The sequence below is a fragment of the Thalassophryne amazonica genome, chromosome 2 (genome assembly GCF_902500255.1).
Source record: "Thalassophryne amazonica chromosome 2, fThaAma1.1, whole genome shotgun sequence".
Lineage (NCBI taxonomy): Eukaryota > Metazoa > Chordata > Actinopteri > Batrachoidiformes > Batrachoididae > Thalassophryne > Thalassophryne amazonica.
Window position 1 is genome coordinate 69501829 of NC_047104.1, and position 288358 is coordinate 69790186.

At 40.7% G+C, this 288358-nt stretch overlaps 5 protein-coding genes and 1 long non-coding RNA gene across 6 annotated transcripts in view; 4 read left to right on the forward strand and 2 right to left on the reverse strand.

Annotated features, from left to right (window-relative positions):
- The window catches only part of dna2 (DNA replication helicase/nuclease 2), an 85469-nt gene extending 80036 nt beyond the window's left edge, over positions 1-5433 (forward strand). Inside the window, exons 23-25 of the mRNA XM_034187353.1 lie at positions 245-430; positions 3220-3366; positions 4851-5433. Coding sequence (XP_034043244.1) covers positions 245-430; positions 3220-3366; positions 4851-4904 — 387 coding nt within the window. The 3' untranslated portion in view covers positions 4905-5433. The remainder of the gene's footprint in view (positions 1-244; positions 431-3219; positions 3367-4850) is intronic.
- Positions 5434-10910: 5477 nt separating this feature from the next.
- On the reverse strand, positions 10911-39062 carry LOC117525526 (phenazine biosynthesis-like domain-containing protein 1). Its single transcript, XM_034187392.1, has 10 exons — positions 38919-39062; positions 36567-36666; positions 33695-33793; positions 32636-32745; positions 29380-29409; positions 29072-29160; positions 28695-28786; positions 12606-12689; positions 12382-12444; positions 10911-11304 (listed from the first exon to the last, which is right to left on the reverse strand). Exons 1-10 carry the CDS (start codon positions 39000-39002, stop codon positions 11192-11194), a joined length of 864 nt encoding a protein of 287 aa, XP_034043283.1. The 5' UTR covers positions 39003-39062; the 3' UTR covers positions 10911-11191.
- Positions 39063-41843: 2781 nt separating this feature from the next.
- hnrnph3 (heterogeneous nuclear ribonucleoprotein H3 (2H9)) lies at positions 41844-72719 on the forward strand. Its single transcript, XM_034187455.1, is given in 16 exon segments — positions 41844-41936; positions 43767-43859; positions 53524-53530; positions 58238-58278; positions 58281-58318; positions 58320-58355; positions 58357-58393; positions 58873-59016; positions 61089-61227; positions 62276-62339; positions 62341-62476; positions 69990-70085; positions 70214-70329; positions 70538-70673; positions 71328-71381; positions 71889-72719. Coding segments are annotated over 15 exon segments (1206 nt in total). The 5' UTR covers positions 41844-41936; positions 43767-43771; the 3' UTR covers positions 71963-72719.
- A 16600-nt stretch (positions 72720-89319) lies between these two features.
- Positions 89320-103162, forward strand: LOC117525556 (heterogeneous nuclear ribonucleoprotein H3-like). Its single transcript, XM_034187437.1, is given in 9 exon segments — positions 89320-89477; positions 91549-91687; positions 92740-92939; positions 100438-100508; positions 100510-100534; positions 100663-100778; positions 100987-101122; positions 101777-101830; positions 102339-103162. Coding segments are annotated over 9 exon segments (936 nt in total). The 5' UTR covers positions 89320-89356; the 3' UTR covers positions 102413-103162.
- Positions 103163-113550: 10388 nt separating this feature from the next.
- Positions 113551-242549, reverse strand: rufy2 (RUN and FYVE domain containing 2). The gene is given in 21 exon segments (XM_034187447.1): positions 113551-114275; positions 119516-119536; positions 119538-119597; positions 119692-119739; position 121277; positions 121610-121704; positions 126400-126529; positions 127729-127848; positions 160985-161082; positions 161238-161312; positions 187244-187336; positions 187430-187546; positions 187710-187811; positions 189721-189790; positions 189939-190004; positions 190105-190169; positions 198632-198755; positions 208438-208539; positions 216554-216671; positions 230448-230621; positions 241980-242549. Coding segments are annotated over 21 exon segments (2103 nt in total). The 5' UTR covers positions 242260-242549; the 3' UTR covers positions 113551-114131.
- Positions 116060-132641, forward strand: LOC117525580. Its single transcript, XR_004565094.1, has 4 exons — positions 116060-116070; positions 118467-118469; positions 119656-119671; positions 131832-132641. It is a non-coding gene; the product is annotated as an uncharacterized LOC117525580 (long non-coding RNA).
- Positions 242550-288358: the final 45809 nt, after the last annotated feature.

Below are 288358 nucleotides of genomic sequence, written 5' to 3' on the forward strand. Positions count from 1 at the left end.
TGTCTGATCAAATTTTCACTTGAGCTTGAAGAACTGAAACAAACAAACAAAAATAAAACTGGTTGGCATTACCAGGATCAGCAGGTCCTGGATCTGTGATTGATCTTGGACCCTTGATTTGTTTTTAAGGTCATTATTTTTTATTTATTTATTTTTTGGGGGATTTGTAAGGTATAAAAGATGAAAGCTGAAGCATGTGAGCATAAAGTTGCCGTGTAATATCTTCTTTTTTTCACCTCCTTAGGCAGGCTGTAAGCCCGGCGATGTGGGAGTCATCGCCCCCTACAGGCAGCAGTTAAAGTGCATCTCTGCTCAGCTGCAGTCCTCTGCTTTCAGCGGAGTGGAGGTGAACACCGTAGACAAATACCAAGGACGGGACAAGAACCTCATTGTGTTTTCTTTTGTCAGGAGCACTGCAGAGGAAGGAAATGTAAGTGTCTGCACATCTGCACCTTTGGTTCCTTTCTCCTCCCAAATAACCAGTGGCAGCTGTTGGTATTGATTTTAAGAGGGCACACCTTCACAAGGGGGGATTTGCTGCAGGGCTGCAGTACGTTTTACAAAGTTTACCTCATAAATTGGCAATTGGGTGTATATTTGTAGCCAAATACAGTAACCTTGCTGTCGCTCGCTCTCTTTCTTAAGCCTCAGTCCCACTGAATAATAAGCCATGAATAATGAGCCACGCATGGGTGTGTCAGCAATTATTCAAAGACTGGTCCACATTTTAAGCTATCACGTATCCGCTACTAAGGCACCTCTGTGTGCCTCTCTGTACCTCACGTGCCAGGTATCAGCCTCTAATCAGCCACGACCGCCCTGTCATTTGAACCCCGTCCAGCCTCAAATGGCTCGTGTCACTACATATGATCCACGTCAAGCCACATAAGATCCACATCAAGCCACATATGATCATGTAGCGCCATGTAACGTGACGTTTGTGCACATTTAGGCATGGATTTGGTGCAAACCTCCAGCCCTCCCACACTTGCTAAAGTGTAACTTTAAAGTGTGGGTTTTCAATTCACACCATCCATTCAAGATGTTGTCACAGTTTTTAAACGCAATCCAAAAAAGGTGCGCCTGTACAGTCCGACCGGTGGGCGCATCCCTGCGTCAGGCTGCAGTTCACCTGTGTTTCAGACTTTCAGAATTTTTACAGCTGCTTATAAAGAAGGATTGAACATGCAACTGTTTTACCAAGCTATTAGAACATTACAATTACCTTTTAGGCTGTTCCAAATATGTTATCCCTAACCTCAGCGCACAAGACAGAGAGAAGAAAAAAAGCTGCAGAATAATTATTTTGTAGCGGATTAATCATTTTCTCTGAGTTTGGCTGTTGAAAACACCTCTGATCACTTCCGGAATCACAGAGGACCATTTCATCTGGAGTCTCTCTCTCTCTCTCTCTCTCTCTCTGTCTCTCTCTCTGTCTGTCTGTCTGTCTGCATGAGGTGGAAAACACATTTGGTGCCTTCTAATGGGTAATCATTTGTAATCTTTATTTTGTAACAGCTTGGTAAAACAGTTGCATGTTTATTCCTTCTTACGAGTAGCTGTAAAAGTATGTTTATGATAGATTTAGCATCTCGTTATATTCGATCAGACGAGCTGCTCTGTGATGTGGTACGCTGACGCAGTCACTTGCACTCACATGCAGTGTTTTTAATTGTTTGTGCAATTTTCACATGAAGTTCACGTAATTAATGCGTCATGGAGTTTTTGAATATTTCTACATTTTCTTTGCACACTTGCACGAAGCCCCCCACAGTTTACCACGGTTTGCGATGAGTTTACTCTCCAGCATGACAGAGTGCGTGCAAGTGCACGGATCAAAGTTGTGCAAGTGTTAGGACACCTTTAGTTTAACAGTGTTGTTAAACTAAAGGTTTATTGTGTTTTTGTAGTTCAGTTGGTTTAGTCAGTTCAGTTAAGTGTCATGTTGCATTACATGAGTGAGTTAAGTGTCATGTTGCCAGTACCATGACTGAAAGTGTATTGCGTTTGATGTCTTCCTTCTGCCACCATCTCTGTTTGTGCATGTCTAAAAATAGACATTTTCTGCATTCTGCTTGCGGCAGAATGCGGAAAAGACAAAAAGCTCTTTGTGCGTGTGTATAACTTTGATCATGGACGAACTGTGAAGAGCTGACATTTGCCATTTGGTATGCTTATGTATTTTGGGTCAAGGATGGGTCAAGGATCAACAAAATGTTGATAGGACTAATATTTTTTTGAGAAACTACGGATATTAGCTAATCTTGCTAATTACATTCTGGACTAACACACCATTCCAGCAGGGGGCGGTAAATCATCTTTATATTAAAAGCGTGTGTGATTTTTACTTAGTAAGTTCAATGTAAGTACATAATAGAATTGTAAATACATTAAAAATACATGGATGCAGAAGAAAGTGAAAACACTTATTCCATGTGGTGCATTTAAAAATCAAACAGAAGTAATAATAAAATAAAGTACAACTAATAATAATGATAATAATAATAGTGTGTACATGATAACAAGAATGTAAACAATCTAAATACAATAAGACTGTCAATTAACATAAAAAAATTACATAATTAACAGGAAATAAAATGGTTGAGGTCTAAGCTTCTAAAAACATTCTGGACTCACACGCCATTCCAACTCATTATAAAAACTTTGCATAATTTATTACCACCCTTGAAAAATGTCAGCTACCTATTTTACAAACACTACCCAATCTAGAGTCCATGAATCCCCACGGGCAACATGCTAAAATACATGTGAACATGAACAATAAAATTTAAAAAACATGAAAAATGCCATTTGGTCTGGGTCTTTGGTTTGGTCTCACAGAACTGCATCCTTGAGGGAAAGTTTGATACTCAAATTAAAATTCAGCCTCAGGTCAAATGATTGTGAAAAGTTTGTGACCTTCTGTAGAGTTTCGTATGACCGATGACCCGACTAGGAAGTGGAGAAACTAACCAAAATGAAATGAATACACTGAAATGAAGTATTGGAACTCGTTTAAGTAAACGAATACTGACACTGACAGGCACTTGCATGCTCTGACTCTGAGCAAACCATAATTATTTCTTGATTATTAATTATGTTGCAGTATATTTTGCTAGTATTTTGACACGTGGGTCATGCATAGTCCCCTCTAATGACCAGCCTCCTTCCCCTGCATACAAGCAAAATAATTCAAACCTGACCTGAGTCTCTTCATAGCTGGGAGAGCTGCTGAAGGACTGGCGGCGCCTGAATGTGGCGATAACCAGAGCAAAACACAAGCTTCTAATGGTGGGCTCCGCTTCTACACTACGACGCTATGCACCCGTGGAGAAACTACTCACTCATCTCCAGCAAGAGAACATGATATCCTTTTGAAAAAATTATTTCCATCTGTCTGTCTGATCTAGCTCATTTATTTATCTGTCTGTCTAATCTATGGGCCTGATTTACTAAAATTTTTCATGTGTAAAAATGTGCAAATAACTTCTAAATACACCTACGTGCAGAGTTACTAAATGTGCACAACAAGGATTTTGTCTGTCAAATGCGTAAAGTAGTACATATTGTCAAAAAAAATTATATACATATATATATATACACTCAACAAAAATATAAACGCAACACTTTTGGTTTTGCTCCCATTTTGTATGAGATGAACTCAAAGATCTAAAACTTTTTCCACATACACAATATCACCATTTCCCTCAAATATTGTTCACAAACCAGTCTAAATCTGTGATAGTGAGCACTTCTCCTTTGCTGAGATAATCCATCCTACCTCACAGGTGTGCCATATCAAGATGCTGATTAGACACCATGATTAGTGCACAGGTGTGCCTTAGACTGCCCACAATAAAAGGCCACTCTGAAAGGTGCAGTTTTGTTTTATTGGGGGGGGATACCAGTCAGTATCTGGTGTGACCACCATTTGCCTCATGCAGTGCAACACATCTCCTTCGCATCATCCGTGAAGAGACCACCTCTCCAACGTGCCAAACGCCAGCGAATATGAGCATTTGCCCACTCAAGTCGGTTACGAGGATGAACAGGAGTCAGGTCGAGACCCCAATGAGGACGACGAGCATGCAGATGAGCTTCCCTGAGACAGTTTCTGACAGTTTGTGCAGAAATTCTTTGGTTATGCAAACCGATTGTTTCAGCAGCTGTCCGAGTGGCTGGTCTCAGACGATCTTGGAGGTGAACATGCTGGATGTGGAGGTCCTGCGCTGGTGTGGTTACACGTGGTCTGCAGTTGTGAGGCTGGTTAGATGTACTGCCAAATTCTCTGAAACGCCTTTGGAGACGGCTTATGGTAGAGAAATGAACATTCAATACACGAGCAACAGCTCTGGTTGACATTCCTGCTGTCAGCATGCCAATTGCACGCTCCCTCAAATCTTGCGACATCTGTGGCATTGTGCTGTGTGATAAAACTGCACCTTTCAGAGTGGCCTTTTATTGTGGACAGTCTAAGGCAAACCTGTGCACTAATCATGGTGTCTAATCAGCATCTTGATATGGCACACCTGTGAGGTGGGATGGATTATCTCAGCAAAGGAGAAGTGCTCACTATCACAGATTTAGACTGGTTTGTGAACAATATTTGAGTGAAATGGTGATATTGTGTATGTGGAAAAAGTTGTTCAATTGTTTTCTCTACAAATATATCACATACCAGCTTTAACGCACCAGTCACTCGCAATAGAAATACGTAAGTTCCAGACTTCATTATCACCTCTGCTATTAAACCATGCACCAACGCTTTATATTGCTTTTGTGTATCATATGTTTTCGCCCATGTTTTCTGCAGTCATAATTTATTATATTTTTCCTAAATGCTGACTCACATAATCCAACTACCTCCAGCTGCCCACAACGTTTTGCCCAGCATGCGCCTGTAGCAGGATGGTAGTCAAGTGGCTCTACAAAGGCTGTGATCACTTATGAGGCACCACTTTTTTATTTATATTTTGTACATCCAGTGCAAGATGTCTATCAAACCTCTAATGAAAAATGCTCACCGATGTTCTGTTGATTTTTAAATGGTTGATTCACTGTCATTACAAGATGGTTTTCCCCAGTTAAATATCGGGAAATTGGTTTTATTTAATGGCCCAGACTTTTTTTTCTAAAGTCAGCTGGTTCTCATTCAGAGGTGTCGCACAGTGTTGTACCATTAACAAACCTCATTCTTTAATTCATTTTTGTCAACTGGTCCTGCTGATTGTGTTTGTGTCATCATATACAGTTAATTGTAACAAATGATTACAATTTGCTTTTCCCATTTAAACAGTCTGGTTTTGTAGGTCTCGTTGACATAACTACATTTCTTAGTGTACGAGGGCTGTCCGTAAAGTATAGGTCCTTTTTATTTTTTTCAAAAACTATATGGATTTCATTCATATGTTTTTACGTCAGACATGCTTGAACCCTCGTGCGCATGCGTGAGTTTTTCCACGCCTGTCGGTGACGTCATTCGCCTGTGAGCACTCCTTGTGGGAGGAGTCGTCCAGCCCCTCGTCGGAATTCCTTTGTCTGAGAAGTTGCTGAGAGACTGGCGCGTTGTTTGATCAAAATTTTTTCTAAACCTGTGAGACACATTGAAGTGGACATGGTTCGAAAAATTAAGCAGGTTTTCAGTGAAAATTTTAACGGCTGATGAGAGATTTTGAGGTGATTCTGTCGCTTTAAGGACTTTTCACGGTGCGAGACGTCGCGCAGCGCTCTCAGGCGGCGTCATCAGCCTGTTTCAAGCTTAAAACCTCCACATTTCAGGCTTTATTGATCCAGGACGTCGTGAGAGAACAGAAGTTTCAGAAGAAGTCGGTTTCAGCATTTTATCCGGATATTCCACTGTTAAAGGAGATTTTTTTAATGAAAGACGTGCAGGCGGATTGCAGCGTCGGCTCGCAGCCGCCGCGACGCTCCGTCACAGGAAAAACACCTCTGTTGGAAGCCTTGAGGACAAGTTGGAACATCTCCAGCTGATAAACAATTTCTCATATACGCACTCCACTGAAAGCCATCAAAAGCCGCCTGGATTTTACAAATGGTTATCAACACGGAGGTGTTTTTCCTGTGCCGCCGCGCCGCATCGGCTGCGTCCCGACGCGCGGACCCGTCTGCACGTCTTTCATTAAAAAAATCTCCTTTAACAGTGGAATATCCGGATAAAATGCTGAAACCGACTTCTTCTGAAACTTCTCTGTTCTCTCACGACGTCCTGGATCAATAGAGCCTGAAATGTGGAGGTTTTAAGCTTGAAACAGGCTGATGGCGCTGCCTGGGAGCTCTGCGCGACGTCTCGCACCATGAAAAGTCCTTAAAGCGACAGAATCACCTCAAAATCTCTCATCAGCTGTTAAAATTTTCACTGAAAACCAGCTTAATTTTTCGAACCATGTCCACTTCGATGTGTCTCACAGGTTTAGAAAACATTTTGATCAAACAAAGCGCCAGTCTCTCAGCAACTTCTCAGACAAAGGAATTCCGACGAGGGGCTGGACGACTCCTCCCACAAGGAGTGCTCACAGGCGAATGACGTCACCGACAGGCGTGGAAAAACTCACGCATGCGCACTAGGGTGCAAGCATGTCTGACGTAAAAACATATGAATGAAATCCATATAGTTTTTGAAAAAAATAAAAAGGACCTATACTTTACGGACAACCCTCATATGTGACCATTTCAATAGTGTACAGAAATTGTTTTCTTTGACTGCAGTACTTCAAGAATCTACAGAAGTGACACTCCCGAGTTATGGTACTAAATGCATCAGTAATGTGAAGAACAAACATATATTTTATTTGGCTTGAACAGTCAGAGAAGCTGTGAATTTTGTCATACAATTGACCTTAACACTGAAGCTTTGCTGTGAAACTCTTTAACAACCCATTGGTGTTTATCACTACATAAATATGGTGCAGCTCTGAGCTGCATACTTGGTTTTGTAATAGATGTGACGGCAGCTGAAGAGTGATGTTTTTATTTCAAGCACCAGTCCCAGATAACTGGACTTTGTGTCACCATAAATGACTGCATGTACCACGCTGTCTGCAACAGAGAAAGGAAAAGTAAATGACTTGGAAATACTTCAAAGGCAGTAGGTTTTCAATTTGATTTAAAAACTCGTAAATCCTTCACATTGTCTGTTGCATTAAAAATGAAGGAATTGGAAACTCCTGTATGCGGATTAACTGAAAATTCCAGTTTAATGGCAATCACTGTGACATAATGTGTGTCCTGCTCCCTTATCTTTCTTACTGTCCTCTGATAGAGATGAAAAGTACTGATAGACTGATTATTGTTTATTTTTATGTCCTGACTTTGACTTGTCCTTTTAAACTAAATTCATTGGCATCAAACCTGTGGCTCTTCTGTCCCTGATCGGTTTGTTTACAACATGAACTCTGAATTTACTGTTTGTTTCTTTTTTATGTGGCATTGTTGGCTCTTTTTCTAAAGTAAATAAATAATACAAATCTTAGAATGTGAGAAGTGCTCTGTAGCGTGTTTGTATTGTTAATTCTGATTATTCATTATTACGTTGACTGTTGAATTTTGATTATATATAGCATGGCTGCAAGTAACTATTTTCATAATTTTTTTAATCAATTGTTTTATTCAGTCTGTTAGCTGTTGGGTCCATAAAATGTCACAATATGGTGAAAAATATCAGTCAGCAATCTGTGCCTCCAAATGTCTTGTTTTGGACGCAGCCCAGAAATATTCACTTTACTGCTAAATAGGAGGGAATAAAGAAGTACAATGAACTAGAAAATATTCACATTTCAGAAACTTAAAAAAAAAACTTCAATGGTTTAAAAAAAAGACTGAAAATGATCAAAATAGTTGTTAATTGTTGCAGTTCTAGTACATAAGAATCACTGTCCATCCATCTGTTCATGAAACCTGTAGTGCCTGTAAATGGTAATCACATCTCTGGGCATTTAGACATTTTAATTTCTTACGTCAAAAGGAGCCAGTTGAGGTGGTTCGGGCATCTTTTCCCGATGCCCCCTGGACGCCTTGCTGTAGAGGTGTTCCAGGCACGTCCCATCGGGAGGAGGCCCCGGGAAAGACCCAGGACGCGCTGGAGGGACTACATCTCGACTGAGATGTAGTCCCGGAGGAGCTGGGGGAGGTGTGTGTGGATCGGGAGGTCTGGGCGGCTTTGCTTGAGCTGCTGCCCCCCACGACCCGACTCCGGATAAAGCGGAAGAAAATGGATGGATGGATGGAATTTCTTTGAGATTTTTGTGGGGTTGGGGTGGATACTAGTGAGGAAAGCCACCTATGTCAACTCTGGATTTGCAAGATTCTCTGGATGTGATTGGAGAAACTGCAGGGGGCAGATTTGGTTTGTTGCATTACTGCAGCTTCATGGAGTAGCACAGAGAAGGCCTTTCATACAAGAAAACGTCAGATCCAGGTTTGCCTTCCATGTGCCTTCTAGCAAGTGTAGCTGAACTTTTAAGTAAATCCTTCTCTGCTCCACCATACAAAACCTGGACTATTCCCAGTTTTTCCAGTGGCATCCAGAGAAGAATTTAACTCCTTCAGAATTATAAAGTGTTCTGGTGGCTTCCTGAACTAGCTGTCATCTTGCACAGTTACCCCATTCTTGATAATTGCTTATGCCAGATAGATTTACCATACTGTTTGTATTTCTGTTTGTATTTTTAATGACTTGAAATCCAAGACCTCCCTGACTCATCTAAAGAAAACTAGTTGCAAAAGTGATGAATAACTTGTTATACTTTTTTATTCCATTTTGTTTAGTTGTAAAGGCACCATGTACAATAACAAACATGTTTCCATTTTATGCATTGTACCAGAGTTAGCTTAAAGCTAATTTACATCTGCAGTCCCTTGGCAGGTAACAATTCAAACATCACAAACATTAGCTCAAAGCTGCAGAGCTGTAGATCACCTACACAGACATATACACACAAACAGTCATATTTAACATGATGTTCTAAAATCAGTGGTTAAATAAATGGTAAATGGACTGCATTTATATAGCGCTTTTCCATCTGCATCAGATGCTCAAAGCGCTTTACAAATAATGCCTCACATTCACCCCGATGTCAGGGTGCTGCCATACAAGGCGCTCACTACACACCGGGATCAACTAGGGGATTAAAGACCTTGCCCAAGGGTCCTTAATGATTTTCAAGTCAGGCTGGGATTTGAACTGAGGATCTTCTGGTCTCAAGCCCAACGCTTAACTACTAGACCATCACCTCCCCCTGGTTACAGAATTGAGTGTCTTTCAGTACAATTTTGAGTTTGTTCTTGAAGCTTCCAATAGAATCAGAGTTCTTATTGCTGTCAGGGAGATCATTCCACTGAGTCGTGGCTTTCCCAGAGAAAGCTGACTGACCAAAGGCAATAAAACGGAAAGGCACAGAACAGTCTCTCATTGAAGCTATTCTGATAGATTTCATGGACTGCTCCGGACAGATATTAATAAATTGATGTAATGGCGAAAGAGCCAAGCCATTTGAAATCTTAAGCATAAGACACAAATTAGAAAACAGTTTAAAATTCTCAAAGCTAAGCAGTTTAAGCTTTTCTAGAATTCTACAGTGGTGATATTGCATAGATTTTTTTTTTATTATCTCCAGTTTTAAAGGTTTGTTTATACAGAGATTCCAGTGATTTAATGGTTGTTTCTCCAGCCTCTCCCCGACATGATACAGTATGACAAATGAGAAAGGATCATATCGTGCGTGAAGGTCTTAGTGGCATCCATTGAAAGGCAACCTTGAATATGTCAAAAATGTATCAAATTATATCTAATGTTGTTTGGCTTTTTTTTTTTCACATGTAACTTAAAATTAAGATTTGAATCGGTTATTACACCAAGATATTTAACTCCCTCACAATGTCATCATTGGCAAACTGGTTGGTTTTACAGAAGAACATACCTTTTATCTTCGTTAAGGCTGAGACATGACTAGTCAAGCCACTCTTATCTTTTCCATAGCAGCTGCTGGCTTCCTAGCTGCAACTTCAGCAGTTTTTGCATGTGTATATCAAACAGTATCACTGGCATCCATTTGCAGATCCATGCCATGACACACCTGTGGCAGATCATTGATATAGAGCAGGGGTGGGCATCGAGGGCCGGGACACTGTAGGTTTTCCATGCAACCATTCACCTCAGCAGGTGGGTTGCTGATGAGCTTCTCCTCTGAACATAAACACCTGGTTGTCAATGAAATCACCTGCTGAGACACCTGATCATTAATGAAATCACCTGCTGAGGTGACTGGTTGCACGGAAAACCTGCAGTGTCTCGGCCCTTTATGGCACATGATTGCCCACCCCTGATATAGAGACTAAATAGGAGGTGGCCTAAAATAGAACCTTGTGGCACACCCATTGTACACTTAATATTATCAGAAAATACATGAATAACTAACACATTGCATCCTATCAGATAAATAAGACATCCATTGCAGCAGCATTTCTGATGAAAAATTTGAAGTTTTGAGATTTGCTATTATGATTTACTGTGTCAAATGATTTTCTCAAAACTAAAAAATATGGCACTAACTACCCATCCTTTGCCTAGTTTAGATTTTATCTGCTCAGTCAGATGATACTAAAGAGTACTTGCACATCCCATCATTTTTGCTTTGATGTTTTGGTCTACTTTTTACCAAATTATAGAGATTTGTTTTCAGTTTGAGGCTAGGGTTATCTTGGTTATGTTAAGGCTGAGACATGACTGGTCAAGCCACTCTGATCTTTTCCATAGCATATATATATATATAGAGAGAGAGAAAACTGAATAACGTTTTTTCTTTCTCTTGAAATGATGGAAATAAAAGCCCAAGGGTGTGAATACTTTTTAGGCATTTTAAGTGCAGCTCCTTTTAAGCTGTTTGGTAGATTTCAATAAAACTTCTCTGAACTAGCACACCATGTGAAGATGTGCATGAAGGAAAATAGTTCTGGTCCATCATCTTCAAGTATAGACACTTGTGCATTTGTTGTTATTTTTTTTCATAAACTTATTTATCAGTTCCAAGTACAGCGGTGGATCAGTTTGTTTCTTCAAGTCTTTCATCACAGAAGATTTACTGCCACCAAGCAGCAGAACATGGGTGAGCTTCACAGTTCTGAATACTTGTTTGACTGTCTTCCAAACTTAAACTCTTTGCTAATGTGTCTGTGGCTACACTGTGATTGTTCCTTTCAGGACGGTGACGGTTTGGCCAGATATGTTGATTCTTCCATCATCCCTCACACAAAGTTCCAGCTCTCCACCTCGACTGGAGCACTGGTAAGCTGCACACGGGATAAAGAGCTGGTCAATTTGTGGTCAACAGCTACTGGCTTTACTAAAGTTTAATATTTTTAAAGGAAGGAAAATACTTCCTCTGGTTATGTTGGGTTAGTAATAGTGCAGCAGATAACTGAAACAATACTTCACATGGTGATACAAGCACCAAAACACAAATTCTCCTTAGACATTGCTCTTTTGAAAAAAATGACGGGCCACTTCAATTTTCAGTAGGCGGCCACGTAGGGGTCAATTAAAGAATTACACAGGGGTTAAAATATAAAAATGCTCCAATCATATTGAAAACTATACCACATTATTTGTCTGATCATAAAGATTCCAAAAAGGTATAGTTTGGACAATCTATGACTGAATGTTATGGAGTTATGGGGTAAAAACCTTAAGAATGGTGACAAAGGTCAATTTAAGTTTGTACAGGGGTCAAAGGTTAAAGTTGCTCCAATTTTAGTAAAAATGGTGCAAATTGTTGATTGAGCTACTTGGATTAATAAATTAAATAGTTTTGACTGTGTTGAATGTTTGGTCTTTGGTCTTTGGACATATGTTACCCCGTAACGTGATAACTAAGCATGATACCTGGTGCAAACTATTCATTTTTGAAACCCTATTAACTCAACCATTAATTTGCATCACCTTTGAACAAAATTGGAGCAACTCTAACTTTTGACCCCTGTACAAAAGTGAAACTGAACTTTGTCACCATTCTTGTTGTTATTACCCCATAACTCTATAGAATTCAGTCATAGATAGTCCAAACTATACCTTTTTGGAATCTTTACAATCAGACAAATAATGTGGTATAATTTTCAATATGACTGGAGCATTTTTATATTTTGACCCCTATGTAATTCTTCAATTGACCCCTACATGGCCGCCTATTGAAAATTCAAGTGGCCTGTCGGTTTTTTCCAAAAGAGCAATATCTAAGGTGTACTTTTGCCAAATTTGGTGCTTGTATCACCATTTGAAGGATTCCTCTAATTATTCTGTTATCTGCTGCACTATAATTGATGAGATGCTCAAATCCATCATTTTATTGTGGAAATGGTTGCAATAATTACCAAGCAATTTCTTCTTTCCTAGTTTTTTGGACCAGTAGCTGCCCAAGACTGTGTGAGCCGAACCTGGACAGACAAAACAAGAAATCCACAAATTGGCTGCAGAATTTTTAAAACAAATATGAAATTCACAGCAACTTTCCATAATTTTCAACATCTGAAGCAGTCTTTTCTGTACGTAGTGTGGTGTAGCTGTTTTAACAGGAACGCTTTAGCAGGTGTCATACCAGTTACAGGATCCTCAGGAATCCCGTTCCATGGAGAAAAATATCTGGAGTAAAAGTCGTATCCTGGCTGGCAGACTGGGGATCCTGTTGACAAACATTTAGTCAGAGGACACTTAATACAACAGAAAGTTTTCACTCTAGAACAAATAGCTCAGTGGATACAGAGCTAGCTGCAAATATCAAATCCTGCTCATGCTACTTGTTGATTGGACAGTACATGTAGGGCCAGTCACATTACCCTCCCTTTAGTGCAGCAGATAACAGAATATTTACAGAGGAATCCTTCAAATAGTGATCGAAGGACCAAATCCAACACAAATACTCCTTAGACATTATGCTTTTGAAAGTCTGTTTGGCCACTTGAATTTTGAATAGGCAGCCAGGTAGGGGTCAATTGAAGAATTATACAGGGATCAAAATTTAAAAATGCTGCAGTCATATTGAAAAATTATGTAAATCAAAAAAATATTTTGATTTACATTTGATTTATTTTGATTTTGATTTTTTTGATTCTGTAAATCAAAAAATTTTGATTTACAGAAAGCATTTGATACTATAGATCATACCTTGCTATTGGACAAATTACAGAAGTATGGTATCAGGGGATTGGCACATGACTGGATAGCGAGCTACTTAGACATTAGGTATCAGTGTGTCCACTTTGGTGGGACAAATTCTGAGTTTTAGAAGATTACTTGTGGGGTGCCCCAGGGTTCAGTCCTTGGGCCACTGTTGTTCCTTTTGTATATTAATGATATATGTTTGGTTTCTAAGTATGTAAGTTGTATTTTATTTGCGGACGATACGACTGTGTTTTGTAGTGGGGATCATTTGGGACAGCTCCTGGACAAGATGGAGAACGAATTACATAAATTTAAAAAATGGTTTGATTTAAATAAATTATCGCTCTATTTTGGTAAAACTAAGTGTATGATATTTGGGAATAAGTCCAGGAATTTAAGCAAAAAACTATTACTACATGATATTGAAATTGTAACAGATACAAAATTTCTTGGTGTTCATATTGATGATAGATTAAGCTGGAAAACACATATTAACTATGTTAAAACTAAAATGTCAAAAGCCATTGCAGTTCTGCACAAAGCCCAGGACTTCCTCACCCAACATGCATTGACCACTTTATATCATGCATTACTTGTTTCATATATGACATATTGTGTCGAGGTTTGGGGAAATACATACAGAACTAATACTAAAGCAGTTTTTCTGTTGCAAAAGAAAGCTATAAGAATTATTAGTAATAAACCATATTGAGAGCCAACAAATTCGTTATTTGCTTGTCTGCAAATTTTAAAATTCTGGGTCTTGGTTGATTATATTACAGTACAGATTATGTATAAAGTTAAAAATAAGCTTTTGCCTCTACATGTCCAGAATCTGTTTAAAATGAGAGACTCCAGCTACAGTTTGAGAGGAACATTATTATTTGAGAAATTGAAGATCCATACTACTGTTAAAAGTCGTGTTTCTGTCAGGGGTGTTAATATTTGGAATAATTGTCCTGATAATATTAAAATACTTGGTACGTTGGTTGGTTTTAAAAGGCTTTACAAAAACAATATATTTACCCGTTATAGGTTGAAGGATTAGGTTTACATTTTGTCACTGTTCACTCTTACTTGTTTGGTTGTGCTTTGAAATTTTGTGATTAAGTTAAATTGTTTATGCACTTTCTTCCTTTTCTTTTCTCTCTTTTCTTGTACAGCTATTATGACCATATGTGTAGGTGTGTATGTAAGTATATATATATATATATATATATATATATATACATTCCTTATATTTAATGGTATAAGGGAGGGTGCTTATAAGCTTTGCTTCTGCCTTCACCCTTTCCGCCACACGGGTTTTCGTACGTTGTTTCTTTTATGTTTTGTTATTGCCTTTGTTGTTGCTCAGCTCTGTGCTGGATAAATAAATAAATTCAATTCAAAATTCAGTTCAATTCAAAATTCTAATTCAATTAAAAAAAATACCACATTATTTGTTTGATCACAAAGATTCCAAAAAGGGGTATTTTGGACTATCTATAACTGAATGTTATGCGGTAAAAACAGCAAAAATGGTGAAAAAGTCAATTTCAGTTTGTACAGGGATCAAACATTAAATTTGCTGTAATTTTGATCAAACGTGGTGCACATTTTTGGTTGAGTTAATACGGTTTTTTAAAAGGAATAGTTTGGACCATGTGTCATGCTTAATTATCATGTTACAGGGTAACATATGTCACATTTCACATAATCCAATGGACGTCAACATTGTTTGACCTTTACTTTGGAGACCAAGCATTCAACACAGTCAAACTATTACATTTATTAATTCTATTAGCTGGCAAATTGGTCTGTTGCATAAGAGAGCATCTGGCAACCTTCGCCTCATTGAATGGAACATTCCACCGTTCACCTCATGAAATATTCATACCATTGAACTCATAAACAGTCATTATTTGTATATTGTATGCCTAATATAATTGTGATGATATATATTTCATTTTTTTTTACAAAATATTGATGGCTGCCAAATAACATGGAAAATCAGTTGCGGCTGTTTATCTAGATCTTTTTATCCGATCTGTCCATAAATGGTATATTTGTTTTATTTGCATTTTGTATTGTGACGTGCAGTCGTGAACTGAACTGCTACATTTTTCACTTCTGGATTGTGCTGCATTCACATCTGCTGTAAGCGGCAGATAGAAACCATATTTTCAATTGTTTTCAATAAGAGATTGATGGAAAAATTACGCCACCTCTGGCTGCCAACAAAAGATTAAAAAACAACTTTTGTTTCTTACTGCAGCAATGACAAAAGTGGGTGTTGTTTTATCTTTAATCAGTAGGAAAAATGGACAACAAGAGATGGATTATTTAAGTGCACAGAGTCACCTGGTTTTAATCAGGTAAACGTGAACAAGGTGTGTGATATTTCAGAAAATATTTGTGAAGCACTTTGATTCCATATCTGTGAAAGGTGCTATTAAAAGGTACTTACTTAAAAAGTCAACTTTTTAAACTCCCATCAGAGCCAGAGCTAACAGTTTAATGTTGCGCTAAAACTGTTGTATCTTTCAATTAATTATTTTCCCTGTCATTAGCATTGATAAATGACGTACCTGACGTCACCACCTGCACTCTGCCGCTACAGATGACAGGAACTCTGCCGCTACAGATGACAGGAACTCTGCTATAACGACCACTGTGACTGTTAGTGCAGTGTTAGTTTTTCAGTTAACTTTGAAAACCAATAGCGGACCAGTTAGCTTCCAGTAAATTTAGTTCTGATAGCTTTAATGGTTAAAAATGCTGTAAACCCCTAAAATCCTTACTTTATTATTGTTGTAGCTTATATCCACTAATTCATTTCAAGTGAAATTAAGATGATCCTTTATTAGTCCCACAACAGGGAAATTTATGATGCTACAGAAGAAAAGGGACAGTCGCAGAACAACTGTGCAAAGTATGTACACATAAAGTAAAAGAAAATAAATACCAAAAAAAAACACACATGAAGGCAACAGGAATCACCTCGAGGACACGGAGGAGCAGGAGGTCAAGTCAGAGTAAATGCCTTAATTAGGTTATTAAAATCATTTCCATGTGTATTTTATTTCTTAATATTTCTTAATCATTTAGCACTTTTTGTACTGTGAATAAAATGTATGTTGAATGGAAACCTCTTAATCACTGTCAGATCTTGGCATGCTAAAACTCTTTTGGAATCTATATGTTGATACTACAACATTAAAATTTCACCTCTTTAGGTCTGTTTTTCAGGATTTTAGAGCTCCCCCCAAAAACAAACTGAACAACAACCTAAATTTGTATCATAAAAGTTGGTGGTTATTGGCATCTTCAGCTAAATGTTTTAGTTGTTCATCTGTATAACGTTTTCATAGTTAAATTTTGAGTAAGTTTAGTTGTTGAAGCTAACTTTTTGGTTAATTCTGTCCACCACTGGTGACGTACATCAGAATAATATTCCTAATATTATAACACCATGATGTTGTTTGGCAGATAGCTTGTAAGCAATGAAGAATCTCAGGTGGGTTAACAAGGTATTTTTAACAAGGTGTTTTCAGGGGGATAAAAAGTAGTTCAACTAGCTAAAATGTCCAGTTTTCCTAAACCCTTTCATCAGTAATAATTAGCAACACTGCTAGAGGCTTATGCACTTGTGATGGCTTTGTTGTCTTTGTAACTATGTTTGTATGTATGCTAGCAAGATACCTTAGGAACTCCACCAAATACAAAACTTGACATAATTAGGCTGCTGGATGGGAAGAGGTGATTTGATTTTGTTTAGGATAGCTAAAAAAATCAGACAGAGGTCAAATTTCCAGCCCCATGTAAGGAATATAAAAATTCTGTGTAATTGAGTTAAAATGTTTTGTTTGTGAACTTGACTGCCCATACAGTATTTTTTTTCTGCACGACTAGATAGTTTGAAATGTGGGTATGGCTTGACTTTGTTCTCTGAATTATTCTTAATGCTCTTTTTTGAAGGATGAATAATGTAGTAGTAGTTTTATAGTTATTGCCCCATACTTCAGCACAGTAAGTCAAATAAGGTGCAATCAATGTGCAGTACTGAGTATGTAGTGATTTACCATCAAGAATATGCTTTGCCCTATTTAATATTGCAATACTTTTTGATACTTTCTTTTGAATATGTTGAATATGAGCTTTCCTGTTGACTCTATCATCGATGATCACACCTAACAATTTGTTCTCTTTGACACATACTATGTTTACCCCCTGTATGTTTAACTGTATTTGTTCATCTTTTTTATGGTTTCCAAATAACATTATTTTGGTTTTAGACTAATTTAATGACAATTTGTTCATATCGAACCATCTCTTCAACTTTATCATTTCAGATCCCAAATCAACTAATAATTGTTGCAAATTATCTCCTGAACAAAATATGTTTGTGTCATCTGCAAAGAGAACTGCTTTAAACACATCCGAGACTTGCATAAATCATTGATATACAATATAAATCATTTTGGTGCCAACATAGAACCCTGAGGAACCCTACAAACGATGTCCAGATACGAAGAACAGCAGTCCCCAAGTTTAACAAACTGTTTCCGGTTTTGTAAATAGCCTTTAATCCAATTCAAAGCCACTCCTCTGATCCCATAAAGCTCCAACTTTTGAAATAATACGTTGTGATTGAGTGTGTCAAAAGCCTTTTTTAAGTAACAAATAATTCTAACACTATTTTCCTTTGGTCCACATGTTTATTAATCTCTTCTATTGCACCAAACAAAGCCAGTGCTGTGGACCTTTTTGCTCGAAACCTATATTGACCATTATTAAGCAAGTTGTGTCGTTCATTAAATTTATCCAATCTATTATTGTAAAGTTTTTCCCAATATCTTTGAAAATTGTGACAATAAAGACACAGGCCTACAGTTAGTAAAAAGATGCTTGTCACCAGATTTGAATAAAGGTATCACTTTTGCTATTTTCATACCATTTGGGACAATTTCAGTTGGAAATGATTTATTAAATATATATGTTAATGGTTTAGCAATTTCTGTAATTATTTGCTTTACTAAGGACATATGTACATCATTATGATCAGCTGACTGCTTTTACATGTACTGACTACCTTAATAATTTCCCTCTCATCATCTGGGCCAAGAAACATTGTATATGGATTTGTGTCAATTAATTTATGATTTTCCCATGGGCTATGTGGAATGTTAGCTGCCAAATTTCAATTTCAATTTATTTTCATTTATATAGTGCCAAATCACAACAGAGTTGCCTCAAAGCGCTTCACACAGGTAAGGTCTAACCTTACCAACCCCTAGAGCAACAGTGGTAAGGAAAAACTCCCTCTGAGGAAGAAACCTCAAGCAGACCAGACTCAAAGGGGTGACTCTCTGCTTGGGCCATGCTACAAAAATAAATTACAGAACAATTCACAGATGAATATACAAGAAATGCTATTGGCGCACAGGACAGGAGGATCGCCAACACGAATACAACTCCCATCTCTGGATGGAGCTGCACCTTAAACAGAGAGAAAAAACAGAATCAGGCATCAGAAAGACAAAAAATACTGTATAATTTGCCAGCATTAGAAATACTAAGGTGATCGCCGGCCACTAGCCCTAAACTTCACTAAAAGACCCAAAATTTAGGTAAAGTTGAGGCCGCAGCCCGCTCCAATTACTAATAAATTAATTAAAAGAGTAAAGTCTGGACTTGAAAGTCTCCACAGAATCTGACTGTTTTATTGATGCAGGGAGATCATTCCACAGAACAGGGGCATGATAAGAGAAAGCTCTGTGACCCGCAGACTTCTTATTCACCTTAGGGACACAAAGTAGTCCTGCACCCTGAGAACGTAAAGCCCGGGCCGGTACAGGTTTAATTAGGTAAGCTAGGTAGGGAGGTGCGAGTCCATGAATAATTTTATAGGTTAGTAGCAGAACCTTAAAATCTGATCTCACTGGGACAGGAAGCCAGTGAAGGGATGCCAAAATGGGTGTAATGTGGTCGAACTTTCTGCTTCGTGTCAAAAGTCTGGCTGCAGCATTGTGAACCAATTGGAGACCCCTAATGCTAGACTGCGGTAAACCAGAAAATAGAACATTGCAGACAGGATGGGACAAATCTTCGCTATATTTCGCAGGTGGAAGAAAGCAGTCCTAGTAATGTTTCTAATATGGAGGCCAAAGGACAACGAAGGATCAAAGATTACCCCAAGGTTCCTCACTTTGTCGGTGTGATGTATGACACACGATCCAAGGCTGAGCGTTAACTGGTCAAATTGATGTCGATGTCTCACTGGACCAAGAACCATCATTTCAGTCTTATCAGAGTTTAAATGTAGGAAGTTTCTAGACATCCAACTTCTCACTGCTGCAAGGCAATCTTCTAAGGATTTTATGTGAACGAGATTACCAGCAGTTATCGGCATGTATAACTGAGTATCATCTGCATAGCAGTGAAAGGTAATCCCAGAACGCCGCAATATGTGCCCAAGGGGTGCTATATAAAGGGAGAAAAGCAGGGGGCCTAAGACAGACCCCTGTGGAACCCCAAATTTCATGTCACTAAGGTTAGAGGTAGTGTTACTGTACAAAACACAGAACGACTTGTCAAGTATGACATCAGCCATGCAAGGGCACTCCCAGTAATCCCAAAATGATTTTCCAGCCTATCAAGTAGAATATGATGAGCCACTGTATCAAATGCAGCACTGAGATCTAACAGCAACAGAACTGTAGTGGTGTCTGAATCCATTGTAAGCAGAAGATCATTCATCACTTTAGTTAGAGCCGTCTCTGTGGAATGATATTTTCTAAAAGCAGACTGCAGTGGCTCAAAGAGATTATTCTCAGTAAGCTAGTCTACGACCTGCCACGACACCACTTTTTCCAGAATTTTAAAGAAAAATGATAGATTTGATATCGCCGATAGTTTGTCAATACACTAGGGTCAAGATTAGGTTTCTTAAGTAATGGTTTAATCACTGTAGATGTGAAACATTTAGGAACAGATGCAGAAGTTAAAGAAAGATTAATAATTTCCAGCACAGTCGGCCCAAGAGTGGGCCACAGGTCCTTAAACAGTTTTGTTGGTATAAGATCAAATAAACAGGTTGTGCTCTTTGTTGACATTATAGGTTTGGCAGCATGCCTAGTGAGATACTATCAAATTCTGTAAATCTAGGTAATACCTCAGTAGTGGCGCCCACCTCAATAGCAGGGTGTAGTGGCTGGGTTAAGGCATGCCGGGATATGTTTAACCTGATGTCTTCTATTTTCTTCCCAAAGTAATCCAGGAAATCTTGTGCTGTTAAAGGAGAGCGAACTACAGGTGGTTGTCCATGCATAAGTGTTGCCACCGTGTCGAACAAGAACTTTGAGTTATGCTTGTTTTTGTTGATCAAATCAGAGAAGTAAGTCCGCTTTGTAGCCAATAATGCATGCTTATAGTCTAAGATAGCATCACACCACGCAAGGTGAAATACTTCTAATTTTGAACAACGCCATTTCCATTCTAGACCTCCTGCTTTATGCTTGAGGTCACGCAGATAATCATTGAACCAAGGTGACTGTGATTTGGGGGAGCGTGGTTTTAACACAGGTGGTGCAATCATGTAGAGTGTAGTTTTGAGCACTGAGTTTAAACTATCCACAAGTCTGTCTACTGACTGGGTATTTGTCAAATGTGAAGCTAAGACATCAGGCAGTCTAGCTTCGAGTTCAGTCTTAGTTGAGGAGTTGATGCATCGCCGTAATGATATATAAGGTTGTTGTTCCACTAAACATGGCAGCGAAACTGTAAACTTAAGTGAGTGATCAGACACCACTGATGTAAGAGGCATGATGTCAGTATTCGTGACAGCAATACCACGTGCGAGAACCAGATCCAGGGTATTTCCACTAATGTGCGTCGAATCCCGAATGCATTGCCGAAATCCTAATTCATCCAAAATTTCCATAAATGATTTGCAGAGGGGATCAGAAGGCTTATTTATATGAATGTTAAAGTCACCAATGATCAGAATGTTATCTACACTAGTTGACAAGTTAGAGATGAACGCACCAAATTCATCTAAGAATTCAGAATATGGGCCAGGAGGCCTATATACAGTGACAAAGTAATGCGACTGATTTTTATTCTTCTGACCTTGGCAATGTGTAATATCCTGAGCAGAGCGGAGAATCAGATGCTCGATCGAGTGATATTTGTAACCCCCAACAGCTAATAAGCTAAACCTAGATTTATAAATAAGAGCAACACCCCCGCCTTGCTTCGCATCACGAGGGACATGACTAAATGTATATGCTGGTGGGCAGGCCTCATTTAAGGGGAGGACAGCTGTAGGTTTAAGCCAGGTTTCACATAGCCCAATCATATCTAAATGATGATCAATAATTAGATCATTGATCAACAATGATTTTGAGGACAGTGATCTTATGTTAATGAGACCCAGTCTAAGGACCTCAGTGGGGTTGACAGTTGAACTGTTTGGGTTTAGGGGAGGTTCCAGAGTAGCATATATAAGATGCCTAGAAGTAGGTTTAGATGTTTAGGTTTAAGACATTCCATGCGCGTTGTAGGTAGCAAAATCTTTGCTATTGCTGGAACAACCACTGGGCCATCCTCAATTTCAGCATCATCCAATATAGTAATGGGTATTAAGTTTGGAAAGCATATCCCTCTATGATTTTTATGGACACGACTACCGAAGCAGGCCACAGTCTCAACTTGTTGAAAGTCCCTCCCTGGCAAATAAACTGCACTATCACCATAGTGGATTTTCTGCACTAAATTCCCCGCTAAACTAATAGATTCCACACCCACATTTGTCATAATCCTTGCAGGGTCTAATCACCTGCTCTGTGGCCTGCTGTAGATTCCTAATGTTACCCTCCCTGTAGAGCTCTATCTATGTTTGCAGACAAGATGGCGGTGCCTTCCCCAGTAGAGTGGAGGCCGTCTGGCATCAGCAAGCCACGGCGGCCCCAGCACGAAGGCCAGTTATCAAAAATCTGGCCCAACATTAGCAAAAAAATTATTGAACCTGTTCACAACTTGGTTCATGTTGTATTCATCCTTGTTTTTATAAGTAAAGTATTTTGGGTAGTTCTTTGCCTTTGGTTTATTTGCTATAATACTATTCAGTATGTTCCATGTTTCCTTTATGTTGTATTTATTATCGTTTAGTACTTTTGCAAAGTATGATTTTTTTTCAGTTCTGCATAATGGTTGTTAATTTATTTTTATAGTCCTTATATTTAATCTCAGTCTCTCTTGATTTGTTTCTAATAAACTCTCTATATATCATATTTTTCTTCTTGCAAACCTTTTGCAGCCCTTTTGTTATCCATGGACACTCCTTGTATTTATTATTTACACTGTACTGTATAATTGGACAGTTTTTGTTGTATATATCAAGGAATATATTTTCAAATTTGGCATACGTATGCTAAATTAGCATCATGCTCTGCATAAATAGAATTCCAATCCTGCAGATGTAAATCATTTTTAAGGCAGTAATAGCTTCTTCAGTTTACAGTAGTGTATGATATTGTATTTTCTCATCACATTTCTTATTTAATTTTAGATCAGTTACTATAAAAATTGGTAGGTGGTCACCAATATCATTGATCAATAATCCACTTGATGTTTTGGTATCAATATCATTAGTAAATATATTATCAATGAGAGTAGCTGACTGAGAAGTTATTCTTGAAGGCCTAGCAATTTTTGGATACAAATTTAAGCGGTACATGGTATTAATGAAATCCTCTGTCACTTTATGTTGATATGGATTTAAGAGATCAATATTTATATCACCATAGACAAATACACACTTATTACCCAATTGTGAAAAATGCTTCTCTATCCAATTTTGAAATTCTTCAATTTTAGAGCCTGGAGTTCTGTATATGCAACTAATAATTCTATTTTTACCTTTTTCCATACCTATTTCAATTGTAATACGTTCCAAAAAATTATCCACGGCCACTAAACAGAAGCCCCGTGTACACCGCCAACCCGTTCACATCTCTAACTGTTTTTCCCCACTCGACGACATACCCGCCGAGGATCAAACTCTGGTTATTGGCGACTCTGTTTTGAGAAATGTGAAGTTAGCGACACCAGCAACCATAGTCAGTTGTCTTCCGGGGGCCAGAGCAGGCGACATTGAAGGAAATTTGAAACTGCTGGCTAAGGCTAAGCGTAAATTTGGTAAGATTGTAATTCACGTCGGCAGTAATGACACCCGGTTACGCCAATCGGAGGTCACTAAAATTAACATTAAATCGGTGTGTAACTTTGCAAAAAACAATGTCGGACTCTGTAGTTTTCTCTGGGCCCCTCCCCAATCGGACCGGGAGTGACATGTTTAGCCGCATGTCCTCCTTGAATTGCTGGCTGTCTGAGTGGTGTCCAAAAATGAGGTGGGCTTCATAGATAATTGGCAAAGCTTCTGGGGAAAACCTGGTCTTGTTAGGAGAGACGGCATCCATCCCACTTTGGATGGAGCAGCTCTCATTTCTAGAAATCTGGCCAATTTTCTTAAATCCTCCAAACCGTGACTATCCAGGGTTGGGACCAGGAAGCAGAGTTGTAGTCTTACACACCTCTCTGCAGCTTCTCTCCCCCTGCCATCCCCTCATTACCCCATCCCCGTAGAGACGGTGCCTGCTCCCAGACTACCAATAACCAGCAAAAATCTATTTAAGCATAAAAATTCAAAAAGAAAAAATAATATAGCACCTTCAACTGCACCACAGACTAAAACAGTTAAATGTGGTCTATTAAACATTAGGTCTCTCTCTTCTAAGTCCCTGTTGGTAAATGATATAATAATTGATCAACATATTGATTTATTCTGCCTAACAGAAACCTGGTTACAGCAGGATGAATATGTTAGTTTAAATGAGTTAACACCCCCGAGTCACACTAACTGTCAGAATGCTCGTAGCACGGGCCGGGGCGGAGGATTAGCAGCAATCTTCCATTCCAGCTTATTAATTAATCAAAAACCCAGACAGAGCTTTAATTCATTTGAAAGCTTGTCTCTTAGTCTTGTCCATCCAAATTGGAAGTCCCAAAAAACAGTTTTATTTGTTATTATCTATCATCCACCTGGTCATTACTGTGAGTTTCTCTGTGAATTTTCAGACCTTTTGTCTGACTTAGTGCTTAGCTCAGATAAGATAATTATAGTGGGCGATTTTAACATCCACACAGATGCTGAGAATGACAGCCTCAACACTGCATTTAATCTATTATTAGACTCTATTGGCTTTGCTCAAAAAGTAAATGAGTCCACCCACCACTTTAATCATATCTTAGATCTTGTTCTGACTTCTGGTATGGAAATAGAAGACTTAACAGTATTCCCTGAAAACTCCCTTCTGTCTGATCATTTCTTAATAGCATTTACATTTACTCTGATGGACTACCCAGCAGTGGGGAATAAGTTTCATTACACTAGAAGTCTTTCAGAAAGCGCTGTAACTAGGTTTAAGGATATGATTCCTTCTTTATGTTCTCTAATGCCATATACCAACACAGTGCAGAGTAGCTACCTAAACTCTGTAAGGGAGATAGAGTATCTCGTCAATAGTTTTACATCCTCATTGAAGACAACTTTGGATGCTGTAGCTCCTCTGAAAAAGAGAGCTTTAAATCAGAAGTGTCTGACTCTGTGGTATAACTCACAAACTCGTAGCTTAAAGCAGATAACCCGTAAGTTGGAGAGGAAATGGCGTCTCACTAATTTAGAAGATCTTCACTTAGCCTGGAAAAAGAGTCTGTTGCTCTATAAAAAAGCCCTCCGTAAAGCTAGGACATCTTTCTACTCATCACTAATTGAAGAAAATAAGAACAACCCCAGGTTTCTTTTCAGCACTGTAGCCAGGCTGACAAAGAGTCAGAGCTCTATTGAGCTGAGTATTCCATTAACTTTAACTAGTAATGACTTCATGACTTTCTTTGCTAACAAAATTTTAACTATTAGAGAAAAAATTACTCATAACCATCCCAAAGACGTATCGTTATCTTTGGCTGCTTTCAGTGATGCCGGTATTTGGTTAGACTCTTTCTCTCCGATTGTTCTGTCTGAGTTATTTTCATTAGTTACTTCATCCAAAACCATCAACATGTTTATTAGACCCCATTCCTACCAGGCTGCTCAAGGAAGCCCTACCATTATTTAATGCTTCGATCTTAAATATGATCAATCTATCTTTGTTAGTTGGCTATGTACCACAGGCTTTTAAGGTGGCAGTAATTAAACCATTACTTAAAAAGCCATCACTTGACCCAGCTATCTTAGCTAATTATAGGCCAATCTCCAACCTTCCTTTTCTCTCAAAAATTCTTGAAAGGGTAGTTGTAAAACAGCTAACTGATCATCTGCAGAGGAATGGTCTATTTGAAGAGTTTCAGTCAGGTTTTAGAATTCATCATAGTACAGAAACAGCATTAGTGAAGGTTACAAATGATCTTCTTATGGCCTCGGACAGTGGACTCATCTCTGTGCTTGTTCTGTTAGACCTCAGTGCTGCTTTTGATACTGTTGACCATAAAATTTTATTACAGAGATTAGAGCATGCCATAGGTATTAAAGGCACTGCGCTGCGGTGGTTTGAATCATATTTGTCTAATAGATTACAATTTGTTCATGTAAATGGGGAATCTTCTTCACAGACTAAAGTTAATTATGGAGTTCCACAAGGTTCTGTGCTAGGACCAATTTTATTCACTTTATACATGCTTCCCTTAGGCAGTATTATTAGACGGTATTGCTTAAATTTTCATTGTTACGCAGATGATACCCAGCTTTATCTATCCATGAAGCCAGAGGACACACACCAATTAGCTAAACTGCAGGATTGTCTTACAGACATAAAGACATGGATGACCTCTAATTTCCTGCTTTTAAACTCAGATAAAACTGAAGTTATTGTACTTGGCCCCACAAATCTTAGAAACATGGTGTCTAACCAGATCCTTACTCTGGATGGCATTACCCTGACCTCTAGTAATACTGTGAGAAATCTTGGAGTCATTTTTGATCAGGATATGTCATTCAAAGCGCATATTAAACAAATATGTAGGACTGCTTTTTTGCATTTACGCAATATCTCTAAAATCAGAAAGGTCTTGTCTCAGAGTGATGCTGAAAAACTAATTCATGCATTTATTTCCTCTAGGCTGGACTATTGTAATTCATTATTATCAGGTTGTCCTAAAAGTTCCCTAAAAAGCCTTCAGTTAATTCAAAATGCTGCAGCTAGAGCACTGACGGGGACTAGAAGGAGAGAGCATATCTCACCCATATTGGCCTCTCTTCATTGGCTTCCTGTTAATTCTAGAATAGAATTTAAAATTCTTCTTCTTACTTATAAGGTTTTGAATAATCAGGTCCCATCTTATCTTAGGGACCTCGTAGTACCATATCACCCCAATAGAGCGCTTCGCTCTCAGACTGCAGGCTTACTTGTAGTTCCTAGGGTTTGTAAGAGTAGAATGGGAGGCAGAGCCTTCAGCTTTCAGGCTCCTCTCCTGTGGAACCAGCTCCCAATTCAGATCAGGGAGACAGACACCCTCTCTACTTTTAAGATTAGGCTTAAAACTTTCCTTTTTGCTAAAGCTTATAGTTAGGGCTGGATCAGGTGACCCTGAACCATCCCTTAGTTATGCTGCTATAGACGTAGACTGCTGGGGGGTTCCCATGATGCACTGTTTCTTTCTCTTTTTGCTCTGTATGCACCACTCTGCATTTAATCATTAGTGATCGATCTCTGCTCCCCTCCACAGCATGTCTTTTTCCTGGTTCTCTCCCTCAGCCCCAACCAGTCCCAGCAGAAGACTGCCCCTCCCTGAGCCTGGTTCTGCTGGAGGTTTCTTCCTGTTAAAAGGGAGTTTTTCCTTCCCACTGTAGCCAAGTGCTTGCTCACAGGGGGTCGTTTTGACCGTTGGGGTTTTACAAAATTATTGTATGGCCTTGCCTTACAATATAAAGCGCCTTGGGGCAACTGTTTGTTGTGATTTGGCGCTATATAAAAAAATTGATTGAATTGAATTGAATTGTCATTTGATCTTTAATTTCATATTTAAACCTTTTATCAACATACAAAGCCACTCCACCTCCTCTTTTATTTCTATTCCGATGATTGAATTCGTAACCCTCCAATTCTTAGTATATATCATCAACGTCTGCAAGCCAAGTTTCCGTCATAGCAATTACACTGAAAGTTTGGCCAAATTGTTTTAAATAATTTTTTATACTCCCAAAATTCTTGTCTAAACTCCTACTGTTAAAGTGAATTATTGAGAAATTCCCCTCATTGTTATTCCGTATAATACTGACAATTACTATTTATAAAAGAATAAAAATGGTGGTCCGGGTCAATCTCATATTCCAGGTCTAGTATATGATGCTTGGTGTACTGAAAAGACTGTAATTCTTGCGCAGAAGTAAATTCAAAAGAGTCAGCTGTCATCATGAAATGAAAAAACAAACAAACAAAAAAATAACCATAACCATTACTAAGCCAATAAACAAACACCCATCACTTAAACCTTTCCAAGTCCGAGAGTTCTCTTACCACTATAACTTTAGCTTCTTCCGGTGATCCATTTAACGTAATCATCACTTTACAATTTCTTGTCCAAGTCGCCTGTATTTTCTGTTGTTTCCTAAGAATTCTAGCTTCTCTTGCTATATCAGCGTTTTTCTTTGTCAGGCGTTCATTAACATACACATCAGAACCTCTCAACTTCTTGGACTGCCGCAACAAATCATTCTTAACTTTTCTGTTTGTATACCTAATAATGATGGCTGGTTTGGCCTTGTCCTTCTTTGGGAATGAAAGACAATCTGCAATATCGCTGTTATTAATGTGAATGTGCTTTGAAGAAAAAAGTTGATAATCTGCTGCTCCAGGGAATCTGTTTCTTCCTGGAGAAGATCCAGAATAAATTAAAACCTGTGCACCCAATTATTGTTTTCAAAGTCATTAATGATGTGTGCTGTACAATCATTCCTGTCTGACAAAAGAACAGTTCAACAACATCATTAAAAGCCCAAAATTCTCATGACATTCATGCCCATGAGGAGTGTATGTCAATGTCCAACCACAACTGTAGGTGTGTACATAGGTCAAAACCCGTTGAGCCTGTTGGTGTCATGCCTTTTTAATCCAGCTCGCTGTCCACTTTTTGCCCCGAGACCTATCACTTGCAGGCACTTTTCACATAAACTATTGGCAGTGTGACCTTACTGTGACCTTTGTGACTTCAGACGAGGTGTCTTGCATTCATCAAACTGTATTTTTTATGGATTACATTATCACTGAGAGATCGATGGCCAGTATCAACACCTTTTCTTTCACTGGTACCCATGCTTAAACCTGAAATAAAGAGCGACCATCATTTTACTAATGCGCTTAACTCTCCGTCAAACACTGCAGATTACGGATTGGAAATCTGGTGCTTAAACCACCTGAAATATGGATTTTGGACCTGTTGACCAGGGCAAGAGTGTGTAGACTGTTAATGATCCACCTCAGTTTACCTATCGTGGTAATGATCAGTCCTCTCACTCTCCTGCTCTGTTCGCTGTGCAGGAGAGCAGCAGGTTCAACTTTCAGGTTGGTCAACACTGACCTGGACAAAATTCACATACAGTCACAAAGTCGATATACAAATGAGGAACATCAAGCAATGCATTTGCTGGTGACAGCGCTTTATACTGGGCGGTTGGTAGTTAGAATCTGTGGATGGCTGTAAAAGCTGCTCAGAGCCCAGCAGCAGTAAAAAAATGAGCAGCTTTTACAGCGCTGATTAAAGACAACACATCTTATTGAAGTGTAAAAATTATTCTTTGATCCATTTTGAGGTGAGTTGAGTATGTTGACTGTCTGTTACTGCCAGACTGTTTTTTAGTGTAACCTGTCACAGCTGTCAGCCAGTCGAAGCATTAGTTTCTTTGTGCTGGTGCTCAGACACACATCCTGGACTGGGTGGTCTCCTACTGCTGCCTGACCACACACACACACACACACACACACACACACACACACACACACACACACACACACACACACACACACACACACACACACACACACACACACACACACACACACACACACACACACACACACACACACACACACACACACACAGATGAGCTGTAGCTATTGTAGTTTCTTCTGCACTCACAGACTGTGTGCTCTGAGTCTGCTTGTTTTACTGACCTTGATGACAGCTTTGAACTCTTTAGGATCCTGAAAAAATATGCACAAAGCTTAGATGAAAATATTTTGTAATGCTGCAGACGTTTCTAATTAAAAAAAATTGGATGTGGGCCTTCTGCTGCTCCAGATTTAATGTAGAAATGTTACCGTGTGAAGACCAAATTGTGTAAAACTTTTGAGCCATGAGAAAATATGACAGAGAAGGGATAACTTGTGAATAATGTGAGTAACACATTATAGTGAATATTAATAATAACTTTATATACTACTTTCAAGATGAAAAACTGTGCAAAGTGTTCTACATAATGAAATATCAAGCCATTAAAACAATTTTGCAGCCATAAGAACAATTAAAAGTGATCAAGTGCAATAAAACCTACAAACCAGCTGATATAATTAAATTGAAACTAGTATTCAACTGAAGTAGACTTTCTAACATCAAGATGTAGGCTCTTACACAAAGTAGGAGCTCAGTAGGCAAAGGTTATAAAGGCTGCCTACTTTTCTTTTTAACCCTAGGGCCACAGAGCAAACCTGCATAATGTGACTGCAGAGCGCAAGAGGGCACATAAGGATTAACAAGTTCAGTAAGTAGGTGTATGGCTATTTAGAGGCTTATGTCAGGAGCAAATGTTTATGCTGTTGAGTGCAATCACTGCTGCTTTCCTTTTACCCCTGTTGTGTAGTTGTTATAAAAGTTAATGTTAATGCTCTGTTATTTATATTAACCATTATAATTTGTCTTAATGATTCTGACTAATAGACTGACATTTTATTACTGCTGTACAAGTTTGCTGTGATAGCATTTAACACAACATCTGTACTCTACTTCCCTCATCCATGGCAATGTTCTGCAATACAACCTTTAACACACAAAACATGTCAATACCCTAAGATTGATGAGGCGAGACATTCATTAAGCAGTGCAAGATGAAGGGAGAAGCAGAAAACGCTGTATGAGACTGTGTTATGCTACGTGATGAGGTGAGACATTATTTCATCAATGTATGATGAACGATCAATCAGGAACAGACTTTGAGAGTGAATGGACTTTGGAACACTTTGGGACTGTATATACAGTGAGGAAAATAAGTATTTGAACACCCTGTGGTTTTGCAAGTTCTCCCACTTAGAAATCATGGAGGGGTCTGAAATTTTCATTTTAGGTAAATGTCCACTGTGAAAGACATAATCTAAAAAAATATCCGGAAATCACAATGTATGATTTTTTTAATAAATTATTTGTATATTACTGCTGCAAATAAGTATTTGAACACCTACCAACCAGCAAGAATTCTGGCTCACACAGACCTGTTAATTTTTCTTTAAGAAGCCCTCTTATTCTGCACTCTTTACCTGTATTAATTGCACCTGTTTGAACTTGTTACCTGTATAAAATACACCTGTTCACACACTCAATCACTCACACTCCAACCTGTCCACCATAGCCAAGACTCCGTAAGAAGCATTTCAAGGTCCTGGAGTGGCCTGGCCAGTCTCCAGACTTGAACTCCATAGAAAATCTTTGGAGGGAGTGAAACTCCAAACCTGAAAGATCTGGAGAAGATCTGTATCGAGGAGTGGACCAAAATCCTTGCTGCAGTGTGTGCAAACCTGGTGAAAAACTACAGGAAACGTTTGACCTCTGTAAATGCAAACAAAGGCTACTGTAACAAATATTAACATTGATTTTCACAGGTGTTCAAATACTTACGAGGTCTGTCAATAAAGCAACGGACCTTTTTATTTTTTTTTAAACTATATGGATTTGATTCATATGTTTTTACGTCCGACAAACTTGAACCCTTGTGCGCAAGCCCAGCTCTCCACAATTTCCCTGATACTTACTGGACTGGTAAGCATTGAAAGCCCAGATAGGCATGTCCCAACTTGTCCCATGACACGCCGAAACGGAGGTGTTCTTTGTCTCGCTCAAAAAGCGAATCGGTCGTTACGCACGAAGCCTCCACTCGGCTTTCCATGACAAAATCTCTTGTTAAAAGTGAAATCTGACGCAAAATGGCTGATGTCCAGCTCTTGTGATAACCAGAGAAAGTGCACACGATGGTCTCGTATCCACAGAGCCATCAGCTTAGAAATGATCTGGTGTTTTCTGCCTCATCATCGCAGCTCGGAGCGCGGCGTGCTGAGCGTCCTTAAAGCCGTCCTTAAAGCTGTAGTAACACTCCTTATTCTCTGTGAAGCCCATAACATTTTCACCGAAAGCCAGATACATTTTTCAAATGGTTTCCAGGTGCCAGTCTCTAACAGCTTCTGAAAAAATTCTGATGGAAAAAAAGTCCAAATCATTCCGCCATTTCCAGACAATGAAAATCCGACGAGGGGGTGGGACCACTCCTTCCACAAGGCGTGCTCATAGGCAAATGATGTCACCGACAGGCGTGGAAAAACTCACGCATGCGCACGAGGGTTCAAGCTTGTCTGACGTAAAAACATATGAATCAAATCCATATAGTTTAAAAAAAATAAAAAGGTCTGTTACTTTATTGACAGACCTCGTATTTGCAGCAGTAACATACAAATAAATTATTGAAAAAAATCATACATTGTGATTTCCGGAATTTTTTTTAGATTATGTCTCTCACAGTGTACATGCACCTAAGATGAAAATTTCAGACCCCTCCATGATTTGTAAGTGGGAGAACTTGCAAAATCGCAGGGTGTTCAAATACTTATTTTCCTCACTGTAAGTGGCATGAAAACTGAATGTACTCATATTTGTCTTTCAGACTTAAATGGTAAATGGACTGCATTTATGTAGCGCTTTTCCATCTGCATCAGACGCTCAAAGCGCTTTACAAATAATGCCTCACATTCACCCCGATGTGAAGGTGCTGCCATACAAGGAGCTCACTACATAACGGGACCAATAGGGGAGTAAAGACCTTGCCCAAGGGCCCTTAGTGATTTTCCAGTCAGGCTGGGATTTGAACCGAGGATCTTCTGGTCTCAAGCCCAATGCCTTAACCACTAGACCATCATCTCCCTCAAACTCTGTAACTTAAACTCTGTATGACATCTACCTTTAAAGCTTTAAATGAAGAAAGATCTTAGAAACTGAAAATTGTCTCCCCTGGTGTCTCATTTGTTGTCTGTGTCAGTGTTTTTAGGTAATTTTTCCTAACAATAGTGTTGGGTGTGTTTTCACGTCATTTAATTTTACAATCATTGCTTGAGATGTGACACTATGAGGTGAAACTAATAGTAGACAGTGACCATGATTCCAGCAATGTACCGCTTGTGTGGGAGGGTTGAGAGGGAAATCCATGACGAAACTTTCATTCTTCTTGGTGACACACAGATCTCCACTCCTTGTCTCAAACACTATGGTGGGATTCACATTCTCTAACGAAAATGACATTTAAAGGCATTACTCCTGTACCTACAGACGGTTTTATGTGTAACAGCACTTTTTCTCACACACTTCCTGTAGAAGTAGAAACATTAGTAAAACTGGAAAATTGTAACAACATAGCAATCAAACTTGTAAAGCTTTGCAATTATTTTTTCTTTCTGTACCAAAAATCTATCAATTTATATAAAATGTTGATGAAATAAACATAATAAATAGCTTCTTAATGAGCATGCACAACTGGGGAACAAATAGACCTTTTTTGTGCCCACATAAGTCTTGTACACATGGAAACGTGCTGACGAGGAAAGAGAGTGTGTTGGGAAAAAATGGTGGGAGTACTTTGAGGAGCTGAACAATAAAGATGATGAGAGGTGAAATGAGTACAGCTATGAAGAGGAAAAAGAGATGGCAGCAGAATTTTAATAAAATATTGGAAAGTGAGAGGAGGAGTGGAGAAGAACTGTGCTGGTACCGATTTTTAAGAACAAGGGTGATGTGCAAAGTGGTAGTAACTACAGGGGCATAGTTCATCAGCTGTAGCATGAAGTTAAGGAAGGGGTGCCAGAAGCTAGGCTGAGAAGGTCTGTGAGTAGCAATATAATTTAATGCTGAGAAAGACTGCTACAGAGGCCGTGCTTGTTCTGAGCACTGATGGACCAGAAGCATTTACATTGTGCGCTTGTGGATTTAGAGAAAAATTATGACAGGATGCTGAGAGAGGAGCCGTGTTGGAAGAGGAAGTCGGGAGTGGCAGAGAAGCATGTGAGAGTAGTGCAGGATATGCATGAGGACAGTGACAGCGGCAAGATGTACTATAGGAAGTTGAGGTAGGTTTGCAGCATGGATGATGTTTGCAAATGACAGAGTGATTTATATATACACATAAATTTAAACAAATCATTATTTTTCCATTTACTCTTTGTGTGTTTTATAGCTTACGCTTCTCCTGGAACAGCACTGCTGCAGAGGCCAGAGTAGCGTGGCCACACAGGTCAACCTCATTAGTTGGTGTGAACCATCGAAGACGAAACCTTGATCCTGGAGGTCAGTCACCTTGTCACTTGGGCATGAATAGCACTTATAAAAAATATTGTTAATCACAAAAAAAAAAACAAAAAAAAAAAACATGGCTGATGAATAAAAGCTTATTAATGTTATTTATTTTTAGAACCTAAAAGATTTTGTGTTAAAGGGGTCCATTCATGCCTCACACCCTATGACGGCTGTAGCCCCCCGGGAACCTTAATTGGAGTAAGCGGTTGAAGATCACACACAGAGAGAGAGAGAGGGTCCACTCATATACCTTATCATCAATCTAATGCATACATATATAGAAAATGAATTGCACTTGATTTAAAAAAAATAGGCTGCATTTAAGCTGTAAGACAATTGTTGTAGTCTGATTTGCAAATTGTCTGTAAGCCAGTTTCTCGGACAGCATTTTCTAAGTAGTTACAAGTTATACAACCCCCAGAATTTGCATAGTGACAGCTGATTTGTTCTGACTGGACTTCATCAGAAAGGTTGGATGAAGAAAAATGCAGAAGGCCCATAGAATTTCATCAAGTCAAGTCAAATCTGGGAACATGCACTTGTGCTGCATATTGTCACATTCACGACACCACAGAACCACCTTAAGTCCCAGATGACAGCCGCCCAGGCAGAGAACTGGTCCACCCCCATCTCTTGAAAGTAACTGTAGCCAGGTGAAGCGTGGGCATCCTCTTGGCCTTCTCCAGCCACTAGGCTCCTCAACCCTCAGGCACCTATGTGCTGGATCATGCACAGAGAAATGCACCACTTGGCCAATATGTCGAAGCGGACGCTCCCTCGAAATGTAAGTGATACTATTTGTCTTGGTCTCCTTAAGTAACTGCTCGTTAAAGTAATTCCAGCAGTACCCACAGATCCTTCAAAGAGACCTGATAAAGACATTCAGTCTACACCTTAGGTAACTGGTTATCCAAGTGCGACAAGAAAGTAGATGGGAAGCACCAGGATCCTAAAGACTTGGACCTTCGTACTGCTGCAAAGACATGGGTATTGCCCATCTCTTCTGTTAAACAACTTTCTGACGCCATAAGCTCTGTCCAGGCATGTCTTGATCTCAAAGGTCAATGACCCAGAGACATGAATGCCACTGCTGAGGTCAGTGAATGTCTCTACAAATTCAACAGTTTCACTACATACAAATACACTTCTTCGTTAAAAGCCTGGATCTCTTGATCCAGGACAATCGCAAACCCAGAGAGTCCAATTCCTCACTCAGTTTTTCAAGTGCTGCGATCAGAGTATCTGATTCCACAAAGATCACAGCATTGTCTGTGAAGTCAAGGTCAGTAAACCTAACCACACCATCAAAAGCAGGCGCTTTTGTTGGTGTGGTTGCTGGGTTCCACCAGCCTACCCAACACCCAGTCCAGCACTGAACAGTGTAGGAGCCAGAAGACATCTGGTGAACACCAGTTTTCAGCAGCTCTCACAGTATCTGTTTAGAGGCTGGTTGTGATGTCCAGCATTTTATTGTGGATCTTACAAATCCTCAGTGTCACAGCGTGCCGTCCAATCAAGTGAATCCAATGTTTGGTGAAAATAAACACAGGCTGCAAATGAGCCCTGCTGATGTTCACATTTATGTTCAGTGAGTACTTGCAAAGCTATAATGCAGTCGATTGGTGATTTCTTGGGTGTGAAGCCAGACTGTAAGGAGCGCTGAGCAGCAAATAGGTGGACTGAAATCCTATTCGAGAGAATGCTAACTGTTTAGGACTTTATAAGCACAGTATTTTAAAAAACACAATAAATAAGCAAATATTAAAACAATTAAAATTACAGCCCCCCCCCCCCCCCCCCCCAAAAAAAACATATGATACAATTTATCCTCTGTGACTAAAGGAAGCTGAGAACAGCTGAGCCTTGAATCTCAGATAAAGTAGCACATTTTAATTTTGCTTAGATATTAATACGCAGTGCTGAATCCGGGTTTGTGCCACACACCTCGCATCTCCCGTGAAATGGAAGATAAAATATTTTCAAGGCACATTCATTTTTGATTTGGTAAATGTTAAATGAAAAAGATTTTCAGTTCAAATGGGTCTTATTTTGCGCATACCTGCAAGTGGCTGATTTAATTTATTTTTGTGCTTAGTGTGTCATTAATACACAAAATTCTCATTCTCACACTGCTGTCAACGTGACATGCCGTCCTCTGTCATTTTCACACTTACTTTTAGTAAATCACCTGCAAAACATTCACCAACCCAATGTGAAAAACTTTACAATGTCCATTTAGTAATTTTATGGAATCTCAGTAAATCATGCCCTTAGTAATTTTTTTTTTTTTTGGGGGGGGGGGGGGGGCGGGGTACGTAACACCGTGTTCTGTTTCTTTTAAAAAACAAGGTTTTTAATACGTAGTTAAGGATTGGCTGTTTGGAATTATTTTGACAATTGCCACTTGAACTGTTGTGATTGATTAACTGCATTGATATTTAATCTGCATGTTCTCTCAGTGCACCTGGACTTTAAACATTTCTTATGTTGAAGGAAACAATGGTAAGATTTGTTTATATAAACTATATCTAAATGTTGGATTATCATTTTGTTATAGTCATTGATTGATCTTCAAATGATGAACTACTGAATGAGATGACCTTTTGACCTTTATTATGTTTGGCAATATATATCACTGAATTGCATATGAATATTTTTCCACATTCTTCCTTGTTCAAACTCACACAACCTTACACACATAAAGGGGGCGTATAATAAATGATATATTAATAATGCATTGATACTGATATTGTCTGACCTGTGCTGAAGTTGTCAGAGAGGTTAATCCTGGTGATGAAAACTGTTTCAGACAGGTTCATTTCTGCTGCTATTTTGTGGTACAGTTCATCACTCAGCTCCTGTTACCAAAAGAAAAATAAATGTCTAGTATTTTATGCACATCAGTTTCTGCTGAAAAAAATGTTGAATAGAGAAAAAACAAAAAATGAACCACCTACGTACTCTAGCTGACCAAATTTAAAAATGCACAAGCAAAAAAAAAAATATCAATCTTCATATCTGACAACAATTCACATACTCAGAAAATAACACAAGAAGCAATTTGATGTTGCTGGCTGTTGTTACAGAGTAAAGGCACCTTGACACTTGCACAAATTTGATCCTGACACTGCTGCACAATTAACTGTACCTTTTTGGAATAACCTGTCTGAAATAAACTGAAATTGTTACATATTTCTTAAATAAAATAATCTTAACTTTTGTTTAAAATATAAACGTAACAAGGTGAAGTCCAGATTAAAATGCCCATGGCCGCAAAGATATGTTATTTGGTTACATAACTTGTCTCATATAGATAGATACAACTGCTTTGTATTAATTAACAATGTTAGTTGAGTCCACCTCCCCTGAGACAAAGACAGAGTCTAGGGTCTCTGAGGCCGAGCATCATACAAAGTCTATCGTAGTTCCTGCAGCCTGATCCTATAGACTCATGCAGAATTTCAAACCACAGCCAAGAGAGTTATACGGGGCCTTATATAAATAATCTTTAGCATACGTTCATGATGCAATGTGTTGGCATCACAAATATTAATACTGTACCTGGACGAAGGAATATAATCATGCTTGGGTAGTGACGAGGTTGTTGCTGAAGATTTTTACACATTAGTACTTGTAGACATAGCGTAGCATATCTTGTGTCTATGTGTGCGTGTAGTGCCGTGGTGACTAGAAAACAAGCATTGTACGCAGACTGTCGTACGCGTGAAGTTACCGTGAGGGGTGCTTTTTTGGTTGGTTAGAAGTAAACTGTGCAAAAAAAAAAAACAGGTAAAAATGAGTGGCCTGAAACCGGCCTCTGCTTATCTTCGAGGCCAGATGATACATAGTAAGGCCAAGGCATAAAAAAAAAAAAAATCAGCTCCAAGGCTGACCGTTAATGAAACAGTCAGATTCCCCGGGTCCACATCGTACATACATTCAGTTTATGGTCCGTGTTAGCCAAGGTACTTATCAGCAATTAGGTATTAAGAACCTAAAGGACACAGTGACTTTTCCTGTCTGATTGGGGATTTGAATTGATGGCTTTATGGCTTGTAACTGGTAAAGCAGACATTATTGTTGCACTCTTTTCTTCCGGTTTGCCTACAAGTTGAGTTGTAAGTATAAGGTTCATTTGCTTGCTAAGTGAGACTACATATTGTAACATGTTACAGGCTTTTGGTTTGTCCTGCTTTTCAGCCCTCCCTGACACACACACACACACACACACACACACACACACACACACACACACACACACACACACACACACACACACACACACACACACACACACACACACACACACACACACACACACACACACACACACACACACACACACCACACACACACACACACACACACACACACACACACACACACACACACACACACACACACACACACACCACACACACACACACACACACACACACACCACACACACACACACACACACACACACACACACACACACACACACACACACACACACACACACACACACACACACACACACACACACACACACACACACACACACACACACACACACACACACACACACACCACACACACACACACACACACACACACACACACACACACACACACACACACACACACACACACACACACACACACACACACACACACACACACACACACACACACACACACACACACACACACACACCACACACACACACACACACACACACACACACACACACACACACACACACACACACACACACACACACACACACACACACACACACACACACCACACACACACACACACACACACACACACACACACACACACACACACACACACACACACACACACACACACACACACACACACACACACACACACACACACACACACACACACACACACACACACACACACACACACACACACACACACACACACACACACACACACACACACCACACACACACACACACACACACACACACACACACACACCACACACACACACACACACACACACACACACACCACACACACACACACACACACACACACACACACACACACACACACTATTTTGACCTAAATACTATTCTTACTTACCTGCATAAGTGGGCAAACTGCAGCAGGATTTCCTTTGAATGGTAAATTGGTGAAAGCATCCACTGTAAAAACTGGAACCTCCATAATGAATCACAAATAAAACTGAAACAAACAGTCTGTGGTGAGGACCATATGGTGAGGACACAGGCTCACTTGCGTCTGTCAATAAGCAAATTCTCTATCAGCAAGAGCATGTGCACTGTGGCTAAAGGTCCCGCTAGCTCTTCTGGTTAGAGGTCAAACGGGAATATGGAATGGAACGAGTGTAATATGTATACATACTACTGACAATGTTTTACAGGCTTCAAATCTGTGTCATTGTAAAATATCATGAAAATATCAAGGGTTGGATGTCTGTGCTAACAGTCTTTGCAAATTTAGTGTAAACTATTTGTAGAATTATTGAAAGTGGAGTAGAGTGGCTTGCAAAAGTATTCAGCCTCTTGGTATTTCATGCATTTGAATTTGTTTATGGCATTTCAAATACAAAAAGTAAATCAGGCTTCTCAATATAAACATTTCTAAAATTATCTTCCTTAGACTCAAACTGAAAGCAAACAACTTGATATAAATTAATTAAAAATTTAAAAGCCAAGATGATGGGTTGCATAAGTAATCAGCCCCTTTGGCATAACACCTGTAAATAACCAGTTTTATTGCCTGTTTTCTGTAGACAAGTCAGGGGATGGATACATGAACATTTCCAAGTCACTGAATATGTCTTGAACTTTACATCAGTTACGAAGAAATACAAACAGTATGGCACTCTATGGTAAACTGTGTGGAGCAGAGATTTCTCAAAAACTGAGTGACTGTGGAAGAAGGAGAAGAGTGAGGAAAGACACCAAGACACCCAGACAACCCAGAAAAAGTTACAGGCTTCTGTGGCTGTGATTGGAGAAATTGTGCATAGTGCATGTTTTGCATTTTGTATCCCCAGTTATACAGCTTCATGATGAAGTGGCACAGAGGAGGGTTTTCTGAAAAGGAAGACCTGAAAGTTCAGCTACAGTTTGCCAGATGCAAGCCTAGATTTAATGTTATGGTGAAAGAAAATCCTTTTTACCTCACAGCAAGCAACATCTGTAAGCTCATTCGTTACCCACTCACAAAGGCATTGCGTAACACTAGGGCAGCAGATAATTGAAACAATCCTTCAAATAGTGATGCAAATACCAAATGCGGCACAAATACCCTTAGACCAGGGGTCACCAACCCTGTTCCTGGAGGGCCCCTGCCCTTCATGTTTTTTAACTCTCCCTGTTCCACTCCTGGTCAGTTAACTCTATCAGATGTGCTCATCCAATCAAGAGCTGATAAACACCAATTTAAAAAAAAAAAATCAGGTGTGACTTGAATAGGTAGATGTGGAAAACATGCAGGGCAGGTGCTCTCCAGGAACAGGGTTGGTGACCCCTGCCTTAGACATTACTCTTTTGAAAAACCAGCTGACCACTTGAATTTTCAATAAGCAGCCAGGTTGAGGTCAGCTGAACAATTACACAGGGGTCAAAATATAAAAAGGCTCCAGTCTTAGACAGAATGGTGACAGAGATACTTCCAGTGGCGCTCTGAGTAGTATGGCAGTGTAGAAAACAAGTTCCGGTGCCAGCCTCAAAAATACCCCTATTCAAGAACTCGCACACTTAAAAAAAAGTGACACATATCAACTGGATAATGAATGGGGACAAGAAGAAGGATTACGGGCTGAGAAGTAGTGCCGACAGAGAAATGGATAATGATGGGTAAGAGAGACAAGCACCTGGTTAAAGTAGTGATTCAGCCAAGCTGGGAGAGAGAAGTGGCAAAATTGCCAAGCTTTGGATGGTCAGGAGAGATTGTAGCAAAAGAACTAACATTGCATGACAAAGTCTTCTGTCTGGGGGTTTTGTGGCCTCCAGTTCCTTTGTGGCAGCTAGAGATACCCAAGGTCAACCTTGCACTACTTGAACTTAAGCCAGTGAATAATAATGAAGGCCTAGTCAATGCATTTCATGAGCAGGTATCAGAGAGGTACCAAGAACATGTTTTACTTTTTACTGACAGGTCAAAGAATCCAGAAACAGGTGCTTCTGGAGCAGCCTTTGTGGTCCAAGGATGGAATATTGAGTCATGTAAGAGAACATCAGATTTCCTGAATTTATTCAGTGGAGTTATTTGCGATTCTAAGGGCAGTCCATATTGGGACAGGTTCATCTGGGAGTTGGCAAGACTTCATTAACAACATTATTTTGGCAATTAGGGATGTGGCAAGGAAAGGGGTTGAGAAGGTATCCCAACAAATGAGAAGGTGGATAGCTTGGCCAAAAAAGCTGTGACAAATAGAACATTGCCATCAGTATCTACCTTTCCAACGCACTGGGCAATTATATTGTATGGAGGGAAATTAACTTACAATGGCAAAAATGCTTGAAACAAGAGACTAAGGGTAGGCATTTATTTTCAAAGCTTGTAGCGTGTCAGATTCAGTAAATAGTTGTAGAAGAAGAGTTTGATTTTATTTGTATCGTAATGTAAAAACAAGAATACAATACAGAGTAACACAAAAAAAGTGACAAATGCACTTGAGAGGGTGGAAAAGAAAGGATGAAGTCACTATTGTGAGACTGAAAACTGGTCACACTATCTTAAACAGTACTGTCTTCCTCCTTGGAAAGCATCAGAATTAGTGCAGCATGTTCTCATGTATTGTAATAAATATTCCAGAGAAAGGCAAGAGCTTATCTCAGAATTTAGAAGAGGCCTGAAAGAAGTTTCTGTAGGAAGTATTTTAGACATAGGGTCAAGTGGGAGGGGGGAGTGTTGGCTTTTTAAATACTTGAAAGATGCTGGACCCATCGAGAGGATTTGGTACTGCTATAACGGAATAATGCAAAAGGTGACACCATTAGCAATAGAGATGCTGGCTGCTGTTAAACGCCATAGAAGAAGAAGAAGAAGTTGTTTCGTGGTCCAATCTCGCGAGAACATAGCTGAGCGGGTTGTCGAGATCGAAGAGCAGGAGACGGCAAGCGTGAGGTAATTTTATTGTTTTAACTATTGGTTTGTGACGCCTGTCTCTCTTTTGGTTGTTTTAAGTTATTGCAGAGTGTGCCATGTAAGATTTTAATGGTTGGTAATTGAATTACTTGGCACTGTATGTTTGACCGCTGTCGGTGTCCTACATTTAGCTTTAGTTGCTAGCGGTTTAGCTGCTGATGTTATCATGCTAACGTAGCCGCTTTACCTTTGTGTGTGCTACGTAACGTACCTGTACTGTAAAATACCATTGTGTAACTAACTTGAAAGGCACAAGGAAATTGGTAACCGAGTACATGTAGATAAGTGTGTGGTAACATATTGAAGACTTACAAAACTGTTTCGTGTTGGCTAGCTTGGCTTTTGCTAACACAGTTGGAAGGAGGAAGTAGCTGCTTAGCTAGGTTGTCTTAACTGTTGTCGACTCCACTATGTCGCATTTGATACGTCTCAACAGCCGGGAACTCTGAGCGCTTTAATAGTTTCTTTTTTCATTTATTAACTTTCATGTCGACTATAAGGCATTGATGATATGTGTGTGTACCCTTTTTTTTATTGAAGACTTTATTGAAAATACTATACAAACATAGAAAACATGGAACAGAGGAGGGAAAGTCCAGAGGTATCAAACAAAAATATTCGAGGTACATAGAGTGACAGTTTTTATCGCCTTTTGGTTGCTTGATTTAGAAATGAGTTTGACATATTATTCAGTCTCTTTAAAGAAAGGCATAAAATGAGGTTTTCTCCTGTTGAATTTACACGTGTCTATACACTCGCTTGTGGAAATATTGCCTGAATCGTGTCACTGCAAAAAGCAATGCGAAATTAACTTTAGTAGGCACACTCATGCAAAATAAAACTGAAATTCTGTGTTATAAACATAAGTGTATTTTGTTATAAGATTTGCAATGTAATTTGACTTCAGGAGTAAGAAAATTTTGCCCTCTGGGTCATTCCATATTAACTCAACCAAACTAATGAAATCGCCCACGGTTACTGACAAAGATTTGTGGCTTGAATTTGCTTTCCTGGACATACTTTTGGATTCTGTCACATTTCATCAAGAAATCTTTGCTTGTTTCAGATATTGGCATCCAAAATTGGCTACACAATGCAATTCACGAGTGTCAAAACCAGGCAGAAAACCACTTTTTTTAAAGCCCCGTAGTTTAGATTTTCCACCTAAAACTTTACACATGTTCATTATACGTGTAGAGGCTTTTTTTTTTTCTTTCTCAAATCTGAGTCTCTTACTGTGGGACTTCTGGTTGAGTTCATATGGAATAACCAACCTCCCCCTGACATTATGATGAAGATTGAAGTAATTGTGTTGTGCTGCCATTAATATTTATTTTCAGGATTGAACAAGTAGTTATTTTTTCTGTTTGATAGTTGATCTGCTAAAATGCCCTAGCACAGTTTTCCAACACAGAAGCAGATAACTATGAATTACCTATGTCTGCGGTATCCAGTTATTTAGATTGGTCGGATACATCTGTAAAGAAGCAAGTCCTTATACAATAATAACTGTCACACTGGGCTAAATGATCCTTGGCATTTTTTGTTCTTAAAGGACTTAATTTTTTTAGGACTTGCATTTTTTAATTAGCAACATATTCGGTAATTTTGTATTATACATGCATCCAATTGATTGTTGCAGCATTGTGCTTTTTATTTCTTAGTAATTCTCTAACTATCCTGTTTTGTTGACAAATTAATGTACAGACAGATTCAAGCGCCTATGAAAATTTGCAGTTAATAATGATTTACCTGTAACACTGAGGGTAATTTGATAGTGCTGCTACTGTGTTGTGTTTCCTGTGACAGTGAGGATGTCTTTGAATGAAGAGGGTTACGTTGTTAGGATCAGAGGACTTCCCTGGTCCTGCACACAAGAGGAGGTGGCAAATTTCTTTTCTGGTGAGAACACATCAATATACACATACTTGTATAATTTGAAGGTAGATCAGTGTTAAGGTGTTGTCACACTGAAATAATTTTTCCGGTGGCAAAATCATGTAATCCGTCAGTCTGTTGTTGATTTGAGGCTCTGATGGACAGATGATGTCACATTTCCACGAGCAACAAAAAGAGCTGCATTCAGAGAAATGATTTTCCCAGTTTCAAGACATATATGCACACTGGGGGAGCTGGATTTGAGCAGGATTCATGCGTGGTGTTATACTTCGTTAAGGATGAGTGTCGAGAACCGGTTCTTTTCGGGTATCATTAAGAAAGGATTCAATCCACCAATGTCAATAGCCTTTTTGCTTAGCGGTTCCCTTGTCAGTCCTTCAGAGCATTCATTGTTTCTGAGGGTGTTTGTCGGGAAAATGATCATTTCTCTATGTTGATTACAGACCCAGCTGTGGGTCTGTAATCAACTGCTTCTGTAACAGCTCTGCTTTGAAGCAAAGAACCAATGAAACAGTGGGTCGGAGCACTGCTTCATTGATTCTTTGCTTCGCTGCTTTACAGAAGCGGCAAGTCCGCTTCTTAACCCCTCTCAAAGCCGTTTAAAGATTCCACTTTTGTGCGGATTAAAGTCACTAACTGGGACTCTTGTCTTGGTGCAGGCAAGAAATGATAATCGTCCTCTGTTGTGCTTGCACAGCTCCAAATGCTGCATGGCTCTCTGCTGAGTCAAGTTAGAGTCTGGTCGGAATTAATAACTTCAAAGCGAATCGCTGTTTTAAATCAAATGACGCCTATTTCCAAACATTGTAAAACAAACAATAAACTACAGTCGACCAAAACGTTTTTTTTCCTCCCAAAATGAGACATCCTGCGTTTTTATGAATTACATCGTGACATGCAGCGCAGCTGAGCTCAGTTCAGAAGTATGGAGTGACATTCATACCAATAATGTCTGAAACGAAATGCTTTTGACAAAAACTACAGATTTTGTTTTTCTATTTAAGTCCAGAGATCAAGGATCCAGTGACAAATTTCATATTTATTTACTTTAAGGCTCAATAAAATGTTGTTGACATTGAAAACCTGTAAAGTCTATGTTTAGCACACAGAAAATTCACAAGAGGTATCGATAAGGAATCGGATCGACAAGCGGTATCGATATCCATCCCTATTCCTAACAACGTTTGTGCGTTGACAGTGTCTTTTCACTGTGCCGACGTTAAGTGTGGGTGAAGTGGCGAGGGCATCAAACAACTCTGCGACACCTTCTCGCAGAGTGTGCCTTGACAGAGTGTGCAACACTACTAAATAAAATGCCAAATGAGCTGACTATTCTAAATAAATAATTCTGAAAATATTGATGTATTGTTTTATTTTTGGTGCCATATGCTCTGAGAAATTAAACCATAAATATGTGGATTTTAGCCTGCTTTAACTTGATGCTGATAAATGCTCAGAAATGTCGAGCTGGAAGGAACATGGAATTTGATGACATAATGTACAATTAAGCCCCTTCCACGCCCTTGAAATGAAAGTGGGTGGAAAAATGGATTTTTTTTTTTTTTTTTTTTTACAATGTCCCCAGATTAGGGGGACACTGTAAAAGAGTATCCCCCTAAACAGACAGATTTCACAGTGTGAAAATCTGTCTGTTTTGGGGACCTTCATGGTGAAAATGTCAAAATGATTAAAATCTGTGTTTTGCAAGTATGTAGTCACGTGACTAGTGTTGCGTATTTGGTGGACAGATTTTCAAAAGAGAATATTTTGAGGAGGAAAGTGTTAAAAAAAAAAATAGTACATCGCGGACAAATGGCAGAAGTGAAGGCCAGCGCGGCGTGAGAATGGTCTTCAAAACACAGATCTAACCACAGATCCCCCCCTTCCTTTCATGTGGTCAGGAGAAAATACTTAGAGCGTGTTTCTTTTCCCGAAAGTGTGTAACCGGCTATGTATTACCAAATACATAGCCAGATAACCAAAAAATTAACTTCGATAACAGATAATCAGATAACTGAAACTTTGTCTTTAACCGATAAATTCCAGTATTGTCTCCAGTACACTTACAACTACTAACAAGCTGATTTTGAGTTTAACACCACGATTGCTTCTGAAAGCATCAAGGGCGACGAGACCCAAAAATTGAGTCAGCACTTCTGTCTTGGAGTGTCCTACCCCCTCCTGGAAGCTCCAGTTTACTACGCTTCCAGCACAAACGCAGCTGAGAGGAGCCACAAAGCTCAACGCTCTACTCAATCACAACGCTGCCGTCAGGTGGAGGTCTTGGAAAATAAAGCAATGCTGACTTATGGTTTGGTGTAAATAAAATGAATACTGATAGAATAACTCCATTAATGTCAATTCTGTCATTTGTGCAAAGTTAAGATATAACATATATCTTTTAATGTTGAATAATGCACTAATTCTGAAGTTTTGTAACAAACACAGACAGATGGCATTCTGGGTAAAATGTGCCTCTGCTAACACTGATTGGTTGACTCATTCATTCTATGTAAACCAACATGTTAATGTGAGGTGTGTTGGTGTTTACAGATAAATGTGCTTTTGTAAAATATGCCATTTTTATTTGTAAAAAAAAAAAGGCTTTTTAAAAAAAAAGCCAAGTTGTAATTAGATAACCGTCTGATATAACCGGTGTCAAAATAAATAGAGCATGATCTACTGGTGCCAGTGTGAGTTTTGGCAGTTTTTCAGCTGATTTTTTTTCTTTCGTGCTAGAATTTTTTTTGGATCGCACCGAGTTTCAGGTTAATTGCACGTCCTGCATCATTTAGTATACACGGAGTAACGAGCTGCATTTAACATTTCACGACCACCTCCTGATCGGCGATCGTATGGTCAGATGAAAATCAAACCTGCTTGATTCTTGTCGGCAGTCGTGAGGGTATCCCGCTCCTGAAGCGCTACAAGCGTCCAACCTCTCACACTGTGTCTGTGAAACCACTGCAGACCTATCTTGTATTGTTTTTTTTTTGTTTTGTGCTGACTTTGATGTCTCCCATCTAGAGTTTTTATAAATAAATTTTGACAGAAAAGCTTCTGTTTACGTTTTGCTTCTGGAAACACGAGTCCGATGTGTGGTTTTTGAACGTACAATGTGTGTGAGAACATAAATTGTGCGCTCTGAACTTTTACACCGTGCAGTTCTGTGGTACAATTGGAGCTGGAACCAAGTACAGTGATTGAAAATATCAGCCCAGCTTCAGGGTGAATACCGCCATGAACACTACTGGCCAGTAGATGGCAGTAGAGACCTTGACAACTTGCAAAAACAAAACTCCAGATAATCTGTGTCTGCTACTCTGCTACGTTTAAGATGCGTGGAATTTAATAAACGCAAACACAATAACAACATCTATAAACCCAGAGAATATATTCACGAGCGTTTTAGGCACTAGAGTTTAATGCTGTTGTCCGTGGAGCCTGATCAGAGTGTCTCAAATGCATTTCTCATGTTGTGAACGTACTGAGATTACCCTATCATACCCATAATGCACCTGGACATAGCATGTCCACACTAAAACCTTAAAAATTGGTGCATTACTTTAAAACTAAAACATATATCTGATATTTTCACTTTATAAAACTTCAGATGTGACGTTAATTTAAATACCTTGTCCGAAAGTAGTTTGGTTAAAATTTGAACCATAAGTTAAAAATGTATGCCTCTGGATGACTTTGGTGATATTGCCCGCATATCAGTATGGGGTTTTTTTTTTTTTTTTGACCAGTTCTCCTTTGCCTGCAGAGGATAGAGTGGTTTCTTCTACAACCCCTGGCAAAAATTACGGAATCACCGGCCTCGGAGGATATTCATTCAGTTATTTAATTTTGTAGAAAAAAAGCAGATCACAGACATGAAACAAAACTAAAATCATTTCAAATGGCAACTTTCTGGCTTTAAGAAACACTATAAGAAATCAGGAAAAAAAAAATTGTGGCAGTCAGTAACGGTTACTTTTTTAGACCAAGCAGAGGGAAAAAATATGGAATCACTCAATTCTGAGGAAAAAATTATGGAATCATGAAAAACAAAAGAACGCTCCAACACATCACTAGTATTTTGTTGCACCACCTCTGGCTTTTATAACAGCTTGCAGTCTCTGAGGCATGGACTTAATGAGTGACAAACAGTACTCTTCATCAATCTGGCTCCAACTTTCTCTGATTGCTGTTGCCATATCAGCTTTGCAGGTTGGAGCCTTGTCATGGACCATTTTCTTCAACTTCCACCAAATAATTTCAATTGGATTAAGATCCGGACTATTTGCAGGCTATGACATTGACCCTATGTGTCTTTTTGCAAGGAATGTTTTCACAGTTTTTGCTCTATGGCAAGATGCATTATCATCTTAAAAAATGATTTCATCATCCCCAAACATCCTTTCAATTGATGGGATAAGAAAAGTGTCCAAAATATCAACGTAAACTTGTGCATTTATTGATGACGTAATGACAGCCATCTCCCCAGTGCCTTTACCTGACATGCAGCCCCATATCATCAATGACTGTGGAAATTTACATGTTCTCTTCAGGCAGTCATCTTTATAAATCTCATTGGAACGGCACCAAACAAAAGTTCCAGCATCATCACCTTGCTCAATGCAGATTCGAGATTCATCACTGAATATGACTTTCATCCAGTCATCCAGAGTCCACGATTGCTTTTCCTTAGCCCATTGTAACCTTGTTTTTTTCTGTTTAGGTGTTAATGATGGCTTTCGTTTAGCTTTTCTGTATGTAAATCCCATTTCCTTTAGGCTGTTTCTTACAGTTCGGTCACAGACGTTGACTCCAGTTTCCTCCCATTCGTTCCTCATTTGTTTTATTGTGCATTTTCGATTTTTGAGACATATTGCTTTAAGTTTTCTGTCTTAACGCTTTGATGTCTTCCTTGGTCTACCAGTATGTTTGCCTTTAACAACCTTCCCATTTTGTTTGTACTTGGTCCGGAGTTTAGACACAGCTGACTGTGAACAACCAACATCTTCTGCAACATTGCGTGATGATTTACCCTCTTTTGAGTTTGATAATCCTCTCCTTTGTTTCAATTGACATCTCTCGTGTTGGAGCCATGATTCATGTCAGTCCACTTGGTGCAACAGCTCTCCAAGTTGTGATCACTCCTTTTTAGATGCAGACTAACGAGCAGATCTGATTTGATGCAGGTGTTAGTTTTGGGGATGAAAATTTACGGGGTGATTCCATAATTTATTCCTCAGAATTGAGTGAGTCCATATTTTTTTTTTTTCCCTCTGCTTGGTCTAAAAAAGTAACCGTTACTGACTGCCACAATTTTTTTTTCTTGATTTCTTATAGTGTTTCTTAAAGCCAGAAAGTTGCCATTTGAAATGACTTCAGTTTTGTGTCATGTCTGTGATCTGCTTTTTTCTACAAAATTAAACAACTGAATGAACATCCTCCGAGGCTGGTGATTCCATAATTATTGCCAGGGGTGAAGCAGCTCTCCTCTGTTTGCACATCTGCTACAAAACATTTAACAGGTAGGTGCTCAACTGATTTTAAATTTTATAAGTGTTTGTAGCTGTTCAGCTTTGTTTACCACGTTAATGGTCTAAAAATTATTGGACAAAAATTTATTAGAAGATCATTAGTCTATAATGGTTTTCAAAGTTATCTGAAAAGATAATCTGATAATGAAAACATTATCTTTGATAATTATCGTAACTGTGCCCACCACTGCGTTTCTGTGATTATGGAATCAGACGGAACGTGACTGCTCTTAACAAAAGAGCTGGACGTGGACCAGCTTGAGCATTTGTTTTAAATTGGCCAAGCTGAGCTAAACCAATTGCTAAGCTAGCGGCAGCTGGCTTCTGGTGGTGGAACACTGTTTTCCTGTGGACAAAACACAGTGCCATACAGTGGAACAATAATTCTACAGGGGCTCTGTGTGCGAACACAGCAGGAGAGAAATCAGAGACACCACTTTAACCATATGTAATTATTATTCAGTCTTACTGAGATGTATGTGGTGATTTATTTGTTTATTTTTTTCTGTTTTCTCCCCTGAATACATTGCTGGTTACAAAGAGGTGAGACGGACACATGTTGACTACAAAATACAAGAATTTTACTTGAAAGCCAAATTAAAGCCATATTACATTTGAAGGCAAAAAAAAAAAAACCCAGATTTACTGGTCTAAATCATGAAGTGGACACAGGTGGAGTGACCTTCAGGCAGGTAACATTCAGCGCCTGAGGGGTTACATCTTTTATAGCTAAAAATAGCTCTGTCTTTGTACGTTTTTCAAATGCTGTATGGCTAATTTTATTTTATCAGATACTTTGGGACTCACACAAGTCATAGTTGGAAGTAATGATTCATAATCTGGTGTATAATTTTTTTAAAAGATAGTGTCGACTGGTGTGCGATATCCCCTTTAAGTCTGACCTTGGCTACATGAACAGCCATGCTGCATGTTGCTGTGTTGGGTGCCCGCGGCTTATGCAGAATTCACACCCTGCACTGGAGCTTTGGCCGATCAGACGCTAGTCTGAAGCATCAAACAGCCATAAGATATAAACGCACAAGTATCATAAAAGTAAAAATAGTTTTAACCAAATTTGAACTAAACTTGGTGGAAGAACTGAGGACCTGTCAATGATTGATTTCATTTAGAAAAAAATCTTTTTTAAGTAGAGGTCACAGATCATGGTCAAAATTTGGGTCCAGTGTCTTTTCTGAGTAACTGGTTAAAGATGCACCTTGGTTACTATTAAACACTAATGTGAAATCATATATCATCTGTTTATTGGTCATGTGACTAAGAAAGGGCAAGTCCGTATCAGTTGAACGCAAACATTTTGAATCCAATATACTGTGTTAGATTAAACATGGTTGAACAGTCCTGTGTTAGTAATATGAAGTGCAGATCTGACAATCTGTATGTAGGGCTGTCACGATTAGGAATTTCTAGAGATGATTGTCAGGCAAATAATTGCGATTGACGATTATATTGTCTATTTTTTTCTTTTTTTCCCTTCTTTATATTCTACTATCATAGTATGATTACACAACTCTGGAAGAACATTTGGTTTTTGTGAGTGGAGAAACTGGGAATAGTGCAACATTTTTATTTTTATCTTCATTTTACATACAGTCCCAACTTTTTATGATTTGTTATTTCTGAAATTACAGAACTGCTATAAAGAACAGTGTGAACATTTTATTGTGTTTTAAAACTTTGTGGAGCAAACACCAAACTCTTATAAAGAAGGAAAAACACCTGGACATGTTCAGGAAAACTGATATAAACTTAACTGAACAATGCAGGCTGATTACACTCCCCATGTTTTTTTTTTTTTTTGTATAAATAAATTAGAATACAATAAGAGGCAACTCACTTTGAAATAATTAAAACATACGAGGGCTGTCAATAAAGTAACGGTCCTTTTTATTTTTTTCAAAAACTATATGGATTTCATTCATATGTTTTTACGTCAGACATGCTTGAACCCTCGTGCGCATGCGTGAGTTTTTCCACGCCTGTTGGTGACGTCATTCGCCTGTGAGCACTCCTTGTGGGAGGAGTCGTCCAGCCCCTCGTCGGAATTCCTTTGTCTGAGAAGTTGCTGAGAGACTGGCGCGTTGTTTGATCAAAATTTTTTCTAAACCTGTGAGACACATCGAAGTGGATACGGTTCGAAAAATTAAGCTGGTTTTCAGTGAAAATTTTAACAGCTGATGAGAGATTTTGAGGTGATTCTGTCGCTTTAAGGACTTTTCACGGTGCGAGACGTCGCGCTGCGCTCTCAGGCAGCGTCATCAGCCTGTTCAAGCTGAAAACCTCCACATTTCAGGCTCTATTGATCCAGGACGTCGTGAGAGAACAGAGAAGTTTCAGAAGAAGTCGGTTTCAGCATTTTATCCGGATATTCCACTGTTAAAGGAGATTTTTTAATGAAAGACGTGCGGACGGATCCGCGCGTCGGGACGCAGCCGACGCGGTGCGGCGGCACAGGAAAAACACCTCCGTGTTGATAACCATTTGTAAAATCCAGGCGGCTTTTGATGGCTTTCAGTGGAGTGAGTATATGAGAAATTGTTTAACAGGCAGGATATGTTCCAACTTGTCCTTAAGGCTTTCAACAGAGGTGTTTTTCCTGTGCCGCCGCACCGCGTCGGCTGCGTCCCGACGCGCGGACCCGTCCGCACGTCTTTCATTAAAAAAATCTCCTTTAACAGTGGAATATCCGGATAAAATGCTGAAACCGACTTCTTCTGAAACTTCTCTGTTCTCTCACGACGTCCTGGATCAATAGAGCCTGAAATGTGGAGGTTTTAAGCTTGAAACAGGCTGATGACGCCGCCTGAGAGCGCTGAGCGACGTCTTGCACCGTGAAAAGTCCTTAAAGCGACAGAATCACCTCAAAATCTCTCATCAGCCGTTAAAATTTTCACTGAAAACCAGCTTAATTTTCGAACCGTGTCCACTTCGATGTGTCTCACAGGTTTAGAAAAAATTTTGATCAAACAACGCGCCAGTCTCTCAGCAACTTCTCAGACAAAGGAATTCCGACGAGGGGCTGGACGACTCCTCCCACAAGGAGTGCTCACAGGCGAATGACGTCACCGACAGGCGTGGAAAAACTCACGCATGCGCACGAGGGTTCAAGCATGTCTGACGTAAAAACATATGAATGAAATCCATATAGTTTTTGAAAAAAATAAAAAGGACCGTAACTTTATTGACAGCCCTCGTATAGCTACAGCTTAATAACTTTGAAAAACAACAGAAATCAGCAGCTTGTATCTTTATTCTCAGTTCATTTTAGTGTGATGAAGTCATCCTTTTTTCCCCTCATCAGTCACATTTTGTGCTTGAACACTACATTAAGCTCAAGATTGAACAAATACATACCTTTGGAAAATAAACAGCTGTTAAAGTTCAGCTTTTTGTGATCTGTGCCTCTGCACAGCTTCTCCACAGCAGGGTTTTTTTTAAACCCGTGTGTGTAATTTTTGCTCAGTTCATTTATATATTCTCATTTTTAAGGATATTTGACTTTTTATTTCATCTCGTGATCCCATAAATTCAGTATACGATGCACACATGGTGTGAACAGGTCGATGCCATCAGAACCACACGTGTAGAGAAAGTACAGAGAGTAAAGGCAGCCCCAAGGTTTGTTTTTAAACATGTTCACTCGGGTTAAAATCCTCTCTGCTCCGCGCTCACTGTCTTAAGTGCACTGATAGTTCACAGCAGAACGTAACGTCTCGTGCCTCCGTTCAGGAATCTCACTCCCTCAAGTGGTCCGTCCCTCGCAGTCCGTAGCGAGTTGACTCCGCACACACAGCTCCTTCGGTAAACTACCCATTTTAAACCGTTTTGAATAAGACGGCCACTGTGCCTGCTCCCAGACCACCAATAACCAGTAAAAATCTATTTAAGCATAAAATTCAAAAAGAAAAAATAATATAGCACCTTCAACTGCACCACAGACTAAAACAGTTAAATGTGGTCTATTAAACATTAGGTCTCTCTCTAAATCCCTGTTAGTAAATGATATAATAATTGATCAACATATTGATTTATTCTGCCTTACAGAAACCTGGTTACAGCAGGATGAATATGTTAGTTTAAATGAGTCAACACCCCCGAGTCACACTAACTGTCAGAATGCTCGTAGCACGGGCCGAGGCGGAGGATTAGCAGCAATCTTCCATTCCAGCTTATTAATTAATCCAAAACCCAGACAGAGCTTTAATTCATTTGAAAGCTTGACTCTTAGTCTTGTCCATCCAAATTGGAAGTCCCAAAAACCAGTTTTATTTATTATCTATCCTCCACCTGGTCGTTACTGTGAGTTTCTCTGTGAATTTTCAGACCTTTTGTCTGACTTAGTGCTTAGCTCAGATAAGATAATTATAGTGGGCGATTTTAACATCCACACAGATGCTTAGAATGACAGTCTCAACACTGCATTTAATCTATTATTAGACTCAATTGGCTTTGCTCAAAATGTAAATGAGTCCACCCACCACTTTAATCATATCTTAGATCTTGTTCTCACTTATGGTATGGAAATTGAAGACTTAACAGTATTCCCTGAAAACTCACTTCTGTCTGATCATTTCTTAATAACATTTACATTTACTCTGATGGACTACCCAGCAGTGGGGAATAACTTTCATTACACTAGAAGTCTTTCAGAAAGCGCTGTAACTAGGTTTAAGGATATGATTCCTTCTTTATGTTCTCTAATGCCATATACCAACACAGTGCAGAGTAGCTACCTAAACTCTGTGAGTGAGATAGAGTATCTCGTCAGTAGTTTTACATCCTCATTGAAGACAACTTTGGATGCTGTAGCTCCTCTGAAAAAGAGAGCCTTAAATCAGAAGTGCCTGACTCTGTGGTATAACTCACAAACTCGCAGCTTAAAGCAGATAACCCGTAAGTTGGGGAGGAAATGGCGTCTCACTAATTTAGAAGATCTTCACTTAGCCTGGAAAAAGAGTCTGTTGCTCTATAAAAAAGCCCTCCGTAAAGCTAGGACATTTTACTACTCATCACTAATTGAAGAAAATAAGAACAACCCCAGGTTTCTTTTCAGCACTGTAGCCAGGCTGACAAAGAGTCAGAGCTCTATTGAGCCGTAGTATTCCTTTAACTTTAACTAGTAATGACTTCATGACTTTCTTTGCTAATAAAATTTTAACTATTAGAGAAAAAATTAGTCATAACCATCCCAAAGACATATCGTTATCTTTGGCTGCTTTCAGTGATGCCGGTATTTGGTTAGACTCTTTCTCTCTGATTGTTCTGAGTTATTTTCATTAGTTACTTCCTCCAAACCATCAACATGTCTATTAGACCCCATTCCTACCAGGCTGCTCAAGGAAGCCCTACCATTAATTAATGCTTCGATCTTAAATATGATCAGTCTATCTTTATTAGTTGGCTATGTACCACAGGCTTTTAAGGTGGCAGTAATTAAACCATTACTTAAAAAGCCATCACTTGACCCAGCTATCTTAGCTAATTATAGGCCAATCTCCAACCTTCCTTTTCTCTCAAAAATTCTTGAAAGGGTAGTTGTAAAACAGGTAACTGATCATCTGCAGAGGAATGGTCTATTTGAAGAGTTTCAGTCAGGTTTTAGAATTCATCATAGTACAGAAACAGCATTAGTGAAGGTTACAAATGATCTTCTTATGGCTTCAGACAGTGGACTCACTCATTTCGCTCTGACTGCAGGCTTACTTGTAGTTCCTAGGGCTTGTAAGAGTAGAATGGGAGTCAGCTTTCAGGCTCCTCTCCTGTAGAACCAGCTCCCAATTCAGATCAGGGAGACAGACACCCTCTCTACTTTTAAGATTAGGCTTAAAACTTTCCTTTTTGCTAAAGCTTATAGTTAGGGCTGGATCAGGTGACCCTGAACCATCCCTTAGTTATGCTGCTATAGACATAGACTGCTGGGGGGTTCCCATGATGCACTGAGTGTTTCTTTCTCTTTTTGCTCTGTATGCACCAATCTGCATTTAATCATTAGTGATTGATCTCTGCTCCCCTCCACAGCATGTCTTTTTCCTGGTTCTCTCCCTCAGCCCCAACCAGTCCCAACAGAAGACTGCCCCTCCCTGAGCCTTGTTCTGCTGGAGGTTTCTTCCTGTTAAAAGGGAGTTTTTCCTTCCCACTGTCGCCAAGTGCTTGCTCACAGGGGGTCGTTTTGGGGTTTTTCCGTAATTATTGTATGGCATTGCCTTACAATATAAAGCGCCTTGGGGCAACTGTTTGTTTGTGATTTTGTTGTCCAAATGACGGCAGGACAGCTGCCTAAAACTGTGAATTGAGAGGAAAAACAAAGACTTAAATAAAATAAATGACTCATTAGTTAATGATTTCAATTGTCAACGTAGTCGTGACTAGTCGTGGCAGCCTTACTTAAAACCGAAATGCATCCACAGCAGTGCCGTGGTACGTGGCTTTGGAACCAGAACCTCAAGCTCCGTGTTATTATCCGAGCCTCACTAACCATCCGACCAAGACGAGAGGAAACAGAGGCAGAGAGGCTGCATGTGGCTGCTGCTGCAGCACGATGACGTCAGATTCTGAGTCCTTTTATGCAACTTTGTGGATAAAATAAGTAATTCACGGTAATCGCAATTATGAAAAATATTCGCGAATATGAAAAATAATCACGATTGGCAAATATTGTAATAATTGTGACTGCCCTACCTGTATGCATTTCTCATACCGGGTATGTATTTTGACAATTTATGCTGGTAAGATTTAAGATTTGTCACTCAAAAGTAGCAACTCCCTCCAAAAAAGTTCAAATAAATGTTTGCTTGCCAAAAGGCAAAAGAAGAGTTAAACCGGTTGCCTTCTGTGAACCCTGCTTTTTGTTACACATATCTGAGATAATATGGCTGGTGTGGTTAGCTGTACTAACAAACCATCTAAGATGTCTGTGCTTCAATATTTCTGTCAAATTTTAATTTAAGGCAGCACGGTGGCTTAGTGGTTAGCACTGTTGCCTCACAGCAAGAAGGTCTTGGGTTCGATTCCCACATGTGGCATTTCTGTCTGGAGTTTGCATGTTCTCCCCGTGTTTGCGTGGGTTCCCTCCGGGTGCTCCGGTGTCCTCCCACATCCAAAGACATGCGGGTTAGGTTTATTGGAATCTGTAAATTGTCCGTAGGTGTGCGAGTGGATGTGAATATATTTGTCTGTCTGTGGCCCTGTGATAGACTGGCATCCTGTCCACTGTGTACCCCGCCTCGCGGTTTATCACTGCTGGGATAGGCTTCAGCACCCCGTGACCCTTAATTGGACTAAGCGGTCAAAGGGGTGTGTGTGTGAAATTTTCATTATCCTTTTTACATTACATTAGCCAGTGATTTTCAACCTTTTTTGAGCCGCGGCACCCTTTTATATTTACAAAATCCTGCGGCACATCACCAACCAAAATAATATTATAATGCTATTACCTCTGGTTTTGCGCAAAACCCAAATATCATCATTATTATTATTATTATTATTAATAGAAAATCGATACAGAAAACACCGCATTTCGAAATCCTCAAGCATTTTGCGCTCTGATCTCAAGTAGGGCTGTCACGATTAGGAATTTCTGGAGACGATTAATTGTCAGACAAATTATTGCGATTGACGAATATATTGTCTATTTTTTTTTCTTTTTTCACCTTCTTTATATTCTACTATTGTAGTATAATTACACAACTCTGGAAGAACGTTTGGCTTCTGTGAGTGGAGAAACTGCGAATGGTGCAACATTTTTATTTTTATCTTCATTTTACATACAGTTCTAACTTTTTCTGATTTGTGGTTGTTTCTGTTGCGTTTCTGAAATTGTTTCTCCTCATCAGTCACGTTTTGTGCTTAACACTGCAATTAAGCTCAAGATTGAACAAATAAATACCTTTGGAAAATAACAGCTGTTAAAGTTCAGAGTTCCCACCTGCTTTTTGTGATCTGTGCGTCTGAACATTGTTTTTTTTTTTATGTGGCTCAGTTCATTCATATAGTCTCATTTTTTAAATATGTTTTTAAAGATATTTGACCATTTATTACATCTCATGATCTCATAAATTCAGCATACGATGCGCACATGGTGTGAACAGGACGGTAACGGCAGAATCACACCTTTAGAGAAGTTCGGAGAGAAGTAAAGGCAGCTTCACGTTTTGTTTTGTTAACGTTCACTCGGGTTACAATCCTACTCTCTGCTCCGCGCTCGCTGCGCACTGAACGTGTCGAGCCTGCATTCAGGAATTTCCCTCACCACCCCCTCCCTCGCAGTCTGCAGCTGTTAACTCCGCGCGCTGCGCACAGACACACACATGACAACTCCGCATTTTAGACGGCTTTTGAAGGAGACAGCACTGTTTTAATCGGCCGTCAGCCTCCTTGTTATGTCCCACCTTAAGACGAGAGCGAGGCTGCAGCACGTTTGACGTCAGATTCTGAGTCGTTTTATGCTTTGTGGATAAAATAAATAATTCACGGTAATCGCGAATATGAAAAGTACCCACGGCACCCCTGACGATCGATCACGGCACCCTGTTGAGAATCACAGCATTAAGCAACTACAAATGGCGTACTTTATTTTTAAGAGTGCTGTCAGAATTTTTTTTTTTTCCTCTTGACCATGCTTGATAGACTTTATTCAGTCAACCTTCTGTGCTCAGCTTTTGATGAAAGTCTGACCCCCATTTCCATACACGTAAAAGCTAGGTCATAAAGCAAGCATTTGTCTTTTCTTTTTTGGGGGGTGGTGATCATTTTAAGACTCATGAACCTCAGCAATGAGACAACTAAAACTAGGCATACTTTCAGGAAAACTCAACTGTTATTTTTGTACAGACTGGACATCGTGGGAAAGGTAAACGGAGTGTGCTTCACTTACTCAAAGAAGGTCGTCCAAGTGGAGAAGCATTCATTGAGTGTGAAAACAGCTGATGATTTTAAGACTGCCCTTTCCCAAGGACCGTAAATATATGGGACATCGATACATTGAGGGTAAGCAGTGAACGTTGTTCTACCAGAATGATAACCTGTGGGTATTTGTGTTGTAATCTATGTTCATTTGCTTTGTGTGACATGAGTTAGGCATTCATGTAACGATTTTTGTTGGACGATACATTGTCCCAGAAATTTAATTTTAAGGCTGTTTTTATTCAACTGATAATAAAACTGGCAGCATTGGGAACACTGTAGGTGAGTCAGACAGAAAACTCTGGCTTACAATTTGTTTACTCTTATGGCCAGTGTGTTAGTATTATGATGTGAAAGTGTTCTCGTGATTCTCCCATGATTTTTCCTTCCTGCAGATACCCAGCATTTTAGAGTTTGTTTGTGTGTGTGTGTGTGTGTGTGTGTGTGTGTGTGTGTTTGTTTGTGTCTTAACCTTAAAACTGTGGAAAACAGATTTTTATTCTGTAAATCCTGTTTTGAAATCGTGATGTTTGTGTGACAGTACATCTGTCTGATTGAATCAGTGTTCAAGTCGAATCGCAGCGAGATGGACTGGGTGCTCAAACGTAGCGGCCCTGCTGACTATGATGGTGGCAGTGGTTGCATGCTGAGGCTCAGAGGCCTGCCTTTTGGTTGCAGCAAGGAAGAAATTGTTCAATTCTTCTCAGGTACATCAACATATCCTTTAAAAAAAAAATCAAAACTTGTCAGTTTTGCCTGATTTCACGATTGAATTTTAATTTGTATTAAAATTAGTATTTGTTACATTAATTTTAGTCCATCCTTTTTGGGACATTGCAGTTTTTCTTCTTGAATGCATCTGGCTGTAGGTGTAATGATGGACCTGCATATTTCTAGTTTAAATGCACAAACATATCACCGTTTACATTAAAATGTTAATTTAAACATACATCAAGAAATTTGATGTTTAAAGAAACTAAATACATTTTTTTCATTGGCCAACATTCATTTGTGCATCTCTAAACAAAATAAACAGGAAGACTTACCCTGAGAATAATTATACTTTGTAACAACAGATTTGTCGTTCATTTTTTTAGTTACTAAATTACATGCCTAGTAAATGTTATAAATGAAATACAGGACATCAAATTAAAAAAAACATCCTAAATCAGTCAAGTGACATCAATGCTTGGATGGTATCTGATCTTATATTTTTTATATACAATTTTGCCAAATGTCGATTTAAATATATATATATATATATATATATTATAATATATATTATATTATATATATATATATATATATATATATATATATATATATACTGCCAAATCCCAAGACTTGTTCACCTTCCTACTAAATCCTTCACAGCATTAAAGGTGGAGAATTTTGTGATCTCATGTTTAACAATGTATTAGAAATTTGTTTTATTCGGTCAAATCTATTCCAGTTGCTAACTCTCATGTAGTAATTATTCTGTGGTTGACAAGTTAGCCTTTGCATTTCTTGTACTTGTGTGTTACAGCCGAAGGGAGCAATGTATGTTTGTTGTTATATAGTATAGTCATGTTGTGTTTGAATTCTTTGTTACTATGTCATACTGTGTTAATGTTATGTTAAAACATTATTTGGCGCATTTGTCCTATATGACACGCATATCATGTCTCCTAAAGTGGGTTAGAAGACTGGATGGGTGGGGCATATTTGGCTAAAGTGATAGTCCTGAGACACTGATGTGGAGTCAGAACTGAGATTCTACTAATTTAAAGCCTATATGTAGAAGAATTGATACAAGAATTATAATGGATACGGAGAGCTATGTTACTCACAGTTCAAATTTTTTTTTCTCCGTGCCACATGGTTAGACATGGGCCACTCTGATAACTTTAGGCAAAAATAACATGATTCATGTGGTATTTCCCACCTGGATGCATTATTTCAGTATTCAACATCTCTCACTGGCTTTCCATTCCAGATTTATGCAGAAGTTTAATGTCTTCAGAATTCCCCCCCTCCAAAAAGGCAAAATGAGAGCATTACCCTTAAGTGATGTAATGCGACTGCGGTGTGTGTCCTTTTGTAATGACCAGTTCTAATAGTGATGGCGACACATTTCTGCTAAATATTGGCATTTCTTTTTTTCAATCCAGTATTGCTGTAATATCATCCCTTATAAAGGTTTAACAAGCACGCCGGCTCTTCCTCCATCCACATATATGCGGCATGTATTTTAGAATATAATTGATGAATATAAAACCCTGACATTTTTGGTCCACAGCATACTGTTAAAAATTGATAATCTGATAATCTGCCCATACCAACTGATGACTTTCTGACATCAAAAATACTTATCTGAGTCAGGAGAGTTGATTTGCATCTATGGCAAATAGATTCAAATGCTAGTTAGAGTACAGGTCACAATTTAAGAATGTAATGCACTTGTAATGTAAAACACTGCTCAGCACTGTACTTACAGATTATGCAGTGTTTCAGAGGAAATACTGTGGGGGAAAAATCCTCTGCATCCATTATAATTCTATGACTTGGGCTGATTCCAGACCAGTACCACTTTTATTCTGCTACTGGTGAATTTATAAGTGTATCTCAGTCCTGTGAGATGACTCTTATAATGCAGTCTTATTACAGCTCTGTGATGATTTATCTTAATCCTGAAAGCTCCAGTGATAAGTGGGTGTTGTCTTTTTTTTTTCTTTCTTTCATATATTTATCACCCTACCTACCTACCTATGTATGTATTTGTGTGCTTGGGTTGAAGGGTTGAGAATCGTGCCAAATGGGATTACTCTGCCAGTGGACTACCAGGGGAGGAGCACAGGGGAAGCCTTCGTGCAGTTTGCCTCAAAGGAGATAGCAGAAAAGGCTCTGGGGAAACACAAGGAAAGAATAGGGCACAGGTGGGACAGACGGGAAAGGGACGGGCTGGATTGGGTTGGGCTACTATTGTAGTGTTTACTGGGTGCGTCATATAATGGGATGGGTTATGTTATTCTTGTGGTGAATGATTAAAACATGGGTTGGTCTGCTAGAATAATTGTGGTAAAATGGGTTGTGGTACCTTCTTAATTGAGCTATGTAATGTAAAATGCTAATGGTGGGGTTTATTCTAATTATGGTGATATGTTGAATATTAGGATGAACAATCATGACATAATTTTATACAATAGATGGATGGTGTTAGAACTTCATTTGACTATAATGGACAACTAGTGGTGTTTACATTGAAGTATGCTAAATCCAGATTATTAATGGGGAGGAGGACATTATGTAGAAGGTGGAGATGATATTCAAGGAGCCCTCCAGCTGTAAATCATCAAACCTCTTTCTGCTCTGTTATATTCTGAATGATTGATGCAACACAGAACGTTGCTTTATTCTGCATAGGGGCATATCTCTGTGCGGACTAAAATATAATTAAAGCAATTCTCCTTTGGTCAGAAGTATATCCTTTATGTTCAGTTATTCTGCCCCACAAAAGGCAACTGTTCAAGAAGTCAGTGAAACGGCGCTATTGCCATGACATTCATGTCCAGGGTGGGTGTATGTAAACTTCTGACCACAACCGTAAAGGTTTGAATTAAACACTCCACATGAGTTAGGTGTGTGATTGATAAATACCCTGTAAATATTTGACTTTCAATCGTGGAGTTAGATGTAACAATAATTTTTCATTGCCCCAAACCCATCTTGTAAAGAACACATTTTTTTGGGTGGTTCTGTCATTCAGACACTCGGCTGGAGCATAAATGATGTAGGCTTTTTTTTTTTTCTTCCTAGGTGAATATTAGGACATGGTTGGATAATTTTAAGATTATGTTGAGTAATTGTCTGTTGTCCATTTTTCCTCTCCTGTAAAACATGTCATGTATGCAACTTGAGCCAAATCATTCTATAGCTTGACCTGTTCTCTGCCTCTCCTCACCCCACGGACCTCTCCTGGTACAGGTACATAGAGATTTTTAAGAGCAGCCGTAACGAGATCAGAGCCTACTATGAACTTCCCCGATCGGGGGATGGGAGGACAGAGACCAGGGCCCTATGATAGACCCATGATGGGGGGTCCCAGGGGTGGGTTTTTTGGAAACTCACCTGGCCGTGGTGGGTCTCTGATGGAGAACGTGAGGAGTGGAGGGAGCTATGGAGGAGGTAAGTGGGGTTTTCTGTTTCTTTGTAGAGAGGAAGTGATTTTGCTACTGCCAGATAATTAACAGAACCAGAAGGTACTTGATGTAGGCCTTTATTTAACCAGGTTAGTCCCATTGAGATCAAGATCTCTTTTGCAAGGGAGACCTGGACAATTATAAAGTTTCCAACGCACCTAACCTGCATGTCTTTAGATGTGGGAGGAAGCCGGAGCACCCGAGGGAGCCCACGCAAACACCGGGGAGAACATGCAAGTCCACACAGAAGGCCACAGGTGGGAATCGATCCTATGACCTTCTTGCTGTGAGGCAACAGTGCTAACCACTAAGCCACCGTGCTGCCCACCTGCCTTCACATGAGTAGTAGCAGTCAATTATTATTGAATGTTGTAAAACCATGTCAACCATGTGATGTCATAAGGAAAATTTGTGTTGCGGTGTTTAAATGAAAGACCAACTCTCCACAAAATTTCCCAGGTGAAAATGGTGTCAGTGTCCACCATCATATAGAAACCATCACCCTTCTCTGACAGCTGAGGTAAAATGATCATGTGACACAGCACAAAATATTTGTCCCCCTTTGTTTCCTGCAAATAAATACAAATAAAGAGGCATGAAGGAAGAAGAAGGAAGACAAGGAATAAATAAATACACAATGTTAAATTCATGGCAATGAATGCAGTGAATGATCAGACAGGTGGAACACTATCAAAATGAGATGCATAAAAAAAAAAAACAGTTTAACATTTGGCACAAATTTAAATAGCTGCCACAAGTCAACTAATCTGAATACTACAGCATACAGTCAGTAGACCACGGGCTGCGTAATCAGTATCCTGTTGGATTATTGAGACCATGACTGTGAAAACATTGGCAAATGAAAGCCTATGGTACCCAAAAGAACATACTCCCCCCCCACATAATTTTGAGTTTAGAACCGCTGGCCCAAAATGTCAATGTGCATCAACTGTTTTTTAAAAAAAATTAAAATGACACGGTAAGCATGCAATTGGTGTTTTTTAAAAAATACCTTTCATCAGTATTTATGGATTTTATTATTAAATAAGCAAAACAATAGTGATCAATCACTCCATTTTCACTCTTCACTGTCATCATTATCTAATATACAATAATGAATGTTTTTGAGTTCAATGGTACGAATATTTCATGAGGTGAAAGCTGGAACATACCATTCAACGAGGCAAAGCCAAGTTGAATGATTTGTTCCAGATTTCACCGAATTAAACATTGATTCCATTGAAAGAATGTAAAAACATTCATTATTGTTTTATTAACGGCTAAACTATATCCTTGTCATTTGATATTTATTAATTATAAACAACAAGCTGTGACATTAAGCTTTTTAGTGTCAGTTTACTTGTCCTATAGGAAAAGCTGGTTGTCCGGACAACCCGTGAGTGAGATTCAAATTAAATATTTATCGCATCTACTTTGCTCTGACTTGTCACTTAATAAAAACCTGTCATACTTCTTTTGTTGTAAGTACTTTAATATTCCAACATGAGCACTGCAGCTGAAATAGAAAAATCATTACATTTCAACATTTTCTGGGACTGAGATTCAGATTAAATATTTATCACAATGGTAATACAGGGAGACACTTTTTGCCTTAAACCAGATGAAAAAAAAAAAAAAACTTCACTAAAAGACACAAAACATAAATAATGCATGGCTTGTGGTCTTATAGTTTTTCAAAATGTGGTGGTGGTGGACATGTAATGATCCTGACATTTACTTTGTCTTCTATTTCTGTAACTGTAGACTGTATGAAACAAACATATTTCATGTTTTGTGAGGTCAGCTTTGTTTTTATTTATTTATTTATTTTTTGGTAATGTATATCTATTCCTACATTGAGGCCAGCATTTTCCAAGAAAAAAAGGTCGGGACAGGGCAGTTTATTGTTAATGGAAGAATTGGTTAATAATATTTGCAGCCAGTTTTCTTGGGAAATGTCAGGATGATTACATGAACATTTCAACTCACTGAATATTTCTTAGACTTCATTTATATCAGTCATTCAGAAATACAAACAGTGTGGTACTTATGGTAAATCTGTGTCAGGTAGGCAGTTGTCAAAAACTAAATGTCCATGCTGGAAGAAAAGTGAGGGAAGCCACCAAGACACAACTCTGGAAGAATGTTTGGCTTCTGTGGGTGTGCGTGGAGAAACTGGGAATATAACATTTTTATCTTATTTTACATACAGTCTCTACTTTTTTTTTTGTGGTTGTTTCTGTTCCATTTCTGAATTACAGAACTGCAATAAGGAAAAGTGTTAACATGTTATTGTTTTTTCAAACTCTGTAGTAGAACAAACACACAAAACCAAACGCTTATAAAGAAGGAAAAAATGCACAAACGTGCAGGAAAAACTGAACAATGCAGACTGATTTGACTTGTGATTTTGAAAATAATAAGCGGTAACTTACTTTGAAATAAATGAAACTCAGAACTGCAGCCTAATAATTTTGAAAAATAAAAATCAGCAGCTTGTATTTTTATTCAGACTAGAGTTCATTTCCTCTTTTTTTTTCTCCATCAATCATATTTTATGCTTGAACATAAACTACATTAAGCCATCTAAAATAAATATCTTTGTAAAATAACAGCTTGTTAAAGTTCAGAGTTCTCACCTGCTTTATGGGATTTCTGCTTCTGAACATCACTGCAGAGTTTCTCCACATCAGTTTTTTTTTTTTTTTTTAAACACGTGTGATTTTTTTTTTTTTTCGTTTTTTGTTCATTCATATATATTCCTCATTTTTTAAAGGAATTTTGACCAGTTTATTTAATCTCTATCTCCTATTTAATCTCATAATTCAGTATAACTGTCACCGACACGTGCACACAGTGTGAACAGGACCTACCGTCAGAACAGTCCAGAGAGAAAGCCAGCTGACTCGCTGCGAGCACACACACGGCTGCAATGATCAGACCCCAGTCTTAATTTTAGACAGCTTTAAGCAAAGCCTCCCGCTATTTTTTTGGCGTCTTTTTTGAAAATTGAACGCTCAAATGACAGCAGGACGGCTCGCTGCCTAAAACCTTGGTCCTCGCTCCCGTCTGCTCCCATGAATTTTTAATCCTGTATCATCCCAATCACGTGATAAATAGCAAAGTTGACTCCCATCCCATTTGAATACCACAGGAATCCCGTGATCCGTGGGAACCCTGAAAAATGTCAGCCTCTACTACACACACTCCATACAGTGGTCTCGCGCACACATTATCATGTTTTCTGATTGTCTGCTGCGTGGAGAGTGGCTGGAAAAACCGAAGACGCTGTCTCGCGAGGTGCTAGACAAGACGTGATGTAAATAAGAAAACAAATAGATCGGTTGGTCAGGTATTTTGATTCCAAGTGATGAAACTTAAAGAATTTGAACGTTTTAAACCCAAAAAAAATGTAATTTGTCCGGTCGGACAACGATATAGAGCTAGCGCTTGTCTGATCCCAACTTGTCCCTGACAATCAGACAAGCCTTAATGTTGCCTGCAACAGAAAGGGACTGCATTTTGGTGTTCCACTGTAATGGTGTAGGTCCAGTGATGCTGTGCACTGACTTCGGACTTCCATTTAAAACAAATTGTGTAGTTCCTCAGTCCAGCCAAAAATCAATCAAGTTTTCATGTGAACAGGTCTTCATGCATCCAGATGGCTTACAGCAGAGTGGATTTTGTGTGTGTGTGTGTGTGTGTGTATCTTACAAGAATTAGCAGCGTCAGTCAGCTCAGTCAAATTATGTCTCGGGAGAGTCGTTGTCCCCCGTGCATGCACACACACGCAACCTGGTCGGCACTTGTCCAGCTTTTCTTCTCTCTTCATGCTAACGAGCGCAAGGTAGCACAGTGGATTTGTTTTGTGTGTGCATGTGCGTGTACGAGCATGTGTGCGCGCAATCATGCGTGCGTGCACAGAGTGCAATGGTACCAAATGTATGGAACAAAATTTGCACTCTAAATGGAACCAAGCTGCACTCTAAATGCAGTGCAACACAAACTGGATGAATTCATCCATATCATGTGACATACAAAGCACCAATCAAATGACAAGGATCCACTCAGCCGTTATATAAAGTACTGCATCCAGTGATGTTATGACAGTCACTTCTGACACATTTTCACAGATCTGTGCATGGAACATTGTTTGCAGTTGTGTACAAATGTCTGCATTTCTGCATTTACTTTTTTTAACAATTACCAATGCAGTACACAGGTTCCATTACACAATCATGCAATTGTGTAAAATCACAGTTAACCATGAAGCAGTTAGCCATGAGATGTGGTATTCCAGTTTTGCAATTGCTGAGCAGCAAATAAAAAGACCCTTCGGCTGCTCCCTTGTTTACACTCGGGGTCGCCACAGCAAAGCAAAGGTTTATCTGCGTGTTGAACTAGCACAAGAATTACACCGGATACTCTTCCTGACACAACTCCACATTACACGGAGAAATGTGGCAGGGGTGGGGTTCGAACCAGCAACTTTCCACACTGAAACCAAGTACCCTGGCCAGAGGTTCCTCATGTGGTGAAGCATCTAAAGTCACAAATACCATGAATTCACATAGCCATGAGATATAGTATTCCAGTCATGTAATTGCTAGAGAATAAGTATGTATAAATAACTGAATGAATAAATAATAAAGGAAGGCCAGAGGTTCTCCTACATCTTTAGCAGTAAAGCATAATTAACTGTAGTATTACTATGAATTAGAATTGTTAGGTCATTAGAAATAAGGGTACATGTGATCATGCATTTCATGATGTTGATTAATGCATCACGTATGGGTTTGTTCTAATTTCTTTGAATATCAATGTGTCATAACCAACAACCGAATTTACGCAGACACTTTATTCTTTGTATCACCATGGCCACCACATTATAGTAATACTTAATGACCTTTTAAAAACAGCCACCCAGGTACACAAAGGCAACGCTACACAGTGAGTCAGAGCACTTTACTCATCATATATAAAATTTAAGCTTGCATTAAATGAAATACTAAGTTTACCTATAGAAGCTGCAGCTTCTGCTTCACTTTTGATGCTCTTTGTAGATCTTTCAATCCGTTCCGAGTAGCATGTCTTGCGTAATCCACCGTCGGGTATTGGAGGGTTGTTGTTGTTATTACTATTACTGAAATCTGCCAGCATGGCTAGGTGTTGAGCGATGTGACTGCGTGAAATTTCTGCTTGCGCACCTTTCCAAAGTCTGACACCATGCGTGAAATGTGTATTGTGTTTGATCTCCACCCTGTTTGGCAAACAACTGTGTGTGCAACTTGGATCAGGGGCAAACAGACCACAGCTGATATTTGCTGTTCGGTGTGTGCTTAATGTATTTTGGCTCAAGGATGAATGCCACCAAAACACAACGCTGATAGAAGCAATAGTTTTGGAGAAGCTACAAATATTAGCTAATGTTGCTAATTACATTTTGGACTCCAGCAGGGAGCACTAAATCATCTTTATATTAAAAGCGTGAGTGTAAGTGCATATACGTAATTATAAATACGTTAAAAATACATGGATGACACAACTCAGTAACACAGTTTAGACTCCGCTCCCACTCAGTGCCCTACGAGACTCTCCGCCCTAACCTTTAGAGTCCTTCAGTGCTCGCCGCACTCTGAGCTCATCCTGTCGCTGTGACAGCTTGGTGGCGTGTTCTTCTACACACTTGCTGAGTCCCTCCAACGTTCTGTCCCCGCCCTCCAGTTTGATGGGCTTCTGCTTGTTGTTGCTCGGGGTGAAGTATATCGTGGGGAAACCTTCCACTCTGTAGCTGTCATTGGGAATGTCCTTGGCAGTGGAGTCCATCTTGGCAATCACCAGGTTCTTCTCTGCCTTGTACTTCTTGCTCAGAGCCAGATAGTCTGGCTCCAGTTTCTTACAGTGACCGCACCACGGCGCATAAAACTCAATCAGGACATCCTTCTGAGGATCCATGACAATCTCGTCAGATGTTTTCCCTACCACCACCTTCACCGGACCTTTGTTGTTCTTTGGTGTCGGCTGAGACTTTATGATGGGGCTGAGCTTCCCTTTCTTAAAGGCAAGAACAAAGTCTCGCAGAACCTCGGCATCAAAGTCGTCGGGCTCTATGGCAAACTTTTTCCCGCCATCTGAATACCCACGTTGACTTCCTCTCCCTCTGAGAGCATATCTCACCCATATTGGCCTCTCTTCATTGGCTTCCTGTTAATTCTAGAATAGAATTTAAAATTCTTCTTCTTACTTATAAGGTTTTGAATAATCAGGTCCCATCTTATCTTAGGGACCTCATAGTACCATATCACCCCAATAGAGCGCTTCGCTCTCAGATTGCAGGCTTACTTGTAGTTCCTAGGGTTTGTAAGAGTAGAATGGGAGGCAGAGCCTTCAGCTTTCAGGCTCCTCTCCTCTGGAACCAGCTCCCAATTCGGATCAGGGAGACAGACACCCTCTATACTTTTAAGATTAGGCTTAAAACTTTCCTTTTTGCTAAAGCTTATAGTTAGGGCTGGATCAGGTGACCCTGAACCATCCCTTAGTTATGCTGCTATAGACTTAGACTGCTGGGGGGTTCCCATGATGCACTGAGTGTTTCTTTCTCTTTTTGCTCTGTATGCACCACTCTGCATTTAATCATTAGTGATTGATCTCTGCTCCCCTCCACAGCATGTCTTTGTCCTGGTTCTCTCTCTCAGCCCCAACCAGTCCCAGCAGAAGACTGCCCCTCCCTGAGCCTGGTTCTGCTGGAGGTTTCTTCCTGTTAAAAGGGAGTTTTTCCTTCCCACTGTCGCCAAGTGCTTGCTCACAGGGGGTCGTTTTGACAGTTGGGGGTTTTTCTGTAATTATTGTATGGCTTTGCCTTGCAATATGAAGCGCCTTGGGGCAACTGTTTGTTGTGATTTGGCGCTATATAAATGAAATTGATTTGATTTGATGACACAAGAAAATACTATTTCCATTGTGGTCCATTTAAAAAAAAAAATCAAATGACAAAACAGAAATAATAAAAAATTAAATAAGTGTGTAAATGATGACAAGAACCTAAACAATTTATAAATAAGACAGTAAATTAACATTAGAAATTACATAATTAACAGGAAATAAGAGTTGAGTTCCTCTTCTAAATATTGTGAGGTCTGAAGTGAACCGCTTCTGTCACACCAGATTTCTTTTTGTCCTCATTGATAGTGGCTTATGTGGACAGTGGTCTGCTTGACTTGGTCACTCGATGTAACTGGTTATAAACTGGACAGTGAACACTGACACCCCCTGGACAGTTCTGGAATGTGCACCCATATCAAATTATGAATTGTATTAATTTAAGGGCTTCAGTTATCAACCAACATGAGATGATGTCGTTTTGTCGATGAAGTGTTTATTTATTCTGGGCAGAGTTTTACAGTGTTTATTTTTCACTTTGTTGCTGTGAAGCAATTGATTTGAGGCCTTTGCAGTTTTTTTAAAACCATCTTTCAGCCTTTGTTGCTCGCTGTGTGCAGGTTATGGAAACTTTGACAACTACAACGGATTCAGCAGTTACCATTTCAGCGATGGCATGTTTGACGAGCGGCTGAGAGGAGAAAGATTGGGCAGAGGTGCACTCCACATTTATTTTTTTTACTTGGGTCTGCAAAATAGTTTCACTGCAGTTGATTCATCTCCTGCACAAGTTTGTCGTGTGTGTGAGGTTTGTGACCTGTGGATGTTGTTTGCTTTGGACCAGGAATGGGAGGCCACAGTTACAGCAGTCATGGTGATTCTGGTGCGGGTCTTCATGGTGGCCACTTTGTCCACATGAGGGGTTTACCGTTCCGTGCCACAGAGGGAGACGTTGCCAGAGTACGAACACACACCCGCACACACAGCGGTGATGTAAGGCTTTGTGTTACTTAATAAAGAGCCACTTTAGTTGTGGTTAATTAGCTGTTCATTAGCTTCAGTCCGTGATGTTGCTGTTTATTGTTGTTGACCAGAACGCTGCTGATCACTGGCTCCTGCTTTCAGATCAATGATGTGATCGCTGCTCCCACTGTCTCTCTTTCTTTAGTTCTTTGCTCCTTTGAATCCACTGAGGGTTCATATCGATGTGTCTCCGAGTGGAAAGGCAACTGGAGAGGCAGATGTGGAGTTCCGCTGCCACGAAGATGCTGTGGCGGCCATGTCCAAAGACAAGAACCACATGCGTATGTCTTCTTTTTTTCCTCTCTCTCCTCCTCCTTTTGTAATTTCTGTCATTAGTTTTGCTGCTGTTGTATAACAGTGTCTTTCACTCTGGAATAATTTCATGATAGAAATTGTTGACTTATGGTAAATGGACTGCATTTATATAGTGCTTTTTCATCTGCATCAGACGCTCAAAGCACTTTACAGTAATGCCTCACATTCACCCCGATGTCGGGATGTTACCATGCAAGTGCTCACTACACACTGGGAGCAACGAGGGGATTAAAGACCTTGACCAAGGGCCCTTAGTGATTTTCCGGTCAGGCTGGGATTTGAACCGAGGATCCTCTGGTCTTAAGCCCAACGCTTAACTACAAGACCATCACCTCCCCTATGACTTATGACAAAAATTCAGTATGAAAGGTGCAAAGAATTTGTCATAATGAGCTTCCAAAGTCTCATTAAAGACCACAAACAATGTTCAGTCCTCATATTAAGGCCATTAAAAATACATATGTCGCAAGGCGTTTATGATGAGGTCGCATCCTGCCTCAGCTTGTGTTGTTTAGTAGAGTGTTGGATAAATTCCATATAAATAAGTTATTTAAAAATGTGGCTGGACTTTATTCGGGTTGAACAGGTCTGATGACTCATGTTCTTGATTGTCTTCACAGAGCATCGTTACATCGAGCTTTTCCTCAACTCAACAGCAAGTGGAGCAGAAATGAGTGAGTTTTATTTTGGCAACATCTGAACATCTGAAGCAGTTTGATAGCCAACAAAAGGCTGCAGCTATCATCACCATGTGGAATTTGTGGGGGTCTGATTGGAGGATTTATTGATCCAACATGTATGTCATGCAGTGTTACACGGAAAATGTTTTTATTAAAAAAAGGGGGCTGTGCACAGTAAATAAGCAGCTATGGTTAGTAATGTTGCACAAAAAGTGGAAAATAAGTAGAAAATCAGTGACTGTGCAACATTTGTCATTTCTCATCCTGTGAAAATGGTCAGTGTTCAGATTGTGTGTTGATGTTGGTCATGAGCAGTAACTCTTGGTGCTTTTGAGTGTTATTCCCAAAGCAGAGTTTAAATTAAATACTAAGAGAGGTACTAAATATTGGCTCCAATGAATAATAATCACTGCATTACCAGATTCCAAGGCTTGTATTCTGTATTTTCTTATTTATTGCTGTGATTTTGTTGCATTGACCTGTCTTTGTGAATGTCTTTAGGCCGTGGTGGTTACTATGGTAACTCAGGAGGGGATGGAGGCTTACGGAGCAGAGGGCTGCGAGGCACGTACTGATGACATCATTCCACCCATTATTATTAGTCCACATTTACTCATTAATGTTTCTAAGCAGAGAGCTGATCTGAGGTCACCTGTGTGTCAGAGCTTTGTTTTATTGTGGGTTTTTTTTCACCAACAGACAAATCAGATGCGACTTTAACAGTAATAATTGCGTTCAGCTCCAAAAATAAAATGTTTCATTTTAAGGTTGACTTTTGTGCCCGCAGAATATAGTTCATCTTTTATTTATTTGTACATTGTCAACCTTGTACAGTCAACAAATGTTTTTGTTCGATGTAGAGGAGTGGAAAAATAGTGCAGTTTTGTTGTAATTTGACAGAATTCAAAATTTTTATGAGACTTGGGCAGTACTTTTTCCCCTCTTGTGCTGCATAATAATTTGTCCTGTTATCTGGTGGATGTGTTAAAGCTTCATGGTTGAGTCAGGTGATGAATCACCAACAGAAGAGTTTTGATTATTATTACAGATGTATGATGGTTCAGTAAAAATTGGTAAAAAAAAAAAAGAACTTAAAAATATTTTAAATGCGTTTGTTGACTTGGCTTTACGTTGTGATTTTAGATCAGATTTTCTGCTTTGAACTGGTAATTTGTGAGGTAGGTTTTTTTCCCCCTTTTTGTTTTCAGTTGATAACAGAATCAAAAAATTTGAATATTCTCTGCGTGAAATCAAATTGAGTATATTTGAGCTGTACTTTAGCTTGTATAAGCTGTTGTACATTTTGCCTAATAAATTTTATATTTAAGCCTGTCTCCATGACTGATGTGGCCTTTAAATGTATTCTTCATACCCCCCCAAAATAACAAAAAAAAAAAAAGTGGACTCAGAAGCAACATTAAATGTTTCAGTCACCTTCAAACTAATTATTTTAAATGGCAGCCAACATTCTGAGAGGATTTTATAACTAATATAAACGAACACTCACTAGTTAGGTACACCTATTGATCAAAGCATTCGGCCACTCATGTTGCATAAATTTGATGCAGTTATGGATGGAGCTTTAGATTGAGGAACAGTGATTGTATTGTAGTTATTGATGGCAGATGGGCTGCTAAGCCAGTAACTACTGGTCTTAAGTTTCACATGTAAACATCTCTGGTCTTCAAATTGGCCTAAAAAAAAAAAAAAAAAAAAAAATCAGTGAGTGCTTTAGTGGGTGTCTGAGTGAAGATGACAGAGGTCAGAAGAATGGTTCCAGCTGATGGAGGCCAAAAAAAAAAAGTTACAGCCAAAGTACAGAAATGAATGCAGATGTGCTCCAGCAACACAGGATGAAGCCATGTCTTAATAGCACAGGCACAGGATGACACAATAGAAGACTGGAGAAAAGCCACCTGATCTGATGAGTCTTTCTCTGACAACATGAAAATATGGAGGCACCGTGACTGATCTAAACAATTCAGCCTGCTGTTAGTGTCAGTATGGAACAAAATCTGAGGACTGTTTGCTGTACTGTTGAATGTCACAAAGGCTCAAGTCTGTTCTACAGGCAAAATACTAGCAAAGTGTATCTAATAAACGAATATATCCTGACAGTAGCCACACAACCCAAATATTTTTGAACTGGACGAATAGTATACAAGTAATAAATGTTAAGTTCAATGGTGTAGTTTTCCATGAGGTGAAAGCTGGAACATTCCAGCTTTCACCGAATTAAATATTTGTTCTATTGAAAATGTTCATTATTTGTTTTACATAATGGCTAAAATAGATCCTTATTTGATATTTTATTAATTTATAAACAGCAGAAAAGGGACTTACATTTTGGTGTTCCACTGCTGCTTAACAGTCAAACACAAACTTTAAATTGGAGTCCAAAATTGTGATGGTATCCATGATGCTGTGCAGTGACTTCATGTACTACAACAGCTTGCAGTCTCTGAGGCATGGACTTAATGAGTGACAAACAGTACTCATCAATCTGGCTCCAACTTTCTCTGATTGCTGTTGCCAGATAAGCTTTGCAGGTTGGAGCCTTGTCATGGACCATTTTGTTCAACTTCCACCAAAGATTTTCAATTGGATTAAGATCCGGACTATTTGCAGGCCATGACATTGACCCTATGTGTGTTTTTGCAAGGAATGTTTTCACAGTTTTTGCTCTATGGCAAGATGCATTATAATCTTAAAAATGATTTCATCATCCCCAAACATCCTTTCAATTGATGGGATAAGAAAAGTGTCAAATATCAACGTAAACTTGTGCTATTTATTGATGATGTAATGACAGCCATCTCCCAGTGCCTTTACCTGACATGCAGCCCCATATCAATGACTGTGGAAATTTACATGTTCTCTTCAGGCAGTCATCTTTATACAATTCTCATTGGAACGGCACCAAACAAAAGTTCCAGCATCATCACCTTGCCCAATGCAGATTCGGTCACAGACGTTGACTCCAGTTTCCTCCCATTCGTTCCTCATTTGTTTTGTTGTGCATTTTTGAGACATATTGCTTTAAGTTTTCTGTCTTGACGCTTTGATGTCTTCCTTGGTCTACCAGTATGTTTGCCTTTAACAACCTTCCCATGTTGTTTGTATTTGGTTCAGACTTTAGACGCAGCTGACTGTGAACAACCAACATCTTTTGCAACATTGCGTGATGATTTACCCTCTTTTAAGAGTTTGATAATCCTCTCCTTTGTTTCAATTGACATCTCTCGTGTTGGAGCCATGATTCATGTCAGTCCACTTGGTGCAACAGCTCTCCAAGGTGTGATCACTCCTTTTTAGATGCAGACTAACGAGCAGATCTGATATGATGCAGGTGTTAGTTTGGGGATGAAAATTTACAGGGTGATTCCATAATTTATTCCTCAGAATTGAGTGAGCCCATATTTTTTTTCCCTCTGCTTGGTCTAAAAAAGTAACCGTTACTGACTGCCACAATTTTTTTTTTCTTGATTTCTTATAGTGTTTCTTAAAGCCAGAAAGTTGCCATCTGAAATGACTTTAGTTTTGTGTCATATCTGTGATCTGCTTTTTTTTCTACAAAAATAAACAACTGAATGAACATCCTCCGAGGCCGGTGATTCCATAATTTTTGCCAGGGGTTGTACAAAGAAAGACTAGTTCCTCAGTCCAGTGAAAAATCACGTCAGAAATTTGTTCAGCTTTTCATCCTAACGGCTCTTCTAGTGCTGCGGCTATGACCCAAAAAGAGCCTTAAAAATGGATTTAGCTTGCACAACTTTAGAACAAAACAAATTAGGTATCATTTTGTTCTTTGGGATGTCTACTATAAGGAAATTGAGGTTGTACTCTCAAATCTACTTTCTACAATGTTTATTAACCCCTTACGTGCGGCAACCATGAAAACTGAAAATTTGTCATTTGTTTGTTTGCTACTTTGTACCGACAGGTGGAAATAAATCATATCTAATGTTTCCTCTGCTTTCGTTTCAGACATGTACACCCCTTCCTGCTGATTTGAAACATTTTCATAGGTTTCTACTCAATATTAACCCTTTATTTCGCAGGACAAAGTACACATTAAGAGCTGCTTTCAGCTCTTCTTGAAATGGCCTTCAATGGATAATGATTATAGAGTAACCAATTAAATATAGATGGCTATAAAAGTGGAATTTGTAGTGGTCATATCAGGTGAATTTCAAGTGCTACAAACAGGAAAATTCATAAAATAGATGAGTTTGTAGGTCTTACGTCTTAAAATTAGCAAGTGTGGTTTCATAATATTCAGTGCTTGTCCTGCAGTACATGTGATATGCATACACTATGTATATGATGTTGATTCATAATCTAGAGAGAGAGGTCTCCTGCCAGCCCCTATGGTATCATGAGTTACTGCAACCCATACAAATATAGCTGAAATCTCATTTTTTATCATCCTACAGGTAGATGAAGTCATGTCATATAGACAATTTTGATGAAACTGTTGCACCTCAGCAGAGACATCTGGTGTTCACGTCAGTAACTAAAATAAATGCTTCTCATGGGGCTTGTTCATTAAAGTGAACGTCTGAAAAATCATCCGACCTCTGCAATGTTTTTACACCGAGGCAAGTCGGGGTAGTGTTACCACTGGTGGCACCTGTCTGTTCAACCGTCCATTGAATCTGCGCCACTAATATTGCTTTTCAACCATTTTCTTGGCATATAGGGGGGCACTTTGTGAAAATCAGAAAAATAACTGAGGCGAACGCTTCAAGCTAGGTTACTGTTGTTTTTACTGTGGCCACCTCTGATAAGGCTTCATCATAGATGTTTTGTTTTATTATGTAACATCCATGGTTAAGTTAATGGTCGTCATTACTCAATGCTTATGAATAGTAGCTTGCTGATATCAACAGTGTGTGTGTACCTAATGTGGAACCTTTGCACTGCAGCAATAATTATGCTTTTTCACCATTCAACCAACTATGTACAAAAATGAGTCGGCTCCAGTCGAAGTTAGGGATGTTACACATTTGTACTGCACAGACAAAAGTTGCAATGGTCAGAAGTGCCAATGCTTGCAGGCTGGTATTGAATGCATTGAGATCTGCTCCTTTAACTCAGAATGCCAAAATCCAAATAATAGAATTTGCATGAGGTGGATGATGGGGATGAAGCAACAGATACTAACTTGATGTAAATCAGTGATAAAGATTCTTCATCTACAATATAACTGAGCACTATAGGATTTTTGTCCTATTTAATGAGGAAGGAAGGTGACAGGTAACCCAAAACACAGATTTAATCAAGGTACTTAGTATTGATATTTAGTCCTTTACAGAGAAATCCGCATTTATAGGTAACATGTCTCAAATCTAGCCCCCTCTAACTACCATATCAGTGTAGCACTAAAACTTACATTTGGTGCCAGATTCGAAAAGGTAAATGGCTATTTGCATTTTTCTGGATGGGGTCTTGAATTTTAAAAATGTCATATTTGCTTACATTGATATTTAGTAAAGCATTTTGTTGACCATATATAAGCAACTACAGCAGTGAAAGGGTTAATGATCACGTCAGTACCAATGTGCATTCCACAACATCAAAATCTTTTTGATAATTTTTGATAATTAAAGAAGGCAAATTGAACAATATATCCAGTTGTTCTTCAATTTTCTGATTTTAGTTTGCAGGGCCATTGCTCCGGATTTTCACTATGTATGCGGCTACAATAAATAAGGGGTTAATGCACCATTTTAAAGAATAATCACATTTATCAAAACATTTCATTTTTTCAGGTAGATATCCCAAGGAATAAATTATAACAGTCTATCAGTATGTTGCCATTTTCAGAACTAAAATGGCAATATTTGTTATGAGTCCCTTTATAACCAAAAAGGAATTAAAAAAAATGGTGCAGATGATGCCAGAGTACATCATAAAATCATAAATATAAGTAATAAAAAACTGCAAATGGTTATAAATAAATCCATATATTGATAAAAGGATGTTTATCCACCAAATGAAAGCAGAAAATGTCAGCCCCAGCGTTTTCTGGTAATTACGTTTTTCACGGGAACCACAAACAAGGGGTTAATTCATCATGTAAAAAGTATATTCCACGAGTACAACCTCAATATTATATTAGTGCACATCTCAAGGAACAAATTGATACCCATTTTGTCTTGTTCTAAATTTATGCAAGGTACCCCAAAATTAAGGTCCCTGAACCACAGCACTATTCATGCCTAAAGATAGCTTACAGTGAAGTTGATTTGCTTTTAAGTGTTAGAAGAATTAGCAGCGGCAATTAGCTCCTTTAAATCATCATCCGTCAGCAAAACAAACTCCACTATGTTTAGCTAAACACTGCTCCCGGTAGTGTGAGCATGCGCGTGGTTGGCGAGTACAACAGCACATTTCATATAGCACCAAAGTTGCATGTTCAATGAAACACAATTCGCCCTATTGACGTTTCAAATGCCACAAAACCTCGGAGAGGTCGCTGCGCTGCGAGATCTCAGTAACATTGAGAACTGCATTGAGACGCTCTGATCACGCTGCACACAGACAACACCATTAACATTGCAACATGAAACTATTTTTATATTGTGCCTAAAACTCTCGTGAATATATTATCTGGGTTTTTAGACGTTATTGCGTTTGTTTTATGTAAACATGCGAGAATCACAGGCTGTCTGTCATTTTCAATGGGAGCTGCTGTGAGCTACGCTCGCTTCCTGTTCATGTCGTTCTGGGGGAAAGTGAAGTTTGCTTTAACGTCTTGATTATTGTTCTTTACAACACTGTTTGTCCTCTTTGTTTGAAACTAATATATAATGTCTGAAATTTGGTTTGCGTTTATTAAATTCCATGCAGATTAAACGTAACAGACAGATTATTTGTTAAAATTGTTTTAGCAAGTTTTCAGGGTATCATGCAGCAGTCTCTTATTAATGTGATGAAAAGCATAAAAAAATTAACATTTTTGTAGTATAATATTCATTTACAATTGTCATGTTGATTCTCTATATGTTTGACTGCAGCGACTCTGGCACGCAAGGGATTATGGGATACGTCAATAGAGGGTTTTCAATCATGTGACCGATTTACTGCAGGACAGGTGCTGTCTCCATTCTGGATTACAAGGAGGCTGGTGCGTGATAGAAAAATCAATCAATCAATCAATTTTTTTTTTATATAGCGCCAAATCACAACAAACAGTTGCCCCAAGGCGCTTTATATTGTAAGGCAAGGCCATACAATAATTATGTAAAACCCCAACGGTCAAAACGACCCCCTGTGAGCAAGCACTTGGCTACAGTGGGAAGGAAAAACTCCCTTTTAACAGGAAGAAACCTCCAGCAGAACCAGGCTCAGGGAGGGGCAGTCTTCTGCTGGGACTGGTTGGGGCTGAGGGAGAGAACCAGGAAAAAGACATGCTGTGGAGGGGAGCAGAGATCGATCACTAATGATTAAATGCAGAGTGGTGCATACAGAGCAAAAAGAGAAACAGTGCATCATGGGAACCCCCAGCAGTCTACGTCTATAGCAGCATAACTAAGGGATGGTTCAGGGTCACCTGATCCAGCCCTAACTATAAGCTTTAGCAAAAAGGAAAGTTTTAAGCCTAATCTTAAAAGTAGAGAGGGTGTCTGTCCCTGATCTGAATTGGGAGCTGGTTCCACAGGAGAGGAGCCTGAAAGCTGAAGGCTCTGCCTCCCATTCTACTCTTACAAACCCTAGGAACTACAAGTAAGCCTGCAGTCTGAGAGCGAAGCGCTCTATTGGGGTGATATGGTACTACGAGGTCCCTAAGATAAGATGGGACCTGATTATTCAAAACCTTATAAGTAAGAAGAAGAATTTTAAATTCTATTCTAGAATTAACAGGAAGCCAATGAAGAGAGGCCAATATGGGTGAGATATGCTCTCTCCTTCTAGTCCCCGTCAGTACTCTAGCTGCAGCATTTTGAATTAACTGAAGGCTTTTTAGGGAACTTTTAGGACAACCTGAAAATAATGAATTACAATAGTCCAGCCTAGAGGAAATAAATGCATGAATTAGTTTTTCAGCATCACTCTGAGACAAGACCTTTCTGATTTTAGAGATATTGCGTAAATGCAAAAAAGCAGTCCTACATATTTGTTTAATATGCGCTTTGAATGACATATCCTGATCAAAAATGACTCCAAGATTTCTCACAGTATTACTAGAGGTCAGGGTAATGCCATCCAGAGTAAGGATCTGGTTAGACACCATGTTTCTAAGATTTGTGGGGCCAAGTACAATAACTTCAGTTTTATCTGAGTTTAAAAGCAGGAAATTAGAGGTCATCCATGTCTTTATGTCTGTAAGACAATCCTGCAGTTTAGCTAATTGGTGTGTGTCCTCTGGCTTCATGGATAGATAAAGCTGGGTATCATCTGCGTAACAATGAAAATTTAAGCAATACCGTCTAATAATACTGTCTAAGGGAAGCATGTATAAAGTGAATAAAATTGGTCCTAGCACAGAACCTTGTGGAACTCCATAATTAACTTTAGTCTGTGAAGAAGATTCCCCATTTACATGAACAAATTGTAATCTATTAGACAAATATGATTCAAACCACCGCAGCGCAGTGCCTTTAATACCTATGGCATGCTCTAATCTCTGTAATAAAATTTTATGGTCAACAGTATCAAAAGCAGCACTGAGGTCTAACAGAACAAGCACAGAGATGAGTCCACTGTCCGAGGCCATAAGAAGATCATTTGTAACCTTCACTAATGCTGTTTCTGTACTATGATGAATTCTAAAACCTGACTGAAACTCTTCAAATAGACCATTCCTCTGCAGATGATCAGTTAGCTGTTTTACAACTACCCTTTCAAGAATTTTTGAGAGAAATGGAGAGAATGTACGGTTATTACGATGCTTTAAATCCTCGAGATAAAGTTAATTATTGTGATAAATGTGTAGCAGTTGGTTCAGTGGATCCGTATCTTATACCAGATAGTGAATTTAGTGGTGATGTAACGAACTGGCCAACAGTGTCACACTGCGATATTGTGAACTAGGAAGCTGCCGACCAGGTCAGCCTCGCCAGTCTCCTGTAGAGCATCACAGCGGAGCTCTGAAAGCGGAGGTCGTTTTGAAGTCCTGAGCGATTTCTCTCACCAGGTGCTGGAAGGGCAGCTTGCGGATCAGCAGCTCGGTGCTCGAGGAACACAATGCAAATAAGCATCCGTATTGGAAGCATTCTTGTGTTATCCTTGGCAGTTTTTATGTATTCTTATATAATGTTATTGCAAAAAATAAAATTCTGGGAGCAGTGGATTTCTGGTAGCAGCGGATCTCTCAGCGCCACGGTGCCGTGACACTTCTTTACACCGACGTTGAAGCGTCTGCAAGTGTTCGCCAAATGCATGTAGTGTATCACAGTGGCCACCGCGTCGTAATCCAGAATGGCCGTGGGACACAAAATGACGTGACCGATATGTCACATGAAAACCCTCTATAGGGCGAATGGCAAATGGTATTGGCTTGTATGTCATGTGCAGTGGTAGGCACAGCTAAACAAAAAGTTAGCTTTGATAACAGCTAACCAGCTAACTGAAAAGTTATCTTTTATAAAGCTAAACCGATAAACCACCCAGAAATTTATTGGAAGCTATAGCTAATGCCGTGTTCACACCGGATGCCAGCCCAAAATTTGCCAGCGAGCGCCGGTGGCGGCAGGTAATCCCTATGGAAGGACGCATCGTCGCGCCACAAAAGTTCAAGCCATGCAATGCGATGCAATGCACGCGAATCAAGCGACCTGAATAAAGCGATTTTGAGCGATTGGCACCTTTGTGGCGTGATATCGCGTTGCATCGCGCCGCGTCACCCTCTTCCCAAAGTTGAAAAATCTGAACTTTTTCGTCTTGTCGCACCGCGATGACCAATCAGGGACTGGATATGTAGTGACGTGTAGCTGTCTGGAGTTTATACTTGATGTGGACATGTCCTGTCTCTGGTAATCAGCCTGTGAGCAGCACTTACACCCCTTTGTCCTTTAATCATTTAACACAATTATGACAGAGTTGGAGAGGACAGCGAGGAACTGGAACTGCAGCAGCAGCCAGTTTGTTTTTTTTTTGGTTCACATATGCGCGCATGAACGGGACAGGAGGTCCTCAAACTGGGTCCTGGAGAGGCGGAAGTACTGCTGAAAGCGGCCGTCATCCAAACGCAGCTCCTGCAGCAAATGAATTTGTGGCGTCCGGTGTGAACGCGGCTCAAGCAGAGCGACACACCGGGCAATGGTGGCACATCCATCGACAGGTGAGGGATGTGAATTTCTGGTGTCGCGTGGCGTCCGGTGTGAATGCAGCATAACCAATAACTTCCAGTATTGTCTCCAGTACACCTCCGTTGGAAGCCTTACAGGACAAGTTGGAACATGCCCAGCTGTTAAACAATTTCTCGGATACTCACTCAACTGAAAGCCATCAAAAGCCGCCTGAATCTTACGAATGGTTTCCAACACAAAGGTGTTTTTCTGTGCCGCTGCGCGATGAGCGGCTGCGTGCCGACGCGCAAATCCGTCCACACGTCTTTCATTACAAAATCTCCTTTAACAGTGGAATGTCCGGATAAACTGCTGATCCCGACCTCTTCTGAAACTTCTCTGCTCTCTCACGACGTCCTGGATCAACAGAGCCTTAAATTTGGAAGTTTTCAGCTTGAAACAGGCTGACGGCGGCGGCACGGGGCGCAGCACGCCCTCCGGCGCCGTCCTTAAAGCGATAGTAACACTCCTTAATCTTTCATCAGCCCAAAAAATTTTCACCGAAAACCATCTGAATTTCTCGAATGGTGTCCACTTGGATGTGTCTCACAGTTTCTGAAAAAATTTTGATCAAGCAAAGCGCCAGTCTCTCAGCAAGTTCTCAGACAAAAGAATTCCGACGGGAGGGGTGGACCAGTGCTCACTCAAAGCCTGCCCACAGGCGAATGACGCAACCGACAGGCGTGGAAAAACTCACGTATGCGCACGAGGGTTCAAGCTTGGCTGATGGAATCGCACGTGATTCAAATCCATATAGTTTTTGAAAAAAATAAAAAGGTCCGTTACTTTTCTCACAGACCTCGTATGTGTATGGGGTCAAAAGAAATGAGCTTTTTCTTCCTTGTGACCAGTTTTCCTTTGCTTCAGAGAATAAAGCGTTTTTTTCTGGCACCAGCTGTCCTCTGTTTGCAGAGGACTACACATCTACAATGAAACATTTAACAGGTAGGTACTGAAATGGTTTTAAACTTAATAAATGTTTGTAACTGTAAAGCTTTGTTCACCACACCTCCAAAAATGTTAGTGGTCTAAAAATGATTGGACCAAAACGTATCTGAAGATAATTGGTCCGATGATGGTTTTCAAAGTTGTCTGAAAGGCTAATCCGATAATGAAAACATTAGCAATAATTAGGGTTAGCGGATTAGCGGAACTGTGCCCACCACTGGTCATGTGACATTCAAGCCACTAATCAAATGACAAGGATCCACTTAGCCACTATAAATATCTATATACACACTACATAAAAATCAAAGTAGTGTTTTAAGACTGAAGACTTTATAATTTACAGCATTTCTTTGTCACACATTAACCAAATATTTTCAAAAGAGTGATTGTTTTCCCTGTCAGGGAAAAAAGCAGCATTTCACCTAATGTATCAAAGGAAAGCTTAAAAACTATTTGTTTTCAAAGTACAAAATGTGTCAACACAATCATATATTCTTGGCATGTTTAAACACCATTGTGGCTTTGTGTTGGTGCTTCAGTCTTCACTAAGTGTCAGCAGTGGTCAAGCAGAATCAGTAGTTCAGATTGAACAAATACATACCTTTGGAAAATAAACAGCTGTAAAGTTCAGCTTTTTGTGATCTGTGCCTCTGCACAGCTTCTCACACAGCAGGGTTTTTTTTAAACCCGTGTGTGTAATTTTTGCTCAGTTCATTTATATATTCTCATTTTTAAGGATATTTGACTTTTTATTTCATCTCGTGATCCCATAAATTCAGTATACGATGCACACATGGTGTGAACAGGTCGATGCCATCAGAACCACACGTGTAGAGAAAGTACAGAGAGTAAAGGCAGCCCCAAGGTTTGTTTTTAAACATGTTCACTCGGGTTAAAATCCTCTCTGCTCCGCGCTCACTGTCTTAAGTGCACTGATAGTTCACAGCAGAACGTAACGTCTCGTGCCTCCGTTCAGGAATCTCACTCCCTCAAGTGGTCCGTCCCTCGCAGTCCGTAGCGAGTTGACTCCGCACACACAGCTCCTTCGGTAAACTACCCATTTTAAACCGTTTTGAATAAGACGGCCACTGTGCCTGCTCCCAGACCACCAATAACCAGTAAAAATCTATTTAAGCATAAAAATTCAAAAAGAAAAAATAATATAGCACCTTCAACTGCACCACAGACTAAAACAGTTAAATGTGGTCTATTAAACATTAGGTCTCTCTCTAAATCCCTGTTAGTAAATGATATAATAATTGATCAACATATTGATTTATTCTGCCTTACAGAAACCTGGTTACAGCAGGATGAATATGTTAGTTTAAATGAGTCAACACCCCGAGTCACACTAACTGTCAGAATGCTCGTAGCACGGGCCGAGGCGGAGGATTAGCAGCAATCTTCCATTCCAGCTTATTAATTAATCCAAAACCCAGACAGAGCTTTAATTCATTTGAAAGCTTGACTCTTAGTCTTGTCCATCCAAATTGGAAGTCCCAAAAACCAGTTTTATTTATTATCTATCCACCTGGTCGTTACTGTGAGTTTCTCTGTGAATTTTCAGACCTTTTGTCTGACTTAGTGCTTAGCTCAGATAAGATAATTATAGTGGGCGATTTTAACATCCACACAGATGCTTAGAATGACAGTCTCAACACTGCATTTAATCTATTATTAGACTCAATTGGCTTTGCTCAAAATGTAAATGAGTCCACCCACCACTTTAATCATATCTTAGATCTTGTTCTCACTTATGGTATGGAAATTGAAGACTTAACAGTATTCCCTGAAAACTCACTTCTGTCTGATCATTTCTTAATAACATTTACATTTACTCTGATGGACTACCCAGCAGTGGGGAATAACTTTCATTACACTAGAAGTCTTTCAGAAAGCGCTGTAACTAGGTTTAAGGATATGATTCCTTCTTTATGTTCTCTAATGCCATATACCAACACAGTGCAGAGTAGCTACCTAAACTCTGTGAGTGAGATAGAGTATCTCGTCAGTAGTTTTACATCCTCATTGAAGACAACTTTGGATGCTGTAGCTCCTCTGAAAAAGAGAGCCTTAAATCAGAAGTGCCTGACTCTGTGGTATAACTCACAAACTCGCAGCTTAAAGCAGATAACCCGTAAGTTGGGGAGGAAATGGCGTCTCACTAATTTAGAAGATCTTCACTTAGCCTGGAAAAAGAGTCTGTTGCTCTATAAAAAAGCCCTCCGTAAAGCTAGGACATTTTACTACTCATCACTAATTGAAGAAAATAAGAACAACCCCAGGTTTCTTTTCAGCACTGTAGCCAGGCTGACAAAGAGTCAGAGCTCTATTGAGCCGTAGTATTCCTTTAACTTTAACTAGTAATGACTTCATGACTTTCTTTGCTAATAAAATTTTAACTATTAGAGAAAAAATTAGTCATAACCATCCCAAAGACATATCGTTATCTTTGGCTGCTTTCAGTGATGCCGGTATTTGGTTAGACTCTTTTCTCTGATTGTTCTGAGATTTTCATTAGTTACTTCCTCCAAACCATCAACATGTCTATTAGACCCCATTCCTACCAGGCTGCTCAAGGAAGCCCTACCATTAATTAATGCTTCGATCTTAAATATGATCAGTCTATCTTTATTAGTTGGCTATGTACCACAGGCTTTTAAGGTGGCAGTAATTAAACCATTACTTAAAAAGCCATCACTTGACCCAGCTATCTTAGCTAATTATAGGCCAATCTCCAACCTTCCTTTTCTCTCAAAAATTCTTGAAAGGGTAGTTGTAAAACAGGTAACTGATCATCTGCAGAGGAATGGTCTATTTGAAGAGTTTCAGTCAGGTTTTAGAATTCATCATAGTACAGAAACAGCATTAGTGAAGGTTACAAATGATCTTCTTATGGCTTCAGACAGTGGACTCACTCATTTCGCTCTGACTGCAGGCTTACTTGTAGTTCCTAGGGCTTGTAAGAGTAGAATGGGAGTCAGCTTTCAGGCTCCTCCTGTAGAACCAGCTCCCAATTCAGATCAGGGAGACAGACACCCTCTCTACTTTTAAGATTAGGCTTAAAACTTTCCTTTTTGCTAAAGCTTATAGTTAGGGCTGGATCAGGTGACCCTGAACCATCCCTTAGTTATGCTGCTATAGACATAGACTGCTGGGGGGTTCCCATGATGCACTGAGTGTTTCTTTCTCTTTTTGCTCTGTATGCACCAATCTGCATTTAATCATTAGTGATTGATCTCTGCTCCCCTCCACAGCATGTCTTTTTCCTGGTTCTCTCCCTCAGCCCCAACCAGTCCCAACAGAAGACTGCCCCTCCCTGAGCCTTGTTCTGCTGGAGGTTTCTTCCTGTTAAAAGGGAGTTTTTCCTTCCCACTGTCGCCAAGTGCTTGCTCACAGGGGGTCGTTTGGGGTTTTTCCGTAATTATTGTATGGCATTGCCTTACAATAAAGCGCCTTGGGGCAACTGTTTGTTTGTGATTTTGTTGTCCAAATGACGGCAGGACAGCTGCCTAAAACTGTGAATTGAGAGGAAAAACAAAGACTTAAATAAAATAAATGACTCATTAGTTAATGATTTCAATTGTCAACGTAGTCGTGACTAGTCGTGGCAGCCTTACTTAAAACCGAAATGCATCCACAGCAGTGCCGTGGTACGTGGCTTTGGAACCAGAACCTCAAGCTCCGTGTTATTATCCGAGCCTCACTAACCATCCGACCAAGACGAGAGGAAACAGAGGCAGAGAGGCTGCATGTGGCTGCTGCTGCAGCACGATGACGTCAGATTCTGAGTCCTTTTATGCAACTTTGTGGATAAAATAAGTAATTCACGGTAATCGCAATTATGAAAAATATTCGCGAATATGAAAAATAATCACGATTGGCAAATATTGTAATAATTGTGACTGCCCTACCTGTATGCATTTCTCATACCGGGTATGTATTTGACAATTTATGCTGGTAAGATTTAAGATTTGTCACTCAAAAGTAGCAACTCCCTCCAAAAAAGTTCAAATAAATGTTTGCTTGCCAAAAGGCAAAAGAAGAGTTAAACCGGTTGCCTTCTGTGAACCCTGCTTTTTGTTACACATATCTGAGATAATATGGCTGGTGTGGTTAGCTGTACTAACAAACCATCTAAGATGTCTGTGCTTCAATATTTCTGTCAAATTTTAATTTAAGGCAGCACGGTGGCTTAGTGGTTAGCACTGTTGCCTCACAGCAAGAAGGTCTTGGGTTCGATTCCCACATGTGGCATTTCTGTCTGGAGTTTGCATGTTCTCCCCGTGTTTGCGTGGGTTCCCTCCGGGTGCTCCGGTGTCCTCCCACATCCAAAGACATGCGGGTTAGGTGGATTGGAATCTGTAAATTGTCCGTAGGTGTGCGAGTGGATGTGAATATATTTGTCTGTCTGTGGCCCTGTGATAGACTGGCATCCTGTCCACTGTGTACCCCGCCTCGCGGTTTATCACTGCTGGGATAGGCTTCAGCACCCCGTGACCCTTAATTGGACTAAGCGGTCAAAGGGGTGTGTGTGTGAAATTTTCATTTATCTTTTTACATTACATTAGCCAGTGATTTTCAACCTTTTTTGAGCCGCGGCACCCTTTTTATATTTACAAAATCCTGCGGCACATCACCAACCAAAATAATATTATAATGCTATTACCTCTGGTTTTGCGCAAAACCCAAATATCATCATTATTATTATTATTATTAATAGAAAATCGATACAGAAAACACCGCATTTCGAAAATCCTCAAGCATTTTGCGCTCTGATCTCAAGTAGGGCTGTCACGATTAGGAATTTCTGGAGACGATTAATTGTCAGACAAATTATTGCGATTGACGAATATATTGTCTATTTTTTTTTCTTTTTTCCCCTTCTTTATATTCTACTATTGTAGTATAATTACACAACTCTGGAAGAACGTTTGGCTTCTGTGAGTGGAGAAACTGCGAATGGTGCAACATTTTATTTTTATCTTCATTTTACATACAGTTCTAACTTTTTCTGATTTGTGGTTGTTTCTGTTGCGTTTCTGAAATTGTTTCTCCTCATCAGTCACGTTTTGTGCTTAAACACTGCATTAAGCTCAAGATTGAACAAATAAATACCTTTGGAAAATAACAGCTGTTAAAGTTCAGAGTTCCCACCTGCTTTTTGTGATCTGTGCGTCTGAACATTGTTTTTTTTTTATGTGGCTCAGTTCATTCATATAGTCTCATTTTTTAAATATGTTTTTAAAGATATTTGACCATTTATTACATCTCATGATCTCATAAATTCAGCATACGATGCGCACATGGTGTGAACAGGACGGTAACGGCAGAATCACACCTTTAGAGAAAGTTCGGAGAGAAGTAAAGGCAGCTTCACGTTTTGTTTTGTTAACGTTCACTCGGGTTACAATCCTCTCTCTGCTCCGCGCTCGCTGCGCACTGAACGTGTCGCGCCTGCATTCAGGAATTTCCCTCACCCACCCCCTCCCTCGCAGTCTGCAGCCTGTTAACTCCGCGCGCGCGCACAGACACACACACTGACAACTCCGCATTTTAGACGGCTTTTGAAGGAGACAGCACTGTTTTAATCGGCCGTCAGCCTCCTTGTTATTGTCCCACCTTAAGACGAGAGCGAGGCTGCAGCACGTTTGACGTCAGATTCTGAGTCGTTTTATGCTTTGTGGATAAAATAAATAATTCACGGTAATCGCGAATATGAAAAGTACCCACGGCACCCCTGACGATCGATCACGGCACCCTGTTGAGAATCACAGCATTAAGCAACTACAAATGGCGTACTTTATTTTTAAGAGTGCTGTCAGAATTTTTTTTTTTTCCTCTTGACCATGCTTGATAGACTTTATTCAGTCAACCTTCTGTGCTCAGCTTTTGATGAAAGTCTGACCCCCATTTCCATACACGTAAAAGCTAGGTCATAAAAGCAGCATTTGTCTTTTCTTTTTTGGGGGGTGGTGATCATTTTAAGACTCATGAACCTCAGCAATGAGACAACTAAAACTAGGCATACTTTCAGGAAAACTCAACTGTTATTTTTTGTACAGACTGTGACATCGTGGGAAAGGTAAACGGAGTGTGCTTCACTTACTCAAAAGAAGGTCGTCCAAGTGGAGAAGCATTCATTGAGGTGAAAACAGCTGATGATTTTAAGACTGCCCTTTCCAAGGACCGTAAATATATGGGACATCGATACATTGAGGGTAAGCAGTGAACGTTGTTCTACCAGAATGATAAACCTGTGGGTATTTGTGTTGTAATCTATGTTCATTTGCTTTGTGTGACATGAGTTAGGCATTTCATGTTAACGATTTTTGTTGGACGATACATTGTCCCAGAAAATTTTAATTTTAAGGCTGTTTTTATTCAACTGATAATAAAAATGGCAGCATTGGGAACACTGTAGGTGAGTCAGACAGAAACTCTGGCTTACAATTTGTTTACTCTTATGGCCAGTGTGTTAGTATTATGATGTGAAAGTGTCTCGTGATTCTCCCATTGATTTTTCTTCCTGCAGATACCCAGCATTTTAGAGTTTGTTTGTGTGTGTGTGTGTGTGTGTGTGTGTGTGTGTGTGTTTGTTTGTGTCTTAACCTTAAAACTGTGGAAAACAGATTTTTATTCTGTAAATCCTGTTTTGAAATCGTGATGTTTGTGTGACAGTACATCTGTCTGATTGAATCAGTGTTCAAGTCGAATCGCAGCGAGATGGACTGGGTGCTCAAACGTAGCGGCCCTGCTGACTATGATGGTGGCAGTGGTTGCATGCTGAGGCTCAGAGGCCTGCCTTTTGGTTGCAGCAAGGAAGAAATTGTTCAATTCTTCTCAGGTACATCAACATATCCTTTAAAAAAAAATCAAAACTTGTCAGTTTTGCCTGATTTCACGATTGAATTTTTAATTTGTATTAAAATTAGTATTTGTTACATTAATTTTAGTCCATCCTTTTTGGGACATTGCAGTTTTTCTTCTTGAATGCATCTGGCTGTAGGTGTAATGATGGAACCTGCATATTTCTAGTTAAATGCACAAAACATATCACCGTTTACATTAAAATGTTAATTTAAACATACATCAAGAAATTTGATGTTTAAAGAAACTAAATACATTTTTTTCATTGGCCAACATCATTTGTGCATCTCTAAACAAAATAAACAGGAAGACTTAACCCTGAGAATAATTATACTTTGTAACAACAGATTTGTCGTTCATTTTTTTAGTTACTAAATTACATGCCTAGTAAAATTGTTATAAATGAAATACAGGACATCAAATTAAAAAAACATCCTAAATCAGTCAAGTGACATCAATGCTTGGATGGTATCTGATCTTATATTTTTATATATACATTTTGCCAAATGTCGATTTAAATATATATATATATATATATATATATATATATATATATATATATATATATATATATATATATATATATATATACTGCCAAATCCCAAGACTTGTTCACCTTCCTACTAAATCCTTCACAGCATTAAAGGTGGAGAATTTTGTGATCTTCATGTTTAACAATGTATTTAGAAATTTGTTTTATTCGGTCAAATCTATTCCAGTTGCTAACTCTCATGTAGTAATTATTCTGTGGTTGACAAGTTAGCCTTTGCATTTCTTGTACTTGTGTGTTACAGCCGAAGGGAGCAATGTATGTTTGTTGTTATATAGTATAGTCATGTTGTGTTTGAATTCTTTGTTACTATGTCATACTGTGTTAATGTTATGTTAAAACATTATTTGGCGCATTTGTCCTATATGACACGCATATCATGTCTCCTAAAGTGGGTTAGAAGACTGGATGGGTGGGGCATATTTGGCTAAAGTGATAGTCCTGAGACACTGATGTGGAGTCAGAACTGAGATTCTACTAATTTAAAGCCTATATGTAGAAGAATTGATACAAGAATTATAATGGATACGGAGAGCTATGTTACTCACAGTTCAAATTTTTTTTTCTCCGTGCCACATGGTTAGACATGGGCCACTCTGATAACTTTAGGCAAAAATAACATGATTCATGTGGTATTTCCCACCTGGATGCATTATTTCAGTATTCAACATCTCTCACTGGCTTTCCATTCCAGATTTATGCAGAAGTTAAATGTCTTCAGAATTCCCCCCCTCCAAAAAAGGCAAAATGAGAGCATTACCCTTAAGTGATGTAATGCGACTGCGGTGTGTGTCCTTTTGTAATGACCAGTTCTAATAGTGATGGCGACACATTTCTGCTAAATATTGGCATTTCTTTTTTCAATCCAGTATTGCTGTAATATCATCCCTTATAAAGGTTTAACAAGCACGCCGGCTCTTCCTCCATCCACATATATGCGGCATGTATTTTAGAATATAATTGATGAATTTAAAACCCTGACATTTTTGGTCCACAGCATACTGTTAAAAATTGATAATCTGATAATCTGCCCATACCAACTGATGACTTTCTGACATCAAAAATACTTATCTGAGTCAGGAGAGTTGATTTGCATCTATGGCAAATAGATTCAAATGCTAGTTAGAGTACAGGTCACAAATTTAAGAATGTAATGCACTTGTAATGTAAAACACTGCTCAGCACTGTACTTTACAGATTATGCAGTGTTTCAGAGGAAATACTGTGGGGGAAAAAATCCTCTGCATCCATTATAATTCTATGACTTGGGCTGATTCCAGACCAGTACCACTTTTATTCTGCTACTGGTGAATTTATAAGTGTATCTCAGTCCTGTGAGATGACTCTTATAATGCAGTCTTATTACAGCTCTGTGATGATTTATCTTAATCCTGAAAGCTCCAGTGATAAGTGGGTGTTGTCTTTTTTTTTTCTTTCTTTCATATATTTATCACCCTACCTACCTACCTATGTATGTATTTGTGTGCTTGGGTTGAAGGGTTGAGAATCGTGCCAAATGGGATTACTCTGCCAGTGGACTACCAGGGGAGGAGCACAGGGGAAGCCTTCGTGCAGTTTGCCTCAAAGGAGATAGCAGAAAAGGCTCTGGGGAAACACAAGGAAAGAATAGGGCACAGGTGGGACAGACGGGAAAGGGACGGGCTGGATTGGGTTGGGCTACTATTGTAGTGTTTACTGGGTGGTCATATTAATGGGATGGGTTATGTTATTCTTGTGGTTGAATGATTAAAACATGGGTTGGTCTGCTAGAATAAATTGTGGTAAAATGGGTTGTGGTACCTTCTTAATTGAGCTATGTAATGTAAAATGCTAATGGTGGGGTTTATTCTAATTATGGTGATATGTTGAATATTAGGATGAACAATCATGACATAATTTTATACAATAGATGGATGGTGTTAGAACTTCATTTGACTATAATGGACAACTAGTGGTGTTTACATTGAAGTATGCTAAATCCAGATTATTAATGGGGAGGAGGACATTATGTAGAAGGTGGAGATGATATTCAAGGAGCCCTCCAGCTGTAAATCATCAAACCTCTTTCTGCTCTGTTATATTCTGAATGATTGATGCAACACAGAACGTTGCTTTATTCTGCACTAGGGGCATATCTCTGTGCGGACTAAAATATAATTAAAGCAATTCTCCTTTGGTCAGAAGTATATCCTTTATGTTCAGTTATTCTGCCCCACAAAAGGCAACTGTTCAAGAAGTCAGTGAAACGGCGCTATTGCCATGACATTCATGTCCAGGGTGGGTGTATGTAAACTTCTGACCACAACCGTAAAGGTTTGAATTAAACACTCCACATGAGTTAGGTGTGTGATTGATAAATACCCTGTAAATATTTGACTTTCAATCGTGGAGTTAGATGTAACAATAATTTTTCATTGCCCCAAACCCATCTTGTAAAGAACACATTTTTTGGGTGGTTCTGTCATTCAGACACTCGGCTGGAGCATAAAATGATGTAGGCTTTTTTTTTTCTTCCTAGGTGAATATTTAGGACATGGTTGGATAATTTTAAGATTATGTTGAGTAATTGTCTGTTGTCCATTTTTCCTCTCTGTAAAACATGTCCATGTATGCAACTTGAGCCAAATCATTTCTATAGCTTGACCCTGTTCTCTGCCTCTCCTCACCCCACGGACCTCTCCTGGTACAGGTACATAGAGATTTTTAAGAGCAGCCGTAACGAGATCAGAGCCTACTATGAACTTCCCCGACGGGGGATGGGAGGACAGAGACCAGGGCCCTATGATAGACCCATGATGGGGGGTCCCAGGGGTGGGTTTTTTGGAAACTCACCTGGCCGTGGTGGGTCTCTGATGGAGAACGTGAGGAGTGGAGGGAGCTATGGAGGAGGTAAGTGGGGTTTTCTGTTTCTTTGTAGAGAGAAGTGATTTTGCTACTGCCAGATAATTAACAGAACCAGAAGGTTACTTGATGTAGGCCTTTATTTAACCAGGTTAGTCCCATTGAGATCAAGATCTCTTTTGCAAGGGAGACCTGGACAATTATAAAGTTTCCAACGCACCTAACCTGCATGTCTTTAGATGTGGGAGGAAGCCGGAGCACCCGAGGGAGCCCACGCAAACACGGGGAGAACATGCAAAGTCCACACAGAAAGGCCACAGGTGGGAATCGATCCTATGACCTTCTTGCTGTGAGGCAACAGTGCTAACCACTAAGCCACCGTGCTGCCCACCTGCCTTCACATGAGTAGTAGCAGTCAATTATTATTGAAGTTGTAAAACCATGTCAACCATGTGATGTCATAAGGAAAATTTGTGTTGCGGTGTTTAAATGAAAGACCAACTCTCCACAAAATTTCCCAGGTGAAAATGGTGTCAGTGTCCACCATCATATAGAAACCATCACCCTTCTCTGACAGCTGAGGTAAAAATGATCATGTGACACAGCACAAAATATTTGTCCCCCTTTGTTTCCTGCAAATAAATACAAATAAAGAGGCATGAAGGAAGGAAGAAGGAAGACAAAGGAATAAATAAAATACACAATGTTAAATTCATGGCAATGAATGCAGTGAAATGATCAGACAGGTGGAACACTATCAAAATGAGATGCATAAAAAAAAAAAACAGTTTAACATTTGGCACAAATTTAAATAGCTGCCACAAGTCAACTAATCTGAAATACTACAGCATACAGTCAGTAGACCACGGGCTGCGTAATCAGTATCCTGTTGGATTATTGAGACCATGACTGTGAAAACATTGGCAAATGAAAGCCTATGGTACCCAAAAGAACATACTCCCCCCCACCATAAATTTTGAGTTTTAGAACCGCTGGCCCAAAATGTCAATGTGCATCAACTGTTTTTTAAAAAAAATTAAAATGACACGGTAAGCATGCAATTGGTGTTTTTTAAAAAATACTTTCATCAGTATTTATGGATTTTATTATTAAATAAGCAAAACAATAGTGATCAATCACTCCATTTCACTCTTCACTGTCATCATTATCTAATATACAAATAATGAATGTTTTTGAGTTCAATGGTACGAATATTTCATGAGGTGAAAGCTGGAACATACCATTCAACGAGGCAAAGCCAAGTTGAATGATTTGTTCCAGATTTCACCGAATTAAACATTGATTCCATTGAAAGAATGTAAAAACATTCATTATTTGTTTTATAACGGCTAAAATATATCCTTGTCATTTGATATTTTATTAATTTATAAACAACAAGCTGTGACATTAAGCTTTTTAGTGTCAGTTTACTTGTCCTATAGGAAAAGCTGGTTGTCCGGACAACCCGTGAGTGAGATTCAAATTAAATATTTATCGCATCTACTTTGCTCTGACTTGTCACTTAATAAAAACCTGTCATACTTCTTTTGTTGTAAGTACTTTAATATTCCAACATGAGCACTGCAGCTGAAATAGAAAAATCATTACATTTCAACATTTTCTGGGACTGAGATTCAGATTAAATATTTATCACAATGGTAATACAGGGAGACACTTTTTGCCTTAAACCAGATGAAAAAAAAAAAAAAACTTCACTAAAAGACACAAAACATAAATAATGCATGGCTTGTGGTCTTATAGTTTTTCAAAATGTGGTGGTGGTGGACATGTAATGATCCTGACATTTACTTTGTCTTCTATTTCTGTAACTGTAGACTGTATGAAACAAACATATTTCATGTTTTGTGAGGTCAGCTTTGTTTTTATTTATTTATTTATTTTTTGGTAATGTATATCTATTCCTACATTGAGGCCAGCATTTTCCAAGAAAAAAAGGTCGGGACAGGGCAGTTTATTGTTAATGGAAGAATTGGTTAATAATATTTGCAGCCAGTTTTCTTGGGAAATGTCAGGATGATTACATGAACATTTCAACTCACTGAATATTTCTTAGACTTCATTTATATCAGTCATTCAGAAATACAAACAGTGTGGTACTTTATGGTAAATCTGTGTCAGGTAGGCAGTTGTCAAAAACTAAATGTCCATGCTGGAAGAAAAGTGAGGGAAGCCACCAAGACACAACTCTGGAAGAATGTTTGGCTTCTGTGGGTGTGCGTGGAGAAACTGGGAATATAACATTTTTATCTTTATTTTACATACAGTCTCTACTTTTTTTTTGTGGTTGTTTCTGTTCCATTTCTGAAATTACAGAACTGCAATAAGGAAAAGTGTTAACATGTTATTGTTTTTTCAAACTCTGTAGTAGAACAAACACAAAAACCAAACGCTTATAAAGAAGGAAAAAAATGCACAAACGTGCAGGAAAAACTGAACAATGCAGACTGATTTGACTTGTGATTTTTGAAAATAATAAGCGGTAACTTACTTTGAAATAAATGAAACTCAGAACTGCAGCCTAATAATTTTGAAAAATAAAAATCAGCAGCTTGTATTTTTATTCAGACTAGAGTTCATTTCCTCTTTTTTTTTCTCCTCAATCATATTTTATGCTTGAACATAAAACTACATTAAGCCATCTAAAATAAATATCTTTGTAAAATAACAGCTTGTTAAAGTTCAGAGTTCTCACCTGCTTTATGGGATTTCTGCTTCTGAACATCACTGCAGAGTTTCTCCACATCAGTTTTTTTTTTTTTAAACACGTGTGATTTTTTTTTTTTCGTTTTTTGTTCATTCATATATATTCTCATTTTTTTAAAGGAATTTTGACCAGTTTATTTAATCTCTATCTCCTTATTTAATCTCATAATTTCAGTATAACTGTCACCGACACGTGCACACAGTGTGAACAGGACCTACCGTCAGAACAGTCCAGAGAGAAAGCCAGCTGACTCGCGCGAGCACACACACGGCTGCAATGATCAGACCCAGTCTTAATTTTAGACAGCTTTAAGCAAAGCCTCCCGCTATTTTTTTGGCGTCTTTTTTGAAAATTGAACGCTCAAATGACAGCAGGACGGCTCGCTGCCTAAAACCTTGGTCCTCGCTCCCGTCTGCTCCCATGAATTTTTAATCCTGTATCATCCCAATCACGTGATAAATAGCAAAGTTGACTCCCATCCCATTTGAATACCACAGGAATCCCGTGATCCGTGGGAACCCTGAAAAAATGTCAGCCTCTACTACACACACTCCATACAGTGGTCTCGCGCACACATTATCATGTTTTCTGATTGTCTGCTGCGTGGAGAGTGGCTGGAAAAACCGAAGACGCTGTCTCGCGAGGTGCTAGACAAGACGTGATGTAAATAAGAAAACAAAAAGTCGGTGGTCAGGTATTTTGATTCCAAGTGATGAAACTAAAGAATTTGAACGTTTTAACCCAAAAAATGTAATTTGTCCGGTCGGACAACGATATAGAGCTAGCGCTTGTCTGATCACACTTGTCCCTGACAATCAGACAAGCCTTAATGTTGCCTGCAACAGAAAAGGGACTTGCATTTTGGTGTTCCACTGTAATGTGTAGTCCAGTGATGCTGTGCACTGACTTCGGACTTCCATTAAAACAAATTGTGTAGTTCCTCAGTCCAGCCAAAAAAATCACATCAGTGTTTCATGTGAACAGGTCTTCATGCATCCAGATGGCTTACAGCAGAGTGGATTTTGTGTGTGTGTGTGTGTATCTTACAAGAATTAGCAGCGTCAGTCAGCTCAGTCAAATTATGTCTCGGGAGAGTCGTTGTCCCCCGTGCATGCACACACACGCAACCTGGTCGGCACTTGTCCAGCTTTTCTTCTCTCTTCATGCTAACGAGCGCAAGGTAGCACAGTGGATTTGTTTTGTGTGTGCATGTGCGTGTACGAGCATGTGTGCGCGCAATCATGCGTGCGTGCACAGAGTGCAATGGTACCAAATGTATGGAACAAAATTTGCACTCTAAATGGAACCAAGCTGCACTCTAAATGCAGTGCAACACAAACTGGATGAATTCATCCATATCATGTGACATACAAAGCACCAATCAAATGACAAGGATCCACTCAGCCGTTATATAAAGTACTGCATCCAGTGATGTTATGACAGTCACTTCTGACACATTTTCACAGATCTGTGCATGGAACATTGTTTGCAGTTGTGTACAAATGTCTGCATTTCTGCATTTACTTTTTTTAACAATTACCAATGCAGTACACAGGTTCCATTACACAATCATGCAATTGTGTAAAATCACAGTTAACCATGAAGCAGTTAGCCATGAGATGTGGTATTCCAGTTTTGCAATTGCTGAGCAGCAAATAAAAAGACCCTTCGGCTGCTCCCTTGTTTACACTCGGGGTCGCCACAGCAAAGCAAAGGTTTATCTGCGTGTTGAACTAGCACAAGAATTACACCGGATACTCTTCCTGACACAACTCCACATTACACGGAGAAATGTGGCAGGGGTGGGGTTCGAACCAGCAACTTTCCACACTGAAACCAAGTACCCTGGCCAGAGGTTCCTCATGTGGTGAAGCATCTAAAGTCACAAATACCATGAATTCACATAGCCATGAGATATAGTATTCCAGTCATGTAATTGCTAGAGAATAAGTATGTATAAATAACTGAATGAATAAATAAATAAAGGAAGGCCAGAGGTTCTCCTACATCTTTAGCAGTAAAGCATAATTAACTGTAGTATTACTATGAATTAGAATTGTTAGGTCATTAGAAATAAGGGTACATGTGATCATGCATTTCATGATGTTGATTAATGCATCACGTATGGGTTTGTTCTAATTTCTTTGAATATCAATGTGTCATAACCAACAACCGAATTTACGCAGACACTTTATTCTTTGTATCACCATGGCCACCACATTATAGTAATACTTAATGACCTTTTAAAAACAGCCACCCAGGTACACAAAGGCAACGCTACACAGTGAGTCAGAGCACTTTACTCATCATATATAAAATTTAAGCTTGCATTAAATGAAATACTAAGTTTACCTATAGAAGCTGCAGCTTCTGCTTCACTTTTGATGCTCTTTGTAGATCTTTCAATCCGTTCCGAGTAGCATGTCTTGCGTAATCCACCGTCGGGTATTGGAGGGTTGTTGTTGTTATTACTATTACTGAAATCTGCCAGCATGGCTAGGTGTTGAGCGATGTGACTGCGTGAAATTTCTGCTTGCGCACCTTTCCAAAGTCTGACACCATGCGTGAAATGTGTATTGTGTTTGATCTCCACCCTGTTTGGCAAACAACTGTGTGTGCAACTTGGATCAGGGGCAAACAGACCACAGCTGATATTTGCTGTTCGGTGTGTGCTTAATGTATTTTGGCTCAAGGATGAATGCCACCAAAACACAACGCTGATAGAAGCAATAGTTTTGGAGAAGCTACAAATATTAGCTAATGTTGCTAATTACATTTTGGACTCCAGCAGGGAGCACTAAATCATCTTTATATTAAAAGCGTGAGTGTAAGTGCATATACGTAATTATAAATACGTTAAAATACATGGATGACACAACTCAGTAACACAGTTTAGACTCCGCTCCACTCAGTGCCCTACGAGACTCTCCGCCCTAACCTTTAGAGTCCTTCAGTGCTCGCCGCACTCTGAGCTCATCCTGTCGCTGTGACAGCTTGGTGGCGTGTTCTTCTACACACTTGCTGAGTCCCTCCAACGTTCTGTCCCCGCCCTCCAGTTTGATGGGCTTCTGCTTGTTGTTGCTGGTGAAGTATATCGTGGGGAAACCTTCCACTCTGTAGCTGTCATTGGGAATGTCCTTGGCAGTGGAGTCCATCTTGGCAATCACCAGGTTTTCTCTGCCTTGTACTTCTTGCTCAGAGCCAGATAGTCTGGCTCCAGTTTCTTACAGTGACCGCACCACGGCGCATAAAACTCAATCAGGACATCCTTCTGAGGATCCATGACAATCTCGTCAGATGTTTTCCCTACCACCACCTTCACCGGACCTTTGTTGTTCTTTGGTGTCGGCTGAGACTTTATGATGGGGCTGAGCTTCCCTTTCTTAAAGGCAAGAACAAAGTCTCGCAGAACCTCGGCATCAAAGTCGTCGGGCTCTATGGCAAACTTTTTCCCGCCATCTGAATACCCACGTTGACTTCCTCTCCCTCTGAGAGCATATCTCACCCATATTGGCCTCTCTTCATTGGCTTCCTGTTAATTCTAGAATAGAATTTAAAATTCTTCTTCTTACTTATAAGGTTTTGAATAATCAGGTCCCATTATCTTAGGGACCTCATAGTACCATATCACCCCAATAGAGCGCTTCGCTCTCAGATTGCAGGCTTACTTGTAGTTCCTAGGGTTTGTAAGAGTAGAATGGGAGGCAGAGCCTTCAGCGTTCAGGCTCCTCTCCTCTGGAACCAGCTCCCAATTCGGATCAGGGAGACAGACACCCTCTATACTTTTAAGATTAGGCTTAAAACTTTCCTTTTTGCTAAAGCTTATAGTTAGGCTGGATCAGGTGACCCTGAACCATCCCTTAGTTATGCTGCTATAGACTTAGATGCTGGGGGGTTCCCATGATGCACTGAGTGTTTCTTTCTCTTTTTGCTCTGTATGCACCACTCTGCATTTAATCAGTGATTGATCTCTGCTCCCCTCCACAGCATGTCTTTGTCCTGGTTCTCTCTCTCAGCCCCAACCAGTCCCAGCAGAAGACTGCCCCTCCCTGAGCCTGGTTCTGCTGGAGGTTTCTTCCTGTTAAAAGGGAGTTTTTCCTTCCCACTGTCGCCAAGTGCTTGCTCACAGGGGGTCGTTTTGACAGTTGGGGGTTTTTCTGTAATTATTGTATGGCTTTGCCTTGCAATATGAAGCGCCTTGGGGCAACTGTTTGTTGTGATTTGGCGCTATATAAATGAAATTGATTTGATTTGATGACACAAGAAAATACTTATTTCCATTGTGGTCCATTTAAAAAAAAAATCAAATGACAAAACAGAAATAATAAAAAATTAAATAAGTGTGTAAATGATGACAAGAACCTAAACAATTTATAAATAAGACAGTAAATTAACATTAGAAATTACATAATTAACAGGAAATAAGAGTTGAGTTCCTCTTCTAAATATTGTTGAGGTCTGAAGTGAACCGCTTCTGTCACACCAGATTTCTTTTTGTCCTCATTGATAGTGGCTTATGTGGACAGTGGTCTGCTTGACTTGGTCACTCGATGTAACTGGTTATAAACTGGACAGTGAACACTGACACCCCCTGGACAGTTCTGGAATGTGCACCCATATCAAATTATGAATTGTATTAATTTAAGGGCTTCAGTTATCAACCAACATGAGATGATGTCGTTTTGTCGATGAAGTGTTTATTTATTCTGGGCAGAGTTTTACAGTGTTTATTTTTCACTTTGTTGCTGTGAAGCAATTGATTTGAGGCCTTTGCAGTTTTTTTAAAACCATCTTTCAGCCTTTGTTGCTCGCTGTGTGCAGGTTATGGAAACTTTGACAACTACAACGGATTCAGCAGTTACCATTTCAGCGATGGCATGTTTGACGAGCGGGCTGAGAGGAGAAAGATTGGGCAGAGGTGCACTCCACATTTATTTTTTTTACTTGGGTCTGCAAAATAGTTTCACTGCAGTTGATTCATCTCCTGCACAAGTTTGTCGTGTGTGTGAGGTTTGTGACCTGTGGATGTTGTTTGCTTTGGACCAGGAATGGGAGGCCACAGTTACAGCAGTCATGGTGATTCTGGTGCGGGTCTTCATGGTGGCCACTTTGTCCACATGAGGGGTTTACCGTTCCGTGCCACAGAGGGAGACGTTGCCAGAGTACGAACACACACCCGCACACACAGCGGTGATGTAAGGCTTTGTGTTACTTAATAAAGAGCCACTTTAGTTGTGGTTAATTAGCTGTTCATTAGCTTCAGTCCGTGGATGGTTGCTGTTTATGTTGTTGACCAGAACGCTGCTGATCACTGGCTCCTGCTTTCAGATCAATGATGTGATCGCTGCTCCCACTGTCTCTCTTCTTTAGTTCTTTGCTCCTTTGAATCCACTGAGGGTTCATATCGATGTGTCTCCGAGTGGAAAGGCAACTGGAGAGGCAGATGTGGAGTTCCGCTGCCACGAAGATGCTGTGGCGGCCATGTCCAAAGACAAGAACCACATGCGTATGTCTTCTTTTTTTCCTCTCTCTCCTCCTCCTTTTGTAATTTCTGTCATTAGTTTTGCTGCTGTTGTATAACAGTGTCTTTCACTCTGGAATAATTTCATGATAGAAAATTGTTGACTTATGGTAAATGGACTGCATTTATATAGTGCTTTTTCATCTGCATCAGACGCTCAAAGCACTTTACAGTAATGCCTCACATTCACCCCGATGTCGGGATGTTACCATGCAAGGTGCTCACTACACACTGGGAGCAACGAGGGGATTAAAGACCTTGACCAAGGGCCCTTAGTGATTTTCCGGTCAGGCTGGGATTTGAACCGAGGATCCTCTGGTCTTAAGCCCAACGCTTAACTACAAGACCATCACCTCCCCTATGACTTATGACAAAAATTCAGTATGAAGGTGCAAAGAATTTGTCATAATGAGCTTCCAAGTCTCATTAAAGACCACAAACAATGTTCAGTCCTCATATTAAGGCCATTAAAAATACATATGTCGCAAGGCGTTTATGATGAGGTCGCATCCTGCCTCAGCTTGTGTTGTTTAGTAGAGTGTTGGATAAATTCCATATAAATAAGTTATTTAAAAATGTGGCTGGACTTTATTCGGGTTGAACAGGTCTGATGACTCATGTTCTTGATTGTCTTCACAGAGCATCGTTACATCGAGCTTTTCCTCAACTCAACAGCAAGTGGAGCAGAAATGAGTGAGTTTTATTTTGGCAACATCTGAACATCTGAAGCAGTTTGATAGCCAACAAAAGGCTGCAGCTATCATCACCATGTGGATTTGTGGGGGTCTGATTGGAGGATTTATTGATCCAACATGTATGTCATGCAGTGTTACACGGAAAATGTTTTTATTAAAAAAAAGGGGGCGTGCACAGTAAATAAGCAGCTATGGTTAGTAATGTTGCACAAAAAGTGGAAAATAAGTAGAAAATCAGTGACTGTGCAACATTTGTCATTTCTCATCCTGTGAAAATGGTCAGTGTTCAGATTGTGTGTTGATGTTGGTCATGAGCAGTAACTCTTGGTGCTTTTGAGTGTTATTCCCAAAGCAGAGTTTAAATTAAATACTAAGAGAGGTACTAAATATTTGGCTCCAATGAATAATAATCACTGCATTACCAGATTCCAAGGCTTGTATTCTGTATTTTCTTATTTATTGCTGTGATTTTTGTTGCATTGACCTGTCTTTGTGAATGTCTTTAGGCCGTGGTGGTTACTATGGTAACTCAGGAGGGGATGGAGGCTTACGGAGCAGAGGGCTGCGAGGCACGTACTGATGACATCATTCCACCCATTATTATTAGTCCACATTTACTCATTAATGTTTCTAAGCAGAGAGCTGATCTGAGGTCACCTGTGTGTCAGAGCTTTGTTTTATTGTGGGTTTTTTTCACCAACAGACAAATCAGATGCGACTTTAACAGTAATAATTGCGTTCAGCTCCAAAAATAAAAATGTTTCATTTTAAGGTTGACTTTTGTGCCCGCAGAATATAGTTCATCTTTTATTTTATTTGTACATTGTCAACCTTGTACAGTAAACAATGTTTTTGTTCGATGTAGAGGAGTGGAAAAATAGTGCAGTTTTGTTGTAATTGACAGAATTCAAAATTTTTATGAGACTTGGGCAGTACTTTTTTCCCCTCTTGTGCTGCATAATAATTTGTCCTGTTATCTGGTGGATGTGTTAAAGCTTCATGGTTGAGTCAGGTGATGAATCACCAACAGAAGAGTTTTGATTATTATTACAGATGTATGATGGTTCAGTAAAAATTGGTAAAAAAAAAAAAAGAACTTAAAATATTTTAATGCGTTTGTTGACTTGGCTTTACGTTGTGATTTTAGATCAGATTTTCTGCTTTGAACTGGTAATTTGTGAGGTAGTTTTTTTCCCCCTTTTTGTTTTCAGTTGATAACAGAATCAAAAAATTTGAATATTCTCTGCGTGAAATCAAATTGAGTATATTTGAGCTGTACTTTAGCTTGTATAAGCTGTTGTACATTTTGCCTAATAAATTTTATATTTAAGCCTGTCTCCATGACTGATGTGGCCTTTAAATGTATTCTTCATACCCCCCCAAAATAACAAAAAAAAAAAAAGTGGACTCAGAAGCAACATTAATGTTTCAGTCACCTTCAAACTAATTATTTTAAATGGCAGCCAACATTCTGAGAGGATTTATAACTAATATAACAGAACACTCACTAGTTAGGTACACCTATGATCAAAGCATTCGGCCACTCATGTTGCATAAATTTGATGCAGTTATGGATGGAGCTTTAGATTGAGGAACAGTGATTGTATTGTAGTTATTGATGGCAGATGGGCTGCTAAGCCAGTAACTACTGGTCTTAAGTTTCACATGTAAACATCTCTGGTCTTCAAATTGGCCTAAAAAAAAAAAAAAAAAAAAAAATCAGTGAGTGCTTTAGTGGGTGTCTGAGTGAAGATGACAGAGGTCAGAAGAATGGTTCCAGCTGATGGAGGCCAAAAAAAAAAAAGTTACAGCCAAAGTACAGAAATGAATGCAGATGTGCTCCAGCAACACAGGATGAAGCCATGTCTTAATAGCACAGGCACAGGATGACACAATAGAAGACTGGAGAAAAGCCACCTGATCTGATGAGTCTTTCTCTGACACATGAAAATATGGAGGCACCGTGACTGATCTAAACAATTCAGCCTGCTGTTAGTGTCAGTATGGAACAAAATCTGAGGACTGTTTGCTGTACTGTTGAATGTCACAAAGGCTCAAGTCTGTTCTACAGGCAAAATACTAGCAAAGTGTATCTAATAAACGAATATATCCTGACAGTAGCCACACAACCCAAATATTTTTGAACTGGACGAATAGTATACAAGTAATAAATGTTAAGTTCAATGGTGTAAGTTTTCCATGAGGTGAAAGCTGGAACATTCCAGCTTTCACCGAATTAAATATTTGTTCTATTGAAAAATGTTCATTATTTGTTTTACATAATGGCTAAAATAGATCCTTATTTGATATTTTATTAATTTATAAACAGCAGAAAAGGGACTTACATTTTGGTGTTCCACTGCTGCTTAACAGTCAAACACAAACTTTAAATTGGAGTCCAAAATTGTGATGGTATCCATGATGCTGTGCAGTGACTTCATGTACTACAACAGCTTGCAGTCTCTGAGGCATGGACTTAATGAGTGACAAACAGTACTCATCAATCTGGCTCCAACTTTCTCTGATTGCTGTTGCCAGATAAGCTTTGCAGGTTGGAGCCTTGTCATGGACCATTTTGTTCAACTTCCACCAAAGATTTCAATTGGATTAAGATCCGGACTATTTGCAGGCCATGACATTGACCCTATGTGTGTTTTTGCAAGGAATGTTTTCACAGTTTTTGCTCTATGGCAAGATGCATTATCATCTTAAAAAATGATTTCATCATCCCCAAACATCCTTTCAATTGATGGGATAAGAAAAGTGTCAAATATCAACGTAAACTTGTGCATTTATTGATGATGTAATGACAGCCATCTCCCCAGTGCCTTTACCTGACATGCAGCCCCATATCAATGACTGTGGAAATTTACATGTTCTCTTCAGGCAGTCATCTTTATAAATCTCATTGGAACGGCACCAAACAAAAGTTCCAGCATCATCACCTTGCCCAATGCAGATTCGGTCACAGACGTTGACTCCAGTTTCCTCCCATTCGTTCCTCATTTGTTTTGTTGTGCATTTTTGAGACATATTGCTTTAAGTTTTCTGTCTTGACGCTTTGATGTCTTCCTTGGTCTACCAGTATGTTTGCCTTTAACAACCTTCCCATGTTGTTTGTATTTGGTTCAGACTTTAGACGCAGCTGACTGTGAACAACCAACATCTTTTGCAACATTGCGTGATGATTTACCCTCTTTTAAGAGTTTGATAATCCTCTCCTTTGTTTCAATTGACATCTCTCGTGTTGGAGCCATGATTCATGTCAGTCCACTTGGTGCAACAGCTCTCCAAGGTGTGATCACTCCTTTTTAGATGCAGACTAACGAGCAGATCTGATATGATGCAGGTGTTAGTTTTGGGGATGAAAATTTACAGGGTGATTCCATAATTTATTCCTCAGAATTGAGTGAGCCCATATTTTTTTTCCCTCTGCTTGGTCTAAAAAAGTAACCGTTACTGACTGCCACAATTTTTTTTTCTTGATTTCTTATAGTGTTTCTTAAAGCCAGAAAGTTGCCATCTGAAATGACTTTAGTTTTGTGTCATATCTGTGATCTGCTTTTTTTTCTACAAAAATAAACAACTGAATGAACATCCTCCGAGGCCGGTGATTCCATAATTTTTGCCAGGGGTTGTACAAAGAAAGACTAGTTCCTCAGTCCAGTGAAAAATCACGTCAGAAATTTGTTCAGCTTTTCATCCTAACGGCTCTTCTAGTGCTGCGGCTATGACCCAAAAAGAGCCTTAAAAATGGATTTAGCTTGCACAACTTTAGAACAAACAATTAGGTATCATTTTGTTCTTTGGGATGTCTACTATAAGGAAATTGAGGTTGTACTCTCAAATCTACTTTCTACAATGTTTATTAACCCCTTACGTGCGGCAACCATGAAACTGAAAATTTGTCATTTGTTTGTTTGCTACTTTGTACCGACAGGTGGAAATAAATCATATCTAATGTTTCCTCTGCTTTCGTTTCAGACATGTACACCCCTTCCTGCTGATTTGAAACATTTTCATAGGTTTCTACTCAATATTAACCCTTTATTTCGCAGGACAAAGTACACATTAAGAGCTGCTTTCAGCTCTTCTTGAAATGGCCTTCAATGGATAATGATTATAGAGTAACCAATTAAATATAGATGGCTATAAAAGTGGAATTTGTAGTGGTCATATCAGGTGAATTTCAAGTGCTACAAACAGGAAAATTCATAAAATAGATGAGTTTGTAGGTCTTACGTCTTAAAATTAGCAAGTGTGGTTTCATAATATTCAGTGCTTGTCCTGCAGTACATGTGATATGCATACACTATATGTATATGATGTTGATTCATAATCTAGAGAGAGAGGTCTCCTGCCAGCCCCTATGGTATCATGAGTTACTGCAACCCATACAAATATAGCTGAAATCTCATTTTTTATCATCCTACAGGTAGATGAAGTCATGTCATATAGACAATTTTGATGAAACTGTTGCACCTCAGCAGAGACATCTGGTGTTCACGTCAGTAACTAAAATAAATGCTTCTCATGGGGCTTGTTCATTAAAGTGAACGTCTGAAAAATCATCCGACCTCTGCAATGTTTTTACACCGAGGCAAGTCGGGGTAGTGTTACCACTGGTGGCACCTGTCTGTTCAACCGTCCATTGAATCTGCGCCACTAATATTGCTTTTCAACCATTTTCTTGGCATATAGGGGGGCAACTTTGTGAAAATCAGAAAAATAACTGAGGCGAACGCTTCAAGCTAGGTTACTGTTGTTTTTACTGTGGCCACCTCTGATAAGGCTTCATCATAGATGTTTTGTTTTATTATGTAACATCCATGGTTAAGTTAATGGTCGTCATTACTCAATGCTTATGAATAGTAGCTTGCTGATATCAACAGTGTGTGTGTACCTAATGTGGAACCTTTGCACTGCAGCAATAATTATGCTTTTTCACCATTCAACCAACTATGTACAAAAATGAGTCGGCTCCAGTCGAAGTTAGGGATGTTACACATTTGTACTGCACAGACAAAAGTTGCAATGGTCAGAAGTGCCAATGCTTGCAGGCTGGTATTGAATGCATTGAGATCTGCTCCTTTAACTCAGAATGCCAAAATCCAAATAATAGAATTTGCATGAGGTGGATGATGGGGATGAAGCAACAGATACTAACTTGATGTAAATCAGTGATAAAGATTCTTCATCTACAATAATATAACTGAGCACTATAGGATTTTTGTCCTATTTAATGAGGAAGGAAGGTGACAGGTAACCCAAAACACAGATTTAATCAAGGTACTTAGTATTGATATTTAGTCCTTTACAGAGAAATCCGCATTTATAGGTAACATGTCTCAAATCTAGCCCCCTCTAACTACCATATCAGTGTAGCACTAAAACTTACATTTGGTGCCAGATTCGAAAAGGTAAATGGCTATTTGCATTTTTCTGGATGGGGTCTTGAATTTTAAAAATGTCATATTTGCTTACATTGATATTAGTAAAGCATTTTGTTGACCATATATAAGCAACTACAGCAGTGAAAGGGTTAATGATCACGTCAGTACCAATGTGCATTCCACAACATCAAAATCTTTTTGATAATTTTTGATAATTAAAGAAGGCAAATTGAACAATATATCCAGTTGTTCTTCAATTTTCTGATTTTAGTTTGCAGGGCCATTGCTCCGGATTTTCACTATGTATGCGGCTACAATAAATAAGGGGTTAATGCACCATTTTAAAGAATAATCACATTTATCAAAACATTTCATTTCTTTCAGGTAGATATCCCAAGGAATAAATTATAACAGTCTATCAGTATGTTGCCATTTTCAGAACTAAAATGGCAATATTTGTTATGAGTCCCTTTATAACCAAAAAGGAATTAAAAAAAATGGTGCAGATGATGCCAGAGTACATCATAAAATCATAAATATAAGTAATAAAAACTGCAAATGGTTATAAATAAATCCATATATTGATAAAAGGATGTTTTATCCACCAAATGAAAGCAGAAAATGTCAGCCCAGCGTTTTCTGGTAATTACGTTTTTCACGGGAACCACAAACAAGGGGTTAATTCATCATGTAAAAAGTATATTCCACGAGTACAACCTCAATATTATATTAGTGCACATCTCAAGGAACAAATTGATACCCATTTTGTCTTGTTCTAATTTATGCAAGGTACCCCAAATTAAGGTCCCTGAACCACAGCACTATTCATGCCTAAGATAGCTTACAGTGAAGTTGATTTGCTTTTAAGTGTTAGAAGAATTAGCAGCGGCAATTAGCTCCTTTAAATCATCATCCGTCAGCAAATCAACTTCACTATGTTTAGCTAAACACTGCTCCCGGTAGTGTGAGCATGCGCGTGGTTGGCGAGTACAACAGCACATTTCATATAGCACCAAAGTTGCATGTTCAATGAAACACAATTCGCCCTATTGACGTTTCAAATGCCACAAAACCTCGGAGAGGTCGCTGCGCTGCGAGATCTCAGTAACATTGAGAACTGCATTGAGACGCTCTGATCACGCTGCACACAGACAACACCATTAACATTGCAACATGAAACTATTTTTATATTGTGCCTAAAACTCTCGTGAATATATTATCTGGGTTTTTAGACGTTATTGCGTTTGTTTTATGTAAACATGCGAGAATCACAGGCTGTCTGTCATTTTCAATGGGAGCTGCTGTGAGCTACGCTCGCTTCCTGTTCATGTCGTTCTGGGGGAAAGTGAAGTTTGCTCTTTAACGTCTTGATTATTGTTCTTTACAACACTGTTTGTCCTCTTTGTTTGAAACTAATATATATAATGTCTGAAATTTGGTTTGCGTTTATTAAATTCCATGCAGATTAAACGTAACAGACAGATTATTTGTTAAAATTGTTTTAGCAAGTTTTCAGGGTATCATGCAGCAGTCTCTTATTAATGTGATGAAAAGCATAAAAAAAATTAACATTTTTGTAGTATAATATTCATTTACAATTGTCATGTTGATTCTCTATATGTTTGACTGCAGCGACTCTGGCACGCAAGGGATTATGGGATACGTCAATAGAGGGTTTTCAATCATGTGACCGATTTACTGCAGGACAGGTGCTGTCTCCATTCTGGATTACAAGGAGGCTGGTGCGTGATAGAAAAATCAATCAATCAATCAATTTTTTTTTATATAGCGCCAAATCACAACAAACAGTTGCCCCCAAGGCGCTTTATATTGTAAGGCAAGGCCATACAATAATTATGTAAAACCCCAACGGTCAAAACGACCCCCTGTGAGCAAGCACTTGGCTACAGTGGGAAGGAAAAACTCCCTTTTAACAGGAAGAAACCTCCAGCAGAACCAGGCTCAGGGAGGGGCAGTCTTCTGCTGGGACTGGTTGGGGCTGAGGGAGAGAACCAGGAAAAAGACATGCTGTGGAGGGGAGCAGAGATCGATCACTAATGATTAAATGCAGAGTGGTGCATACAGAGCAAAAAGAGAAACAGTGCATCATGGGAACCCCCCAGCAGTCTACGTCTATAGCAGCATAACTAAGGGATGGTTCAGGGTCACCTGATCCAGCCCTAACTATAAGCTTTAGCAAAAAGGAAAGTTTAAGCCTAATCTTAAAAGTAGAGAGGGTGTCTGTCTCCCTGATCTGAATTGGGAGCTGGTTCCACAGGAGAGGAGCCTGAAAGCTGAAGGCTCTGCCTCCCATTCTACTCTTACAAACCCTAGGAACTACAAGTAAGCCTGCAGTCTGAGAGCGAAGCGCTCTATTGGGGTGATATGGTACTACGAGGTCCCTAAGATAAGATGGGACCTGATTATTCAAAACCTTATAAGTAAGAAGAAGAATTTTAAATTCTATTCTAGAATTAACAGGAAGCCAATGAAGAGAGGCCAATATGGGTGAGATATGCTCTCTCCTTCTAGTCCCCGTCAGTACTCTAGCTGCAGCATTTTGAATTAACTGAAGGCTTTTTAGGGAACTTTTAGGACAACCTGAAAATAATGAATTACAATAGTCCAGCCTAGAGGAAATAAATGCATGAATTAGTTTTTCAGCATCACTCTGAGACAAGACCTTTCTGATTTTAGAGATATTGCGTAAATGCAAAAAAGCAGTCCTACATATTTGTTTAATATGCGCTTTGAATGACATATCCTGATCAAAAATGACTCCAAGATTTCTCACAGTATTACTAGAGGTCAGGGTAATGCCATCCAGAGTAAGGATCTGGTTAGACACCATGTTTCTAAGATTTGTGGGGCCAAGTACAATAACTTCAGTTTTATCTGAGTTTAAAAGCAGGAAATTAGAGGTCATCCATGTCTTTATGTCTGTAAGACAATCCTGCAGTTTAGCTAATTGGTGTGTGTCCTCTGGCTTCATGGATAGATAAAGCTGGTATCATCTGCGTAACAATGAAAATTTAAGCAATACCGTCTAATAATACTGTCTAAGGGAAGCATGTATAAAGTGAATAAAATTGGTCCTAGCACAGAACCTTGTGGAACTCCATAATTAACTTTAGTCTGTGAAGAAGATTCCCCATTTACATGAACAAATTGTAATCTATTAGACAAATATGATTCAAACCACCGCAGCGCAGTGCCTTTAATACCTATGGCATGCTCTAATCTCTGTAATAAAATTTTATGGTCAACAGTATCAAAAGCAGCACTGAGGTCTAACAGAACAAGCACAGAGATGAGTCCACTGTCCGAGGCCATAAGAAGATCATTTGTAACCTTCACTAATGCTGTTTCTGTACTATGATGAATTCTAAAACCTGACTGAAACTCTTCAAATAGACCATTCCTCTGCAGATGATCAGTTAGCTGTTTTACAACTACCCTTTCAAGAATTTTTGAGAGAAATGGAGAGAATGTACGGTTATTACGATGCTTTAAATCCTCGAGATAAAGTTAATTATTGTGATAAATGTGTAGCAGTTGGTTCAGTGGATCCGTATCTTATACCAGATAGTGAATTTAGTGGTGATGTAACGAACTGGCCAACAGTGTCACACTGCGATATTGTGAACTAGGAAGCTGCCGACCAGGTCAGCCTCGCCAGTCTCCTGTAGAGCATCACAGCGGAGCTCTGAAAGCGGAGGTCGTTTTGAAGTCCTGAGCGATTTCTCTCACCAGGTGCTGGAAGGGCAGCTTGCGGATCAGCAGCTCGGTGCTCGAGGAACACAATGCAAATAAGCATCCGTATTGGAAGCATTCTTGTGTTATCCTTGGCAGTATTTTTATGTATTCTTATATAATGTTATTGCAGAATAAAATAAAATTCTGGGAGCAGTGGATTTCTGGTAGCAGCGGATCTCTCAGCGCCACGGTGCCGTGACACTTCTTTACACCGACGTTGAAGCGTCTGCAAGTGTTCGCCAAATGCATGTAGTGTATCACAGTGGCCACCGCGTCGTAATCCAGAATGGCCGTGGGACACAAAATGACGTGACCGATATGTCACATGAAAACCCTCTATAGGGCGAATGGCAAATGGTATTGGCTTGTATGTCATGTGCAGTGGTAGGCACAGCTAAACAAAAAGTTAGCTTTGATAACAGCTAACCAGCTAACTGAAAAGTTATCTTTTATAAAGCTAAACCGATAAACCACCCAGAAATTTATTGGAAGCTATAGCTAATGCCGTGTTCACACCGGATGCCAGCCCAAAATTTGCCAGCGAGCGCCGGTGGCGGCAGGTAATCCCTATGGAAGGACGCATCGTCGCGCCACAAAAGTTCAAGCCATGCAATGCGATGCAATGCACGCGAATCAAGCGACCTGAATAAAGCGATTTTGAGCGATTGGCACCTTTGTGGCGTGATATCGCGTTGCATCGCGCCGCGTCACCCTCTTCCCAAAGTTGAAAAATCTGAACTTTTTCGTCTTGTCGCACCGCGATGACCAATCAGGGACTGGATATGTAGTGACGTGTAGCTGTCTGGAGTTTATACTTGATGTGGACATGTCCTGTCTCTGGTAATCAGCCTGTGAGCAGCACTTACACCCCTTTGTCCTTTAATCATTTAACACAATTATGACAGAGTTGGAGAGGACAGCGAGGAACTGGAACTGCAGCAGCAGCCAGTTTGTTTTTTTTTTTGGTTCACATATGCGCGCATGAACGGGACAGGAGGTCCTCAAACTGGGTCCTGGAGAGGCGGAAGTACTGCTGAAAGCGGCCGTCATCCAAACGCAGCTCCTGCAGCAAATGAATTTGTGGCGTCCGGTGTGAACGCGGCTCAAGCAGAGCGACACACCGGGCAATGGTGGCACATCCATCGACAGGTGAGGGATGTGAATTTCTGGTGTCGCGTGGCGTCCGGTGTGAATGCAGCATAACCAATAACTTCCAGTATTGTCTCCAGTACACCTCCGTTGGAAGCCTTACAGGACAAGTTGGAACATGCCCAGCTGTTAAACAATTTCTCGGATACTCACTCAACTGAAAGCCATCAAAAGCCGCCTGAATCTTACGAATGGTTTCCAACACAAAGGTGTTTTTCTGTGCCGCTGCGCGATGAGCGGCTGCGTGCCGACGCGCAAATCCGTCCACACGTCTTTCATTACAAAATCTCCTTTAACAGTGGAATGTCCGGATAAACTGCTGATCCCGACCTCTTCTGAAACTTCTCTGCTCTCTCACGACGTCCTGGATCAACAGAGCCTTAAATTTGGAAGTTTTCAGCTTGAACAGGCTGACGGCGGCGGCACGGGGCGCAGCACGCCCTCCGGCGCCGTCCTTAAAGCGATAGTAACACTCCTTAATCTTTCATCAGCCCAAAAAATTTTCACCGAAAACCATCTGAATTTCTCGAATGGTGTCCACTTGGATGTGTCTCACAGTTTCTGAAAAAATTTGATCAAGCAAAGCGCCAGTCTCTCAGCAAGTTCTCAGACAAAAGAATTCCGACGGGAGGGGTGGACCAGTGCTCACTCAAAGCCTGCCCACAGGCGAATGACGCAACCGACAGGCGTGGAAAAACTCACGTATGCGCACGAGGGTTCAAGCTTGGCTGATGGAATCGCACGTGATTCAAATCCATATAGTTTTTGAAAAAAATAAAAAGGTCCGTTACTTTTCTCACAGACCTCGTATGTGTATGGGGTCAAAAGAAATGAGCTTTTTCTTCCTTGTGACCAGTTTTCCTTTGCTTCAGAGAATAAAGCGTTTTTTTTCTGGCACCAGCTGTCCTCTGTTTGCAGAGGACTACACATCTACAATGAAACATTTAACAGGTAGGTACTGAAATGGTTTTAAACTTAATAAATGTTTGTAACTGTAAAGCTTTGTTCACCACACCTCCAAAAATGTTAGTGGTCTAAAAATGATTGGACCAAAACGTATCTGAAGATAATTGGTCCGATGATGGTTTTCAAAGTTGTCTGAAAGGCTAATCCGATAATGAAAACATTAGCTTCAATAATTAGTGGTTAGCGGATTAGCGGAACTGTGCCCACCACTGGTCATGTGACATTCAAGCCACTAATCAAATGACAAGGATCCACTTAGCCACTATATAAATATCTATATACACACTACATAAAAATCAAAGAAGTGTTTTAAGACTGAAGACTTTATAATTTACAGCATTTCTTTGTCACACATTAACCAAATATTTTCAAAAGAGTGATTGTTTTCCCTGTCAGGGAAAAAAGCAGCATTTCACCTAATGTATCAAAGGAAAGCTTAAAAACTATTTGTTTTCAAAGTACAAAACGTGTATTCAACACAATCACATATATTCTTGGCATGTTTAAACACACATTGTGGCTTTGTGTTGGTGCTTCAGTCTTCACTAACGTGTCAGCAGTGGTCAAGCAGAATCAGTAGTTCATAAAACCAGTTCAAACACACGTCGGTCACTGGATTAACCATTTCTAACAGTGAAATGTACCTTTACAATGACGGACCTCTCAACACTTGGAGTGCTGCTGCATTGAAATACTTCAGGCCTCCAGAAACTGCAAGTTCCTAAATGTGGAGCTCAGTTTGGCAACATTCATGACATTTGCACAGGCACAGGGATATGTCAGTGCTTATGATAAACCAGTTCTCAGATCGAGTGAAAACATTCATTCCTGGACAGGAAGAGTTTTGTATTTGACACCAATTGTTTGAGGACAGAATGGGAGTTTTGTGGATCCTGTCCTGCTCCCTTAGGCTGAACACCCCAAAATTTGACCTTTTGTACCCACGTAAACATGTCTGAGTGTTCAGGAACAAGTGAAGGTTTGAGGCCACTTTGTTGGAACATCTCTGGAAACATCCACAGTCTGTTGACTCAATCATGTCGGATTGGACGAGCACCGTTGGAGGAGGAGGGCGTGGCAGGTGTCGCAGACTCTGACCGGTTTTGGAGAGGCGGGCAGTGGGAGCTCATTGTCAGAGCAGCCGTTGCAGAAAATCTCTCCACAATTCCGACAGTGGTGCTGCAGACCAACAAAGATTTACAACATCAAACACAAACAGGAACCAGTGTCCACAACAGTACATTTTTACATTAATATGCACGAGTGGGTGCAAAAGCTCTCAAAGATTTACAATTTCTGTGGGGAAAATTCTAATGATATTGTTTATCTTGGAAAACAGGTACACTGGAATAGTATATTTCAAAGAAAACCAGTTTGAATTATATTGGCATAAACAAAATACTCCAGTGCTCACTTGCTGGTGTGTTTGGGGTTGTTGTCTTGTTGAAACACCCATTTCAAGGGCATTTCCTCCTCGTTTTTAGTGGAACAACAACCTTACTTATCATTGCGGTGACATATCAACTACACTTGAACTTGGAGCTAGGCTACTGGATATCTTAGCGTCACATTTGGAAAATGCCCAATCAGTTGACAGTCTTGTGGACAGTTTATACTTGGCATTCAAAGCTACACTTGACATGATTGCGCCACCTACAGTAGTGTTCAGAATAATAGTAGTGCTATGTGACTAAAAAGATTAATCCAGGTTGAGTATATTTCTTATTGTTACATGGGAAACAAGGTACCAGTAGATTCAGTAGATTCTCACAAATCCAACAAGACCAAGCATTCATGATATGCACACTCTTAAGGCTATGAAATTGGGCTATTAGTAAAAAAAAAAAGTAGAAAAGGGGGTGTTCACAATAATAGTAGCATCTGCTGTTGACGCTACAAACTCAAAACTATTATGTTCAAACTGCTTTTTCAGCAAACCTGTGAATCATTAAACTAGTATTTAGTTGTATAACCACAGTTTTTCATGATTTCTTCACATCTGCGAGGCATTAATTTTGTTGGTTTGAAACCAGGATTTTGCTTGTTTACTAGTGTGCTTGGGGTCATTGTCTTGTTGAAACACCCATTTCAAGAGCATGTCCTCTTCAGCATAAGGCAACATGACCTCTTCAAGTATTTTGACATATCTAAACTGATCCATGATACCTGGTATGCGATATATAGGCCCAACACCATAGTAGGAGAAACATGCCCATATCATGATACTTGCACCACCATGCTTCACTGTGAACTGTGGCTTGAATTCAGAGTTTGGGGGTCGTCTCACAAACTGTCTGCGGCCCTTGGACCCAAAAAGAACAATTTTACTCTCATCAGTCCACAAAATATTCCTCCATTTCTCTTTAGGCCAGTTGATGTGTTCTTTGGCAAACTGTAACCTCTTCTGCACGTCTTTTATTTAACAGAGGGACTTTGCGGGGGATTCTTGCACATAAATTAGCTTCACACAGGCGTCTTCTAATTGTCACAGCACTTACAGGTAACTCATCCTGGAGCTGATCAATGGGTGAGCCTTTGCCATTCTGTTTATTCTTCTATCCATTTTGATGGTTGTTTTCCATTTTCTTCCAAGGGTCTCTGGTTTTTTTGTCCATTTTAAAGCATTGGAGATCATTGTAGATGAACAGCTTATAATTTTTTTCAACTGCGTATAAGTTTTCCCCTCTCCAATCAACTTTTTAATCAAACTACGCTGTTCTTCTGAACAATGTCTTGAACGTCCCATTTTCCTCAGGCTATCAAAGAGAAAAGCATGTTCAGCAGATGCTGGCTTCATCCTTAAATAGGGGACACCTGATTCACACCTGTTTGTTCCACAAAACTGACGAACTCACTGACTGAATGCCACACTACTATTATTGTGAACACCCCCTTTTCTACTTTTTTTAACTAATAGCCCAATTTCATAGCCTTAAGAGTGTGCATATCATGAATGCTTGGTCTTGTTGGAATTGTGAGAATCTACTGGTACCTTGTTTCCCATGTAATAATAAGAAATATACTCAAAAACGCTGTGTTTTATCCGGGACGTCGTCTGACTAGCACAGGAATTGTGAAAAGAGGTGGACATCAGCACTTTTTCGGCACATTGAGACAGACGTGCGGAGGAATTCCGCGTATCGCGGTGGCGCCGCATGGCGCAAAGCAACGCCGTGATGAAGCCTCACAGGACATGTTCTGGCATGTCCAGGCACATCCACAATTTCTCGGATAATCACTCGATGGAAAAACCACCGACAGCTGTCTAAACGCCATCTCAAAGCCGTCCTGTAAGACCAAAATGGAGGTGGTTTTGTCTCGCTCCAGTAGCGAATCCATCGTGACGCGCGAAGCCTCCACTCGGCTTTCCATGACAAAATCTCTTGTTAAAAGTGAAATCTGCCGGAAAATGGTTGATGCCCAGCTCTTGTGATAACCAGAGAAATGGCACACGATGGTCACGGATCCAGACAGCCATCCGTTTAGAAATGAAATGGTCATTCAGCCTGTCGATGGTGGCTTCAGAGCGCAGCGCGCCCCACAGCCGCTGGGGGCCGTCCTTAAAGCGACGGTAACACTCCTTATTCTCTACCAAGCCCATAACATTTTCACCGAAAGCCAGATAAATTTTTCTAATGGTTTCCAGCTGCCAGTCTCTAACAGTTTCTGAAAAAATTCTGATGGGAAAAAAAGCCCAAATCATTCCGCCATTGCCTGGCAATGAAACAACGACGAGGGGGCTGGACCACTCCTCACTCAAAACCTGCTCACAGGCTAATGACGCAACCGACAGGCGTGAAAAAACTCACGCATGCCCACAAAGGTTCAAGCTTGTCTGACGCAATCACACATAATTCAAATCCATATGGTTTTTGAAAAAAACAATAAGGTCGGATACTTTTCTAATAGACCTCGTACATGCCGATAACTGCTGGTAATCTCATCCACATAAAATCCTTAGAGGATTGCATTGCATCAGTGAAAAGCTGCATGTCTCGCAATTTCCTACTTTTAAACTCTGACAAGACTGAAATGATGGTTCTTGATCCAATGAGACATCAGTGTCAGATGGAATGTTCCATGACGCCTGTCCTCAGACCACAAAACGTTACAGACTGGATTTGACCTGACTGCTTGCGTGTGCTCTGATGCATGTCATCATTTGCGTACAGCCTAAACTGATAGAACTAAGGTCTTCGTATCTCTGTCTGAGACAGCGGGCACCATAAAATGTTTTCTTTGCTCATCACGCTGACACAAACACATGCAGCACAAAGTTTTGATATGACAGATACTGCTGACCATAACAACGCTGCCACTCACCCGCTTACAATGTTGAACGCAAAACTCTCCAACCAATCACATAGGTCCTCTGATCCACGCGACAGGGCAAGAGAGCAGGCTTAAAAAAGCAGGCTAACCTAATGTCGGGGCTCTTGTTCACAACAGTGCATGTGACATTTTGTTCCAAGATCCCAGGGTTGTCTTAGCTGACTCTGTTCAGTGTAGGCATCTTCTCAATACAACATCTGGTTTTTGAAGTCCGTGTCCTGTCAGTCTCTGAGTTTTCAAGTTCGCTCACCACATAAAATTAGTGGGAGGGGATCAACAGGCAGAAAATCCCCTACATTGGCATCAATTTGACCAGTTAACGCTTAGCCTAGGCTCGTGTGTCATACATCATACTGACAAAGTGAGGAACCTTGGGGTAATTTTTGATCCTACGTTGTCCTTTGACCTCCACATTAGAGATATTACAAGGACTGCTTTCTTTCAACTGCAAAATATAGCAAAGATTCATCCCATCCTGTCTATGGCTGATGCTGAGACCCTGATTCATACGTTTGTCTCTTCTAGATTGGATACTGCAATGTTCTATTTTCTGGTTTACCACAGTCTAACATTAGGGGTCTCCAATTGTTTCGAAAGGCTTTGCCAGATTTTTGACAGGAAGCAGAAAGTTTGACCACATTACACCCATTCTGGCATCTCTTCACTGGCTTCCTGTCCCAGTGAGATCAGATTTTGAGATTCTGCTATTAACCTATAAAATTGTTCACGGACTGACACCTCCCTACTTAGCTGAACTAATTAAATCCTACATACTGGCCTGGGTTTTGCGTTCTTAGGGCGCAGGACTACTTTGTGTCCCTAGGGTGAATAAAAAGTCTGTGGCTCACAGAGCTTTCTCTTATCGGGCCCCTGTTCTGTGGAATGATCTCCCTGCATCAATAAAACAGTCAGATTCTGTAGAGACTTTCAACTTCAGCCTTAAGATGCACTTATTTTCCCTTTCATATGGCTAGCAAACTGGCATAGTATGTTACTATGCTTCCTACCCTTTTAAATTCATTTCATTAGTACACACAGGGGGTCGCGGCCTCAACTTTATCTAAAGTCTGGGTCTTTAATTGTAGCTCAGGTCTAGTGGTCGGCGATCACCTTAGTATTTCTTCTGTTTTTCTTGTTGCTGAGAAATTATATCTCATTTGTTGTCTTTCTGCCACCTGATTCTGTTTTTTTCTCTCTGTCTGAGGTGCGGCTCCATCCAGAAGTGCGAATGGGTGTCTTCTTCTGTAATGGTCATGAAATAGATAGGATATGTGGACCTAAACCCCCTTCCCCTCCCCTCCCCAACCAGCCTCCCATCATGGACATGACCATGGACTCCCAAAATTTCCTGTAATTTGTATTGTCAAGTGTGTCTGCAGCATGGCTCAAGCAGAGGGTCAATCCTCTTGAGTCTGACTTGCTTGAGGTTTCTTCCTCAAATCATCAGAGGGAGTTTTTCCTTACCACTGTCGCCTGTGTGCTTGCTCTAAGAGTTGGTAAGGTTAGACCTTACTTGTTTGAAGCGCCTTGAGGCAGCTTTGTTGTGATTTGGCGCTATATAAATTAAATAAATTGATACATTTTTCTTCCTGTTTTTATTTGGAATAGAATGTGCAGTGTTCCCAATGCATTTGCATGTATGGAAATAAAAACTATTATCAGGATTTTGAGCTTTATTTACTTTTTTAAACACTGCTATTTTGAACACAACTGTCATCATTAGTCATTAGAGCTACAACTATTATCGATCATTAATCAACTCAAACTAATCAGCAACTATTTTAATAACTGATCAATCATTTTGAGTCATTAAAACTTCCAGATTCTGTGATCTGAGCTTCCTGAATGTGAACACTGCAGAGTGCGTAGGTTTAATCGCAAACAGCGACGACTGTAAAAAGTCAACTTGTCCTTTAATAGCTACTGGAAATTACAACAATTTCCTCAGTAACTGAACTAAAAAGAAGCAAAACAGAAGAGAACATGTAAGTGTTTTGCAAATAGGATTTCAGATTTTTTACATATTTGGAGCCTAAGGATGTGTCACAGTGTCAGTTTGCCCAAGTGAAGTTGATCTGATGACTGACCTTTCTCCTTGAGATGGAAAAACTCTTTCTCACACAGCTTGCAGCGGCTCGCTTCTTTGTCCTTCAGCCAAACCTGGCCCCCCTGAAACAGCAAACAAGAACCACGGTCATCAACAGTGACAGAAAAACTTTAATTTCAGGTTTTTTTTTCTCTCTGTAAGTGGCTGCTTCTGTACCTGAAGAGCTTTGTTTGCTTCTTTGATGTCCTCAATCTTCAGTTGGATCTGATGATAGAAAAAAAGTCACCATCCTGTCAGTGATGAATCTTTGATTCTAACAGTTAAATAGTTCTGTTTTATGTGCATCAAGTTTACTCAAAGCCAGCGGGACATACTCAGAAACTGCAAATATATGTGGGGTAACAAACTACACACACACAAAAACGAATATCGAAATGGGTCTTCATAACCTTGAGACTCTTAAATAAATTCAATAACTAGCGAGACCTTCAGATAATCTTCACTTTTTAATGAGATTTAAAGGACATGTCACACCAAAATCATAATTTGGATTTAGTTTAGGCTGTTAGTGACCATCCGATGGTACACCGAAATTACTTTGTGCACTTCTGTGACCGGGTTCAAAGTATATGGAATTCGCAACAAACAGCTACGGAGACTGCCAAAAACAAAGTACTCGTGAATACTTGAGTGTTTCTGCCAGCAGTAATGTAGCTTTTAGAGACGTCCCAGCTCACCCTTGAATGGAATGTATCTGCTACTGTTAAGAACTGAGCCACAGATTAATTCCAAAGTTTACATAAGTGTGAGGCCATGTTATGATGACTCATTTTTAAGTGATAAATGTTCATTTGGATGCAATCACGGTAAAAGCAGCAGCTGTGAGAAGATTTAGTGCACCTGCACGGCCATTAATCATAAATGTAGCCTGTTAAAAACAATCTCTGCTTGAGGCTCAGCTTTGTGCACACTTATAAGTGTTGTCATGTAGATAACTGTGAAAAATCTAAAAACTATATCTGTGTGATCAGGCATCCTATGAAAAACATCGTGGAGACATTCCACATTCATGTTCACAGAAGCAGTAAAACAGCTAAGAAGTGTGCATTAAAACAGCGTGCTGCTGTGCAAACATCCAAATCCAAATTCCGACAGATTCAAAGTAAAATAAAAATAAAGCCTACCAGCTCCACTGACAAGAACAAAATACAAAAGGGAAAAAAACAGAACAGACAACTCACCCAGTTGTTGAATGATTTATGAGATTAAATATGTAAAGTCCACACCATAAAAGAAGCCCCCATACACGCAATGCGTGCGTGATCGCCAGTCAGAGAACATGTGCAGGTCCATTATAAGTCTTCACATACGGATCACATGCAATTGCCAACCAGAGAGTAATGTCTGACTGCAGCTCCGCTGTCAGCTACTCAAGTTCTCTCACAGTTCTGGCACACTAGATAGAAAGTCCATTATCTCCTGAAAATAACATATTCTGACTTGTAAGACAATGTAAGAAATACATCTGCATGTTCAGGCAGCCTGTGAAAACCAACATCGTGGAGACATTCCACGTCCATGTTCACAGCAGCAGTATAACAACTGAGAGGCGCATGTTACAACAGCGTTCCTGCGACACAAACAGCGTGTAACCCCACGTTAGGTTCCAAAATCCAACAGACTGTAAAAAAGTTAAGAGTTTCAGGGTAAAATGTGATGTCTCCTCTCTGTATGTCTCTGTACATCTGAGCAATCACTTTCGAATGAGGCTTTGTTGTTGGACGTAACAGGTTTGTTTCACTCTGTCTATCCACAATCGGGATGTTTCTGCTTTTACTAAACTGTGCGTTACAGGCCGGGAAATGCCGAGAATTGCAGACTAAGACATTTTCCCGGAAATGCTCCTGCTAATGCTCAGAGGGGAATAATTAGCAATAAAATACATCAGCAACTACTAATTATTAGCGTATGTGTGCAGAGAGACTGGGAAGTCAAATAATATGTGACATGTTCTTTAAACATTAAATTGACTTCTATGTCTTAAAAAATATATAAATTACTGATTCATTTGTTTTAGAAACTATTCTAAGTGTGTGTCTGTTCATCTTTTTAAAAGTAATTCATGAACATTTACTCGCTGAGTTTAGAACCGAGTTCCTCAAGAGCTCGTTCTTGGTCTTCACAGATGGTCTTCAGCTGAAAGTTTTCATCCTGAAGACGGTGGAATTCCTGCACATAAAAATGCAGCATTAGACCACAGCATACATTTCACAGTGTGGTCTATATGTACAGGTGGTCCCCAAAAAAGTGCCACAAAAATAAAGCCATACAAAATCTATGCATTTTTAGATACCAATATCTGTCATATGTCATCTTGAAGCATATCTCAGGGAATTTTATCTCTTGGTGTTCATTGTAATTCACCTCAGTTTCTAGTAATTTTGGCATTCACAAGATGTGCTCAATATGTGTACCTCTCCTCTGGTTCGGCCAGCTCTCCCTTTGTTAACATTACAAACAGTTCTATCAGTTTGAAACGTCTTTACAATCCTCCATATTGTCTTTCTGTCTGGAGCTTTTCTAACTGCAAAATGACGATACTGTCATTGGGTTTGCACAATCAATTTGGTCTTTTTGCTTGATTGTAAGTGGCATCCTGATTGGATCAGTCTTAAACTACATCAGAAGAAATTCCTCACATATACAGTTGTATGCAAAAGTTTGGGCACCCCTGATAATTTTCATGGTTTTCCTTTATAAGTCATTGGTTGTCTGGATCAGAAATTTCAGTTAAATATATCATATAGCAGACGAACACACTGATATTTCAGAAATGAAATAACGTTTCTAGTATTTTACAGAAAGTATGCAATATTATTTAAACAAAATTAGGCAGGTGCATAAATTTGGGCACCCTTGTTATTTTATTGATTTGAATACATTTATGTGTGTATGTGTATACGTATGTGTGTGCATGTATATACGAGGTCTGTGAGAAAAGTATCCGACCTTTTTATTTTTTTCAAAATCTATATTGAATCATGTGCGCTTGCATCAGACAAGCTTGAACCTTCGTGTGCATCCATGAGTTTTTTCACGCCTGTCGGTTGCGTCATTCACCTGTGGGCAGGCTTTGAGTGAGCACTGCTCCACCCCCCTCAGCGGATTTTTATTGTTTAGGAATGGCACAGCGACTGCCGCAGTTCCATGAAAATTTTTTCAGAAACTCTGCCAGACAGCCAGCTGGAAACCATTTGGAAGATTCAGGTGGCTTTCGGTGAGTATTGTATTGGTATCACACGGATTAAGGACCATTAAAATTGGATTAAAAACGGCCACAGCGCCAGAGGGCGCCCCGCGCCCCGAGCGGCCATCGACAGGCTGAAACGAGCAGATCACTAACAAATTTAAGGCTCTGTTGATGCAGGACGTCGTGTGACTAGCAGAGAAGTTTCATAAGAGGTCGGGATCAGCACTTTATCGGCACATTCCACTGTTAAAGGAGATTTTGTAATGAAAGACGTGCGGACGAATTCGCGCATCGGGACGCAGCCGCTCATGGCGCGGGACAAACACCACCTCCATGTTGGAAGTCTCACAGGACAAGTTGGAACATGCCCAGCTGTTAAACAATTTCTTGGATACTCACTCGACTAAAAAACCACCGAAAACCGTCTGAATCTTACGAATGGTTTCCAACACGGAGGTGTTTTTTGTCCCGCCGCGCCATGAGCGGCTGCGTCCCGACGCGCGAATCCGTCCGCATGTATTTCATTACAAAATCTCCTTTAACAGTGGAATGTGCCGATAAAGTGCTAATCCCGACCTCTTATGAAACTTCTCTGCTAGTCACACAACGTCCTGCATCAACAGAGCCTTAAATTTGTTAGTGATCTGCTCGTTTCAGCCTGTCGATGGCTGCTTGGGGCGCGGTTCGCCCTCCGCCGCCGTGGGCCGTTTTTAATCCAGTTTTAATGGTCCTTAATCCATGTGATACCGATACAATCTTCACCGAAAGCCACCTGAATCTTCCAAATGGTTTCCAGCTGGCTGTCTGGCAGAGTTTCTGAAAAAAATTTCATGGAACAAAGTGGCAGTAGCTTAGCTGTTTGCTGAGAATGAAAATCTGGCGAGGGAGCTAGAGCACTCCTCCAACAAAGCCTGCCCACAGGCGAATGACGCAACTGACAGGCATGAAAAAACTCACGCATGCGCACGAAGGTTCAAGCTTGTCTGATGCAAGCGCACGTGATTCAAATCCATATAGTTTTTGAAAAAAAAAATAAAAAGTTCGGATAGTTTTGTCACAGACCTCGTATGTGTGTGTATATATATATATATATATATATATATATATACCTCTTTCTTATTTTATTGTACTGTTACAAGTATTATTATTATTGCTTTGCACACACTGCTGATTAACATTTTGCTCTACTTGCACCCATCTTGTGTGTTTTTTAAGAGCTGATGTAACATGTGAATTTCTCCTCTGTGAGATCAATGCAGTTTTATCTTATCTTATTTAGCACTAATTATTGGAACACAAAATTGGCATTGACCCTTGACCTCCTTACACAGGTGAATCCAATCATGAGAAAGAGTATTTAAGGTGTCCATTTGCAAATGTTTCCCCTCTTTGCATCTCTTCTAATGAGTGGCAACATGAGAGTATCTAAACACCTCTCAAATGACCTGAAAACAAAGACTGTTCAACATCATGGTTTAGGGGAAGGATACAAAAAGCTATCTCAGAGATTTCAGCTGTCAGTTTCCACTGTGAGGAACATAGTGAGGAAATAGAAGACAACAGGCACAGTACTAGTTAAGGCCCGAAGTGGCAGGCCAAGAAAAATCTCAGATAAGCTGAAGCAAAGGATGGTGAGAACAGTCATAGTTAACCCACAGACCTGCTCCAAAGACCAACAACATGATCTTGCTTTAGATTGTGTCTCTGTGCATCGTTCAACTATACAGCGCACTTTGCACAAGGAGATGCTGTATGACGCTGTAATGCAGAGGAAGCCTTTTCTGCGTACACGCCACAAACAGAGTTGCTTGAGGTATGCTAAAGCACATTTGGACAACCCAGCTTAATTTTGGAATAAGGTGCTGTGGACTGATGAAACTAAAATTGAGTTATTTGGACATAACAAGAGGCGGTATGCATGGCTGAAAAAAAACCCCCACAGCATTCCAAGGAAAACGCTTGTTATCTACAGTCAAATTTGGAGGTGGTTCCATCATGCTGTGTGGCCAGTGCAGGTACTGGGAATCTTGTTAAAGTTGAGGGTCACATGGATTCCAGTCAATATCAGCAGATTCTTGAGATCAATGTTCATGAATCAGTGACAAAGTTGAAGATCCATCTCTGCTGGATCTTTCAACAAGACAACAACCCTAAACACTGCTCAAAATCTACTAAGGCATTCATGCAGAGGAACAAGTACAACATTCTGGAATTGCCATCTCAGTCCCCAGACCTGAATATTATTGAAAATCTGTGGTGTGATTTTAAGCGGGCTGTCCATGCTCGGAAACCAACAAACCTGAGATGTTCTGTAAAGAAGAATGGTCCAAAATACCTTCAACCAGAATCCAGACTCCCAATGGAAGCTATAGGAAGTGTTTAGAGGCTGTTATTTCTGCAAAAGGAGGATCTACTAAATATTCATGTATTTTTTCTGTTGGGGTGCCAAATTTATGCACCTGCCTAATTTTGTTTAAAGAATTATTGCACACTTTCTGTAAATCCTATAAACTTCATTTCACTTCTCAAATATTACTGTGTTAGTCTGCTATATGATATATTTAACTTAAATTGCTGATCCAAACAACCAATGATTTATAAAGGAAAATCATGGAAATCATCAGGGGTGACCAAACTTTTACATACAACTGTAACTTGATTTTTGAAGAAAGAAAGAAAGAAAGAAAGAAAGAAAGAAAGAAAGAAAGAAAGAAAGAAAGAAAAACAGAATTCAGATTAGCCGTTGCAGAATTAGAGTCAAATGATTTTGTGGCACTTTTTTTGGGACACCATATATTTCAACAGTGACAAAATTTGTTTGGAGTTTTTTTTCCAAAGAGGTTTAAAAATGTTCTAGGAGCAGATTTTGAAATTAAATTGATCTTGGGTCAAATAAGATCATTATTAAATTATATAATTCTAATTTTTTTTTTAAATACATGTTTTATGTGTTTGATGTTCGGCATCTACCAAATACCCACAATTCAATGCATGCTTTCACAGACATTCTCCTGATTTAAGCATAATTTAGGATTAGCATAGCTTGTTTGAGACCTCTGTGGCATGTGTACAAGAAATACCCCCTTACACACAGACAGACACACACACACACACCAGTTCTTACATCTATATTCCAAAATTATATATATATATATATATATATATATATATATATATATATATATATATATATATATATAATATATATATATATATATATATATATATATATATATATATAAAAGCCCAGATATGCAAAGTCAAAATTGCTACATCACACTTCAGTACAAGCTTAACTGAGGTGATATAAAACAGATTAAATGTATTTGTAGTGAAGCAGTGAGTCATGCTCAATATGTTCATGAAGTGTCATTTTTGCAAAGTTCACAGGATACACAGTTTATTTTAATACATTTAAATATTTCTGTAAATGTTTTTAAAGAGTATTTTTTTGCTCACTGCTTTTGTGCTTCTCAGAACTTCACATATTTCTGCTCTATGCCTCATTCATTTGAGGCATTTAAAAAAAAATACATATATGATTAATTAAAATTCATTAGTCTCACCTGACAGTAAGTACAATTCCATTGTCTGGTGCAGTAAGAAGCCACACTAACGTGTGAACATACCAGATAACAGACACATAGAGCTTTATTTTCTCTCCATTTTCTTGCCTTTTTCAGACCGTTGATCTGCAGTGCCTCTGTACTGAGCTGAGCCACCATCTCTCTCTCCCTGTCCAAATCATTTTGTAACGTCTGTCTCCACTCCCTCTCGATCTTCATGTCCATCTCCAACTGGTGGCTGCAGGAACCAACCAACACAAACCAAATGGCAGTAACACCGGTGCACTGAGGCTCACATTACTGTTTCTCACAACACTGCTTTACAGAACATTTATATTTTCATTTGTGCATTTATTCTTTTACAGTTGTGTTCAAAATAATACAGTTGCGCTCATACGTATGTTTACCTACCCTGTCAGAATTTGTGATTTTTTTCTGGCCATTTTTCAGAGAATATGAATGATAACACAAAAACTTTTTTTCACTCATGGTTAGTGGTTGTGTGAAGCAACTTATTGTCAAACAACTGTGTTTAATCTTTTTAAATCTAAACTACCCAAATGACTGATCAAAAGTTTACATAATCTGGTGATTTATGCCCGATAATATGCACACAAGTTGATACAAACAGGTTTGAATGGCGACCAAAGGTAACCATCCTCCCCTGTGAGCTGTTTGCTTGTAATCAGTGTGTGTGTGTGTGTGTGTGTGTGTGTGTGTATATATATATATATATATATATATATATAAAAGGTCACTGAATTTCTGGGCTCCTGACAGACCCTTGCATCTTTCATCCAGTGCTGCACTGGTGTTTCTGGTTTCTGAGTCATGGAGAAAGCAAAAGTATTGTCAAGGGATCTGCTGGAAAAGGTAATTCAACTGTATAAAATAGGAAAGGGATATAAAAAGATAACCAAGGACCTAAGAATGCCAATCAGCAGTGTTCAAACTCTAATTAAGGAGTGGAAAATGAGGGCAACCAAACCATGATCAGGTAGACCAACAACAATTTCAGCAAGAACTGCCAGGAAAATTGTTCGGGATGCAAAGAAAAACCCACAAATAACTTCAACTTAAATACAGGACTCTGAAATGCCACAAAGCATCCTGCTAACAATATACCAAACAGCACAGAGAACAAAATAATTTGTAGTGATGAGTCCAAAATTAACTTTTTGACATAAAAGCTATTATAAGAATTTTGAGCTTTACTCACTTTTTAAACACACGGCTATTATTTTGAACACAAGTGTAAGTCACAAACAGCTGGACGGCAGAGTGTCACCTAAAGTCAGGCTCATGCTTTAGGTTTATTAATATTAATGTCACTTTTCCACAAAGATACAGGTGTGAAGACTCTCTGAGGTCTGCAGCTTTGCAAAGTTCTCACACACACGTGTGGTGCACCGGTCAGTGTTTACTTGTTTGGCTTACAGCTGTCGTTCTCTGTGTCCAATCTGCCGCTGCAGGCTGTCGGCCTTGTTTGCAAAGTCCATCTTGAAACGTCTGGTTCCCTCCTCAGCAGAGATGCGGTATCGCTCTGCCTCCTGTAATCTGCACCATTATAACCAGGGACAAACTCAGGACCACGGAGAGGGGATTAAAAAAAATAAACAAGGAAAGGGTGTAGAAAGGAGAAAAGAGGAAGATGGGAAGGAGGGTGACAGATAAAGAGCAAGGATGGAGACTGAGGAATTCAGGTGGCAACATGAAGGAGACGGCTAATGAGTGAAGTGTTGCAATTTAAGCTTTTACAACATCAAAATGATCAAAAAAGAGGGTGAGATGTTGTAGAGCATTACAAAAGAGAAAAGTGAGGATGAGTCAAAATAAAGATGCATGATGACAAAAAAAAAGTTAAAATGAGGAGGAGGATGGATAAAGCTAAACAAACGCTGCATTCTCAGTGCCACTCAGAGAATGAACTGTGTTTGACACCAACTCTTGCTGTGTCTTTTGTACGAGTTGTCCACGTGAGGAAATAATGCACCAACATACAACTGCCTTTGAATGACTTGGAGCATTCATCGCCAAGATGAGAGGCATCCATGGTCAAAGTAATCTAACACGATATCTAGAATATCAGACAGACTTCACATTCCTGACGTACTGCTTCTGTCATAACACGACAGACGTGTGTTACTTTGGTGTTACTTTTAGAAACCACATAATAAACCAGACAGGCACTCAGAGAACGCAAACCTCCATCAAGTTCCGGAGACACACTATCTGATGATAGTCATTCAAATGCTGATTACATGAAAATTTAATTGGTTTTGCCCCATATGATAACACTGACCAGGGGTTCTTAACTCATGAATGTAATACCTCCCCATTAGAGATCAAAATTCTCAAAAACAGTCAGAATGTGGACAAAAAATGTAAATGAAAAAACCCTCAGACACTCAGCTCTTTCAAAACATTTATTGATGTTGGTAAAAGTAGCTGTTTTAAATAGTTGCACTGAATGTGTATACTTTTACAAACTGAGTTACAGTACTATGAGCACAGAGTTAGAATCAGAAGAATGAACAGCTTCCTGATCACTTACAAAATCAACACGAGAGTACAACAGATTCGAGTTCTGTTTTAGAGATGTTTATGTCTGTAATCACAGACAGGTAACAAATTAAAGGAACAAACTGAACAATGGCTTGACAAGCACAATGAGTTCAGGTAATTCCATGTGATTGAACTGCATGACATGAAATGCCTGTCACGCTTTGGGTTAGTCATCGGATAAAGTCTTTATTTTACAATGATGGATTTTTATCTTGACGGAGTCAAGCTCTTCCAGGAAGATGGTAGTGTCGTTTACAGTGCATAATAATTTTTGCCAATGTTGAATACAAGCCTCCAGACCGACACGACTACCAATTTGTAGCAAGCTTTGTAGATTTAAGCCAGTGGTGTCCCAACTATTCCAGAAAGGGCAGAGAGGGTGCAGGTTTTCTTTGGAGCCACTGACTCCAGCAGGTGATTTCACTGATTAGCATCACCTGCTGGAGTCAGTGGCTCCAAAGAAAACCTGCACCCTCTCGGCCCTTTCTGGAATAGTTTGGACACCACTGAATTGAGCCTTTTTCAGAAATTTGAACCTCACTGTCACCTGAGGTATACAGTCACAGAGACAATATCTTCAGACATTTTGTCTTTGAGGAATCGCCCTCAATCAAAGATGACATTATTAAAAAATAATAAAAAGCTCATTTAGACCTTTAAAGATCAAGGTGAACGTCAGCGTAAAAGATCAAATACTAATTTTGTGTTTTAAAATATATTAGCTAGAAATACACTAACAAACAAAATAAATAAATAAAGTGACTGCCAAACCTTCTCAGTGTTTTTTTTTTTTTTTGCCTACAGTGGTGTTACGAATCTACATCAAATTCTGGGTGAGATGAGCCTCATGTTTCATATAATAGATGAATGTGAGCTGAAGAGCCCTGAAGCAGTTTTGGAAAGTCATGCTGGTCTAGTACCTTATTAAGACACTGTGGGTCCCATCTTCCACAGCACACATATCTCACAGAGTTGTCATTTTCACCTCCAGCAGCCATGTTGTGTAAGCAGCAAGGGCACTCATTGCACTCATTTTGCATGTTATTATACCGCACCTCATATGGTCTAAGTGCAGTGCTGGTGCACTGCTATCATGAGGCAGCAGGAAGTGACCGTGCCATAGACCCCCCCCCCCCCCCCCGCCCCCCCAAAAAAAGCAAAACGCCAACAACAACAACAAAACCTGATTTAAAGTTGACTGCAGAGTTTTTCTGCTGCTTATAAAGTAAATAAGTTCCTTTGATTGCTCCCTTGTTTGCACTAGGGGTCGCAACAGCAAATATCAGATGGAACTGCATGTTGAATTGGTACAACTTTTACACGGGCTCCCCTTCCTAACGCAACTTCACATTAATCATCATCTTAATTCATCTCTTAATTCACCTTTCTTTGCAGGATTTCTTTTTTCCTCACTGTGACTACTTGGTACTTTGTAAAGCAAAGTACTTGTAATCCAAAATGCTTTTACTTCCAATGCATTCTTTAACAGCTCAGGCATATTTGCACCCATTCACTCACAATAAATTGTGCTCTCTACGCACATGTGCTCCAACGAGCCCAGTCGTTTTTTTTTTTTTACATCCTCCCGTCACGAATTGATTCAATTTTTCGTAACAGGTTTTTTTTAACTCACTATTACTAACCCTACTCCTACCCCTAACCTTAACCATAACCTAACCCTAACCATAACCTAACCCTACTCCTTTCCCTAACCTTAACCATATCCACCCCGACCCTCCCGCTGCACTTTTAATTACGTGCAGCCATCACAGAATGAATTATAATGAATTCGTGCTGCCATGATGAAAATTTTGCACTTTTTGTAACAATACGAGGAACCAATAGATTAATGTATATTTCGTGCTGCTGAATCACGACAATCCGTGAGACTGGGTTGCTCCAACACAGAGCACCACATTGAAAATGGCTGTAGAGACAATTTTAAGTGATCAGCTATAAATGACATAGTTTGTTCCATAAAAGGCTAAGAAATAATTTAAACAGACTATCAGTCTGCTTTGACTGGAGCGGTCAGTAGAGACTTTAATGTGCTGACACAGGGTAAAGATGAAAGTGGCGTTTTCCTTTAACAGTGCAAAGAAACACTCAATCACTCAACTGTTTTGTTTGTTTTTTAGACTTTGAAGTTAAAAACCATACTCATATGAAGTCAGAACATGTCACTGCATGTTTCTTGTCCTGTGGTTTGTCAGATAGTTAAAAAAAAAACAGGTGGTTTTTCCGTTTCATTACAGCGTGCAACATGAAAAGCACTTCACTTACGTTAGTACCACTGCAATTAGCATTTATAAAATAATTCTTGACATTTGTGAATCAATACAGAATTCACAACATTTGCATCATGATGCATCTAGGAATCAATAAAAAAAAAAAAAAAAAAAACAGCAATGCACTAAGATACTGGCATACTTGCATTTTCAGGGAATAACAGATGGACAACAATCAGATTATTTATTTCATGTTATGCACCAACCATACCCATGAATAATTAACTAAATATAGCCTCATTGTACCCTACTTAATGATTTCATTAAATGCCATGTAAACAGCAAAGTGAAGTTGGACACACGAACTTGCACTATGCATTTTACACCAAGTGCTGCAGCTCTTCAAGATAGGGCCCTACGTGCATATTTTAACTTTAATTTGTCACCTGTCTGTGAAATATTTTATAGATAATTTGAGTGTTGGTTTTCCAAAAAGAAAATATGATCCAATAAATAAATAAATGAATGAATAAAGACAAAACTAGCTAAAACTGCTGCAAAACCTGACTAGACTGATTGCTTCAAGTGAATCTGGACAAGGATGAAGGAAAATAAGAGGGTTGTAACAGTCAGAGGCAGGTGAATCGACACAAGAGTAGGAGAATGCATGTGCACGTCTTTAATAACAGCCACTGACAGAAACAATTTGTTCGTATTGTTGTATTGTATGTTTGTTTGTATACAGAGTGACACAATTTTGCTGCAATAAGGTAACATCACCTGGTGTGTCCTCACAACCACAACAGGATGCAGCTGCCTGTCACAGAATCACAGTATACCAAATCTCCGTCAAAGCAACATGGAAACCACTAAATACTACACAGAACTAAATCTATCCATCAATGGCTCTGGTTTCCAAATAAAATGACGCAGTATTTCTGATTTCAGTGGGGAGCTCACTGTACGCATTCTAACTCAATGTGATAATAACAAGGAACAGGAGGTGTTGCTTGAGTTAAGTCTCTGAGCTCACAGCACTCATCATCACATCATGAGACAGATAAATGTAGTGCATCATTAATTCAAACCTATGAGTGACATTATATTCAGACAATACTCTTGACTAAACCTGCAAATGATGATGCTAAATAATGATGACATAATTCAACTTATTAGTTGAACATAAAAATAAGTCTATTATTTTATTAATTGATCAACAATTTAAAATTAACTTGTCAAAAAGACAAAAAAGCACAATTTTATATTGTTCCAAATTCTCAATGTAAGGATTTGCTGCTTTTTCTTTTTCTCATTTCCATTAAAACAATGCTAATGGATATAAATAGCTGTACATTCAAATTTAAACTGCTGTTTCTTGTTTAAATCAGATATGATCTTAATCTGAACAGTTCCAAATTAGTCTGAATTGATGGAAATATGATTTTAGGTGGAATTAATCTTGATAAACAGAAAGGCAAAATGGACATGTTTAAAGTGTTTCAAGGTCCAACTTAATATGGATTTAATCCACTTCAAACCAGATGTTATCATTTTTATAAAAAGCAACAACAACAACAACAAAAACAGGGATTTAGACTGGCCAAATATGACACACTGGTTTGTCAGAAAAGAGTTGCAGATAAAAACTGAATCTGTTCATCTATGAGCCCACAGCTGACTTTGACCTAATCACTATCACCTTAAGGTGGCAAGACTTACAATCCAACATCACTAACCCACGAGAAGGCAAGTACAGTGGCTTGCAAAAGTATTCAGCCACTTGGTATTTCACACATTTTAATTTGTTTATAGCATTTCAATTACAAAAGTAAATCAGGCATCTCAATACAAGAATTTCTAAAATGATCTTTCTTAGACTCAAACTGAAAGTAAACCTCTACAACTTGATATAAATTAATTAAAAATATAAAAGCCAAGATGATGGGTTGCATAAGCAATGGGCCACTTTGGTATAATACCTTTAAATAATCAGTTTAATTAGCAGTTTTCTTCAGACAAGTCAGGGGATGGATACATGAACATTTCCAAGTCACTGAATATGTCTTGAACTTTATATACATCAGACCTACAAACAGTATGGCACACTATGGTATTTCTGACTGGAGTAGACAGTTCTCAAAAACTGAGTGACTGTGCAAGAAGGAGAAGAGTGAGCAAAGACACCAAAACACCCAAACAACCCAGAAAAAGTTACAGGCTTCTGTGACAGACTGAAACAATTCTAAATAGTGCATGTTTTGCATTTTGTATCCCCAGTTATACAGCTTCATGATGAAGTGGTACAGAGAAGGGTTTATTAAAAAGAAGACATGAAAGTTCAGCTACAGTGGGGCAAAAAAGTATTTAGTCAGTTCCCGATTATGCAAGTTCTCCAACTTAGAAAGATGAGAGAGGTCTGCAATTTTCAACATAGGTACACTTCAATTATGAGAGAAAAAATGAGGGAAAAAAAAATCCAGAAAATCACATTGTAGGATTTTTAAAGAATTTATTTGTAAATTATGGTGGAAAATAAGTATTTGGTCACCCACAAACAAGCAAGATTTCTGGCTCTCACAGACCTGTAACTTCTTCTTTAAGAGGCTCTTCTGTCCTCCACCTGTTACATGTATTAATGGCATCTGTTGGAACTCGTTATCTGTATAAAAGACACCTGTCCACAGCCTCAAACAGTCAGACTCCAAACTCAACCATGGCCAAGACCAAAGAGCTGTTGAAGGACACCAGGAAGAAAACTGTAGATGTGCATCAGGCTGGGAAGAGTGAATCTACAATAGTCAAGCAGGTTGGTGTGAATAAATCAACTGTGGGAGCAACTGTAATAAAATGGAGGACATACAAGACCACTGACAATCTCCCTCGATCTGGGGCTCCACGCAAGATGTCATTCCGTGGGGTCAAAATGATCATGAGAACAGTGAACAAAAATCCCAGAACTACATGGAGGGACCTGATGAATGACCTGCAGAGAGCTGGGACCAAAGTAACAAAGGCTACACACTACGCAGAGAGGGACTAAAATCCTGCAGTGCTAGGCGTGTCCCCCTGCTTAAGCCAGTACATGTCCAGGCCCGTCTGAAGTTTGCCAGAGAGCATATGGATGATCCAGAAGAGGATTAGGAGAATATCATGTGGTCAGATGAAACCAAAATAGAAGTTTTTGGTAAAAACTCAACTGGTCGTGTTTGGAGGAAGAAGAATGCTGAGTTGCATTCCAAAAACACCATATCTACTGTGAAGCATGGGGGTGGAAACATCATGCTTTGGGGCTGTTTTTCTGCAAAGGGGACAGGACGACTGATCCGCGTTAAGGGAAGAATGAACGTGGCCACGTATCACGAGATTTTAAGCTAAAACCTCCTTCCATCAGTGAGAGCACTGAAGATGTAACGTGGCTGGGTCTTCCAGCATGACAATGATTCCAAACACACTGCTCGGGCAACGAAGGAGTGGTTCCGTAAAAAGCATTTCAAGGTCCTGGAGTGGCCAAGCCAGTCTCCAGACGTCAACCCCATAGAAAATTTGTTGAGGGTGTTGAAAGTCCATGTTGCCCAGCAACAGCCTCAAAACACTACTGCTCTAGAGGAGAGCTGCAAGGAGGAATGGGCCCAAATACCAGCTACAGTGTGTGAAAACCTGATGAAGACTTACAGGAAATGTTTGACCTCTGTCACTGCCAACAAAGATCATGTTACAAAATACTGAGTTGAACTTTTGTTATTGACCAAATACTTATTTTCCACCATAATTTACAAATAAATTCTTTAAAAATCCTACAATGTGATTTCCTGCATTTTTTTTCCTAATTTTGTCTCTCACAGTTGAAGTGTACCTATGTTGAAAATTACAGACCTCTCTCATCTTTCTAAGTAGGAGAACTTGTACAATCAGGGACTGACTAAATACTTTTTTACCCCACTGTACCTTGCAGTGGTGGGCACAGTTCCGATAATCCAATAATTATCGAAGATATTGTTTTCATTATCGGATTATCTTTTTAGATAACTTTAAAAACCATTAACTGGATTATCTTGCCATAAATTTTTGTCCAATAATTTTTTGACCAATAACGTGGTAAATAAAGCTGAAGAGCTACAAACATTTATAAAATTTAAAATCAGTTGAGCACCAACCTGTTAAATGTTTCGTAGCTGATGTGTAGTTCTACCCTCTGGAATTTTGTTTTGGCAAGTTTTCAAGGTCTCTACTGCCATCTACTTGCCAGTAGTGTTCATGGCAGTATTGGCCCTGAAGCAGGGCTGATATATTTTCAGTCACTGTACTCTGGTACAGCTCAAAATGTACCACAGAACCGCACGGTGTAAAAGTTCACAGCGCACAATTTATGTTCTTACACACATTGGGCCTCATGTATCAACGTTGTGTACGGCGATATTTGAGCGTATATGGGGTGTACGCCAAAATGGGTGCGCTACTTGGCATTTATCAATGTGGTCGTTGGCGTACGCTGCGCTGAAAATATACACCAGGTCGAGAGGTGGTGTAAATTATACGCCAAAATGAACCAGCACTGGAATCCACATAAAAATGAATATGATCAACATGATAATCATTATACTATATATATATATTATACATCATTATACATGCCATTATACAAATCAATGCATATGTTACATAAATAACACTTTCCTGATTATACTACATAATAATCAATACAAATCCCGCTTTTGCGGGATTGTTGGTCTATCGAGCACGATCCGTGGCCACAGCGCTGACTGCAAAGAAAGCGCTGCTCGCCTTTTTCTCCAGACTTCGGGCCTGGAGCCAGAGCAGCGCTGAGCTTAACTTTATGTGGTGTGATCGTTTTAGACTATGAAATCGATAATTACAACTGTAGTGTTGTCATTCCCTTCTCCCGTGCTGCAATCAGGTTTTGTCTTCTCTATTCGTTTGTTACAATAAAATAAATAAATACATTTTAAAAATAAAGAAATCTGAAAAATTAGGCGTATCTTATTAATTGAACGAGCAAATATCCACGTCAAGAATTATTGACGTGAAAAGAGAATACAGTGGTCCCTCACTATAACGCGGTTCACCTTTCGCGGCCTTGCAGTTTCACGGATTCTTTAGTCCAATTTTGTATGCTTTTTTTTTTTTTTTTTACAGTGTTCTGTGTTCTGCATGTCTGTTTATAAGAATCTTCTCGCCCAGAAGAAAAAAGAGCGCCAACAACTACTCATAACTGTTTTTGTCACTCGGAAAAAGACACCTGCAGCGAGGTTTGACTCAGTGGAAAAAGGCGCGGCGCCAGGACGCAGAGTCGCGATCAGAGGAACTGTGAAATACTGGTCAGTCAATATTTTTTTTTTTTTCCAGTATTTTTATTAAATTTTCTTGCAAGGATATAACAATAATTGACAATATGAACATGTCAATATACAAGAAGAACAATACATTTCACACACACACATCCATACTTGTGCACATATAAACCTTACATTGCGCAATTTATCACAATCCACTCAAATATCACTATTCAGCAGTAACAAAAAGGAAAATGCATAATAATAATAATGTAGAGATGACTTCTGTATTTCCTATTTCATAGATATAATATTCAAATATTCAATATTCTTCCAATTCAGAGCAATAACTCTTCTAGCTTGTAAAAGTCCAAAATCCAATAGTTTCACTTGTTTTTTTTTCAATAGGCCATCAGGATATATTCCCAATATACATAATTTTGCACAAAGTGGAATGTTTATATTAAATATTTCCATTAAGCATTGAATTACATTTTTCCAAAAAAGTTGAATTGTCGCGCATTCCCAAAGACAGTGTACAAGAGTTCCTTTAAAGTTACCACATTTATTACAAGTGTCGGGAATATTATTAGAGATATGAAGTATTTCAGAAGTTATATATGTCCTTGTTAGCCATTTGTATTGAAGTAGTTTAAGTCTTGTATTTATTGTTTGTTTCTGTGCTCTTAAACATGCTTCGTTCCATTCAGTTTCACTTATATCTTCATGCAAGTCATTCCTCCAAGCATTCAATTTATCTAGTGTTGAATCTTTAGAATGGACCATGAGCAGGTTGTAAAATTTTGATAATAGACCTTTCCCTTTCTGGTGTTTTATAGCAATTTCTTGAATTGTTGATAGACAGGGGATATTCGTACTTTCTCTATATTTTGATGATATAAAATTTCTTATTTGTAAATATTTAAAAAAGTGCTTTTTGGGGATTTGAAATTTTTCACACAATTCATTGAATGTAAGCAGTTTTCCATCTACATATAGGTCCTTGATTGTCTGAATGCCTTTGTCTTTCCATAATTTGAATCCTCCATCCATCCTACCTGGTATGAACTGGTTATTGTTCCATATAGGTGAGAAACGAGATATTGTTATAGGGTTTTTGACAAGTTTATGGGCATTGTACCATACAGTTATTGTGTTTTTTAGAAATGGATTTTTTGTTTGTTTTTTAAGTAGTTTTATATCAGATGAATATAGATAGTTGTTTATTGGTAAATTTGGGATTGATTGTTGCTCGATGGATACCCAAGCTGGAGGAGTGCCTGTACTGAAATAGTGCAATGCTGATGTTAATTGTGCTGCCATATAATACCACTGAAGGTTTGGAAATTGAAGGCCCCCTCTTTCATAAGGTAAATAAAGTAGCTTGAACCGAAGTCTTGCTTTCCTCTTGTTCCATATGAATTCACTGAATATTTTGTTCAATTTATCAAAAAATGATTGAGGTAGTGGCAAAGGAAGTGTTTGAAAATAATATAAAAATTTTGGTAAAATTGACATCTTTATTATATTAATGCGTCCTATCATAGAAATAGGTAAACTTGACCAGCGACCAAGTGTTTCTGTGACCTCATCTACCAAGGGATCGTAATTTATAGTGACAATTTTATCTATATCTGGGGTGATTTGGACTCCCAGATACTTGAACCCATCTGTAGTGATAGTGAATTTGGTTTTTATTGGAGGGGATTTCCTGTCCTCATCATTAAGAAACAGTAGTACTGATTTACTATTATTGATTTTATATCCGGAAAATTCGCCAAATTTCTCAAGCAGGTTCATCAGGTTAGGAATAGTGTTCTTTAAGTCTGTTAAAAAGAATATTATGTCATCCGCAAATAAGGATATCAAATGATTTCTACCACCAATGTTGACTCCCGAGAGTCCTACCTGGGCTCTCACCGCTATAGCCAGGGGTTCCATAGCTAGTATGAAAAGAATTGGTGACAGGGGGCACCCTTGTCTAGTGGAACGTTGTAAATGAAATGGTCTGGAAAGGTTATTGTTAGTTAAAACTTGGGCAGTGGGGTTTGTATATAACAACTTAATCCATTTGATGAAGTTTTCCCCCATTCCATATCTTGGGAGTAGTTTCAACAGATAGTGCCATTCTATCCTATCAAACGCTTGACGTGCATCTACTGACAATATTGCTGTATCACGAGCATTATGTTTCTCATATAATACATTTAACACACGTCTGATATTATGATAGCCTTGTCTCTGTTGAACGAATCCTTGTTGATCATCCAATATCAATTTGGGTACACACCTTTCTAGTCTTCTGGAGAGCACTTTGCACAATATTTTCAAATCGCATCCCATGAGACTTATTCCCCTATATGATGCACAATCTGTTTGTGGTTTGTTAGGTTTTAAAATGAGGATGATAGTTGCTAATCTTAGGGTGTCTGGGAGGGTCCCAATTTTGTATGATTCTTTAAACATGTCTAAGAGTGGCTGGGCTACTTTATCTTTGAACATCTTATAGAATTCTACCGGCAGTCCATCTGGCCCCGGTGCTCTGCCGCTGTTCAAACTTCCTATTGCTTCTTTTATATCAGTAATTGTCAATGTCCTGTCCAATATTTCATTATCTTCCTCTGACAGTTTTGGAAATTGTAATTTATCCAGGAAGTTGTTTTGGATTTCTTCGTTCACGTTACATTCTGATTTATACAAATGTTCATAAAATGTCCTAAAGCTATCGTTTATTTCTAGAGGGTCATAAGTTAGATCATCCAAGTTTGTTTTTATACTAAGAATTGCTCTGTCTGATTGCATTTTTTTTTATCCTCCAGGCTAACAGTTTACTTGCTTTTTCTCCCTGGTCGTAATATGCTTGCTTCGTCCACATTAAACTTTTTCAGTTGTTAGTTTATCGTATTTAGTTCTCATAATTCTTAAATTTTGCAGTTTGTCTAGGTCATTAGTGTTATAAAATTCATTTTCTAAAGTTTTAATTTGTTGTTCCATTAATTTAATCTCCATGTTATATTTTTTATTTCTAGTCCCTATAAAACTTATTATTTCACCTCGTATATAGGCTTTAAAAGCTTCCCATCTAATACTAGCGGATGTTTCTTCTTTATTACAGTCAAAATAATTATCTATACATTTTTCTACAAATTTTACGAATACTTCATCTTGTAACAAGAAGGTCTGTAATCTCCATCTTTTTGGACTATACACTATTTTACCCAATTGTATCTTAACAGAAACCGGCGCGTGATCACTCAGTACAATGCTATTATACCAACACGGCTCCAAATCTACGGATGTTAAAAAATAATCAATGCGCGAGTGGCTTTTACAGCTGCCTGAAAAACAGGAATATTGAATACTATTTGGATTTCTAATCCTCCATATATCATGCAGTTTTAGATCTTTCATATAGTTATGAAGTATCTTCCTGGTTTTCATATGTGTGCTATCACTTTGGGATGAACGGTCTAAGACTGGGTTGAGAGTGCAATTAAAGTCTCCCCCCATAATACACATTCCATCTGAAGTGGAAATATTAAGAAAAAGATTTTCAAAAAAGGATGGGGAGTCATAGTTGGGGCCATAAATATTTATAAGATTCATCTTTTGAGAGAATATAGTACCTTGTAATATATCTTCCTCCTGGATCAATAATGACCTTGGATTTCTGAAATGGTATTGATTTATGGATCAAAATTAAAACCCCTCTGGCATGACTAGTGAAGCACGCATGAAACACTTGGCCAGGCCATCTTTTGGTTAGTATTTTGATATCTTGCATAGTCAGGTGTGATTCTTGTAGGTAAATAATTTTAGATTTTAACAGCTTTATTCTATTCAATATTTTTTTCACTTTAATTAATTTTCTCATTCCCCTGACATTCCAGCTTGTAATAAGAGCATCAATATATTCTTTTTTACTTTCCATTTAGTGATTTATGATAAATAAGATTAGGACCAAAAATCACCATACCTCTTTCCTTGATAAAGTGCACATTTACACAGTCATACTCATTCATACACATATATACACACACATTGAACCCAGAACATATTTTAAACTTCCCCTTACCCACCCCTGGTATTCCATCCAGTGGAATGAGAACCCCACCCCTTTGAACACTGAAGTTCCCCAGGATGCCGATCCACAATACTGGGGAGAAGCTAACCAACATGACCTTTCTCCCTTGTTCCAACATCGACACCCCAACACCATGTTAGTTCTAATGTCTCTTAACCCCCTTGAAATAAGTATAACAATGGAAGATGTAAAAATAACAGTATACTGTATATATTGCTATTGATATCCAAATTATAACTGCCAACTATAACCTTGAGTTACTGAAGCTTAGCTTAGTAAATAAACAAAAAATATTTTAAATGAAAATATAGACATAAGAAAAACAAAACAAAACAAAAACACACCCTGTATTTATCAGGTATCACCTGCTTAGAAATGTTTGTTTTATATCAGGAAATTCTTGATCCACATATTACCACGTTTCAGTTCAAACGCCACCAGTGTTCTCCGTGGAACCTTGAAGTCGCCTGTAGAATTCCTCTGCTTCCTTAGGTGTGGAAAAAAGGTGGATCTTACTGTCATGGAGAATTCTAATCCTGCATGGATTGTATTGAAACCCACGGAAAGCGTTAATGTCGATGAAGTTCTTGATGACGGGTTGAAAGTTCTTTCTTGTCCGGGCTGTTTCGGCCGAGAAGTCTTGTGCAAACGTGATCCTCTGGCCATCGTGCAAGATTTGTTGTTTTCTTGCTTCTCGGTAAACAAACTCTCTCTCTTGTAAGTTTAGAAACCGGATCAGAACGGCTCTGTTCTGGCCTGGTCTGGCTGTTGCTGGTGTGCGGTGGGCTCGTTCCAATGTAAATGAACGGTGCGTCAGGCCCAGCCATTTCGGTAGCATCTCAGTAATATAGTCGATAAGTCTACTATTCCCCTCGACTCCTTCACGTATTCCAAACACACGGAGATTTTTACGTCTTCCACGATTTTCCACGTCCTCCAATTTAGCCTCCAGGGAAGCAATGCGCTTAAGAGCAGTTTGTAGAGTTGTGTCGGCTTCCTCCTGTTTAGTTTCGGATGTGGCTATGCGGGCTTCGGCCTGTTCAATGCGAGTCGTGTTTGCAGAGACGTCTTGTATTGTCTGTGTTAGGTTACTCTCTAATGTTGTGAGGGCGGATGACATATTGCTCAATTTTTGATCAATACCACCGAGTCTTCCTCCAAAGTCTGAACGCATTGACTTTAGTTCTGACAGTACATCTTCGATGCTAGCCATATTAGCACACTCCGTGTTAGTAGTAGCATTAGCATCCGTGCTATCCTGGAGATTTGTCGGGGTTGTTCTGGTACTCGTTTTGCGTCCGCGGGTGAAAAGATCGCACTGTTTCATGGACGTTGTCTTTCACATGACCCCCACGCAGCGTGTAAAGTGAAAGTTGGCAGTTAATAAGGGTTTTGTTCATAAAAAAAACAAGAACACGGTGTCGGAGCCACAGCGCTAAGTCGCCATCTTGGTCATGTGGTTCCCGGAACTCCCTCCGGTCAGTCAATATTAATAATTTCTTTGTTTTAAAATTAAATTCGTTAGTTCTAAAAGCCATCATAATTATTTATAGGAAAACGTTCTATTTTTATTTCTCAAACAAATGTTTGGGCCTGAAAACAGGTTGGTCTTATTTTTCTACTAAGGTTTGAACTTTGAGAGTGTATAAAGTGTGTAGTGAGGGGTTTTACAGCTTTAAAACGTCTATAATAATTGTGACTACATCGCGGTTTCGCGTATTACGGGCTATTTTTAGAACGTAACTCCCGCAATAAATGAGGGACCACTGTAACACTTTTTTGATTATACTACAAAACAATTGACGCGATGGCCGCTTTTGACGCTCTATTGGCACGCGTCGTGATTGGTGGAGTTCTTTTTCTTTGCCGTCTTCCTGGCTTCCATGTCGTAAAATGAGGGTGTGTCTGAAGCGAAGTCTGAATATTTATGGGCGTGTTTATTATAATTACGATTGTTTTCACCCGCAGCATTTATCAAGGTGACGTCAGGCGTACGCCGGAAATAGGCAGGTGCACACTGCTTGATACATGTCACGGCAACTTTGGTATACTTCAAATTTACACCGTAAATTTACGCCACAAGTGCACAACTTAGATACATGAGGCCCACTGTACTTTCAAAAACCACACATCGGACTCGTGTTTCCAGGAGCAAAACGTAAACAGAAGCTTTAACTTAAAAGTTTCGTAGTCCCATCCGTACTCCCAGAGGTCACTTAAAGTGATATTTTTTTCTAGCCATGATAATTTGTGCGCATGTTTTCCTTTAATTGAGCCCACAAATTAATAAAATGTGCTCTCAAATTAATAAAACGTGCGCACGTTTTCCTTTTGTTCAAAATTAACTTCATAATATGACCTAAATTGTCATCCTCACGAAGGGAAGAAGCGTCGCCCTCAGCATCCTTTTTAATGTGCTTAAACTCCAGATGATGCCATGCTGGGCAGCTGGAGTTCTCTATATGTCCTTGTGTGACCAAACCATGATGATACACTCTGACCAGATCCATTTCTAATAGGGAAATGTATTACACAGTCTTCTGGTTTGTTGGCTAATAGCCAACATTTATGTGTCAAGACAATATTGAGTGCAAGTTTTGCAAATTGTGGCCACGTTTAAGTAGATTGTGCCCTTGTTTTACTCAAATGATGCTTAAAACATGCGCACATCATAAAACGTGCACACAATATAATAAAATGAGAGCACATTCTCTCCACATGCAAAACATTTTGCGATGACACTTCCAGGGCTCCTTAAAAATGCCTGTTTTTACAAATAAAAAATAGAATATTTTACAAAAGCATATTTATCTGTAAACACCAACACGTCACATTAACGTGTTGGTTTACATAATGAATGACTCAACCAATCAGTGTTTAGTGGAGGCACATTTTACCCAGAATCCTTTGCGATCTGTCTGTGTTTGTTACAAAACTTCAGATTTAGTGCATTATTCAACATTAAAAGATATATGTTATATTTTAACTTTGTACAAATGACAGAATTGACATTAATGGAGGTATTCTATCAGTATTCATTTTATTTATACACCAAACCATAACTCAGCATTGCTTTACTTTCCAAGACCTCCGCCTGACGGGAGCGTTGTGATTGGATAAAGAGCTGAGCTTTGCGGCTCCTCTCAGCTTGCTTCTGTGCTGAAAGCCATGTAGTAAACAAGAGCTTCCAGCAGGGGCCAAGATGTTCAAAGACACAAGTGCGGGCTCATTGTTTGGGTCTGTTGTCGCTTTTGATGCTACCAGAAGTGATCGTGGTGTTAAAGCTCAAATTCAGCTTGTTAGTAGTTGCAAATGTATCAGAGACAATACTGGAATTTATCGGTTATCTGTAACTTCCGATACATTCTTGGGTGGTTTATTGTTTTATCTTTATCAAAGATAACTTTTCAGTTATCTGATTATCTGTTATCAAAGTTAATTTTTTTGGTTATCTGTGCCCACCACTGGTAGCTTGCCAGAAGGTACATCTGAGATGCAAGCCTAGATTTAATGTTTTGGTGAAAGAAAACCCTCCACTGTACCACTTAATCATGAAGCTGTATAACTGGGGATACAAAATGTTCAAGACATATTCAGTGACTTCGAAATGTTCATGTATCCATCCCCTGACTTGTCTGAAGAAGACTGGCAATTAAACTGATTATTTACAGGTATTATACCAAAGGGGCTGATTACTTATGCAACCCATCAGCTTGGCTTTTATATTTTTTTTTTTATTCATTTATATCAAGTTGTAGAGATTTACTTTCAGTTGGAGTCTAAGGAAGATAATTTTAGAACTTTTTATATTGAAAAGCTCAATTTACCTTTTGTATTTGAAATGCCATAAACAAATTAAAATGTGTGAAATAGGAAGGGGGCGAATACTTTTGCAAGGCACTGTAAGTCCAATGTGTATTGGCTCTTACGCTGGTTGGTGCTTAACCCCAGATTCTGTTGTGTGAAGTGGATGAGAGTTGGGTGGGACACAGAATCCATCAGTTTACTTCCCCAAACAAGGCTGGTACCCATGTACAACTGGGTAGACTGGCACAATGCAGGTGAAATCAATCCCAGGTCTACATATCGGTCATCCAAATTAAAGTCAATTGTTGAGAGATGTGAGGTTAGACCCGTTGTTTGCCTGGGTGGTTGCCATACCATCTAGGACTCAATGTGCTGCTGTTATGGGTGCGGAAAAGCATGGCAACAGTGCATGCACCCAGATGTGATTGAACCTGTCGGGAGGGGGTGGGTGTGATACAATTTTACCTTTTTTTTTCTCTAAAATTGGACTACTTTAATTTTTGAGCCCTCTACAGACCAAAATAAGATTTTAACACCATTTTTACTATTTGTATCAAACAACTCAATAACCTCAGGCTGTAGATAATCCAAGCTTTACTTTTTTGTAATATTTATGATTAACATGACTGACACATTTTAAAATTCTGGTTCTTAACTGAACCCCAATCAAGTTATAGCTTACAATATGGGAAGGTTATTATACATTTTTGTGTAGGCCATGCTACAATGAACTGGTCTGTAATTTTTCCACCTCTTGTGATACTGAAAACATGCTTGGCTCATGGAATATGATGTACTTTTGGGCTCTGGGACATTAATGGGCATTTTTCATCAACTAATCAATTTGTTGGGGGAAAAAAAAAACTTTCTACAATATAACTATAGACAAATTATTTGCTAATAAAAATAACTTACTTGCATTCCCAATGCAAAATGAGTACAAAGTAGAGTTACAGGGACACTTCCGGGGAAACCTATCTAGCACAAACACAGCTGTAAAAGTTGCCTGTAGAGGATCTTCCTCATGAACTTCCTGTTCCTGTTACATCTGGTTGTGTGACTGCGCTCGTCATAAAACCATTTAAATATTATGTACAAATAAAAGAGGAAGGTTCCATTAAGTTGTCCTGTTGTTGACACAGTCATTGGCAGTTGTGTGTGTGCCCTCAGAAGGAGATGTCCTTGACTAGCTTGTACTGGTGCTCTGTGTCTGTGCTGGCACACTTAACAAAGGACATAGCAAGTGTTCGAGTCTGACTGAGCAGGTCCTTATCACTGCAGTCAAGCAAGAAATAAAACAAATATGAAGGTATGATGGGAGCCAGGTGGATGAATGGCAAAAAGAAGACAAACAGAAGGGAGGGAAGGAAAAGGAAAGGAAGAAAGGATGTCAATACAACAGTATTTTTTGTACTTTTAATTTTTTTTCTGGTTCCCCTAACAATGACTTCACTTGTTACAAGCAGAGCAGGAAGTGTAAAAGTTCGCACAGAAATCTAATTTCAGATTCTTACACTGTCACCACATTTCTACAGACATAGATTTCCCACCATGGTGACGGCGTGAGTGCAGACACGGAGATGAAAAGTCATGTCAGTGCACAGCACTGTAACAATATCAGTCCTTTAAGCTCAGCAAGCTAGCACTACGTTCACCGCAACACCTACTGACTTTGATGTGATCTCTGTGAACCCAGAGGAGAGAGAGCACTGTGGCCAATAGGCAGGTAAATACTTTGATTTGAAAATGGTGCGTCTGATTAAAATACAGTTTCAATATGATGCTCAACATTTCAAATACAACACAGTTCAGTCTCTTTCAAGTGAAAGATCAACATCCACAAAATGCAAGTGAAATCAGGGTCTGCATTCTGCAAAATCCTTTAGAGCAGGAAAAAATGGCCACATTTACAAGCAGTGACAAACAGGATGGAACAGGTTTCAAACAGTCGGAAAGGGGAGGGACAGACCGCACTGACTGGGAAATGACAGCATAAGCAGTTGTCATGAACCGATACACGTAACCTATCAGATTCTGCAATGATTGATGCAGACACTGAGCATTTACGGTCAGATCCACAAGGATTTGGACAATGACTTTTTTGTGTGAATGTACACCATCATAATACAGTTGAAATGAAACAATTAAGATGTGCATGTCGTTTAGACTTTCAGGTTTATAATTCAAAGGATTCTACAAAGAAATATCACATCAGCTATATAGGAATTACAGCTGATTTATACACAGTACCTTCATTCTCAAAGGCCACAAGTAATTTTGACAAAGGAACAATTCCAAAACAAAGCACATCTACAAAAAAAAAAACAAAACAAAAAACACAAAAAAACAAAAACAAAAAAATCATGAAAAACTAACATTTTTGTCAGTTATTTTAGATAGTGCAGATTTGAGATATTTTAGACTACATAACTAAAAAATTAAAAACTAAAAATTTCTCTCAAAAATTCTTGAAAGGGTAGTTGTAAAACAGCTAACTGATCATCTGCAGAGGAATGGTCTATTTGAAGAGTTTCAGTCAGGTTTTAGAATTCATCATAGTACAGAAACAGCATTAGTGAAGGTTACAAATGATCTTCTTATGGCCTCAGACAGTGGACTCATCTCTGTGTTTGTTCTGTTAGACCTCAGTGCTGCTTTTGATACTGTTGACCATAAAATTTTATTACAGAGATTAGAGCATGCCATAGGTATTAAAGGCACTGCGCTGCGGTGGTTTGAATCATATTTATCTAATAGATTACAATTTGTTCATGTAAATGGGGAATCTTCTTCACAGACTAAGGTTAATTATGGAGTTCCACAAGGTTCTGTGCTAGGACCAATTTTATTCACTTTATACATGCTTCCCTTAGGCAGTATTATTAGACGGCATTGCTTAAATTTTCATTGTTACGCAGATGATACCCAGCTTTATCTATCCATGAAGCCAGAGGACACACACCAATTAGCTAAACTGCAGGATTGTCTTACAGACATAAAGACATGGATGACCTCTAATTTCCTGCTTTTAAACTCAGATAAAACTGAAGTTATTGTACTTGGCCCCACAAATCTTAGAAACATGGTGTCTAACCAGATCCTTACTCTGGATGGCATTACCCTGACCTCTAGTAATACTGTGAGAAATCTTGGAGTCATTTTTGATCAGGATATGTCATTCAAAGCGCATATTAAACAAATATGTAGGACTGCTTTTTTGCATTTACGCAATATCTCTAAAATTAGAAAGGTCTTGTCTCAGAGTGATGCTGAAAAACTAATTCATGCATTTATTTCCTCTAGGCTGGACTATTGTAATTCATTATTATCAGGTTGTCCTAAAAGTTCCCTGAAAAGCCTTCAGTTAATTCAAAATGCTGCAGCTAGAGTACTAACGGGGACTAGAAGGAGAGAGCATATCTCACCCATATTGGCCTCTCTTCATTGGCTTCCTGTTAATTCTAGAATAGAATTTAAAATTCTTCTTCTTACTTATAAGGTTTTGAATAATCAGGTCCCATCTTATCTTAGGGACCTCATAGTACCATATCACCCCAATAGAGCGCTTCACTCTCAGACTGCAGGCTTACTTGTAGTTCCTAGGGTTTGTAAGAGCAGAATGGGAGGCACAGAGCCTTCAGCTTTCAGGCTCCTCTCCTGTGGAACCAGCTCCCAATTCGGATCAGGGAGACAGACACCCTCTCTACTTTTAAGATTAGGCTTAAAACTTTCCTTTTTGCTAAAGCTTATAGTTAGGGCTGGATCAGGTGACCCTGAACCATCCCTTAGTTATGCTGCTATAGACTTAGACTGCTGGGGGGTTCCCATGATGCACTGAGTGTTTCTTTCTCTTTTTGCTCTGTATGCACCACTCTGCATTTAATCATTAGTGATTGATCTCTGCTCCCCTCCACAGCATGTCTTTTTCCTGGTTCTCTCCCTCAGCCCAACCAGTCCCAGCAGAAGACTGCCCCTCCCTGAGCCTGGTTCTGCTGGAGGTTTCTTCCTGTTAAAAGGGAGTTTTTCCTTCCTACTGTCGCCAAGTGCTTGCTCACAGGGGGTCGTTTTGACCGTTGGGATTTTTACGTAATTATTGTATGGCCTTGCCTTACAATATAAAGCGCCTTGGGGCAACTATTTGTTGTGATTTTGCGCTATATAAATAAAATTGATTGATTGATTAAAAGGTTTCAAGCATTTTTTAATTTCATTTAATTACAACCTACAGAAAAAAGTATCTGAAAATATTAGAATATAGTAAAATTTGCCTAAACCGTCAACGTATAAAGTGGATACTTGCACTCACCGGACAAAAGCCTCAATTCTTCTGTATGGTTTCCCATGTAATAAACACTGTATATACCGGATTTTGTATAATCGATTTTCGTTCACATCAGACAAAACATCCCGCCTGATTGCAATGCATTTCCATTAAAGACCCCTCGCATATACCAGACAAAGCAGTTTGGACGTGCATAGTAACAGAGGTATGAAATAAAGTTCAGCATTGACATTTGCCGATTCGAGGAAAGCGGGTACTGTATTTCCGTGATTAAAAGACCGGCCGTTTATTTTTTCAAACCGTGCTCAGACAGGGGCCTTGCTGCCTGCACTGTAATATAGTGTTAAGTTTCACACATATCCCTGGGTGTGACAAACCAAAGAGCCTTCAATCACAACCATCAATCACAATCACAACCAGAGCCAGTCAGACACCAACCGTAAAAGGCTGTGACTTGTTACTTTTCTGGTTTCACTCCTTCCTCTCCAATCATATTTTAAGAGTTTTTGCAGTGCGCACGCTGATTTCATTTCGATCATTGATCAAATACATTTGGCAGAAAAGTCCGCAAATATGACCGACTTCACAACAGGAGTTGGAAAAACATGCTCAAATAACCAGCAATTCATGGAGGAAATTATACATTTTAGCTTTGGTTTGGAGGTGGATGATTGTATAAAGAAGCTTGTTGAGGGACAAATGAATCCAGAAAAAAGCCACTGTTCCTGCTGCAAATTACATGAAGACGCGATGGAGAACTTTAAAAGATTAACACGCATGCCGATGTCATTGCATGGCCACACAATTACAGAGCTGCAGAAGCATAAATTAGGCTTTAGGATTTTAATGTAACACTCTGCAACCGACTTAGAAAAAAGAGTGACTCGACAAACTGTAATCTTTTTAATGCACATAAAGTCCGGCGTTTATTTAAGGCAGGTGTTTATTTTTTTCAGACAAAGTTTTGATCCGGCCATTAATTGAGGCAGGTCCCAGTTCAGGTTTCCTGTAGATTGTTCGGTGCTTCCTGACTGTAACTAATCCATTACATACATATAACGGATTTTGTCTGTTTTATACCTTTAACACATTTTGTCCATTTTATGCATATCACAGATTTTATCTCTTTTATACATATAATGTATTTCGATTGTAATGGACAAAATTATCTGATCGACCTGAATCCATTATATGCAAGTTTTACTGTATTTCCTTTCAAGTCTGAGTAACTCTATTTATGCAGTATAAATACAACTACCATGAATCTTGCAGTATGGCTCAGTACACACAACCACAATATGGGAAAGATTGTTGACTTGACAGCTGTCCAGAAGACACTCACTGACACCCTGCAGAAGGAGGGTACAACACAGATGGTCAATGCTGAAAGGACTGGCAGTTCACAGAGTGTTGTATCAAAGCATATTCATGGAAATTTGACTGGAAGGGAAAGGTGTGGCAGGAAAAGATGCACAAGCAACAGAGAAGACTGCAGCCTTGAGAAAACTGAGGTAAATTTGATTCAAGATCTTCAGGGAGCTTCACAAGGAGTGGACTGAGGCTGGAGACAAATGCATCAGGAGGCACCACACACAGATGTATCCAGGAAATGGCCTACAGATGTTGTATTCCTAGCATAAAGTCCACACGACCGAAAGAGCCTAATGATTTTAGACCTATTGCTCTTACTCCCCTGATGATGAAACTGTTTGAGAAACTTTTAAAAGACATTATCTTATTTTGTACTGCTGACAAAATGGATCCTCTACAATTTGCCTATCAGCCCAGTAAAGGGGTGGAGGATGCTAAAATATTTATTATTGACAAAGTTTTAAATCACCTTGAAAATCCTGGAACTTTTGCACGGCTTTTATTTGCAGACTTCTCATCAGCTTTTAATAAAATGCAACCGCATGTTTTAATTGAGAGACTCTCTTCACATTTTAATCTACCTGATCAGCTGCTGGCAATCCTTCTGGACTTTCTCACTAATAGAGTGCAGCGTGTGCGGGTAAATGGGCAGATTTCTGATGCTCTTGTGTCCAATACCGGCTCTCCTCAAGGATGTGTACTATCGTCACTTCTTTTTATTTTGTACACAGACGGGTGTAGGAGCCCAAACAGCAACACATACTTTGTCAAATTCTCTGATAACACAGTGTTGCTGTCCCTTCTACGGAGCGATGATCAGGGGCATGGCTCGGCCCTGTCTTCATTTGTCACATGGTGTGATCAAAACTATCTGGTCCTGAACATTGCAAAAACAAAAGAAATCATTACAGATTTCAGGAAATGTAAGAGTGTTCATACTCCTATCATCATTCATGATGAAGATGTCCAGATAGTGGAGCAATATAAATATCTGGGAACCATTTTTGATGCTAAACTGATATTTGATGACAACACAGAGGCCATCTGTAAAAAAGCACAGCAGAGGATTTATCTGCTGCGCAAACTTCGATCCTTTGAAGTGAGTGAGAGGATCCTCAGAGTCTGTTACTGTTCCTACGAGGGTAGGTTGAAAAGTTCTAAGGCTCACCAAGAAGGAGAAATGCCATTTCAATAAAACTTGGCATGCATTAAGTTCAACTCTTCTGATGACTGACTGTGTTTTTTTCTTCCAGGTTGTGAGGTAGTGTGTGGTTCATAGCCAAGTTAGAAAGTTTGTGGTAGAGGGAAACGGCAAAAATGGACAAAATCTGGCATCGCGGTGTGATTAAGTACCTGCATAAGAAGGGGTTAAAGCCCAAGGACATTCATGCGGATATGGTTGCTACATTAGGGGATGAGGCTCCCTCCGTATCTACAGTGCAGAAGTGGGCAGCTGAATTTAAGAGGGGCAGAGAGAGCCTTGAAGACGACCCAAGGTCTGGGCGGCCTGCAACAGCCACAACCCAGAAAAACATTGACCTTGTTCATGAAATGGTGATGGACGACAGACGATCGATGATTAATCAGCTAGCAGATGCTGTGGGAATATCCCGTGAGAGAATTGAACACATTCTGCATGAAGAACTTGGAATGTCAAAAGGTGTCAGCTCGGTGGGAAACGCACCAGGCTAGTCATGTCGAAGGCAAACTTGGCGCAATTTGAAGAGGATCCAGCCAATTACATGGAACATTTTCTTACCCAGGATGAGTGTTGGGTTCACCACTTTGAACCAGAGACAAAAAAAAAACAAAATGCAGTGGAAACACCCAAGGTCACCACCTCCAAAGAAGGCCATGGTCGTTTCGTCTGTGGGGAAGGTCATGGTTTCAGTTTTCTGGGATGCCAAGGGCATTGTGTTCGTGGACTAACTTGAAAAGGGACAAATCATAAATGGACAGTAATATTCTAACCTACTGAGACAGTTATGCAAGGCTATCAAAAAGAAGTGACCAGGAAAGCTGATGAAAGGGGTGTTGTTCCATCAAGACAATGCCCCAGCTCACAAGTCAACAGTAGCCATGGCCACTATCCACGAGTGTGGATTCGAACTGGTAGATCACCCACCATACTCCCCTGACTTGGCACCCTCGGACTTTCATCTGTCCCCAAACCTGAAAAAAAAAAACTTGGCTGGGAAGCACTATCGGAGCAATGATGAGGTGATGGCTGCCGTTGAGGACTATTTTGACTCTCAAGATGAAAGCTTCTACGCCAAGGGAATCGAAGCATTCAAGCACCGCTGGAAGAAGTGTGTGGAGTTACAGGGAGACTATGTAGAAAAATAACCCTGAATTTGTTCAATTCGACAACTGCATCATAGTCAGCCTTAGAACTTTTCAGCCTACCCTCGTACATAGAGAGCTTGCTCACCTTCTCCTTTGTCTCTTGGTTTGGTTGTCTGTCTATGAAGGACAAGAACAGCCTGAACAATATAGTGAAAGCCTGTTCAAAAATAATTGGCATCCAGCAGAGAGACCTGGCATCAGTGTGGGAGAGTCGTGTCATGACAAAAGCCCAGCAGATCATTGATTTAGATCAGAGACACATCTAATCATTAGGCTTTACACTCATGCCCTCTGGGCGGCGCTATCAGATGCCCCAGATGAGAACTAATCGCTATTCAATGTCTTTTATTCCTTCTGCGATTAGACTCCTGAACACTGGCTGAGGATTCTGTCCTTGTTTTTAACCTTGACTCTGTGATTGTCATTTAGCATATACCTATGTAAATGTTATGTTACATTACATAGATATTCCAAGATGGTGGCAGGTCACCAGAGTGCTGTGCTGCTCTGAGAAGTATATCTTGTTTTAATGTGCTGTTATGTGATTTTAGACTGCAAAATAGTGTCTTTTAAGCTGCAAAATCCAAAACCTTTTTGAGATTTTAATATTTCAGTTTTAAAACATTATGGACTTTAAATTGGACAATGGAGATGTGTTACTAGCCTGCTAGCTGCTGTCCACCTGGGCCTGCCTGCTAGCTGCTGTCCACCTGGGCCTGCCTGCTAGCTGCTCTCCACCTGGGCCTGCCTGCTAACTGCTCTCCACCTGGGCCTGCCTGCTAACTGCTCTCCACCTGGGCCTGCCTGCTAAGCTATTCTCCACCTGGACCTGCCTGCTAAGCTATTCTCCACCTGGACCTGCCTGCTAGCTATTCTCCACCTGGGCCTGCCTGCTAGCTGCTGTCCACCTGGGCCTACCTGCTAGCTGCTCTCCACCTGGGCCTGCCTGCTAGCTTTTCTCCACCTGGGCCTGGCTGCTAACTGCTGTCCACCTGGGCCTGGCTGCTAGCCGCTTTACACCTGGGTCTGCCTGTTAACTGCTGTCCACCTGGGCCTGGCTGCTAGCCGCTTTACACCTGGGCCTGTATGCCCTGCTGCTAGCTGCTCTACACCTGGGCTTGCCTGCTAACTGTTCCACACTTGGCTGGCTGCTATTTCGTGACTGCAATTTCCCTACCATAATTGCTGACTCTACCTGGCTAGCTAGGCAGCTTTCTAGCTGCCCGCCCTGCTGCTAGCTGCTTTCCACCTGAGCCTGCCCGCCCTGCTGCTAGCTGCTCTCCATCTGGGCCTGCCTGCCCTGCTGCTAGCTGCTTTCCACCTGGGCTTGCCTGCCCTGCTGCTAGCTGTCCTCCACCTCGGCCTGCTTGCCCTGCTGCTAGCTGCTCTCCACTTGCTGTCAGTGGCTCACCGCATCACCGCTCAGCTGGCTCCTCATAGTGGAAAAATCACGGGCTGGATTTTATCATGGGGCGGATCCGGAGCCAACACGCAGCGGGACCAGCGGATCCTTCGCGGACTATGGGGCTGTTTTTTCCTGTGCGTCTCGCCCTGCTGTGTTTACTGACAGTCTGCTTTGAGCGTTCCCCCTACTGCAGCGCGCTTGGTGCTACGCCTATGTTGCCTGCCAGGGGGACACGTCCAGCTGATTGGGATCCGGCATCATTGTCACCCACACCGCCTCCAATCAGCTATGACTCCCCAACTCTGCTTCCACACATAAGTATTCTGGTTTTGAAGGAGTGCATTTTATCACCACTCCACCTCTCTGCTGGACATCAGACCAAGGTGGATGTCACTTACAGACTGTTCAAGCAGAGGTGCCTCATTGCCCTTCTGCTGCTTATTTCAGGAAACATTCAACCTAATCCAGGTCCTGATCACAGTTTGCTGACTAATGTCCCTACATTCAGACCCCCCAGTGAACATCAATTAACTTTTGACTCCTTCTGCACTAGAAAGCACCTAGGTGTTTTACATCTAAACACCCGCAGCCTGATCCCAAAAATGGTTGAGTTGACTGCTTATGTCCACACTTCAAACCCTGATGTTCTGGGTATCTCTGAGACCTGGCTCAAAAAATCCACCCCTGATTCTGCAGTCGCCATCCCTGGATATAATATATTTCGCCAGGACAGAAGTTCCAAGGGGGGTGGAGTAGCCATTTATTCCAAGGCAAATTTACACTGCTCAGTGTTAACATCTAAATCTGTTGCAAAGCAATTTGAGTTGGTCATCATGAAGGTTATCCTGTCTACAAACTTCTCTATCATTGTTGCTGGTTGCTACAGACCACCCTCAGCACCTGCCTGTGCTCTCCCTGCCATCAGTGAGCTCATTGCTCCTTATGTTACTTCAGAATTCATCTTCCTTGGGGACCTGAACTGGGACATGCTTAACCCTCTACCATCAGTGCAGTTACAATTAGATGCACTTGGCTTGTCCCAGATTGTGTCAAGCCCCACCAGGTATAACCCAGGTCTATGAACATTGGGACACTGATTGATGTTATACTTACTAACAGACCTGATAAATATGTCTCGTGTATTCTGTCAAAGTCTAAGTGATCACTGTATCATAGCCTGTGTTCGCAAGAGCATTACTCCACAAACCCCACCTCTGATTATATTCAAACGGCTAACAAAACATTTTGACGAGCAGGCCTTCCTACATGATCTATCCCAAGTTATTTGGCGCAGCATTGATTTTATCCCTGATGTTTAAGTTGCCTGGTCACATTTCAAAAGTTTGTTCACTTCAATTTTAAACAAACATGCTCCCCTAAGAAAAATAAGAATAAAAAATCGATATAGTCCTTGGTTTAGACCAGATTTAGCTGAGCTCATCTGTCAGAAACACCATCTTTGGCAAAAAGCTAAATTCTCTAATAAACAATCAGATTGGCAGACCTATAGAGCTGTCCGAAACAAATGCACTCAGACAATTAGGACGACAAAAGTTACTCATTTCAAAGAGCAATTACTCGCTAGTAGTGCTGACCCTAAAAAATTTTGGAGTTCAATTAAGTCTATGGATAATAAGAAAATAAGTCCCTGTCTGCCAATCATGATCAAAGCTGATGGTGTGGTTATCACTGATAAGGCAAAAATTATGGACAATTTTAATAAACATTTTGCTCAGGTTGGCCATACAGACCTTTTATCTCAGGCCACAACCCCTGTGAAACAACCTCAATCAGCCCCTGATAGACCTGTCTTCTCTATCCATCCCATCCTGGAATCTAAAGTGCTCAATGAACTGCTGAGACTGGACACTTCCAAATCTGCCAGACTCAATTCACTAGAGCCTTTCTTTTTGAAAGTAGCAGCTCACATTTTAGCAGCCCCCATCTGTAGACTATTCAATCTTTCCTTACAGACTGGGGTTTTTCCAAAAGATTGGAAATCTGCTGCAGTCACTCCTCTATTTAAAGGAGGAGACAACAGTGACATGAACTGCTTCAGGCCAATTTCCATCTTGCCCTGTCTTTCAAAAATCTTTGAAAAAATTGTCAACTTACAGCTGATAGATTACCTGGAGTCTTACCAAATCTATAACCCATTGCAGTCTGGGTTTAGAGCCAGGCACAGCTGTCTGACTGCCTCATTGGAGGTCCTCAATGATATCATCAATGCTGTTGACAATAAGGAGTACTGTGTGGCTATGTTTGTTGACTTAGCCAAAGCTTTTGATTCTGTGGACTTAAACATCTTGATGGATAGGCTACGGGAGACAGGTTTTTCAGACAACTCCATTACATGGTTTAAAAGCTTTTGCTCTGGGCGTATGCAGGCAATGAGAGTTGAAGGGCTCCTTTCAGAACCCCTACCTCTTCACAAAGGCCTGCCTCAAGGATCCATCCTAGGCCCCACCCTGTTCAATATTTACATAAATAATATCACATATGCTGCAGGTCAGTGTCAAATGCATTTGTATGCAGATGACACTATCCTGTATGCGCATAGTCCCTGTTTCAACACTAGTCTGTCTTTGCTCCAAGACAGCTTCATTTCACTTCAACATGCCTTTTCTGAGCTTCGACTTATGTTAAATACAAGAAAAACCAAATGTATGTTCTTTAACAGAAACCTCCCGCTCCCTGAGAGTCCAGGTAAAATTGTATCCCTGGATGGATCAGAAATTCAGACTGTCTCGCACTATAAGTATCTAGGTGTATGGCTTGATATCGCTCTAGTTTTTGAAACCCACATCATTAATCTGCTCACCAAAACAAAGGCGAGAACTGGCTTTTTATACCGCCACAAAAACACTTTCACTCGCCCAATAAGAGAGCTTTTGGTAAAAACTACAGTTCTCCCCATCCTTGATTATGGAGACTTAGTTTACAGAATGGCATCAAAGACTCTGCTCCACAAACTTATGTTGTATATCATGCTGCCATACGCTTTGTTACAGGTGCACCTTTCACCACGCACCACTGTGACTTGTACTCAATGGTGAAGTGGCCCTCTCTCCACACACGTAGACAAATCCATTGGCTATTGTGTATTTACAAATGTTTGATTGGCTTGGCTCCATCCTATTTGAGCTCTTTATTAAACATCCACACTTCTAGTCGCGCTCTCTGCTCCAGCACTTACATCAGTCTGGTGGTCCCAAAAGTTCGCACAGTCTGTGGTCGCTCCTCTTTCCAGTTTTCTGCAGCAAGTGACTGGAATAACTTACAACAGTCTCTAAAGCTTAGTTTGTTTTTACCTCTATCTACTTTTAAAAACTCAAATTCTAACATTTTACAGGACCATTGCATATGTTTTTAATATTGTATATCTTAATTCTTAACACTTTCTGTTTTATTGTTGTTGTTTCTGCAGTTGTTTTACTGTATGTTTTTCACTGTTGTATGTGGAGACTGTGAACCTGTTATTCTCTCCTGCTGTGTTGCCTCTTGTCCAGGTCGTCATTGTAAATGAGAAAGTGTTCTCAATTGACTTACCTGGTAAAACATTGAATAAATAAATAAATAAATAAAAATGTCTGTTTTTATGGTTGGCCAGGGGGTCAGCAATGAATTGCCCTTTAAGGGACTAATAAAGTATTCTGATTCTGATAAAGCCACTCTTGAACCAGAGACAATGCCAGAAATATCTTACCTGGGCTAAGGAGAAAAAGAACTGGACCACTGCTCAGTGGTCCAAAGTCCTCTTTTCAGATGAAGTAAGTTTTGCATTTCAATTGAAAATGGAGGTCACAGAGTCTGGAGGAAGAGTAGAGAGGCACAGAACCCAGGTTGCTTGAAGTCCAGTGTGACGTTTCCATAGTCAATGATGATTTGGGGTGCCATTTTATCTGTTGGTAATGGCCCACTCTGTTTTATCAAGTCTAAAGCCAACGCATCCATCTACCAGGAGATTTTAGAGCACATCATGCTTCTATCTGCAGATAAGCTTGATGGAGATGCTGATTTCCTTTTCCAGCAGAACTTGGCACTTACCCATAGTGCCAAAACTACTAGCAACTGGTTTACTGACCATGGTCTTACTGAACTTAATTGGCCAGCTAATTCACCTGACCTGAACACCACAGAGAAACATCTAAATAGACGAATTGAAGGCCACTATAAAAGCAACACAGGCATCCATAACACCACAGCAGTGCCACAGGTTGATTGCCTCTATGCTACACCACACTGATACAATAATTCATTCAGAAGGAGCCCCAACCAAGTATCGAGTCCACAAATGAACATATTTTTTAAAAGTTTGACATTTCTTTTATAATTTGTTTTAAAGATCTTATACAGTATTCAAATATTTTGAGATAGGTTTTTCTATTTGTTGGAGCCGTAGGCCTTAATTATCAAAATAAAAATAAAAAGGCTTGAGACATTTTAGTTGATATGAAATGCGTCTAGCATACTGTGTATAAAAAGGTTCACTTTTTGAAATAACTGACAAAAAATATTGGAATTATTCACAATATTCAAACATATTGAGATGGACTTGTATCAGAACAATTGATAAATTTCTTTTTTCAATTTCAATTTATTTTCATTTATATAGCGCCAAATCACAACAGAATTGCCTCAAGGCGCTTCACACAAGTAAGGTCTGACCTTACTAACCCCCAGAGCAGCAGTGGTAAGAAAAACTCCCTCGGAGGAAGAAACCTCAAGTAAACCAGACTCAAAGGGGTGACCTTCTGCTTGGGCCATGCTACAGACACAAATTACAGAACAATTCACAAAACAAATATACAAGAAATGCTGTTGGTGCACAGGGCAGGAGGGTTTTCCGCACAAATACCACACCCATCTCTGCATGGAACTGCACCTTAAACAGAGAGAAAAAACAGAATCAGGCATCAGAAAGACAAGAAATACAGTATAATTTGCCAGCATTGAACAACATGAAAAACAGGATACTAAGGTGATCGCCCACAATTACAGAGGGAAGGGCTACAGAACAACATGTCCGAAAAGCCCTCACAGTATATGGATACCCACGATGGTCCCTGGATAAAGTGCAGAAGTCCCAAAGAAAAAAGAGACCAGACAGACAGGAGACGGAGCCAAGAAGAAGAGGAGTGTCTCTCCCTTATTTAGCAGGAGTAGGGGAAAACTACAGAGGATCTTCAGACAGCACAAAATCCCAGTTTACTTTAAACCTGTTAACACCTTGAGACAGAAAATAGTTCACCCTAAGGACAGGATCCCTAGTTACAAACAGAGCATGTAGTGTATTCTATCAGATGTCAGGAAAACTGTAACGAACACTACATAGGTGAGACTAAGCTGCCGTTGCACAAAAGGCTATACCAGCACTGCAGAGAAAGCGCTGGTGGACCTCAGTCTGCAGTTCATCTCCACCTTAAAGACACTAACCACACGTCTGAGGACAAGGAAGTTAAAATCTTAGCCAGAGAAAAGAAATGGTTTGAGAGAGGAGTGAAGGAAGCATTTTATGTGAAACAGCTGAAACCCAGCCTTAACTGGGGAGGGGGTCTGAGACATGCTTTGTCCCCTGTTTACAATGGGGTACTCAGGTCAAAGCAGTTTCAGTCTTTTGGTCATGGTAATGAGTCATTCACGTCATTAGAAGAGTCACCAGGAGAGGCGTCAGTCCCATCGTTAGGAGGGACAGCTGCCCTGTCATTAGGAGGGTGCTAACTAGAGCACAATAGGTGCTAATTAGAGAAATTGTTAGTCACTAGCCAACAGCAGTCTGCCTCACAGTAGGAGGGGTATGGTTAGGTTTAAAACTCCAGCTTTGCTGGCTTCTGTTATTCTTCTCTACAAGAGACAAGACAGAAGCAAGACTACCACAGCAAGAAATTTAGCTGAGGAAGCTTCTGCGATTAGAAGCGAAATGTCCTTGTGTCAAGCAACCCAGTCCAGTCGAAGATTCAAGCTTCTCTACTATGTAAGTCTAGGTAATACCTCAGTAATGGCGCCCACCTCAACAACAGGGTGTAGTGGCTGGATTGAGGCATACTGGGATATGTTTAACCTAATGTCTTCTATTTTCTTCTCAAAGTAATCCAGGAAATGTTGTGCTGTAAAAGGAGAGCGAACTACAGGTGGTTATCCATGAATAAGTGTTGCCACTGTGTCGAACAAGAACTTTTTAGAGTTATGCTTGTTTTTGTTGATCAAATCAGGGTAATAGGTCCGCTTTGTAGCCAGAAATGCATGCTTATAGTCTAAGATAGCATCACGCCACGCAAGGTGGAATACTTCTAATTTTGAACTATGCCATTTCCATTCTAGACCTCTTGCCTTATGCTTGAGGTAACACAGGTAATCACTGAACCAAGGTGACTGTGTTTTTCTTGTTGTTCATTCGGCTGCTCCCGGTATTGTCCGGGGTCACCACAGCGGATACAGCCAGATCCGCATTGGTAACTGGCTAAAGTTTTATGCTGAATGCCCTCCCTGACACAACTTCAGTTCTACCTGCAGAAACACACACAGCCACTGGTGTTCCAAAGAGGTCTCCCATCCAAGTACTAACCAGATCCTGCCCTGCTTAGCTTCTGAGATCTGACAGGATCAGGCTGATGAGAGCAGAGCAGACCGGCTGCTATCAGAACAACTGAAAATACAAGTCACTAATTTTCTTTAGGCAAGTTAGGGGATTACTCAGTTTTTTGAGAACTGCAGACAGATTTGTCATACAGTAACACACTGCTAAACAGTGCATGAACATCAGTAATGTTTATGCATCCATGACTTGTCTAAAGAAAACTGTCTGTAAAAATTCTTATTTGCATTCACAATATTGCGCATATGGCTTTCCATAGATTTGCAACTGTTCTTTGTCCAAGTACCTAAGGCCTCAGAAAACAGAGGATGAATGGCTATAAATTCTAAATGCTTAATGAAATATTTTAAACACGACTTGGTAGTTTCATTTCAATTCCACTGTGGTGTACAGATGGAAATAAATAAATAAACTGTGTTACTGTCCCAATACTTATGGACCCAACTGTATTTGCCAAAAAGGTGGTGCAGTCAGGACATAGCAAACTCTGTATGGAAGAAAACATCTGGGTTAACCTAATGAAACATCTTACGAGTGGAACAGTGACCACAATCATATTGCTATACATAAATTCAATGTGTATTCATAAACATCAAAACGTCACATTCATAAACATATGTGAGTGTAGAGTAACAAAGTTAATGTTTGTTGGGTCTCACGGTGGTCGCATTTACTTCAGGCTGTGTGTGTATTCAACCTTAACAGACTGTCACGCTCACCTTTGCTCCAGCTGCTTCATGGTGGCAGTGATCTGATTGGTCTTTTCTTCCAGACGACTGATCATATCTTTCTTCTTCTTCATCTCTTCATCAGATGACTAATAAACAAGAGTTACTGCATCTTATTAGTGGCATTAATTATCATTTACAACATTGCTGCAGCCCTGTTTTTCCAGTAACAAAAGTGACAGACAAACCAGTAAAAGCAGTCACAGATAAGTACTGCAATCACTCTGTATTTGTGTGTTTGTACCTGCATCTTCTGGTACATCTCTACATTGATGGCTTTGACCTCATCCAGCTGCTGTCTCAGACCAATCAGTGTATCCTGTTAATATGAAAGAAGTTATCATTATTTAGTATCCTCTGGCTGCTTTTTTCTACAAGAGGTTTAAAACTATGTCTTCTTATTTTTTTTCTTTCACAGGCAGTGTGGTGGCCAAGCAGTGGGTGCACTTGTTTCCAGAGCAGACCGCCCATGTCCATTCTCCATGTAATGTGGAGTTGCTTCAGGAAGGGCATTCGGTGTAAAAACCTGTGCCACATCAACTTGCAAAGCCATACTGGATCTGCTGTGGTGACCCCAAGTGAAAAATGGAGAATCTGAAGAAACAAGACAAGATAAACTAATATAATGAGCCATATCTCTATTATCTATTATCATATTGTCTGACTTAGTGCTTAGCTCAGATAAGATAATTATAGTGGGTGATTTTAACATCCACATAGATGCTGAGATTGACAGCCTCAACACTGCATTTAATCTATTATTAGACTCAGTTGGCTTCGCTCAAAATGTAAATGAGCCAACCCACCACTTTAACCACACTTTAGATCTTGTTCTGACATATGGCATAGAAATTGAAGACTTAACAGTATTCCCTGAAAACCCCTTTTTGTCTGATCATTTCTTAAAAACATTTACATTTACTTTAATAGACTACCCAGCAGTGGGGAATAAGTTTCATTACAGTAGAAGTCTTTCTGAAAGCGCAGTAACTAGGTTTAAGGACATGATTCCTTCTTTGTTATGTTCTTCAATGCGATATACCAACACAGTGCAGAGTAGCTACCTAAACTCTGTGAGTGAGATAGATTATCTCGTCAATAGCTTTACATCCTCATTGAGCACAACTATGGATGCTGTAGCTCCTCTGAAAAAGAGAGCCTTAAATCAGAAGTGCTTGACTCCTTGGTTTAACCCACAAACTCGCAGCTTAAAGCAGATAACCCGTAAGCTGGAGAGGAAATGGCGTCTCACTAATTTAGAAGAGCTTCATTTAGCCTGGAAAAAGAGTCTGTTGCTCTATAAAAATGCCCTCCGTAAAGCTAGGACATCTTACTATTCATCACTAATTGAAGAAAATAAGAACAACCCCAGGTTTCTTTTCAGCACTGTAGCCAGGCTGACAAAGAGTCAGAGCTCTATTGAGCCGAGTATTCCTTTAACTTTAACTAGTAATGACTTCATGACTTTCTTTGCAAATAAAATTAGATAATACTATTAGAGAAAAAATTATTCATAACCATCCCAAAGACATATCTTTATGTTCGGCTGCTTTCAGTAATGCTGGTATTTGGTTAGACTCTTTCTCTCCGCTTGTTCTGTCTGAGTTATTTTCATTAGTCACTTCCTCCAAACCATCAACATGTCTATTAGACCCCATTCCAACCAGGCTGCTCAAGGAAGCCCTACCATTAATTAATGCTTCGATCTTAAATATGATCAATCTATCTTTATTAGTTGGCTATGTACCACAGGCTTTTAAGGTGGCAGTAATTAAACCATTAATTAAAAAGCCATCACTTGGGACTTCCGGTTGGACAGCAAGGGAATGGCAGCTTAAATCAGAGCTCTTGCCAGGAGAAGTAATTATACCCCACAAAACAACTAAGAAGGCTGAATACATACATCAAAGAGTGTGATGAGAGGGGGTGACAAACGTGAGAAGCGAAAGACTCGAAACACCCGAAACAAAACTCAAGAAAACGCAGAAATGCAAGAAAATCCAATCGCTTCTGAAGCTAGCATGCTAACGGCTAACACCTCGGAGCCACGAGAGGGGATACCTGGACTGACCATGCAAATTGTGGAACTACGAAAAGAAATAAAAGACGGATTTTTGACTCTCAAAGATGAAGTTAAGGCTGACTTCAAGAGGGAGTTTGAAACATTTAAGATGGACATAAACAAGAGAATTGACGACACTAATACAGAGCTGCAAGATCAACGGGAGACATTAAACGAAGTAAATATTGAAAGCTAAGCTGACAAATTTCGAAGGAAGGAGCCGCAGAAATAATGTGCGCATTTTCAGAGTTCCGGAACTTTCCGAAGGGGACTCGGTTATACGCTTCGTGGAGGACCTGTTGCAGAGAGAGCTGGATCTCGCCGCAGAGACAAGACTCATGATACAACGTGCGCACCGGACTGGGGTTGGGAGACCTGACCATGGAGCAATGCCCAGGTCCATTATCGTAAACTTCCTTCAATTTGACACAAAAGAACTGGTCCTCAAGAAAGCTTGGCAGAAACGTGTTAAAATAAATGGAAAGCCAATATTTTTTGACCATGACTATGCCTACGATGTAGTGCAAAAGCGCAAAGCTTATGGAGGGATAAAGAAGGTACTAAAGGAAAATGGAGTTAAGTTCCAGACACCATTGACCAACATCAAAATCCACTGGCACGATGGTTCCAAGACATACGGCAGTCCGGGAGAGGCAGTGGGGGAGATGCGGAGAAGAGGGCTCAAGGTGACGACCAGAAGCGTGGAGCAGAAGGAAGACGTGATGGAGAGACGCATTCAACAGGTTTTTCCCTGGACGCGCACCTCTACAGCGTCTGATACACCGAGCAGTGCGGGCCAAAGAGCGAGGGAGAGACTACAGGAGTTTCGTAAATAAGGCGGAAAAGTAATTAAAGGGAGGTAACTGATTATAAATAACAGATTATCTTTTTTTTTTTCCTTATTCTTATTACTTTCTCACTGAGTGAGCAAAGGGGTGAAAAACAAAGTTGCATAGAGACATTTAGATAATATATATATTGAAATTCGAATTATTTTACGTTTCTTCATATTAACACCCCTCTTATTTATTTAATTTATCGGAAAAAAGAAGCTAGTGAGTGAAAACCCAATAATCTGCCTCCCGGGGAGGGGAAAAAAAGGGGGGGGGGGGAGATAAAGAACTGGCAAGAAGCAAAATACAATTTATGATGGACTTGGGTAGATTGGAAGGAGGACTCTTCGAGTCAACACCTACATCTACTGAGGGGCCCTTCTTTTTCAGGAGGCTTTACCCCTCTCCTACCAACGGGACTTTGGGACCAATTAGTGGTTCCACAGGATATCGGATAGATCCTTTTGCATTTTTTCATTAAGTGTTCTACAGTTCATTGTGTTGTTATGGTCAGACTGTCTTCAGAGTTATTATCTTAGTTATAATGCATCTTGATACTGTAAGGTTCATGTCACTAAATGTGAACGGTTTAAATAATCCAATAAAAAGGGGCAGGGTTCTTACAAAGCTTAAAAAAGAAAAAGCTGAGATAATTTACTTACAGGAAACTCACTTGACAGACAAGGAGCACCAAAAATGACAAAATATGGGTTTTAAAAATACATTCTATAGTTCATTTAAAGGAGGAAGAAAAAGAGGGGTAGCGATCCTAATTTCTAATCATGTAAAATTTGAGGGTTTAAAGGAAATTAAAGATAAAGATGGAAGATACATTCTGATCAGGGGAAAATTGGAAGATCAAATGGTCACATTATTAAATATTTATGCCCCACCAGAATCTGATAAATCTTTTTATAAATCTGTCTTTGATAATATTACACAAGAAACGGAAGGAATTCTAATCTGTGCAGGAGACTGGAACGTAGTCCTAAATCCTTTTCTCGACTCTAATAGTACTAAAAAGAAAAGTAAAACACATTTGTCTAGATACATTAATGTAACACTAACTGAATTGGGAGTGATGGATGTCTGGAGAGAATGTCACCCTTTAGAGAGGGATTATACATTTTATTCTGCTCCACACTCAGCTCACACAAGAATAGATTACTTTTTATGAACATAGAAGATCGGTTTCGGGTTGTAGAATGTCAGATAGGGACAGCTGATCTATCAGATCACTGTTCCTTGAAATTAACACTGGATCTCAATGGGAAACCTAAGGTTACAAACTGGAGGTTAAATATTGGTTTGCTAAACAACCAGCAATTAGTGCAGGATATAAAAAAATCTAATAAATGCCTATCAAAAAGAAAATGATAATGGAGAGACAGATCCCACAATGGTGTGGGATGCTATGAAGGCAGTAATAAGAGGCAAACTAATTTCTTACTCCTCATACAACAACAACAAAAAAAGAATTCAGGAATTCCAGATGGTTACAGAGGAATTGGAAATATCCGAACAATTACATAACAAAAACAAGGATCTGGAGTCCTTGAAAAAGGTTAAAGAAGGAAGGATGAAAAATAGCTAAATAGATAAAATATTATGAGAAGAAGTAGAAAAGAAAATTAGATTTTTAAAGCAAACATACAATGAAGGAGGCCCTAAATTAACTAAATCTCTTGCCAGCCGATTAAGAAACAAACAACAACTAAATACTATAAATAAAATCAGAGACCCTGTACACAAAACATTAATGTATAAACCAGAGGAAATTGAAAAGGCATTTGAAGACTATTATTCAAACCTGTACTCTCAACCTGAATCAGCAGAAGATGAAACAATTAAAACATTTTTAAATAGATTAGACCTCCCAAATATAGGAGAAGAACAAAACTCAATATTATGTGCACAGATTACAGAGAAAGAACTAGAATATTCAATAAAAAGAATGAACTCAAACAAAACTCCAGGAACAGATGGATATCCTATTGAATGGTATAGGAGTTTTAAGAAAGAGCTATATCCAATGTTACTTGCATCCTTTAATCAAACTCTGAAGAATACACTGCCACCATCATGGAGAGAGGCTGTAATTACTGTCATTCATAAGGAGGGTAAAGACAGGGAGCATTGCGAAAGTTTTAGACCAATATCAATTTTGAACTATGATTATAAGATATACACATCAATAATCTCAGATTCCAATCATTCATTTCAGAAATTATAGATGAAGATCAATCAGGCTTCATTAGAGGGCGCCAAACTCAAGACAATGTCAGAAGGACACTACATATAATAGAAACAAATGAAAGTGCTGTCCTTTTAAGTTTGGATGCGGAAAAGGCCTTCGATTCTGTTAGTTGGCGATTCCTCTATCTCTGTTTAGAAAGGTTTGGGCTTAACTCACAAGCAATCAACTGTGTTAAAACATTATATCAAAACCCAAAAGCAAGAATTAAGATAAATGGTAGCCTCACAAATTGGATTAGATTAGAAAGATCAGCGAGGCAGGGTTGCTGCCTGTCTCCAACCCTGTTTGCCATTTATATTGAGCCCTTGGCTCAGGCAATTAGACAAGAGCAAGAAATAGAAGGAATAAAAATTAGAGATATAGAAAACAAAATTGGATTGTTTGCAGATGATGTGTTAATATATTTAAAACAACCAGACAAATGATTACCTAAGATAATGGATTTATTAAGCTATTATGGTCACCTCTCAGGTTATAAGTTGAATATTGATAAAACTCAAGTGCTCCCCATTAATTATAGCCCCTCTCCATCTATGAAACAGCAATATAAATTCAAGTGGAATAAAAAGTCAATCAAATACTTGGGAATTCAAATCACCAACAACCTTACCAAGTTGTATGAAATTAACTATAGATCTTTAAATACACAAATATACCAAGACATGGTGAGATGGAACATTCATTTGCTAGATTTACAATCTAGAATTGAAACGATCAAGATGAATGTGCTGCCTAGAATTTTATATTTATTTCAATCTCTGCCAGTGCCAATACCAAGCAATCAATTCATAGAGTGGGACAGAAAAATCTCTAGATTCATTTGGAATGGGGCCAAACCTAGAATTAAATTCTCAACACTTCAAATTCCTAAAGATGAGGGTGGATTGGCACTGCCCAATTTAGAAGAATATTTCTATGCAGCACAGCTCAAACATATCATGGTCTGTTGTGATTCAAACTACATGACAAAGTGGAAACAAATAGAAATGGGCAATGTAGACCATGTACAAGCTATGATAGCAAATAAGAACATGTTTAAGGAAAGAGAAAATAAGTTGGACTCTATTACTTGATTCACCTTGGAGGTTTGGTTTAAATTAGTAAAGAGATGTAAAATAGAGGAAGAAATTAAAGTATTTAGCTGGATAGCTTTTGACTTAAACTTTAAACCAGGAAGTATGAATTCTATATTCAAGGAATGGGTAATTAAAGGATTAAACATTCTAAATAAATTTCTTAAAAAAAGGCCAAATTGAAAGGTTTCAAACACTACAGAAAGAATTTGATTTAGCATCTCGAGATTTCAATATGTACCTTCAGGTACGGGACTATTATTTAAAAGAAGTAAAGCCTAACCTCCCATGTGAAATGAATGCAATTACACAGATATTAAATAATGCATATAAAAACAAAAGTAGTAAAGTCATATCAAAGTTGTATAAAGGATTGATAGTTAATAGGAGAACATCAACACTGTATATTAGAGATAAATGGGTAAAGGAGTTGTAGGAGGACATAAGTAATGACATGTGGTATAATATTTGCAAATCTCAAGTAACTACAACTAGCTCAAGAAATTGGAAAATTTACTGTTGGAAAAATTTAGTCAGATATTTTATTACACCAAAGATAAAAAAAAAAGACATCAATATCCTTGCACCAACCCTGCTGGAGAAAGTGTGGAGAGCAGGATGTGGGACATGCACACGTCTTCTGGCAGTGTCAAAACTTGTCCCAATTTTGGGAAGATGTTGGTAGTGAAATTGAAAAGGTATTTGGGTACAGTATACCAAGAACAATACTGACATTATACTTTGGGTATGTAATGGGAGCAGGGATTCAGAAAAAAGATGTATACTTATTTAAAATTTTGTTGGCAGCAGCAAAAAAAGCCATCACACGCAAATGCTACAAACAAGAACCCCCCACAGTTAAAACTGGATGGACATTGTTGAAGAAATTCACAGTATGGAAAGACTTACTTTTATTTTAAGGTTGCAAGAAGCTAAACATGAAGACTTTTGGGAAAAATGGACAATGTATATTGATGACAACTGACCAATTGTTCTGTGTATTTTGTATTTTGTTATAATTTGTGAAAACCAATAAAAAACAAGTATAAAAAAAAAAAGCCATCACTTGACCCAGCTATCTTAAGCCCAGGTTACACACAGACGGTTTTGTCGGCGGGTAGTACGTAGACCGAAGTTCGCAGTAGTTCCGGCTGTTTTCGCGGTGGAAAGGGGCGGAGCATTTCGCCGGCATTTTGAGAGCCGTACTAGCCGCAAATACGCGGATAAAACGCCACTAAATCCGCTGAATAAAGCGCGTTTTGACGCCGTAGCATCCGGCATATGTCAGGCAAAGGGGGTTAATACCCAGTTCTATCCTTTACAATCGCAGGTTAAGACGCGCGTGAGAACGGCAGTGTTCTGCTGCCGCCGATAATGCCCTGTGTACTGCTGGATTTATCCTGGCAAATCCTGCGTTACTCCAGGAACTTTTGCATATAGGCACCGCCCCCAGAGTATAATAGGCTGAAGCAGCTGTCACTGCAGGGGGAGGGAGCTCATCCTCAGCCTTTTCTTTTCCTCTCCTTTTCCCCTCCTCAATGTGTTGCTCGTCTCCACCACAGGGCTACCCTCTGCTTCTGAACCAGACCTCTTGGTAAGTCCTTGCCACTGCCAATTTTCTTTTAGGAGGCATACTGGAGCTTCTCTGCAAAAATATCTGGAGCTGGCCGCGAGTGAGAGGCCTGCATGCAGCGTGCTAGCGTTTTTATACTGACCGCCGCCTATCGGCCGTTTGGAACGCCATTAACCGTGAGGTGGCATTTAGAATGACATACTGTCCGCTAGCGCCGCCGTTTTGTCTTCCTCTGTCGCCGGTTAAAACGTCTTTGAGGATGCTGATGTGGGCTCTATTGCCGTTTTACACACCGCTGATTAGGGATACAACGCCGGCCGCCAATTACGGCGGTTTAAACTGCGGCACTACAGGAAGGGGCAGGATGAAACGGCGATTAAAAAGTATCAAACGCCGTTGTTCGCGTTGTCTCCGTCGTCACGCGAATTCTTCGGGAGCGCTCCCGGAATTATTCGACATGTTGAATAATTTTTTCGACGATTCCCGGTAAAGCCGGAACTAAGCCACGCCCCCTAGTGCCGGCGTTAACAACGGTGTGTGATCCTTAAGACAGCCAAAAACTCTTCTGGGACGCTTCCGGGAACTCTTACCGTCTATGTGTAAACGGGGCTTTAGCTAATTATAGGCCAATCTCCAACCTTCCTTTTCTCTCAAAAATTCTTGAAAGGGTAGTTGTAAAACTGTTGACCATAAAATTTTATTACAGAGACTAGAGCATGCCATAGGTATTAAAGGCACTGCGCTGCAGTGGTTTGAATCATATTTATCTAATAGATAACAATTTGTTCATGTAAATGGGGAGTCTTCTTCACGGACTAAGGTTAATTATGGAGTTTCACAAGGTTCTGTGCTAGGACCAATTTTATTCACTTTATACATGCTTCCCTTAGGCAGTATTATTAGAAAGCATTGCTTAAATTTTCATTGTTACACAGATGATACCCAGCTTTATCTATTCATGAAGCCAGAGGACACACACCAATTAGTTAAACTGCAGAATGTCTTTCAGACATAAAGACATGGATGACCTCTAATTTCCTGCTTTTAAATTCAGATAAAACTGAAGTTATTGTACTTGGCCCCACAAATCTTAGAAACATGGTGTCTAACCAGATCCTTACTCTGGATGGCATTACCCTGACCTCCAGTAATACTGTGAGAAATCTTGGAGTCATTTTTGATCAGGATATGTCCTTCAATGCGCATATTAAGCAAATATGTAGGACTGCTTTTTTGCGTTTGCGCAATATCTCTAAAATTAGAAAGCTCTTGTCTCAGAGTGATGCTGAAAAGCTAATTCATGCATTTATTTCTTCTAGGCTGGCCTATTGTAATTCATTATTATCAGGTTGTCCTAAAAGTTCCCTGAAAAGCCTTCAGTTAATTCAAAACGCTGCAGCTAGAGTACTGACAAGGACTAGAAGGAGAGAGCATATTTCACCCATATTGGCTTCTCTTCATTGGCTCCCTGTTAATTCCAGAATAGAATTTAAATTTCTGCTTCTTACTTATAAGGTTTTGAATAATCAGGTCCCATATTCTTTATTATCTTAGGGACCTCATAGTACCATATCACCCCAATAGAGCGCTTCGCTCTCAGACTGCAGGCTTACTTGTAGTTCCTAGGGTTTGTAAGAGTAGAATGGGAGGCAGAGCCTTCAGCTTTCAGGCTCCTCTCCTGTGGAACCAGTTCCCAATTCGGATTAGGGAGACAGACACCCTCTCTACTTTTAAGATTAAGCTTAAAACTTTCCTTTTTGCTAAAGCTTATAGTTAGGGCTGGATCAGGTGACCCTGAACCATCCCTTAGTTATGCTGCTATAGACTTAGACTGCTGGGGGGTTTCCATGATGCACTGAGTGTTTCTTTTTATTCACCTCTTTTTGCTCTGTATGCACCACTCTGCATTTAATCATTAGTGATTGATCTCTGCTCTCTTCCACAGCATGTCTTTTTACTGATTCTCTCCCCTCAGCCTCAACCAGTCCCAGCAGAAGACTGCCCCTCCCTGAGCCTGGTTCTGCTGGAGGTTTCTTCCTGTTAAAAGGGAGTTTTTCCTTCCCACTGTCGCCAAGTGCTTGCTCATAGGGGGTCATTTTGACCATTGGGGTTTTTCTGTAATTACTGTATGGCTTTTGCCTTACAATATAAAGCACCTTGGGGCAACTGTTTGTTGTGATTTGGCGCTATATATATGAAGTCTGTCAATAAAGTAACGGTCCTTTTTATTTTTTTCAAAAACTATATGGATTTCATTCATATGTTTTTACGTCAGACATGCTTGAACCCTCGTGCGGATGCGTGAGTTTTTCCACGCCTGTCGGTTACGTCATTTGCCTGTGAGCACGCCTTGGGAAGGAGTGGTCCCGCCCCCTCGTCGGATTTTCATTGTCTGGAAATGGCGGAATGAAAAGGACTTTTTTTCCATCAGAATTTTTTCAGAAGCTGTTAGAAACTGGCACCTGGAAACCATTCGAAAAATTTATCTGGCTTTCGGTGAAAATTTTACGGGCTTCAGAGAATAAGGACTGTTACTACAGCTTTAAGGACCCCTTTAAGGACGCTCGGCGCGCCGCGCTCCGAGCTGCGATGACGCGGCACAAGCCACCAGACCATTTCTAAACAGATGGCTCTGTGGATACGAGACCGTCGTGTGCTCTTTCTCTGGTTATCACAATTTCATTTTCCGGCAGATTTCACTTTTAACAAGAGATTTTGTCATGGAAAGCCGCGCGGAAGCTTCGCGCGTAAAGACCGATTCGCTTTGGAAGCGAGACAATGGAACACCTCCGTTTCGGCGTGTCAGAGGACAAGTTTGGACATGTACAGCTCTCCACAATTTGTCTGATACTTACTGGACTGGTAAGCACTGAAAGCCGAGATAGGCATGTCCAAACTTGGCTTTCCATGACAAAATCTCAAGTTGGCGTTTGTCGGTTGGTGTTACGTTCCTACTTGACTTTCAAACTAACTGGTTGCTCTCTTGCGCAAGCGTTGTGTTCTGTCTGCAGATTCATAATGCATTCACAAGCACATTTCTGATTATTTTCAAGTTGCATTGCACATCTCCTGATGCAAATATGACTGCATAGTGAACAATACATTAATCAATCAATCAACTTTTTTCTTATATAGCGCCAAATCACAACAAACAGTTGCCCCAAGGCGCTAATGTACATTACAACCACTTATGACAAAAACATGTTAAAAAAAAATACAACCTAAGGCCAAGTAAAAGAATTCACTTATCGAGTGCATTGCTCTACATGATAAGCCACCAAGGTGTTCACGTAAACAGAATTTCCAGTGGTCTGCAGATGAAGTACGTCACTATCTTGGTACTAGTTTTTTGAGGGCTGATTGAAAACAACTAGTTGCCCCGTGCTTACCATACAATACACCTGAGCATATTTGTTCATTTTCGTCTCAAGACTAACTTCTAAACATGAAATAGCTACTAACACTGAGACATAGGCAGCACAGAAGACAATTACTACAATATTCCTGTTTTTGTTTAGCCTAATAATCCCAAAGTGTGGGTACTTTGGGGTCCCAATGGCTGCTGCTGTCAGATTTAGAGCTAGTTGCTGGTGGAGAAAAAGTCTCACTTATGCTAAATCAGTTTAGCACAGAGCAGTTCTTCAAGTCATACATGGGCAAGTGTTAATGCATAAAGGCCCTGTCACACTTAGCAAGAATGAGCAGGAATCAAGTAGAATCAGGCCAAACGGGTAAAATAAATAAATAAATAAATGCAAAAAAAATCTGAGCCACAGTCGGGAGAGAGAAATATTCCGACACCTGTGTAAGAATGCCGTTCAACTAGTTAGAATGTGGGCAGATCCCCCCTTGACTGCTTCATGCACACTGTGTGCATCAGCTTTCGAATGCAGTCCAAATGTAGTTAGAACACAGTATGAATATCTACAATGTCGTTAGATTGCAGTAAGAATATTATGAATGCACCTTGAATGATGTACGACTGCGGTTCGAATGCTACCTGAAATCTGGTTGGAAGGCAATTAAGGGGAGGGGCATGGCAGAGCAAGCACTGTGGTCTGCAACTTTTGGAGGCCTGCCGTGTCTCTCTGCTGGATGTCGAATGACCACAATCCACAATCCCGCAGCAGCGTACACAAAATTCTATAAAGTTAATGAAGGACATTATCAATAAATGTTATAAATATGTAAGTCTGCAATCCTCAATTAACTTGTTAAGTCCTGAGTGTACTTATGCGTGCAGTGATGTCGCTCCAGATCCAGTCAACAGAGAACAACAGCACACCTGGTGATGTGTGCAAATACCAAAAACATAAAAATTCTCCTTGTACCACTGTAATTCAGCACCAGAATTTTTGCTTACTCCACTGTCAGGTTCAGACATAATCATTTTATCTCTAAGCTTGTTCCACACTTTGCAGTATGTACGTCGTTTCTCATGCAAATAAATCTAGAAGCTCTGCGCATGACTGGCAACAAGGGGATGGGGAGTGGCCGGGTCACGTGACTGAAAGGGGCCTATAGCTGTATGAACTGATCACACCATGGTTTATGCATGTGTGGCATGCCAATCAGTCAATGCTGCACATAATGGACTCTGTGTACCATGTGATCAGGTGTCACGTGTCCTGACGTGCAGTGGACCTCCCCGCTGTCCGGCTGCTGCATGCAGCAATGAGGGTTCTGTGTGGAAGTTCCCTGACAAATTGAAGTTTTTGAATATGACTCTTTAGATCCTTACTGGCAGTTCAGATCGGGCTGGAGTTTATACACGTGTCTGCCACACACGCAACCGCCACACACACACGCTGGCCACACAGAACCATCTGCCCTCATCTCTGCATGCTGCAGCCAGACAGTGTGCAGGTCTGCTGCACATTAGGACTGTACCAACCAATCGCTGTGCTCTGCACTCCAGACATTAGCCCTTTAGCAGACAGTGGGATGCACCGCTGTCTGCTAAACGGCTAATGAGAGGGAGTGAGAGTGAGGGTGGGCGAGCAAGTGCTGTGTGTTGCCCTTGATAGACAGTGGGGCATTCTGCTATCTAGCTGGATGCCGCGCCGTGCATTGCGCCGGTGACACGGCGTCATATACAACCCCTGGCAATAATTATGGAATCACCGGCCTCGGAGGATGTTCATGACACAAAACTAAAGTCATTTCAAATGGCAACTTCCTGGCTTTAAGAAACACTAAAAGAAATCAAGAAAAAAAAATTGTGGCAGTCAGTAACGGTTACTTTTTTAGACCAAGCAGAGGGAAAAAAATGTGGAATCACTCAATTCTGAGGAATAAATTATGGAATCACCCTGTAGATTTTCATCCCCAAAACAAACACCTGCATCAAATGAGATCTGCTCATTAGTCTGCATCTAAAAAGGAGTGATCACACCTTGGAGAGCTGTTGCACCAACTGGACTGACATGAATCATGGCTCCAACACGAGAGATGTCAATTGAAACAAAGGAGAGGATTATCAAACTCTTAAAAGAGGGTAAATCATCATGCAATGTTGCAAAAGATGTTGGTTGTTCACAGTCAGCTGTGTCTAAATTCTGGACTAAATACAAACAACATGGGAAGGTTGTTAAAGGCAAACATACTGGTAGACCAAGGAAGACATCAAAGCATCAAGACAGAAAACTTAAAGCAATATGTCTCAAAAATCGAAAATGCACAACAAAACAAATGAGGAACGAATGGGAGGAAACTGGAGTCAACGTCTGTGACCGAACTGTAAGAAACCGCCTAAGGGAAATGGGATTTACATACAGAAAAGCTAAATGAAAGCCATCATTAACACCTAAACAGAAAAAAACAAAGTTACAATGGGCTAAGGAAAAGCAATCATGGACTGTGGATGACTGGATGAAAGTCATATTCAGTGATGAATCTCGAATCTGCATTGGGCAAGGTGATGATGCTGGAACTTTTATTTGGTGCCGTTCCAATGAGATTTATAAAAATGACTGAAGAGAACATGTAAATTTCCACAGTCATTGATGATATGGGGCTGCATGTCAGGTAAAGGCACTTGGGAGATGGCTGTCATTACATCATCAAGAAATGCACAAGTTTATGTTGATATTTTGGACACTTTTCTTATCCCATCAACTGAAAGGATGTTTGGGGATGATGAAAAATTTTTTCAAGATGATAATGCATCTTGCCATAGAGATAAAACTGTGAAAACATTCCTTGCAAAAAGACACATAGGGTCATTGTCATGTCCTGCAAATAGTCCGGATCTTAATCCAACTGAAAATCTTTGGTGGAAGTTGAAGAAAATGGTCCATGACAAGGCTCAAACCTGCAAAGCTGATCTGGCAACAGCAATCAGAGAAAGTTGGAGCCAGATTGATGAAGAGTACTGTTTGTCACTCATTAAGTCCATGCCTCAGAGACTGCAAGCTGTTATAAAAGCCAGAGGTGGTGCAACAAAATACTAGTGATGTGTTGGAGCGTTCTTTTGTTTTTCATGATTCTATAATTTTTCCTCAGAATTGAGTGATTCCATATTTTTTTTCCCTCTGCTTGGTCTAAAAAAGTAACCGTTACTGGCTGCCACAATTTTTTTTTCCTGATTTCTTGTAGTGTTTCTTAAAGAAACACTATAGAAAGTTGCCATTTGAAATGACTTTAGTTTTGTGTCATGTCTGTGATCTGCTTTTTTTCTACAAAATTAAACAACTGAATGAACATCCTCCGAGGCCGGTGATTCCATAATTTTTGCAAGGGGTTGGACACTCAACAAAAATATAAACGCAACACTTTTGGTTTTGCTCCCATTTTGTATGAGATGAACTCAAAGATCTAAAACGTTTTCCACATACACAATATCACCATTTCCCTCAAATATTGTTCACAAACCAGTCTAAATCTGTGATAGTGAGCACTTCTCCTTTGCTGAGATAATCCATCGCACCTCACAGGTGTCCCATATCAAGATGCTGATTAGACACCATGATTAGTGCACAGGTGTGCCTTAGACTGCCCACAATAAAAGGCCACTCTGAAAGGTGCAGTTTTATCACACAGCATAATGCCACAGATGCCGCAAGATTTGAGGGAGCGTGCAATTGGCATGCTGACAGCAGGAATGTCAACCAGAGCTGTTGCTCGTGTATTGAATGTTGATGTCTCTACCATAAGCCGTCTCCAAAGGCGTTTCAGAGAATTTGGCAGTACATCCAACCAGCCTCACAACCGCAGACCACGTGTAACCACACCAGCCCAGGACCTCCACATCCAGCATGTTCACCTCCAAGATTGTCTGAGACCAGCCACTCGGACAGCTGCTGAAACAATCGGTTTGCATAACCAAAGAATTTCTGCACAAACTGTCAGAAACCATCTCAGGGAAGCTCATCTGCATGCTTGTCGTCCTCATCGAGGTCTCGACCTGACTCTAGTTCGTGGTCGTAACCGACTTGAGTGGGCAAATGCTCACATTCGCTGGCGTTTGGCACTTTGGAGAGGTGTTCTCTTCATGGATGAATCCCGGTTCACACTGTCCAGGGCAGATGGCAGACAGCGTGTGTGGCGTCGTGTGGGTGAGCGGTTTTCTGATGTCAATGTTGTGGATCGAGTGGCCCATGGTGGCGGTGGGGTTATGGTATGGGCAGGTGTCTGTTATGGACGAAGAACACAGGTGCAAAAATTCTTGAAAGGGTAGTTGTAAAACAGCTAACTGATCATCTGCAGAGGAATGGTCTATTTGAAGAGTTTCAGTCAGGTTTTAGAATTCATCATAGTACAGAAACAGCATTAGTGAAGGTTACAAATGATCTTCTTATGGCCTCGGACAGTGGACTCATCTCTGTGCTTGTTCTGTTAGACCTCAGTGCTGCTTTTGATACAGTTGACCATAAAATTTTATTACAGAAATTAGAGCATGCCATAGGTATTAAAGGCACTGCGCTGCGGTGGTTTGAATCATATTTGTCTAATAGATTACAATTTGTTCATGTAAATGGGGAATCTTCTTCACAGACTAAAGTTAATTATGGAGTTCCACAAGGTTCTGTGCTAGGACCAATTTTATTCACTTTATACATGCTTCCCTTAGGCAGTATTATTAGACGGTATTGCTTAAATTTTCATTGTTACGCAGATGATACCCAGCTTTATCTATCCATGAAGCCAGAGGACACACACCAATTAGCTAAACTGCAGGATTGTCTTACAGACATAAAGACATGGATGACCTCTAACTTCCTGCTTTTAAACTCAGATAAAACTGAAGTTATTGTACTTGGCCCCACAAATCTTAGAAACATGGTGTCTAACCAGATCCTTACTCTGGATGGCATTACCCTGACCTCTAGTAATACTGTGAGAAATCTTGGAGTCATTTTTGATCAGGATATGTAATTCAAAGCGCATATTAACAAATATGTAGGACTGCTTTTTTGCATTTACGCAATATCTCTAAAATTAGAAAGGTCTTGTCTCAGAGTGATGCTGAAAACTAATTCATGCATTTATTTCCTCTAGGCTGGACTATTGTAATTCATTATTATCAGGTTGTCCTAAAAGTTCCCTAAAAAGCCTTCAGTTAATTCAAAATGCTGCAGCTAGAGTACTAACGGGGACTAGAAGGAGAGAGCATATCTCACCCATATTGGCCTCTCTTCATTGGCTTCCTGTTAATTCTAGAATAGAATTTAAAATTCTCCTTCTTACTTATAAGGTTTTGAATAATCAGGTCCCATCTTATCTTAGGGACCTCGTAGTACCATATCACCCCAATAGAGCGCTTCGCTCTCAGACTGCAGGCTTACTTGTAGTTCCTAGGGTTTGTAAGAGTAGAATGGGAGGCAGAGCCTTCAGCTTTCAGGCTCCTCTCCTGTGGAACCAGCTCCCAATTCAGATCAGGGAGACAGACACCCTCTCTACTTTTAAGATTAGGCTTAAAACTTTCCTTTTTGCTAAAGCTTATAGTTAGGGCTGGATCAGGTGACCCTGAACCATCCCTTAGTTATGCTGCTATAGACGTAGACTGCTGGGGGGTTCCCATGATGCACTGTTTCTTTCTCTTTTTGCTCTGTATGCACCACTCTGCATTTAATCATTAGTGATCGATCTCTGCTCCCCTCCACAGCATGTCTTTTTCCTGGTTCTCCTCCCTCAGCCCCAACCAGTCCCAGCAGAAGACTGCCCCTCCCTGAGCCTGGTTCTGCTGGAGGTTTCTTCCTGTTAAAAGGAGTTTTCCTTCCCACTGTAGCCAAGTGCTTGCTCACAGGGGTCGCTTTGACCGTTGGGGTTTTACATAATTATTGTATGGCCTTGCCTTACAATATAAAGCGCCTTGGGGCAACTGTTTGTTGTGATTTGGCGCTATATAAAAAAAAAAATTGATTGATTGATTGAATGCACAGAGATACCGTGACGAGATCCTGAGGTCCATTGTTGTGCCATACATGTTGTGAAAGTGTAGGAACACGGACCCACAACAGGGGGCGCAATGAACGGACAATGGAGGAAGGTGAATAACAAGGTTTACTATTGTGAAACGAGCACAATGAATACAACAATCACAATTTGGGGTCGAATCCGCTGGTGTCGTGTGGGCAGGCTCGAAGATAGGAGACGTCCGTCTCAGTCGAACCGAAACCACCCAGATCTCCTGACCGTGGCCCCCAGTTCCCGGCTCCACTTGTGCGGCGAGAGCCTCCACCCTGCGGTTTAGGAGAACGTGCTGCTCGGTCATTAAATCGATCCGAGAGGTGAAAGCGGCGAGGATCCGCTGCAACTCACCGATTACCCCTCCCGAAGAGCCGCCTGACGCGCCTTGTTCTCCATTGGCCGTTCAACAGCCGGTTGACGCCCCTCGGGATCCATGACGCTGGCCGAGATATCCTGTTGTGAAAGTGTAGGAACACGGACCCACAACAGGGGGCGCAATGAACGGACAATGGAGGAAGGTGAATAACAAGGTTTACTATTGTGAAACGAGCACAATGAATACAACAATCACAATTTGGGGTCGAATCCGCTGGTGTCGTGTGGGCAGGCTCGAAGATAGGAGACGTCCGTCTCAGTCGAACCGAAACCACCCAGATCTCCTCTGCCACCGAACCCTGGAAATACTGGAACCGCCAAGTCCCGAATTCCCAGGTGGCCACTGCCTCCGCTCGTCGGATCCGGTACTGCTGGCGGGAGAGAGCAACAACACAGACGTGGATGCGACAGCACCCAGTAACGGAGAGGGGAGAAGCCGCCTCCACCTCTAGTCACAATATGGCAGGCAGGTGAGTACTATCCAAGCAATTTAGCTTTCAGTAAGCAGCTGTCCTGAAAAGGTTTAACAAGTCTTTTAGCTGGTTAGTCAGAATATAGATGCAGAGTACGTTACCTTAGTCTAAAGGCGATATCTCGGCACTGAGGTGGAGACGCCGTCCTCCTGATATACCTCTGTGCTGAGTGGAACAGCTGTGTCCAGTGATGGGTGACAGCTGTCACCCAGGCTGCTCCCATAAGGCGGCAGCGCCCTCTGGTGCCTGGAGCCCGCACTCCAGGCAGGGCGCCCTCTGGCGGTGGTGGGCCAGCAGTACCTCCTCTTCAGCGGCCCACACAACAATACATCCAGGAACATCACCTCATGTTGCAGCAGGATAATGCACAGCCCGATGTTGCAAGGATCTGTACACAATTCTTGGAAGCTGAAAATGTCCCAGTTCTTGCATGGCTGGCATACTCACCGGACATGTCACCCATTGAGCATGTTTGGGATGCTCTGGACCGGCGTATACGACAGCATGTACCAGTTCCTGCCAATATCCAGCAACTTCGCACAGCCATTGAAGAGGAGTGGACCAACATTCCACAGGCCACAATTGACAACCTGATCAACTCTATGTGAAGGAGATGTGTTGCACTGCATGAGGCAAATGGTGGTCACACCAGATACTGACTGGTATCCCCCCCCCCAATAAAACAAAACTGCACCTTTCAGAGTGGCCTTTTATTGTGGACAGTCTAAGGCACACCTGTGCACTAATCATGGTGTCTAATCAGCATCTTGGTATGGTACACCTGTGAGGTGGGATGGATTATCTCAGCAAAGGAGAAGTGCTCACTATCACAGATTTAGACTGGTTTGTGAACAGTATTTGAGGGAAATGGTGATATTGTGTATGTGGAAAAAGTTTTAGATCTTTGAGTTCATCTCATACAAAATGGGAGCAAAACCAAAAGTGTTGCGTTTATATTTTTGTTGAGTGTAGAATAATCATTTTGTAGTGGATGAAGCATCTGCCCTCAGATCATGGTGGATGTCACCATCCCACTTCACACCCAGGTTCACACGGATGACAAAGGCTGCAGAGTGGTTGGTGGTCACTGTGTGGTGGGAGGTGCGCCTGGAGCCCTTCCAAAGGTGATATTTACTTTATTTACATTGTAATGCCTTGGTAAACGGTTGCATCGATAGTCCTTCTAATGGTTTAGATGATGTATCAGTCATTATATGTTTATTACAGTTGTGACACCCCATTCAGAAGCACTGTGCAGCGCTGCGCCAGGCCACAGCAGCGCGTCTCACTGGGGTGTTACAGCCATGATAAAATAATATTTCAGCTACATGTTCTAAGTCATGAGGTGGAATGACAATGTATCTATAATACCATGCTCATTATGCACATAACACCGTGTTCACAAGCGCTGCGAGTCAGAGCGTCACAGAGCCACACATCAGATACATCTTCTAACTCATGAGGTGGACTGACAATGGGTCTGTAATATCATGCTCATTATGGACAAAACACTGCGTTCACAAGCGCTGCTGTGCGGCTCAGTGATGTACTGACTCACAGTGCATCTGTGCATGGTGTTACAGCCATGATAACATAAGATTACAAATAAATCTTCTAACTCATGAGGTGGACAGACTGACATAGAAGAAGAAAGCAAGTTCAAAGATGGCTAAAGTTGAGCTATTTTAAGACGTTAAAATGTCAGATTCTGTTAGGCACATTCTGTTTCATTCTGTTCCATTTTTTGAGTAGCAGGGCTGACCGCCAATCAGAGTAGAGCGGCACTGTGACACCAGTGGCAGGTCTCTGTAAAGCTGCTTCATTTATGTGTTATTGTAACCTGTAACACCCCTGGAAGGATTTAAGACATTTCGCGGATGTCAACATGCACACTAACTTCCACTAACTCAAAGCTAACAGGGCTTTATTGAACACGTACAAATTGTAAGTAAGACAACATTATCTTAATAATTAATGTAAATAATAAATGCGTATTATACACACACACACATACATATATATATATATATATATATACAGTGAGGAAAATAAGTATTTGAACACCCTGGGGTTTTGCAAGTTCTCCTACTTAGAAATCATGGAGGGGTCTAAAATTTTCATCTTAAGGTGTGTTTACACATAACCAAGACGCATTACGAATGTCATTTTTCTGTCATTCGTGACACATTCCTGACATTCTTAATGTGACTTAACGCATCTGAACAGGTTTCTTAATAGCGCGTGTTGGTGCGTGATATTCTTGATATTCATGGAGCATGTTTTTGCCTGTCAAAAAATCTTCCACGAATGTCACACACCATCCTCATTTCGTCTCACGTCGTGGAGGTCGCAACTGAGCGTATTGATCCGTCTTGATGAGTAGTGATCCTTAATAGAACGTGACAACTTTCGTAGTGGTTCCTGTGATGGCTCTTGGAGTCCAAACTGTCACGCACTATTACGAAGTGACACGGAAACTGTCAAGTTCTGACACGACTTGTAACGCCGCGTCACATTTCACTGCGCGCCACGACGAATCAGGTTTCTGTCACGTGCGCACAATTAAACTCGGCTCCAAATGTCGTTCCACAGTTCTTGCTGAAGCTCCTCAGGACGCTCCTGCAGGTGTTCCACCTGCTGTTGTAACCGATGAGCAGGAGAACGAGTCTGAGCCAGGGGAGCGAGAGGAGACTCACGTGCAGCCAGACATCTCTGCACCTCCTGCAGTCCGGAGGAGGAAGAAGCGTGCGCACAATTAAACCCTGCTGCACTGCATTCAGTTTGATTGCTGACACCAAGTCGGCTAAAAGACTAATTTCAGTGCTCTTCAGCGCGCTCCTGCAGGTGTTCCACCTGCTGCATGTGCCTGATGTTTGGGAAAATGCGCGAGACGAGACCCGCGTGAAGCCACACATCTGGCTCTGTCCTCCTCCTCCTCTCTGCGCCACTACATGGCACAGAGCCCAACTATGCATGCAGTCACAAAGTTCTGAAAAACTGGAGCGATCTGAATTCGGTTGGATGAATACGGGTGTGTGTGGAGACAATTCACCTCGTTCACAACGTGACAGAACTTAACGATGCACTATTACGTGCAATAGCACGCAACAACGCGGAACACTATTCTTGACCGTGCGTAATGGTTCCTGATAATTCTCCAGCAACACGTGCCATTAATCAAAACGTGTGGTAACAGGTTGCAGCAGTTCCTGAGGACACCTGAAAAATAATGCTGACTACTTTGCGGATTTCGCCTATTGCTGGTTATTTTTAGAACGTAACTCCCGCGATAAATGAGGGACCACAAATGCCAATCATTTTAATCAAAACAATTGCCCAACATTTGTTTTTGTAATGCTGATGTCTTATAAATATAATAGTTAATGGGCTAAACTTTGTCCAGCAGAACTATAAGAGATGGACTCCCCAAACTTAGTGGAAATGCTTGGTTAAAAGACAAACACATTTGAAGTCCTTCATGCAGACCTTGTTTTGCAATCAAATTTATAAAAAATTACACACAAAAGGTAGGTAACAGTAAATGTAAATATCAATGAATCAAAATTGAGGTAGTGGTGTATTTCACTGTTTTTACATTGCAATTTTACAAACATAAAATGAATGTATTCAGAAAGGAAGGCAAACTGGGTTGTACAGGACAGTCAGGTGCTTAGCAGTTGAGAACATAAAGTAGCTGAAGGAAGGGATTAAGTAAACAGAGATGGCCAACACATATACAGGGCTGGAAATTTGAATCTGCCTGGTCATACCCATAGCCGGCTATTTTGGGGTAATTTTCAGTTAAACTTTTAAAAAATGGTACCAGTTTGTTCCCCATGTCATGAGGATTCAGAATATATATAGTTTTTAGGGCTACATATTATAGTTTGGGAGTTTATCCCGGACAGACAGAAAGACAGACAGAAGTGGCAGCAAGAAAAGCACATGATACAACACTGCATGGTCTTACATAATTGGCTATTTGGGGGTAATTTTCAGTTCAACTTTAAAAAAAAAAATGGTACCAGTTTGTTCCCAATGTCATGATGATTCAGAATATATATAGTTTTTAGGGCTACATATTATAGTTTGGGAGTGTCCGGGACAAGTGTAAAATGTGATTGGACTAGCAATAGCTCTAAATCATTGTCCGACCGGACAAGTTGTTTTCTCATTTACAAATTGTCTCGCACCTCGCAAAAAAGCGTCTTCGGTTTTCCCACCACTCTCCACGCAGTGGACAATCAGAAAACATGATATCACAGGGTTCTCCCCAGACACTGGAACAAAGGCACTACAGTGTTCTGACAGCGCCGTCACACTCTGCCCTGCTCTCAGGTAATTTTTTAAATCCAGCCAGGCTGTTTGTGCTGTGCTGCACTGCCCGCTCGCCTCCCCCCGCCGGCAGAGAGCCGAGCAGCGCTGTAGCTCAGAGCGCACAGTGGAAAAAAAAAAAAAAAATCTCTGTCAAAGTCTTCAGGTAAAAAGAGCTCATTCTGCTTGTATTGCCCCAGAAATTCATTTATAGGCTTTATTTTACAGTTGAAAGCCTTCATGTTTGCTCAAATACAGTGTGAGAGTGAAGAGTCTCTCATTCCCTCACAGAGAGAGAGAGAGAGAGAGAGACAGACAGACAGAAGAGAGAGAGAGAGAGAGAGAGAGAGACAGGAGAGAGAGAGAGAGACAGACAGACAGACAGGAGAGAGAGAGAGTCTGGGGTCCCGATGTCAGCTGGTATGTGCCTGATTTCCCTTCTTATGCTGACATGATTGGACGAGTCATTGAAAATTTCAACATTCGTGTTGCTGCAGTTATTTGTCAAAGAGGAGCCTGGATAGAACATATTATCAACTATTAAGGACAGACCACCAAAAATGTTTCAATTTCTATCAGATTTGAAGAACATAATCTCCCATCATTCTGCTAATGTTTGGTGAAAGAATTTTCAAAATATCTCATCTGAGTAAAAAATGAGATCAAAAAGAAAATACGATGGGTTTTTTTTTTTTTGGACCACCCTGTATGCAATTCCACTCAAAAATGTTGAAAAAAGCTAAACTGTCAACATGACAAAAAAAACTCTGCACAGGTGCAGTGTGTCATTTTTAAAGAAGAGAGCAAATGTTATGTCCATCAAATATGAATGTGTTTTAAACTTTTCAATATCATTTATTTTCTTAACATAGACAGAAAAATACAAAAAAGAACTTTGACATTACAACATAAGTGTAAATTTTTTGTCTATTATTCTTGCTTTCAATGCATCTAAAACCAGTCAAAATGACTCGCAACACGCGCCGCCTCAGGCGATAATTGCCAACAGCACCACTATACTAAAAATTTCTGGGGAGAACCCTGTATCATGTGTGCACGAGACCACTGTATGGTGTGTGCGTTCATAGCATCTTCTTGCAAGATGCTGTGGTGGGAAACATTAGATAACGAACATCGCATCGATTAACATGCCTTTTGAAGAATCTAACGAACAGAATGTCTTTTCTAAAACCTCCAAAACCGGGCCAGATACCAGGGAAAACACCAGTCAAATGCAAAGCATCAACCCCTGCAAGTGCAGAACCTTCAAAGAAGAGGTATGAAGAGAAAGGAAGAGAGAGGAAGTTTGTGAGTAGCTGGACACAAGATTATCTGTGGCTGGGGCACAAGGAAGAGGACAACACAATATACTGCCATGTCTGTCGGGATTTTCCTTCAATTGCAGAACAGTAAGTCATTTTTAAATGTTGAAATAAAAGAATTTGATTTGCTTTATCAAAAAACATACTGGCAAATGATCATGCATTGAACAGTGATAAATGCAGAAAACACACAGGACAGAAGCAGATGCATATTGGCATTTACCAATTATTTTAATTTTTTCGCCAATTATGAACAATCACAGGAGAGAAACATTATGAGCTATGTCTTGGTTAACGGATTAAAAGGCTAGAGGCTATCCATGCAATATGTAATAAAATGTATTTTTTTGAAATTCAATTTTACCACCCACACAGAAGAGAAGCAATTCATGAAAAAGTGTAATTTCAGTACTTCCACAGTAGCATGCCTCCAGACACCCCTAGGTGACACGCGCCATTGGCGTATGTACCGCGTGCCTCTGGCACACTTCACACGACAACCAGCTTTTCCTATTAGGTATATATATATATATATATATATATATATATATATACACACTCAACAAAAATATAAACGCAACACCTTTGGTTTTGCTCCCATTTTGTATGAGATGAACTCAAAGATCTAAATCTTTTTCCACGTACACAATATCACCATTTCCCTCAAATACTGTTCACAAACCAGTCTAAATCTGTGATAGTGAGCACTTCTCCTTTGCTGAGATAATCCATCCCACCTCACAGGTGTCCCATATCAAGATGCTGATTAGACACCATGATTAGTGCACAGGTGTGCCTTAGACTGCCCACAATAAAAGGCCACTCTGAAAGGTGCAGTTTTATCACATAGCACAATGCCACAGATGTCGCAAGATTTGAGGGAGCGTGCAATTGGCATGCTGACAGCAGGAATGTCAACCAGAGCTGTTGCTCGTGTATTGAATGTTCATTTCTCTAACCATAAGCCGTCTCCAAAGGCATTCTGAGAATTTGGCAGTACATCCAACCAGCCTCACACCGCAGACCACGTGTAACCACACCAGCCCAGGACCTCCACATCCAGCATGTTCACCTCCAAGATCGTCTGAGACCAGCCACTCGGACAGCTGCTGAAACAATCGGTTTGCATAACCAAAGAATTTCTGCACAAACTGTCAGAAACCATCTCAGGGAAGCTCATCTGCATGCTCGTCGTCCTCATCGGGGTCTCGACCTGACTCCAGTTCGTCGTCGTAACCGACTTGAGTGGGCAAATGCTCACATTCGCTGGTGTTTGGCACACTGGAGAGGTGTTCTCTTCACGGATGAATCCCGGTTCACACTGTGCAGGGCAGATGACAGACAGCGTGTGTGGCGTCGTGTGGGTGAGCGGTTTTCTGATGTCAATGTTGTGGATCGAGTGGCCCATGGTGGCGGTGGGGTTATGGTATGGGCAGGCGTCTGTTATGGACGAAGAACACAGGTGCATTTTATTGATGGCATTTTGAATGCACAGAGATACCGTGACGAGATCCTGAGGCCCATTGTTGTGCCATACATCCAAGAACATCACCTCATGTTGCAGCAGGATAATGCACAGCCCGATGTTGCAAGGATCTGTACACAATTCTTGGAAGCTGAAAATGTCCCAGTTCTTGCATGGCCGGCATACTCACCAGACATGTCACCCATTGAGCATGCTTGGGATGCTCTGGACCGGCGTATACGACAGCGTGTACCAGTTCCTGCCAATATCCAGCAACTTCGCACAGCCATTGAAGAGGAGTGGACCAACATTCCACAGGCCACAACTGACAACCTGATCAACTCTATGCAAAGGAGATGTGTTGCACTGCATGAGGCAAATGGTGGTCACACCAGATACTGACTGGTATCCCCCCCCCAATAAAACAAAACTGCACCTTTCAGAGTGGCCTTTTATTGTGGACAGTCTAAGGCACACCTGTGCACTAATCATGGTGTCTAATCAGCATCTTGATATGGCACACCTGTGAGGTGGGATGGATTATCTCAGCAAAGGAGAAGTGCTCACTATCACAGATTTAGACTGGTTTGTGAACAGTATTTGAGGGAAATGGTGATATTGTGTATGTGGAAAAAGTTTTAGATCTTTGAGTTCATCTCATACAAAATGGGAGCAAAACCAAAAGTGTTGCATTTATATTTTTGTTGAGTGTATATATATATATATATATATATATATATATAAAGAGCACTTTGCCGAGAACATTTCAGAGTTGCCTTTTATTGTGGCCAGCCTAAGGCTCAGCATTTTGATATGCCACACCTGTGAGGTGGGATGGATGATCTCAGCAAAGGAGAAGTGCTCACGAACACAGATTTAGACTGGTTTGTAAACAGTATTTGAGGGAAATGGTGATTTGTGATCAATATTTGACAGAAATAGGTATTTTGTTTATGTAGAAAATGTTTTAGATCTCTGAGTTCAGCTCATGAAAAATGGGAGCAAAAACAAAAGTGTTGCGTTTATATTTTTGTTCAGTGTAAATAAATAAGAAACTGACAAGGTGGATAGATGAGATAAATGCATGCTGACCTGTTTTTCGTGAATATCTTTCTCAAGAAGTTTCATGGCCAGTTCCATTTCCTGTTTCATAGAGACCTGGACTACGAGTTCATTTTCCACATCCTGAAAATACACCGACACATTCACAGAACCCACTGTTACATATAACCAAATACTTTCAGTGCATTCTATACTAACATTAGAACAAAGTCAGACCTGTCTAAGTTGACACTCCTCTTTCAGCTGTCGTCGAGCCTCATTGTACATCTCATCTAAACCCTGACGTGACTGTTTGTAGGTATCTCTCTCCACCAAAACGTCACCTTGAGTTACCTGGAGTAAATAAATCAGTTTATGATACAGTATTTAGGCAAATACACAGTTTCAATTTTAGCTCCATATACTGGCTGCAGGTCTGTTAAATTTATCGTTATATTTCTTTGTGTTTTGAGAGTGATAGAAATTTGTGATTTTGTGTGCGTGTGTGATTGAGTACCTCTAAATGTTGTTGTGCCTTCAGTAGAATGAGGCCATTTTCATTCCTCAGCTGCTGGTTTTCTTCTTGTAATTTGATGATGTTGTTCTTGGCTATTGCTAACTGCACATAATCACAGCAAAGCATAGAATCACTCAGTGATTCAGGTCAGCAATGTTGATACCTTAAATTTAAAGACTGAATTAACATATCAAATTCAATTATGCAAGCAAATATGAATGGAATCTTAACTGTTTCTTTATGAACTTTCAGCATCTCAAAAACTCAAAATTTATACACCAAACATCAAGCATGGGTGTATCAACACAAAGTCACTCATCACTCATCTTCAACTGCTTTTCCGGGTTCGGGTTGCGGGGGCAACAGCTCCAGCAGGGGACCCCAGACTTCCCTTTCCCAGGCCACACTAACCACCACTGACTGGTGGATCCCGAGGCGTTCCCAGGCCAGTGTGGCGATATAATCTCTCTACCTAGTCCTGGGTCTTTCCCGGGGTCTCCTCCCGGGTGGATGTGCCTGGAACACCTCCCTTGGGAGGCGCCCAGGAGGCATCCTTACCAGATGCCCGAACCTCCTCAGCTGGCTCCTTTCAATGCGAAGGAGCAGCGACTGTACTCCGAGCCTCCCACGGATGACCAAACTTCTCACCCTATCTCTAAGGGAGACATCAGCCACCCTCCTGAGGAAGCCCATTTCGGCCGCTTGTACCCACAATCTAGTTCTTTCGGTCATGACCCAACACTCATGACCACAGGTGAGAGTAGGAACGAAGATTGACCAGTAGATCGAGAGCTTCACCTTTTGGGTCAGCTCCTTTTTCGTCACAACAGTACGGTAGAGCGAATGCAATACCGCCTCTGCTGCGCCAATTCTCCGGCCAATCTCACGCTCCATCATCCCCTCACTCGTGAACAAGACCCCAAGGTACTTGAACTCCTCCATTTGGGGCAAGGCCGTATTCCCTACCCGGAGTAGACAATCCATCTGTTTCTTGCTGAGAACCATGGCCTCAAATTTAGAGGTGCTGAGCCTCATCCCAGCCGCTCCACACTCGGCTGCGAACCGATCCAGTGAGTCTTGGAGGTCATAGGCCGATGAAGCCAACAGGACCACATCATCTGCAAAAAGCAGTGATCAGACCCTGAGCCCACCAAACCGGTACAAAGTCTTCATTCAGATCTCCTTAAAACTACTGAAAATTTTAAGGTCTTTTTTTTTTTTTAAACATTTCCAAAAGAAGCAAATAAAAACTAGAGCACCACACTCAAAGTGTAAACGTCTGCCAACACTAGTTTCCAATTCCACAAGTTTTACCTTGGAAAGGTAAAAAGGTCAAAGTCCTTCAAGGTCAAACTCCTGTTAGAAATGACTTTTAATAAGCCAAAATATAATACATAATATAGATCAAAGGGCTTTTCAATGTTATATATATGAAAAGTGTGGACTACAGGCTGTTCACAAATAGACAAACAAAAAACAAACAAAAAGGGGCGAAAGCATATCCTCTGCCCAACTTCGTCGGTGGAGAATATGCAAACCATTTCTTCCTTATTATGGGAGATACAAAGGAAAATCTCGTGTCAATTATATATTTATTCTGTAATTTTCAAGATATGGCCAAAAAATTCATAGACAAATAGTTATAAGAACCAGGAATCTTTCCTCAATACACCAAGTCAAAACCATAGTATCAACCAGTATATAAATGCAGTATTTACTGTTAGATCCCGAGTGCCTCTCAGTTTGCAGTGAGAGTGAAAAGACTTCAGTGTGCCAAATTTCTCCCAGAATACCTCATCAATTTTAAAGGAGTGCATAATATATATATATATATATATATTTTAAATGTCTCGTGTATAGTTTGTACAGATATCCTCTGGGCATCATTTCTGAACATGAAGCTGTTTAGATTGAAAATCCCACTTTAATTAGACTCCTATCCGATTTTATGTATGAGGCTCTTACCACATACTCTTTCCTAATATAAAGACATCCTCAGTATATTTCTCACCTCCTCTATGAGTTTGGAGTTTGACTTTTCCAGAGAGTCCACTCTGCCCTGAAGTCCGTGGACTGTGGAGCTGAAAAAGAAAAAAGAAACAAAGAGAATGACAATGAGGCATGGATAATTCTTAATCATCTCCAGAATTTATCCTCACTATCTTATCCAATATATTCTTGGAGAACCTTCCAAATAGGTTAGTTTTCATTACAACATGGATTACTTACTTGAGTTGTCGATTCAGCTCCTCTACATAGTTCTTCTGGTCCAAGATGGCTGCTATCTGACTATTCCTGTTGTTATGGAAACAAACAAAAAGGAGATCTGCAGCACAATGGAACAGAAAAAGAAAGCCGTGTAAAACAGTGAAGAGACAGTATTAAAAACACACACCTCTCTTCAGACCTGTAATCATCAATGTCATTCTTCAAGTACATAGAGAAGTCAATCACTCCAACCTAAAAAAAGATGAAGAAGAAAAAGAAAACTCAATTATTCTAAATTCAAACAATGCAAACCTCACTGCTTTCATGATTAAAACTTAAAGGATAATTCCCACATCTTTAAACCTTAGGACTATTTTTAGATTCTTTTGGCTGTTCCCGTTAAAGGCCCCTTCACACATAACACGAAGTCGGGCAAATCAGGCCGAATCAGGCCAAAACAGATCGAATGGGCGAAACCCAAAAAATTCCAGGCACAGTCAGGAGGGACAGACGCAGATGCAGTTTTTGGTGCAGGCAAACCGGGCAGTTGCCTGAAGCGCATATGGGGTGGGACAAGAAGCACCTCAAAAAAAGGAAAAAAAAAATAAAAAATCATTCTGCGTCGCAAAGCAATGATCATATCACTGTGTGAGAAACTGGCAAATTGAGGCGGCACCTCGCAGCTGCAGGCAGGTGCCCGTGCATGCTGATATGCACAGAACAGAAGCATTGACAGAGGTTTGGTGGTTGTCTCCTGCAAACCATTGACATGCGTGCTCCTCCCTGGGCCGTGCTCTCTGCTCCACAGCTCCGGTGTCTCCTGTCTGACAGAGCAAGTCCACTTAGGATGCAGCAGAACCCAAAATCTGTGCAACATTTCTCTGTCGATTTATCCAGTGAATGAGACAGGCAGCTAGTGTATGAAATAAAAGGCATTTGAAAGCAGACAGACAGGGTGGAACAACGGGTTTGAATCTCACAGAGGAGGGCAGGAGCTATGTTCAAATTTCTAGCGGAAGTGACTTGAATCTGACCATTTTTTGTGTGCCTGCAGGAGTGTGCGTTATCCAACTTTTACAATTATTTTCCTGCAGCTGGAAATTCTCTTTTCATTGTCATGTACACTGACAAAATAATAATAATACTAATAATGAAATTTAAAATGAAAATTATCTTCATAATTAACTGGTTTATTTAAAAAGAATCACAACTGATTTCATTGGCATGAGAATGCTAGTAACATTTCAGTTTAAATTTTCTTTAGAGCCACAGATAAAGATCAAAAATTAGGGAGAAAAAAGAGCAAACACTACATGATCAAATTTCTGTGACACAGAAAACTTTTGCAGATTAGTTAATGCTAAGTATTTACACATTTAGCCTAATATTTACAAACAGCAAGCTAAATATTTAGCTAAATGTTGAGATAAATATGCACCTTCATTAAAGAACTAATTGTACATCCCTGAAAGACAGATTAATATAGCATCTAATGACAGACATTAAGCATATTTATTCAAATTTTCAATTCATGGATGTGTTGTATAAGAGTTATATTGCAGCCTGTGGTTTTTTGATGTTAATTTCAATTACAATTTCAGGGACACTTCTAAAATATTAAAAAGTAATAATAAAATAGTAAAAAATGGCTGTTTGTGCAAAATTTCATGGGTTTTTTTTTTGGGGGGGGGGGGGGGGGAGCACACGGACGGTGTCTCACCCAGAGTAATTCAGTATAGAACTGCCATTGGACAGGTGTTCGGACAGCCGTGTACAGATGCTGTATGAACAACGAGAATGTGGGCAGATCCCACAGCGAGGGTTTTGAGCACAATTGTATGCACACGCACGCACAGTGCGACCATGGTGAGAGGTTGTGATACCACATTGTGCTCTCACAGCAGCAGAAGCAATTACATCTTGTACAAATTGTTAAAAATTTAAGCAAATGTATAAGGACAAAATAATGTGAGACTATAGAAAATTATAAGAACAATCAAAGTACTGTTGAAATATAAGACAACTATGTAACTGCCCGAAAATTCTGATGTTTAATTGATGCCTGATGACTTGATGTCGGAATGGCGTCTGTGTTGGAACTGAGAACACAAATGGATTTCTTTTTGTCTGTTAAAATAGTTCGTTCCTGTTATAAGGAGCAGGGAATACAAAATTATTATCCTTTTGTTCCTTTTTGTTCATGAACCATGCCCACAGAAATAAAGAAGGACTTAATGAAAGGACATGAATGAAATACGAGGTCCACATGACACAGTGTCCTTCGGTGGCACAAGTGGCCCAAGACAGCTGGAAGTGCGGACCCTCCATGTGGCTGGCCGCTTTCAACTCCGTGTGGCTGAGTGATATGTTCATGATGTGAAAGTACGGATGCCTCATGTCAGTGCAGGTCAGAGCTACTCCAGGCAGGTGGCCCACAGTAGCCGTGAACTTCACTGGCCTGACCTCCGGTCACTGCATGCATGAGGGAGGGAGGGATGTTTTTATTTCATTTTACGAGGTCTGTCCATAAAGTAACGGTCCTTTTTATTTTTTCAAAAACTATATGGATTTGATTCATATGTTTTTACGTCAGCCAAGCTTGAACCTTCACGCGCATGCGTGAGTTTTTCCACGCCTGTCGGTTGCGTCATTCGCCTGTGAGCACGCCTTGTGGGAAGAGTGGTCCAGCTCCCTCGTCGGATTTTCATTGTCAGGAAATGGCGGAATGATTTGGGCTTTTTTTCCCATCAGAATTTTTTCAGAAACTGTTAGATACATGCAGCTGGAAACCATTCGAAAAATTTATCTGGCTTTCGGTGAAAATTTTACGGGCTTCACAGAGAATAAGGAGTGTTACTACAGCTTTAAGGATGGCCCACAATGGCGCTTGGCGCGCTGTGCTCCGAGCTGCGACGACGAGGCAGAAACCACCAGATCATTTCTAAATGGATCGCTCTGTGAAGCCGGGACCGTCGTGTGCAATATCTCTGGTTATCACAAGAGCTGGACACCGCCATTTCCTGACAATGAAAATCCGACAAGGGAGCTGGACCACTCCTCCCACAAGGCGTGCTCACAGGCGAAAGACGCAACCGACAGGTGTGGAAAAACTCACGCACGCGCGTGAAGGTTCAAGCTTGGCTGACGTAAAAACATATGAATCAAATCCATATAGTTTTTGAAAAAATAAAAAGGACCGTTACTTTATGGACAGACCTCGTAAAATGAAATAAAAACATCCCTCCCTCCCTCATGCATGCAGTGACCGGAGGTCAGGCCAGTGAAGTTCACGGCTACTGTGGGCCACCTGCCTGGAGTAGCTCTGACCTGCACTGACATGAGGCATCTGTACTTTCACATCATGAACATATCACTCAGCCACACGGAGTTGAAAGCGGCCAGCCACATGGAGGGTCCGCACTTCCAGCTGTCTTGGGCCACTTGTGCCACCGAAGGACACTGTGTCATGTGGACTATACTCCCCCCTCTCTGGGAATCAGCTGTTGACGGGGGCATGGCACAGCATGGTCAGCTGCCTCCGTGCTAGACTTCAAATGACATCCAACCCATGACGTGATTAAATGTCAACCATGCTCCCCTGACAAAGACATAACTGTAGTGGATGTGATCGATTGGTGATTACGTCAATACGGACTCACATCACCAACAAGCACACCACCACTGCAAAACCGGTATACAAGTCCGCAGTGTATCACAGACAGTCAGCCCATGATCATGGGAACCGAGGTTCACATACAACAGTCCATATAGTGGATCAAAAAAGATAATCCAGAGGACAGACACTGGTACAGCATGTGCCCGGCTGTCAGTTAATGCTTCACATGACAGAATGACCGTGTGGACATTGCGATCACGTGTCCTAGTGGCTTGAGGGCAGCGGCCCATTGTGCTGTCTGGTCAGATTGGCACGCTGGCCGCGGAACGCCGTTGCCATGAGGGGTTTATATGGGATCTATATGGGATTCATATGGGATGATGCGTTTGTAAGCAGGCAGTGGGAGCTGTCAGCAGGAAGGGATGTACAGCACAGACTACTGCATGATTGGTGTCTGCCCAGTGCTGTGACAGCTGGAGTGGAGCTGTTCCACAGCTGAAATTTTTTTTTTTTTAATCTCTGTTGTGGTTGCGTAGGCACACTGCTGCCCGGTAATTCCACCTCCAGAGGGACATGCTGTATATGTCATGATGGGTGTTGTGACAGCTGTCACATCCTGCTCAGTTGTGTTTGTTGTCAGCGCGCCGAGCCTGTCACATGTATTGACTTGCTGTGGGCAGGCAGCACGCTGCACGCACCTGCATGTCTCATGTTACAGCTGTGATGATCATAATGTCTCATATACATTGTGTTACTCAAGGGAGGGAATGACAATGTATGTTAAATGACGTCCATCATGGACATGACAGCGCGTCGCTGTCAGCTCATGTCACCCCCACTCCCCAGATGGTGGGGGGGGGGGGGGGGGGGGGGCATGACACACTCGCACACAATTCGTGGTGCTTGGGGGAGCATACATGACACACTGACCGCCCTTGGAGCTGTCCCCACAGCAGAACATCACTCTCCATATTCCCCTCTCCACTGTATCTTCCTGTCACAGGAAGACTAACCACCTGCATGTCCTCCCTCAGCACATCCATAAATCTCTTCTTTGGCCTCCCTCTTCTTAAACAGAGTTTAGTTCTGCAGATTTATCGAGGTGAGAATAATGTAAAAATAAAACGTGACGTTTACTGAACTGCTGTGAAGGTTTAATAATCGGCCAACGTTAGCTTAGCCTTTTAGCACAGTTGATCTGAGTGGACGCTTTAATTTGTAAATGGTTCAGTCTTTTATTTTTACCAAATAAAGCTACAGCTTTTTTCAGACACCACAAAAGGTCGACTTTAAATAACTTATTTTTTCGAGCGTTTTTTCCATTGTTTTTTTCCCGTTTTTCTTTCCCTTTTTAATATATAAACTGTTTAGTGTTTCTTTATATTTAAAGAAATATTTATTTGTCCCAATCAGGAACATTTGCTGTGCAGACAACCAAATTTCCACTGATGAGCTGAACACCATGAAGTCCAGTCGAAAGAAAACATCTCTGCTCTTCAGCAACACCACCAGAGTTCAAAGCTGCAGAAGAGACCTTCATCTGGTCCCGAGAATCCAACATAACATCACCTGCTTCTAAATAAAAGGCTCTTTCAACAGCAACTATTTTATTATTTTTTAAAAAGCTGTTTCATTTTATATTTTAACAATAAATGAACGGATCATTAAAAATGTCCATGAATCAAAGTCAAAAGACATTTGTACAGGTAGAAGCTCTCCACTTATTGCGCTCAAATTCATATTTTAGGAATGACTCTGTCCTGATAACATCATTAAAGGCAATTACATATTTTGGCGAAATTACGAGTTGAAATGACCATTAAAAAATTCATCATGAGGTTTATGTCACAGAAATCCTACTTTACAATCACACTGCAGTCACTGTTAAATTATTTCCTGTTGCATTTATAATAAACATTTGTATTGGTTTACAGTGTCTGTTTTTCTAGTTGAAATGAGATCTACCAGACTTAAAAAAAAATGTACAAATTTCCATGTTATTTTGTCTAAAAATAAATGTCCAAGGTTCCTTATGTTAAACAAGAAATGATCTAATCTGAAATAACAGGTGGTTTTAATTTACAGATGAAAGGTTTCTAAAGAACCATTTATTGATTTATTTAGCTATTTTAATTACAGGTGTTATAAACTTTTTTTTTTAACAGTAATCAGAAATTCTGAGGTAACAAACAACAACAAAAAACATTTCCAAGGATTTTTCTTCAGAAAACTGCTCCATAAATGAGCAGTCCTGTGACACGTTTGTTTTGTACAGTTCAATGGTTTCTGTACCAATCCGTTTTGTACAGATCAGTGGTTTCTGCCACTGGTCTTCCGTGTTTTGGCCCGACGCGTCGTTCCTATTGGACAACGCAAAGGTACGTCACAGCTCAAAGCATCGAAAGTTGGATTGGATTGAACTTTGACCGCGTCAGCCTGCCGAGAAGCGGAAATGCGCGTTCCCGTCACAAACGGCGGTTTAGCTCGGCTTCTGACGTGATGCTTCTGACGCATTTAAAAAGCAACGTGTCTCATTGAAAATAATGCTTTTTAGACCGTTTTTTGATGCGTCTGACGTATTTAGTGTGAAAGGCCCATAACTCATAATCTAAAAATAGGACCCAGGTTCAAAAAGCTCAGAACTGTCCTTTAATATCCAACTAGTAACTCTTGTGTCTTTATTAACTCACTTCACACATTACTAAGCACAACCAATATGGAATGACAACTTCAAGGTAACCTGGTTACAGTTCAACTGTTATGAGTCCATCCAAACTGGATTTAAGTTGAAATTTCTTTATCTCACTATCAGAATAGAACTAGATCAGAACAAATCCATATCACTCAACATTACTGCACCTCATTCACATTCATTCAGGTGTGAACACAACCCATACAGGATATTTACAATACTACAAACACATCTGCACTCAGTACAAAGTCTCCACCTGTGGAGTTGTAGCAACGGGACACAAAAGCCTGCTGCACATTTAACTGATGACAAAATAACATAATTAAACAGATGATTAATGTCTGTTCTGCCTGAAATGAGTCCCATGCTGTCTCAAATCTGGAGAGCACGGGTCTCAAACTGGCTCCAAAAAGGACAGAGCGGTGTGCAGGTTTTCACAGCAACTACAGACCCCAGCACACGACTGTACTGATACCACTTTGAGCAGAGGAATTAAGTTTAACTGTAAAATTACCTGCTGAAGTGATCTGTAGGAATGAAACCTGCACCTTCTTGGCCTTTTTTGGAGCCAGTTTCAGACCACTGTTGTGGAACGGTACCGTTGGTTTTGCTGACAAAGGGCAAAGTTTCTCCTCTTTTTCAAAAGTGCCAGCAGAATATGACATCTAACAGCCATGAAGATGAACACCATAACAAGTACTTGCTGTAAATATGACCAAAATGTGATGAATATAATATTCAAATATGGTAGCACATCACATTAAAGTCAACATTATAATCTATATTAAAATAGCCAAATGGCCTCTGTGTGCATGCGTGCATGTGTGCGTATGGTTTGATCACGCAGAAACCGGGGAGAGCTAACATTTGCTGTTGGTATGCTTATCTGTTTTGGGTCAAGGATGAATGCTGCGAAAGCATAAAGTTGATAGGACTAATATTTTTGGTGAAATCAGCAATTTTAGCTAACCAGTAAACAATGGACATTGGGCTGTAATGTACCATGGGGTTCAGGGTTTTGGGATTTTAAATGTTATTGTGGTTCATGTTAGTTAAACAGTGTTGTTAGTGTTATTGATTTGTTGTGTTTTGTTGTTCAATTGATTTAGTCAGTTTAGTTAAGTGTCAAGTTGTTGTTACCATGAGTGAAAACAGTATTGCTTTTGATGTCTTCCGCTATCGTCTCTGTCTGTGTGTGTGCAAAAATTAAAGGCACCTGCTTGCAGCAGAGTGCAGAAAAAACAGAGTTCTGCATGCATGCAACTGGGGACACCTTTTAAGTACATCCATATTGCTGTTTCGTATGCTTATGTATTTTGAGTCAAAGATGAACGGCGCCAAAACGGAAAGTTGATAAGACTAAAAGTTGATAAGAGAAATTAGCAATTTTAGCTAACCAGTAAACAATGGACATTGTGCTGCAATGCACCATGGGAATTTGAGTTTTGGGGTTTTAAATGTTGTTATTGTGGTTCATGTTAGTTTAACAATGCTGTTAGTGTTATTAATTTATTGTGTTTTTGTAGTTTAATTGGTTTAGAAAGTTTAGTTAAGTGTCATGTTGTCATTATCATGAATGAAGAGTACTGCTTTTGGTATGGCCCATCACTGTCTGTTTGTGCATGTGTAAAAATTGAAGGCACCTGCTTGCAGCAGAATGGAGAAAAAAATTAAAAGCTCTGTGTGCGTGCGACTAGGGCTGACATTTGCCGTTTGGTATGCTTATGCATTTTGGGTCAAGGATGAACAGCGCCAAAACAGAACGTTGATAGGAGTAATACGTTTGGAGAAACTACGAATATTAGCAGATATTAACATTGCTAATTACATTGTGGACTAACATGCTATTCCCAGCAAGGGGCAGTAAATAATCTTATATTAAAAGCGTGAGTGCACACGTGATTTTATTGAGTAAGTTCAACGTAAGTACATAATATAATTGTAAATACGTTAAAAATACATGAATGACACAACATAGTGAAACCACTTATTTCCATTGTGGTCTACTTAAAAATCAAATGACAAAATAGAAGTAGTAATAAAATATAATTATAATAATAATACTGATAATGATAATAATAGTGTGTATATGGCAACAAGAAACTAAACAATTTAGAACTACATTAAGACAGTAAATTAACATTAATAAAATTATATAACAGGAAATAAAATGGTTTAGCTCTTCTTCAATAAATTGTTGTGTAACGTTCTAAAAGCATTCTGGACTCACACACCATTCCAACTTATTATAGAAACTTTGCTTAATTTATTACCACCCTTGAAAAATGTCAGCTACCTATTTTACAAACACTACCCAAGCTATAGTCCGTGGATCCCCACGAGCAACATGCTAGTACCTGATATTAACTGTGATCTTTGAGTTGATTCAACAGTTTTTGGGCTTACCTGAGAGTCCAGATCCTCGCCTTTAACACATAGGTTGGCATCAATAACATTTAGTCCCACTAGCAGACCCACAATCACTGCACCCTCCTCTTCCAGTATCAGTGCTGAACACTCATAGAAATCACTGTGGGCAGACAAACAGTAGATCCACACAAGGCTGGATGATGTCGTATCATTATTAGTAACATATTAGGATGGATAATTTATCATATTCAACATCTTAATATGTCAAATACATGCAACAAGGATAATAATACAAAATAATCTTTTCTTTCTGCACCTTTCTATGTTACATCAAGCTCAAAATGATTTAAAACAAAGAATAACCTGATCCGTTACAATCATTTCTATAGTAACTTAATTAAATTAAACAAGTTATCGTATGATACAGTGCATCCTGAAAGTATTCACAACACTTCACCTTTTCCACATTTTATGTTGCAGCCTTTTTTCAAAATGGATGAAAAATTCTACCCCATAATGGCAATGTGAAATTTTTTTTTTTTTTTTTTGCAAATTTATTAATAATAATAATAACAATAATAATAATGGAAAAAACCCTAAGAAATTCACACGTATTCACAGCCTTAGCTATGCAGCTCAAAATTGAGCTTTGTCATGATCTGCCCCATTTCTGGGTTTTCATCTGGGTTTTGTCTATGTCCATGCCCCCTGTCTTCAATCCGCTGTCTTTGATTTTCAGTTTATGGTTACTTTAGTCACTGGTTTGATTTTGTGCATTTACCATGGTAGTCATTGCTTGCAATTTCTGTTTGCCATACTTCTGTCACATGTGGGTTCCCTTCTACTTTCTGCTCTTTTCTTGTTGATCACTCTTCAGTTCTCACTTTTGCTTTTTTTCTGGTTTTGTTTTTGTTCCTTCCATGTGTAGATTTTTTGCATTTATGTTTTGGATTAACCTTTCAGTTTATTTCTGTCTGCTTTAGGGAAGCACCGATCCCGATACCAGTATTGGGTATCGGCCCGATCCCGTATGTATGTACTTGTAATCATAAAACTGCTCCGATACTAGACATCCAATACTCCTTTACAGCAGCGTGATGTTAACCTCTCAATGTGTGTTTGTATTGTGGGTTGATCGCGGCAGCCTGTGAGAGGCGGAGGTCGCAGTTCGATGGAACTGCCCGCTTCGCCAAAGAAGCGTTTGATGCTGCGAGCTTTTCATCTGTTTTCTGCAGCGCAGCTCTGAGTTGAGAACAGTTGTTGTCTCTCAAAGCGCGGTGACGGCAGCACACCTGCACGGAGCTTTTTACTAAGACATTTTTACATTTTTTTCTTTAAAACTCTGTCCCGCTCCGTGTGGGTCCTCACTAAAAACAGCTGATGCGCACGCATTAACAATGCTTGTTTTTTCCCCACCCAAATGCCCCTAAGGTCTCTTTCTGAGGATGACATGATTTGCTTTTTCCATAAATACACGTTAAACCAGGGGTGAATCCAGGCGGAAAGGGAGAGGGTGTGCTCCCTCCTCCATACCCCTATATTAAAGGTCCACTTTTGAAGACCATTTTTCATACTACTAATACTATAATAATAATTTTAACAATTAAAATGCCGAGAAAGAATTAAAATGTTAGAAAAATGTTAGAAAAATTTAAGTTGCATTTATAAACAACGTAGATTATAAATTGTAAGTTTTACTGTTACAGTGCTGTCAAAATTTAATATGAGGTCGAGAAAGATGTCTTTATTTTATTTTTTATAAAAGAAGTATTTATGTCCATTGAAGTCAAGGAAGGGTGACTATAAAGTGAGTATTGGCAAAACTGGTTATCATTTTCATGTTGAGGAGGCAGGGGGTGTTGTCAGCAGCTGCTGAAAGTAACTAATAAAGTAACTAGTAATCTAATTTAGTTACTTTTAAAATTGAGTAATCAGTAAAGTAAGTTACTTTTTCAAAGTAACTGTGGCAACACTGGTGCTCATAGACATAAGCAAAGTTAGTGATGGACCAATTTCAGTTTCTTGGTGCTGTCTATTTTGTTAGCGCTGAAGTCCACAGGTTACATTTCAGTGAGAGGTCTGGCAGCATTATGTTTGTTAGGAAACACACGCCTTAATGGCTGTGCACCAGCCTTGTTTAACCCTTGTTTCATCCATAATCGTCCGCTCTTCCATGTTTGACCCTGCTTCGTGCTCGACCTTGTTTTCTGCCACAACCTCTGAATTTGGATGGACTGTGCTTTAGGACCTTGCTTGTTTTTGACTCTGTTTTTGCCGCAGCCCCGACAACATGTTTCTGTGCCTCTGAACCAGCTTGCTCTCTGACCAGGCCTCAGCCTCACGTCTGCCTATTACCTTTGCCACGCTGACTGAATACCCGTGTACCGTATCTGTGCTCTGTGTTCCAAGATAAAGCCTTGTTTTTTTACTCCAACCTCCTGTTTTTGTGAGTCTGCATTCTGTATCCATCATTCTGTTCAATCTTGCCATGAACCCTGAAACCTCAGATGCATCCTGTTTTCCACTGATCATCCTTGAAAGTTTCTACAACTTAATTAGAGTCCATCTGGGGTAATTCAGTTGACTGGACACGATTTGGAAAGACACACACCTGTCTATATATAAGGTCCCACAGTTGACAGTGTAGGTCAGAGCACAAACCAAGCATGAAGTCAAAGGAACTGTCTGTAGACCTCTGAGACAGGATTGTCTCAAGGCACAAATCTTGGGAAGGGTACAGAAACATTTTCTGCTGCATTGAAAGTCCAAATGAGCACAGCAGCCTCCATCATCCATAAATGAGAAGAACTAACTGGAGACCCTAATGTCGGACCACGGTACACCAGCAAATAGAAACACTGTAGTAGTCCGAACTAGAAGAAACAAATGCATGGATCAGGGTCTCTGCATCAGCCATAGACAGGATGGGACGGAGCTTTGCTATATTCTGCAAGTGGAAGAAAGCAGTCTTCGTAATATCTCTAATGTGTAGCTCAAAGGACAAAGAAGGATCAAAAATCACCCCAAGGTTCCTCACTTTGTCAGTGTGATGTATGACACACAAGCCTAGGCTAAGCGTTAGCTGGTCAAATTCAAATCAAATCAAATCAATTTTATTTATATAGCGCCAAATCACACACAAACAGTTGCCCAAAGCACTTTATACTGTAAGGCAAAAGCCATACAATAATTACAGAAAAACCCCAACGGTCAAAACGACCCCCCTGTGAGCAAGCACCTTGCGCGACAGTGGAAGGAAAAAACTGCCTTTTAACAGGAAGAAACCTCCAGCAGAACCAGGGCTCAGGGAGGGGCAGTCTTCTGCTGGGACTGGTTGAGGCTGAGGGGAGAGAATCAGGAAAAAGACATGCTGTGGCTGATCCGAATTGGGAGCTGGTTCCACAGGAGAGGAGCCTAATAGCTGAAGGCTCTGCCTCCCATTCTACTCTTAAAAACCTAGGAACTACAAGTAAGCCTGCAGTCTGAGAGCGAAGCGCTCTATTGGGGTGATATGGTACTATGAGGTCCCTAAGATAAGATGGGACCTGATTATTCAAATCCTTATAAGTAAGAAGAAGAAATTTAAATTCTATTCTAGAATTAACAGGAAGCCAGTGAAGAGAGGCCAATATGGGTGAAATATGCTCTCTCCTTCTAGTCCCCGTCAGTACTCTAGCTGCAGCATTTTGAAATTAACTGAAGGCTTTTCAGGGAACTTTTAGGACACCTGATAATAATGATTACAAATAAGTCCAGCTAGAGGAAATAAATGCATGAATTAGTTTTTCAGCATCCACTCTGAGACAAGACCTTTTAATTTAGAGATATTGCGCAAATGCAAAAAGCAGTCCTACATATTTGTTTAATATGCGCATTGAAGGACATATCCTGATCAAAAATGACTCCAAGATTTCTCACAGTATTACTGGAGGTCAGGGTAATGCCATCCAGAGTAAGGATCTGTTTAGACACCATGTTTCTAAGATTTGTGGGGCCAAGTACAATAACTTCAGTTTTATCTGAATTTAAAAGCAGGAAATTAGAGGTCATCCATGTCTTTATGTCTGTAAGATATTCCTGCAGTTTAACTAATTGGTGTGTGTCCTCTGGCTTCATGGATAGATAAAGCTGGGTATCATCTGCGTAACAATGAAAATTTAAGCAATGCTTTCTAATAATACTGCCTAAAGGAAGCACGTACAGTGAATAAAATTGGTCCTAGGACAGAACCTTGTGGAACTCCATAATTAACTTTAGTCTGTGAAGAAGACTCCCCATTTACATGAACAAATTGTAACCTATTAGATAAATATGATTCAAACCACCGCAGCACAGTGCCTTTAATACCTATGGCATGCTCTAATCTCTGTAATAAAATTTTATGGTCAACAGTATCAAAAGCAGCACTGAGGCCTAACAGGACAAGCACAGAGATAGTCCACTGTCTGAGGCCATAAGAAGATCATTTGTAACCTTCACTAATGCTGTTTCTGTACTATGATGAATTCTAAAACCTGACTGAAACTCTTCCATTAGACCATTCCTCTGCAGATGATCAGTTAGCTGTTTTACAACTACCCTTTCAAGAATCAAGGAAGGTTGGAGTTTGGCCTATAATTAGCTAAGATAGCTGGGTCAAGTGATGGCTTTTTAAGTAATGGTTTAATTATTGCCACCTTAAAAGCCTGTGGTACATAGCCAACTGATAAAGATAGATTGATCATATTTAAGATAAAAGCATTAATTAATGGTAGGGCTTCCTTGAGCAGCCTGGTAGGAATGGGGTCTAATAGACATGTTGATGGTTGGAGGAAGTAACAATGAAAATAACTCAGACAGAACAATCGGAGAGAAAGAGTCTAACCAAATACCAGCATCACTGAAAGCAGCCAAAGATAACGATATGTCTTTGGGATGGTTATGACTAATTTTTTCTCTAATAGTTAAAATTTTATTAGCAAAGAAAGTCATGAAGTCATTACTAGTTAAAGTTAAAGGAATACTCAGCTCAATAGAGCTCTGACTCTTTGTCAGCCTGGCTACAGTGCTGAAAAGAAATCTGGGGTTGTTCTTATTTTCTTCAATTAGTGATGAGTAGTAAGATGTCCTAGCTTTACAGAAGGCTTTTTTGTAGAGCAACAGACTATTTTTCCAGGCTAAGTGAAGATCTTCTAAATTAGTGAGATGCCATTTCCTCTCCAACTTACGGGTTATCTGCTTTAAGCTGCGAGTTTGAGAGTTATACCACGGAGTCAGGCACTTCTGATTTAAGGCTCTCTTTTTCAGAGGAGCTACAGCATCCAAAGTTGTGCTCAATGAGGATGTAAAACTATTGACGAGATAATCTATCTCACTCACAGAGTTTAGGTAGCTACTCTGCACTGTGTTGGTATATGGCATTGGAGAACATAACAAAGAAGGAATCATATCCTTAAACCTAGTTACAGCGCTTTCTGAAAGACTTCTACTGTAATGAAACTTATTCCCCACTGCTGGGTAGTCCATTAAAGTAAATGTAAATGTTATTAAGAAATGATCAGACAACAGGGGGTTTTCAGGGAATACTGTTAAGTCTTCAATTTCCATACCATAAGTCAGAACAAGATCTAAAGTATGGTTAAAGTAGTGAGTGGACTCATTTACATTTTGAGCGAAGCCAATTGAGTCTAATAATAGATTAAATGCAGTGTTGAGGCTGTCATTCTCAGCATCTATGTGGATGTTAAAATCGCCCACTATAATTATCTTATCTGAGCTAAGCACTAAGTTAGACAAAAGGTTTGAAAATTCACAAAGAAACTCACAGTAACGACCAGGTGGACGACAGATAACAACAAATAAAACTGGTTTTTGGGACTTCCCTTTTGGATCGACAAGACTAAGAGTCAAGCTTTCAAATGAATTAAAGCTCTGTCTGGGTTTTTGATTAATTAATAAGCTGGAGTGGAAGATTGCTGCTAATCCTCCCCCTCGGCCCGTGCTACGAGCATTCTGACAGTTAGTGTGACTCGGGGGTGTTGACTCATTTAAACTAACATATTCATCCTGCTGTAACCAGGTTTCTGTAAGGCAGAATAAATCAATATGTTGATCAATTATTATATCATTACTAACACGGACTTAGAAGAGAGAGACCTAATGTTTAATAAACCACATTTAACCTTTTTAGTCTGTCGTGCAGTTGAAGGTGCTATATTATTTTTTCTTTTTGAATTTTTATGCTTTAATAGATTTTTAGTGGTTATTGGTGGTCTGGGAGCAGGCACCGTCTCTACGGGGATGGGGTATTGGGGGGACGGCAGGGGGAGAGAAGCTGCAGAGAGGTGTGTAAGACTACAACTCTGCTTCCTGGTCCCAACCCTGGATAGTCACGGTTTGGAGGGTTTAATAAAATTGGCCAGATTTCTAGAAAGGAGAGCTGCTCCATCCAAAGTGGGATGGATGCTGTCTCTCCTAACAAGACCAGGTTTTCCCCAGAAGCTTTGTCAATTATCTATGAAGCCCACCTCATTTTTTGGACACCACTCAGACAGACAGCAATTCAAGGAGAACATGCGGCTAAACATGTCACTCCCGGTCCGATTGGGGAGGGGCCCAGAGAAAACTACAGAGTCCGACATTGTTTTTGCAAAGTTACACACGATTCAATGTTAATTTTAGTGACCTCCGACTGGCGTAACTGGGTGTCATTACTGCCGACGTGAATTACAATCTTACCAAATTTACGCTTAGCCTTAGCCAGCAGTTTCAAATTTCCATCAATGTCGCCTGCTCTGGCCCCCGGAAGACATTTGACTATGGTTGCTGGTGTCGCTAACTTCACATTTCTCAAAACAGAGTCGCCAATAACCAGAGTTTGATCCGCGGCGGGTGTGTCGCAGAGTGGGGAAAAACGGTTAGAGATGTGAACGGGTTGGTGGTGTACAGGGGGCTTCTGTTTAGGACTACGCTTCTTCCTACGCTTCTTCCTCACAGTCACCCAGCCGGCCTGCTTTCCCGGCTGCTCGGGATCTGCTGAGGGACAGCTAATGGCGGCTAAGCTACCTTGGTCCGCACCAACTACAGGGGCCTGGCTAGCTGTAGGATTTTCCAAGGTGCGGAGCCGAGTCTCCAATTCGCCCAGCCTGGCCTCCAAAGCTACAAATAAGCTACACTTGTTACAAGTACCATTACTGCTAAAGGAGGCCGAGGAATAACTAAACATTTCACATCCTGAGCAGAAAAGTGCGGGAGAGACAGGAGAAGCCGCCATGCTAAACTGGCTAAGAGCTAGTAGCTGCGCTAAGCTAGCGGATTCCTAAAAACACACAAAGTAAACTGATGCCGATGTTTCACTGGACCAAGGACCATCATTTCAGTCTTGTCTGAGTCCAAAAGTAGGAAACTGCTAGACATCCAGCTTTTCACTGATGCAAGACAATCCTCAAAGGATTTTATGTGTTTGAGATTACCAGCAGTTATTGACATGTATAACTGAGTATCATCAGCACAGCAATGAAAGGTAATCCCAAAATACTGCAATATGTGCCAAGGGGTGCTATATAAAGGTAGAAAAGCAACGGCTATGATGGACCCCTGTGGAACCCCAAATTTCATGTCACTAAGGTTAGAGGTAGTATTGTTGTACAAAAAACAGTGAGAATGACTGGTTAGGTATGTCAACCATGCAAGGGCATTCCCAGTAATACCAAAATGATTCTCCAATTTATAGAGTAGAATACTCCGATCCACTGTATCAAACCCAGCACTAACATCTAACAGCACCAGAACTGTAGTGGTATCAGAATCCACTGCAAGAAGAAGATTATTTACCACTTTAGTGACAGCTGTCTTAGTGGAATGATAAATAGGGATGGTAAATGCAGACTGCAGTGGCCCAAAGAGATTATTCTCAGTAAAGTGGTACATGAGCTGCTGTGAAACCAATATTTCCTGTATTTTAGAACAAAATGATAGATTTGATATGGGCTATACTTTTTCAATATACTAGGGTCAAGGTAGATTTCTTAAGTAATGGCTTAATCACTGCAGATATGAAACATTTAGGTACAGATCCCAAAGTTAATGATATACTGATAATTTCCAGCAGATTATCACTTCACTTTGAGCAGATGGAATCAGTTAATCAGTGAAATCACCTGGTGGAGTGGGTGGTTGCAAAGACAACCAGCACCCTCTCTGCCCCTTTCTGGAATGAGCTGAAGACCTCTGCTCTAAAGAAACCCCTTGATAAAGAGTAGACTGAACTCCTTAAATATCCAATGATAACAGATAGCATGGCCCCTCCCACTCTTTCTCTTGCCTCCTTAAGTGCCTGTCACACCTTGATGATTTAGCCAGCGTATGTCGACATGAAAAATTTTGCGAATACACTGGCTACGTCAAATAAGTTATGCAGCTGTCACACCACAATGACTTAGCCAGCATATCACAAATGCTGCCAATACACCATTATACACTAGCTGACATGTTCAGTAAGTTCTATTGTCATCTGGAACACATTAAATACAACATACATCAATATGCGTTGGAGGTAAGTTCGATATAAGTTACACGTAGGTTCAAAACACGTTACACGTTATAAGTAACGTGTGTCAACAATCGAATAACTTTCCTACAACTTATCGCCTGCGTATATGGAACGTATGACCCATATGCTGGCATGCGTCAAAAATATTGCGCATTGACAAAATTTTTAGATGACCTTGCCATACAACGGCGCATACGATCATGCTTCATCATGCTCTTATAAAAAACATACCCATAACTTATTAGACAAAGGCCAGCATATTCACCAAATTTTTAATACGTCGGTATATGCAGGCGAAATCGTCAAGGTGCGACAGTGCCATTTCTAACATGTTCCCCACAACCTCAACTATGTGGGTGGGTAAGGGGTTGGGAATGGGAACCTCAACTTATTAAGGCCCCCTTTACACAGGACAGAGACAGTTGTGAGTCTGTTGTGCGCCTTAAAACATGCCCGATCCACAAAGGTGACGCGAAAACACCTTTCTGTGTAATTGCTTTAGAGGCCCTTGAGTGTGTTGGTGTCTCATGCGGAGTTTGTGCGCTACAGATGATGTGACATTTCCACAGAGATCTGCCTCTTTTTTTGACATACAGTGCCCTCCAAAAGTATTGGAACATTTGCTATTTCACACATTTAATTTGTTTATGTCATTTTAAATATGAAAAATACAAAAAATAAATAAATAAATAAATAAATAAAAAATTTAAAAAAAATTAAATGTCTAAAATTAACTTCCTTAAACTCAAACTGAAAGCAAATGTCTACAACTTGATATAAATTAATAAAAAATATAAAAGCCAAGATGATTGGTTACATAAGTAATGGAACGCTTTGATCTAACACCTGTAAATGATCAGTTTTATTGCCTGTTTTGTTCAGACAAGTCAGGGGATGGATACATGAACATTTCAAAGTCAGTGAATGTATCTTGGACTTTATTTACATCAGTTATGAAGAAATACAAACAGTATGGCACTCTATGGTAAATCTGTATGGAGTAGACAGTTCTCAAAAGCTGAGTGACTGTGCAAGAAGGAAAAGAGTGAGGAAAGCCACCAAGACACTCAGACAACCCAGAAAACGTTAAAGGCTTCTGTGACTGTGATTGGAGAAATTGTTTATAGTGCATGTTTGAATTTTGTATCACCACTCATACAGCTTCATGATGAAGTGGTATAGAGGAGGACTTTCTTAAGAGAAGACCTTAAAGTTCAGCTACAATTTGCCGGTAGGTACAGCTGAGATGCAAGCCTAGATTTGATGTTTTGGTGAAAGAAAATCCTCCTAATTTGTGTCCTTATGTGTGTACCTGAGCAGGTCTTTTCTAGTGATGAGCACCCGAAGGTAGTCAGCCAGACGCTTCTGCATGAGAGCCAGACGCAGCCATGCTCTGGCTCTGCCTAATGGAGTCCTGAAAATGAAAATGGATCATACTTATATTGAGCTCTTCCATCTGAGGGACACACTCAAAATATCACTTTTTCTCATGGGAGGTGCTCAACTGCATATTGGTATCAACTTGGGAGCACCTTAGTGATGGTAATAAGAGCTGTTTTGCTACCTTCCCCACACATGCAGTATTTTCCTGTCTGAATGGGGCATTGAACCTATGACTATGTGGCCATAAGCCCACTTCTTTAATAGTCTATACCTAAAGTTTAAATAAAATGTTGCAGTTTTAGTTGCTGTCCTCTGACAGCTTTTTGGCTCTGACTAACACCCTGCTCTGTTACATAGCTGTCAGTCTGACTCAGCACCACAAAAGGAAACTCTTTGGTATCTTTAACAATACTGCTCTTCCTCATTTTTTTCAGGATCAGACAGTAACTGAAAATTATTCTGAGCACTTCCTTACTGGCAGGTGTGCGACCTACTGAAGAATTTAGAGTAAACCTTTACACCAACACAACATAGACACAAACAAATTAATTTTCAGAAGCAAATCAGTTACAGTAAATGGCAATTATACCAAATAACCTTAATTTGAAAAGATTTATAGTGTTCCACCCCTTAACCCACATAATTTGAGATACTGAGTGCAATTCTGGAAGTTTATTTTAAAAGCAACTAAGCTCGTTCCTTTGGGTTTGTGAAGTTTTGACACACACATCCAAATGATTTCTTCAATTTTGACAAATTGAGAGAAATTTCACAGCCACAGCTGGACCAGGCTTCTCAATGTCACTTCTGGGAAGGCTTTAGGGCTCCTTCAGACATAACATGAAGGTGGATGAAAGAAGCAGAAACTGTCTGAAAAAGGGCGAAAAAACAAACAAACAAACAAACAAACAAAAAAAAAAACGAATTGGCAAGGGACACGCGGTCGGACAGGTGTGAATGAGCCCGTGGCAATGGTTCAGTGCACGCTCGTGTGTGCGTGCAATAACACATTGCGAGCATGTTAGAGTTGTGAGACCACATCATTCTCACACAGCAGCGGAAGGAATTAGATGTACAAATGTACATAAATCAACAAAAATGTCTAAGGACAAATTAATGACAGAGCACAGAACATTATAAGAACAATTAATGTACTGTTTAAATGTAAGACAATCTGGTAATGATTCTGTTCTCACTGTAATAAAATAAAGAAAAGAAAAAAAAAAATAGCAAACAAGAAAAAACAATTTACTGTTACTGTTTCGGAACTCTGGCAAAACAATTTCCTGTTGGATTAATAAAGTTCCCCTTATTATTCTTATGATGTGTAATTGATGCCTGATGACGTGACGCTCTGTGTTGGAAACGACGGATCAAATGGGTTGCATTTCGTCTTGTAAAATATTTCATTCCTTGTATAAAGAGCAGACAATACAAGAATTAACATCCCTCTGTGTCCAGCACACGGTGCGCCGAAGGACACATGACATATGGATCATCAGTTGAGTGGTCATATGATAGATAGATATATTCACATGGAGCAGCCAGGCTGATCGCGTTTGCAGTGCGAAGTGAAGTGCTACTGAAGGCGTTATGTGTTTTTATTTGTTACCACCTCTGAAAAGCATGACGTATTTGACGTATCTACAATTACATTATGTACTTACATCGAACTTACTATATAAAATAACACACTCACGCATTTAAATATATAGATGATTTTCAGCCCCCTGCTGGATTTGTGTATGAATCCAGAATGTAAATATTAGTGTTCATTGTTCAGTAGACCTGTTCAAAATGTCAAATGTTCCAAAATCCTTTAGGCCACATGTTGTTGTTGTTCCACTAATAAAATAAAAGATCTGTGCCAAATTTTATTGTAATCGGACATTGTTTAGGGGTCCCCCACAAAGCAACAATTTTCCGCAAACAAGCAATGTAGTAATCCAGTAAAGTTCTCCTCTGGATGACCAATCAGCCACCACTTTTCTGAGTTCAAATTTGGTCTGCACCTATAAAACCCCAAGTGGAACAAAAACAACATGTGGCCCGAAGTCTCTCACAACTTTTTTTTCCCTATATAACATGAACAGCCCTATTGTTCAGTGTTGCTAGATAATATATAGCTTCTGTAAAAATATTAGTCCTATCAATATTTTTTGTTTTTGCAGTGTTCATCTTTGACCCAAAATACATAAGCATACTAAATGGCAAATGTCAGCTCTCCCTGATTTTTTTGTGATCGAAGCCATACACATGCACACAGAGGCCACTTCGCTATTATAATATACATAACCTTCTCTGTAATTGAAGAATTCAACAGTACACAAGCAGAGGATTTGACCGATGGAATGGTGACCCTATCAGCTTTTGTTAAGGGCCCTTTCATACATACTGTGAATTTGGTCTATTTGTGTACAACTTCAGGGTGACACGGCGGTACACTCGTATGAGCGCACCACGAAACATCGTGCCGACGGGCAGGCATACACGACGCCAGTGCAACGTTTCATGCACATGACGGTGTCTGTCGAGCAGAAACACTGTGAGCTGCTGCAGCTGCTCGCATTGTGTTCATGGGATGAGCCGCACCATACTGCACTGCTGATGTGGAGGAAAATGAAATAAAAACCAGCTGTATAATTAGTGAATATCACTGAGTTGATATAAATAATACATAAAGGGGGATGCAATACAGAATCCCACAGTTAAACAACCATGGTTAAAAAAAACAAAAAACACCACTCACGTGATTTGAACCTGCGTGTCCTGATTACCAGATGGAAACTTTACCACTACACTACAATCACTGTCTCTTAACAGGAGTGTGAAATGGCTAAAATCAACAAGCAGAATCAGAATCAGAATGCCTTTTATTGTCATTATACATTGGTACAACGAGATTAGGGTCATCCAGTTGCAGTGCAATAAAATAGAATAAAAATAGTGCAAAAAAAAAAGAGATGAAAATAGTGCAAGAGTATGTATCAAAAACAAGATATAAAGAAAAATTCAACAATGTAGGAAAAAATATATATACGAGGTCTATTAGAAAAGTATCCGACCTTATTATTTTTTTCAAAAACCATATGGATTTGAATCACGTGTGATTACGTCAGCTAAGCTTGAACCTTCGTGCGCATGTGTCAGTTTTTTCACGCCTGTTGGTTGCGTCATTCGCCTGTGTGCAGGCTTTGAGTGAGTTTCCTCCGCACGTCTGTCTCAATGTGTCGATAAAGTGCTGATGTCTACGTCTTTTCACAATTCCTGTGCTAGCCAGATGACATCCCGGATAAAACACAGCGTCCAGTTTGGAAATGAACGGCACATTCCACTGTTACACGAGTTTTTGTCATGGAAAGAGGAGCAGAGGCTTTGCACGTTGCGGCGGTGCCGCATGGCGCAAAGCAACGCCGTGATGAAGCCTCACAGGACATGTTCTGGCATGTCCAGGCACATCCACAATTTCTCGGATAATCACTCGATGGAAAAACCACCGACAGCTGTCTGAACGCCATCTCAAAGCCGTCCTATGAGACCAAAACGGAGGTGGTTTTGTCTCGCTCCAGTAGCGAATCCATCGTGACGCGTGAAGCCTCCGCTCGGCTTTCCATGACAAAATCTCTTGTTAAAAGTGAAATCTGCCAGAAAATGGTTGATGTCCAGCTCTTGTGATAACCAGAGAAAATGCACACGATGGTCACGGATCCATACAGCCATCCGTTTAGAAATGAAATGGTCGCTCAGCCTGTCAATGGCAGCTTTGGAGTGTCGCGCACCACTAGTCGCTATGGGACGTCCTTAAAGCGACAGTAACACTCCGTAATCTCTTTGAAGTCCCTAAAATGTTCACCAAAAACCATCTGAATTTCTCGAATGGTGTCCACTTTGATGTCCCTCACAGTTTCTGAAAAAATTTTGATCAAGCAAAGCGGCAGTCTCTGAGCCATTCCTAAACAATGAAAAAAACGACGAGAGGGGTGGACCACTCCTCACTCAAAGCCTGCTCACAGGTGAATGACGCAACCGACAGGCATGAAAAAACTCATGCATGCGCACGAAGGTTCAAGCTTGGCTGACGCAATCACACGTGATTCAAATCCATATGGTTTTTGAAAAAAAAAAATAAGGTCGGATACTTTTCTAATAGACCTCGTACAATTGACACTAGTGCAAGGTGCAGCTAGGATATAAATATATTGCACAGAAATGTATATTGTCTATGGGTGATTGGGTTATTGCACATGGTTATGATTGCACGAGGAGGATAAGTGCATGATAGAGTTCAATGTGGTTATGGCTTTGGGGAAGAAACTGTTTTTCAGTCTGTTTGTTTTTGTCCTTGTGAGCCTGTAGCGCCTCCCTGAGGACATCAGGTCAAACAGGGCAGAGCCAGGGTGAAAGCAGTCTTTGGAGATCGCTTTGGCTCTGCTGAGGCAGCGGGAGGTGTAAATGTCCAACAGGGAGGGGAGAGGCCGGCCGATGATCTTCTGTGCTGCCTTAACAACCCTCTGCATTCTCTCCCTGTCAGCAGCGGTGGAGCTGCCAAAACATACTGTGACGCAGTATGTCAGCAGGCTCGCAATGGATGAGCGGTAGAAGGCCAGCAGCAGGTTGGTGTTGAGGTTGTACTTCCTGAGGACTCTCAGGAAGTGTAGCCGCTGCTGAGCCTTCTTGAGGATAGAGATGTTGTTGGACCAGGAGATGCAGTCTGAGATGAGAACGCCGAGATACCTGAAGGTGTGGACCCTTTCCACACACTCGCCGTTGATGAGAAGGGGGGTGGGTTGGTGCGGTGTTTCCTGAAGTCAATGATGATTTCTCTGGTCTTCCTAGTGTTCAGAGCAAGGTTGTTCTCTGAGCACCAGGCTGCCAGCTGCCGGATCTCCTCTCTGTAGGCAGCCTCATCACCTCCAGAGATGAGACTGACCACCGTGGTATCGTCTGCAAAGTTGATGATAAGGTTATTCTTGTGGGCCGGTCTGCAGTCGTACATGTAGAGGCAGTAGAGGAGGGGGCTCAGCAAGCAGCCCTGTGGAGAGCCGATGCTCAGCATGCGGGTGCAGGAGAGGTGAGGGCTGAGTCTCACAGTCTGGGGACGGTTGGAAAGAAAGTCTTTAATCCAGGCGCATGTGAGAGGGTGGAAGCCAAGAGTGACCAGTTTTGTGGTAAATCTATCCGGGATTATTGTGTTGAAGGCAGAACTATAATCCACAAAGAGCATTCGGACGTAGCTCTGTGGCTGCTCCAGGTGGTTTAGAGCAGAGTGGAGAGCTACGACGATGGCGTCCTCTGTGGATCTGTTTGCCCTGCAAACTGGTGAGGGTCGAGGTCTGGGGGGAGGTGGGCCTTGATGTGCTGAAGAACCAGTCTCCCAAAGCACTTCATGATTACCGGAGTGAGGGCCACCAGGCGGTAATCATTCAGGCTGGTGATGGGAGACTTTTTCGGCACCGGGATTATGGTGGGGGTTTTCAGGCAGGAAGGGATGACTGCTTGGTCCAGGGAGAGGTTGAAGATCCCGGTGAAGGCGAGGGCAAGAGGGTTGGCACACGCTCTGAGCACCTTGCCAGGTACTCCGTCTGAGCCAGCATCTTTCCTGGGGTTCACTGCGAGGAGCACTCGCCTGACATCATGCTCTTTTACAGTGAGTGGAGTCCGGGGAACAGGTGGGGTCGGGGGGAGGGCAGGAGCAGGTGAGTGCAGTTGGGAAGATCCGAACCGAGCAAAGAAGCCGTTTAGCTCCTCTGCCAGTGGTGCACTCAGGTCCGCTGTTGGAGCATCACAACCCCAGAAGTTTGTGATGTCATGTATTCCCTGCCACACCCTCCGTGCGTTGTTGTGACACACGCAGACAAACGTATTTTCTAAAAAAGAGAAGAAAAGCAGTGTGATAACTGACCAAACAGCGTCTGATACGGTGTATTTCTGCTGATACGTGACTGAATGTGGCATATTTGTTGTACTGTTGGCCTGTCATACGGTCCTGTGGCGCCCCGCTCACTGTCCTGTCAGACAGACGTGACATTCAGATCGGCTGCTGCATGTCCACATAAACTGACAGTCCGGTCCAGCTGGAACAGCCTGTCAGTGTGCGCGCTCTCCAGCCCACTGCAGAAGCAATATATGTTTTTATGTTTTTCGATGTGAGTACAGCAAGCACACACGCGCATGTGTCCGTCAAAACACGGTGCGTGTTCTGCAGCTCTGATGTCCAGGACCAGAGATTTTTTTTTTTTTTTTTTAATTTCATTCATTTAAAAGAAAAACAGAAAAGCAAAAAACAAAGTTGAAATTTCAACAGCTGCCACACCCTGTCCATTCAGAGCACAGACCAAGGTGTCACTCTGTGATCAGATGAGATGTGCCTCGCCTGCGGGGGGGCATGCGAACCACATGCATGCACGTGTTGGGGCAGCACGCGACACATGCACACTTGTTGTGAGGGAGCCGATGGCAGGCCAAATCTCGGCAACTCCACAGTTGTATGGAACGTAGACAAATTTCACTGCCAGCACGACAATGGTTGTCTGCAGAGTGTTGTTGTGCCAAAAGTGCGACTGGCCACACATTTTCTAAGTGCGAAGGGAGCGGTGTTAGATATTCGTGGGTGTCAGCTGGAATTTGGCTGACACCTGCCGCAAGAGGGTTTGTTGGGTTCGCACAGCGCACACTCTATCAGCTGCTGGTGTGCGCAAATAGTTGTAGCAACAGGTGTACGAGGCGTTGGAGGTAGGGATAATTTTACACGGTTTGCACACGATTCCTGTGTCATGTGCACTTCGACCAATCTTCGCACTATGTGTGAAGGAGCCCTTAGCCATGACAATAGACATGTGTTCCTATGTATATGAGACATAGATGCAGATTAAAGTAGGCGCTGTTGACAGAGAAAGAGACAGACATCAAGATGTTACACTGTTGATGTCTCTCACACACACACACACACACACACACACACACACACACACACACACACACACACACACACACACACACACACACACACACACACACACAAAGACAAGTTGGGACATGCCTATCTCGGCTTTCAGTGCTTACCAGTCGAGTGAGTATAAGAGAAATTGTGGAGAGCTGGGCTTGTCCTCTGGCACTCCGAAACGGAGGTGTTCCTTTGTCTCGCTTCATCAGCGAATCGGTCGTGACGCGCGAAGCCTCCGCGCGGCTTTCCATGACAAAATCTCTTGTTAAAAGTGAAATCTGCCGGAAAATGGCTGATGTCCAGCTCTTGTGATAACCAGAGAAATTGCACATGACGGTCCCGGCTTCACACAGCCATCCGTTTAGAAATGATGTGGTGGTTTCTGCCTCTCGATGGCGGCTCGGAGCGCGGCGTGCCGTGCGCCATTGTGGGCCGTCCTTAAAGCGGTAGTAACACTCCTTATTCTCTGTGAAGCCCGTAAAATTTTCACAGAAAGCCAGATAAATTTTTCGAATGGTTTCCAGCTGCCTGTCTCTAACAGTTTCTGAAAAAATTCTGATTGAAAATAGCCCAAATCATTCCGCCATTTCCTCGCAATGAAACAACGACGAGAGGGGTGGACCAGTGCTCACTCAAAGCCTGCCCACAGGCGAATGACGCAACCGACAGGCGTGGAAAAACTCACACATGCGCACGAAGGTTCAAGCTTGGCTGACGTAAAAACATATGAATCAAATCCATATAGTTTTTGAAAAAATAAAAAGGTACAATACTTTTCTAACAGACCTCGTACATAAAACATTAGCAGTTATTGTTGCACTATCAGTGATATTTTGCCAAACTCTGATAATATACTGATTTATTACAAATGAATTTTTGAATTAATTTTTGTTGTTCAAATGCTTGTCACATTATCGGGGGGGCAGTAAAAGTAACATTGAAGTGAAAATACTTCAGGTACTTCCCTGCTCTTGCTCAGGTGTCACTTTCACATCGGATGCGCACGTGTGGCTGTAGTGCGTGGCTCACGTTTCTCCAGCAGGATGTTAAGTAGGGCATCATGTATTGCAAGGACTTGTGTGTAAATGAATGATTTGCTTACTTAAGTCCAGGCAGATCTCGTACAGAGGCTGAGATCTCTGCTGCTTCAGGACAAAGTTTCTCAACCAGCTCCAGAGGACCCCACAGAGATTTACTGAAGCCCAGAAATGACTTTTTCACTGTAGTGAAACACAGAGACACATAATAATAATAATAATTTCTCTAACATGCACATTTGAAGATGAAATCATCTCTGTGGAAAACAGAAAAGTATATATTACTATAAGTCACATTTATGGTTCACAGTATTTATTATGTTACACTGTATCACATCCATCCATCCATCCAGTTTCTGCTGTTTATCTCTCAATGGGGGTCATAAGGGGTGCTGGTGCCTATCCCAACATGCACTGAGTACAGCTAGGATATACCCAGAGAAAAAAAAAAAAGACTACAGTTGTACAGTGGACATCATCATTGACTGAACCATCCAATGATATGTGACATAACGTGTTCACTTGCTTGCTAAAGGTATTGAATGAAGTTACTTGATGTAAATGAAGCAAACTGCTGTTAACACAACAAAGGTTTGGGGAAGGGGACAGATGGTCCAGTCTACTCGCTAAGCACTGAATGCTTCAGAATCATTATACCACAGCCATTGCATGGGTGATAACATAGGAAACTGAAAGTCTGTAGTGAGTATAGTGATAAATTTCAATGTACAAGAGCACAGTTATCAAAATCACTTGTCTGGCTGGTCCAGCAACTTATATTTTGAAGTGACATATATAAAAAAATACTGCATTATTATCTTTAGCCACAAAATGGCAACATCTACACATGACAATCTACTCCTGTATTGTGATCTGAATGAGGTACTGTGTGATTCACATTATAGAACAGAAAGTGGCAGTAATTTGCAATTAAACTGGATGTGGACCACCATAAAACAAGCAGATGATGATCTGAATGAGTAGTATATGCTGAGTGTTAAAGAACATGTGAAGTTACAACTTTGTCAAACTGAAAGACCGTGCTCTTGAATAAAAAGAGAACCTTCATACTACTCAGCACTCCTTATTTACACTTTGTGGAACAACCAGAATTGCCACTCCACACAGATTTCCCACAGAGTGCCATAATGTTTGTATTTCTTCATAACTGATGTAAATAAAATCTAAGACATATTCAGTGACTTGGAAATGTTCATATATCCATTCCCTGACTTGTCTGAAGCAAACTGGAAATAAATCTGATTATTTACAGGTATTATACCAAATAGGTCCATTTCTTATGCAACACATCTCAGCTTTCATATTTTTTAATTAATTTATATCAAGTTGTATAGATTTGCTTTGAGTTTAAGGAAGATAATTTTAGAAATTTTTGTATTTGAAGCTTGATTTACATTTTGTATTTGAAAGGGCATAAATAAATTAAAATGTGAAATAACAAGGGGCCGAATACTTTTGCAAGGCACTTTATCTTTTGACTGTGGAAGGAAACCTGACGACTGGAAGAAACCTCTCTCTCTCTCTCTCTCTCACTCTCTCACGCATGCAATAACGGCCCAAAGTGGAGTTTTGCTTTCAAGCAGTACCACAAACTCCTTCTAGACCAGTGGTGTCCAAACTATTCCCGAAAGTGCCAAGACGGTGCAGGGTCACTGATGAACTCATCCCACCTGCTCAAAGTGATGTTAATCAGTGAAATCACCTGCTGGAGTCAGTGGCTGCAAAGAAAACCTGCACCCTCTCGGCCCTTTTTGGAATAGTTTGGTCACCGCTGTTCTAGACCATGGTGCCAAATTTACATGTCAGGGCTTATTTACAGTCAAGTCCATATATTTTTAACACAGACAGAATTTCTAAAATTTGCCTCTGTACACCACAGCAATGAAGTCTAAATAAATCTGATATGTGCTTGTAGTGCAGACTAATTCAAAGGATTTAACAAAAATACTGCATTTAGAAATAAAGGCCATTTGTATTCATCTTTGCCTCCATTTTCAGAGCCTAAAAGGGATTGGACAAAACAAACATCAAGAATATTTGTAATACATATCATTACAGCCAATTTTCTTTAGATAAGTCAGTGGAGAGGCTAACTCCTGTGTTTAGCTGCTACAATTAGACATGAACTAGCACCCTGAAGTTCCATTTGTCTGCTAGGAAGTAGATCCGGACTTCCGGGGGGGCACGGCTTGGCAGCTGCTGACCCTGTGTTCATCAATATGAGAGAGTGAATTTTTTTTTAATAGTGTTTTAAGTTTTATCCAATGTGTGCTGCATTTCTGCACACGACACGCCTGTTGTGGACTTCGCTTTTCACTATGGGCCTTTAGTACACCTACATCGTCCTGCTTTGCCTGGTTACCTGCTGGGCCCCGACAGCTTGTGCACACGGGTGCGTGGAAGTCTCACAGGGTACGCCAGCGCAAACCATCATATACTCCCGAGAAACTCTGCTGTCCTTTCATGACAGCGCCAAAAGTCGGCGCAGAGACATCTACCTGCCGCAAGACTGCAGGTCTATTTTAAAGCGAAGAGGAAAAAAGAAAAAGCGGGGCTCACGTGGTGGAATACGAAACAGACTCAGAAGGCGTGGTTGCAGGCACCCACTTCCAGTGATGACGCTATCAATCAATCAATCAATTTTTTTTATATAGCGCCAAATCACAACAAACAGTTGCCCCAAGGCACTTTATATTGCAAGGCAAGGCCATACAATAATTATGTAAAACCCCAACGGTCAAAACGACCCCCTGTGAGCAAGCACTTGGCTACAGTGGGAAGGAAAAACTCGCTTTTAACAGGAAGAAACCTCCAGCAGAACCAGGCTCAGGGAGGGGCAGTCTTCTGCTGGGACTGGTTGGGGCTGAGGGAGAGAACCAGGAAAAAGACATGCTGTGGAGGGGAGCAGAGATCGATCACTAATGATTAAATGCAGAGTGGTGCATACAGAGCAAAAAGAGAAAGAAACAGTGCATCATGGGAACCCCCCAGCAGTCTACGTCTATAGCAGCATAACTAAGGGATGGTTCAGGGTCACCTGATCCAGCCCTAACTATAAGCTTTAGCAAAAAGGAAAGTTTTAAGCCTAATCTTAAAAGTAGAGAGGGTGTCTGTCTCCCTGATCTGAATTGGGAGCTGGTTCCACAGGAGAGGAGCCTGAAAGCTGAAGGCTCTGCCTCCCATTCTACTCTTACAAACCCTAGGAACTACAAGTAAGCCTGCAGTCTGAGAGCGAAGCGCTCTATTGGGGTGATATGGTACTACGAGGTCCCTAAGATAAGATGGGACCTGATTATTCAAAACCTTATAAGTAAGAAGAAGAATTTTAAATTCTATTCTAGAATTAACATGAAGCCAATGAAGAGAGGCCAATATGGGTGAGATATGCTCTCTCCTTCTAGTCCCCGTCAGTACTCTAGCTGCAGCATTTTGAATTAACTGAAGGCTTTTTAGGGAACTTTTAGGACAACCTGATAATAATGAATTACAATAGTCCAGCCTAGAGGAAATAAATGCATGAATTAGTTTTTCAGCATCACTCTGAGACAAGACCTTTCTGATTTTAGAGATATTGCGTAAATGCAAAAAAGCAGTCCTACATATTTGTTTAATATGCGCTTTGAATGACATATCCTGATCAAAAATGAATCCAAGATTTCTCACAGTATTACTAGAGGTCAGGGTAATGCCATCCAGAGTAAGGATCTGGTTAGACACCATGTTTCTAAGATTTGTGGGGCCAAGTACAATAACTTTAGTTTTATCTGAGTTTAAAAGCAGGAAATTAGAGGTCATCCATGTCTTTATGTCTGTAAGACAATCCTGCAGTTTAGCTAATTGGTGTGTGTCCTCTGGCTTCATGGATAGATAAAGCTGGGTATCATCTGCGTAACAATGAAAATTTAAGCAATACCGTCTAATAATACTGCCTAAGGGAAGCATGTATAAAGTGAATAAAATTGGTCCTAGCACAGAACCTTGTGGAACTCCATAATTAACTTTAGTCTGTGAAGAAGATTCCCCATTTACATGAACAAATTGTAATCTATTAGACAAATATGATTCAAACCACCGCAGCGCAGTGCCTTTAATACCTATGGCATGCTCTAATCTCTGTAATAAAATGTTATGGTCAACTGTATCAAAAGCAGCACTGAGGTCTAACAGAACAAGCACAGAGATGAGTCCACTGTCCGAGGCCATAAGAAGATCATTTGTAACCTTCACTAATGCTGTTTCTGTACTATGATGAATTCTAAAACCTGACTGAAACTCTTCAAATAGACCATTCCTCTGCAGATGATCAGTTAGCTGTTTTACAACTACCCTTTCAAGAATTTTTGAGAGAAAAGGAAGGTTAGAGATTGGCCTATAATTAGCTAAGATAGCTGGGTCAAGTGATGGCTTTTTAAGTAATGGTTTAATTACTGCCACCTTAAAAGCCTGTGGTACATAGCCAGCTAACAAAGATAGATTGATCATATTTAAGATCGAAGCATTAAATAATGGTAGGGCTTCCTTGAGCAGCCTGGTAGGAATGGGGTCTAATAAGCATGTTGATGGTTTGGATGAAGTAACTAATGAAAATAACTCAGACAGAACAATCGGAGAGAAAGAGTCTAACCAAATATCGGCATCACTGAAAGCAGCCAAAGATAACGATACGTCTTTGGGATGGTTATGAGTAATTTTTTCTCTAATAGTTAAAATTTTGTTAGCAAAGAAAGTCATGAAGTCATTACTAGTTAAAGTTAATGGAATACTCAGCTCAATAGAGCTCTGACTCTTTGTCAGCCTGGCTACAGTGCTGAAAAGAAACCTGGGGTTGTTCTTATTTTCTTCAATTAGTGATCAATCAATCAATCAACTTTTTTCTTGTATAGCGCCAAATCACAACAAACAGTTGCCCCAAGGCGCTCCACATTGCAAGGCAAGGCCATACAATAATTATGAAACACAGTCTACGTCTAAAGCAACATAACCAAGGGATGGTCCAGGGTCACCCGATCCAGCCCTAACTATAAGCCTTAGCGAAAAGGAAAGTTTTAAGCCTAATCTTAAAAGTAGAGAGGGTATCTGTCTCCCTGATCTGAATTGGGAGCTGGTTCCACAGGAGAGGAGCCTGAAAGCTGAAGGCTCTGCCTCCCATTCTACTCTTACAAACCCTAGGAACTACAAGTAAGCCCGCAGTCTGAGAGCGAAGCGCTCTAATGGGGTAATATGGTACTATGAGGTCCCTAAGATAAGATGGGACCTGATTATTCAAAACCTTATAAGTAAGAAGAAGAATTTTAAATTCTATTCTAGCATCAACAGGAAGCCAATGAAGGGAGGCCAACACGGGTGAGATATGCTCTCTCCTGCTAGTCCCCGTCAGTACTCTAGCTGCAGCATTCTGAACCAACTGAAGGCTTTTTAGGGAACTTTTAGGACAACCTGATAATAATGAATTACAATAGTCCAGCCTAGAGGAAACAAATGCATGAATTAGTTTTTCAGCATCACTCTGAGACAAGACCTTTCTGATTTTAGAGATATTGCGTAAATGCAAAAAGGCAGTCCTACATATTTGTTTAATATGCGCTTTGAATGACATATCCTGATCAAAAATAACTCCAAGATTTCTCACAGTATTACTAGAGATCAGGGAAATGCCATCCAGAGTAACGATCTGGTTAGACACCATGCTTCTAAGATTTGTGGGGCCAAGTACAATAACTTCAGTTTTATCTGAGTTTAAAAGCAGGAAATTAGAGGTCATCCATGTCTTTATGTCTGTAAGACAATCCTGCAGTTTAGCTAATTGGTGCGTATCCTCTGGCTTCATGGATAGATAAAGCTGGGTATCATCTGCGTAACAATGAAAATTTAAGCAATACCGTCTAATAATACTGCCCAAGGGAAGCATGTATAAGTGAATAAAATTGGTCCTAGCACAGAACCTTGTGGAACTCCATAATTAACTTTAGTCTGTGAAGAAGATTCCCCATTTACATGAACAAACTGTAATCTATTAGACAAATATGATTCAAACCACCGCAGCGCAATGCCTTTAATACCTATGACATGCTCTAATCTCTGTAATAAAATTTTATGGTCAACAGTATCAAAAGCAGCACTGAGGTCCAACAGAACAAGCACAGAGATAAGTCCACTGTCCAAAGCCATAAGAAGATCATTTGTAACCTTCACTAATGCTGTTTCTGTACTATGATGAATTCTAAAACCTGACTGAAACTCTTCAAATAGACCATTCCTCTGCAGGTGATCAGTTAGCTGTTTTACAACTACCCTCTCAAGAATCTTTGAGAGAAAAGGAAGGTTGGAGATTGGCCTATAATTAGCTAAGATAGCTGGGTCAAGTGATGGCTTTTTAAGTAATGGTTTAATTACTGCCACCTTAAAGGCCTGTGGTACATAACCAACTAACAAAGATAGATTGATCATATTTAAGATTGAAGCATTAAATAATGGTAGGACTTCCTTGAGCAGCCTGGCAGGAATGGGGTCTAATAAGCATGTTGATGGTTTGGATGAAGTAACTAATGAAAATAACTCAGACAGAACAATCGGAGAGAAAGAGTCTAACCAAATACCGGCATCACTGAAAGCAGCCAAAGATAACGATACATCTTTGGGATGGTTATGAGTAATTTTTTCTCTAATAGTCAAAATTTTGTTAGCAAAGAAAGTCATGAAGTCATTACTAGTTAAAGTTAATGGAATACTCAGCTCAATAGAGCTCTGACTCTTTGTCAGCCTGGCTACAGTGCTGAAAAGAAACCTGGGGTTGTTCTTATTTTCTTCAATTAGTGATGAGTAGAAAGATGTCCTAGCTTCACGAAGGGCTTTCTTATAGAGCAACAAACTCTTTTTCCAGGCTAAGTGAAGATCTTCTAAATTAGTGAGACGCCATTTCCTCTCCAACTTACGGGTTATCTGCTTTAAGCTACGAGTTTGTGAGTTATACCACGGAGTCAGACACTTCTGATTTAAAGCTCTCTTTTTCAGAGGAGCTACAGCATCCAAAGTTGTCTTCAATGAGGATGTAAAACTATTGACAAGATACTCTAACTCCCTTACAGAGTTTAGGTAGCTACTCTGCTCTGTGTTGGTATATGACATTAGAGAACATAAAGAAGGAATCATATCCTTAAACCTAGTTACAGCGCTTTCTGAAAGACTTCTAGTGTAATGAAACTTATTCCCCACTGCAGGGTAGTCCATCAGGGTAAATGTAAATGTTATTAAAAAATGATCAGACAAAAGAGAGTTTTCAGGGAATACTGTTAAGTCTTCTATTTCCATACCATAAGTCAGAACAAGATCTAAAATATGATTAAAGTGGTGGGTGGACTCATTTACTTTTGAGCAAAGCCAATAGAGTCTAATAATAGATTAAATGCAGTGTTGAGGCTGTCATTCTCAGCATCTGTGTGGATGTTAAAATCGCCCACTATAATTATCTTATCTGAGCTAAGCACTAAGTCAGACAAAAGGTCTGAAAATTCACAGAGAAACTCACAGTAACGACCAGGTGGACGATAGATAATAACAAATAAAACTGGTTTTTGGGACTTCCAATTTGGATGGACAAGACTAAGAGTCAAGCTTTCAAATGAATTAAAGCTCTGTCTGGGTTTTTGATTAATTAATAAGCTGGAATGGAAGATTGCTGCTAATCCTCCGCCTCGGCCCGTGCTACGAGCATTCTGACAGTTAGTGTGACTCGGGGGTGTTGACTCATTTAAACTAACATATTCATCCTGCTGTAACCAGGTTTCTGTAAGGCAGAATAAATCAATATGTTGATCAATTATTATATCATTTACCAACAGGGACTTAGAAGAGAGAGACCTAATGTTTAATAGACCACATTTAACTGTTTTAGTCTGTGGTGCAGTTGAAGGTGCTATATTATTTTTTCTTTTTGAATTTTTATGCTTAAATAGATTTTTGCTGGTTATTGGTAGTCTGGGAGCAGGCACCGTCTCTACGGGGATGGGGTAATGAGGGGATGGCAGGGGGAGAGAAGCTGCAGAGAGGTGTGTAAGACTACAACTCTGCTTCCTGGTCCCAACCCTGGATAGTCACGGTTTGGAGGATTTAAGAAAATTGGCCAGATTTCTAGAAATGAGAGCTGCTCCATCCAAAGTGGGATGGATGCCGTCTCTCCTAACAAGACCAGGTTTTCCCCAGAAGCTTTGCCAATTATCTATGAAGCCCACCTCATTTTTTGGACACCACTCAGACAGCCAGCAATTCAAGGAGAACATGCGGCTAAACATGTCACTCCCGGTCTGATTGGGGAGGGGCCCAGAGAAAACTACAGAGTCCGACATTGTTTTTGCAAAGTTACACACCGATTTAATGTTAATTTTAGTGACCTCCGATTGGCGTAACCGGGTGTCATTACTGCCGACGTGAATTACAATCTTACCAAATTTACGCTTAGCCTTAGCCAGCAGTTTCAAATTTCCTTCAATGTCGCCTGCTCTGGCCCCCGGAAGACAATTGACTATGGTTGCTGGTGTCGCTAACTTCACATTTCGCAAAACAGAGTCGCCAATAACCAGAGTTTGATCCTCGGCGGGTGTGTCGTCGAGTGGGGAAAAACGGTTAGAGATGTGAACGGGTTGGCGGTGTACACGGGGCTTCTGTTTAGGGCTACGCTTCCTCCTCACAGTCACCCAGTCGGCCTGCTTTCCCGGCTGCTCGGGATCTGCCAGGTGGTAACTAACGGCGGCTAAGCTACCTTGGTCCGCACCGACTACAGGGGCCTGGCTAGCTGTAGAATTTTCCACGGTGCGGAGCCGAGTCTCCAATTCACCCAGCCTGTCCTCCAAAGCTACGAATAAGCTACACTTATTACAAGTACCATTACTGCTAAAGGAGGCCGAGGAATAACTAAACATTTCACACCCAGAGCAGAAAAGTGCGGGAGAGACAGGAGAAGCCGCAATGCTAAATCGGCTAAGAGCTAGTAGCTACGCTAAGCTAGCGGATTCCTAAAAACACGCAAAGTGAATAATGTGTAAATAATTTAGAGGTGATTCAGCAGAAGGAGTGCTTTAGTTAAGGCACGTAAAGATTACACTGGGAAACAAAGCGTAATCTAGATAACTAGATCAATCTAACTGCGCAGATTAAACAGCTAACAGATACAGAAAAACACCGCTGTGCTCCGGAACAGGAAGTGATACAATACCGCAGTGAGAGCCAACCACCAGTAGTGATCGAACATAAGATCACTAAATAATAAATTGGACAAGTTGTCAGCGCTTGTAAGTTATGATCGGGACTTTCAATGGAGTAACCTGATCTGCCTCACGGAGACATGGCTCAACGATCAATGTGCCGTGGATCTACCAGGTTATACAATAATACGCGCGGACCGGGATAGGAAGGGCTCGGGGAAGTCCATTGGTGGCAGCCTCCTCATGTTCGTGGATCAGAGGTGGGCTACACACTTTAAAATACACGAGTGAACCTGTACTAGAGACTATGAAACGCTGGTGGTGTCTTTTAGACCATTTTATTTACCACGGGAGTTTGGATAGCTTTGGACAGTCATGTTGGTGTATGTTCCGGGGCCTAATTATGAAGACGCTGCTGAGCACATCACAGAAACTTACAATTCAATAGTGTCCCGATCGACTGACCAGCCAGTGTTTATCATGGGAGACTTTAACAAGCTGTCTCTGTCATCACACCTCCCGACTCTCAACCAATATATAACATGTCACATGCGTTCTACCAGAACTCTTGATCTCTGCTTCGGCAATATTGAGGATGCATATAAGCCGATATGTAGACCCCCAATTGGCCTATCAGATCATAACGTTATTCACTTATTTCCTAAATACAGGCAATTGTTGGAACGTGTTAAGCCTTGTGTGAAAACTATTCAGGTGTGGAACACAGAGTGAGGACAGGCTGAAAGACTGTTTCGATACAACAAATTGGGCTGTGTTTTTTGACACAATCACAGACCCACATGAGCTCACAGACTGCATCGCATCTTATATACAGTTCTGCGAGCAATCTATAATCACCAAGAAAACTGTCTTTACTTTTGCAAACAACAAGCCATGGGTCACCAAAGAGTTAAAGGTGTGTCTCAATGAAAAACATGCAGCATCTGTAAAGTCTGATAAAGTGGAACTACAAAACGAACAAAGAGAATTCAGAGCCAAGTTGCAGAAAGCAAAGCTTGATTTCAAAACCAAAGTGGAAAATAGGTTCTGCACAGGAAATCCCCATCTGGCCTGGAAAGGCCTAAATAAAATGATGGGTCGGTCGAAAAAAGCTCAGATGGGACATTGCACTGTTGAGGACAATCTTAGATTTGTAAATTACCTGAATCAGTTTTATAGTCGCTTCGACTCAGCAGATGCTAAAGACAAAGCTCTTTTGGTCTGTGCAGATGTGCCAAGGGATCGAGTTTTTCAATTATCAGAGGAGCATGTTGGACACTGTCTGTCCAACATGATCCAGGTCCAGACCATTTGGGTGGGCGTGTTTTGAAGGTGTGTTCCGCCCAGCTCAGTGGGCCCTTGACAGCTCTGTTCCAATTCTTACTCAATACCCATACTGGTCCAGAATCTTGGAAAAAAATCGATCATTAAGCCATTGCCTAAAAAGCCTGGATCTACAATCTTAAATGACTTTCGTCGCATCGCATTCACCTCAGTGCTCGCAAAATGTATGGAGAGGGTGGTGAGCAAACATCTCATCACAGCTGTAAAGACTCAGCTTGACCCCCTACAATTTGCCTACAGGCCTCTCAGGGGGACAGAGGATGCTACCATGACCCTGATTAACACTGTGGCCAGTCATCTACAACAGAAGGATTCATCTGTGCGGATTTTATTCAATGATTTGACTTCTGCTTTTAATACAATGAAGACTGACATACTGCTGGGAAATCGCTCCTCTTTGGGGGTGAATGGAGGACTGATCCACTGGTTGAGAGACTTTTTGATCAATCGACAGCAGAGGGTCCACATGAATGGAGCAGTGTCAAATGAGACTATGATCAGTACAGGTACACCGCAGGGATGTGTTTTGTCACCTGTGTTGTTTTCTCTGTATATTAATGCCTTACAGGTAAAAGACAATAATGTTAAACTTTTTAAATATGCTGATGACATGGCGATTGTGGGTCTTTTTAAAAAGAATGTTACCTGCAGCTATGAGGTTCAAGTGCATATGGTTGAACAGTGGTTGCAGGCAGCATTCACTCAATGTAAATAAGACCAAGGAGCTAATCCTGAGTGACTTTGGTCCTACTCAGTCCTTGTCTATCTCTGACCAGCCAGGTGAGGTTGTGAGCAGTTTTAAGTACTTAGGTACCCTCATAGATAACAAGCTCAGTTTTTCATAAAATGTGGACAAGATTTATAAGAAAGCCAACCAAAGACTATTCCTGATTAGGAAACTCAGGGGCTTTGGTGTGAGCTCACAGACTCTTCAGAAAGTCTATGATAGTCTCATTGAAAGTGTTCTTGTGTTCAATATAACTGTATGGTTTGGGTATGTCACAGTTGTAAACAAGAACAAACTGAAAAAAACTGTTAAAAATGCAGCGAAGGTGATTGGACAGGAGCAAAAGTCACTGGATGTTCTTTACCAGGCAGCTTTGCAGAGAATGACGAAATCCATCATCAGTGACAAGGACCATCCTTTGTTTGAGGAGTTTGAACTGATGCCCTCTGGGCGCTGTTACAGAATGCCCTTTGCAACAAAGAAGGTGTATAGGGGGTCATTTGTGACTAATGCAGTCAGTCTACTGAACAGGTGCTAGTGAAGTTATGCAGACGTTATGCAGCACATGAAAACAGATGAATTTTTATGAAACCATTATTTATTGTAATTTTATCTATTGTATATTAACTGTTATGTTTTGTGATTATCTAAACTTTTTTGTGGTTAACCAAAGACAAGTTTCCACTGAGATGGACAATAAAGTTTAATGTAATCTAATCTAATCTAATCTAATCAATGGCCTGACAGTTTTATGTATTTACAGTTGTACGTAAACGTTTGGGCACCCCTGATGATTTCCATGATTTTCCTTTATTGGTTGTTTGGGTCAGTAATTTCAGTTGAATATATCATATAGCAGACAAACAGTGATATTTGAGAAGTGAAATGAAATTTATAGGATTTACAGAAAGTGTGCAATAATTCTTTAAACAAAATTAAGCAGCTGCATAAATTTGGGCACCCCAACAGAAAAAAATAAATAAATCAATATTTAGTAGATCCTCCTTTTGCAGAAATAACAGCCTCTAAACACTTCCTATAGCTTCCAATGAGAGTCTGGATTCGGGATGAAGGTATTTTGGACCATTCTTCTTTACAAAACATCTCAGGTTTGTTGGTTTCCGAGCACAGACAGCCCGCTTAAAATCACACCACAGATTTTCAATAATATTCAGGTCTGGGGACTGAGATGGTCATTCCAGAACGTTGTACTTGTTCCTCTACATGAATGCCTTAGTAGATTTTGAGCAGTGTTTAGGGTCATTGTCTTGTCGAAAGATCCAGCCCCGGCGCAACTTCAACTATGTCACTGATTCGTGAACATTGTTCTCAAGAATCTGCTGATATTGACTTGAATTCATGTGACCCTCAACTTTAATAAGATTCTCAGTACCTGCACTGGCCACACAGCCCCAAAGCATGATGGAACTGCCTCCAAATTTTAGTGTAGGAAGCAAGTGTTTTTCTTGGAATGCTGTGTTATTTTTCAGCCATGCATACTGCCCCTTGTTATGTCCAAATAACTCAATTTTGGTTTCATCACTCCACAGCACTTTATTCCAAAATGAAGCCGGCTTATCCAAATGTGCTTTAGCATACTTTAAGCAACTCTGTTCGTGATGTGTATACAGAAAAGGCTTCCTCTGTATTACAGCATCTCTTTATGCAAAGTGCGCTGTATAGTTGAACAATGCACAGAGACAAGATCATGTTGTAGGTCTTTGGAGCAGGCCTGTGGTTTGACTATGACTGTTCTCACCATCCTTTGCTTCAGCTTATCTAAGATTTTTCTTGGCCTGCCACTTCGGACCTTAACTAGTACTGTACCTGCGGTCTTCCATTTCCTCACTATGTTCCTCACAGTGGAAACTGACAGCTGAAACCTCTGAGATAGCTTTCGTATCCTTCCCCTAAACCATGATGTTGAACAATTTTTGTTTTCAGGTCATTTCAGAGGTATTTAGAGGGTCCCATGTTGCCACTCATTAGAAGAGATGCAAAGAGGGGAAACATTTGCAAATGGCCACCTTAAATACCCTTTCTCATGATTGGATTCACCTGTGTAAGGAGGTCAAGGGTCAATGAGCTTACCAAACCAATTTTGGGTTCCAATAATTAGAGCTAAATGTATTCAAATCAATAAAATAACAAGGGTGCCCAAATTTATGCACCTGCCTAATTTTGTTTAAATAATTATTGCACACTTTCTGTAAATACTAGAAACCTGACTTCACTTCTCAAATATCAGTGCCTTTATCTGCTATATGATATATTTAACTGAAATTTCTGTTCCAGACAACCAATGATTTATAAAGGAAAATCATGAAAATTATCAGGAGTGCCCAAACTTTTGAATACAACTGTATATATAGTACGAGTCAAATGTTTGGACACACTTTCCCATTAAAATGAATGGGAAAGTATCTAACAGCTACTGTACATTTCCTGCATCACATGAAACAAAGAAAACCATCAAGAACTATGCAGCTCTATGGCACAGAACTGACACAGAAATCGGTACAGCTGTATCTTTTAGATCGTATCAAAATGAATCATAAGCACAATGTGAAATTTTACAATACATCAAATAACTGCTGACTGAATCAATTTATTAAATCAGTATTGGATCAAATTATTCACACAACCTAATACAAACCCTGACAGTCCTACCTTTAAGACCATGTTTGAGACAGTGCTCCATGACCACAAAGAACTGTTGGAGAGGTGGGTAATCTGAGTCCAGTGTTCTGCCAAAGCTCAGTGCAGACTCTATCAGACCTTTAATACTCAGCTTGGCCATGTTCAAAAGGTTGGCTCGTTCCATGGCCATGGGATCTCGGAGAGCTAAAAGGAACAAGAACCACACAAATACAGGACGATTTTGTTAATGAAGAAGTAATTAGTATGACGTGGAACATATGTCCATGAGATGAGTGGACGCACAAGTTCAACACACAATCACATAGGCTCTCATAATTATAAAAGGAAATCCTGAAATCTTTTCGTGGGTAGCACACGCAATGGTTCTCTGGCGTAAGCTGGACCCACTTCACTGGTTCGTAAACTGAAGTTACTGTCCCTCAGGTAAAGGAAATAATAAAAATAATAATATCATCTGTTTTGTGAGACTAACTGCACGGCTCCAAATGTTGGAATGATAGATTCCAGTCGAAATTAGTAACTTCAAAGCAAATCGCTATTTTAAATCAAATGACACCTCTTTCCAAATGTTGAAATACAGACAACAAACTACAACCCCCCTAAAATGAGACATCCTCCGTTCTTTATGAATTACACTGATTTTGATGTGCAGCGCAGCCAGCTGCATGACCATAACTCAGAGGCTGTGGAGTTAAATTTGTCTCATTTATACCTGAAAGAAATGGTTTTGACAAAAACTACAAATTATCTTTATCTCTATGTCCAGATATCTAGGATCCAGTGACCAATTTCATATTTATTTACTTTAAGACTGAATAACATGTTGTTGACATAGAAAACCTGTAAAGCCTACTTTTAGTACATAGAAAATACACAGGAGGTATCGATAAGGGAACTGATAAAGAATCGGATCAATAAGCGGAATCAATAATGGCATCAATATCGATAAAATCTTATCAATACCCATCCCTACACGTGACAAGCTAAAATGGCACCACCTGTCTTCTATCACCATCCCTTTGGCAAAAACTCTCTGTAGACATCAAGGGAAAACTTTTCACCTGCTGGCTTATTAATTTACAGTCTACTGTTACCTTTAGCAGGCTGCTACAGAAAGTTAAGAGCAGAATGTGCATTTTCACTTTCATGACAATCCACCACAGTCACACACAGGACAAAATGTAGTTAAAGGACAAGATGACTGCTTTTTTTAAAAATATAAACAAGCTTTATTATTAGCAATTAAGCCTTTGAGTGCTTTACTCATCATTTGTAACTGCATCATATGAGAAAAATCCTATTAAAAAATTGCTGAATAAGAACTAAATAGGTATTACTGGGCCACTGACAAAAAATCTTACATAATGCGATTATTAGGTCTTTCATTGTATGAGTACTTACACCATATACTGCTAGAGTGGTGATATTATTAAATAGGCTAGCTAATGAGACAATTTACAGTGCACCAGATCTGCGGTAAATAAACCGACCAGAAACAGTTAAGTAACTAAGAAAGGTGCAGGATTGATATGAAGTGGTATGTTTGAAATAAAATACTTTGACCTGGGCATATTTCTTGTTATGTACCACTAACTTTCCAACAATTAATGAAAATGAGTTGCTAGTGTTATTTCATTACCATTTTTAGTGGGAATTCCTAGGATGGCTGCTCCATTCACTCTTGTGAATTTAGTTCCAAAAATAAATTTTTAAAGAAAGTGGGGTGCAGATTGTGTGCTTTTGTCCTTGAGGAAAGACTGACTGACCATGACCTTGTAGATTATGCTTTGATCTTTGGAGACTCAATGGAAGCTGGAAAATGTACCACTTGTGAAGCTGAGTGAGAGTGTCTGTGTTTATAATTGTCCTGGATCAAGACTGAGATCCAGGTTTTCAATGCCTTTCTGGACACAGCCATCAGAAGTACATCTGAATGTAGTGAAAGTGTTTAACATGTAGCAACACCACTGCACAGCCCAGCCTGAAGGCAAAGATGGTGACAAATTGACAGAGGCTCTTGAAAGATGGGCACCGTGGAGGACTTACTGAAAACCCTACACCACAAAAGGGAGGCAAAGCTGACCAGTGGTTTTTCTAACATGTGTTCACCATGACAAAAGCAAGAAGGTTAATGCCTGTGCCTGCCTGTTGTGCATCAGCATGAAATGCTGTTACATTTCTTTCCGATACATGGCAAATGCCGAAAGGGAAGGCTCATATATGTCTGTTCATCTGCCAGTTATGTCTGTCACACCAGAGTTATGTGCACAAATGATTCCAATAACACTTATTCAATCATTCATTTTCTAAACTTCCTTATTAAAATTAAGGATGGGGGGGGCAGCCTATATCATTGGAAGAAAGGTGGGTTACACCCTGGACAGGCCACCAGTCTATCACTAGGCGTCAATAACATTTAGTGTTAACCTTTTGGCAACATAATAACTAAGTATTTTCGATGCCTCATAGGTGTCATCACGTCATTAATATTGTATTTCAGTCCATCAAATACTGAAAACACTGAAATAATATTGTGGAAAATGGGGGAACAAAAACATGTTTCTACATAAATCTTTGTAACAACAAATATCAGACAGTACACGCAAAATTATTGTCACTTACTTAGCTTTCGGGCTGTATTAGATTTAGCTTTTCATCAGATTTAGCTAAACGACAGAGACAGCAAAGTCTGTGATTGGTCACTTATGTTTTCACTCCTTCCTCTCTCATCATATTTTACTAGTTTTTGCAGTGCGCATACCGATTACATTTTGACCATGGATCAAATACGTTTGGGAGAAAAGTCCGCAAATATGGCCAACTTTACAATACGGAGTCATGGAGGGAAACTGCATGTACCGTAATGTTGGTTTGGAGGTTGATGATTGTATAAAGTGGAGCTTGTTGAGGGACAAATTAATCCAGAAAAGCCCACTGTTCCTGCTGTAAACTGCAATAAGACGCAAACCAACATGACGGGAGAACTTTAAAAAGGTCACTCGCATGTCAACATTGCATGACTACAGAGTTACGGAGTTGTAGAAGCACAAATCAGGCTTTGGGATTTTAAGTTACCACTCCACAACGGACTTAGGAAAAACAGTGACTCAACCAAATCTAATCCTTTTTAATGCACATAATGCCTGGCACATATGTAAGGCAGGCCTGTATTTTTTCAGACAAAGTGTTGACCCTGCCATTAAATGAGGCAGGCCCCTATTCAAAGACAGGTGTTTAATCAAGGAACATAAGCCTAACTGGTGCTGGGGATTCCCCGCTCAGAGTCTCCTGACTGTAACTAATCTGTACATACATACGACTCTACTTTATACATATAACAGATTTTGTCCATTTTATACATACTAGTGTGTTGCACGTGGGGATCCACAGGCTCTAGATTGGGTGGCATTTGTAAAATAGGTATCTGACATTTTTCAAGGGTGGTAATAAATTATCCAATGAGTTGGAAAGGTGTGTGAGTCCAGAATGTTTTTAGAACGTTAGACCTCAACAATTTTTAGAAGAGGAACTCAACCATTTTATTTCCTGTTAATTATGTAATTTTTAATGTTAATTTACTGCCTTAATGTATTTATAAATTGTTTAGGTTATCATATACACACTATTATTATTATCACTCTTATTATTTTTATTTTATTATTACTTCTATTTTGTCATTTAATTTTTGAATGGACCACAATGGAAATAAATGTTTTCACTTTTTTGTGTCATCCACGTATTTTAAACGTATTTACAATTATATGCACTCACACTCATGCTTTTAATATAAAGATGATTTACTGCCCCCTGCTGGAAAGGCATGTGAGTCCAAAATGTAATTAGTAACGTTGGCTAATATTTGTACCGTCTTCAAAACTATTAGTCCTATCAGTGCTCTATTTTGGCACCATTCATCCTTGACCCAAAATGCATAAGCATGCCAAACAGTAAATGTCAGCTGTGCTCTGTTTGTCCCTGATCAAAGTTGCAGGCACACAGTTGCTGTAAGCAGGTGGTTTTAATTTGACAAAGACAGTGGCTGAAAATATTAAAACCACTAACATTTCACTCATGGTACCAACATGAAACTTAAGTCACTGATGGTAATGGCAATATAAGACTTATCTAAACTGATAAAACCAATTGGGGACCACAGTCTCGTTTGGGGGCAGGCGCTAAACTGGTAAAATATGACACATATCATGTAATTTCTCTACTTCCAGGGCACCAAGCACTGCATTTTCAATGGGTTTTTGGGCAAATTACACACAAACAAAGTGAAAATGCTAAGAAAAAGTAACGCAGTGGGAAAGTGGATATGTGCTGCGGTTTGTTTATGACCCAGAGCTCAAACGTGTCGAGGCGATTTTGCAGGCGAGAGACCGCAGTTACACTGGTTAGCTGTGTAGACTAACACTTACAGACACAATGTCTGCCATCTGCCTCACCTTTTCTTCTCCACTGGGAACCGGAAAAAACAAAACAAAACAAAAACTTTTCGCGACTGCTTCGGTGACTGCAGCCAAAGCCAACACAGTACACCATTTATCCGTGTGAAGTTATGCTGTGTATATACTGCACAACGGAGAGCAGGTCCCCATGAATGGTCAAATTCCACAAAATCACGCAGGGTTCAAACGAGATTGCGGTACCATATTGCGCTACAAAAAACCCCCACAATAAATCAATAACACTAACAAACGCTGTTAAAGTAACATAAACCACAAAAACAACATTTAAAACCTCAAAACCCCAAGCTTCCATGGTGCATTGCAGCAAAGCATCTATTGTTTATTGGTTAGATAAATTGCTAATTTCTCCAAAAATATTTGTCCTATCAAGTTTCTGTTTTCGCACTGTTCATCCTTGACCCAAAATATACAAGCATGCCAAACAGCAAACTTTAGCTCTCCCCAGTTTGTGCGTGATCAAAATTGCACGCACGCACGCTTGCATACAGAGCTTTTTGTCTTTTCTTCATTCTGCTGTAAGCAAGTGATTTTAATTTGATGAACAGAGACTGTGGCGGAAGACATTAAAAGCTCTAAACTTTTCACTTATTGTAAGGGGAGCGTGACACTTAAGTCACTCACTAGTGCATTGCCCATGGGGATCCACAGGCTCTAGATTGGGTAGTGTTTATAAAATATCTGACATTTTTAAAGGGTGGTAATAAAGTGTGCAAAATTTCTATAATGAGTTGGAATAGTGTGTGAGTCCAGAATGTTTTTAAAACAGTCGACCTTAGACCTCAAAAGTTTTTAGAAGAATAACTCAACCCTTTAATTTCCTGTTATTTATGTATTTTTATTGTAATTCACTGTCTTAATGTATTTACAAATTGCTTAGGTTGTTGTTATCATATGCACACTATTATTATTATCAATCATCATCATCATCATTATTATTATTATTAGTATTATTGCTATTTTATTTTTACTTATATTTTGTCATCTGATTTTTTAAATGGACCACAATGGAAATAAATGCTTTCACTCTGTCATCCATGCATTTTTAATGTATTTACAAAAATATTATGTATTTACATTGAACCTACTAACGAAAATCACATATACACGCATTTTATTTTTTACTCTCACTTTTGATACTCTGTGTGCTTCTTACCATGTGTGCTACTATACAATGCTGCTGGAACCTCAATTCCCTGAGGGAGTCTTCCCAAGGGATCAATAAAGTTCTATCTAATCTAATCGTACACACGTCATTTCGCTTTTAGGTGATTTACCGCCCTCTGCTGAAATGACATGCAAGTTCAGAATGTAATTATCAACGTTCCATTGTTCAGTGTTGTTAGCTATTATCAGTAGTTTCTCCAAAAGTATTAGTCCTTAGTTAGGGGAGGTGATGGGCTAGCGGTTAAGCGTTGGGCTTGAAACCAGAGGATCCTTGGTTCAAATCCCAGCCTGACTGGAAAATCACTAAGTGCCCTTGGGCAAGGTCTTTAATCCCCTAGTTGCTCTCAGTATGTAGTGAAAGCCTTGTATGGCAGCACCCTGACATTGGGGTGAATGTGAGGCATTATTATAAAGCGCTTTGAGCGTCTGATGCAGATGGAAAAGCACTATATAAATGCAGTCATTTACCATTGAGTCCTATCAATGTTCCATTTTGGCAGCGTTAAACCATGACTCAAAATACATAAGCATACCAAACAGCAAATGTCAGCTCTCCCCAGTTTGTCTGCGATCGAAGTTATACACACACACATACACAGAGGCCACTTGGCTTTTAATATATAGATGATTTACTGCCCCTGCTGGAATGGCATATGATTCCATGGTATGGTTTAAGCAGAAATAATTTTCATGAACAATTCTGTCATCCTTTGGATTTCTTTATTTTTAACCTTGTTAGAGGTTTGTGGTGTAGGAGGGCTGAAACTCAACACCAACTTTCAATTAATTACAGTTGTATGTAAAGGTTTGGGCACCTCTGATGATTGCCATGATTTTCCTTTATATAAATCATTGGTTGTTTGGATCAGCAATTTCAGTTAAATACAGTAGTGTTCAGAATAATAGTAGTGTTATGTAACTAAAAAGATTAATCCAGGTTCTGAGTATATTTCTTATTGCTACATGGGAAACAAGGTACCAGTAGATTCAGTAGATTCTCCCAAATCCAACAAGACCAAGCATTCATGATATGCACACTCTTAAGGCTATGAAATTGGGCTATTAGTAAAAAAAAGTAGAAAAGGGGGTGTTCACAATAATAGTAGCATCTGCTGTTGACGCAACAAACTCAAAACTATTATGTTCAAACTGATTTTTTAGCAATCCTGTGAATCACTAAACTAGTATTTAGTTGTATAACCACAGTTTTTCATGATTTCTTCACATCTGCGAGGCATTAATTTTGTTGGTTTGGAACCAAGATTTTGCTCGTTTACTAGTGTGCTTGGGGTCACTGTCCTGTTGAAACACCCATTTCAAGGGCATGTCCTCTTCAGCATAAGGCAACATGACCTCTTCAAGTATTGTGACATATCTAAACTGATCCATAATACCTGGTATGCAATATATAGGCCCAACACCATAGTAGGAGAAACATGCCCATATCATGATGCTTGCACCAAAATGCTTCACTGTGAACTGTGGCTTGAATTCAGAGTTTGGGGGTTGTCTCACAAACTGTCTGTGGCCCTTGGACCTAAAAAGAACAATTTTACTCTCATCAGTCCACAAAATATTCCTCCATTTCTCTTTAGGCCAGTTGATGTGTTCTTTGGCAAATTGTAACCTCTTCTGCACGTCCTTTATTTAACAGAGGGACTTTGCGGGGGATTCTTGCAAATAAATTATCTTCACACAGGCGTCTTCTAACTGTCACAGCACTTACAGGTAACTCCAGACTGTCTTTGATCATCCTGGAGCTGATCAATGGGTGAGCCTTTGCCATTCTGGTTATTCTTCTATCCATTTTGATGGTTGTTGTCCATTTTCTTCCACGCGTCTCTGGTTTTTTTGTCCATTTTAAAGCATTGGAGATCATTGTAGATGAACAGCCTATAATTTTTTGCACCTGTGTATAGGTTTTCCCCTCTCCAATCAACTTTTTAATCAAACTACGCTGTTCTTCTGAACAATGTCTTGAACATCCCATTTTCCTCAGGCTTTCAAAGAGAAAAACATGTTCAACAGGTGCTGGCTTCATCCTTAAATAGGGAACACCTGATTCACACCTGTTTGTTCCACAAAATTGACGAACTCACTGACCGAATACCACACTACTGTTATTGTGAACACCCCCTTTTCTACTATTTATTAACTAATAGCCCAATTTCATAGCCTTAAGAGTGTGCATATCATGAATGCTTGGTCTTGTTGATTTGTGAGAATCTACTGAATCTACTGGTACCTTGTTTCCCATGTAACAATAAGAAATATACTCAAAACCTGGATTAATCTTTTTAGTCACATAGCACTACTATTATTCTGAACACTACTGTATATCATATAACAGATGAACACAGTGATATTTGAGAAGTGGAATGAAGCTTATAGGATTTACAGAAAGTGTGCAATAATTCTTTAAAAAAAAATTAGACAGCTGCATAAATTTGGCACCCCAACAGAAAAAATACATCAATATTTAGTAGATTCACCTTTTGCAGAAATAACAGCCTCTAAATTTTCCTATAGCTTCCAATGAGAGTCTGGAATCTGGTTTAAGGTATTTTGGACCATTCTTCTTTACAAAGCATCTCAGGTTTGTTGGTTTCCGAGCATGGACAGCCCGCTTAAAATCACACCACAGATTTTCAATAATATTCAGGTCTGGGGATTGAGATGGCCATTCCAGAACGTTGTACTTGTTCCTCTGCATGAATACCTTAGTAGATTTTGAGCAGTGTTTAGGGTCATTGTCTTAACTAGTAACTTAACTAGTAACTGTGGTCTTCCATTTCCTCACTATGTTCCTCACAGCGGAAACTGACAGCTGAAATCTCTGAAATAGCTTTTTGTATCCTTCCCCTAAACCATGATGTTAAACAATTTTTGTTTTCAGGTCATTTGAGAGTTGTTTAGAGGCTCCCATGTTGCTACTCATTAGAACAGCTGCAAAGAGGGGAAACATCTGTAAATGGCCACCTTAAATACCCTTTCTCATGATTGGATTCACCTGTGTAAGGAGGTCAAGGATCAATGAGATTACCAAACCAATTTTGTGTTCCAATAATTAGAGCTAAATGTATTTAAATCAATAAAATAACAAGGGTGCCCAAATTTATGCACCTGCCTAATTTTGTTTAAATAATTATTGCACACTTTCTGTAAATACTAGAAACTTCATTTCACTTCTCAAATATCAGTGTGTTCGTCTGCTATTTTATATATTTAACTGAAATTTCTGATACAGACAACCAATGATTTATAAAGGAAAATCAAGATGATTATCAGGGGTGCCCAAACGTTTGCATACAGCTGTACTTCTGTACATGTTGTGCACGTTAACCTTCACCTGCAACAAAACATACACATGCACACACAACAAAGACACACATGCACACCTCATTGTAATGATTAAGGATCCATTTTCTGTGTGCAAAATGTCATGTGTCCTCCATTGGCAGAGCACAGCTAAATTATTCACCAGTTTGCTTCAGTATAATCAGAACAGTAACTGTCTGAAATCTCAGATTTTTTTATACAAGTGCATGAACATGCTTAGATGGGTTGTGCATAGCACAGTGAAATTCTACAGGGAGATCCTGAAAGTCTAAATCTTTTTTCCTGTATTTTAAGGCATTGTGGGAAACTAAATATTGACTCTCTAGCCATTGTCTTTAAAACAATTTTTATTTTAAACACTGGAAATCCTCTGAGGACAGTGACTTCAGTCAAATGAGCTGAGCTGTGTACTATCCTTTGTTTATGCAAGACCTTTCCCAATTTTTAATCACACAGTTTAGCTTAAATGTCAACTATAAATAAACATAAAAACAGCAAACATGCTTAAGCTAAAACAATATAACTAATGGCAAACAGAAGAAAAATAAATATTAAGATTTGCCTTAAATGATTCAATGGAAGTGGACTTTAGAAAATCAACAGGAAAGCTGTTCCACAATGTAGGAGCACAGTAGGTAAAGGTTCGAAAACTTGCTGACTTTTAGACCCCAGGAACACAGAGCAAGCGCACATCCTGTGGTCACAAGGTGTGCAAAGACATGTGAGTTTTAACAAATTTAGCAAGAGTTCTTGTATCGGAATTAGGGATGGGTTTTGATGAGATTTTATTGATATCGATACCATTATCGATTACGCTTATCGATCCGATTCCTTATCGATACCTCTTGTGAATTTTCTGTGTACTAAAAGTACGCTTTACAGGTTTTCTATGTCAACAACATTTTACTGAGTCTTAATGAGCTGTCTCAGAGAAAATCATGCAGAAAAAGAGAAGTTGGCTGGATGACCATCACAGATTTCCATGAAACTTTCCAGAAGTGAAGAACAATCATAAAAAGCTGGACCCATAACATTTTTTCAGTCCATAAAATGTTCTGGATAACTTTAGACAATTTTTAAAATGATCCACTTTTAGCCATGCTTGCCATCTCTACATTGAAATACTAGTAAAAAAGACGATTTTGAAAGTGAATGTTCTCAATTCTCGACGTCTGTATTGCTATTCCCTGCGTATCAGAATTTAGGAAAACTATTTTTCTAAGTGTTTTTAAGTGTCTGTAGCGTGGCATATTGCAGTGTATATTAGTAAAGTGACCTTTTCTGAGAGAATGTGAAATTCCCTAGTTACTGTCTTTAATGAGCTGCAGCCAATCTGCTCTGTGTCAGCCTGATCCCATCAGATCTCAGAAGCTAAGCAGTGCGGAACCTGGTTAGTACTTGGATGGGAGACCTCTTTGGAACACCAGCGGCTGTGTGTGTTTCTCCAGGTAACACTGGAGTTGCATCAGGAAGGGCATCTGGCATAAAACCTGTGCCAAATATCAATGTGGATCTGGTTGTATCTGCTGTGGCAACCCAGAACACAAAACGGGAGCAGCTGAATGGACAACCGCTGTCTTTAATGAGCTGTCTCAGAGAAAATCATGGAGGGGTGGCTGGATGACTGACTCCGATTTTGATTAAATTTTCCCCCTATATACTTCAAGTAGATTGATTGGGAATGGCAAAGTTAGTTTTTCCATGAATTTGTTAAAAAAAATTCAGTCTAACTGGGCACATCATTGAGACGCACAAGCCTCATCAGAAATGTTGCAAACACTTACAGCTGCCAACAGAACAGCACAATGCAGAGGGCAGTGTGCTGCTAAAATGACTTGAGAATGTGTGAAGTTTTGACTCACTGGGTGCAATGGTGAGAAATGCTGGTTTCTCAGAATGCAAAAGATGGAGAGCCACACCCTACTTTTTCTGGGTCAAGCTCAAAACTTCTCAATCAACCCTCATAGGTGCCTCAGACTCAGTAGGAAAAAAAATCAGTTTTTGCTACAGAAAACCTTCAGTCTGTTACTTTGTTAACTGACCCAGAGTTTGAGTTAACTATCTTTCTGGAATGCAAACTAGTTTTTCCCAGGGTTAACAAATTAACTAAACCTGCTTTCTGGAATACAGGTTTGATCCTCATTGCTGACCTTTAATCCTGACAGCTCAACTTTGATCCTGAGCTGTGATCCTGATAAGTGAATTCAGATCCTGAATGCTGAAAGCCAACTTATTTAACAGATGTTATGTTTTCAGTGATGTGAGACCAAGAGAATCTTTGATTCCAAGATCAATAAATGCAGAATCAGGGTCAAACGAATATGGATCTGAGATCAAAAGCAAGATTCACACCAAATGTAATAGAAATCTCTGCAATATCACCTTGCAAACAAACAAATAGACTAACAGCAACAAAAACCTACTTGATAACAATGATAATAATTCTTGGTGAACCTGATAAGAGGTTACAGTGATATGCATACTTTGCCTTAGTGACAATCAGGTCGGCTTTGCCATTAACCAGGAGTCCCTGAACGCCCCTAACGAGCGGGCTTCATGGCTTTACCTTGTACAGTCCAGTCTCCGGGCAGAGACGTTCTGAGCTCCGACACTTTGGGCAGGACATGAATGCTCCCTGAAATGGTCTCGGATGCTTTCCTGGCCAAAGCGAAGATTGGAGCCTGCCATCGTCCGTCTCCTCCTCTGACAGAGCTGCTGCTGCTGTTAGCTTTGTCTACAACACTCCCTTTCTCTTCTTGCAGCCTCAGAATTCCAAACACCTGCGCTTTCTCCTTGCTGCTGTCCGCTTCCGACAGAGTCAGGTCGTGCTCCGCGGGCGATGCCATGACAACTCGTGCCTCTGACACGAGCGCAGCGCGAACGAAAAGAGCTGACGTTAGCGAGCTAGCTTTCGGGTTTAATTCAGCCGCTGACCATCATAGCCTTCAAAACCTGCGGCCAAAACAATGAAGAAAAACGGTATCCGGGCCGCCAAAGATACAATGTTGGTCTACATGGTTAACAGCAAAAGTGACCGAGCTGACAGCTGCCCGGGAAAATCCTTTCCGCACATCGTAAGATTTGTTTACAGCGAGCGCCGATAACCGCTGCTGTGACCCTGCTGCTGCGCCCTCCGGAGGGGCGGGGTCAAAACTCACAAGACACACAAAAGAGAGCACTACGTCATTATTTCAGAGGGACAAACACAAACAGATTTGTTGCCCTCTGCTGTTCAGGACAAGAATGGCATCTTTTGCATTCTGGATACACCCATTAGACGGATACACCCTGGTCATCTTCAAGTCGCTGGCTAACCAGGGATCTTACAATCTTTGGTAGAGTAGTTTTAGCTAAAGCAGAAGATATCTCGAAATTAATTTATCCATGTCACTCCCTGTATATTTCTTCAAATAATATAAAAAACCAAATTCTATTTTTTTCAGTTTTTATGGAAAACAATGTCCATTACATTAAAATATCACAGTTAGTCAAAGAGTATGAGAATGGGTATTACAGCTTTAGAAAGATTAAATGGCTGAAGACATATTTGACACATAGCTAGAGTTCATGTGGTTTCATATTCTGACATCGTTATTTAAAAAAAGTAGGGAGGGCTTGAATTAATTTTAAAATGTGATTTTGAGGTACACAAGATTCCTGTTATCTAATTTCCACAAGCAGACTCTTCATTACTGGAAAATGATATTCACTTATTGAGTGAATATGAGTGTTCACTCATTAACTGATTGAGTGAGATTAACACATCAAATTGCATGTGATTTGTATGATGTTTATTTTTTATTTGTAAATTTTATTTAAAAAGATGTATTTTATGAACTGATATTGTAATGTTTGACTTGTATTTTATTGTCTGGACCCCAGGAAGACGAGCTGACATTTTGGCGTCAGCTAATGGGGATCCTTTTCAATAAACAATAAACAATTTCTCCAATTTCTCTGCAGTAAATAGGAAATCAGTATTCAGAAGAGACTGGTATGAAGGCATTTTGCTTGTAAAGTATATAATGGATTCTGATGGAGATTTTTGGACTACAGGGCTTGGTAAGAAATAACAACAACAACAACAACAACAAAAAAAACACGAGATTAATTGTACTCAGAGGGAATATAACAAGATTTATAAAGCAATCCCCTTATCATTGATTCAATTAATCCAAAATATCTTATTATATTCAAATATTAAATTGGTATTACCAAAATTGATGATTAATGATTGGAACCTAAATGATAACAAATGTAATAACAAATTGATTAGTGTTGCCTTAAAAACGGTAGTATTTTATGATTATAACAGGATTTAAAGCACAAGCGACTGATAAGGTAACTGTGTTTATGATGGTAAAAGCTCACTATAAATATATTAGATGGCCTATTTCCTCAAAGATTAAGGAAACTCATTTTAAGATACTTTATAAGATCTAACCGACTGCAAAAAAAAAAATAATAATAATAATTTGAAGTTGAATTGTGTACCTTCTGTAATGTAGCAGAAGAAATATTAGAACATATGTTCTTCCTTTGGCCTGTGTCCTGAAAGTTTTGGGTAGAAATAAGAAATTGGTTATTACATAGAATAAATGACATTCCAGCTTTTGAGATTTCTCATATATTATTTAATATGGATTTTTTGGAAATCCAATGTCTCTGATATAATACAAGTAAATATGATTATTCTAATAGGAAAATATCATATTGACTGTAGTGAGTGGAGAAATAGCAAACCCTCCTTCGACTGGTTAATAAATGATTTCAGATTAATTTTCCTATCCCTTAAAAAAAATTCAACAACAACAAAATAGCTAGAAAGATCTGTGGAGCGCCTTGGGGCAACTGTTTGTTGTGATTTGGCGCTATATAAAAAAAAAGTTGATTGATTGATTGATATAGCTCGTTTCTTGCTTATTTGAATGATACCCAATGTTTTGTTTCTTTTCTGGTGTTTTATAACGTATTTATTATTTGTTTGATAACATTGTATGCCTTGTGATCCCTCAAAACCCAGTCCTTGTATTTCGTTTCTCTAAATATTTCTCTGTATTTTGACATTTTTATTGTATGAAAACATATAGCCCCTCTGAGAAGATGTATGTTTTTCTATGTTCTGTTTTATTGTGTTCAAATAAATAAACAAACAAATAAATAAAGGATACACCATGGTCCCTGCAGGTTGAAGACGTATAAAGCCGTGGAGCAGCCATCTTACCACTCCCCTTGCATGTGGCCTTACAGGGGTATTTTTAATGCTTTATTTAAACATCTAACAAACAAGAGGATTCAACAATATTACAGAAAATAAACACTAGAAAAATTTTACATTGCCAGGGGTCTTGTCTTATTTTAGAATGTTTTATTAAGCTTTTATTAGTATTCGCACTGGATAAAAAAGGTCAAATGGTTTAATTTTTCTCCAATGTACATACAAGTATGTACAGGTGAGATCAAACTTGCCAAATATCAGTTAGGGTCCATGTCAAAGTCATGTCTTTTTTTTTTAACCTACTCTGCCCAGTTTCCTTGGCCAAACCAAACTTGGTATATGGATAAAAGTCCCCCCCGAAACTGCCTGTAAAGAGTTCATTTTGGCAAAGGTCAGGGAATTTAATTTTTAACCTGATTTAAACAAAACAACTTACACACTCCCACAATATCTCTAGTGAGGTCCACCAAAGGTCAATCATTTAGATGAAAGGGGGTTAAGGCGTCAAATCTCAGATTTTTATCAGGGAATGAATTGTGCTGTTTACCAGGAAATTCTATCCTACATAAGGTGACCACATCATTATTGATGCTGCACACATCCACATCCATGCCCATCAGCATCATCCTCACAGGTACTGCTGCCGAGTTTTAGTATTGTCTGATTCCTAGAGGAAATAAAATTGTACATCATGAGGGACACATAAACCGATTTCTAAAGGTGCCCTAAATAATTTTTATTTTTTCTACCACTAGATGTCATGCTGGCTCTGTTTGCAGAATCAAAACAAACTTTCCTTTCTCTGCCATTCCTTCCCAACCCTCTATCCCATGTCAAGCACCAAAACATCAAACCTTTAGTCCCGAAGAGAGTGATGGATTCTCTTTAGCCATTGGTAAATATTTATTAGCAAAGGTGTATCTTATAATCTAACATTAAATGTTCTGTGCTTTTATTTGTCACATGCGGTCAGGGCCATAAATATGTGGACATTGTCAAATTTGGTGCATTTTAGCCATCTATCACAGTATATTCTAATCAACGAGCAGTTTAGGAATTACTGCACCTTTTATGTTTGGTGACCTTCACTCCATTGAGAGTGTCTCAAAACAGATTTTAGTAAAAATGTAAAACTTTGCATTTGCTAATAACCACTCTAAATGTGAAAGTATCTCAGATGGGAGGCAGAACACAATAACACAATACCCAGTAGACAATACCCTCCCTGTATCACTTTATAGATCATACACAGTGATGGATATAAATCCCGCTGGATATACAGTGAGGAAAATAAGTATTTGAACACCCTGCGATTTTGCAAGTTCTCCCACTTAAAATCATGGAGGGTTCTGAAATTTTACTGCTGCAAATAAGTATTTGAACACCTACCAACCAGCAAGAATTCTGGCTCACACAGACCTGTTAATTTTTCTTTAAGAAGCCCTCTTATTCTGCACTCTTTACCTGTATTAAGTGCACCTGTTTGAACTTGTTACCTGTATAAGACACCTGTTCACACACTCAATCAATCACACTCCAACCTGTTCACCATAGCCAAGACCAAAGAGCTGTCTAAGGACACCAGGGACAAAACTGTAGACCTGCACAAGGCTGGGATGGACTACAGGACAACAGGCAAGCAGCTTCGTAGAAGACAACAACTGTTATGATTATTTATTAGAAAGTGGAAGAAACACAAGATGACTGTCAATCTTCCTCGGTCTGGGATTCCATGCAAGATCTCACTTTGTGGGGTAAGGATGATTCTGAGAAAGCTCAGAACTACACAGGAGGACCTGGTCAATGATCTGAAGATAGCTGGGACCACAGTCACAAAGATTACATTAGTAACACATGATGCTGTCATGGTTTAAAATCCTGCAGGGCAGCAAGGTCCCCTGCTCAAGCCAGCACATGTCCAGGCCCATTTGAAGTTCACCAGTGACCATCTGGATGATCCAGAGAAGGCATGGGAGAAGGTCATGTGGTCAGATGCGACTAGAATAGAGCTTTTTGGAATTAACTCCACTTACAATGTTTAGAGGATGAGAACAACCCCAAGAAAACCATCCCAACCGTGAAGCATGGGGGTGGAAACATCATACTCTGGGGGTGCTGTTCTGCAAAGGGGACAGGACGACTGCACCATATTGAAGGGAGGATGGATGGGGTCATGTATTACGAGATTTTGGCAAACAACCTCCTTCCCTCAGTAAGAGCATTAAAGATGGGTCATGGCTGGGTCTTCCAGCATGACAATGACCCCAAACACACAGCCAGGGCAACTAAGAAGGGGTTCCGTAAGAAGCATTTCAAGGTCCTGGAGTGGCCTGGCCAGTCTCCAGACCTGAACTCAATAGAAAAACTTTGGATGAAACTCCAAACCTGAAAGATTTGGAGAAGATCTGTATGAATGAGTGGTCCAAAATCCCTGTTGCAGTGTGTGCAAACCTGGTGAAAAACTACAGGAAACATTTGACCTCTGTAATTGCAAACAAAGGCTATTGTACCAAATATTAACATTGATTTTTGCAGGTGTTCAAATACTTATTTGCAGCAGTAACATACAAATAAATTATTACAAAATCATCCATTGTGATTTCCAGATTTTTTTTTTTTATTTTTTTTTTTAGATTATGTCTCTCACAGTGGACATGCACCTAAGATGAAAATTTCAGACCCCTCCATGATTTCTAAGTGGGAGAACTTGCAAAATCACAGGGTGTTCAAATACTTATTTTCCTCACTGTAGATCCGTTGTTTTCTTCCAGAAGGATTTCAATGGCCTTGGTGAAGCATTTGGTTCTTTCTTTATTGCCCTTCCCTACAGTCTGTGGTTGTCATCAAGATCACTCCAGACTCTATGCACACACGGACAGAGACTGGTATGAACTCATCTGCACACAAGATACACGCCCCCGACCCCTACCCCTCCTTTGTGTTTCTGTCCCCACCCCGGCTCCACCCCGGCCTCCACTCTGCCACTCCAGAAGGCCATGCAGCACAGATGCAGTGCACCCCCTCCCCCAAGCTCAGCTGTGGGGGACTCTGCTGTGGCCTACACTCACCTTGCCTCAATTCAGATGACGGACTGCTTCAAAGTTTAGCGTACATAAACAAATCAAATGTATATGTACAGTTGTTTTTAATTCTGATGTGTGCCATTATTACTTTCAACCAGTAATAACTGTGGATTAATTGCTATACTTCTGAGGTAATTGGGTGTGAAGATAATTTCATTGCACTTGTTGTAATGACAATAAATCATTCATTCATTCATTCATTCACATTGGTAACAAGGCATATATACATTTTCATATGAAACTCTAAGAGCTGTATTTGACTATGCTGACATCAATACGAAGGATTCTTTTATCTGGAGCTGCCATCCTACCTTGGCTGTAGGCTAACTGCTCCATACTCTCACTATGAGTGATGCCCCAGCGGTGGAGACTCTGAGGGGAGTACATGATGAGTGCGACCCTCGACCCAAGTGCCTTTATGCACAGTGGATAATTATCCAAGCAGATCCCTGAGTCCTGATGTTGTTGGGTCTGGTCTTCTTTCTTCAGCGGTTGTGTGACTGTTTCCAACTTGCCAGGATTTTCTGAGATCTCCCTGACACGACAGTGACTCCAGAAGATCCTACGGATTGTTTGGTCCTACTCCAGTTTAGATTTTGTGTAGTTTCATCACAGTTACAGGATACGCTGGGCTTCTGCTGAGCTCAGCAACCTGGAACAGAATGAGACCACATAAGTTTGGAGAAGGGAAAACAGTCTTCTTACAAAATGCTAATGTCACATACAACATCCAGTACCACACAGGAAGTGATACGCTGTAGTAACGTTGAAGCTGCTGTCTCTCTTTCAGTCTAATCTGTCGTTCTGTCTGTTTGCTGAGCACTCACTCTCTTTCACTTCTCTGTCTCTCTCTCTGTATTGTCTGTAATAGCTTAAGGCTGACCAGGGGATCATATGACTGGTTTCCTGCAGATCAGTGCACTCCTGAAATGTGCATTAATTCTCTGAATGGCTGCTCTGAGTCAGAAGAGTCAACAACGAAACAGTCAGTCTGAGAGCAACACTGACCACATATTTTTCTGCTTCTGTCACTGTTGATCTGTCCTTTTTTCCCCTGCCTCACACAGTTTTCTCTCTTCTGCGGTTTGCCTTTCAAGTAAATACTTACACTGTTATGCAGGTTTGTGCAACTGCTGCAGTGGTGGCTCCAGGGTTTTTCTTTTTAAGGGTGGCGCTCTGTGGGAGTCTGATTATTTAGCCATAGGGTGACAGAATTTGCAGTGACAGTGCAAATGTGCATCTTCAAGTAAATTTTAGCTGCCTACATACGTGTTAATTTACAGATATGATACACAACAGATAGAATGACAAACAGTCATTGTTTAAAAATTACAACAATTAGCCTTCTGATAAGATACAAATGCAAAACTTGAGAAAATTTGAGAAAACATACTGACAGAGCAATCGTCATTTTCATGCCCAAAGCTTACATTATTTAAATTGCAGGTCCATTTATGGTCATTTGTGCCCCCATGAGCATGTTGGTCTTAAAATGAGATTGAGTTAGGCACGGTGCCAGTGCATCACTAACAAATCATGACAGAATGCAATTGCACCATAGATGACTATAATCTTGGTCTAGCATCAAGCTGTCTTGCTATTTAAATGGTGCAATATTCAGATAAAGGTGGCACGGTGGAATAGTGGTTAGCACTGCTGCCTCACAGTTAGAAGGCTGTGGGATTGCTTCCCACCTGGTCCTTTCTGTGTGGAGTTTGCATGTTCTCCTCATGTTTGCGTGGGTTTCCTGTGGGTGGTCTGACTTCCTCTCACTTCCAAAGGCATGCAGGTTAGGTGAACTGGAAACTTTAAATTGACCATAGGTTTGTGAATGAGTTTCTTTGTCTGTATGCGACCCTGTGACAGACTGGTGTCCTGTACAGGGTGTATCCTGCCTTTCGCTCATTGACTGCTGGGATAGGCTCCAACCGCCATGTGACCCTTATTTAGAGTAAATAGGTATAGAAAAACAAATTAATGAATATTCAGATAAGGGGCAGCATGGTGGCTTAGTGGTTAGCACTGCCTCAGCTAGAAATTCGGAAGTTCACTTCTGCCTTGATCTTTTCTGTGTGGAGTTTGTATTTTCTTCCTGTGTTTGTATGGGTTTTCTCCAGGTGCTCTGGCTTCAAAACCTCCCGTTTCTATAGACATGCAGTTTAGACGAAGTGGTGATTCAAAATTGACCCAAGGTGTGAGTGAGTGTGAATGAGTTTGTCTGTCTATATATATTGGCCCTGCAATAGACTGGCATTTTTCAATAGACTGGCATTTTGCAATAGACTGGCTTTTTGGCATTTTCAAGACGTGTTGCATTCAAGAAATATCTCAGTTGTCACCGATCTAGTGAAACCGCTTGAAAATGCTGTAGTACATATGCCAGGCCTGTATGTGACAGTGTAACACATCTACAAAAACTTAAGAAGGTTGTTGAGAGTGCATGCTGTCGGACACGTGCTGTGGGTTCGGGGCTCTCTACTGAGGTAAGTCCGTTCATTGTCTCACTGGCTTGGCGCGCTGTGTTATGGCTGACATTAAATTCTGCTTTAGTGCCTGGGTTGTTACGGGACCTTGTCATAAATTCCATCGTGGCTCTCCCCCCTCCTCCTCCTTCTGTCTGTGGGTGTGCGCACCTCCACCAGCAGGTTAGACACTAACCACACAGGCAGGGTTAATGAAGTAATTGGTTGTTTATTCATATTTATGTTTCCCATTTAGGTACAAAGAACCACGGCTGAGCTGCCACTTCCTATTGAAGGGGCCATTGTTTTGTTAATATTGGTTTGACTGGTTTTCAAAGCTGTGTGCGTATTGCTGCTCAGAAGTGTTGCACCCTCTTCTGGTGCAGTTGTTGCACACACCTGTTACCAGATTCGCATCGCCTGACTGAGATGTCTGTGTTTTCGTTATTCTAATCTTGGGCATGTTTGTTTTGTTATTTTGTGGGTTTATTTGCTTTGTTTGTGTCAGGGTTTGATATTATGTCTGGTTTTCTGTTTTGCTTTGACCCGTTTGTTCATGCATTGCTTTTCTGTGTGTTCATTTTCTTGTCTGGGTTTTTCTACTTGGGTCTGTCTGTAGCGTTCATTCTTGTTTGTCTCTTGGTTCTTGGTGCAGGGTGTGTCTCTCTCTCTCTGGCCACGCCCTGTTTTCTGGTGCTTTCCATGCACACCTATTCTTGGTTTGCTGATTGTCACCTGGGGTTATTTAAGCTCACTGGTTGTGTTTGTTCCTCGTCAGATTGATGCGCCTTGTGTCTTGTCTCCAGCTCTCGGTTACGTATTCCATAGTCCTGCCTGCCTCATTGTGTTCTCAACTTCCTGCCCATTTGTTCTGACCTCGCCTAAGCCTGATGATTGTTGTATTGCTGCTGTGTATTTTGGACTGCTTTCCCGTGTGTCGACCATTGCTGTGTTCACCACTAAAGTCTTTCAACAACCAGAGCTGTTTGTGTGAGTCTTGCATAACAAACCCACCTGCCAGATCAAGCTGGCCAACGATGGACACAGCAGGCTCAGAGCCCTTCCAGCTGGTGGTACACCACCACAGTCAGCAGCTCGCGCAGCCACCGGTGTTTCCAGCAGCCTCACCAGCTTCGTTCCAGCAATCAGCTGTCGCGAGTGAATGCTTCTCAGGTGAAACCGGTGATGTCAGACCATTCATCATGCAGTGTGAGCTTCACTTTGAGTTAATGTTGTCAATGTTCCCGACCGACAGAACAAAAATAACTTATATAATCACTCACCTGTCCAGTTGAGCGGGTGCCTGGGCCACCACCGAGTGGGGTCATCAATCACCCACCTGTGTTTCGCTCCTGGTGTTTACCACTGCTCTCAAACAAGTATTCCAGCACACGGTTCCGGCTCTCTCATGAGGCTGAAGCAGGGCAGCCGCCGGGTCACCGACTATGCCATAGACTTCCGCATCCTAGCAGTCAAAAGTGAATGGAACCCGGTGGCTCTACTCAATGTCTTCTTCCAGGGTCTGTCAGCCGACATCCAGGACCAACTCACAGCCATCGACTTGCCAAATGAACTGGACAAGCTGATAGCACTGCCCATCCACACCAACAGTCGCCTGCAGGACCACCCTCGCCGTGGTAGTCCCTATCCGGATCACCGAGCGGACATGCCTCCGAGCCATTCCTCCTCCACTCACACTTGTCCCGACCTCCCTCCACACAGAGGAGCTCATGCAGTTGGGGTGCACATGCCTGTCACCAGTGGGGTGACAGCGCCGCCATGAGGATGGACTCTGCTATTATTGTGGACAATCAAGACATTTAATATCCAACTGTCAAGCCAGGGGTGCCACCGTGCGTCCAAGATCAGAGTTACAGGTGAGTCTTAACTCCATCTCCTCTGTTTCGGCTCAGAATGTCATCCCAGCTAAATTAATGTCTGACTACTCCACTATGGCCATTTCGGTTTTTGTTGTTTCTGGTTCTGATGCCAATCTGATTTTGTCCTTGCTCGCCAGGTCCCTTCACCTTAAGATGTTTAAGCTCTCACGCCCTCTGGTGGTACATGCTGTGGATGGTCACATTCTTGGTCCAATTACTCACTGCACTCAGTTGGTCAAAATGTTAATTTCCCACACTCAATCTGAATCAGTTTCCACGTTATGGATAATATGACTCACCCGATCATACTGGGGCAATCCTGGTTGCAGCGACATAGGCCCAACTTTGATTGGGTAAAGGGTGAGATAATTTCTTCGAGCCCAGCATGTAAGTCTGGGCTCCAAGAATGCCTGCCTAAAACTGAATGCACCCTGCAGGGTTCCAATTCGGATCTTGCAGGGGTTCCCGAGTGTTATCATGACCTCGCAGCCATTTTTAGTAAAATCAAAGCTAAATCCTTACCACCGCATCGAGAGTACAACTGTGGTATAGAGCTCCTCCCCAGAGTGACTCCACCACGGGGAAAGCTCTTTTCTCTGTCGGCACCTGAACGTCGCGCAATGAATGAGTACATTCAGGAGTCCTTAGCAGCTGGCTTGATTTGCTCATCATTGCCGCCCATGGGGGTGGGTTTCTTTTTTGTTGAATCGATTACCGTGGCCTTAATGACATCACAGTAAAAAACTGTTACCCGCTACCGCTAATCTCCTCCGCTTTTGAGTTGTTGCAAGGAGCCACAGTTTTCACTAAGCTCGATCTGCAGAATGCGTATCATTTGGTCAGGATTAAACAAGGTAATGAATGGAAAATGGCCTTTAACACATCTTCCAGTCATTATGAATACCTAGTGATGCCGTTTGGACTCATGAATGCACCCACTGTTTTCCAAAACCTGGTCAATGATGTGGTATGAGAATACTTAAATAAATTCATCCTTGTTTACCTGGACGATATTCTTTTTTCCCCCGATCTGGCCACCCACACCTGACATGTTTGCATGGTATTACAGACATTACTGCAAAATGGGCTTTTTGTAAAAGCTGAAAAATGCGAATTTCATAGATCCATGGTCTCCTTTCTAGGTTTTGTTATTTCTACAGGGGAAATTAAAATGGATCCGACGGAGGTGGCAGCCGTTCGAGAGTGGGCAGTTCCCGCTTCTCGCAAAGAGGTGCAGCGGTTCCTAGGATTCGCCAATTTTTATCACAAATTTAGTTGTGGTTTCAGTACGGTCGCAGCTCCTCTTCATGTGGTCACCTCGTGCTTCCGCCCGTTTGTCTGGATGCCGGAGTGTGATGAGGCATTCAGAGTCCAAAAAAATTGCTTCACCGCGGCCCCTGTGCTGCTCCCTCCCAGTTAAATCAGAAGTTAGAAAAGGGCCTCCAGTTGCTTGCATCACAACACCCTGCATCCTGGTCGAAACAGCTTCTATGGATTGAACTCACCCGTAACCATTTACCCTCACCTTCCACCGGTTATTCTCCATTTCACGTGGTTTTTGGTCACGAGCCCACGTTATTTTCCCCGGTTGATCTCATCTCCCCAGTCCCCTCGGCCCTCAGTCTGATTCTTCGTTGCCGACAGACCTGGGAGCAGGCTCAGATGATTTTATTACATTCCACGTTGTCTTATAAATCTACCGCTGACCATAAACAGACTGCCGCCCCATCTTACATCTCAGGCCAGAAGGTGTGGCTCTCGACGCACCACCTTGCTCTTAGGGGCATGCCCAGAAAATTGGCTCCCAGGTTCATTGGTCCCTTCCTGGTCTCCAAAGTCATCAATCCTGTTTCTGTCCACCTCCAGCTCCCCCAATCCATGCGTGTCCACCTCACTTTTCATGTAAGCAATATCAAACCTGTCCGGTCGAGTGTTTTGTGCCATCCTGTCATTCTCCCACCGCCTGCCCGGTGTGTGGATGGTGGCCCTGTTTTCACCGTGTGCCGGTGATTGGCAGGGTTATGGCCCAGAGGAGCAGTCGTGGATCCCCTCACGATTTATTTTGGATCCCGGCCTTGTTTGCAACTTTCATGCCACTCACCCTGCTTGTCCTGGGCTGTCTGAAGTCAGCCCTAGTGGGGGGCAGGGGGGAGTACTGTCAGGGTTTGATATTATGTCTGGTTTTCTGTTTTGCTTTGGCCGTTTGTTCATGCACTGCTTTTCTGTGTGTTCATTTTCTTGTCGGGGTTTTTCTACTTGGGTCTGTCTGTAACTTTCTTTCTTGTTTGTTTCTTGGTTCTTGGTGCAGGGTGTCTCTCTCTCTCTCTCTCTCTCTGGCCACGGCCTGTTTTCTGGTGCTTTCCATGCACAACTGTTCTTGATTTGCTGATTGTCACCTGGGGTTATTTAAGATCACTGGTTGTGTTTGTTCCTCACCAGATTGATGCACCTTGTGCCTTCTCTCCAGCTCTTGGTTACTTATTCCATAGTCCCACCTGCCTTATTGTGTTCTCGACTTCCTGCCCATTTGTTCCGACCTCGCCTAAGCCTGATGATTGTTGTACTGTTGCTGTGAATTTTGGACTGCCTTCCTGTGTACTGGCCATTGCAATCTTCACTAAAGTCTTTCAACAACCAGAGCTGTTTGTGTGGGCCTTGCATTTGTGTCCTAACAAACCCGCCTGTCTGTTTGTTTTGCAGTATTTGCAATAGACTGCCATTTTGCAATAGACTGGCTTTCTTGTAGTTTTCTTTAGTTCTGTTATTTGCCTTAGGTTTTTGCTCAGTCCATGGTAATCAGGGTTAAAGGTGAATGACTTAACATGCTTGGAAAGTGCAATATAGGAACTTTGGGAAAGTGCAATATAAGGAAACTGGTTGAATAGGAAACAACAATGTAATGTTAAAAGTGAACTGTGTATTTAGTGACTTGTGCCATTTGTAATTGTGGGAGCAAGTTTTATAAAGTGTAGTACTTCTTTTAAGCTGTGTAAATAAATCTACCTTTTGATAACACACCTCTCTTTATTCCACAAAAAAGCGCAGCCTTTTTGGGATAGCTTAAATCTGAATGGTCCCGAGTCCATCTCCCTGTGTGGTGTTGTTGGTCTTTTCTAAATCAAAATACGCCTTCCTCTTAACCAATCATAATTAAAACCACTCTGTTTTGCCACAATTGCATGTATTCATCATTGCAGCTGAAAACTGTTATCCACATGATGCCCTTGTTTTGGAAGATGATGTCTGGAAATACATTAATTCCTTATCATGGAAATTACTTGTAAATAAATTAAGGGTTTATAATGAAATCCCTCAGCGTTTGTCTGCTCGGGTGTATTTTTCAGCCTGATCTGGAGGATGCTGGGGGTTTGTCCCACCACCAACTAGATCAAAAAATAATGTGTTAAATTACACTGTTAACAACACCAACAGCATGATGTCCTCATTATGAGCTACTGAGGTTACACATTCAGAGCTGTGTGTTGTGGTTTGCCCCTGGTCTGCTGGCCTCTGTCTTTTTATATTTTCAGGTGAAGCTGAGGTGGAGCTGCTGGTGATTTGGCTGGGTGCTTTTCGCTGTGTGTACATCAGGGTTCTGCTCCCAGTTGCCAGAGGGCACATGGGCCCCGCCCCATCTGTCAAGATGGCACATAGAATTGACAGAGCGGCGTCTCACAGCTGAACTGGATCAACACTGAGTGGCTTTAACATGGACATATTCTGTAATTCTGTTGCGTGTGTAATCACAAGCAGCTGTTAATTATCAGTCCGTTCATCTCCGCGCTGCGTAGTGTTGAGCAGGTATACTGCTCAGAGTTCGTTCCTCTTTATGGGTTCAGTGAACATCAATGTGTAATCAGTAGTTCGGGCTGGCGCTGTTTTGGTACAGTGTGCAGTCATTTTGTTATTCCACGGGTTGAACCGTTCAGTTAGAGTATGATGTAATCTGCTGACAGGCGGGAGTGATCAACATGCAGCCACTAAGTTCTGAGTTAATGTAACAGTGGCCCGGTGTCACCCCTGGATAGCAACCAAATCATTGATGCTTTTGCTCTTAACCACAACAATAGGTACATCATGCTGTTATGAAGACAACAATGGTATGAAAGATTTTGTACACTGCCTGCTATTGGCATTTTTTCCTTTAGGCTATAACCATACGTCTGTAGGTCTGTGGAATTTGTATTGAACAGTAGCCTAGGTGTGTGTGATTTTGTTCATTCTGCATGTCACCAGTGGCTATGTGCGTGCGCACCCATGAACATGGCAGAGGTGTAACAGAGACCCATCGTGACACACAAGCCCTTATTTCATAGCACTGTTAGATATATATCTGTGTGTTTATTTGTTATATTTTATTTTTTTGCTATATCAAGTATTTGCTATGCTCCTCTGGTCTCAAGCCCAACAGCTTAACCACTAGACCATCACCCCCTCTATGCATATCAACTGATTTGAACTGGTTTTATGTGATCAGAAATTCCAGCAAAGAAAGGTGTTAGGTTCCACCAGGTCTCGAACAACTGTGTGCTGAAGACAAGGGACGGGGTTTCCCCTCTGTCTGCGCGAGCCAATAAGGTTAGGCGTTGCACCAATAAAACCCACCCGCTGTACCACCTACATTGTCTTTTAAAAAAAATTACTTGTTGGCTTTGTTCGGGGTGTCTCACAAGATGGAGCCCCTGTGTGTGCTGCATCTCTGGGAACCCAGGCCTGTTTTTCAATGTGACTTTGAATAAATTCAATTTGAGTTTGACTTTGTACATTGTAAGGGACAGGATTACAATAAGAACCAGGTAGAATTAACAGCACCCTCATAAAAAAGCTCCCGTATAGCACCTACAGATCCTATAAGCTTCATTCCACTTCTCAAATATCACTGTGTTCATCTGTTATATGATATACAGTAGTGTTCAGAATAATAGTAGTGCTATGTGACTAAAAAGATTAATCCAGGTTTTGAGTATATTTCTTATTGTTACATGGGAAACAAGGTACCAGTAGATTCAGTAGATTCTCACAAATCCAACAAGACCAAGCATTCATGATATGCACACTCTTAAGGCTATGAAACTGGGCTATTAGTAAAAAAAAAAAAGTAGAAAAGAGGGTGTTCACAATAATAGTAGCATCTGCTGTTGCCGCTACAAACTCAAAACTATTATGTTCAAACTGCTTTTTTAGCAATCCTGTGAATCACTAAACTAGTATTAATTGTATAACCACAGTTTTTCATGATTTCTTCACATCTGCGAGGCATTAATTTTGTTGGTTTAGAACCAAGATTTTCCTCGTTTACGAGTGTGCTTGGGGTCATTGTCTTGTTGAAACACCCATTTCAAGGGCATGTCCTCTTCAACATAAGGCAACATTACCTCTTCAAGTATTCTGACATATCCAAACTGATCCATGATACCTGGTATGCGATATATAGGCCCAACACCATAGTAGGAGAAACATGCCCATATCATGATGCTTGCACCACCATGCTTCACTGTCTTCACTGTGAACTGTGGCTTGAATTCAGAGTTTGGGGGTCGTCTCACAAACTGTCTGCGGCCCTTGGACCCAAAAAGAACAATTTTACTCTCATCAGTCCACAAAATATTCCTCCATTTCTCTTTAGGCCAGTTGATATGTTCTTTGGCAAATTGTAACCTCTTCTGCACATCTTTTATTTAACAGAGGGACTTTGCGAAGGATTCTTGCAAATAAATTAGCTTCACACAGGCGTCTTCTAACTGTCACAGCACTTAAAGGTAACTCCAGACTGTCTTTGATCATCCTGGAGCTGATCAGTGGGTGAGCCTTTGCCATTCTGGTTATTCTTCTACCCATTTTGATGGTTGTTTTCCGTTTTCTTCCACGTGTCTCTGTTTTGTTTTTTTGTTTTTTTGTCCATTTTAAAGCATTGAAGCATTAAAGCATCACATCTGTGATGGCACCAACAATTCTGAAAGGTACATCCAGGTTTTGGAGCAACACATGCTGCCATCCAAGCAATGTCCGTTTCAGGGATGTCCCTGCTTATTTCAGCAAGACAATGCCAAGCCACATTCTGCACGAGTTACAACAGTGTGGTTTTGAGTAAAAGAGTGCGGGTACTAGACTGGCCTTCCTGCAGTCCAGACCTGTTGCCCACTGAAAATGTTTGGCGCATTATGAAGCACAAATACAACAACAGAGACCCAGGACTGTTGAACAACTGAAGTTGTACAGCAAGCAAGAATGGGAAAGAATTCCACCTACAAAGCTTCAACAACTAGTTTCCTCAGTTCCCAAACACTTATTGAGTGTTGTTAGAAGGAAAGGTGATGTAACACAGTGGTAAACATACCACTGTCCCAGCTTTTTTGAAACGTGTTGCAGGCATCCATTTCAAAATGAGCAAATATTTGCACAAAAACAATAAAGTTTATCAGTTTGAACATTAAATATCTTGTCTTTGTGGTGTATTCAGTTCAGTATAGGTTGAAGAGGATTTGCTATCATTGTATTCTGTTTTTATTTACATTTTACACAACGTCCAAACTTCATTGGAATTGGGGTTGTAAGTTTGTCATGTTTGTCTCCTGTTTTCACTCCTTTCCTATTGGAATTTTCTGTCACTTATTGTGTTGTCTTGTTGTTACTTAGTGGTTTGCATTTTACATGTATTTTGGTTATTTTCTAGTGTCACTGGTTTCTTTGTTTATTCCTTTTGGACAGTTCATTTGTTATCACTTTGTCTGTCTTTTGTACTTTAGGTGTAATTGGGTATGGGTTATGGTCATGTGTTATACTTTGTCTCCTGTGGATGTCTTCATATTTGCTACCCCCTTGTGTTCTGGCTGTTTATCACATGTTCCAGTTACCCTTGATTACTGCACCTGTTGCTTTATTAATGCTACTTACTGTACTTAAACCACTCCCTTGTTGTCTTTGCTTTGCGGGTCCATTGACAAATGTTACTTGTCTCCTGTCTCATCTGTTGTCTCTTGCAGTTGTGAGTATCCTGTTCTGTTTTTGCACTCCTATTTGTAACAGTTGTCTGAGTTTATCCTCGCCTTGTTATCCTGACAAAGTGAGGAACCTTGGGGTGACTACTGACCCCATGTCATCCTTTGATTTACACATTCGATATTAAGAGGACTGCTTTTTTCACCCGTGAAACATAGCAAAGATTCGTCCTATCTTCTCTATGGCTGATGCAGACACCCTGATTCATGCAATTGTTTCTTCTAGATTGGACTACTGCAATGCTCTATTTTTTGGTTTACCACAGTCCAGCTTTAGGGGTCCTGGATTGGTTCAAAATGCTGCTGCCAGACTCTTGACAGGAAGTAGAAAGTTCGAGCACATTACACCCATTTTGGTGTCTCTTCACCGGCTACCTGTCTCTGTGAGGTCTGATTTTAAAGTTCTGCTATTAAGCTATATAATTATTCACGGACCAGCACTTTCCTACTTAGCTGACCTTATCAAACCCTATGTATCGACCCGGGCTCTACGTTCTCATGTCACAGGATTACTTGTATCTGTAGTCTGTGGGTCACAGAGCTTTCTCTTATTGTGCACCTGTTCTGTGGAATGATCTCCCTGCATAGTAGAGAAGCTTGAATCTTCAACTGGACTGGGTTGCTTGACGCAAGGACATTTTACTTCTAATCACAGAAGCTCCCTCAGCTAAATTTCTTGCTCTGGTAGTCTGTCTTGACTCTTGTTGAGAAGAATAACAGAAGCCAGCAAAAGCTGGAGTTTTTAAACCTAACCAGCCCCCTCCTACCGAGAGGCAGACTGCTATTGGCTAGTGACTAACAATTGCTCTAATTAGCACCTATTGTGCTCTAGTTAGCACCCTCCTAATGACAGGGCAGCTGTCCCTCCTAACGATGGGACTGATGCCCCTCCTGATGACTCTCCTGACAACATGAATGACTCATTACCATGAACAAAACACTGAAACTGCTTTGACCTGAGTACCACATTGTAAACAGGGCACAAAGCGTGTCTCAGACCCCCTCCCCGGTTAAGGTTGGGTTTCAACTGTTTCACATACAATGCTTCCTTCACTCCCCTCTCAAACCATTTCTTTTCTCTGGCTAAGATTTTAACTTCCTTGTCCTCAAATGTGTGGTTGGTGTCTTTAAGGTGGAGATGAACTGCAGACTGAGGTCCACCGGCGCCCTCTCTGCAGTGTTCACACTTTGTCCCCTGTTTACAATGTGGTACTCAGGTCAAAGCAGTTTCAGTCTTTTGTTGCACTTGAACTTTGAACTTATTTATTTTGGCACACAAACTCAACAATAACAAAAACTGATACACAAGACAATTCCACAGTGACATGTGTGACCAAAAATACATACATATATACAAATTACCAACCCCCAGAGCAAGCACACAGGCGACAGTGGTAAGGAAAAACTCCCTCTGATGTATTGAGGAAGAAACCTCAAGCAGACCAGACTCTAAAGCCCCGTTTACACATAGCCGGTTTTGTCGGCGGGTAGTACGTAGACCGAAGTTCGCGGTAGTTCCGGCTGTTTTCGCGGTGGAAAGGGGCGGAGCATTTCGCCGGCGTTTAGACCGCCATACTAGCTGCAAATATGCGGATAAAACGCCGCTAAATCCGCCGAATAAAGCGGCGTTTTGACGCCGTAGCATCCGGCACACGTCAGGCAACGGGGGTTAATACCCAGTTCTATCCTTTACAATCGCAGGTTAAGACGCGCATGAGAATGGCGGTGTTCTGCTGCCTCCGATAATGCCCTGGGTATTGCTGGTTTTATCCAGGCAAATCCTGCATTACTCCAGGAACTTTTGCATATAGGCACCGCCCCCAGAGTATAATAGGCTGAAGCAGCAGGAATACATGCCTCTGTCACTGCAGGGGGAGGGAGATCATCCTCAGCCTTTTCTTCTCCTTCCTTTTCCCCCTCCTCAACGTGTTGCTCCGTCTCCACCACAGGCCTCCCTGTGCTTCTGAACCAGACCTCTTGGTAAGTCCTTGCTGCTGCCAATTTTCTTTTACTGGAGCTTCTCTGCAAAAATATCTGGAGCTGGCCGCGAGTGAGAGGCCTGCATGCAGCGCACTAGCATTTTTATACTGACCGCCGCCTATCGGCCGTTTGGAACGCCGTTAACCGGGAACGCCGGCCACCAATTACGGCGGTGTAAACTGCGGCACTACAGGAAGGGGCAGGATGAAATGGTGATTAAAAAGTATCAAACGCCGTTGTTCGCGTTGTCTCCGTCATCACGCGAATTCTCCGGGAGCGCTCCCGGAATTATTCGACATGTTGAATAATTTTTTCGACGATTCCCGGTAAAGCCGGAACTAAGTGCCGGTGTTAACAACGGCGTTTGATGGCCAAAAACTCTTCCGGGACGCTTCCGGGAGCTCTTACCGTCTATGTGTAAACAGGGCTTAAGGGGTGACCCTCTGCTTGGGCTATGCTACAAACACAATTAACAACACAAACTCAAATCCCATTATAATAAACATATCAAGTGAACACCGTGTCTTTGTCTACCTACATATTTACATACATATACAGTATACATGTATACACACACCAACATATACACACACACACACATATATATATATATATATATATATATATATATATATATATATATATATATATATATATATCTCAATCAATCAATCAATCAATTTTTTTTTATATAGCGCCAAATCACAACAAACAGTTGCCCCAAGGCGCTTTATATTGTAAGGCAAGGCCATACAATAATTATGTAAAACCCCAACGGTCAAAACGACCCCCTGTGAGCAAGCACTTGGCTACAGTGGGAAGGAAAAACTCCCTTTTAACAGGAAGAAACCTCCAGCAGAACCAGGCTCAGGGAGGGGCAGTCTTCTGCTGGGACTGGTTGGGGCTGAGGGAGAGAACCAGGAAAAAGACATGCTGTGGAGGGGAGCAGAGATCGATCACTAATGATTAAATGCAGAGTGGTGCATACAGAGCAAAAAGAGAAAGAAACAGTGCATCATGGGAACCCCCCAGCAGTCTACGTCTATAGCAGCATAACTAAGGGATGGTTCAGGGTCACCTGATCCAGCCCTAACTATAAGCTTTAGCAAAAGGAAAGTTTTAAGCCTAATCTTAAAAGTAGAGAGGGTGTCTGTCTCCCTGATCTGAATTGGGAGCTGGTTCCACAGGAGAGGAGCCTGAAAGCTGAAGGCTCTGCCTCCCATTCTACTCTTACAAACCCTAGGAACTACAAGTAAGCCTGCAGTCTGAGAGCGAAGCGCTCTATTGGGGTGATATGGTACTACGAGGTCCCTAAGATAAGATGGGACCTGATTATTCAAAACCTTATAAGTAAGAAGAAGAATTTTAAATTCTATTCTAGAATTAACAGGAAGCCAATGAAGAGAGGCCAATATGGGTGAGATATGCTCTCTCCTTCTAGTCCCCGTCAGTACTCTAGCTGCAGCATTTTTAATTAACTGAAGGCTTTTTAGGGAACTTTTAGGACAACCTGATAATAATGAATTACAATAGTCCAGCCTAGAGGAAATAAATGCATGAATTAGTTTTTCAGCATCACTCTGAGACAAGACCTTTCTGATTTTAGAGATATTGCGTAAATGCAAAAAAGCAGTCCTACATATTTGTTTAATATGCGCTTTGAATGACATATCCTGATCAAAAATGACTCCAAGATTTCTCACAGTATTACTAGAGGTCAGGGTAATGCCATCCAGAGTAAGGATCTGGTTAGACACCATGTTTCTAAGATTTGTGGGGCCAAGTACAATAACTTCAGTTTTATCTGAGTTTAAAAGCAGGAAATTAGAGGTCATCCATGTCTTTATGTCTGTAAGACAATCCTGCAGTTTAGCTAATTGGTGTGTGTCCTCTGGCTTCATGGATAGATAAAGCTGGGTATCATCTGCGTAACAATGAAAATTTAAGCAATACCGTCTAATAATACTGCCTAAGGGAAGCATGTATAAAGTGAATAAAATTGGTCCTAGCACAGAACCTTGTGGAACTCCATAATTAACTTTAGTCTGTGAAGAAGATTCCCCATTTACATGAACAAATTGTAATCTATTAGACAAATATGATTCAAACCACCGCAGCGCAGTGCCTTTAATACCTATGGCATGCTCTAATCTCTGTAATAAAATTTTATGGTCAACAGTATCAAAAGCAGCACTGAGGTCTAACAGAACAAGCACAGAGATGAGTCCACTGTCCGAGGCCATAAGAAGATCATTTGTAACCTTCACTAATGCTGTTTCTGTACTATGATGAATTCTAAAACCTGACTGAAACTCTTCAAATAGACCATTCCTCTGCAGATGATCAGTTAGCTGTTTTACAACTACCCTTTCAAGAATTTTTGAGAGAAAAGGAAGGTTGGAGATTGGCCTATAATTAGCTAAGATAGCTGGGTCAAGTGATGGCTTTTTAAGTAATGGTTTAATTACTGCCACCTTAAAAGCCTGTGGTACATAGCCAACTAACAAAGATAGATTGATCATATTTAAGATCGAAGCATTAAATAATGGTAGGGCTTCCTTGAGCAGCCTGGTAGGAATGGGGTCTAATAAACATGTTGATGGTTTGGATGAAGTAACTAATGAGAATAACTCAGACAGAACAATCGGAGAGAAAGAGTCTAACCAAATACCGGCATCACTGAAAGCAGGCAAAGATAACGATACGTCTTTGGGATGGTTATGAGTAATTTTTTCTCTAATAGTTAAAATTTTGTTAGCAAAGAAAGTCATGAAGTCATTACTAGTTAAAGTTAATGGAATACTCAGCTCAATAGAGCTCTGACTCTTTGTCAGCCTGGCTACAGTGCTGAAAAGAAACCTGGGGTTGTTCTTATTTTCTTCAATTAGTGATGAGTAGAAAGATGTCCTAGCTTTACGGAGGGCTTTTTTATAGAGCAACAGACTCTTTTTCCAGGCTAAGTGAAGATCTTCTAAATTAGTGAGACGCCATTTCCTCTCCAACTTACGGGTTATCTGCTTTAAGCTACGAGTTTGTGAGTTATACCACGGAGTCAGACACTTCTGATTTAAAGCTCTCTTTTTCAGAGGAGCTACAGCATCCAAAGTTGTCTTCAATGAGGATGTAAAACTATTGACGAGATACTCTATCTCCCTTACAGAGTTTAGGTAGCTACTCTGCACTGTGTTGGTATATGGCATTAGAGAACATAAAGAAGGAATCATATCCTTAAACCTAGTTACAGCGCTTTCTGAAAGACTTCTAGTGTAATGAAACTTATTCCCCACTGCTGGGTAGTCCATCAGAGTAAATGTAAATGTTATTAAGAAATGATCAGACAGAAGGGAGTTTTCAGGGAATACTGTTAAGTCTTCTATTTCCATACCATAAGTCAGAACAAGATCTAAGATATGATTAAAGTGGTGGGTGGACTCATTTACTTTTTGAGCAAAGCCAATAGAGTCTAATAATAGATTAAATGCAGTGTTGAGGCTGTCATTCTCAGCATCTGTGTGGATGTTAAAATCGCCCACTATAATTATCTTATCTGAGCTAAGCACTAAGTCAGACAAAAGGTCTGAAAATTCACAGAGAAACTCACAGTAACGACCAGGTGGACGATAGATAATAACAAATAAAACTGGTTTTTGGGACTTCCAATTTGGATGGACAAGACTAAGAGACAAGCTTTCAAATGAATTAAAGCTCTGTCTGGGTTTTGGATTAATTAATAAGCTGGAATGGAAGATTGCTGCTAATCCTCCACCCCGGCCCGTGCTACGAGCATTCTGACAGTTAGTGTGACTCGGGGGTGTTGACTCATTTAAACTAACATATTCATCCTGCTGTAACCAGGTTTCTGTTAGGCAGAATAAATCAATATGTTGATCAATTATTATATCATTTACCAACAGGGACTTAGAAGAGAGAGACCTAATGTTTAATAGACCACATTTAACTGTTTTAGTCTGTGGTGCAGTTGAAGGTGCTATATTATTTTTTCTTTTTGAATTTTTATGCTTAAATAGATTTTTGCTGGTTATTGGTAGTCTGGGAGCAGGCACCGTCTCTACGGGGATGGGGTAATGAGGGGATGGCAGGGGGAGAGAAGCTGCAGAGAGGTGTGTAAGACTACAACTCTGCTTCCTGGTCCCAACCCTGGATAGTCACGGTTTGGAGGATTTAAGAAAATTGGCCAGATTTCTAGAAATGAGAGCTGCTCCATCCAAAGTGGGATGGATGCCGTCTCTCCTAACAAGACCAGGTTTTCCCCAGAAGCTTTGCCAATTATCTATGAAGCCCACCTCATTTTTTGGACACCACTCAGACAGCCAGCAATTCAAGGAGAACATGCGGCTTAACATGTCACTCCCGGTCCGATTGGGGAGGGGTCCAGAGAAAACTACAGAGTCCGACATTGTTTTTGCAAAGTTACACACCGATTTAATGTTAATTTTAGTGACTTCCGATTGGCGTAACCGGGTGTCATTACTGCCGACGTGAATTACAATCTTACCAAATTTACGCTTAGCCTTAGCCAGCAGTTTCAAATTTCCTTCAATGTCGCCTGCTCTGGCCCCCGGAAGACAATTGACTATGGTTGCTGGTGTCGCTAACTTCACATTTCTCAAAACAGAGTCGCCAATAACCAGAGTTTGATCCTCGGCGGGTGTGTCGTCGAGTGGGGAAAAACGGTTAGAGATGTGAACGGGTTGGCGGTGTACACGGGGCTTCTGTTTAGGGCTACGCTTCCTCCTCACAGTCACCCAGTCGGCCTGCTTTCCCGGCTGCTCGGGATCTGCCAGGGGGGAACTAACGGCGGCTAAGCTACCTTGGTCCGCACCGACTACAGGGGCCTTGCTAGCTGTAGAATTTTCCACGGTGCGGAGCCGAGTCTCCAATTCGCCCAGCCTGGCCTCCAAAGCTACGAATAAGCTACACTTATTACAAGTACCATTACTGCTAAAGGAGGCCGAGGAATAACTAAACATTTCACACCCAGAGCAGAAAAGTGTGGGAGAGACAGGAGAAGCCGCCATGCTAAATCGGCTAAGAGCTAGTAGCTACGCTAAGCTAGCGGATTCCTAAAAACACGCAAAGTGAATAATGTGTAAATAATTTAGAGGTGATTCAGCAGAAGGAGTGCTTTAGTTAAGGCACGTAAAGATTACACTAGGAAACAAATCGTAATCTAGATAACTAGACCAACCTAACTGCGCAGATTAAACAGCTAACAGATACAGAAAAACACCGCTGTGCTCCGGAACAGGAAGTGATACAATACCGCAGTGAGAGCCAACCACCCATATATATATATATATATATACACACACACACATATATACACATACATATATACTCACATACACATATACATACATGCACATACACAGATGAATGTTACTGAACAAGTTCACAATTATAACTGACAACACAAAACTCATTGTACTTCATTAGATACATATCTTGAAAACATAATTTTTTTATATTGATTTTTAAACTGATTGATATTTGGACATTGTCTGAGTTCATCCATCAGGTTATTCCATAAACTAGGGCCACACATGTAGACACAGAAACCTTTCCTGGTCATCTGAGCGCCAGCAATTTTAAAATGATACAAGCCCCGTAAATTATATTTTCCCTCTCTCTCAGTAAAATATTCTTGAATTCTAAATGGCACTTGTTTATTTTTCAGTTCGTACATTAATTGAACAGTCTTGAATGAAATCATATCATTAAGTTTTAATATTTGAGATTTAATGAACAGTGGGTTGGTGTGGTCTCGATAACCTGCATTATGAATTGTCCTTAATGCTCTTTTTTGAAGAATGAATAATGGTTGCAATGTAGTTTTGTAATTGTTGCCCCAAACTTCAGCACAATAAGTCAAGTAGGGTGCAACCAATGAACAATACAGAGTATGTAGTGCTCTGCAATCAAGAACATGCTTTACTTTATTTAATACTGCAATACTCTTTGATACCTTCATTTGAATATGCTGAATATGAGCCCTGTGGTAGCTCACAAATGATGTCCAGACATGATGAACAGTATTCCCTGAGTTTAACAAACTGCGTTCGGTTTTGTAAGTAGCTTTTAACCCCTTAACGCCCATAGTCACATATATTCTACAATCTCTGACTCAAATATGCAACTTACCAAATTGACGTGTATGCCCGTTGTCGCAAATTTGCAACATACCATCATTATTATATTATAACATAAAGTCATTACCAGAATACCCAATATTACTATCTAGTTTTTGTGCAAAAGTGAAATTAATAATCTCAACATTATTTACCATCTACTTAAAGGCAAAAACACACACAAAACATTTTTTTTATATACAGCTATATAAATTTGGGCGTTAAGGGGTTAATCCAACTCAGAGCCACCCCTCTGATCCCATACAGTTCCAACTTTTGAAATAATATATTGTGATCAATAGTGTCAAAAGCCTTTCTTAAGTCACCAAATACTGTAAACCTGCAACTATTACCCTTTGGTCCACATGTTTATTGATCTCTTCTATGGAATCGAGCAATGCCAGTGTCGTCGACCTTTTTCCTCTAAAACCATATTGACTTTCATCAAGCAAGTTGTGTCGATCTATAAATTTATCCAGTCTGCTGTTGTAAAATTTTTCCAGTATCTTTGAAAATTGTGACAACAGAGACACAGGCCTGTAGTTAGTAAAACGATGCTTGCTACCAGATTTGAATAAAGGTATCACTTTTGCCACTTTCATACTGTTAGGAACAATCCCAGTTTGAAATGATTTGTTAAAAATATATGATAATGGTTTTGTGATTTCAGTAATTATTCGCTTTACTAAGGACATATGCACCTCATTATGATCCGTTGACTTTTTACTTTTACATGTACTAACTATGTTAATAATTTCCCTTTCATCTGCTGGGCTGAGAAACATTGTGTGCGGATTTCTGGCGATTAATTGGGATTTCAGCTGCCAGATCTGGCCCAACATTAGCAAAAAATTTATTGAAACTATTCACTACTTGGCTCATGTTATATTCATCTTTTTTGTCATAAGTAAAGTATGTTGGATAGTTATTTGATTTGGGTTCATTTGCTATAATACTATTCAATATTTTCCATGTTTCCTTTAAATTGTTTTTATTATTGTTTAGTATTTTTCCAAAGTATGATTTTTTACAGTTCCGCATATAGTTGTTAGTTTATTTTTATAGTCCTTATACGAGGTCTGTTAGAAAACTATCCGACCTTTTTATTTTTTAAAAAACTATATGGATTTGAATCATGTGAGCTTGCATCAGCCAAGCTTGAACCTTCGTGCGCATGCGTGAGTTTTTTCACGCCTGTCGGTTGCGTCATTCGCCTGTGGGCAGGCTTTGAGTGAGCACTGGTCCACCCCTCGCGTCGGATTTTCATTGTCAGGAAAATGGTTGAGAGATTGGAGCAGCGCTGAATCAAATTTTTCCAGAAACGGTGAGAGACAGCCAGGTGGAAACCATTCGGAAGATTCAGATGGCTTTCGGTGAAGATACTCTGGGCGTCACACAGATTAAGGATCATTACAACCGGATTAAAGACGGCCCACAGCGGCACAGGGCGCATCACACTCCAAGCGGCCATCGACAGGCTGAAACGACCAGATCATTTCCAAAGTGAAGGCTGTGTTGATCCGGGACGTCATCTGACTACCAGAGAAATTGTGGAAGAGTTGGACATCAGCACTTTTGCGGCACATTCCACTGTTACAGGAGATTTTGTAATGAAAGACGTGCGGAGGAATTCGCGCATCGGGACAGAACCGCTCATGGCGCACAACAAAAAGCACATCCGTGTTGGAAGTCTCACAGGACAAGTTGTGACATGCCCAGCTATTACACAATTTCTCGGATACTCACTTGACTGAAAAGCCACCAAAAGCCGCCTGAATCTTCCGAATGGTTTCCAACATGGACGTGCTTTTTGATGTGCGCCATGAGCGGCTCCGTCCCGACGCGTGAATTCCTCCACACGTCTTTCATTACAAAATCTCCTGTAACAGTGGAATGTGCCGCAAAAGTGCTGATGTACACCTCTTCCACAATTTCTCTGGTAGTCAGATGACGTCCGGATCAACACAGCCTTCACTTTGGAAATGATCTGGTCATTTCAGCCTGTCGATGGCCGCTCGGAGCGCGGCGCGCCCTGCGCCACTGTGGGCCGTCTTTAATCCGGTTGTAATGATCCTTAATCTGTGTGACGCCCAGAGTATCTTCACCAAAAGCCGTCTGAATCTTCCGAATGGTTTCCACCTGGCTGTCTCTAACAGTTTCTGGAAAAATTTGATTCAGCGTTGCTCCAATCGCTCAGCCATTTTCCTGACAATGAAAATCCGACGCGGGGGGTGGACCAGTGCTCACTCAAAGCCTGCCCACAGGCGAATGACGCAACCAACAGGCGTGAAAAAACTTATGCATGCGCACGAAGGTTCAAACTTGGCTGATGCAAGCGCACATGATTCAAATCCATACAGTTTTTTTAAAAAATAAAAAGCGGATAGTTTGCTAACAGACCTCATATTTAACCTCTGCCTCTCTTGATTTACTTTTAATGAATTCTCTGTATAGCCTATTTTGCTTTTTACACACCTTTTGAAGACCTTCTGTTATCCATGGGTTAGCTTTATAGTTATTATTTTTATTATACTGTATAAATGGACAATTTTTGTTATATATATTGAGAAATATGTTTTCAAATTCAGAATATGCTAAATTCACATCTTGCTTATTGTAAATGGGATTCCAATCCTGTAAAAGTAAATCATTTTTGTTCATGGTAATGAGTCATTCACGTCGTCAGGAGAGGACAGAAGCTTGAATCTTCGACTGGACTGGGTTGCTTGACGCAAGGACGTTTCGCTTCAAATCGCAGAAGCTTCATCAGCTAAAATTCTTGCTCTGTTAGTCTAAATCAGGAAGTTTCACAACCTTTTAGTGCAGAAAAGGCGTACTTTCAGTGGGGGTAGTTATAAAGATACACCCAGACAAATTAGTGACACAGGGAAAATTGGGTAAAGAATCTCTCCGACAGGGTTCTTACACAGACAGAAAAGGATGGGCTCGCTAAAGGACTAAATTTCTCATTGACTCCTAAACATATGCCGACAGTAGATTACATCACTGCAGTAGAGTCAGCCATTAAACATAACAGTTTGTCAAAGTCAGAAGCTGGGGACCTCCGACTAAGAGTCACAGCAGTGCTGAACAGTGCTAAGCCTCCTCCGTCCAACATCACAGGAGAAGAACGGAAAGCTTTGTCAGCACTGCAGAATGACCAAAGCATGCTTATCCTGCCAGCGGATAAAGGCAGATGCACGGTGGTCCTGAACACATCGGACTATGAGGCCAAGATCAACAACTTGCTCAGTGACTCCAATACATACGAGCGTCTGAAGAGAGACCCCACAAGCGGCTATAAGAAGAAAATCATTAACTACCTCCAAAACCTGGAGAAAGAGGGATTCATCGACAGGCAGGCATACTACAGACTGTACCCTGGGGACGCCACTCCATGCATCTATGGACTGCCCAAAATCCACAAACAGGACTTGCCACTCAGGCCTATTGTATGTAGCACAGATTCCATCACGTACAATTTGGCCAAGCACCTCAAGTGGATTTTGGCTCCTCTACTGGGTAACTCAGACCACCATGTGGAGAACACACAAAATTTTGTGAACAAGATCAAGGACCTTCAGCTTGAGGCAGATGAAACTATGGTGTCATTTGATGTGACATCGTTGTTCACCTGCATCCCCATCGCTGAGGCCATCTCAGCTGTGAGGCAGAGACTGCTGGAGGATGTGTCTCTACTTGAAAGGACCAAACTCACACCAGACCACATCTGCCAACTCTTGGAGATCTGTTTTAACACCACATATTTCCTGTTTAGGGGGAATTACTACAGGCAGATCCATGGTTGTGCGATGGGGTCTCTGGTACCCCCAATTGTGGCATATCTGTATATGGAGCGAGTGGAGAAGAGAGCCTTGACATCTTTCACGGGCATCTCTCCCAGTCACTGGTTCAGATATGTCGATGACACATGGGTTAAAATCAAGCAACAGGAGGTTGAGGACTATACAGAGCGCATCAACTCGGTGGACTCCAATATCAAGTTCACACGTGAGGATGCCAGAAACAACCATTTAGCCTTCTTGGACTGTGCTGTTACAATTGGAGAGAACAGGCAGCTCCAGACAGGGGTTTACAGAAAACCCACTCACACTGACCAATACCTGCTCTTTGGCTCAAACCACCCCCTTGAACACAAGCTCAGGGTGATCAGGACTCTTCAACACAGAGCCCTACAGGTGCCCACAACTGCAGAGGGAAGGGCTAAAGAACAACAACTTGTCCAGAAAGCCCTCACAGTATGTGGGTACCCACAATGGTTCCTGGATAAAGTGCAGAAGTCCCAGAGAAGAAAGAGACCAGATAGGCAGGAGACAGAGACAAGAAGAAGAGGAATGTCTCTATTTAGCAAGAGTAGGGGAAAAACTACAGAGGCTCTTCAGACAGCATAAAATCCCAGTTTACTTTAAACCTGTTAACACCTTGAGACAGAAATTAGTTCACCCTAAGGACTGGATCCTTAATTATAAACAGAGCAATGTAGTGTATTCTATCAGATGTCAGGAAAACTGTAACGAACACTACATAGGTGAGACTAAGCAACCTTTATAGAAAAGGCTATACCAGCATGGCAGAGAGGGCACCAGTGGACCTCAGTCTGCAGTTCATCTCCACCTTAAAGACACTAACCACACGTTTGAGGACAAGGAAGTTAAAATCTTAGACCGCGAGAAGAAATGGTTTGAGAGAGGGGTGAAGGAGGGATTCTATGTGAAACAGTTGAAACACAGCCTTAACCGGGGAGGGGATCTGAGACACACGTTGTCCCCTGTTTACAATGGGGTACTCAGTTCAAAGTAGTTTCAGTCTTTTGTTCATGGTAATGAGTCATTCACATCATCAGGAGAGGCGTCAGTCCCATCGTTAGGAGGGACAGCTACCCTGTCATTAGGAGGGTGCTAACTAGAGCACAATAGGTGCTAATTAAAGCAATTGTTTAATCACTAGCCTATAGCAGTCTGCCTCTCGGTAGGAGATGTCTGGTTAGGTTTAAAACTCCAGCTTTTGTGGCTTCTGTTTGTTCTTCTCGACAAGGGTCAGACAGAAGTCAGACTACCAGGGCAAGAATTTTAGCTGAGGAAGCTTCTGCGATTTGAAGCAAAACGTCCTCGCGTCAAGCAACCGAGTCCAGTCGAAGATTCAAGCTTCTCTATTATGGAAACCACCTGGACAACTGAGAGCCTACACAGAAATGTTGTCAAGAGAGGCGTCAGTCCCATCATTAGGAGGGACAGCTGCCCTGTCATTAGGAGGGTGCTAACTAGAGCACAATAGGTGCTAATTAGAGCAATTGTTAGTCACTAGCCAATAGCAGCCTGCCTTTCGGTAGGAGGGGGCTGGTAGGAGGTTTAAAAGCTCCAGTTTTTGCTGGCTTCTGTTATTCTTCTCTACAAGAGTCAAGACAGAAGCCAGACTACCAGAGCAAGAAATTTAGCTGAGGAAGCTTCTGCGATTAGAAGTGAAACGTCTCTGCATCAAGCAACCCAGTCCAGTCGAAGATTCAAGCTTCTCTACTATGGAAACCACCTGGACAACTGAGAGCCTTCACAGAAACATCTCCCTGCATCTATAAAACAGTCAGACTCTGTAGAGACTTTCAATTCCAGATTTAAGATGCATTTATTCTCTCTTTCATTTGGCTAGCATAATGCCATAGTATGTTACTATGCTTTCTATCCTTTTAAATTCATTTCAATAGTAAACAGAGCGGCTCTCGGCCTCAACTTAATCTAAAGTCTGGGTCTGTTAGTGAAGCTTAGGGCTAGTGATCACCTAAATATTTCTTCTCCTTTCCTGTTGCTTAATGCTGATGAAATATACTTAGGTGTAGGTTTTTCCGGTCGACTGATTCTGCTCTTGTTTTTCTCTGTCCAAGGTACAGATGACGTCACATAGGACTGCAGGATTGATGGATCCAATCCGCAAGGGGCTGGACTGATCGTGAGATACAAGGACTGAAGGAGGTTCTGCATGCTGCAGTCTGCAGAATGCAGATGACCCCTGCCTGTGGTGCTAACGCCTGTGTGGACTTCTCATCTTCTTTACATTATTATGCTGTTTGATTTCCTGTTTTCTGTTTCTTTAGCTTGTATGTGGGGTTATTTATGTGGGGCTATGTGGGGTTATTTATGACCCCATTGATTTTATTTTGGAATACTTATATATAAATGATTGTTTTAGGGTTCTTCATATTTATTTCACTCTCTAATATATTTATCCATCACCCTTTTCATCCTCCTCTCTGGGAACCATCACCTTATCACGGGGAAGTGGTTTGTGTGCCCGTATGAACCTGAGAGCTGTGTTGTCTGGAGCCTTCATGCTCTGGGTAGGGTCTCCCATGGCAAACTGGTCTCAGGAAAGGGGACAGACAAAGAATGGTTCACAATGATACCATGACAAAACAAGGAAAACAAAACGTGGCCCGGCCAAGCGGAAGCGCAGGGCCCCCGTCTGGAGCCAGGCCTGCATGGAGGGCCCATTGTCAAGTGCCTGGTGGCTCAGCTTGTCACGGAGCCCAGTTAGGTACAGCCCAAAAAGGCAACTTGGACTACCTTATTCTTCACTGGAGTTGCCCAGGGTATGAGGCACCAGGTGGTTGTGGGGATACTCACAAGGGTGGGAGTTCCCAGCTGAGTGCCGCTACATTGAAGTTTACCTCCCTGCCATTGGAGGTCGCCTCCCTGCACCTTTGGGTGGCAGGCGGAAAAACACTGACTGTTGTTTGTGCATATGCACTGAACAGCAGTTTGGAGTACTCAGCCTTCTTGGAGTCCCTGGATGGAGTCCTGTATGGGGCTCCAGTAGGGGACTCCATTGTTCTGCTGGGGACTTCAATGTACACGCGGGCAATGACAGAGACACCTGAAGAGGTGTGATTAGGAGGAGCAGCCTCCCTGATCTAAACCCGAGTGGTTGTTTGCTACTGGACATCTGTGCTAGTCGTGGACTGTCCACAACAAACACCATGGTCAAAAATAAGGATGCTTATAAGTGTACATAGTACCAGAGCACCCTAGGCCAAAGGTCAAAGATAGATTTTGTGATCGTATCATCTGCTGTGATGCCACATTTCTGGACACTCGGGTGAAGAGAAGGGCAGAGCTGTCAGCTGATCACCATCTGGTGGTGAGTTAGATCTGAGGGTGGGGGAGGACTTTAGGCAGAACTGGTAAGTCCAAATAGATAGTGCAGGTGAACTGAGAATGCCTGGAGGAGCCCACTGTCTGACAGATCTTCAACTCACACCTCTAGTGGAGCTTTTCTAGCATCCCTGTGGAGGTTGGGGGCATTGAACCAAAATGGGCAATGTTCAAAGCCTCCATTGCTGAAGCTGCAGTGGGGAGATGCAGCCTGAAGGGCTTAGGTGCCTCAAGGGGTGGCAACCCTCAAACATTGTGGTGAACACTGGTGGCCAGGGAAGCTGTCTGACTGAAGAAGTAGTCAGACAGTTATCCGTTCTGGGATATGTTATCTCACAGGACTTCTGAAACAGTTGCAAGGTACCGACAGGCCCGAAGGATGGCAGCCTCTGTTGTGGTGGAGGCAAAGCAGTGGGTGTGGGAGGAGTTCAGAGTATCCATGGAGAAGGATTTTCGGTCTGCACCAAGGTGCTTCTGGCAGGCTGTGAGGCACCTCAGGAGGGGAGAACAGAAAACCATCCAAACTGTGTACAGTAAGGATGGGGCTCTGTTGACCTCAACTGAGGGTGTAATCTGGGGCTGGAAGGAACACTGGAAAGAAGTCCTGCATCAGACTGGAGAGCCCTCTATAGTAGGAGCAGAGCTGGAAGCTGATGGGGGATAAGACACTAGAACGGATGAGTTTGAGATGAATGACATGGAAAGCGGGATGAATGTGCATGGACATGGGGAGACGGAGACAAACAGAAACAGGGTTAATAATCTTGGATACTGGAAAGGGACTAACGAACCTGGAAGCCAACTTCTTGGGCTGTCCCCTAACCGTAAGGTGGTGCGTGGAAAGCAAACCTTCTGCCCAGGTCGTGTACAGCGGCACGGTGGACCTCCTGTGATCCACTGCGGTCTTGTAAGCCAACAATGAGCGTCATAAAGCTTTTATAGCCCACTGCCAGGTTAGTTGGCAACAGAGGATGAGGCTGAGAGGTGAGGGGACAGAAGAGTTAAGATTAACTGAGGGAAAAACACAAGGCTGGTGACTGTATACAACATGGAAAGGGGAGTAACCTGAGGATGCTGAGAGTAAACTATTGTGTGCGAGTTCAAAGTTGTGCTGACTATGATGCTGGTTGATGAGAGGCGAGAACTCGGAGACCTTTCTCTAATTCTTGGTTAAGACATTCCATCTTCCCATTGGCCTGTGGATGGTAGCCCAAGGTTAAACTTGACGTGACCCTGAGGAGACGGCAGAACTCCCTCCAAAAATTGGACACAAATTGAGGTTCCCAGTTGGACACAGTATCCTGCAGTAACCCATGTAACTTAAAAACTTGTTATATCATAACTTTGGCTGTTTCTTTAGCTGATAGAAGGCGTGGTAAAGATATGAAATTTACCATCTTAGACAGGCGATCTACACAGTTAAATCACAGTGTGTCCCTTAGAGTGCGGAAAACCAGTTACCAAGTCTATGGAGAAGCGCGACCTTGGGTGAGTGGGAACAGCTAGCGGTAACAAGGTGCTCGCAGGTGCATGGTTGGACATTTATGCATAGCGCAGACTTGACAGGCATTTACATATTCTTTAACATTTTTATTAATCCCTGGCCACCAGAATCTTTGCTGTACAACAGATAAAGTCTTCTTAATTCCTGGGTGACAAAATAAACGACTCTCATGGCACCAGCGAATCACACCACCCTTGAGGGCTTCGGGGACAAAAAGTCTGCCCTGTGGACAACCATCAGGAAGAGACTCATTACCTAAAGCCGATTTAATCCTCGACTCGATATCCCAAGTTAATGCGGATACGAAGCCAAATTTATCCAGAAACTCCCATACCACATCATTGACTCGGTTTTGGAAAATGGTTGGTGGATTCGTGAGTCCAAACGGTATGACCTATTAACTCATAATGTCCGGATGGTGTATTAAAGGCCGTTTTACCCTCATCTCCCTGTTTTATCCAGACCAAATGATATGCGTTGCGTAAGTTGAGTTTAGTAAAAACATTGGCTCCTTCTAACAACTCAAATGCAGAGAAGATAAACGGCAGCGGATAATGGTTCTTAACCGTGATGTTGTTAAGGCTGCGGTAATCAATGCACTGTCGGAGAGACTTATATTCCTTTTCATCAAAGAAGAACGCTGCCCCATGGGCAACGACGAAAGTCTAATCAAGCCGGCTGCAAGAGACTCCTGGATTCATTGCGCTGTGTTCAGGAGCTGACAGAGAAAAGAGCTTTCCCCGTGGTGGCCTCGCACCAGGGAGAAGCTCAATAGTGCAGTCATATTCACGATGAGGTGGTAAAGATTTAGCTTTAGCTTTGCTAAAAACAGCTGCAAAGTCATGGTAACATCCACGTACCCCAACGAGATCCAGATTCGAACCCGTCTGAGTGCATTCGGATTTAGACAAACATACATTTTTGCAAACCGGGCCCCAGGAAATAATTTCCCCCTTCGTCCAATCAAAATTGGGCCCGTGTCGTTGCAACCAGGGGTGCCCCAGAATGATCGGGTGAGTCATATTATCCAAAATGTGGAAGCTTATGGATTCAGAGTGAGTCTCGGAAATAAACAATTTCACTGACTGTGTGCAGTGGGAGATTTGACCCAATACGTGGCCATCCATGGCATGTACCACCAGAGGGCACGAAAGCTTATACATCTTAAGGAGAAGGGACTTGGCAAGAGAAGACAGAATCCAGGTGGCATCAGAACCCGAATCAACAAAAGCTGAAACGGCTATGGTGGCGTGATGAGACATTAATTTAGCTGGGATTACATTCTGTGCCGAGACAGCAGAGATGGAATTTAGACTCACTCGTAACTCCGGCTTTGACCGCATGGTGGCACAGCTTGCCTGACAATTGGAAATTAAATGTCCTGATTGTCCACAGTAGTAGAAGAGTCCGTCCTCACGGCGACGCTGTCGCTCCAGTGTACGCCCCAGCTGCATGGGCTCCTCGGTGCTGTGCAGAGATGAGTCGGTCCAAGCGTAAGTGGAGGAGGAGGAAGAGCAGCTCGGAGGCGTGTTCACCTGGTGATCCAGTTGACAACTCCCTCAGTGAAGTCGGTCCTGCAGACATTGGTCGGTGTGAATGGCCAGCGTGATGAGCTCGTCAAGGTCCTCCGGGAGGTCACTTGTCCTGTACGTCAGCCCCCAGCCCCTGGAAGAAAATGTCTAGGAGGGCGGCTGGGTTCCATTTACTTTTGGCCACCAGGATATGGAAGTCTATGGTGTAATCAGTGACTCAGCGACTGCCCTGCTTGAGCCTTATTAGGGAGCACGCAGCTTCGTGTCACCAGTGCAGTGTGTTGAAACACCTGTTCGAGAGCCGTGGTGAAGGCATGAAGTGAAGCACAGGTGGAGGATTGTCCACCCCATTCAGCTGTTGCCCAGGATGCAGCACGACCGGACAGTTGAGTGATCATGTATGCTATCTTCACCTGGTCGGACGGAAACATAGATGACATTAACTCAAAGTGTAGCTCACATTGTGTGATGAATGGTCTAATGTCACTGGGTTCCCTGGAGAAGCGTTCTGGTCGTGACAACTGGCAGCAGACCACAGGAGCAGGTACAGGAGCCGGTGAGGCTGCTGATGGCCCCGGTGGAGGTATAATGGAATTACCGGTGGCCATGTCCAACGTAGCCTGAGGATTCAGTCTGGACAGTAGTTGGCTCATCTGTGCGCTTACAGATGACATGAAGGTGTCCTGCTGTTTAGCTAGCTCACTAAACCCAGAACTGAGTGCAGTGAGCTGGTCTTCCCGCTGTGCGAGCTGCTGGCTATGGTGGCGTACCACCAACTGGAATGGGTCTGAGCCTGCTGTGTCCATCATTGGCCAGATTGATCTGACAGGCGGGTTGGTCAAGGACAATTGGACACAAATACGAGGCTCACACAAACAGCTCTGGTTGGCAAAAGACTTTAGTGAGGTGGATAGCAATGGTTGGTACACAGAAAGGCAGTCCAAAATACACAGCAGAAGTACAAAAATCATCAGGCAGTGGTGAGATTGGAAAAACGGGCAGCTGGAGAGAAGACACAAAGCACATCAATCTGGCAAGGAGCAAATGCACCCAGTGAGCTTATATAACCCCAGGTGATGAGCTGCAAATTAGGAACAGGTGTGCGTGGAATGCACCAGAACCAAGGTGTGGCCAGAAAGAGAGAAACACCCACCGCCAAGAACCCAGGGACAGATAAGAAAGATAAAGACAGACAGACCCAAGCAGAAAAACTCAGCAAGAGAATAAACACACAGAAAGCAATGAATCAATGAAAATAATAAAACAGACCAGATGAAAATAAAACAGACAAGCAAGCAAACATTCAAACCCTGATAATGATGTGGTTCTGTTGGCTTCATTGGCCTGTGACCTCCAACACTCACTGGATTGGTTCACAGCTGAGTGCGGAGCAGCTAGGATCAGGATCAGCACCTCTAAGGTCATGGTCATGGTTCTCAGTAGGAAACCAATGGATTGCCTACTCTGGGTAGGGAATCCAGTCTTGCCCCAAGTAAAGGAGTTCAAGTGCCTCGGGTCTTGTTCACAAATGAGGGGACAATGGAGTGTTAGTTTGGCTGGAGAATAGACACAGCAGGGGACGGTATTACATTCACTCTGCCGTAATGTTGTGATGAAAAAGGCTGTTGAACCAAAAGGCAAAGCTCTCGATCTACTGGTCAATCTTCATTCCTGCTCTCACCTATGGTCATGAAGGTTGGGTCATGACCAAAAGAACTAAATCGCAGGTACAAGTGGTCAAAATGGGCTTCCTCAAGAGGGTGGCTGGTGTCTCCCTTAGAGACAGATAAGGTGAGAAGCTCGGTTATCCGTGGGGAGCTCGGAGTACAGCCACTGCTCCTTTGCATTGAAAGGAGTCAGCTGAGGTCATTCGGGCATCTGGTAAGGATTTCCGCCAGAGCGCATCCCTAGGGAGGTCTTTCAGGCACGTCCATCTGGGAGGAGATCCCGGGGAAGACCCAGGACTAGGTGGAGAAATTATATCTCCACACTGGCCTTGGAATCCCTCAGTATCCCCCAGACAGAGGTGGTTAATGTGGCCCAGGAAAGGAAGTTTGGGGTTCCTTGCTAGAGCTGTTGCCCCTGCGACCCGATCCCGGATAAATGGTTGAAGACGTGTGAGTAAGTGATCCTTTTCATTCTCACTCTCGGCATCAAGAATCAGTCTCAATGCCTGCGCAGCTGTAAATCTTGCTATTCTAGGCCTGTTGGCTGTTTCCTTGCAAAATAGTAAAATATAATGATTAAAGTTGGAAAATTACAATACCATCTGAAGCTATAATGCCAAAAATTTCATAGATATTCCTGGGGTCATACGTGACTGCACACAAATTTGGATAATACAAATTGGCCGAACCTTGCAAAGTTCTATGAACAAATGCAGGACAAATATATTGACAAATTCATGGTAAGAAACTTTTTTCCAATTAAAATTAGAAAAAACAATGCACAAAATGTATGCCCAGGGTCAAGAATGACCCCACTCAGTTGCTTGAGGGTTAAGATGGTTTGATGATTTTATGCCCATGCATAAAGAATATTGTCAGTATATTTTTTTTAAATTCAGCATCCACAAATAGCCGGCGGTGAGCTGCAGCTACAGAACTACACCTATGATTTAGTATAGTTCTGTTTTGATATCACAAGTATCCAGCTGTCTCTCACTTTCATCCTCATCTGTCAATCGCAATACACATCAGGTGTACAGTCACAGTTAAGGATTCTGAATGAATGAATGAGTTTATTCGGCACACACACATACCTAACAAAAAAATGTTTCTGTGAAGGCTCTCAGTTGTCCAGGTGGTTTCCATAGTAGAGAAGCTTGAATCTTCGACTGGAAGATTCAAGCTTCTCTACTTAACAAAAAAAATTTGTAAAACAAAAAACTCAATTTCAGAATGTTTATGAGTTCAATGGTCCAAATATTTCATGAGGTGAAAGCCGGAACATACCATTCAACAAGCCGAAGGCGAATGTAAAAACATTGTTTTATATAACGGCTAATATGCATATGTTGCGGACATGAACAAACAAAGCTCGTCAGCATCTCACCATGTCATTTAGGTTCTTCAGACTATTTTGAGTTTTTTTTTTTTTGCTTTTCAGCTGACCCCTCTCATTATAGCCCTGTCATTATACCCCCTGCCACTTTAATTTTTTTTTAATGTAGATGTAAATTAATATTCAAAGTTCAGCTAGTTGACAGTACGGCTGTACAATATGGCCAAATTATATATTTATATATTTTTATATATTATTTATATTATATATTTATTATATATAATATCGTATTTCAATATTGTCATATAAATTGTCATGTAAATGTCACTTATATACGTACATGCTGTCCATATTCTTGAGCCGCTTAGGTGGGTAGGGAGAGTTCCCATGGGATAAAAAAAAGCTTTTCAACCCACCATCCCTGGTTCTCAACACCAGGCACCTAAGTGGCTCTACTCTCTCTCTCTCTCTTTTTTTTTAAAGCTATTTAGGTGTACCTTAGTAAACACTAATAGAGTTCCACCTTAGATTTGGAATGTATAATAGAAGATATACCTTACTGATTTTCATATCAATATGATATACGATATGACTATGATTTTGTTGGGAAAGTGTAGTGACACGGACCCACAACAGGGGGCGCAAATGAACGGTCAATAGATGAGCCAAAATATAACAATTTAATGTTGTGAATTGTGCACAACGAACATACAGACAATCTCAGAATATCATTACAGTCAATCCACAAAGGTGACGTGTGAGCAGGCTCGAGGATAGAAGACGTCTGTCCTGAGAAGAGCCGGAACCACACGATTTCCGCCAGCCACAGAACCTGGTGAATACTGGAGCCGCCAAGTCCCGAATTCCCAGGTGATCACCGTCCCCGACTGTCGGATCTGGTACTGCTGGCGAAGAACAAAGACAGTCAAGTGTGGGTGTGTGTACACCCAGTAACAACAGTGGTGGGAATGCCACCTCCACCTCTCACTCAATATGTTGCAGCGATCCCTCAGAGGAAAAAGAGTGCCGTCCTGCACAGCCTCCACAAAAAGGACCGGTACTCCTGCAAACACTCACAATATACAGCTTATAAGTAAACACAAATGGCTGAGGATATTACCTCCAATGAAGTATGATATCTCGGCAACGAGGTGGAGATGACGTCTGGTCTTTATGGAGTGAGAGGACGTTGAGTAGATGGGTGACAGCTGTCAAGAGGTAATGAGTGACAGCTGTCACCCCCGGCTGTGTCCATGGCGGCAGCGCCCTCTCGTGCCTGAAGCCCACACTTCAGGCAGGGCGCCCTCTGATGGTGGGCCAGCAGTACCTCCTCTTCTGGCGGCCCACACACAACAGATTTGACACAAAGTGCAGCAACTGTGAAAATTAAACATTCTTAAACAAAACAGTAATTATACCACTCTCATTCTACACTCATCATAACGTTAGGATACTGTGCCCTCCAAAAGTATTGGAACACTTGGAATTTCACACATTTTGATTTCTTTATATCATTTTAAATACAAGAAATACAAAAAAATAAAGAATTAAAATTTCTAAAATTATCTTCCTCAAACTCAAACTGAAAGCAAATCTCTAAAACTTGATAAAACCTGTAAAAAAATCTGTTTTATTGCCAGTTTTCTTTAGACAAGTCAGGGGATGGAAACATGAACATTTCCAAGTCAATGAATATGTTTTGGACTTTATTTATCAGTTATGAAGAAATACAAAAGTTTCTTTCACCAAAACGTCAAATCTAGGCTTTCATCTCAAATGTACTTTCTGTCGAATTGTAGCTGAACTTTCAGGTCTTCTTTTAAGAAAATCCTCTTATACACCACTTCAGAATCAGAATCGCCTTTACTGTCACTGTAATTTGCATTACAAGATTTGAGTGCAACTCCAAAATGGTGCTTTCTGTGGTGCGAGTAATTTTTAGCCAATATGAAAGATAGTGAAATTTCACGGTAAATTATTCAGAGTATATGCACAACTAATATAAACATAAGGTAAGATTAAATAAAATAAAATGTGGACCGAGTAAAATGTAAAACGAGAATTATATACAACTGTGGAATTATATTGCACGGGAAAATTACACATGGTTTACAGATATTGCACAAGAAACTTGAAAGGTGCGGATTAGAGTGATCAAGGATCAAGGAAATTTTACTGTCATATGCACAGAACAGAAGAACTGTCCTGCACAATGAAATGTGGCTACTGCATTTAACCCATCCTATTTGCCAGTAGGAGCAGAGGTCGCCATTAGGCGCCCGGGGACCAGCTCCAGATGTACATCCCTGCCTTGGTCAACAGCAGGGCTGAGCAAACCAACACCGACCCATAACAAACAACACACATAACACACAACACATAGGCCGGCCCGGTACATAAAACATATATATGAAGCAAAACACGAGGGAAAAGGAGAAGAAAAAAAACCCCTCATAGCCACTGCATTACACAGCGGCAATGAGGAAATAAAAAAAATCCCATCAGCACAAAAAAACAATAATCACAGAGACAAAACAAGGACACAGGACGACAACCGAGATTTGAAAGGACCAGTTTATCAGAACACTCCGGAAGGCAGCCAGTTTCGGCGCCGTCGACGGCCTTGTTCGACAGTCTTGGGGGGGGAAGGGAACAGCCCTGCGCAGGCTGAGAAAGTCCTGGACAGTCCACAGTTCACGTCAGGGCTGGATAAGCTGAGGGGAGGGGGGAAGACCAGGGAGCGAGGCATAAGAGTGTTGTTCTTCTGAAGAGGTATCTTATCACAGCGACCTTGAAGTGCAGCTGTATTTGGGGAAGCCAAATGAATAGCCAGATTAACAGACGCCTGAAAGATTCCACACTTCTGAGAACAGAGTGGCTCCCAATGCATCTGAAATGTAGAATGTGGTCTTCACAGACGGTCAAAGCGGGTTTCCAGGGCTGCAATCTTCCAGAGATGTCATCCAATGCGCGGTTAACCCCCGCCGACTGCGCAGCCACTGCCTTCCCAATCGAATCAATCATATAGGGCAGCTTGGAACGACCAATCAAAGCTGCTTCCACTTTCTTGATTTTCCGGTAAACCAGCAAGTGCCCCGCTCCACACATCAGAAAGCCGTTCACCACCAAGCCGAATATGTACACATCTTCAACGTCCTCCACAGAAAGCATGTAAAGGCACATGACCTGCCATCTCCTCCACGAGTCCATCACGTAACCCATCACATGCGTCCCAGCAGGACAGGTCGGGTCCTCCGCTCCCGAAGATCTTGTAGAAAAAATAGTGTCAATTGCGTTCAGAGACCACTTTAACAGATCCATTTTTGTCGTTTCCAGAAGAGCAATGCTGCAGCCTCACAGACAACACGCCACAAAAGCAGGAAAGATAAGGAGGGAGGGAGAAGAGAAAAGTGCGTCCGTCTCGGTCGAGTGCAAGCTGGCTGATTTGTTATTGTTCAGTGCAGTGATTGCTCTGGGGAGAAAGCTGTCCCTGAGTCTGTTTGTCCTAGTTTTGATTGACCTATACCGTCGGCCGGAGGGTAGTAGGTCAAACAGGTGGTTGCTGGGGTGGGATGCGTCTTTGCTGATGCTGGCAGCTCTGCTGAGGTAGTGGGAGCTGGCAATGTCTTCCAGGCTGGGCAGAGAGCAACCAGTGATCCCCTGGGCCATTTTGATCATCCTCTGCAGCGCTCTCCTGTCTGCTGCTGAGCACCCCCCATACCACACTGTGATCCAGTACATCAGGATGCTCTCGGTGGCTCTGTAGAACAACACCAGCAGCTTCTCCTCCAGATTGTTTCTCCTGAGCACCTTCAGGAAGTGGAGTCGCTGCTAGGCTTTCTTCACCACCACTGTGGTGTTGGCAGTCCAGGAGAGGCTGTCAGAGAGCTGCACTCCCAGGAACCTGATGGAGCTGACCCTTTCCACACTGTCCCCTTGGATGTAGAGCGGGGGTGGGAAAGCCCTGTTCTTCCTGAAGTCCAAGATTATTTATTTTGTTTTTGTGGTGTTCAGTGGCAGGTTGTTAGCTGAACACCACGCTGTCAGTCGATTGACCTCATCTCTGTAGTCAGTCTCACCCCCCCCCCCCCCAAGATGAGCCCAATCATAGTGGTGTCATCTGCAAACTTTATGATGGTGTTTGTGGGATGGGATGGAGAGCAGTCGTACGTGTAAAGGGTGAACAGGAGGGGGCTCAATACACAGCCTTGAGGGGAACCGGTGCTGAGTGTGATGATGGAGGAAAGGTGGGGGCCAAGTTTCACGGACTGTGGGCGGTTTGTGAGGAAGTCCTTGATCCACTGGCAGATGGGGGTGGAGATCCCCAGATGTGTCAGTTTCTGGACCAGGATCTCCAGGATGATGTGGTTGAAGGCTGAGCTGAAGTCCAGGAAGAGCATCCTCACATAGCTCCCCTGGTGCTCCAGGTGGCTCAGTGCGGTGTGGAGAGCTGTGGTGATAACATCCTCTGTGGAGCGGTTTGCCCTGTAGGCAAACTGGTGGGGATCCAGAGTGGGAGGCAGACAGGCTCTGATATGCTGAGAGACCAGTCTTTTAAAGCACTTCATGACCACAGGCGTAAGTGCAACAGGCCTGTAGTCATTTATGCTCTCCACTGTTGACTTCTTTGGGACTGGAATGATGGTGGAGGATTTGAGGCAGAATGATGGAATGATGGCCTGCGACAGGGATAGGTTGAAGATGCAGGTGAAAACTCCAGCCAGTTGGTCAGCACACGCTTTGAGTACCTTTCCAGGTACACCAGTGGGGCCGGCCACCTTCCTGGGGTTCACCGCCTTTAGCACACGTCTCACTTCGTGTTCCTGAAGTGTTAGTGTGCTAGTGCTGGAGGGTGGTGGGTGTGGAGTTGCTGCTGGTCTGTCTGCTTCGAAGCGGGCAAAGAAGCGGTTCAGCTCCTCTGCCAGTGAAGCATCAGACCTAGCATTTCCTGGGTTGCTGCTTCTGTAGTTGGTTATATGATTTATTCCCTGCCACATCCTTCTGGGGTCATTTGCAGCGAAGTGGTCCTCTATCTTTTCCTTGTAAGTAGCCTTGGCCTCTGATGCCTCTTTTCAGACTGGACCCGGCTGCGCTGTACAGGGCCCTGTCCCCTGATTTAAAGGCGGTGTTGCGGCTTTTTAATAGGGACTGGACTGCACTGTTCATCCAGGGCTTCTGGTTTGGAAAAACCGTGACCCTTTTGTTAACGGTGACAGTGTCAACACAGTTCTTAATGTAAGAGAGTACAGTGTCAGTGTACTCCTGCAGGTTGTGGCTGGAAAATAAATCCCATACAGTTTGTGAGAAGCAGTTCTGTCCTGCCGGTGTAGAGTGTGGCCTGCTAGCTCGACTGCAGCGTCGGGGATCAGCGGGTGAAGCCACGTCTCTGTGATGAATATAATGCTGCAGTTCTGCACAAAGCTGTTTGTGGCCATCTGTAGCTCCAATTCATCCATTTTGTGTGTGATGGATCTGGCGCTTGAGAGGAAGAGGCTCGGTAATGCTGGCCTGTGACGTTGTTTACGTAGCCTAGCATCGGAGCTGGACCGACATCCTCGCTTCTGCTTCCTGTCTCTGCGCCGCCTACACTGCCTGCTGGGCAGGCTGGTAATCCACAGAGAGCCCGGTGTTCTCACTATGTCCTCCGGGATGTTGTGGTACTGGTGGAATTCGCTTGTAACTGACAGTTTGTACCTCAGACCGAGGTCGATAAGGTTCTGGCGGCTGAAGCTATGGGTTGCTTTACAAAAGAATATACGCGCAAAGAGTAAGAAAAACAAGCACCAAACTGGAGAGCTAAAAGCCGCTGCACCCGTGCGCGCCACCATCTTAAACCACTTTATCGGGAAGCTGGATTTTATATTTTTAATTCATTTATATCAAGTTGTAGACATTTGTTTTCAATTTGAGTTAAGGAAGATAATTTTAGAAAAAATATTGTATTTGAAATGGAATAAACAAATTAAAATGTGTGAAATATCAAGTGTTCCAATACTTTTGAGGGCAATTGAGAAACAGTGAGGAGCAGCATCTTACAACTCATATATAGTGCAGCAGATAAGAGAATATCTAGAGTGGAATCCTGCAGATGGTGATACAAGCATCAAATTTGGCACAAATATTCATAGACATTAACTCTTTAAAAAAAACTGATTGGTCACTTGAATTTTCAATAGGCAGCCAGGTAGGGGTCAACTAAAGAATTACACAGGGGTCTAAATCAGCGGTGGGCCACTTGTTCCAGAAAGGGCCAAGAGGGTGCAGATTTTCTTTGCAGCCACTGACTCCACCAGTTGATTTCACTTATTTATATCACTTTGAGCAGATGGAATCAATTAATCAGTGAAATCACCTGGTGGAATCAGTGGCTGCAAAGAAAACCTGCACCCTCTTGGCCCTTTCTGGAACAAGTTGCCCACCCCTGGTCTAAATTAAAAGATGCTCCAATCATATAGAAAACTACACCACATTATTTGCCTGATCATAAAGATTCCAGAAAAGGTATAGTTTGGACGATCTGTTACTGAATGTTATGGAGACAAGAATGGTGACAAAGGTCAGTTTCAGTTTGTGCAGGGGTCAAAAGTTAAAGTTGCTCCATTAATTTTGCTCCAGCTGTATTTGTGCTGAATTTGATGCTTGTATCACCATTTGAAGGATTGTTTCAGTTATCTGCTGCACTAATAAGCCGACAACAATAAGACATCCGAATTAAACAAGAAATGCTGCTTTTAACAACCTGGACCTCATTTGTGGCATAAAATACGGTCATTTACTCACCAATATAAGTTTGGTGTGATTAAAAGTTTATAGTTCAAATGATGTGTTCAGTTCAGATCTGGAGCAAACATTTTTCTTCTTCTACTAAGGTGGATTAGAACTTTTTGTGGTATACAGCACAAACTACTGGACAGGAGGAACCGAGCAGTCAATGTGACTCACTGATCTGAAAATGCAGCTCTTTCAACCAGACGTGTGGTGCTGTGACATGTCAATCATCTGTGCCCAATCAGATTTCAGGAGAGTCCAGTGAAATCCTGGCCTCCGCTCTAGCTCCACCCATGCCAGGAAGTGTTTGACATTTGAACATTTCCTGTTTCACTGTGATTGATAAACTGGCACTTCCTGTTTGAGGGTGAGCTTACCACTGAATTCCCGCGAGATTCCATGGGATCTCGTCTGTCAATCCAGGAAGTGTTTGACATTTGAACATTTCCTGTTTTACTGTATTATTTTTTTCTTTTTTCTTTTTCTTTCCCCCTGTCTGCATATATAGTAATGGTAAATGCCACACTGGCAGAACCATTTATGAACATTAAGGGCGTCGGCAGGGCCCATCAAGAGGTGGGGAGCCCAAAACCACACCACCTTGGCCACGGCCCCAGATGGAGGAGTGAGCAGTGGCAGGGATGGGGGGCAAAGGAGCCACCGAAACTGAACCCAGAGCGCAGGCAGGGACCACCGGCATACGAGGGCAGGGCCCGGCCCCCAGAAAAGAGGCGAGACCCACCCCCCGGGCAAGGAAGCACACGAGGCCCCCCAGACACCTGAGACCCCCCCAAGCAGCCTGCAGGACCCCCCAGCCCCCCCAGCCCCCAATCCAACCCCATCCCGGATCCCACCCCGGACACCAAGCCCAAGATCAGGAGACCGCCTAAGCGAAAACAGGGCAACACCCCACCCCACGGAAACCGCGGCCCCAAAACCCACAGCAGCCATCCGCCCCCCGTGATAAACACCTGCTCTCCACCGCCACAACCCATCCCCACAACGAACCGCAGGACCCTGTGCCCCACGAGCCCCAGAGCAGGGCCCAAAGACCACAGCAGAATGGCGAGGCAGACCCCCCACCCCAGGCCCCAGACATTCACACCCATCAAGCCAACCACACATGCCACACTCACCCTACCTACCAACTCCACCATAATAGGGGAGGTGATGGTCTAGTGGCTAAAGTGTTGGGCTTGAGTCCA

Excerpts from the sequence above, each read along its gene's own strand:
- LOC117525526 (XM_034187392.1), bottom strand. The coding sequence starts at position 39,002 with ATGGAGGTTCCAGTTTTTACAGTGGATGCTTTCACCAATTTACCATTC. Across the intron at positions 29,410-32,635 it reads TCAACCCTCCCACACAAGCG|GATCCTAAAGAGTTCAAAGC; the intron begins GTACATTGCTGG and ends ATATTTTTTCAG. Across the intron at positions 28,787-29,071 it reads CTGGCTGACAGCTGTGACAG|GTCAGTGTTGACCAACCTGA; the intron begins GTTACACTAAAA and ends AATTTTGTCCAG.